General features: G+C 33.2%; 6 protein-coding genes across 7 annotated transcripts; 3 read left to right on the top strand and 3 right to left on the bottom strand.

Moving 5' to 3' along the window:
* Positions 1-518: 518 nt before the first annotated feature.
* LOC140048807 (uncharacterized) lies at positions 519-28,004 on the bottom strand. Of its 2 annotated transcripts, none has more exons than XM_072093598.1 (8): positions 27,942-28,004; positions 15,937-16,259; positions 13,469-14,124; positions 13,059-13,312; positions 11,226-11,497; positions 3,077-3,233; positions 2,726-2,868; positions 519-2,378 (listed from the first exon to the last, which is right to left on the bottom strand). In XM_072093598.1, exons 1-8 carry the CDS (start codon positions 27,985-27,987, stop codon positions 2,280-2,282), a joined length of 1,950 nt encoding a protein of 649 aa, XP_071949699.1. In that variant the 5' UTR covers positions 27,988-28,004; the 3' UTR covers positions 519-2,279. The 2 variants fall into 2 exon arrangements, with proteins under 2 accessions (XP_071949699.1, XP_071949700.1); XM_072093599.1 differs by having other exon boundaries at positions 11,226-11,494.
* Positions 28,005-68,171: 40,167 nt separating this feature from the next.
* On the top strand, positions 68,172-76,734 carry LOC140049156 (cholinesterase-like). Its single transcript, XM_072093975.1, has 4 exons — positions 68,172-68,687; positions 73,191-74,685; positions 75,312-75,499; positions 76,082-76,734. Exons 1-4 carry the CDS (start codon positions 68,654-68,656, stop codon positions 76,210-76,212), a joined length of 1,848 nt encoding a protein of 615 aa, XP_071950076.1. The 5' UTR covers positions 68,172-68,653; the 3' UTR covers positions 76,213-76,734.
* An 11,561-nt stretch (positions 76,735-88,295) lies between these two features.
* On the top strand, positions 88,296-90,877 carry LOC140048637 (bcl-2-related ovarian killer protein homolog B-like). Its single transcript, XM_072093398.1, has 2 exons — positions 88,296-89,086; positions 90,570-90,877. Exons 1-2 carry the CDS (start codon positions 88,451-88,453, stop codon positions 90,732-90,734), a joined length of 801 nt encoding a protein of 266 aa, XP_071949499.1. The 5' UTR covers positions 88,296-88,450; the 3' UTR covers positions 90,735-90,877.
* A 7,743-nt stretch (positions 90,878-98,620) lies between these two features.
* On the bottom strand, positions 98,621-133,718 carry LOC140048694 (aprataxin-like). The gene is made up of 7 exons (XM_072093463.1): positions 133,632-133,718; positions 130,901-131,067; positions 109,494-109,612; positions 104,137-104,190; positions 103,682-103,785; positions 100,988-101,069; positions 98,621-99,170 (listed from the first exon to the last, which is right to left on the bottom strand). Exons 2-7 carry the CDS (start codon positions 131,054-131,056, stop codon positions 99,092-99,094), a joined length of 594 nt encoding a protein of 197 aa, XP_071949564.1. The 5' UTR covers positions 131,057-131,067; positions 133,632-133,718; the 3' UTR covers positions 98,621-99,091.
* A 3,407-nt stretch (positions 133,719-137,125) lies between these two features.
* On the top strand, positions 137,126-213,103 carry LOC140049442 (histone demethylase UTY-like). Its single transcript, XM_072094324.1, has 26 exons — positions 137,126-137,350; positions 137,454-137,520; positions 140,195-140,306; positions 140,466-140,515; positions 147,238-147,296; positions 173,857-174,032; positions 174,731-174,765; positions 175,342-175,435; positions 175,685-175,910; positions 186,944-187,075; positions 188,794-188,922; positions 189,416-189,509; positions 192,021-192,215; positions 192,648-192,869; positions 193,717-194,712; positions 194,890-195,102; positions 195,414-195,725; positions 197,308-197,372; positions 197,976-198,047; positions 198,703-198,851; positions 199,479-199,593; positions 204,773-204,917; positions 205,227-205,411; positions 205,601-205,727; positions 208,554-208,721; positions 209,839-213,103. The coding sequence occupies exons 1-26, from the start codon at positions 137,274-137,276 to the stop codon at positions 209,860-209,862; spliced, it is 4,239 nt and encodes a 1,412-aa protein (XP_071950425.1). The 5' UTR covers positions 137,126-137,273; the 3' UTR covers positions 209,863-213,103.
* Positions 213,104-250,517: 37,414 nt separating this feature from the next.
* LOC140049733 (uncharacterized) lies at positions 250,518-260,153 on the bottom strand. Its single transcript, XM_072094681.1, has 3 exons — positions 259,790-260,153; positions 257,407-257,428; positions 250,518-251,637 (listed from the first exon to the last, which is right to left on the bottom strand). Exons 1-3 carry the CDS (start codon positions 260,151-260,153, stop codon positions 250,518-250,520), a joined length of 1,506 nt encoding a protein of 501 aa, XP_071950782.1.
* Between the last annotated feature and the right edge of the window lie 3,549 nt (positions 260,154-263,702).

Below are 263,702 nucleotides of genomic sequence, written 5' to 3'. Positions count from 1 at the left end.
GAGACTTTCTCTGATAATGATGAGAAAGCTGATGCATTCAACTCTTTTTTAATTAATATTGGAGAAAAACTAAATAATAAATTTAGGCATGAATCTCAAAATGAAGAAATCACCCACAGAACTTTCTTAAAGGGAAATTTTACCTCTTCAATGTTTTTTAAGCCTGTTACTGAACATGAACTTAACCACTATATTAAAAACACAAAGAATACTTCTCCTGGCCATGATGGTATAAGTGCCCAACTCATAAAATCTGCTTCCCCGTTTATTTTAAAACCTTTATTGCATATTATTAATACGTCATTATCATCGGGCTGTGTCCCGGCTGATATAAAAATTGCTAAAGTTATCCCGGTATTTAAGAATGGTGACATCTCCGATATAAATAATTATCGGCCTATTTCCATTTTACCCTTTTTTTCCAAAATATTTGAGAGGATTGTGTATGATCAAACGATTTGTTACCTCTCAAAATATAACGTACTGAGTAAAACACAGTATGGATTTAGACAACACCATTCAACTAGTCATGCTTTAATACAATCGATTGAAAAAATCACAAACGCTATTGAGAATAAAGAGTTCACACTAGGAGTTTTCCTTGATTTATCAAAAGCGTTTGATACAATCGATCATGATATATTATTAGATAAGTTAAGATTTTATGGTATAAGAGGAGTTCCGCTAAACTGGTTCTCAAACTATCTTAAAAAAAGACTACAATACACATTTATTGTTAATACTGCATCTAGTAAAATGACAGTAAACACTGGAGTTCCTCAGGGATCCATATTGGGTCCATTATTATTTCTTATATTCATTAATGATATTAGTCTAGCATGTAACCATGTAGACATGATTATGTATGCAGATGACACAAATGTGTTTTATAGTCACAATGATATTACTCAAGCTTTTGATACAATGAACCAGGAGTTATCTATACTTTCGGACTGGTTTATTGCTAACAAATTAACGCTAAATGTAAACAAATCAAAATATGTTATATTTAAGGCTAGAAATAAGTCAGCTGACACTACCTCACTAGAATTGAGGATGGGAAATGAATGTATAGTAAAAGCTACTGAAGTTAAATTTCTAGGCTTATTTCTGGATGAAACTTTATCGTTTAATTATCATGTAAATGAGGTAGCAAACAGTATTTCTAGAATAATTGGTGTCTTAAACAAAGTGAAGTCTATGTTATCAAGTAAAATCTTGTTAACGGTATACAATGCACTTATATTACCTAGAATAACGTATGCTATCACAGTATGGGCTGCTACTTCTGCTACAAACTTAAACCGTATACATATTCTCCAGAAAAAAGCACTTAGAAATATTTGTCATGTTCATTTTATGCATCCTTCTCATCCACTTTTTATTTCAACCCAAACATTAAATATTTTTGACCTTTATACGAAACACACTGCTATATTTATGTATCAATATAAACATAATCTATTACCTGAATCATTTAATAACTTATTTAGTACATCTGCCTCATTCCATAATTACTCAACTAGAAACAGGTCAAACTACTGTCCACAACTAAAACGCACCAAAGTCGGACAGCAATGTATTTCCTACCAAGGAACACATATTTGGAACAATTTAACAGACTATATAAAACAATCCCCCACTTTAAGTTTGTTTAAACAGAGATTAAAGCAATATTATAACAATAGAAATATTTAAGTTAAGTAAATCACATTATGTTATTTTGGTTTGTTCTTTTTGTTTGTACTAATTGTTTGATCTTTTTGTTAGGGTTACATGCTTAAAGCACTTGTGCTTATTTTGTATCCCATTCCATTATCTTATTATTTGTATTGTATTTGTATATGTTTTTATTTTGATTATGGAATAATCAATTGAATTGAATTGAATAATAAAGTCCGATACATTTAGAAGCATTCTTCCACCTGTTCGTGACATTAGCAGAACCCTGAGGTCTGCGAGTAAGCCTCTACTCAAAATCCCGTTTGGTCGTACAGAAAGATTTAGATCTTCACCAGTCCCTTTTTTAGTCCGACTCATTAATGATGAATATTGAATAGGCTGGCACTATTTTAACTTACAGGTGGACCAATTTTAATGTGGTAAATTATTATTATTTTTTTTTTTTTAAACTAGTTTTACCTTTTATACATAATGTATTTATATATTTTTATCAAATTTTGTAAAATACTACTTTTCAGCCTTTTGGCTGCCGTTGTATTTTGATGTCTTTTTATGAATAAATATACCTAAATGACCAAGCTTCAACAATTATTCATTCAACCAAATTTTGGCCATGATCCACAGGTTGGGAAATCCTTCGGCGGTTTTTGAATATCGTCTTCTTCCCCTACTTGCAATACCATCGCCATTCCATCCTATTGTGAAATTAATACAAATGAATGAAGATGAATAAATAAGATGCAGATCTTTATGCTCTATCACAAATTCAAGAAATAAATAACAATGTGATTTCCTTATTATAATAATAACAACGTATAATCAAATTATGCAAAAACCAGGTCAAATAAGAGCCAAATTGGTTGATACTCGGATATTTCAATATAACAATCAATGTATTTCTCATTGCTTGTAGGTTTATGTATACTATATGTGGTTAGACTCAAGTGCCATTTTTTAATAATCATAGATAAATAAGAAGGAACAAACAATCCTTTAAATAGACTAAATGTGGTAAAATTGTTGAATATAATACCGTGCTCACCTCCAAATGGGTTTCTATATGGCAATGAAAAAACCATATACCCGGGTTAGTAGTTTTCCACCTCATGATTGCATAACCATTGGTCGGTATTATCACGGTATCTTTTATAACAGCATCTTTAGCATGAATTCTTGTTAAATTTCCTATAAAGGTAAATATAACATTAGTATAATAAAAGAACATGTAGGCGCATAATGGAAATACAGTATATTGAAACTCGCGGTTTTTATAAGGGTAAAAATGAATTCCATATCTTGTCAAGTTTGGGGTATATTAACTTTTCAATATTATTTACTGAAACATGTCAGAAAATGCATTTTTCCTCTATGCCAGAAAGCATTGTATTGTTACCTTTTTTGTCAAGTTGCACAACCTCTTCTAAAGACTGTGGTGGTGTACCATTGAATACTCCAAGACCAACAATACGAGTGGATTGACCATGGATATGTGTTGGATGATCAACTGAAAGTCTTTCACTCTTGAAGTTAGCTATAACAAACTCTACAACCTATGCAGAATTATGAATAAGAATACAATAATACATTTATATATTTTATAGCCTGTCATTCTCATTTTAAATTGCTCATTTTTATTTTATTTATTTCATGAATTACTTTTATTTTATGTGAAGCGCATAGAGGATGTATGTATGCTATGCGGTTAATAGTCCACATTTATTGTTATTGTTATTATTTTATTGTTATTTGATATGCGGGGTCTGGAGGAAGTGGAGAGTATGATTTCCTTTCCATAAAATAAAACTACTGTGCAGTAGGCCTACACATTATTTTTTTTTTGTTAAATTGATTGGTAATGTAATGTCGAAAATATATACAATAGGTAGCTAAGGAAGGATATCGTATTATCAATCCGAATATTTTTTTTAAGCGTTTAAAGAAGATAATTTATATATTATAATGCTTTTCTTTTTAAGACTTAAATTTAATTATAATTATAATTTTCTTATGTTATTTTTCAAATAATTATCAACCTCCTTCATATAATTGAGATCGATTTAGTAGAGAAGTGTAACTTCAAGAAGATATTTCACAAGCCAAAAGAGTAAACAGGCGACAGAATTAAAATTGTTAGTTACGTGCAAACGCGACTCTACAGCTCGCTATGTCGGTCGGTTGGTCGGTCGGTAGACACTAACTCAAATTTGAGCACGCGACTGTATATTGCAACACCACCACGTAGATCGCCAGGTATACTGTTTGTTAGCAAATTATAGCCAGTAGTCAGGTTCCTCATGTATGAAAATAGGGGTTCCGTAGGATTTTAATGCCCAAAGTGAGATTTTACTTGATATTACTTTATTATGGTGCTAGGATACTAAAAATGCTAGGTAACAAATTTTCACGATCCCGTAACCATGGTAACAGCCCCAAATTCAAAATGGCGACAAAATGACCATATCTCCATAACCCTTTGGTCTATTGACAAGATATTGGTATCAAAATACTCGGAATATATATATTTATATTCGTTGTAATAGAATATTTTTACTAAATGCAACCGGAAATGCTTTTTTTCTGTACTATTGACCCTTGACCTTGACTCGTACTGTATCTATATATAAATTTACGTAAGGGCAAAAATCGGTAAATCGAGCGTTATTTCTAGAATGTTTACTCGATCGTATATAAAGTTGGTTAGAATCTCGGTACTGATTTTAACCACCTGATGTAACCCTGTTTACTAATTAAATTGAGTTAGATATTAGTTATTGATAATTAAAACGAATTTAGGTTCAACGATTTGCCCCAAATAGGGGTGTTTTTCGATCGTGGTATACACTGTCTAATGGATGTCAGTCTTGAAAAATACCCGAAGACAATAATACGAGGATGCTTCGCATTTTCCTATCTCCTCCTACGATAATTGTTTTTAATGGCTGAAAACCGGTTGAACAGCTCGAGTACATCATCATAATGTTGAAGACAGGCCGATTTTCTTTAAAAAATACTATTTTGATAGATTTAATATACGTTTATATAATTGTATTGATTTGCGATGAATGGAACATTCCAATCTCTGTTACACAAGTGTCTATTCCCTCAGGCGTCGTAAAGGCAAGTACTGTATACTCATAACAGAAATTCGATCCATTTTTTTTCCAATCTGTTCTAAAGAGGTTGGATATCATTTTTTTTAAACGGATAATGAGCTAGCGTTTTCAGTCGCCGTATATTATGTACAAATCTTTATTATACCCACATCACCCTTCCCTCACTGGCATGAGTAGCGTTGTAAAGCCAGTAGAGGATAAGCCTATACGGTGCATCACATGCCCTAAACGCAGAACAACTTTGGTGGGTAGGGTAGGAACCAACTTAATTATGAATTGGCTCTAAGAAACAATTGAAAACCATTAGGCCTACTAATTAAGTTGAGTTAGATAATTTAATACGATTAAATCGAATTTATGATTTTCCCCGAATAGAGGTGGTTTTCACAAATTGTTTAACATTATATATAAACATACGTCATAGTGTATCGTTACATGTACTGTACTATTTCAATCGACTACGACGGTGATAGTTTCAACAAAGTATTACATCGCAATGTTTTACTGTGTTTAGTGGTATATTATTTGTAAAACATGAAAACAATTAATATTTCGTTACAAAATAAAGAATATATTTAAAAATTGTTCCTCTTTGCACCCATCCTCTTCCCCATCCCTCAACCATAATGTTACATACAAAACACAAAATAAGTTTGCTTAAATCTGACTTTTAAAACAATTGGTCTCATTTTGTGACAAGTTTCTCTTTCGGAAGTAATTCCCAGGGTGCTAATTTTAGTTGAGTACATAAATCACAGTGTCTATTTATTCGTTCCTGTAAACGACATGTATTATTGTCCTGCATTATTGTACATTTGAAATCGCCAGTTTTTTAACGCTGAAATCATTATGTATTCGAGAACCATCTGTGGGCACGACCTAGATGGTACGCGAGCGAAGCGAGCGTACCATCTAGTCTTAAAAATGGCTGGTCATAGAAATTTTAAAATGGTCTCAAATTGCTCAGACCTTATATATTTATTTTTATTGTAATGCAATATTTTGTTAAAAAAGTCCGGAAGCAAATTTATTGACCTTTGACATAGAGAATAGCTTGCAAGGATTTTTATTCCGTAGTCTCTGGTCATATCTTCATAACCCTTTGGTCTATTGACAAGGTATTGGTATCAAAATACTCTGAATAAATATATTTATATTCGTTGTAATAGACCTTTTTTACTAAATGTAACCGGAAATGCCTTTTTTTTACTAGTGACCCTTGACCTTGACTTGCACTGTATCTAAAAAACGGCTGGTCATGGAAATTTAAAAATGGTATCAAATTGCTCAGACAATACATATTTATATTTATTGTAATACTTTTTGTAAGAAAATGACCGGAAGTAAAGTTATTCACCATTGACATAGAGAATATTAGCTATTTACATTACAAGAATAGATAAATATTGGTCAGATATTTTGGCCCTACTATGACGTAATTTTCACTTTTACTAAGAATACATCATTAATACTTAAGTAATGTGGGACAACAACCTCCAGATCACTAGCCTGGCGTTCACTAGGATAATTGTGTTATGCATTCAGTTCTTTTCTAAACTCACATTTTCAAATATTGTTTTCAATTGCCATTTTGAACCTCTATAAACTTATTAATTGAAGATTTCTGATTTAGCTAAAAGTAGTAAATGTCAGAGTGAGATTTGATGGTAATTATAACCTATAATATTAGAAAGGTATCTTGCAGATTTGTTTTGCCCATGACTGGTTTTTATTTATATGCTCGTCTGATACATTGCCATCTAACACACAAATGACCAGCTTGGCTTGATGTAGATGACCCAATAACAGTGAATAAAAGAATGTAATTAATTTGAATGTAAAGAAATAGTGCTCTTTACCCGGATCAGGCTCTAGAACAGAAGGAAAACCAGTTAAAATGGGTTGGTGATCTTGTTGGCATTACTTAGGAGGAGGAAATCGAACTAGATATCCCATCGAACTCACTTTTCAACACAAAACACACAAATACTTCAAGATTTCATCAAAATACATTCATAACAAAATCAACACTTTTTTTAAACTTTGTCTTAGTAATAATTTCAAACGAAGTAAAGAAATATATCTTAAACAGAGATAATAAAAAAAGGAGTTGAAGCTTTTTGAAGTTTGTGAGCAAAGTCTGGTTGTTGTGGACTACCTGAAATGAAAATGAAACTAAAAACATTTAGTAGCTTGAAGGAGATAAAATCATAAGATGCTGTATACATCAAAAACCTCTTGGTCACTTCTAACAATCTCACTCCTTAAATTGGTCCGTTGGCTTGGCGATATCACAAAATGGCAGTCAATGTTAGCATTGAAAAATTGCTTCTCATATCTCGAAACATCTAAGAAGAAAAATCAAGGAACGTCTAACCACGTAATAATGTATGGCCGGCAGCAGTTCAATGTATGAGAAACCTCCATTATATGAAAATGTTTCAAGCATTAAAGCTACAAAAGTTGAAGAATCAACCACTCTCACTCCTTGACTGTCTTAATGGCAACAAGGATGCTGACACAATAAATGCATAGTACTGATGTAATTAAAGATGTTTTAATCCAATTTTGGAGCTCCAGTTTCTTGGAGCTCCAAAATGTAAAAGGTATAGCAATTAACATTTTAGGAAAAGTGCAGGAAGAATCAATTTGGCTACGTCATTTTAGTGAAGTAGATGAATGAATGAATTTCTGCTGTAATTTTTACTATTGTCCAAAGTTGTTTACATAGATAAATGTGCTTACACTATAAAGTATATACTATTTATAAAATATATAAAAACTAAATATGTGATTAGAAATTAAATATTCAAATGATGGTAATATGTATAAACTCATTTTTTTAATCCCTACCACAAACAATTGACTATACATGCTCAAATAGATAAATGCTTGTGTACATAAAGTTCATGTTTATTAGGTCAAAGGTCAATAACTTTACTTCCGGTTATTTTCTAACAAAATGTTCCATTAAAATAAATATAAATATGTATGGTCTGAGCAATTTGAGACCATTTTAAATTTCTATAATCAGCCGTTTTTTAGATACAGTTCGAGTCAATGTCAAGGGTCAATAGAGCAGAAAAATGTTCTATTACAACGAATATAAATATATATATTCCGAGTATTTTGATGCCAATATCTTGTCAATAGACCAAAGGGTTATGGAGATATGGCCATTTGGTCGCCATTTTGAATTTGGAGCTGTTACCATGGTTACGGGATCGTGAAAATTTGTTACCTAACATTTTTGGTATCCTAGCACCATAATAAAGTGAAATCAAGTGAAATCTCACTTTGGGCATTAAATTCCTACGGAATTACATGAGGACACTGACTACAGGGAGTGAGTAAAGTTTATGTAAAGAATCAAATAGCCAAGTTTCGGTGAGACAAATAAGTGTAGGAATAGAATCAATATGTGATAATAAAAATAAAGAAGAAATAAAGAAATATTTCTTACAAAAAACGCTGCTCGCTTATTGAAAAATATTTTTTTATTTCAAATGTTTTTGAATGTGTCATTTTATTGTCACATAATAGTTATTTTACTTGAAAAAAATGTAATTCAAAGCAACAAATACTTAAATTGTTTGACAATGGTTTTTGGGTTTCTTTTCTCTTTTTATATGTGAATAAATATTATTTTTTTGTTTAAAGTGAATACTCAATTTCTGTCACTTTAGTTAATTTCATTGCTAAGGTCAAGTCTGGGGGTCACTTCATCACCCTAGATATTTCAAGTGTGAAGTATCCTATTACAAACACAAACTTTAATGGACTGTTTCGATAATAATTCAATGAATATCTGACAGTGAATTACAGTCAAAAGTCATAAATACCAGAAATCCTTTGGGATTTGTAATTTTAGCATGACATATCCTAATAGACTCTTTTCCCAGACGTTTCTTGGGTATACAGTAGCAGCTGGAAATCTATAAATTATAGTGGAGTTTCCATTTCCGCAAAACTGTCGTCCTTAGAACTATAACTGCTGCTTGCTTTAGCTTCTGATTGAGTAGTCCTAATGGGACGTAGCGGGCTAGAGCAGCAGCGTGAAAAAGAATTATAGATGTGGTCAACATTTTTGTTCATGCTACGGATATTGAAGTGTAGTATTTTTATTTCATTATGTACACTCATATGAGTCAATACTAAAAATGGATAACTTTTTATACCTAATATTTATTGCTTCCTTTACAATTTACAAATTACACTTTACCTAGTGTTTCAGTTTGTTTTTTGTAGGCCTACTGCCCATTATTTTTTTACGATATTTTTATATACATAGTTTGAATGTTTTGCTAACTTTTATTTTTAAAGTATATTTGTACTGTATATAGAGAAATCTGAAATAAATATTAAAAAATACAGTAATTGAGTTGAAAGAAAAAAGCATGCCATCTGCAATTTTTGCTCATTCGGCATGGGTTGGATAAATGACGGTTACACTACGAAAGAGGTAAAATTTCCCCAGGAAATTTTTCCCCAAAACCGCGAGAACTGTATTACCCTCAATTTACAAGCGGAAAGTATGCGGTATGGTGACTGTCGCGTTAGTACAACTTAACTTTTCCCAATGTTAGGGTCAGGTTTTATTGTTTAACAAGTGGTCGGTTACTGTTTGAACCCCATGACCTCCATTTTTCACAGTTACACATTTTGTAAGGGTAAAGGTGTTTCCAAACTTTCCCATAATTTCAGTTTAAACACTTCACACAACCAGCCAGGATTGACAGTTTTTGTGTGACATATTTTAGCATAGTGTACTATAATCTAAAAAAAAAACCAAATATAATAAATGTAATTCCTTACAATTAAAACACCTTTCCTAATAGTCTGATCCCTGAAGTTAACTCAAATGAGCTTTTCAAAATTGATATGATTTGTTCATAGGTACATCATCCAAATTTAAATGAATTCACTTCATAATTAGAGTATTTTATATTGTAAGATAATGACATTTTATCTTGACCCAATACAAATCAAATGCAAATCATAAGAACATATTACTGTATATTGCTATTAAATACATTCTTGTTCAAAATACCTGATGTTTTGAGAGATAATTAGCATATTTTATATGGCATAATTAGATGACATTTGACTTTGACCCCATACAACTTAATTGCATCATTCTGAATATTTAGGGTCATATTTATATTAAATACATTCTTGTTAAAAATACCTGATGTTTTGAGAGTTATTTTAAAATTGTATATAGTGTAATTAGATGACCTTTTGAACCTTGAACTAATACAACTCAGTTATCTTTATTTTTAAGCTACTGGTTAATTAATTTTCTCTCGACATTTGATTTGTTATTATCACTGCATTATTTCCATTGTTAGTATTTTTATCGTTACAATTAATATGGTACATTATACTGTTTTTATTTATTTATTTATTTAATTATTTATCTATTTCAATTTCAATTTTGTTTGTTTGTTTTTGTTTTTTTCTCGTTTTAAGGGGCTTTGCGTCTAAAGCATTAGCTTACAGCTTAACCCCGTTCACAACCTCAATTAATTTTGCATGTACTTTGTATTATCTGAGATTGTGAATAAAGTTATATATATATATACTGTACATTATTCTAAACCGTTAGGGTCATGTTTAGGCCTATATTTGTACTTATAGTTATACATTCTTATTCAAAATACCTAATGGATTAAGAGATAAAATAAAATAAAAGATAAATAAGATTATTAAAAATAATGCAAAATCTATTTAGGTGATCATTTTATTCTAAATGATCACCTATTGTTATTGTATGAAATCTTTATTTTTAGGTGATCATTTAGAATAAAATGATCATATTGCCAAATTCTCTTCCAATTCTTATATTTATTTGCTCAATTCATTATCTTTCAAAATTGTCATCTTCGAGTTTATTTTGATAATTCCATCATACCAAACAATTAGATCATGATGTGTGTCCCGTAATTTTACATATGCAACGGTACACTGTACATAATGTATATGGCATACAATAGGCACAACTCAGCAGTATAAGCATATAATAGGATGGCATACATCAACAATTTCCGATCGTATGTTAACGTACGTGCATGTTTAAAACAAATTAATTTCAGTAAAATGATAAAAATGATCACCTATAATTCGTCAAAGTGACGAATTAAATTATAGTTCTATTTGTTTCTGTTTTTTAAGAAAAACCAACTTGAATCCACATTTTGGTGTAACCAGATCACCCAAATAGTTGGTTGCTACTTTGCTGCCACCAAAAACTGGTGTAAAAAACATTTCACTAAATATTTAGGTAAATTTAGTTTTGCCTGGCCGAGGAAACATCCACTTTCGCAAAGGGGGAAATCAAAGTTTACTCCACTAATTAGTGGCAGCCACTTTATGGGGAAAACTACGCATATATTTTGCAGTGTATGAAGAAATCATGGTTGAACTTACCTCTCCTAGTTTTAATTTTACGATATTTGTGCAATAACAATTGCTAAATTCACATTCTTCCATCAGAGTAGTATTAAGGTGCGGCTCACATATTTTCTCTGGCATTTTTAATAATACTGGTGTTTCTGGAATTGAGTAGCCCACTCTGTTGATTTTCGGTATTGAAAATGTGAAATTGTTCCCATTGTTTGCATTTGTAACAGTGTTTGTAAAAAATGAAAACAGAAAGTAATGCCGTGAATCTACATAGTCCAAATCCGGATCCATTTCTTCTGTGGAAATAACAAAGTAGAGAGATAAATACACGATACCGCCGGTACAAGGAAATTATATATTAAAATCACATACGCATTTGAAAAAAGATCATGATTTCAATTGTAGTCCTTTTTGTATTAAAACTGTCATTTCAAAAAAAGTCATTATTTAATTAATTTTTTCGGGAGGGCCTTTTCAGTGTACAAGTTTGGAAAATGTTGATTTTGAAGTAGGCCTATTGAGATTTATTTTTCGTTTCGATAATTAGTACGAATTTGTAATTTTTTCGTTCAAAATTTCTAAAATAATATGCAGAATATTCCTGCGCTTTGATGGGGTTTTTCGCTTTATTTCTTAGCCTCGTATCAATGCTTCGGTTACGTCTTCCCAGCTGAAAAATGATCGCTGACCATTTTTATTTCAATGTAGACAATTTCTAATAAAGTTTAAAATTCAGGAAAACGCAATTTATTTATTTTCACTTATTTTTGTTTCAAAATAGAACTTGTCGTTTTCCGTTTTGAAAAGCTTCTTAAATAAAATGCAGACTAGTTGTTGTTGTAGTTGTTGTAGTAAGCTGTGATACTGTCTTATTATGATAAGTCCAAGTTGAGCATCATTGTAGTAAGCTGTGATACTGTCTTATTATGATAAGTCCAAGTTGAGCATCATTGTAGTAAGCTGTGATACTGTCTTATTATGATAAGTCCAAGTTGAGCATCATTGTAGTAAGCTGTGATACTGTCTTATTATGATAAGTCCAAGTTGAGCATCATTGTAGTAAGCTGTGATACTGTCTTATTATGATAAGTCCAAGTTGAGCATCATTGTAGTAAGATGTGATACTGTCTTATTATGATAAGTCCAAGTTGAGCATCATTGTAGTAAGCTGTGATACTGTCTTATTATGATAAGTCCAAGTTGAGCATCAAAGTTAAAGCAGTACTTACCTAACCTGTGATACTGTCTTATTATGATAAGTCCAAGTTGAGCATCATTGTAGTAAGCTGTGATACTGTCTTATTATGATAAGTCCAAGTTGAGCATCATTGTAGTAAGCTGTGATACTGTCTTATTATGATAAGTCCAAGTTGAGCATCATTGTAGTAAGCTGTGATACTGTCTTATTATGATAAGTCCAAGTTGAGCATCATTGTAGTAAGCTGTGATACTGTCTTATTATGATAAGTCCAAGTTGAGCATCATTGTAGTAAGATGTGATACTGTCTTATTATGATAAGTCCAAGTTGAGCATCATTGTAGTAAGCTGTGATACTGTCTTATTATGATAAGTCTAAGTTGAGCATCAAAGTTAAAGCAGTACTTACCTAACCTGTGATACTGTCTTATTATGATAAGTCCAAATTGAGCATCCGAGTTAAAGCAGTACTTACCTAAGCTGTGATACTGTCTTATTATGATAAGTCCAAGTTGAGCATCTAAGTTAAAGCAGTACTTACCTAAGCTGTGATACTGTCTTATTATGATAAGTCCAAGTTGAGCATCATTGTAGTAAGCTGTGATACTGTCTTATTATGATAAGTCCAAGTTGAGCATCAAAGTTAAAGCAGTACTTACCTAACGCATGAGTATCAAATAAATTCAAGACATCCGAAATTCCATTTCGATATTTAAACATATTGTGTTCAACAGGAAATGTGGAGAATACGCTTTTAGACTGCCATGAATGTGTTGGTGGTGTGGGATCGATACAAGGTGCATCGCGATAACATAACAGTGCCTCACTGGAAGTATTACATAAAACAGATAACCCCTCAACACGTATTAGATATGATCTAGGTATAGAAGATGCAGCTATCACAAAATCATACCTAGAAATAAAGGTAATGAAATAAATTTGAATGCATTGAAATCAATAAATCAATATAAAATCAAGTATTATTTTTTTCATTGTTATCGTTATTATTATTATTATTATTGCATATACATAATGTACATATTGTGTAAAAACAATTGCATGCATTTACCTTTCACCGGATCCAATGATAAACGAATCGACTTTTATCGGCTTAACGTCTGATCCATCCGTTGCTACAATCCATATAAAGTGGCCGTCTACAGATATTTGAATGTTACATGCTTCGATGGCGCTGCTGATGACACGAAACCGATACCGTAAACCTGGTTTTACGTGAAAAACAGAACGCGGCGTATAAACAACATTTCCGTCACTATCCAAAAACTTACGCCCTCTACTCTTTCCATTGACCAAAATCGTCTGGTCAAATTCACTTGGCAAACTTGAAGTCGTTTGTGCAAGGTATGATTCTAATCCTGTATTTAACTGCCACTCTGTGAGTAGAATTGTGTGCTCAGGTAAATCCAGATCGTAAAGATACCAATTGTTTTCTTTCTCTATGGGTTTTCTAATAATCAATGAGCCATATATGCCGTCAGCTCTGTATAATCCGGAGTGACCATGCCACCAATGCGTGCCAGCTGGGTCTGCGAGAAATTCATACACAAAAGATGTAGCATGCGGTATAGGACACTGCGTTACCATTGAAACACCATCCATCCAATTTGAACCAACTTGATGCAGTCCATGCCAATGTATTGTTAGTCCACCATGATCCTGGAGTTGGTTGTTAAGTTTCACCCGAATTGTATCACCCTCGCAAACCTACAAATAAAATAAGAAATACCTTTAAAGTTAGCCTATACTTGTAATGCCTTGTACAGATCGTATGTAAAATTACTTGGGCCGGTACGCATTATTTTTTTTCCTACGCAATTAAGGCAGAAATCATGAAAAATTGATCTCCTTTCATAGATTGTTAATCTTATTTGACGGTCTGGCTATGACTTGCAGCGCCCCTGCCTTGTAATTTCTCGAAAACTAGACTTTTTTATACGGTTATGTTCATCTAAAGCGTGTGCTTATGAATAAATCGATTTAATTGATCAATGAAATTATCTTTAAAAAATGCGATCATAAATGTTACGCGAGGAACGTGTATGCAAAGTATAATATTAGAGATATTGAAGATATGCCATTTATATACACCAATGGAAGAGATCGGTACCTTTCACACCATATCGCAATGTTCTACCTACTACTTAGATGGTCTTTGTAGGACGCTTCGCTCGCGTACCATCTAGGTCGTGCCCACAGATGGTTCTCGAATACGTAGTAATTTCAGCGTAACAAAACTGGCGATTTCAAATGTACGTACCGCAGGACTATAATACATTGTCGTTTACAGGAACGAATAAATAGACACGATGTTTTATGTAGTCAACTAAAATTAGCACCCTGGGAATTACTTCCGAAGGAGAAACTTATCACAAAATGAGTCCAGATTTTTTATTTGGACTCATTTAAAGAAACCCAATTTGTGTTTTGTATGTAACATTAGGGTTGAGGGATGGGAAAGCGGATAAGTACACAAAGGAACAATTTTTAAATATATTCTTTATCCACTCAGTAACGAAATATTTTTTTCATGTTTTATAGGCCTATAAATAATATACCTCTAAATACAGTAAAACATTTGCGATTTAATACTTTGTTAAAACTGTCACTGTCATAATCGATTGAAATATTAAAGTACATGTCACGATACACTACTACGACGTTTATATTTTTGGTAATTATTAATTAATATAAACGTTGAGAACGAACTTTCAGTATAAAGTTTATTTGTATATAATAATGTGTTTATATATCTAACAGTAGAGCCTATCCACAATCTCAGTAATAAAGTTTATTTGTATATATTTTTATAATTACATCTAACAGTATACGAACATTCACAGTAAGAAATGTTCGATTCAAATGAGGACCAAAAATAGTTAATAGGTATTTACAGTATCGTCAAAGTATTGCAAGTTTATTCTCAAAGGGCCCATATATTTACCTACCGTACCGTATGTGTTAAACCAAGGGCTCATAAATTTACCTACTTGTGTTAAACCAAACTCTGACAGACTGAGAGATTGGGATGTTCCATTCATCGCAAATCAATACATTTGTATAATCATATATTAAATCTATCAAAATAGTATTTTTTTAAGAAAATCGGCCTGTCTTCAACATTATGATGCTGTACTCTAACTGTTCAACCGGTTTTCAGCTATTAAAAACAATTATCGTAGGAGGAGATAGGAAAATGCGAAGCCTCCTCGCATTTTTGTGACAGTATTTTTCAAGATGGACATCCATTATACAGTGTATACCACGATCGGAAAACACCCCTATTTGGGGCAAATCGTTGAACCTAAATTCGTTACATCATGTGGTTAAAATCAGTACCGAAAGTACGAACCAACTTTATATACCATCGAGTAAATATTCTAGAAGTAAGGCGCGATTTACCGAATTTTGCCCTTACGTAAATTTATATATAGATACAATAATTATTGTTATACAATAATTGTTGAAATTAAAATAAATACACATTGTTTGTGCTAGACAATAGGTAAAAGTCAATACATGTATACTTGGCCCAGGAGTTGTTCCATTGGTGATCGCTACCACTCGGGATTTACCGTCCATTGTAAGACAATTTGTAAGTTTACAGTCGTCGGGGTTTAGAGGACAATCGAAACAGTATCCAGACATAGAAATCGTCCATTCTGCTGTAAATTCATAATCACATATTTTCGGTTTTGCTGGATTTTCACAAGTTCGATAACATGGATGATTGGTATAGTCGACGTTTTCAATTTCATCTCTATAATCATAACCGTGACTGTCCCTCTGTCCAATGTTGTCAGCCATTGCCTTATTTTCTTTACATTGTAAAGATAAACTTTCTACAAAATAAATAATGAAATAATTATTAACAATTATTATTTACCCTGAAGACGATGATACTTATCGACAGTAATCGATAAATAGTCCTAACTTGTTTATAGACTTTCTTGCCAAATGAACTGATTTGGATTGATATATGCGGTCATTAGCGAAACTGCCTATATCTTTTAACATAATTATAGAGATTATATTCATGACATTTTTAAAGTGTCGTGAAATAGCCCCTTTAAAACAATAATAATATGGATAAATTTATAGTTCCATGCCAATACTGTGCCTAATCGATTTGTCAAATCACTCGATTCAATTAAAATAGGATTTATTTTTCTTAAAATTGATAAATACGCATGTTCGAGTAATATACAAAATGCAGTTTTAGTTTTGTTTTCGACGCACATAAATACAGGAAGAGTATGTGCTGGGCAGAACACAGATATGTATGCTTATGCTTGCAGTAACCCGTGCTTACTAGCAGTAACCCGTGCTTACTAGCAGTAACTCTGCACGGTCTTTTTCCGCCTCAATATAACAAAAGCACACTTTGACAAAAGTACTTTTTTATTAAATAGGCCTAAATAAATAACAAATAAAAACAAATTGTATCAAGAATAAAATTCAGAACTATTTACGGTCAATGATATTGTTATACTTCTATAAAGTACACAGTTTTATAATAGGCTTTCGATTCCCAGTCTGTTGTTAATATGTCTTTTTTATGTTGTCCAGTCATCGTTTTGATTTTTGTCGGAAAAATAGGTCAAGTATTATATGTATGAAACGCCATATGTGCTAAAAGATTGCTCTTTTACTATAATATTATTAATATTACCTATAATAATGTAATAATATTTGAAAGTTCGTTTTTAGAAACCTTGGTATCGAGTCTTTGTTTTCAAAAACCCTAACTATTGGACTTAATCAAGGTTGGATGGAGTGGTAAATGGGTTCTCCTTCTTAAGGCCTTAGCATCTATGCTATCTTGGCTGACGGTAATAACAGATATGAAACTCCTTAAGTAATTAAGAGGTCCTTTATACACATGGATAAAGACGGTTTCAACGTTATTTACAAACATTACGTACTGTGTCCAGGTATGGAATCCATATCTCCAAAAAGACATAAGCGTGGCATAAATAAATCGGGTCGTTTGGAAGCCCCTAACCCAGTTGTCAGTTTGGAACTTGTTACATGTGTATGTAAACTAAAGAGCCAGATGAAGTTGTTACCGAAAGCATGCAATGTGAAAACAAAATTTTGAGAAAATAACACTTTTATATTTAATTTCCTATGTTTTTATGTGTAAAATAAAATGTTTATCTCATGATTACTATAAAATGAAACATCAGTTGATCTTCAGAATTATTTTTTTTGGATAGATCTGATGATGTAGATGATTTTCCGTGAATAAAATAAAAATCCTATATTTTGACCTTGTTTGACCTCTTGACCAACATTAACTTTTATTTCAATGTTTTTTTTTTCAATTTTTTTGTGTGTGAGGTTTGGTAGGTAACTTTTTTTGCTAGTTTTGTAGTTACATTGTTGTCTAGTTTTGATTTTTAGCTTTAAGCGGTGATACTTATTATTTACACTATCGTGGATTCGAACTCGAACGGACTAAGCATATATATTATAGCCACGGCGTTTTACTCAATTCGCCAAACCATGATTTACGAAAAATCATTCTGTCCAAAGAATATAGATTATTGTACAGTTTCCAGAAATTGCATGGATGAATGTATTTATAATAGCGCCCTAATTCATTTAGATTTAGCCTGTGTTGTAGTAATTATTTATGTCATTTACACAAAATCAGCTCATTTTTTTAAGCGGACACAATTGACAGACCTACTTTATTTCTTATACTGATGATGTGCTTGGTCAGCATAAAGGCCAGTTTACACAGACAGGCACTGCACAACAGGATCTTATTCTGTTTAACTACTGCGAAGTAGCTTAATTGCGTCAGGGAGGTATGTAATTGGTCAGATGTTTACCCTACTCTGACGTAATCTAACCCTAAGCCAGTAGTGTGTGATTCGATGAGATATTCAATGGGATGATATTGCCCAGTGCTAGTGTTAAAATTAGTTGTTTTTCATTAAATTATTTGAAATATGCAAATGACAAGATAATCGTAATTTTGAATAGATGTTATATTATGTATTTGCATTATAAATGCTAGCCAGGCCACAGTAAAATATGCCCTGGACTATCCTTCGTCTTGGACTAGTCCAGGACTAAAATCTCCTTCAAGAATACAGGCCAGATATCATTTTGTAAGAAAAAAAATACAGTTAAAAAAATTAAAGTCCTATCTATATTAATAGATTGTCCCCCATGGATGAGTGAGTAATTTCACTCTTCCCTGATTGTCCCGAAAATTCTAGGGTGTCTAGAAAACTCAGATCTAGAAAACTCAGATGTCAGATATATCTGAGTTTTATAGATCTATAAAACTCAGATATCTGACTTTTCTAGATCTATAAAACTCAGATATCTGACTTTCCTAGATCTAGAAAACTCAGATATCAATATCTGACTTTTCTAGTTCTAGAATGGATTCTAGAATGGAACTAGAAAACTCAGATCATCAAATGATTGGTTGGTCGGTCATTTGGATCATTCCATTATTAATCAGAAGGTAGGTCATTTGAAATACTAGAGTATTATTAAACTGATTACTGTTTTCTTACTAATATTGTAACATGTTGAAGCGGCTTAAATCATAAAGAAAATACAGTAGTCCAGTAAAATATCACATTTTACCATTGCATAACGTTAGTAGTCAACGAGATTCTTACCGTAGGTTCTATACATTATGTAAAGATTATTTATTGATGTTGCGTCTCGTAAAAGTCATTTTGATAAACAAATAAGTCAAATAAATATGAAAAAAAAATGGAAATAGTGATTTTTGCATGTCATCTGAAGTGACCTTCCATACAATGTGATAGCGCCCTCATTCTCACAAATAACTCTTCTGTTCTCTCTAATTTAGTGTGTGGAAGGAAGTACGATTACTATACTTTTATATGGCGGACAGAGTATACTCAGACTCGGTTTTAATTTATTATATGTCTACTGTCAACTGTATTTCAATTGATGTAAAATAAGATTTGTACATTTTTAGTTTATTTTAGTATAGAAAGGATCAGGTTTTATAAACCATTGAGGAGTAACGCATCATGTATATTATTATTATTGTTATTATTTATTGCCAAAAAACAGTTACAAACATACAAAAACACAGAAATGAAGGGAGTAGGCAGGAACCTAAAAGTGAACCTAATCACAATAATAACAAGAGTTCAGGTTCCATACTCCCAAAGTAACAACTATGATATATAATAAACTAAACTATATTATACAAATTAATTAAAAAAAATAAAGGATACAAGAAAAAATAAATACTTATAGTCGATTCAACAAAGTCAATATAATACATGTGATTTAAGTGAATTTAAAAATGTTGAAAAACTTTCTAAAATTAAAGAATTTTTAATCATTTCCGGTAACTCTTCCCATAACTTAGGGAATATGTTAATAGCGAAAAGATGAAGACAATTGGTTCGAGCATAGTGATGAATGAACTTGAGTGTATCAACACTACTACAATCAACCGTTCCAATAAGTGATTTACAAACAAAGGATAACAGAAGATAAATTCTTCGATTAGATAGTGTAGGCCAATTCAGCTTAAGTGAGAGGTTCCTCGTATTCCATTTCACCTCTTGTTTGTTTAAGGACAAGCCTAGTAGCCCTTCGCTGGACTGCCTCGATACGTTCCGTAAGTTTTTTGGTTCAAGGCAGCCACGCAGGGTCACCATATTCAAGGATGTGGACAATGAGAGCTTTAAAGAGCGAGAAAATTGCTGAAGGGGATGATCCTCCTGCAATACTAGTAATAAAACCCAACATTCGAATTGAACGGTAAATAATTAAGTTTCCCAAGTAAGATCATTATTAATCGTGACCCCCAGATGACAATGACTAGATGCGGATTTAATAGGCAAGCCATTTATACGATAAACAGGTCTATACTCTTTCCATGATCTTGTAATGTGGAGAACCTTGGTTTTATTTAAGTTAAGCTCCATTTCATTTAGATCACACCAAGAGGAAAGCCTGATCAGGTCGCATTAAAGAACAACTTCATCATCTACTGCAAATATATTTAAATAAATTATCGTGTCATCGGCAAACAATGCACATGGGTAGATAATAGATGAGGGAAGGTCATTTATAAACAAATTAAAAATAAGGGGTCTAAGTACGCTGCCCTGTGGTATGCCAGAGGTAACTGGGGATGATTGGCTAATGGATCCTTGATACAAGACTCTTTGGGAACGTCCCAATAGAAATGACTTGATCCATTTCCAGACATTGCCTCTGATATTGAAGTGACTAGCCAGCTTGTTTAAAATAATATGGTGAGGCAGTTTATCAAACGCTTCGGCGTAGTCGAGAAAGATAAAATCAATTCCGGGGGCTTTAGTTTTATCCAGCGATGATGCCCATGAATGGGTTAGGTTGGTAAGTTGAGTAACACAGGAACGGGAGGGAAAAAATCCGTGCTGGGCTTCTGTAATTGGACAATTATAAGAAACGTGCTCAAATATACTTGAAAACAGTATTTTTTCAAACAGTTTCCGGGTAAGAGATATTAAACAAATTAAATAATGGTGGATCAGTAAATTCGGAAGCAGATTTCAATATGTATGGATGCACGGAATCAGGACCTGGCGATTTATTAGACGAAAGTCCATTAATCACCCTCTCAACATTATAGACGTTAGTTAAGTTGAGAAAGTTCAGGGATTGGGACATTACAAACCGGAGGTTCACAGCTGGGTATTATGGGTGGGTTAAAAACAGAAACAAAAAAATCGTAAAATGAGCTAGCAATTACAGGGTGTGACGAAACATTCACACCGTTAATATTAAAAGATAACGGTGCTGGTGATCTTCTACGTTCTCTTACAAAACGCCAGAAAGCTTTACGAGTAGAATCACTTGTTGACATATGAATAATATGACTTATTGCATAGACGCTTAACCTTATTTCGAATAGACTTATAGTCATCCCCTGCAGATACAGAACCAATACGTTTGGCTTTTCTGAACAGTCTATGCTTTGTATTGATAATTTGCTTAATGTCATTGGTAACCCATGGGGAATGTTTCCGCTGCTTGCGGGATTTCAACGGAACTGAGTCACGGACAATAGCTGAAAAAATATCAAGAAATCCATCCCATGAGTTGTCAACTGAGTTTTCATCCATAAAGACATTCAATGGGGCAAGGTGGACAAGTTTTTTAGATGGTCAATATCAGTTTTGTGGTAGGCAAGAAAATTATGTACCAACAGTTTAGAATACGGTTTAGTAAGTAATACGTTAAAGGAAACTGCATGGTGATCACTGATCATTGGGTCATCCATGACATCAAGTGAAATTAAACGGTCTGGCCTGTTTGAAATAAAGCCTAGTGCATTCCTCAACAAGCTGAGTACAATTTAAAGCATTCATAGTGTAAACAAAAATGGTGGGTATAGTATAATTCCAATTTAAATTAAAATCCCCAACAATATAAATATCATCATACCTTGGTAAGTGAGGTAATAAAGGCAAAAGAAAATTGCCACTAAAGTCATTCCAGAAGGAGACTGGAGAATTCGGTGGGCAGTAACAAACAGCGAAAATCATCTTATAATTGTCAATCAAAATAGAACAAGGCCAACAGCCATTAAGTCGCGTGCTACAATGCATAGTGATACCGGACCCACAGATAGACCGATAGTGAACTATAGAGTGGCGTCCACGCGACTAAAAAGGCATAATTTTGACGAATTTTTGAACTTTTTCATCAAAAACGTGCGCAAATTATCCAATTCGACGTGCTCGTATGACGTAACTTTAAGTCGAAATTGTTTAAAAGTTGGTAAAATTATTAGAAAAGGCTGCAAAAACATAAATCACGCGAAAAAAAGTATGTATTTAAGGCTACGTGCGCACCGCGCGCGTAAAAATGTGCGCGCGTATGGGAATTTTGACATGCTCAAAATGACAAGAAACGCGTAGAAAGTTGATTAAAAATAAATTTTGCGCATTTTAAAATTTTAAATGCGCGCGCGCGCGTAACTTTGTGTAAAACACACATTTTTTCCAACAGAAAGTTAGCGCCTGATATAAATTAAACTTTTGCAAAGTTTCAATTTAAAATGTTATTTGGTTTTTGACCTATGTTAAATACGAGAAAATCGTTAAATCGCGCGTAAATCACGTTGCGCAACTCTAACGTCATTCACAATAGGATGTCCACAATTTCACGTAAATGCCCACATGTTGACAGTTCAAAAAGTACAGAAAAGCAATAAAACGCATAGTGATACCGGACCGACAGACAGACCGACAGACAGACCGACAGACCGACCGACCGACCGACATAGTGAACTATAGAGTCGCGTCCATGCGACCAAAAACATATAACTTCATGAGGAACAGAGTCCAGCAAATGACAATGAATTGGATTCAGTTCGTTCTTTATTGCCGCAAATACACCGCCTCCTTTCTTATTAAGTCTGTCCTTTCTGATCACCATATAATCTTGTGGAACGCCCAGTGAAGATGTCAAATCTTCTGATGTAAGCAAGGATTCAGTTATTGCTAAAATATCAATGTTTTGAACAGAGAGAAACGCTTGTAATTGAATGGTCTTGTTCCGAAGACTGCGGGCATTCATATTAAGACAATTCAAAGTCGACGCAGTACTGGTAGTAGATGAACTCGATGAACGCAGCTGCTGCTCCTGTGCTTGATGCTGATTTACAGGGCCTGGGTTAGGGTGTATGTCACCATCACATGATAAACTACAATAGTGTCGTGTTGCAGTTGAGTTAGAATAAAGGACCTGAGGAGGGCCTTGAAATTTGCGCTTGATAATAATCGGATTGTTTACAATAATTGTGCGATAAGTAGGCATGTTGCTCAACACTATGACTCCAAAAGAGCGATAAAAGGACATGAGAAATATAAATAATAGTATGTTCACCATCTTGAATGCAAACAAATCCAAGCGAAATAAAAATCCTATGTACAATGATGAATCCAAGCATTGACAGGCAAATGATCACAATCGACATATACAGGACATCACAGCACAGTTAAAATATTCAAAACAAGGCCAACAGCCATTAAGTCGCGTGCTACAATGCATAGTGATACCGGACCGACAGACAGACCGACAGACAGAGAGACCGACCGACCGACATAGTGAACTATACTGACCGAAATTACTGAACATGTTTAAAAATGTTGAAATGTTTAAAAACATTTATTTTTTTTTAATTTACACGTGCGTAGCCTGTCACTTTCGACGTGCTCGTATAACGTAATTTCGAGTTGAAAAGTAAGTCAAGAAAACAGAAATCGGGCAAAAAGAGTGCGCAATAACATTTAACGCGCAGTGCGCGCGCAAAAATATGCGCACTCATGGCAATTTTGTAAACGCTTTAAATTGCCTGAAATGTACTCTTATTTCATCGAAAATAAATTTTGAAAATGTTAAGCGCGCGTACGCATGCGTTACATGCGCTACGCACGTAATTGTATTGCCATATGATGATTTATGCCCTGAAATGTATGAGTACCAAATTTTATTTAATTGTGATTCATGGTTGTGAAGATATGATTACAAACGTGATTTCGTTAAATCGTGCGTAGACCGCGTAATTTTTTATTGCGCACCGTGAAAACATAACCACATTGATTCCTGGCCATAAGGAATATACTGTGAAAAATTGACCTAGCTAGATTAAACTGATATCAAGATAAGGTCAGAAAGCGATAAAACGCATAGTGATACCGGACCGACAGACAGACAGACAGACAGACCGACAGACAGACAGACAGACCGACCGACCGACATAGTGAACTATAGAGTCGCTTCCACGCGACTAAAAACAGTTATCATCATCAAAATCTTCAACAAACATCAAAAATCGGAAAATAACTGGTAAAATAATCTTGATACGGTAGAGATTTAAAACGGTCACCAACAGCAACAACGAACAAATATTTGAACACTGCGTAAAATTCAATCAGCGACTATAAAACTGTGGGTTGGTTCTTGTGTATGATTAAAAAGTGTGCTCCATATAGTATAAAAGATAAAATGGAAGTCAAATGCTTCATACAAGTTGAAAATATATTGCACTATGCCTAGGCTAGGGGTGTGCCCTGCCTTCACACTGTCATCGCCGGGAACGTTTAAAATTCCCGGGTAACAAGAATAGTCAATCAGGTGAAATTCGGGCCTAAGGAGCTCTTCGAGAACACAACCGCTCGCAGTGAATCGGAACTATCCAATCACAGGCTGACCACTATTAGAGTACAAACGTCCTACATGTAATTATAAAAATGTAATTTACATAGGCCTAATAGTATTTTGTTTTCATTGATTTATTAGTCGCGTGGAAGCGACTCTATAGTTCACTATGTCGGTCGGTCGGTCTGTCTGTCTGTCTGTCTGTCGGTCTGTCTGTCGGTCTGTCTGTCTGTCTGTCTGTCGGTCCGGTATCACTATGCGTTTTATCGCTTTCTGACCTTATCTTGATATCAGTTTAATCTAGCTAGGTCAATTTTTCACAGTATATTCCTTATGGCCAGGAATCAATGTGGTTATGTTTTCGAGGTGCGCAATAAAAAATTACGTGGTCTACGCACGATTTAACGAAATCACGTTTGTAATCATATCTTCACAACCATGAATCACAATTAAATAAAATTTGGTACTCATAAATTTCAGGGCATAAATCATCATATGGCAATACAATTACGTGCGTAGCGCATGTAACGCATGCGTACGCGAGCTTAACATTTTCAAAATTTATTTTCGATGAAATAAGAGTACATTTCAGGCAATTTTAAGCGTTTACAAAATTGCCATGAGTGCGCATATTTTTGCGCGCGCACTGCGCGTTAAATGTTATTGCGCACTCTTTTTGCCCGATTTCTGTTTTCTTGACTTACTTTTCAACTCGAAATTACGTTATACGAGCACGTCGAAAGTGACAGGCTACGCACGTGTAAATTTAAAAAAAATAAATGTTTTTAAACATTTCAACATTTTTAAACATATTCAGTAATTTCGGTCAGTATAGTTCACTATGTCGGTCGGTCGGTCTCTCTGTCTGTCTGTCGGTCTGTCTGTCGGTCTGTCGGTCTGTCTGTCGGTCCGGTATCACTATGCATTGTAGCACGCGACTTAATGGCTGTTGGCCTTGTTTATTTATAATTTATATTTAAGTGTACCTTAATTTAGCGATTTTTAATAGTGTATTGCTAGTGCTATTTATTTAAATCATAATTCGAACTATATTATTACTTTTAAATTCAATTTTAAATTATTTATTAATGTATTTTACTATCTATTTTAGCACCATGCCAAAGAGCAAAAAAAAGACCCTGTATAATACATTTCTTCAACAACGTGAAGGACCCTTTCACGTATCTTAACGAAGAAAGGTACAGAAAAGTATGCGATGTTCAGTTTCAGTTTCAGTTTCAGTTTTTATTTTCCAATATAAACAAGTGTAATGAATATATGCAAAAATGGAAGGATGACCAAAAAAGAGCAAAGCTCGTACAGTATTTGGCCACCTTAACAAAATAATTAATACATGATACAAACATAATTGAAGCACAGGACGAGACAATACTAGCTAAACATGTTGGCATATGAACTCAAAGATAGTGCGATAAAACCAAAAAAAAAAGCAATAGAACAATGTAAATGTAAACATATTTGTAACACTCATTGATAAGTTAAGAGCAAATTATTTTTATACAACTTTTTAAATACTTTGATAGATGATGAATTACGAATAGAAGCATCAATACTGTTCCATAAAATTGGACCATGTCCTCTGATAGTGTTTCTACCCATATCGGTAACAAAATTATAAGGACGAAAAGTATCAAAGGACCTGAAGCAATAAATATGGACTGAGTTTACTCTAACAAAATAATAATAATAATTAGAAAAGTTAGCTGGTAATAAATTATTCTTAAATTGTACATGAAAACACCTTTTGATAACTTATGAATATCATACACAGTTAAGTTGTTAAGACTAGCAAATAATGGTGGTGAATGCTCAAGGAATTGAGAATTTGTGCATAAACGCATTATGCGCTTTGTTTGCGATAAACAGTTTCAAGGCGACAGTTATTGTGGTCAGCCCAAATCAAGCTGCAGTATTGAATATGAGGAAGGACTAGAGTCTTGTATAAGGATGATAGAACATTGACATGTAAAATTGGTTTTAGCCTAAAAAGAATACCAGAATATTTTGAAACTAAGTTTGCAATATGGATTGTATGTTGATTCCAGGTTAAGCATTCGTCCATTATTACACCAAGAAATTTACAACTAGTTACACGAGAGATGTTATTATTATTATCAATGAAAATGTTAAGGTCATTGTAAACACGGTTACTATATCTTAAAAATCATATAATTAGTTTTATTAGCATTAAGCGATAACTTATTTGCTTTAAACCAACTCGAGATAGTCGAGAGATCGGAATTAACATCTATCAACTAGACTGTTTAAAACATTATCTGAAATTAAAAGGCTAGTGTCATCTGCATATAAAATAAGATTGGAGTGTTTACAGATGTTTGCTAAATCATTAATGTAAATAATAAAGAGTAGCGGGCCTAAAATTGCCTTTGAGCCTAGAAATGAGTTTGCTAGGCTAGGCCTAAATGCTAAGCCTACATTTTAAAAGGCGTGTACTGTATTTCTTTATGATTTAAGTCGTAGGCTGCTACTACAAGTTACAATAATTATTATTATTAGTAAGAAAACGTATAATACTGTGTAGTATTTCAAACAAGCTACCCTCTAATAATAATGGAACGATCCATTTGATGATCTGGTTTTTCTAGTTCCATTTTAGAACTAGAAAACTCATATCTTGATATCTGAGTTTTCTAAATCTAGACAAGTCAGATATCTGAGTTTTCTAGATCTAGGAAACTCAGATATCTGAGTTTTCTAGATCTAGAAAACTCAGATATAATATGAGATCTGAGTTTTCTAGATCTGAGTTTTATAGACACCCAAAAATCTAGTCCTAGACAACACACCTTTTCAAAAATTAAAAAATATGGTATAAACAAACAAAAATTTATTTTTTTAGTATACTAAGACGTAACGGGAATATAAATGATTGATTTTGTTATTGTCATTATCCGCTATAATATATAAAATATACTAGTATCGGTCCGTTAGATGTTTATAATAATTCCCGGGTTGTAAACTAAAACAATGAGTTGGCACCACATTTTCCGCATTTGTCGTCACGCCTGTATGTATGTATGTACAATCGCAAAGAAACTAGTATGAAATAAAATGTTACGAGAAATTGTGCTGCTCTAACGTAGCCAAATGGATAAAATGTGTTCCAGCTAGAGCATTAAAAACCAAATTAATGAAATGAACAAAATGGCCATTGAATTAATTGTCTTCTGCTTATGCATAGGCCCCTATTGTAGCTATAGAAATTGATAGAGATTTCAAATTAATAACAACTATACAGACAGTTTGGACTAGTGTTATTGTTTTGATCTGATATTCTAAATCTTAAACAAATGAATGAAAATTAAACTTACCATTACAATTCATTATAAGTATAGTAAACAACGTCCATAGACGCATCTTTGGGCTGTATTCATTCATGTTAGATACTAAATTACAGTGTGTGAGACGTATCTTACTTATATGCACGCTGCCATAATAATATTTTATTTGCAGTTTTTATGTGTTATCTCGAGGTTTGTTGTATGTTTTAAAGATGGTACTACAATTCTATTTATACGGGTAGAACCACGGTAGAACCACGGTGTTAATGTGTGATTAGGCTAAAAAAGTTATTATTGCAAAATCATGACATCCCATAAATCATCAGCAACCGTGATACTTCTAATTTGTAATATTATTATGTAGTTTCTTTCTTGTACTAATTGTAGATATTTATCTTTTATTTGATAATAGATCATAATATATTGTGTCAACTTGGTGATCTTTTTAAAGAGGCTTATTATTTTTTGGTGTTCCGATAACTACCCTATATGGTAATTGTGTGTATAGGCCTATATACCGTATAATATCTAGGCTTAAATAGTGTTTTTTTTTATTTGTGTATTTGGATCAAAACATAAATAAACTAATTTTTGTTTTATTGAACGCAATAGGCCTACACCAATTCTGATTAAACTCTTCAAATGCATTGCTATATTTACCACTCCACGTGATCTACGATATCATAATAAATAAGGGGTAAGTAGCAGCGTATGGAATACATAAAACCAACAGTACTAGCGGGCATTAGATAATGGACCTACTTAATTGTGTACCGTATGGTAAAATTGATTTTGCCATTTTTCGAAGAACGCTCGTTGAGTTTGTGCACTCTTTGTGTTCAAAATCAGTGTACCATGTCCCACATAACTGGCTCAGCCTATATATTGTGCCAGTTCGAAACCTGAGCTGCATTGACAAGATCTAATAAGATCGAAATAGTACTGTCTGCAGATTGGATATTACGCTCCTCTACTTTCTGCTATATACATATATATAGTATGCTAAGATGACTATATCGAGGCATTTAATAAAAAGGCAAACTGCCCTAAAAATGTAAATGTGACATATTTCGAGAGAAATTATTCTCATCATCAGAAAAGTGTGACGCCTAAGTTATAGATTTGTTTGTTCAACTAAGGTTTTTCTCCACGAGATGTGGAGGGCTTCCTTGACCTTAAGTTTGAAAGCGGAATCTGCAGAATCCAGAACGGTGAAGCATTCCGTCTTAGCGAGGACCTTACACGGTTCTGAATCCTGCAGATGTTGAAAAATGTGAGAAGCCTTGTCCTTGAAATGTTCACGCACCCGCATTGATAACCGTCTATTAGTTTCACCAATATACATGGAATTACATCCCATACATTTAAATGTATATACAACACGAGAGCGGAACACATCAGGGACAGGGTCCTTAATACTAAACAAGTTTGAAATTTTGAATGATTTGAACAGGGAGTTGTACAACTCCCTGGATTTGAAAGCTAATTTAACATGAATACCTTTGCAATATTTACGTGTAATTTTGTCGATTCTTTGTTGTGCGCATTTGGCAAACTGTAAGTAAGGTAATTTAAAATAAAGAACCTTGTTTTGTTCAATAATCGACTCAACTGACGCAACATTGCAAGGAGAAAATTTTTTATTAAGATATCGGTGAATATTGTCATTAATTATACTGAGTGGAAAACAGTTTTTACTTAAAATGGTTTTAAGAGTTGAAATGTCATTTTTAAAGCTAGACCAGGAATTATTCAATAAGTTTGGTGGTATTATTCATGATATAGTATGTTGTTTTGTAGAGCACTCTTCATTTCGAAAAAGGTGCATTTTTGTTGTGATTACTATTAGCATTTTGCAAAGCACGCTCGTTGAATTTGTGCACTCTTTGTGTTCATAATCCGTATACCATGTGCTGGCTCAGCCAATTATATTCATTTCATTTCATTTCTTTATTCGAATTCATAAAATAACACAACATAAAAAAAAAAAATACAAAGAATGAATTCAGGGTAACACAAAAAAGTAACCAAAGGTCAAACTTATTTCCATTGTGGCCCTTAAGGATAAAAACACCATAAGAATAAACATTTACAATAAACAATAACACATGTAGTAACAATATAAATATAAATTATAATCTTTCAAGCATAACCTCTTTGAGATGTTTCCTGATATTTCTTTTGAATTGATTGATGGTTTCTGAACACTGTATCAATTTTGGCAGGTGATTCCATGACGTTATTGCCGTGTTAACAAAGGTTGTTTGGGAGTGGTTACCTATATATGGTCTATAAATTGATTGAGTTGCAAATCTAGTATTGTACTGGTGAATTACATTTGCTCTACTAATACCATCATTCATAAACGTAGGGCTTAATCCATTAATAATACGATACATGTGACAAAGTTTTATCTGTTTAACTCTTAAGTCTACTGGGAGCCAATTCAGTTTGTTTAATTCATTAGCCCCAATGTGATCTCTTGGTTCAAGACCAAGAATAAATCTGACCGTCTTATTTTGTGCAGTTTGCAATTTAACTTTTAATGTTTTTTTAATCCAGAGTACCACACGCTACAAGCATAATCATAAAGGCATAACACCAAAATCATATTGGGCTAGTTCTGGGGTACATTTCATTTAGAAACCTGAGCTGCACTTACGAGATCTAATCGAAACCGTACTGTTTGCAGGTTGGAAATATATATTTAACATATTTTTCTTCTCAAGAACACCCAACAAAAATAAAAAGAAAAAAATGAAGACATATATAAACGTAACAGAACATGCATTTTAGGTTCCAATCCCTTTTTGTGATTAGCCTATCAACTTCCGGCAATGTTACTAACAGGGTATTGTGTTTCAATGATCGCTTTCTAAATCAGCCATTACAATAGTGATATTACAACAACGTAAACTTCAGATTTAAATAAGGACCTAATCATAATATTACATTTACAGCATTAACTTAAAGTTCCTACTTTTTATTGTCATCTCGAGGTACGTTTACACTATAGGCCTACGTGTCTATTTAAAAAAAAATTAAAATGTCTTTTATTACACACTGAACAGCAACACTCCAGAACAAAGCTCATCAGGGTAAATTGTCTACTACTGAACTATGCTCTTATAGATTAGATTATATTTCTACGGGTAGGACGCAGAACATGGTAAGTTCGTGACGTGTTATACAACAAGATTTAGTAACGGCGGCCGTAGGTCTAATGCGTATTTTTATAATTATTATTCTATAATCATTTCTTTAATTATGGTTTTATAATATATAGAGTGTCGCAACAACAAGATCAAGTGTAACGGCGGCTCATCAAGCAAGTGTGTGAAGGTGGTCTTAATATGATTAATGTTAAATCAATGGTAAAATCTTTAAAGTTAAGTTGGGTCAAAAGGCTTCTAAGTCCAGATCCCGGTAAATGGAAGTGCATACCACTCTATTATATGTATCCCATTGAATATACTGTAAATACAAGCCTACTCAATTTAGAAGAACACATAGTTTTAAGAGGTTTATCAGACTTGTATGTAGAAACGTTAAAAGATGTGGTAAACATCAACAATATTTTAGGTCGACATCCAATAAATGTAGCAGAAATTAAAACACAACAATTGTGGGAAAATAGGTATATTACAACTAATGGAAAATCACTATATTTTGAAACATGGTTACATTCTGGATATAAAGTAATTAATGATATTATAGTAAATAACAGAATAATAGCACCTGATGTACTAATACCCACTCTATCCAAAAGACAAAATGGTCTAATGGAATACATGTTGCTTATTAATGCTACCTATTGAATGGAAAGAATCTATAGCAAGAAACCAATATTATGACGAACAGGTGAACACAATTAAGAAATCCTTGTTCCGAAAAGAGAACAAAGGTCAATTTTATTATAGACATTTTGTTAATGAAATTGCTACCTATCCCATTGCAGAGGCAAAATGGGAAGTAGTGTTCAATAATGCTGAACTAGATTGGTATGAAGTATGGACAAATAAAATACACAACTTTAAGCACATAAATAAAATTGCACAATTTAATTTTAAATTACTACACAACATTTTACCTTGTAAAAAAAGGCTTAAAGATTGGAAAATAGTAGAAAACAATATATGTGACAGGTGTAAACAATAAATTGAATGTGAACTACATATGCTAGTTGAATGTACAGCAATTCAAAATGTATGGCTTAAATTTAAAGACCTCATAATTAAGTGTTTTCCAACAGAAGGTACTATCAATTGGTATAAAATAATAACAGGTACACGAAACATAATTGTAAATGAACTTATTTCATTATTCACATTTTGCATTTACAAATCATGCATTTAGGAAAAATTAGAAAAAACGAAAAAACATAAATTTGTTGCATTTGAATTGAAATCCTTAATTACAAATGAATACGGATGCAATTTATGAAAGGAGACAAAAAAATGGAAAAATGTAAAAACTAGCATTTTAGAGAACTTACCTTAATTTTACTTTATTCACTATTTTTATATATGCAATATTTTTATTTATCTGTACAGTACAATTTGAAATATGCAATATGTATAATGTATTTTTTTCTTTTATAGCTTCATCTGTATAGTCTATTTACCTTTATGCCAAATATGTATCTATATCGTTTTAAGAATTACATAATTATTTAAACTATTATACATTGGTTCGTAAATGAATACGTTTATAAATACCTGTTAAGTCATGTTAATGGAAATGAGAAGAAATTACAATAAAGGTGGGCGATTCCCACGAAAGATAAAAAAAAAAGTAACGGCGGCCGTAGGTCAAACGCGTCCTTTTATAATTAATATTCTATAATTATTTCTTTAATTTTGGTTTAAAAATATAATTTTATTTTAGTTCTAATTGTCATAAAGACTATTATGTTTTTATTTTATTTTGGCTAACGAATGTTATAGGGTTGTGTTTTTTTTATGTTTTCTGAGTACATTTACTGGGAGTCACGTAACCGGGATGTAATAATTGGAAAACCATGTGACTCGATTCTTTTATTTTTTGTTGGTTTTTTTATTAATATTCATAACATAATCGTATTTATAGCGTGAAATTATCACAAAAAAATGAAGTTATTCATAAACATAAACACATTTAAAACCTTTATAAGACCATCAATTACATTGTCGTTTCAATCAAAGGAACATGCCATAACAAAACATCTTGAATAAATCGTTATTCATCGTTATTATGCTCATAAAATAAATTTTAAAATAGTGTATGTTTCAACAACAAAGAGAAAATTAACAATATATATATTTATTTTTCTTGAATTCGTACAACACGAGGGAGCCTAATGATATTTTTATCTTGCTGCTAGCCTCTAATGTAAATAAAGTCTACGAAAAATTTAATCAGCTCAGGTTTCGTTTCAGACTGGGACCGGGATGAGCCATCAAACAACGAAAATGAGCACTTTGGTATGATGAATACTAACCTTAAAGTCTAGGTGGAATATTAAAATCAATTAGCATATTTATAAGAACATGGGGTAAAATGGTATTAAACGTACTAGAAAAGTGAAAAAAACATTGATCATACAAAATTGCGGTAGTGTCTACATGTTTACTAACTTTATGAATATGAATTTGAATTCGAAAATAAAAGAGCATCATCAACACCTCTGTTTTTCTTATACGAAAATTGTTATTTGTCATTATATTTCAATTTATCAAGAAAAACTTTTTCCAGGCACATAACAATATTTGAAGTGAAAGCAATTAAACGAAAGTGTTTTGGTTCACATCGCCAACTTGGTAATAATATAGACAATACTCACACATATAATACAACTGAATAACCGATACTTGAGGTATAACAATAATGTAACTTTATTAACAAAGCAAACAGTAACATTCGTATATGGAACAACAACAACGAGGGGGCTCATATGGAGCGCCGTACGTGACATAACAGCCATACTGGCGTGACTACCTTTTTATTCCTTTTCTCTAAAAAACAAAGTCAACAACAAAAACGGCAAATCGGCAAAACTGTGAATCATATATAATAAAGTGAAAAACGAGCTTTCATCGGGTAGACTGCCCTCCAGCTTGGGGATTATTCTGCCCCACAATACTAATCAGAAGTCACTTGTCAAGTACAAAATCGTTAAGATGAGTGGGTAAACGATGACAGCGAGTAGATCGTCTGGGTTCTATCACTGATGGTGTGGAATAACGACTTTATGAAGGTCGGTGAGAGGGCGGACATCATCAGGAGCAGCAGGAGTTAAGAACTCTGAGTCGGTACCGGTAGGCAATGGATCAACCTGGTAAGCGTGATCGGCTGGGGTTGACAGCTCAATAGGTATTTTTGTACGCGGTGGCTCAGGAATTTGATAATCATCATCGCTGTTCGAGTCCTCTTGGTAATAATGGTGCGATCGAGGAGATGGTAACGAGGGAACCTTGTAGCATTCAGTATGCTTGACTTTGTACGCCGTACTACGTAACTGAGAACCGATAAATTTGCGGATGTTGCACCAAGTGCTATCAACCGACGTTACGAGATAACGATGACGGGTCTTTGACTTGTTGTAGTCCATGGGCTGGAGGGGGTTTACCGTGCACCCTCCCCCCCCCCCCTCCCCCCACAGTTAAACTTCTTTGGTATCATTTTCTTCCCACGGACATATAGAGTGAAAAAATCGATGTTAACAAGAAAAATATAGGGATGCATTGTATGTACTTGCGTCATTTGTAATGATCATCAGTGTTTTATCTTCAAATATTTTTTGGGGTAGGGGGTAACATTTATCCTAATAACCTAAGAATCCAACATCTAATTAGTATTATCTTAGTAACATTGTGTAGCATACATCTTTTAAAATCTTTTAAAATTTTAATAAAATTAATCGGAAGATTATTAAGGTCAGTAGAGGTCAAAAGGTCATTGACCTTTTGCAAAATGCAAATTTTTCCCAAAATATAGATAAATTTCAATATCGTATCTACAATTTTCAATCTTTTTTATCTTAATTGTGTTTTACTTGTGCTTACTGACATATTGAATAAGAAAATATATGTTAACAAGATAAAAATTGCAGTTCATTATATACAAATTGTTATTTTTTATTGTTAAAAATTGCAATAAAAATACATTTTTTGGGGTAGGGGGTAACAATAATAGCAATAACCCAAGAATAAAACATCTAATTAGTATGATCTTGGTGTCGTTGTGTAGCATTCATGTTTTTTAATCATATAAAATTTGAATAAAATTATTCGAACCATTTTTAAGGTCAGTAGAGGTCAAAAGGTCACTAACCTTTTGCAAAATTGCAAATATTTGCCATAATGAGATACATTTCAATATCAAATCTCCAATTTTCAATATGTTTTATTTTAATTGTGTTTTACTTGTGTTTACTGACATATTGAATAACAAAATATGTGTTAACATGAAAAAAATTGCACTGCATTAATACCAATTGTCATGTAATTTTGTTATTCTTCAAAATTACAATAAAAAGACATTTTTGGGGTAGGGGATAACAATTATCCCAATAACCCAAGAATCCAACACCTAATTAGTATTATCTTGGTACCATTGTGTAGCATACATCTTTTAAAATCTTATAAAATTTAAATAAAATTAATCGGACTAATAGTAGGGTCAGTAGCAGTCAAAAGGTCATTGACCTTTTACAAAAATGCACATTTTTGCCAAAATATAGATAAATTTCAACATAGTATCTATAATTTTCAATATGTTTTATCTTAATTATGTTTTACTTGTGCTTACTGACATATTGAATAAGAAAATATATGTTAACAAGATTAAAATTGCAGTTCATTATACACAAATTATCATTTTTTATTCTTAAAAATTGTAATAAAAATACATTTTTTGGGGTAGGGTGTAACATTAATAGCAATAACCCAAGAATAAAACATCAAAGGTTTACAGATGACAATGAGAACATACCATGAGAACGACGACGCAATTCCATTATCAAGGGAGCCACCTCATTCGCCGCCATATGGCAGCTCATCAGGCAACACTATGGTTTCATGAATAGTGGAGCACACTTCTTATTTATTATTTTTTTTATTTATTCTGATATGTAAAAAACATTACAAAAAGCAGAACAAGTCTGAAATTATTGTAGTACATATAGAAAAAACTTAAACATTACAGAAAAAAAATACAGACAAATTTACAATATGCACAAAAAATTAAAATACTGTACATTAATCATTAAAATTTATCCAATAGAACAATATTGCAATATCATAAAAAATAGATAATTTCTTCATTTTATCAGTACAAAGTATCATTAATTAGGTTCATTAGTATTTTAAATATATTTATCAACAATATTGCAATGTCATAAACAAATAGATCATGTTTCATTTATTTTATCAGTACAAAGTATCGTTAATTAGGTTCACTAGTATTTTAAATATATTAATCATGGTTTTAATTTATTTTTAGCAATATATAGAATAGAATTAATATAGACTTAATTTAAATGTATTTATTTATTTACTTATAAGAATCCTATATAACATGCAGAATGTCCATCAAGAATCCTATATAACATGCAGAATGTCCATCAAGAATCCTATATAACATGCAGAATGTCCGTCAAGAAAAACAAATGAAAAAAGGGTCGCTCCATAAAAAAGAAAACAATTTAACCCGTAAACGTACATCAAAAAGTTATTTAAAACATTAAAAAAAACACCGCATTTTATTGAGAGATAAGCAGATCAACAATATAAGGTACAGCAGACCGTTTATATCTGTCAGTTTTACATTTAGGCACTTCAAGATTTCCACCATTGGATCTAAGGTTTAATTTTCGCTTGCGGCAAGGAGGGAGCATATTCTTGTGCAAAGCCGATTTTATGAGACCCTGACCAAAGGAAAGGACCAGGCCGCAAGCAAAAGGAGTTGCGTCTCCTCTAAAGCTAAATCGTATGATATATAATTTTTTCTCAAGATAGTTCTTAGAACTCTTTTTTGAACAGCTTTAATTTTATATGCTAATTTTTAAGTAATTGCGCCATGCCACACAGGGCATGCCTACTCAAGAATAGGCCTAATATAGCAACAGAAAACCTTGATCAGGTCATCCACAGACGCGCCAGATCTCCTCCTCATCACAAATAAAGCATCTTTAGAGATGCTTTAGAAACTATGTCTGTAACATGTATGTCCCATTTCATATTATCTTGAATAGTAACCCCTAACTATTTGAAGAATAGTATCGTTGAGGGCGAATGGCTGGAAATCACTAGCATTACGCAAAAAATTAATTGTCATAACATGGCATTTAGACGGTTTAGGCAACATATTATTAGCTTTTATGGTACCATAATTGATCATCTCACCCAGGTATTGCAGGTAGTGACAATGATGGTATATTTAATAATTTTAACTTTAATTTTCCAAATAATGCTCTTCCTGCTAATCATTTCATTAGTATTCTAATATAGATGTGGCAAATTTCATAAAAACGGAATTCAACTTGGAACCATGTTTCCTTTCTGATGATAAAAATTTAACCGGGGAGAAGTTTAAATGTGAGTTTCTCCAAACAATATATTCTCTTATTCCTAAGCGCAAAGCTAAGCGAAAGCCATGGACCATGGATTACTGAGGAAATAATCAAACTTTCTAGAAAGAAAACCGTCTGTATAAAAAAATCATCCTTTGAATTCCGATTTAGGCAGTCTCAGGAGTGCTCGCAGTGGAAGATTGCGATCCGCGGCTGCTGACGCAAACCGATATCTTTTCTCCTTTCTGCCCACAGGTATCAGGAGACATCAGCGGAATTCATCCAGATGAACACCATGAAATAATATGTAATAATATGTTCTTGTTGAGAGTTTTTTAAATAGGTATTGTTGTATTGTCGTGTTTTAAATATTGTAATTATGATGTATTTTAAGACGAGCAATGTAATTTTCTCCTTCTTGTGGGAACGAATAAATATTATACTTGATACTTGATACTTGAAGCAAATCTTTGCATGATCCACATAATTGGTCACTTTAAAAACGTTGTCGAAACAAGTTAAAGTCCTGTATAAATAAATCCTACCATCAGTATGTTAGAAACTTAGGTCTGAAATCTGATGATAGCGATAAGGGTTTATGGTCATTTGTACGCAAATCAAGAGCAAAACCAAGTGTTCAAAACTTTACAATAAATAATGTATTAGGTAAGAATCCTGTTTTAATCTCCATATCATTTAATGATTATTTTGAATCAAATTTTACCCAAGACTGTGTAACCTTATTTGATGTTAATATTAATGATTGCAGTAATCTCAATAGCCTATGTCCTCTTTCTAATATTAAAACGGCATCAGCTGAAATTCTTAACAAATTACAAAAAGGAAAATCACCTGGCCCAGATGGCATCTACAATGCTTAAATTAGCAGCTGCATACATTTGTGAGCCTCTGGCCAAAATATTTAATGTGTCACTCTCCTTGGAGTGGAAAATAGCAAATGTAATTCCTATACACAACCAATATCACCAATTATAGACCGGTTTCCGTATGTTCAACAGTTGGCAAGTTATTAGAAAGAGTGGTCAGTAGGCACTTGTTCGTTCATTTAGATTCTCACAAACTATTGTCAACCTATCATGGTTTTGTAGCTGGAAGGTCTAGTCAAACGATACACCACTTAATTTTATTGGGCTAAAGTTTTAGATGACAGAACCCCTCCTCTAATTGATTGATTTATTTTTTTTGGATTGGAACAAAGCTTTCGATAGCATAAGTTATGCTATTTTACTTTAAAAGCTACATGACTATGGATTACGAGGTTCAGTGTTACAATGGTTTAAAGAACAACAAGTATTATTTCGAGGAACTGCTTCTAATACCTGTAATGTCCAGTCTGGCATTCCTCATGGATCAGTTTTAGGACCCATCTTATTTAATATCTTTGTTTTTTACTTGCCAGCTGTTATCTCATCTCATATATTGCAATATGCAGATGATACAGTTATATATAGAGCTATTAGATCTCCTGAAGACCATCAGTCTCTTCAGAATGATTTAACCTGTATACTTCAATGGAGCATTACCAATAAAATGCTTCTGAATTCAACAAAATGCAAATGTATGCGCTTAACAAGGTCATCTAGGTTAAGTAAACTAGCTTGATAATAATGATAAAATAGGTGTTGACACCTTGAGCCAGGTTACCCCATACAAGTACATTGGGGTAACTTTTACCTCAAAATTAGATTGGGGATTACTTGAAAAATGTATCCAACTTTTATCCGTGTCATTTATTGTCAAATATCTTTATGGCATATATACTGTGGATATTTTAAACCATTATTTCAATCAACTCTCGTCACGGTGATCATCTCATATTCGTATACCCTTTTGCTCGGACAAATTCTTTAAAATACTCAATTTTCCACATAAATATTTTTCCGTGCATGGGACGAACTACCTGAAGAAATAAGAGATTAATTAATTTTACATACAGGTGTTAAAACTTTTATAAATAAGATTTTTCTATGCATTGACGATTTTTAATAATATTGCAATACATTTTAATTTATTTTGATATAGTATTTATATGCATTTTTAATACAAGATAGTGATTAAGTTCGCTTTTTAGGAATCCTGTGTCTGCCTGGTTTTGTATGATGTTTTCTTATTCTTTGTCCACGATTTTTTATATTGTATTTTAAACACATCCTCCAAACTTTTTATAGAGGACTTTTGTGTATTTGGCCTCTCTACTATATTATAAAGGAAAGTTATTTAGTATGGAACAAGTGATATGCTATGTTAATCTCAGTAGTTTCAGACCAAGCGGTAATTAAAAGTTCTTGACAAAAACAAGAAATAGTAAATTATGCTTAATTCTGACATAGGAGAGCACAATGGAAAAACTTCGGGACAAATCTCCGTCTTGGATACCTACCTCATCTATCTCAGATGTACCGCGAAACGCAGATTTGATAACATTATTACGATATTGTTTCATAGATTTATCTTAGGAAGATATTATAAAGGGTTTTAAAACAAAATTTCTGATTTCATCTGCAGATTTTCAACCATACGTGGTAAAATTAATTTCCAGGTTCACGAGTCATGAGTCATCATTTTGCAACTACTGTACCTGGTTTCAACAACTAAGTTGGCCGTTGGTGGCGGTAGCTATTTTAGTTATTTGTTTATTTTTAAACCGCGCGTGTAAACGTACTGTAGTTAGCAAAATGAAAATTATACTGCAAATTAATAAAGATCAAATTAAATATATTTATAAAACATCGTATATTGTGGGGAATAGTATATAAAATTACACCAGGAGAACTGATGATAAGACCTTTTGTTTAAAATCGATTGAAACACCGGGAGTCGAGTTGTTGAGTAAACTAGCAGGAATAACTGTGTCCCGTTATGACCCTGTGATACATCTGCCCATGTTGCAAGCCGTCTAAAACATCTTCCCTCTTAAGCCGAAAGGGCCAACTGTGTCGCGGAAGTTAGTTTCAAAAGATGTTTAAACTAAATAATGTATAAATGATACCAATTAGGATGGTATTTATTTGAATAAACGCCCAACACTTATAATAATACAGAATAATAATCGGCCCCACCATTTAATAAACGCCCGTCCACATTTATACACACGGTATTATAGGTCAAAAATCTGAGAGTCCAAGAATTCAAGGTTATTTAGTTATATATCCACCATCTTTTTTCACCTTCTGGGGAGTCACCAGGCATGTTATTACATTACATTAGGTTAAACTACCTAACTACTGAAAAAAACGTCAAATTTTGTATTTTAAGGGAAATTCATGTTTTTTGTCTATTTCTATTACAAATATTTGATTTATGTACAACCTTTATAGGTTGCAGCACGTCATTATTTGCTGGTTATGGGAAGAAGTCATACCGGAGTGAGTGGCTGGTCAAGTGGTTAAGACAGTGGAACCGTAATACCTTGCCATATTAACATCGGCAAGGGTTCGAGTCTCACTCACTCCATGATGAATGAGCCTTCTCGGATAAGAACTTTAAACCGTAGGTCCAGTGTACACATCTGCCGTACTTTAAAGAGGTTACCCCGGTGTACTAGTATACACACAGCAACTGTCACTCATCATTCCTCTATAAATAAGGAGTAAAAAATAAATTAAATGGAAAACGCACTGATTTCTCATAAATGGAAGCTTGAATAAGCTTGCGAATTTGCACTTACAATATATGGTACTCTTGAGCAGATAACTGTATAAACATAGTCTTTGGAGGGTCTTGAAATGGTACCTCTAAATAGACTCATCGATCACACTTAAGTGATATATTTCCCTTAAATATTAAGTATTTCACTTTGTATTCACTTAGGCTAAGGGAAACACTCAAAATGGGTCCATTACTCGGAAACACTTAAAATTGGTCCATTACTCACAACCCATCTGTGACGGTTTTTAAATGTAATTTTAAGACATTCCAATTCCGGTTATTTTGTTACTCTAGGACTTGTGTGGGTTCGTCCCACTTTTATTATCATACTCTGTTATAAATATTATATTCTTTAAGCATTATTTTTTCCTCTCGTTTATATGTTACAACGTTAAAAGTATTATTATAATAATAAAAATATTTGCTGTATAGGCCTATACATAAAATTATTGATTTTGATGTTTTTAAAACCATATTTTACATTCGTTATTTTCAATTTTAAAAAAAAAGTAATTTAAATATATAAAATAAGTAACAAAATTGCAATAAAAAGACGATAAAAATTGATTAAAAACATACTTTTGACAGTTGTCATTATTCCATAAAGCTCGTGTTCGTGTTTGGGTAGAGAGGCTATAAACTCAGGGGAGGAATATAAAATACCCTCCCTTTTCATCAAGACAAAAATGAATGAGAGGAGTAAAAAGAAGCAAAATTTAAAAAAATAAGATATTTAGAATGGAAAGCATGGAATGATCTATTTAATGAAAACCGTAAGGTTAGAGTCAATACACTGTGCAAGTCTAAAATAGTATTTTGGCTCTGTATGTATGTGAGACGCTTCATCCTGATATAAAACTTATTTTTAAAGTAAATATCTATACTAATAAAAAGACTTAAAATAACTCTATACATAAATATTAAAATATTTGTATATCTGTTCAATTCAATATACAGTATATGCATGCATGCGTGTTCATATTTTATTAAATTTGAAAGTTCCGATTTGTATACGCTCCATATTTTTTGTGAAACATTTTCTTCATTTAATTAATTATTATAGGTAAAACATTACTTATAAATACAAAAACTGAAAATAGAAATAAGTTCATTTATGAGTTTGCTGTTAGTATTCCCTGTAGCAATGTTTATCCAATTGAAAAATTGATGGCGTGTTTCGTTTGCAGGGAAACACGTTACAATCATTAAATCAAACTTTCTCAAGACTGGTTAGATTGTTTTACAAAGAAATATTATATGTTTTTCATTTTTTATTTCAATTTTAGATTTTTTGCATAGGTCAGTTTCCAATAACTTCCATTCTGTGAAACAGCTTGAAATTAAATTGGCAAACTTTAACTATATGTTTAGAGCTAACAACTTTATTAAACCATATTTTATGCAAATTTAACTCAACGCCGAATTCAAATTCCCACTTTGCTTGAGATATTGGATGGATGCTTTGTGTCTATAAACTATTGAAGATTTGTTTTTCTTATAAAATAAACTTATACCTATATATATATATCATTTACATTTCAACAATTGATGTGATGTTACTATTTTTTTCCATTGATTTGGTATCGCATTGATAATTAAGAAATACTCTATGAAACCATTTTCTTTATGACTCAACTTGAGAAGCAACTTTTGGTATATTATTAGTTCATTATTAATAATGATATCATATATTGTTCGGAATCCCGAATTTAACCAATTGCTAAGATACATTGAAATACTTTGCAAAGTTATTTTCCCATAGATGTTGAGATTTAATTTCATTTGCAGTTAGTGGTTCTGAATTTATAATATTGTTTAGAATCACAGCTGCATAATTTCAGATAAAATATTGGCATGTCTTTTAAAATTGTATGATTTTCTTTATTCATTTTAGTCATTGTCACTGTACATTCAAATGGATACATATAGTATTTCGGAATGAATTTCCATTTCCCAGGGTCAGGACGTAATAGCCTCTTGATCCAACTCAGTTTTAAAGACTTAACTAAAACATTACAATCTACCATGTTGAGACCACCGTCTTCAATTGTATTGATAAGTGTTGTTCTTTTAATTTTTTCCTTTTTTGCTCCCCATAAGAAATGAAAATTTCTTTTTCAACTAGAGGAATAATATGTGTAGGTACATCATTCTATAATACTATCGTTGTATATAAGTTTGGAAATAGCCAGTGTTTTAATAATTGTTATTTTCCCAAGAAAGGATAAATATCTTTTTTCCCATAATTTTAATTATTTTTTTAACAAGAATTGGTATTATAGCCAACATATATTCCAAGACATTGTATTGGTTCCTTCGTCCATGAAATATTGAACGGAGTGGAGTTACTAAATCTACTTACTAAATTCTAAACTGCGTCCTTCACTTGTGAAAATTACAGTATCGTCTGCCAATTGTGCAATTTTTACTATATTATTATTGTTTTCCGTGCTAATTAGTTTAATACCTTTGCAGTGTCGATTTTCTCGTATGTTAATTGCCATGATTTCGGCAACTAAAATAAATAACAATGCGGACAATGGACAACTCTGTCTTACTCCACAGTTCATTTTAAAACTTTTGGAGATCCAACCACTATTAGTTATTTTTAGTTAATTATATTATTCGTATCCATTTTATGAACGATTTACCAAATCTAAATTTTTCCAGAACTTTGAAAATTCAGGTTTCTGTCTATTGAGTCAAAGGCTTTGGCGAAGTCAAGGAATATCATCGCACCTGGTATATTTTTATCTATTGTATAAGTTCCACTGATCTTATATTTTCTCCTCCAAATCTTCCTTTTATATAACCTTTTTGATCGAAATTTATTATTGATCCAATAATTTCATGCATTCGGTTAGGGCATGTGCCATAATTTTATAGTCTACATTAAGTAGAGTAATTGGTCTCCGATTTTCTAAAATTTCTCGCTCGCCACATTTAAATACTAAATTAATTTCTAAACGTTGTTTGTTAGCGTCACATTGTGAACGCGTTTTCACATTTGTATTTTCTAAATATTCTTCTATTTTTTGTTTTTTTTTTATTAGTTTATCTGCATATAAATGTTCAAAGAAAAGTACTTGTTCCTTTAGAATCTCGTTTTTATCTGAAGTGTATTTACCCTTTTTCTTTTTTTAGCAACGTAATATGTTTTCTTTTTGCATAATTTTTTTCTAACCGTAAACAAAAATTTGTGTTTTTTCGCCGTTTTCGAACCATTCTATTCTAGATCAGATCTTGGCACCTTGTGCTTCAGCTTGATAAATATTGTCAAGATCTTTTTGTTTTTAATTCTTTATCTAGTTGTTTATTATAACTACTTTCTAATTTAACCGTTAACATTTGGATCTCTCTATTCAATGTGTCTATAAACTATTGAAGATTTGTTTTTCTTATAAAATAAACTTATATCTACATATTTATCATTTACATTTCAACAATTGATGTGATGTTACTATTGTCTTTCAGAGCATTGAATATTTGATAGAGAATTTTTTATTTTTAGATATTCCCATAACACTTCTGGGTTGAGATTATTTTTATTTTGTCTAACATTTTTCGATCTTATGGCAGTACTGTATTTTTCTTCATTTATGACACTCCCGATTATTGTCTTCATTTAACAGTTTAAGTGAAATGGCTTGGTGGTCAGAAAAATGGGAAGGTCTTATATCTTTGACTTTACAATTCCGTTCTTATACACGGCTTTTGAAATACACTAAAAGTCTAATCGTCTGTAGGTGTCTCTACGACGCCAAGTGAACTGAGATTTACTTTTATGAAATTGTCTCCATATATCTGACAATTTGTGTTTTTTCATACAGTTCTTCAGAACTAATGGTGAGTTATCGTAACTATTATAACTATTTTTATGATCTATCTTTCGATCTAGAATACGGTTCATACCACCACCTAAAATGATGTATTCGTCAGTAGAACCACAAAGAGTGTTTTTTAAAGAACAAGGCTCTTTTTTTGTAGTTATTCACAGAATACACATGTATTAAATTAATTATTGTTGTCTTATATATTATACTAAGAATAGTCATTCTGCCTTCACTATCAATGTTTTTCTGCCTTCTACTATTTGTTGTACCATAACTGTGATATGCTGTAATATCAGATTTTTGGTCTTCGAACCATTTAAAAACTTTTCTTTTCTTAGACTGATCTCTCAGACCTCTTACATTTAAAGATATTAAATCAAAGTATGGGAATTTTTTAAAGTAAAAATAAAAGAATATACTATCAAATATTCTGTTATAAAGAAAAAAGAAAGAAATAAAAAAAAGAGAAATTAATTCAAGAAATCCAAAAACTCACATTTAAATTAGACATTATACATATGACATAAGGATAGAAAACACATTAAAAAACAAATCAAACGACTTGGAAAATATATATCTAATAGAAGCGCAAGGCGCCAAAATTCGATCTAGGATTGAATGGTTTGAGAAAGGAGAAAAAAATAATAAATTTTTCCTAGGATTAGAAAAAAATAATTCAAAAAAAAAACATATTACACAACTATTAAAAAATAATGGAAAATACACATCCAATGAAGATGAAATATTAAAAGAACAAGTAAGCTTTTATGAAAAGTTGTATGCATGTAAAATAATTCCACAGGGTAGGATAAATAAGTATATAAGAAAAACTAAAATAAATACACTTTCTTATGACAACTCTGTGAAATGTGAAAGATTAATATTAGTAGAAGAACTTACAAATGCTATAGAAAAAATGAAACTCAACAGAAGTCCATTTTCGGATGGTTTGAGTGTTGAATTTTATAGACATGGGTTTTGATATTAAAGATATGTTATGTTAGCAAAAGATTAGGCCTATAACACTACTGAATGTAGATTATAACGTCATGGCTCATGTTCTCTCCAATAGAATGAATCGGATATGATCAGAAAGGTTATGTCAAAGGGAGATTTGGAGGAGAGAATATTAGGTTAGTAGAAGATGTATTGTCATTTACAGAAAATAACAATCAGCCAGGTGCAATAGTTTTTCTAGACTTTGCCAAGGCGTTCGATTCTATAGATAGAAATTTAATGTTTATATGTCTGAAAAAATATGGTTTTGGACAGTAATTTATTATCTGGATAAAAACTATATATATACAGATACGCAATGCCTTGTAACCCACAATGGTCGGATATCGGAAAAATTCAATATGAGATGTGGTGTAAAGCAGGGTTGTCCTTTGTCTGCTTTACTTTTTTTTATTGATCGCTGAAATAATGGCAACTAATATAAGAAAAAACCCACTATGTAAAATGAAGATAATATTGTTAAAATAGCTCAACTAGCTGACGATACTGTAATATTTACAAAGGATGAAATTAGTTTAAACCACTTTCTGTGTGAAATTTAAATGTTCTATTCAATATCAGGTTTAAGGTTAAATAAAAGTAAATCGAAAGGAATTTGGATTGGAGCAAATAAAAACAAACAAACATCGCCATTTAATATCAAATGGACCAAAGAACCAGTGAAATTCCTTGGAATCTACGTAGGGTATGATAAAAAATACTTGTGTTAAAAGAAATTGGGATGATACAGTTTTAAAATTAGAGAATACACTAAATCTATGGGAAAAACGAAACCTTACGTTTTTTGGCAAGGTAACAGTAATAAAATCTCTTGCCATTTCGAAATTAATATACAATGCTTGTATAATAGATGTACCATCTTATATCTTTCCAAAAGTTGATACATTGTTATATATATTTTTGTGGGGAGGAAAAAGGGAAAAAATTAAAGGAAAAACTCTTATAAACACAGTAGATAAAGGTGGTATAAATATTGTGAATTTTGATATCTTAGTGGACTCTCTGAAGTTGAGTTGGGTTAATAGACTGTAAATCCTAACCCAGGTATTTGGAAATGTATTTCAAAGTACTATATGCATCCAGTTGATTATACTGTGAATTGTAGTAAATTAAATACTGAAGCGCATACTAAATTAAAAAATATGCCAGTATTTTATATGAATATGTTGAAAGCAGCTTTAAAGTTAAACAATATTGTATATTATTTAGAGCCGCAAAATTTACAAGAAATTAAGTCACAACACTTATGGGAAAACACATTTATAATATCAATTGAGGGAAAATCTCTATATTTCAACACCTGGTTAAACTCTGGATACAAAACAGTAAATGATATAGCCGTTAATAACAGGTTATTGACGGCAGCAGAAATTATTCCAACTCTGTCGAATAAACAGAATGGATTAATTAAATACTTTGCAACAATAAATGCAATACCTGAGATATGGAAAGAAGAAATAAGGTTGGAAAATGCACACATATATATACAATTAAGAGAACATAATATATTTCATAATAGGATAAGATCGTCTTACTATTATAAGCAGTTTATAAATGATATATGTATTATTCCAAATCCTCAAATGAAATGGGAAGTAGAATTTAGAGATGAAATTATTGACTTGAGTATGTAGAATGAAACACATGGTAAAAGTAGCTCAATTTAATTTTAAGTTGTTACATCGAATCCTTATATGTAAAAAAAGACTAAAAAGATGGAAATTATCCACAACAGACAAATGTAATAAGTGTAAGAATCATATAGAAAATGAAAAACGCTTATTAATTGCATGCAAAACTATTCAACCGGTCTGGGGAAAGTTTAAAGATATGCTGGTTCAGTGTCTCCCAAATGAGGTTACAGTACAGCAAGACTGCCCAAAGTGGGTTAATGTAATTTTGGGAACAACAAATAAACTTGTAAACGAATTAATTTCAGTTTTTACTTTTTGTATATATAAATCCTCCATAATATATAGAGACCTAGAAACGACAGAAAAAAAAAGATTCTGTAAATATTTGGGGTCTATAAATCCTCCATAATATATAGAGACCTAGAAAAGACAGGAAAAAAAAGATTCTGTAAATATTTGGGGTCTATTTAAAAATGAAATTATAAACCTCATAAATAATGAGTATTCGTATAACTTTTATACTGCTGATCAGAAATGGAAAAATAGTCAAGATATTTGATCTATTGAATAATTAAAATTAATATATATGTGCTGGAGATCTCTCTCCCTACAATTTACAATTGTATTTTATATTGTTATTGTGTTTTAATATAAATGTGTAGCCCTTTTTTATTTCAAGTGATTTTCAATGTAACCATTGATTATGTTTTTAGACAATTTTAATAATATATGAAATCCGCAATATTCAGAATGTCTGTATTGTATGTAGGTCATAAGTAAATGTTTTTAATAATTGTAATTTTTTTTTGTATTCATTTTTAAATATACCATGTCATTAAAATAAACCACGTTTTAACAATAATCACAAATATGTACGCGTCACTTGCATGTGACAAGAAAAAAATGGAGAACATGACCTTTGTTTTTAATATTTTAATAATACAAGAGAATATACATATTATATGCCTTATTATAGTGAACTTGTATAGGCCTATATTTAAAGTTGTATTGTCCCCCAAAATATGAAAAATAAAGATGAAAAAAATCAAATTTTGAATAGACCACTTTGAAGTTATAATAAAGTTATTCACTTTCTCCGAAAAAAAATCCGAAAAAATTATTGATTTCGCTTATAAAAAATCAAAATAAGTTTACCATTTTTTCGAACTCAAAAGCTCAGAAATTCCAAAATAACGATGGTTAGCTAACAGCTCATAAATATGCATAATATGTTAATGAGCATCCAAACAGGAGAGATCCGATCTGTTCACCACACATAAACAAGCATGTGCGACGAACAGAAGAAAGTGCTGGGGTTTCCCTGATCGTCGTATGATGTAAAAAGCTCTGCCGTTAATTTGCTGGTAAGTAGAATTCTATTTTAGATGAATGACACATCCTCCTATATATATATATCGCAAACTAGACGTTTTTGGCGTATAGTTATAGGCTTAGCTATCTAGGAGGCTAGGGCTATTATAAGCCTACTATAGGGCCTAGCTAGGCCTAGTTAGTACTGTAGTTTACTACTGTGTAGTGTAGCAGCTGTAGGCAGGCAGATAATCGGGTCAGAAAAGTAGACGGGAACCCACTTTGAGGCCTAGCTAGGTCTATATATTGTACTCACCTAGCTAAGCCATCACTCCACAACTAGCTACAGGAAATAGGCCTACTATGTTGATGTACCATTGATATACATTTGGAGCTAGAATTAATTTTAAAGTCTAAAAAAAGACTAACTGATGACAAAAAACGAACATTTGGAAAATGATCAGCATAGGCCTACAGTACCAAAGAAGTTGACGGTAGAATAGATTGTTGTTGATAGCAACCAAAACGAAAACACTAGTAATTAGACTAGGCCTTTTTGAGGGAGGAGATGCACTTTTCAGGAATTCCTTACTGTACATTAGTACCCCAAATTGAAAACTTCAGATTCATGTACAAAAATAATAATTATATGTATGCAATAAATTGTGAAATATTTAACTTTTCTATTTGACTTTTGTATTTATACATCATTGTTTTTCAATTTATAGACTTAAGCTAATGAAGACTGGAACAGAGGTTACATCCATACTGCATAAAGGCAACTGGCAGTAGACTCGGTAGTGGAACAAAAGATAAATATCGGATGACTATCATAAAGCATTAGGCAAATGTGTTGGTTGTTTTCCAGCTTTTAAAATGTTGTATATTTTTCATAATTAGAGCAATAACATTTGTATAAATTATTTTGCAAACATAGCAACAGCATTTAATAAATAAAAAATACTACTACAGTACATAAGATAAAATCTCCATAATTTTAATGTGTGAAGATTTACAGTACAGTACAGTAAAAAATGAGTTAATTACTAGTATATTTCATTGAATTTCTGCATTATTGTTGACAATTTATTTCAACTATTAATTGATGTGTTGATTGTGGCATTACAGCAATAGCTTGTCTTCTGTGATTGTTCATCCATTTTAAGTGGCATAGTAAGAAACGTTCAAATAAAATTGTGAATGTTGCTACCACATTTTGTGTTGATTTCTTCACCATTTTCCACTAATTGCTCATATTGTTCATTCAAGTGTGTTAATACCTATTAAAAGAAAGACATTTTTTATTAAAATATGTACATAAAAAGTTTAATTGTGTGAATGTTGGTTTGAACGTTTTTGCTTTGGAAGAATTTTCAACATAACGGTACTAAGTACTGTAAAGTACACACCAAAAAATATTTAACTTAGATTATAATAATAATAATAATAAATAACATTTATAAAGCGCAAGAGACAAAGGTTTCAAAGCGCTGTGTTTTCCAAGATCAGTGCAAGTAGTAGCGTGCGATTATGCTTCTCTGAAGAGATGAGTTTTGAGTTTAGTTTTAAATGTGAAAACAGATTTTGATGAGCGTATTTCGAGTGGTAGAGTGTTCCAGAGTTTTGGGGCTGCGACAGCGAAAGCACGATCACCGTAAAACCGAGTTCTGGAACGGGGTCCAGGTTTTAGAAGAAGTCTGCTGGATGAACGAAGCGAAGAGTTGGTTGACGGAGTAATGATGTCACATATGTAGGCTGGAGCACATCCGTTGATGGCCTTATATGTCAGCAACAGGATTTTAAAACGAATGCGCTGATCAACAGGCAACCAGTGTAAGTCACGTAAAACGGGAGAAATATGTTCATGTCGTTTAGTGCCAGTGATAAGTCTTGCGGCGGAATTTTGGATTCGTTGAAGAGGAGACAGATAAGAAGTTGGTAGGCCGTACAGAAGCGAGTTATTACAGTCCAGACGAGATGAAACAAAAGCATGAACAAGACGTTCAGTTGATGTTTTGTCAAGGTACTTACGAATCTGGCCGATCTGGTAAATTCCAAAGGAAGCACCACGGCAAACATTACGAATGTGTTCTTTTAAACCGAGGCTGTTGTCTAGTTGGACGCCTAGATTTCTGGCTGAGCTGGAGGTAGAGACACTAGTATCTCCGATATGGACCAAAGGAAATGATGATGCCTCACGGAACTTTGAATGAAAATGGATCATTTGGTCATTTCTCAAAAATAATAATTACATTATTGGATGTACAGTATAGGCCTAGTTACAATTTTCACAAATTTATATTAGCATTAAAATCTAATTAATTGAGAAGGAAAAACCAAGACCATCCATAATCTCTCCTGGTGGTGACCTTATTTTTTATTTTTGGCAGCCATTCACAAGTTTTCGCTTTTTGAGTTTCGCTGCTCTTATGTAAAATTTTTTTTAATCACAAACTCTACATAGAAAAGAACATTAATTGTTTTCAAATGAATGAAAAGTGATATGAATAATGATAAAAGACTATTATTATAGTGTTATACTAAAAATAAGACGAGTTGGTTGGTGGTGTCAAAATTCACACTATTATTCTTTACTTATTCTTCACTCCATGCTCACAGATGAATGTTATAGGCCTAATCCTATTTAAAGCTAGGTTGGCAATAACTATTAATAAGGCTTACAAGTTGTATCTATTAGTATTTATCTAGGCCTACTACTCACTCAGGGTGAACCCTCACTCAGGCCTACAACTAGGCCTAGCCTAGTACTACTAGACTAGCTACTACTAGGCCTAGCCAATACTAGGGGATAGTACACTAGCCAGTACAGCTGTAACGGGCTAGCTAGGCTTCCTATACTAACTAACAAAGCTGCACCATAGAAACTACAGTTCTTACTTACCAATCTGCTAGGGCCTAGCCATAGTCTATTCTTCAAGATAGGAGTTGTTTTTTTGTTGTTAAACTACAGAAGTTTCCCACATCGTCGTCTCGCCATATCACGTCGTAATTTTTGTGTGATGACCTAGAGGTCACATACACGCACAAGAATCATACAAAATGCATAATTCATAAGCTAATTCAGGTCAAGGATTAAATTAAACCGGAAGCCAGCTGGCTGCCAGCCAACCGACTTCCGGTTGACTATTTTTTACTTTAAATTACGATTTTCTCAGGTAAATAAATTTTTTTTTCGATCAAATTTTATTTCAAAGTGAATAACTTTTATGTATCATTAAAATGGCCTATTCAACAAAAATATTTTTAAAAATTATTTGTTCAGGTGGACAATACATCTTTAAATAATTTGTACTGAAAACTGAAATAAAAGTGGGACAAGCCCATAAAAAACAAAAAAAAAATAAAGATATTAAATGTAGAGAATTATTTTTTGGATTTTCTATCTTTATATAATATGTATTTTTTTTTACATTTTTGATTTAAAAAAAAACAAAAACAAAAAAAAAACATTTACTTTTGACAATACTCTATTTAGTTTATCTAAGTGATATTGTCAGTGTTATTGTTTTCAGTGTCTTTTTTCTTTTCTCGTTGTTTCTGTTTCTTTTTCTCGGTTGTAGAGATCTTGAATTCTTTGGTTTCTTGTGTATTCTCTTGGCTGACACTTTCATCCTTTCAATTGCTTCTTCCATTATCATTTGAACTTTGTCGTTTAATTCCATAGAATCTACAGCATTTTTCGGATTAACTGGTTTACTAAGCAGATCTTAAAGAACATCGATGACGTTTTTCATATTGTGTGAATCAATAGATGCATGCAGCTCATTGACACTTTGACAAAATTTAAGTCATATCAGGGGCAAACTTTCTACGGATTAAAAATGGCATGTTTCACAAGAAGTTACGCGCGCACGCGCATTTAAAATTTCAAAATGCGCAAAATTAATTTCAACTTTTTATGCGTTTCTTGTCATTTTGAGCATGTCAAAAATTCCCACGGGCGCGCAATTTTTTACGCACGCGGTGCGCGTTAAAAACATATTTTTTTCTCTTGAATTATATTTTTCAAGCCTTTCCTAGTAATTTTGAAAACAATTTAGACCTTTTCCAATTTAAATAACGCCATACGAACACGTTGAATTAAACATTTCATGCGCGTTTTTTATGAAAAAGCTTAAAAAATCGTCAACATTTTGTCTTTTTTTAAACAGTCATAGTTTCTAAAGTAAACCGTGAACCGTTTATTTTTATTACAAAATCTAGAAGTTGATGAGTTGTAGATAACGGATCATGCATCGATAAGGCTAAAAAAAAACATTGTGACGTCATCGTATGGCCACACGAATGTAAAATATAGGATTTTTGTCTCTTTCGTTATTGCTCATCACATTCAATGGAGCGCATCACGCTTATCTGTATTTCTTTTTCTCCTACATTTATATATTGTGTAGTTCAATCAACTTTCTTTAGCATGAGATAAAAATATTTTAATTTTATGACGTCATCATGCCTAAAAATTTCAATTACGTGGGTCATTAATTTCATCTTTACAGTAAATTTTATTTTGTAATAGCTCGTAAGAATAAAATGTGATAATCACGATTAAAACGTTTTCTGGAAGCTATTTGGATTGTAGATACGAATTCATGTAAACATTTTGCCAATCGGATGTTGTAACGTCATCATATGGCCAGTTGAATAAAAAAAGTTGTATTTTCATATTTTGCGTAATAGTTCATCACATTTAAAAGGGTGCGCATCTATATTTTATGTTGTTGTTTATGTTGTTCCTAAGATAATTTCCTTTTGAAATTGCTATCTAAGTGTTTCATTTTGATACCGTCGCCATGTTAAAAATTGGAATAAATGTCGGGTCCCGTAATTTCACCTATTCTACACTGTATGTAATATGTATACAGATTATACTGTAGTGTTTGCATGTATATACTATATGACACAAAATTGACAGAATTCAGCACTAACAGCATATCATATTCTTCAGTTCTTGTCATAATGCCATAATCTTTAGCCGTGTGCAATATTCCAACGTATGACGTGCACGTGGCGTTTGTCGTGGTGCGGATAACTAACTCGTCAAAGTGACGAGTTTCATGTCTAGTTTGATCAAGATTTTTCTTTCAGATGTGGTAATATCACATCGCTCAGTTACTGACGGATTATCACTTGATTTGTGATCAAGCTTGTCACGGTTTTTGGCAATGTGGCCCATCTGTTTGCATAAGTAGTATTTTGTGTTACCTTGCTTTGTTGGGCATTCATTTATCTTATGCCCGGTTAGTCCACATTCAAAACATTTTATTTCTTGTTTCTGATCTTTGTGAAAGACTCTGGCGTTAAAGGTGTTTATTTTAATGTATCTTATAGGCAAAATTTCTTGAAGAGGCTCGACTAGAACAGCCCGGTCTCCATTCAAAAACCGTGATAGTTTCCCGTTTATTCTGAATTTGATTAACTGTATGTCTCCTAACATTTTGCAACCTAGTTTTTTAAAGATGCTGTTATTTCTTCATTTCTAACCGATAGAGGAATGTCTTTCACAGACTCAAGTTCCGGACTCGGTATTCAAACGGGTTCAGATCATGTTACTTGAACAAGTTTTCCTTTAATCTGTAAGCCTGTGGTTATAGCTTTCGCACGTTCATTGTGTTCATCGATGTAGATTCTCCATAGGTTTTTTACCTTTGCGCACCAATTAGATGGTCGCAGTTGATGACTTCATTAAGTGCAAAATAAATTACTTCTTCGTTTATAAATTCTTCTTTTCTTTTAATGATGTCATTATCTTGGATGAACACTGGTTTAACATACAGTTGTTGGTTTGCCTGTTCGGTTGTCGCCATAGAAACAAGGTTTCTGAATTGACTTTGTTGAATTGGGTCACTGAAGTGTAGAGGTGTGTAGTCTAGCCCCTTGAGTTGGTAACAAGGGTAAACAAAGCTGAATTTCTCCTATACACAGCTCGATGACCTATTAGCGATTAGGTTTTCTTCAGGCTAGCACAATTCAATCTTCAAAATCTAAAGTTATAAACTTTTACCGTAAATCCTTTGTTTGATGTTATGTAGTACTTACAGTAAATTATGACGTTTGATCTGTATTGATTTCTATCTCAAAATCGTCATTTAGATATATAAAATATATATAATATCATAAAATATATATAATATATATAATATAATAAAATAGATATAATAAAATGTTAAATTTAAGCGTTGATTTCATATGTACTCGAACGCCACCAACGCTTTTATAATAATAATTTATTGTATAATAACGAATTACCAAAACATCATTATAACGTTATTTTTAAAACACAAAATAACGAAAAGATTATGTGAATTAATAAGTGTCAAAATTAAAGACGTTTGAATTTGTTGTTATGGCAAAAAAATTAATTAAAATTTTAAAAAAAAACAAGAAAAGGAAATATTACACAAACAAATTAAACAATTAAAAGATGCAATATTCAGCAATGAAAGCATTGAGGCAGAAATTGTAGAAAAAAATTAGAAAACATTTATGACAATGAAACCAAATAAAAGGTGAATATATACGTTCAAAAGTAAATGGATCGAAGAGGTCGAACGTAGCACTACTAAATATTTTCTTAGTCTGGAATAGGGGCAAAACAAATCAAAGGAACACTCCCGAAGGCATTTTATAGATCGAGAAGATCCTTTGATTTATGTTTCTCAGTATCAGAATAGCGTTCATGCATAAATATTCCCATTAGACTTTGATAAGAAACCCTTCTGTAGTGTATCGTCGAAGATATGTTTCTAGTCTGACTGTCAAGATTTTGTGCAAAAGTTTGGCAATCATAGAGGTAAGAGTAATGGGTCTAACGTTTGACGGATCGTCCGTGTTCCTCTTCTTATAGATTGAACAAACTTCGGGAATAGACCAGACAGTCGGAAGTGCATGTCCATCCAAGATAACTTTATTATTCTTCTTCTTCTTCTTCTTCGTATTAGGAGCCAACTTCATATGTGAAGACTCTGCTCCTCCAACTCTGTTTTGCTAGCTCTACTGTATTTGGTTGTGTATTATTATTCTATTTAGTTATTCTTTTACAGAGAGAAACTGACTCCCTTATTTATTTATAATTATTATTATCAATTATCATTATTATTATTATTATTATTATTTATTTTTTTTTGTTATTTATTTTTTTTTTTTCCTTACTTCTTCTTTCACTTTTCTTTCTCTCTTTTCTTCTTCTTTTCTTCCCTTTCCCTTATTTCTTTTTTTAAGTTTTACTTATATAAATATATATACATATTAGTATGAATATATATAATTATTTGATCTATCCTATCTATTATATAATTGTATTGTATTCAGACACCTGAAAGAGTAAAATATAGTAAACTGTACCCAACATTAAACACTATGAAAGTCTACCGTCCGTGCCAACCGCTATCACTTTCCTGGGCCGCTACCTAAGAGGCAGAATAAAGTAGCTGGATACCCATTTACCCCGCCTCAGCCATCCAGTTGCCCAGCGAGCTGTCACCAAGACAGAGACCCCCAGAGAGTAAGTTGTGACAAGGGGTATCCTATTTAATTAAGTTTGGACAATATGGGTTTTGAATTCCAGAATAGAAGTACAATTTACAACCTTGTCTGGTAGATGATTCCAGTCGATGGCAGTGCGTGGAAAGAATGAATACCTAAAGTAATCAACTGTTGAGTGAGGAATATGGTATGATTGACTGTTCTCTCTCCGACTGGGTCTACAGGTGTTTTTCATGACCAGTTTCATATCGGCTGCTACATTGCAGTAGTGTATCTTCTGGAACATTAACAGTCGAGCTATCCTCCTCCTCTCTTCCAAGGTTTCCCAACCAAGGACCTTCATCATTTCGGTTACACTTGACGTGCGCTTATAGTTGTTGCAGGCAAATCTAGCCGCTCTTCTCTGTACCATTTCAAGTTTACCAATTAAATTGGAATTATATGGGTCCCAGACGGTGTTAGAATACTCTAATAGAGGGCGTACACAACATTTATATGCAAGGCCTTTTATCCGTTTGTTCCTGACACACAAGTTTCTTCGCAAAAAGTTGAGTGCATTATCTGCCTTGGAAGTTATGGCATCCACATGGGAGTTCCACTTCATATCTTGGGAGATGTTGACGCCAAGGTATTTAGCAACATCAACACTCTTTATTTCGCTTCCACATAGGGTGTATTTCTGCTTTACTTTCTTCTTCTTCTTTCTTGTTATTGTGAGAAGCTCACCCTTTTCTGGGTGGAACTGCATTTGCCATGTCCTACCCCATTCTTCAAGTTTGTGGAGATCAGACTGCAGGAGACCGCTATCAGTATTACTTGTAATGGTGGTATATATCATGGTGTCATCAGCAAATAACCGGATGGTAGAGTTGAGACCACAGCTTATGTCATTGATATAAAAAAGGAACAAGCAGGGACCAATAACTGACCCCTGGGGGACACCAGATAATACGGGCACACTGCTTGATATGATACCATTAATGACGACTTGTTGTTGCCGGTCATAGAGGAAACTCTTTATCCACTTATGCACTTTTCCCTTGATCCCATACCATTCCAATTTTGACAGCAGTCGCTGGTGTCCAACCTTGTCAAACGCTTTGGCAAAGTCAAGTATACAAACATCAGTTTGCAGACCGTTCATCATATTTGCTGTGATATCATGTACAAATTCTATCAACTGTGTCTCACAGCTCCGCCTTGCTCGAAATCCATGCTGCTTAGAATGTACAATAGTGTTTAATTCTGCATGGTTCATCAGACTACTAGTGATAATGTGCTCCATGACTTTAGATGCGATACTTGTCAGTCGGTAATTTCTTTTGTCACTAGGCTGGCCTTTCTTGAAGATGGGGACAATATTTGCATTCTTCCAGTCACTAGGCACAATCCCAGTATTTAGAGATTTCTTGAACAAGCCACAGAATATCGGGGATATATCTGTTGCAAGTTCTCGGAGCACTCTTGGGCTTATGTTGTCAGGTCCCGAGGCTTTTGCTGGATGCAGCTCTTTCAGCAATTTGCAGACTCCTTCTTCTGTGATGTTAACTTCTGGCATGAGCGTGTGTTATTAAACACGGTGGCGAGAAGATGGTGCGAACATGGTAGAAAAAAATCAAAGGAACTAGAATTCTTCGAAGAAGGGAGTATGACAGACAGAAACTCGAATACGCATGCGCATAGCATGACGCTTTCGATTCGCGCGAACAAATTCGCCTAGTTGAAAATCGGCTAAAAGTACGGTAGCATTTTATGACCTGTAGCCCTACATCTGAGGGTTGTCTCAGCCTACATGTAAAATTACAAAATATTATTATAACAATAATATAATAATAATAATAATAACAATATGATTGGCTGTGATATGGATGACATAACCACTAGCTAATCACCAGGCACTACAACATAAATATAATCACTTCGATAATTAAGGAGATTCATGAAGAAACCAATGCTTAGCCATAATTTAAAAACACGTTTGTTATACTGTAAACCACAGCAGACGGTAACAGCATAGGCCTACATGGTCAAAGGCAAAATTTAATATTCTATAGATTAACGCAATATTTAATTTCAGGAGGTTGCAGGACAATATGATACTGCATAGAAATTTCATAATTTATTAATATTATCAACTATTTAAAATTACGGTCGTAAGAAAGTGACCTTTTCGTAGTCTGATTGTAATAAAATTAATACAAATTTCTCAGCCATATCTTGTTGTTGTCAATTAATCATCGACGCAAACATGTCAATAGAAAAATCAGACTGATTCTACATGGCTACGTTTTGTTCTAAAAAATGTAACAGTTGATTCGGAGCATCCTATATAGTGCCGCGGTTAGAAACACGGAGTTCAAATAGCGTATTTGTTTGGGGTGTCACGAAACCTAAGACCACGAAAGCTAAGACCCCCTAAGACCTAAGATCACGAAAGCTAAGATCCAAGACCTAAGATTACAAATTCTAAGATATACTACAGCTTAAAAACAATACTTGTTTATCCATACATAATTTTAAACACAGTACGTTTCATTTATTACCATAAATATAATTAAATACTACCGCAAAACATAGATAAACTCACATTATTTTCGCCCGTTGAGTAAATGTATATTTTTTTCTTTACAACAAACAAACTTGACGGGTTGTTTGTTGGTATATATTTACTCCATTGTGTTGGTTCAGAGGATGTTTTTCTTACGCACCTGCCTTTCTTGTATTTTGACTCCAAATTTGTTGACTAACTTTATCCTGAATACCACACTTTAAAATTAGGATTTATAAGTACTTTCAGACGGAGAAACACATGAAAACAAATAAATAAATCCTTTAATTGATGATTTTACAGACATGTTTCTTTGTATACTGTAACTCCTCGAGCTCCCCCCATGCTCAATGTTTTTGTTTCTATGGAGCGCCAAAAGAGCAACAATAATAGTACAAGTATAAAAACAGAAAGAAAACGAAACAAATCATGATTTTTAAATTAAAATTTATTTGCCAGTATTTATTTCTTCGTACTTGCATGAGTATACTATTATCATTACAATTTTAATTTTACATGGTTCCATCCACACTGTAGATGGACTCCACAGAGTTTTCAGCCCTCTATATAATTTTTGCTCTTTTGACGTTCCATAGAAACAAAAACATTGAACATGGTAGGCCTACTGCTACTATACTGTAGGCTAGTCATGCGAAATTCGCAAACAGTTTGTGTGCGAGAAAAACGTCTGTAAAATCATCAATTTAAAAATGTATTTGTTACTTTTTATGTGATTCTTTTTCATAAAAGTGCCAATTCTAAGGTGTGGTATTCAGAATAAATGTTGGGAGTTAAAATACAAGGCAGGTGCGAAAGATAAATATTTGTAATCTTAGGTCTTCATGGGTCTTAGCTTTTGTGATCTTAGGTCTTATGGGGTCTTAGCTTTCGTGGTGGTCTTAAGTTTCGTGACACCCTATTTGTTTGATTGGCACCAGAGTATAGGCGAGCGCGTTGAAAAATCGTTTGATGTCACCCTCGATGTATATCCTTCTATTCCTTAATCCATGACTCTGATGAAGAAGTGTTTCTAAAGCTAGGGATATAATTTATCTATCTCTGTCCAATGATAAACAATTAAGTGTAAATAATTTTTAAAAAGTTCAGTTGATAGGTAAATAATATCACATCAACAAGATCTTGGATAAGGCCGGCCTTTTTTTCTCTCTCAGATCTCAGAATTTCCTTCATCGTTTTGAAACACACAATATAATATTAGTATACAGTACCGTAATTGCATATAACTCATAAAATGTGATTGTTTCATTAAATTGAACATTGCCTATCAATAAAAGATACATTTTCTTGTTTGCCATAATATAACAAGGCCATATACATGGCTGGCCCAGTCACTAATTTGAGTTAGTGTTTACCGACCGACCGACCAACCAAACGACCGACATATTGAGCTATGGAGTAAACGGAGTACTTACTCGAACGTTACGATCTCTGTCAGAGATCTTTATCACCTGACTGCTTATTGTTTTTATATATTTGATTGCTCAAATGGTGTAATTTTTAGTGTGAGATTGTCTGCATAAGCAATAACCAGATACAAGCATAAAACCGATACGAGAAAGGTATGCAGTAGTAATTAAAAAATAATGCACAAGTCTAAATTCGTACGTTAGGGTAGTGAAAATGCGGCGCACTGTCGGGTATTTACGAGACCAACATGCAGCAACATTGTAAATACCCTTGAATGCGCCGCATCTCCACTAACGGACTCTGACTTGTGCACTATTTGTATAACGTCGAATAAATCGAATGTATTAGAGAAAGGTATGCAGTAAGTAACATCGAAAGAATCGATAAAACAGCTGTTTTGGTAATTTCAGCTATTTTATATATGGGTTCAATTTTATTTTGAATATTTATCATGAATATATTTTTCCAATGGTTGTAATCGAATACACTATGCAATTGTGCAACATTGCATGTACTAACTACGCTTGCGGTTCTCATTTAATATGTGTCATTCCATGCTATCATTCTGAGTTTCTTATTTCAAATGTTGCATTTCTTTCTGTTCATCTCACATTTCCGTAAATCTTCTAGTTCAAAGAACACCTTTGTAATAGAGGGAAATTTCGAAAGGGATTTCAAATAAAAATGTGATTAAAATTAATTGGCCATCTGAGGGAAATGACTTTTTAGAAAAAAAAAAAGGAAGAGCGTAATGACCATTTGTTATCATAGTATTTTTTGAAGTTCTGTGGAGTTGTAGATTGATTCTCGATGGCTACTCGGTTCAAATTCCGTTTGTCAAGATTGTTAACTCCGTTATGTTTGCCACTTTTTAGTTATGACGTCATGTATTTATCAATACATATACAGATGGACAAATATAGTAATAAAAAACATTGAAAAGGATGTTAATAGAAAATTGAACATCTATAAATCTATATAGTACTTTTAAAAACGTGTGTTTTTCATAAAGATAAAGCCCTGCATGGCTGCTTGATGTTATAACTTCATTTCTAGATTTCAATTTTAGATTTCGGTGGGTCTATTTCGTGCATTTTAGCTTATAAACGCATTATAACGATATCCAAAGAGGAACTAAAACAGCAACAACAAAATGAGTATACTTACACATTCCGATAATGATGTGCAGTCGTGGAAAACTGACATATATTTATTTTAGCATAAACTACTTACTCCGAAGTTTAATGATTGCACAAAACAGAATACATGCATAAATCTCCACAATACTTACATAATGCTCCCCTAACGGTATGCAATATTTCTAATACTCAATTAGTTTTTTAACAGCGTTAACTCTGACATCTTAATAAGGTCTACATTGCGTTTGACTTAGATTCATTTAAATAATTTTACGTTATGCCTGGCATGACAGTAAGAGTAATAATAATAATAATGTTTGCTTTGGGACAAAACGTTTCATTTATACATTACTTATTCACTGTCTGAAGATTCTCCAAAGTGATTAAATGACTGTAAATAATATATAAATTTGATAAAAGATTAACCAGGCTTACAAAATCGCCATATTCATTTTTCTTAAAGACTAATGTCATTGAAGGTGAAGTCAATTGATTTATTTGTTGTTAGTAATTTAATTAGATTTAATTTACGACATTATTGACTGGAAGTAATTTCATTAGTAAATTGACTGATTTTGGATGTCAATCATTCATGTTCTAATGGAGGGAGTGGTGCACATATTTGGATAAAATTCATAAGTATTCCTCTGGTGAAAGTTAAGCCCTAATAAACTTACTAATAAGGTCTACGACTTTTTTTATACAGTGTTACAATTGCCAATAAATAAAAGTAGTTTGTCGTGTGACTTCTAAATGTTTAAAAAAATTCTGTACATGCCCATTTATTAAGCAATTGTTATTATGAACAATAACATCGTATCGTGCCTAATGATACGATGATGATAATGATGCTGTTGATGGAAAAAACAACAATTGTAAAAAAATATATTAGCACATTTAGGATAAATTTAAAGTATATTAATTTGGTTTGTTTTTAAATGACATGAAGTCTATGTTTCTCTTAATATTATTTATACATGTTACACTTTTTCATTATTAACATTGATCTTGTCTTTATCATTTCTATGCCATTTATGTTTTTAATCAATATTTTAATTCATCACTTTCCAATTTACTATTATTGAATTGTTGTATTTCTACTTCATTTGAACGAGTAGAGTTAGCATGGATATCTTTTAGACATTTTAAAGGAAGGCGTTATTGGAATCAAACAGACCACATTATTATTTATTTATTTATTTTATATTATTTTATTTATTATTATGTAAATAGGCCATATAATATTTACATGTTATAAAAGATTTTCCTTAAAAAAGATCTACCTGAAATATTTATTAAGCACAAAACGAGAGATAATGAGATTGTTCGAAAATAGAATAAATTTCAAATTCTATTGAGAAGTTGCATATTACCAAATAACACGACATATTGAATATCCAATGAACCATGAATAAAGATAAATGGTAAGTAAAGTACCGTAAGCAAATTTCCTACGACATCGTGTAGTTAAATATTGTACAGTCAAATTCTATATTGCATTCTATTGTATCGTGGTCGTAGTTTGACGAAAAACTCCTTTCTCTGGCTTTGCACTCATGAGCATCATAAAATAGAAATGTTGATATTTGCCAGTGTTAATTGCTGTGGTATCCTAAACTGTTCATTATCTAATGTAAAAAATTTACTTCGTATGTATTTCGTAGGCCTATAGCAATACATGGATAAGATTGAGAATGAGTCGAATTTGAATTAAATCAAGGACCATTGTTAATACGGTTGTAGATAATGAAGCTCGTCCAGGATTGGATTTGCGTTGCCTGAGGTGCGATCAATAAGAAAGTGGTAAAGTTTGGGTCACATAATATCGATAGCTCATGCACATTATTATCTGTGTGTAAAAATAATAGATGTGAAAAATGATTTATAAACCAGATAAAAAAAATAATTTAATGTTTGAGTTTGAAAAGGTTTATTAGTCCGTTAGATACATATACCGAGGAATTCGACCGACTAAAAACGTATTTATTTATCAACAAATCAACGATACAACGTTTGGTACCTTAATTAAAATAACTTTTTGTTTACATTTTTTAACTGTTACGAACATGGACTAAACTTGATGACAATTTAAAAAATGCTAAAGCCATAATATGTATTACTCGAGAAAATGTGTTTTTGTTAAAATTACTAATTCTGAAATGTTGTTTTGATGTTGTAGGTTCTTCTTGTAGGTTCAGATGTTTTGCCCTACTTTGACAAGTACCACCTGTAGAGTAATGTAGATATAAAGTTTGCGATACATTCTCTTATTTATGATACAGTTAAAAGTAGGTCCCATACATTAATATAGCTTATACTATATAAACATAAAATGATTGATTTTGATGTTACCAACCACATTTGCCTTCATTTACATTTTTGTATATACAATATTAATTAAAATATATAAATTGACAATAAAAAAACGGTAAAAATTGATTACAAACGTACTTATGAAATTGGTCATTATTCTATTCTGTTTAGAGAGGCTATAAACTCAGGGGAAGAATATAAAATACTCTTTCTTTTTACCAAGACTAAAATGGATAAAATGAATGAGAAGAATGCAAAAGTTTGAGAATAAGATATTTAGAATGGATAGCATGAAATGATGTATTTGATGACAACCGTAAGGTTAGAGTCCATACACAGTGCAAGTCCAAGATAGTAGAAAGATTTTCCTATATATCCGCCCCCCCCCCCCTCCCCCATTTATACTGAGCTTTAAAACAGTAACACTTATTTTGAATGTAATGCTTTACTTCAGTATTAAAACAATTCCAGATCTTTTGCTAGACCCATTGGCTGGCAGCCAATTTTTTTCAGGTAAATATAAATTGTTTTCATCCAATTTCTCTTTTTTGACCAACTATTATGTGACATTAAAATGGCATATTCAACAAAACATTGTAATAATAATTTTTCAGGTGGACAATACATCTTTAAAGGACCGCTTCTCATAATCGATCACCTCTCTTAAACGACAAACACCTCTCGTAAGGGACCGCGTCTTATAATTGACTACCATGCGTAGTGATCACTCACCTCCTCTCGTAAGGGACCGCGTCTTATAATCGACCACCTCTCGTAAAGTGACCACTCACCTTCTCTCGTAAGGGACCGCTTCAGATAATCGACAACCTCTATAAACGCCCACCTCTCATAAAGGACCGCTTTCCATAATCGACCACATCTCGTAAGCGACCACCTCTCTTTGTAACCACTACCTCCCGCCAACTGAGTTTAAATAATTTATAAAATCTTATTAACGACAAAAATATGATTATGCCTGTAATAAAAATAAGTTTGACCTCATTCTGTTTACTATTAGAATTGGGATGGATCATTTTATTTACTATTAACATTATTAATTTACTATAATATTAGTTCAGTAATTTGTGTTGATTTTGTTATGTTCACTTAATTTTTGTTCCATGACAAATATATTTTGTTGATGGTACAAACACTCGCCCATCTCGGCATCATCAAGAGATACAAGCTTAAGATCGCATCATTCCTGTACCAAGAAATTTGATATTAACGTATATCCAACCATCGTAAAGATTAGTGTCATAAATCCGTATCTTAAGTATGTACTCCGTTGATGAACTTGAAATATCAGATAGGTCAACGGGTCATTATCTGCGTGTCAAGTAGTTTATCAACGGAAATCGTAGATGTACATCTAATCGAATTAGATATTTCCTACAAAATACGCTAAAAGCCGACTAAGCATATATTAATGAAAATCTCTTTTTGGTCTCGTTACACAGATTTTATGAATGAGCAAAACCTTTTATTGGTTAACGCTTAGATTTTACGATCTGATATCTTTCTACGTTCTTAGCTTTACATTCAATACAAAGTCAGTATATAAAAAGCATGGCAAACCAAAGGGAGACATAAACAGTTATAGTGTCTTTAACACCAGTTATCGAGTCGAGAATCCTTTATGTAGGCCTACACGAATAAATAAACAATATTACTCGGGAATCCAAGAATTTATTATAATAAGCCGGGAAGAGTTAATTTCCCTCTTCCCTGATTATAAGATAATCGATTTGAATAGGGCACCGTACTGGATTGTTATTGACAAAAGCTTTTATTCCTGACTCAAAATGTAGAATTAGTGACTTAAGCAATAGTTGTTATTTTCTTATATTCTTCTTCTAACCTTTGAAAACATAGGCCTGCCACATAGCCCTGCCACATAGGCCTGCCACATAGCCCTGCCACATAGCCCTGCCACATAACATAGCCCTGCCACATAGGCCTGCCACATAAGCGTTTGCTTTATCATTTTGTTATAGAGGAGATGGAAGTTCGTAGCCCGTTTGCGGGTGAATTCAATTTGTCAATTTGCTGATTATAATAATTCTTATTTCAAGTCCTATTCCTGGTTTAGAAGATTGTTAAAAAATGATTTAAATAAGATTGTTGAATGGTCAGTTCCTACTAAACTGCCATTAAATTAAATGATTCAACATATTCAGCTGTGTGTAAAAACCCACTAACATGCCATTATTCCATAAATTCAGTATCAACAGAGAGATTTAATGATTTAAAATTACGTTCATGTCATTCTCATAATAAAAAGGCAATAAGGTTGTTGTTTTAAGGTGAAGCAAGGCAATGACTTGGTCAGCAATGCGAAATCTTATAAATTCCGGAAAATAATAAAAATTGCACTTGCACTGTTGCTAACTCAAACAACTTATAACCAGATTTTAACTTATTACTTAGGCCTAATTCATGCATTCTTTTGTATTACTCCAATTGTACTTAATAATTTGTATTATAGGCTAATCATCATTGTAATCATCGTCGTCGTCATCTCCATCATCATCGTCGTCATCATCATCATCATCCTCATAATCATCCTCATCCCCACTTATAATCATTTGAAATCTTTTGTAAGAGGACTATAGTGACTTGCAACTCTCGCCATAATGGACAGCAGAAGACTGCACATTTAAAACGCTCGTTTGGATGATATACACGTTAATGACATCATTTGATATTCGTAATAGTCCGCAGGTAGTAAGCGACTTACAGCTAAACGATACATTCACTTTCACATATTATTACAGTAGGCCTACGGTATAATACTATACAGTACGCTTCTAACGCAATCATACTTTCCCACAAAGTCAATTTGCGTTTAATAATCGGTGGCTGATGTGTCCCTCTCCAGTGCTTTAAAATATTCAACCTAGCAAACGTAGGCACTGCTTAATAATGCTTGATTTACATCATCATACACATCATTTAATTCACTAATAATGACATTATTAGTTAAGTGGAGTTGTTAAGATGCACGTCTACTAATATCAGGTTCCAGGGTTCAAATCCACTCAGAAAAAGCCGGGATTTTTTCCCTATGACAAAAATAGCTTTTACGCCTATCTGCATCTTGTATACCTTGTGTTTGTATAATTGTCACATTTGAGAAGGATAGTGAATGGAATCACTTAGGCCTACGTGGTTATTTTGGTAATATAGGCCTATGCTTAAATAAGAAGCGCTCTCATAATAGTGCTGGTATCAAAACTTTTCAAGGATACAACATAATATTATTTCGGTGAGTGATATTTAATATAACGGATACAGTTTCTTACTGTGGTTGAGGATTGACAACGGATAATAATATTAATTAAAACTGACTCGTCAATTGTGAGTTTTCTTTCGGTTTATTCTAAATGATATGTGTTGATCCACTACTGGGCGGACATTTGAAATCCAAATTATAGTAGGCCTACAAGTTACGTCTGCATTGGTGTGAAATTATAGCCTCACAGCAACCCGCTCTGTGATAGCCGGTGTTATTGATACTGCGGTAATAGAACTTGGTTTTGAATATATCACAATATAATGACAGATTTATACTTTCCGTTTCAATATTTCGTTGAGAGGATAATGTGGAGTTTCAGAATATAATTTGTGTTTATAGGATTACATTCGAGTATAGCCTACATTTTAGGCTCACCCATAATACAATGCTAAATGAGTTTTTTGCTTTTTGCACATAAAAGATAGGTGACCAGAGATACAATTTTGTTAGAGTAACTACATATAATCTCAACAGTGTTTTATTCCCAAATGTATAGTAGTTTATTTCTTATTGTACAGTTCATCGTTCTATGTGTTTTGTATTTTAGACTCTACAAATGTGGTTGAACGCGTTTATAGTATTACAGTCAATTTTTGATACTTTTTGAAAATAAGTGGGTTGCAAGAATAATAGGCTGTAATGGAAAGAGTGTCGGAAGTACACATTATCCGTTTAAGCCTAGTACTTTGATTTTCTAAACCGATTCGGATGATTTGATACATGGAATCGTGGGATAATAACGCACCTGTATTCAGTTACCTGTGCCTAATCCAGCATTAAAATTCAACCTTGAAACGTTACTTATGTAAAATAATATACTTTTTTAATAGAGCTAAAATTGATGTCAATTTTAGTCAGCTTTTGTCTGTTTGAAATTAATGATATTGAGTAGTACCATGACCCAATAATGCCGGTTTGCCCTTTAAATAAAAGAATGAAAACACTGCTGAAAATGTTTTATTAAATCTTGACACTCTAATTGTAGATAATTCAAAATAATCTCACATTGTCACCCCCAATTGTCAATACAACCATGACTTTCTGATTCAACCTTGTCTGAAAATTGCTTAGTATACCGCCCTCTTCGATTTCCAAATCCTGGCCCTCACAATATAATTATTATCTACATTGATAGATTTGCCCATTTTTTGGAACATATCATTCTGATCGCGTTTGTGATGCAAGTTATCACGGATTTGTTTATTAAACCTATAGGCTTAATACATTGTTGACTTTAGCAGAAACGATGAAGCAATGTATTTTCACCGAATGAATGTTCAGTGATAGTACCCTATGAATTGGCTATTATCGTCACACAATATAACAAACCGAACCTGTTTTTTTTAAGTCTGACTGCGCTGCCGCCGCCAAGTTGTGTTTAATTCTTTTAATGATCAACTCAACTGAAAGGTAAAAGAACATATCAATATAGTTGCTAAATCAGTTGTTTTCTCACTCAACATAAGCGTTGGACTAGACGCTCCAAACATACATCGGAATTAATGAACATTTGGATTCGGAAGATGTACTTTTTTGGTATGTATGCATTCCTTTCGACAATTCTTTTTTTTTATATGTATTAATATTTGTTATTACTATAACTTCCATTACTCCTTTTTTACACTATCCCTGTTATTATGGTCGCTATAAAACATTTGCTCCGATATACTTCACATGTACTGTATAATCTGATACGCTATATTGCCGTATTGTTTACAATAAATCAGTTCGAATTTCCGAAGAGTAAATTGAAATGTATGTATAGCAATCAGCTTTCCTGTAATTTATTTCTAATAATTCTTATTCTTAAATTAGCCTTGAATTAAAAACTCACCGAAATCACTACAATGGGTACCGATAATTCTATAACATAGACCTATTATTATGTAGTGTATCCAGTAGACATGTTATTTCTACCTACCATAGAATATTAAGTATATATATACGAATTATCAGTGTTCATTAAAGACGGTTTAGACTTATTGGAACATGCGGAGGATACAATTAGCCAATTAGAAATTTGCAGCGGAATGCAGCTGGATGATAGAGTGGCGTACGAACAGTTGGATCACTAATTGCAAAATGCCAAAGTTCTTTACGTTCGACGTCCTCATAGCTTATAAGACAAGAATTCGGTTCACATCAAAGCTTAGTCGGTATTCAAGCTGCGCCCGTTGTCACTACGACCCATTGGATCACTACTATAGCGTTAGTTGACACATATCTATTTTTACTTAGAGCTTCACACATGCACAGGCTGCTGAATTTGTTTGCGCAATCAATAAGCGACCGAATGTACTATATGCGACATTACTATCGTAATTAGTGTTATTAAATGCAGTCATCACGTTAAAACATTTCGATATTGTTGTACCAAAAATTATATTTACATTGTTCTTCTTTATTCAATACATCTATTAAATGACTGAAATGAAAGTTCATTATAGGAGGTGATTGATAAATGAACTAGGTTGACATACACTTTGTACAAGTGCTGTTCATTGATTAATTGCATCGCTCCAGGGAAGCCCCAACGTATTGTCATTATTTCTGTCAAAATTCTTTATAGTATCGGCTCTGAGATAGTATTTCTGAAACATGCAGATCAGTACAGTCTATTCGGATACAATAACCTCACTACCTTGCGCCGTTTAATTATACAACATAATGTTGTGGATGCTATAACGTAGGCCAATTTCAATATATGATAATACAAACCAGTATGTAGCTTTCGATACCGATTAATTAATTAATTAATCTGATCTAATCTAATTTTGCCAATCAATAATTTACAACATTTTCTCCATAGTTTTTTATGGAATGTTAGATTTGAAGCATCTTCAAGTAATATACTGTGTGCAGTATTATAGCGAACTAGGCCTACTACTAGTTATTATAGCTAACTAGGCCTACTACTAGTTATTATAGGGAACTAGGCCTACTACTAGTTATTATAGCTAACTAGGCCTACTACTAGTTATTTCGAACAAGAAAACATTAGTTAGGCCTAAACGCTTTGATGAAAAAAGTACTAATTAATGCTGCACTTGAAATTAACCGTTTTAACGTGTACCGCTAACCAAAAACATTTTTGGCCAAAAACGTCTACTGATAATCAAAGTGTGACTTTTGGTGTTTACATTACAAAATTATAAACATTTACACCGAATCTCGTATTTGGTTGAGTTACAGGAGGATTATTATCTTGAAACGTTCATTGTAGGAACATGGCATGTATTCTAGTCACATAACTATACCTGTACACACGTAAGTAGAGTACATTTGACGATAGGCTTACATGATTTGTACACATGGCTCAAATCATTCATCTATATCGCTCTTAATGGCAGTTGATTTATTACCACGTGACGCCTAATTAAATTGTCAATTGCAAATACTGTGTACCACTTTGTTTAGTCCTCCATTTCCTATTTCATTTCAATTTTTAAAATTATAGTAGTAGGCCTACTGTATACAGTGTATATAGTAATGTCGGAGATAAGCTCACCAACTTCAAAGTATAAAGTAATTTCAACGGTACGAGAAATTGTGTATCAGGTATTATGCGAATAGCCTATTGTCGGTAGCCTCTCAAATAAGTGTAGGTTTTTATTAGACTAGTCCAGATTTTCATATTTTGGCTCTTATAACTTGACTTTAAAAATTGTTTCATAAACTGGGGGTTCCAAATATATTGTTATTAAAGTTGCCGCCATGTTAAATTTCAATATGGCCGCCATTTTAAATATATTTTGGTTTATAACTTGACTTGACCAAGATAACTAAACATAAACTAAATACAGTGCGTGATTATAATGAATGAAAATCCGTTTGCGGTAGACATACCGAGTATAGGATGCATTATATAGCTACTTGAATAAAACGTATACAGTATTCACATTCCTTAGTTAAGCGTAATATCAAAGTAGTTTTATGTTTAAGGGCGTTGGGAAATAATTTATCATGTGTAGTTTGGTCTAATATTCAGTATAAAATCGAATGATTCGGATTTACAACAAAACTGCCCTTTCTTCAAATCAAATTAACTCTTCTTCAAATTGATATTGTTCAAGACTACCAAAATAATGATATGAACGAGCCTTCAGATAACATTATAAACAAAAATCAATAGCAAACCTCACTAATTGATTGCTGATTAAAACAATGTTTCCGAGTGACGTAGGCCTATACGTGTATAGTATTTTGGATACAGCGATAATAACATCAAACCATTTTCCATCTCTTTAATTAAATATAATACAGATGAAATAAGCTATACCTTCTATTTCTAATAAATAATTTCTATGAATGGCCGCTTTCCAACCCTTTTTTAAAAGACTTCACTATTTTATGAGATTCAGAGGTTTGTATACCTATGCCTACTAGCAATTTTGTAAGGTCACTATAATCTTATCATTCCTTATTATGGAAATAATAATAAGACACATAAGAAAAATTTAAATATGCATATACTAATAGTTCCTCAGAGAGGTCTTCAGTATCAAACGAGATACACTTTTCAAAGATCCGCCCATTTCTATAATGAATCCATATCAAATCCTTTTTTTATAAATTTCTAGTAAGTACAGTAAGTGAGTGAGTGAGTGGAGGCTATCGAAAATGTTAACAAAAACACGCCTGTTGACACCAATATTGAAACAACTGAGCGTTGCAATCTTTCGTCAAATTAAAAGAGACTTTCTTTCTATAGTGCAATTCACATTAAATATTAAAATATGAATAATGATCTTCTAATTTAATTTAAACTTAATGTCTATCTTTTTATCATACCGCATACAAAGCAAGAAATCTAAAAGACACAATATGCCAACATGTTGAGACTTTATTTAATTATATATTATTATTATTATTATACAACTCACATTTTCTGGGATGTCCCAACTATGCTAGCATTTACATTGCTTTAAACATACAGTATGTTTCGTATTCCTTAAAAAATTAGCAATACATAATTTTATTCAAAATTATTTTGGATTTGAACATTATGAAATCTATTCTGAATGTGCTGTGGGCTCAAATGATATTTCAACTTCATTCATCCATGATTTATGCGTTGTATCCGTAACGTAATCCGATTTTACCTTTTTAGACACTGAAAACAACACCGATTGATCTGTATAGTTAGTATTCATGGATTAGGCCTACTACTAAAGAAAATTATGGAAATAGTTTGTTCTGTATTGACATTTACAACGAATATGTACTGTAGTTAATAATACGCTACGAATCACCTTATCCATCAACCACTTTACATTTATTATTCTATGAGCTAGTGAGTACTAGTGTGTGAGGGCGTGTTAGTCCTATTTTACGTGAAGCGAAATTATTCATTTATACAGAGAACAACGTCCGGCGCGCCATACTGCCATTTATTCGGAAATACAGATATTGTATCTTTTTAATGTTAAAGCTCAGATGCAGGCATGAATTTTACATATAATATCTGGTTAATTGTACATAAATCAAATATGTTTAAGAGAAATCACGACGAAAAAACATAAATTTCCCTTTAAAATGGTAAAATACAGAATTTGACATACCCCTTTTTCGGTAGTTGTAATACTAATATCTGGTAACTCCATAGAAAGTTAAAAAAAAAGTTTGTGTGTATAATAATTGTGGATATTTGAAATATAAAGTTGAACACTAGCAGAAACGTAATATTTAAGTTATGTTGCGTATTTAGTCATCTGATCTGAATGTTTACCACACGTTTTATTTCCATATTTTGTTTTAATGCCTACCTCTCTATTTACAACATTTGTGTACAAAAAATAGGAATTTTACTGTTTTGAACTATCCCCACACAAAAACAAACCTGCGCTTATTTTCAAAGAAACTGTGTAACACAAATAAAATATGGTAATTTGTGAAGCATGAACAAATATAGTTGCAAAGGGTATAATGAAACAAAACAAAAGCGGCGGCGATGGTAAATTAGGGATGCAGAAAGAAATTATTCCACGCCTATAATCATTTTTTAATATCTCATATATATATATATTTTTTTTTTTACAGAAGCCAGCATGTTTGCTGTAAACGTGACAGTTTGCCTTTTGTTAATAAGTATTGTAGCAAGTGAAGATGTTTATCAAGAAACAAATGAAGGAAATATTCTGGGAAAGCGTATAAATGTTTTCGAACACTCAGTTGATGTATTTCTCGGGATACCTTACGCTGAAGCACCTGTTGGAAACAATCGTTTTAAAGAACCTGTGAAAAAACAAGCATGGTTAAAAACGTTTAATGCGACAGCATATGGCTTTGGTTGCATGCAGTTACCTGATATTTATTTTCCAGGATTTGAAGGAACCGAAATGTGGAATCCTAATGTGGAGCTCGATGAAGACTGTTTAAATTTAAATGTATGGGTACCGTATCCACGACCTATTGGCGCCGCAGTGATGGTATGGATATATGGTGGAAGTTATTTTGGTGGTGTTGCATCACTTGATGTATATGATGGCAAAACACTGGCTGCTGAACAAAATGTTATTGTTGTGTCAATGAATTATCGGTTAGGAGCAATAGGCTTTTTAGCGATGGGGGATGAAGCACCGGGAAATGCTGGCTTATTTGACCAAGCCCTTGCACTTCAGTGGGTCCAAGATAATATTGCTAGATTTGGTGGAGACCCAGGTGAAGTAACATTATTTTCAGAGAGTGCTGGTTCTGCTAGTGTGAATTTTCACCTCTTTTCTCCGATTAGTCAAGGTCTTTTTAATCGTGCTATAATGCAAAGCGCAACAGCCACGTCCCCATGGGCATATTATACTAAGGAAGAAGGTACCAGTAGAGGAATAAAGTTAGCTGATGCGTTAGATTGTACTGTAAGTAGCACTGGTCATCCTTTCAATGTAAATGAAATGGTAAATTGCTTGCGATCACGAAATGTACTGGATATATTAGCTAACATGTGGGTTACTACAGAATTTCTCAATTTTCCATTTGTGCCGGTAATTGACGGCAATCTTATTCCTGAAACTCCTCAGGAAACTATTAAAAAACAAACTTTTGTAGAGCATGATGTCATTTTTGGTAGCAACACGAACGAAGCAAATTTTTTTCTTATTTATGATACTCCGGGATTTAGTAAAGACACCGAAAGTTTACTGAATAAAGCTCAATTTCGAGAGGCCATTGAATTCAGCTGGCCAACTGCCAATGAATTTACTCATGACGCAATTCAATTCCAGTATACTGATTGGTTAGAACCTGACAATGAAGCAAAACTTCGTGATGGAATTGACCAATCAGCAGGAGACTATCAGTTTATTTGTCCCACATTTCAAGTAGCAAAAGCATACGCTGATAGGAGTTCAAGTGTTTATTATTATCGATTTACTCAACGGGCTTCGAATAGTCCATTCCCAGAATGGATGGGGGTGTTACATGGAGATGAAATTGCTTATTTTTTTGGGATACCACTTCATCAAGAAAATGGATTCAGTGACGAAGACAAGCAGTTAAGTCGGCAAATGATGGCTTACTACGCCAATTTTGCTAGGACAGGGTGAGTTTGATATCTAGACAATGATATATAACAGATTAGATAATCCGCCCAACATTCATGCTAAAATGTATGCCTCAAGAAACACAGTCACAGATCGTAAATATTCTACAAAACCACTCTTAACTAAAATATGCTTATTGTTTATAAACATCTTTCAATCAATCATATTTACTTAATCATAAATAATAATAAAACAAAGAATTACTGTTATGATTTATAGTATTGTGTAAAAGTAATTTTAAAAAATTTGCTGCTCAATTCAATGAATCTTGGTTAAAGGGTTCATTCAAAATGACTCACGTAAAAACTCGTTCAAAATATAATACAATGAGAGATTCCTATCACTTGTCAAAGTAAATGGAAATTGCATTTATCATGCTTGTCACAGTAAATAATCATTTATATTCTCTCATCCCAGCTAGACAGAACGAGTACTAACTGTCCGGCCGCCGTGTGTCCATTTACTGTCGTTGTTGGTAGAGCGGGTCCGAACAATACTATGAAATGAAAATATGTTCAAAGTGTAATTTCTCAACACACAATATGTATGTTTTAATGTTTGTAATTTAAAAGATAGAGAAAATTTTTTCTGCCTTTTGAACTGACATGTTTTTTGTTTGTTTCAGAAATCCAAATATGAAATCTGATTTCGAAATGGAAAACAATATATGGCCGGTTCATTCTTCTGAAAAACTAGAGTATCTAGTTTTGAATGGATCCCTAGTTGAAGGAAAGACAATTGTTGGCAGAGGTCCAAGAGCAAATAACTGCATGTTCTTTGATAATTATCTTCCTACATTAGAAGTCAAAACAGGTAAGAATATTAGGTAAAGTGTAAATCTATCGTCTTCTTTTATCAGATTTATTTTAGCTTTCAAAAATTCTAATTTATTTTAAAAAGTAGAATAATTTACTTCTTTCATGTCATTCTAAAATGTCATCTTACTGTAAAATTGATTTTGTCATAAATTATAAAAAAAAGTCAGTTGTGTTATTCCATGAGCACTAAACATTAGTATGTAGACCTATTATTTAAAAAACAACTGAAATAGGAACGTGAAACCTAATTATTTAAACCATGGAGGTATAAAATCAAAGCTCATGTTTAAACCTATTATTTCCTGGTTCAATTTAGAAAGTTGCACAACAAGACCATATTTTATATATGGGAAAAATGTATTACAGACACATTAAGTTAATATCAAAGTTAACTGCCATCTATACAGTTATATCCATGGATGATTATTTTGCTAATGTTTTGTATGTCAAAGATGGTTATTTGCTGTTCAATGTTTTTAAATTAAAAGTTATGGATGGTTATTTTTATATGACACCGTATCTTAAAATATCAGTATGAACGAAAAGTTAATGGCGTTTTTTTAATTTTTGTTTCAAGGTAATATCGATGAAGTTGAGATACAATGGAAATCAGAATTCAATGACTGGAGTACTAAGTTCATGGTAAATTGGAAAGCGGAGTTCGATCAATATGTTAATAATAAAAATAGGGCATGTGAAGATTCGTAAATTCTCTAAAGGATTGTTTCGTATTGTGCCATTAAAATAGTCTCCGGTCGAGTACAGTAATAACATGTGTTACATCAGACGCGGTGACGATGTAATACATTAAGTGGAGAGCTATTTTTATCTTTGACTCAAGGTACGTTACGATACTACAATACAGAAAAGAATAATACAATTGATAAGGGCGCATGTCTATTGTATATGTCCTCTACCATAATTGGTTTACCTCTACGTTAATGCAAATTGGCTACATCCAACCTGGGGTGTGAGACCAATTCCTAAAATTTAACTCATCTTTGCACATTTTAAAAAGGTTGAGATATAAATCAAATTGACAGGAATAATTATATTTATATTATAACATAATATTGTACGTTATTGTACGCTATTGAAAATAGACGTTATACTCACGTTTCACTTTCCACGCATATGCGAACGTCGCCTAAAGATCAATAGGCCCTACATACGGCAGGGCTAACTCTGGCAATTCGATGACTTAACGTCCAACGTAGTGGTCATCGAAGTGGTCATCGTAGTGGTCATCGTAGTGGTCATCGAATTAATATAACGTTCATTCCTGATTTAGTATCTATAATATTTATATATATGAGGCTCAATATTGGGTTTATAATTGTGCGTAAACATTTCTTTCAATTTTCAACATTTTCGCATATATCCCCCTCCACCCATATAAAAAAAAACACTAAAAATGTACATTGAATACTTGTAAATACATTTTCATAAAATGAATCGCAGTGCAAAACTGCTTATTATATGTGCATAATGATCATGTTCAGTGGCTTCTCATAAAAAGGTAAAAAAAGTTCATAAATCACTGTACTAGGGAGACGAATATACCGGCTGCTCGCAATGATCTCTGTCCACCTTTATTGTCAATGGAATTGCAACTGAAATAATACAATATTTGACAATGTCAATGAACGAATGTCCCACACAGTCTAAAGGTGCATATATCACACCTCACAGTTGCCTTTGAAGTACAAATAAATTGTTAATACGTGAAACACTGATATAGTTAAAGCTTGGTTCGCAACGACAATCACAAGCGACAATTCGCGAGCCCTTATAGTAGTAGCCTCGTAAAAAAAAGCGTAGTAGTAGTCACGCGCACTATCCAATGCTTACTACAAACGAGCTTACTACAATTCAGAAACGTACAGCGATCATTCGGTTGGCAATTTTTTTTTCTTTAAATTACAGTTTTTTCAGGTAAATACATTTTTTTCGATCCAATTTTTATTCAAAGTGGATAGCTATTATGTTACATTAAAATGGCATATTCAACAAAAATGTTGTTAAGAATTATTTTTTCAGGGGGAAAATACATCTTTAATGTGCTGGGGAAAATAGTAATGCTGGTCAACAGCCCGGCACTAAAGCGTGGTTCCCATTAGAGACGCATCGCAAGAACGTAGAGGAAATGCAAACGAATGACCAATGGATGACAAGCTATATATTTATGTTATTTTTAGTGGGAACCAAGCATAATGGAACTTATTCATGGCTAGCTCCGTCCGACTTAATAATATAATTTGTATCCATTGCAGTCATAGACAAAAAACAATGTGTACATTAAACAGAAAGTGAAGTTTAAAATATTTATGGGAAGGTCGATATAGGTCTACCACAATGTGGGTTAAACTTCGTAGCATGGCAGTAACGCTCGTCGTTTCTATTTTATATGTTTTAATGTTTAAGCAGTTTCGTTTAGAATCTTATGAATGTTAATAATATTTACCTGTATATAATTATAATAACATGCAGTAGACATATGTAAATGATTTGTATTATCATATATATAACAATAAATATAATTCTAAATATAAAAATTATATTCAATTTTGGAGATTCCGCCTTGTGAATTAATGATTGTTAATTGATTGTAACAAAATGAGGGCGTATCAATTTGATCTCTGTTGCGCGTGCGTACAATTTGATAGCTTCTCCACATAGCACATGCCGATGTTGAATTGCTATCCAATTGGAAATCACTAGTGGTCTATGTGGTGGATGATGCCTGCATATCAAGCAGAAGATTCCAGGTTCGAATCTACGTTGGGACTCTCGAAGATACCACATGTCGTTTATACATTAATTGGATAAATTAAATTAACTTCTAGTTTATCACTGGACGGTTTGGAGATTTTTGATACAGTACAAATTACTTTATTATTGAAATGCAAGGTAGATTAGGAAAATGGAAATTCAATGTAGCCTAATAATATATTTAAATACTATATATTGTAATGTAACAATTAAACGGCACAATTTTTGTAAAACGTTTTGTACAACTTTTACATTGTCATAGTTATATTGCCGTTTCAAGTATAATGGTTTGTGTTTGTTGTTGTTCTTACATTAAGTCTCAAATTGAACATTCAAACTTTTTATAATAAAATCTCTTACCAAACTTGTGATGCTGGTGATGTTATGAGTTATTTAGACTATAAATTGTAGGTCTATTGCTCAGATGAAATGTCATTTTTTAGTTTATTTTATGTCCAACTTGTAATCCGTAATACTTATCAATGATTTTAAGAGTGTTTTATTTGTATTTATGCAGTTTATTGACATTGCCATGAACAGATTTAGTAAACTAGGTAGTAGATATAGTTTATTCTGCATTTCTACGTTTTCATATGATTATAATAAACATTTATAACTTGTATTGTTGTCATTTGTTTTACCAACAAAAACACACTATTATTATCCTATCTATCTATCTATCTATCTATCTATCTTCTTAATAGGCCTATAATAGTTCTAATCCAAAGTGTGTTCCTCAACAACCGCAAGTCCGATACTAGACTTACTAAGTCTGTATTCATTGTCTTTTTTTTATTTATTTGTTTTTATTTCAATTTTTGTCTGAAAATAAACTCAAGTAGCTTACGTATGAAACGCCATTTGTGCCAAAATATTTATCTTTTTAGTAATTAAAACAAAACTCTGTCTGGAACTCAGACTAGTCCGATACTAGCACCGTTCGACTTAATTCCCCTTTATGTATTAGTCTATATTATTAGAGCGGCGAATTTGTACGAACAAATGTGTTTTTTAGACCAAGTAGGCCTACTTTGCAACTGCCAAACACTGCGTTCGGCAATGTTCGGCCGTTTCCCACTAGAAAAATCGATCGAGCATGCAGTATACAATAACAATTAAAGAGCGCCACGGGCAGCAGGTCATCGTCGATCTATCGAGCATCCATTTCATTTGGTCGCTTTGGCGACCATGTAGTACTGAATTATTTCGAAATAAATCCCGAACCAGAAGATGGAGGTATAGTAATCTCATGGGCCAATCAGTGGTGGGTCGAGAGGATGGGGGTTGCACCCTCCGCCTTCCCCCTATTAATCTCGAGAAAAAAAAATATCCTACCACAAGGGGAAAAAATTTGGGAAAAAAGCGTAAAAAAGAGTAAAGTACTTTCACTTTTAATTAAAACACATTGTTTCAGCGCCGTGCTAATTTACTTTTTATTAGAGGTCACCATTGCCGTTGCTGTCTCTAAATTTCTAAGAGTTGCGAAATTACGGTGGCTGATTTCCGCCAAAGAAAAAATTTATTTTATAATAATACGGCGTTATAACGCCGTAATTATGGCGTTATAACGCGGTATTAGAGCGTTATGACGCCCTAATTATACAATCCGTTCACACGTACATGCGCATGCGTAGTACATCAACAAACCCAGAGCCATAAAAGTTGCGACTTTGAATGGATTGAATCAATTTGTTTAAAGGGTTTTCTTAAAATAATATTATTTTTAAGATTTTAAACAAACAAAATAGCTTTAATCCATTAATTTAACGGCTCTGGCTGTGCGCTCCATGCACGCTCTACGCGTGCGCGTTTATTTTGTACAGCGATTCTCTAAAGTAATGCATTGTTTTTACATTTTGTTGTTTAAAATCATCTTCGCAGTAACTTTATGATTGCGTTATCTTAACAAAAACCTTTAAACAAATTGATTGTTTTGATATTAAATTAGATATTTAAAACCTTGTGAATATTATACATTTTTTAAGCATATGACTCGACTCCATACACTACATAGGCATAGTTGGACACAAAGATGGCCAGTAATGTAGCACGTGACTTTCTAAAATCTGTGAATGCGCCGAGAGGTTTGTTGATGTACTACGCATGCGCATGTACCTGTGAACAGATTGTATATTTAGGGCGTTATAACGCCGTAATTATGGCGTTATAACGTTAGTACGGGTACGGGTACCTGCTAGTTATCATTATTATTCGATTTCGTACAATTCCGCTGCACCACGAGAGTCACTATTATGCAATCGAATTTGAACAATAAATACCAGTAGTCTAATTAAATGGTTAAGACATCAACACGAGCAGACGTTTGTCTCCAAACCAAGTTAGACTCAAGAATAGTTGAAAAAGAACGCTAACCCGTGCAGCCAAGCTTGTGCCTGAACTAATGGATCTTCCCGCTGAAGAACTCCTATCAAAGCTATTACCAACACTTGAAGAAAGACGAGGAACTTATCGACATGTAACCATCAGGGGTACAGAAAACATTGAGGAAAATTCATTTTTCACTTAAAGAAAGTATATCATTATTAGGTAATCTTAAAAAATAACATAGTGTTATTGTACACAATCTTTCTTTCTTTATTTATTTCTCCACAGATTTTGTGTGCAAATTATCTCAAGTTCAATGTCAATGATTTTCGAATTTTCACAATATCTTTCCCACAACTCAATTCAACATGGGCGGTCATGACAAGATGTCTGTCTCTCACAAATCTGTCTTTGTATGTTATACTGCTGATTTATGTTATATAATTATTGTTCACGTGGATTTACGGATAATGATACTGCTGAACATTAATTAGTATCAAACTGTAAGTTATGTAATTCTCTGATGTTGAAAATTACATCTTTCCAGCTAGGCCTAGTCAACCCTTCAGATGGTATAATTGTATCGAGTTTGTACGTGCAGGCCACACTAAGTTGCTGAAAACTCCCACCTTCACTGGCTACTATGATGATGAGCCTATAGGTCTAGAGACAGTCTCACACAACACAAGGATCACTGTAAAGAAAGATACTATTTTTTGGGCAAACGGCAACCTACTACAGTAATTCACAAGCTACATTTCATGCCCAGGTGTTAGTGATTTCTGGAGATTTTGAACGTAACCCTGGACCCGAAGGTGTCAATTCACGGGAAATTCATATTTAATATTATGAACGTTCGTAGCCTTATGAACAAAATGGATACGTTACATATTTACTTGCCAGTTGCATAGATATAGTTGCCCTTAGTGAAACGTGGCTAAACGAATCTGTTGATGATCCTGAAGTGTTCTTGCGGGATTTTTCATTGTTTATGAAAGATAGGAGTGATGGTAGGAGGGGCGGAGGCTTGCTACTACTGGTCCAAAACAAATTCAAATCTATTATCATCAGCAACAATCAAAAATTCATGTGGGTGGAATCATTTGATCACGTGCAATAATAAAATATTAGATTTGGTAAATAAGTAATAGAATTTTGGACTCATCAAGTGTTTACTATTAAACGTTTTTAAATCTGATCATGAATCTATTTCGATTTTTTATGAATTTAAGTGCAATAGTAATTATAATTGTAATATAAATCGAAAAAAAATAGAAGTTTATGTAATCTTAAAAAACTCAATTATAATGATCTTGTAAATACTCTAAATTTTATTCCATGGAGCATACTTGACATGACTGATAATGTTAATGAAGCCACTACTTTATTTTATGATTTACTCCATGCAACAATGTTTAGACCAAAAAGTTAGCGTCCACCTTGGTTTGGCCATGAGCTATACAAAGCTTTAAAACTTTAAGAAAAATTATTTAGAATTAAGAAAAGAATAATACTAGGATTGCTATGGAGAATTTCAGGATGGCCAGAACAAGTTTAAAAAAACTTTGTAGCCAGAGACACAGACGGTATCAAATTAACATCAATCCTAAAATATTTTGGTCGTGATCAGAGCATATCTACAATCTGTGCTCCGGTATAACAACCATGTTTATACCACTCTTGATAAAGCTAATGCTTTTGCTACTTATTTTAATACATTTTATAAAGATTCTTCCCAGCAGTCTAACTTTGATGCTTTTGATCATCCGGAGTATCCTTTGGACAATCTCTCATCGGTAGCTGTCAGCACTGATGATGCAGTTGCAGGTCATCTTGGAAAATTATGTGAACATAAAGCTGTTGGCTGCGACGGGATTGGTAACCGTTTATTTAAAGCTGGTGCCATCCCATTTCTGTTCCTTTTAAAAAAGTAATTTGATTTATCTACTTATACCGGAAAATTTCCTGATGTATGGAAGCATGCCATTCTTTGTCCCATTTTTAAAGTGGGATCACCAATTACTGTCCGATTTCCTTGCTTCCATGATCTCCAACATTTTTGAACGCATTCTTTTTGACCAAATTTGTTCCCGTGTATCTCCTGTTTTGAGTTCTTTCCAACACCTTTTGTTCCTGGAAGATCAACCCAAACAAATCTTGCTACTTTCTTACCCACTGCACTTAATGCTATTATTTTAAAATTACAATGTGATATTATTTTTACTGACTATTCTAAAGTGTTTGACTGCCTTTCCCATAAGCAACTTATTAATACAATTAACACATTTGGTATTACTGGGCCCCTTCTCAATTTAGTTTCTAATTATCTCTTTAATTGCACCCAGTGTGTTGCCATTGATGGGGTTTCTTCTATCTCTAAATTTGTTCCCTCTAGTGTTCCCCAGGGGTCTATTTTTGGACCTTGTTTTTTAATTTATTCATTAATGATCTTCCTAATTTTGTCAATAACTCACAATGCCTTATGTATGTCGATAACCTGAAGCTGTATCGTTCCAATGATGATGATGTCAAGGGTCTTCAGCAGGATCTTAATAGTGTTGTTGCAAGTGTAAATCCATATCTGTTTCCCTTAAACTGAAACCCATGTGTTTTTCTTGTATAGTCAACAAAATCATTTTAGGCAAAGTTAAGTTTTGTAGGTTTTTTGTTAAAAGTTTTAATCGTGCCTGCCGTTTAGCTCCCCCTACGCATAGGTTGTTATTACATGATATGTTGCCGTTTAGCTCCCCCTACGCATAGGTTGTTATTACATGATATGTTGCCGTTTAGCTCCCTCTACGCATAGGTTGTTATTACATGATATGTTGCCGTTTAGCTCCCCCTACGCATAGGTTGTTATTACATGATATGTTGCCGTTTAGCTCCCCCTACGCATAGGTTGTTATTACATGATATGTTGCCGTTTAGCTCCCCCTACGCATAGGTTGTTATTACATGATATGTTGCCGTTTAGCTCCCCCTACGCATAGGTTGTTATTACATGATATGTTGTTTCTTTCCTTTTTAGTTGTTTGGTATTCAATTCTAGAAGTTTGCGTTCCTTTCCTATTTTTAATGTTGAGTTGATGTTTCTATACGTAGTTTTTTTTCAAGACTTTTTTTCACAATATAATTTCCTAAGTAATTGCACCAATATTATTATATAATTATTTACCTCCACCAAGGAGGTATATGTAATAGATCGCGTTTGTGTGTTTATTACTTGGCACAATAAAATTTTGTCAAGTAGGTATAGTATTTACTTTGTTTGTATGTTTGTTTGTTAGCACGATAGCGCCTACTGTTTTCAAGTTATCATTCTAAATTTTTCGGTGTAGATAGTTATATATTCAGACTATTGAAAATCAAGAAAATAGGTTTTATTAATAACTTCACAAATAACAAAAATGATAATATTTTCTGATCGGCTGTTAAAATATAGGAGACAATTTTCCACAGCCGGTGAGCAGTCTTAAAGTAAAGTGTACTGAAATTGCATTTTCTCGACTACTTGTCCAAAAAAACTCATTTTTGGACAAGAGGCAAGGGTTATAAATTGTGATTTGTAATTTTAAAACATAACTTGATTAAATGTACCGGCTTTTTAAAACGAGTACCAAACCTATTTCTTTTAAAATCCAACCGCTTGCTTTTCGCGTTGTTCCATTTTTAGTCAAATAACCTATTGTTAGTTGATAATTAGTTTTTTATTTCATTCTGTGCATAGGTATACTTTACTGTCAGAACATGCTTATTGATTTTCAGGAAAATTGATATATTGGTCATGTCACAAAAGCTTATCTTCCACCGATATATTAAGTTACACACTCTGTATTCTTTGAACATGGACATATTGTTTGACATGGACCAAAATATTAGTTGACTGGCCGAGCGGTTAAGCTTACTACAGGGGTTAAGGCAGGGACGCCGCAAATCGGCTAAGCTTCAAGACACTCCTCGACCATTATTCTGGTCAATCTTGAGTTTAGAAAGGTCATTGTTGTCGGGATTGTTATTAATTATTAACCCCAGCAGGATTCGAACCATGTAAAGCTAATACCTAAAGCAACAAAATGTATCATTTAACATGCTCCCATTCAGTGGATATATTTTGCCAATTACTTCACTCTGAGTGCTTTCATTTGTCTGTTTGTTTGTTAGCAGGATTACTCAAAAAGAATTACAAGATCTTTACCAACATGTACATATAGATATGTGGTTAAGGACCACTTCATTAAATTTTGGAGGCAATCCGGACCACGGTCCCAATTCTGGACCACTTTTTAGTATAATTTTCAGACCTGCTAATGATAAAAGATAGGACAGAATGTTTAAAAGCCGGCAAGCAGTCTTAAAGTAACAAGTAAATTAAAATTGCATTTTCTCGAGATCTAGTTGTCCAAAAAACTTCATTTTTGTACAAGAGGCAAGAGTTACAATTTGTGATATGTAATTTTAAAACATAATTTCGCTTCTTTCCGTTCTATTATTTTACATCACTTATACCCCATATACGATTTATTAGCCGGCACTTTTGTGTTTACACTTGCTCTCGCACACGAAAGTGCTCGGTACAATTTTGCTCTTTGAAGGTCACTCAATACGTCATAACACTACAGTGTGGTGTTTTTTCGACCAATTTCTAATATTTCATACATTTTACTTAACAGTATTTTTGTTTCATAATTTTTTTTAAATTAACATGGTGTCCCGAAATCCCCTGGGAAACGCTATGTTATTTTGTTTTTTTACGCTCGACTGTGAGAAGATGTCTTCCGTAGCGCAAAAATCGTCTATTGCCAGCAGGGCTAAGACATCTTCTTCCTCCCACGTTACTCCTCGTTTTCTGCCATTTCGTTATATTATACATACATGACTTCCTGTAAGTTTTGTAAACTTTAAACTATAAGTTGACCCAGGACGTTCATTTATGACCGCGAGCGTTTACACTATACGAAGTGCCGGCCTCGGGCTCACTAAACCTAAAGTATAAATGGGGTTTTAGTTATAACCTGTAATATCATTTTTCTATCTTCATTGTCATCTTGTTTTAATGAATTAAATTTTGTATCAAAATTAGTTTTTATTAAGATTTTAACCAGCCTGTGGCGATGATTCGCTACTGTTGTGGAATGAAGTACAAAAAAAAATTTAAATAACAAAAACTGGCCATCAGCGTAATCAAAAAATCGTGACGTCATCAAGGGGCCATTTTAAGAATTTTCCTTATCAAACATATTTTCATAAACATCAGATATCAATTACAATTACACATAAACTTCAGATCAACAAGCATGGAAAATGTACGTGTACACTGGATTTTTTGCGCGATATCGTACATTTAAATAAAGACGCTCAAAATCAATTTGTAATCAACTTAGAGCATGTTCGGGCCATTTTGAGCGTTTCAGAATTGTTAGATGTTTTCACTTATTATGAAAGCTGTTGAATTGTAGATATGAATTCATGTAAAAATTGTGAATATCGGATATTGTGACATTTATGGCCAAAAAAAATTTTAAAAGTATAGTTTTCATCTCTTTCGTCAAAGTAATACATTTAAAAGGGGTGCGCCCGACCGAGCTTCTGCGTCTGATTTGTTTCTAAATGCTATACTGTATATTTAGTATACCTGAAGGATATATCTACTTTATATTCTAGTCTATATGACGGAATTCAGCATTATTATAAACGTGCTTCAGGTCATAAGATGGCATGCATGACTTTGTGCTCACAAATGTACGTGCATGTTGCGTTTTAGTTATTAGATGTCGCACTGATCAACTTAATTCGTCAAAGTGACGAATTAAATTCTAGTTCATTTATATTAAATCGATGACTATAGAATCAGTAAATTATATAATATCATGTCTTCGTATGGCTCATGATTAGATACACGGATGTTATACGGTCATTATTACTATATTAGGCCTACACACAATTTAAGCTTACATGGGTTCAATAATTCATTTCAACCTTTATTCATTTTCTATCGATGGTAGGCCTACAAAATGCAATACAAACAAATTAAATACATGCCCGATTTTACGTTTTTTGTCGTAATTTGGTCATGGTGTGCGATTGAAATGGAATGAATAGGCCTAAACATATGGCTGTTCATTCATTCATATTTATTTGACCAAAAAGTCATAATGTAAAATATACAGAGATGAATTCGTCACGTATCGGAATGGTAAAGTAAGCCAGATAACTACAAGAGTCAGCAGTCCCATGATCTTAACTAAAGTAGATTTTTTTAAAAAATTTATATTTTGTTTCCTGGCCGCGTATCAGCGTTAGGGAGCTGTTACGCCGCGGCAGTGGCGTTAATAACACTAGCAGGATTGGCTTTTAACGTTATGGATTACCGTACGCCTTGCGTTAGATAACAAACCTAACGCCATGTGAGTCTGAACATTCCCTATGTTTCAGCGGTGAGCATGGAGAAGCAATCAGATTGTTTGTCCAGTGGTTTATACAGTAAATACATCTTTCTAGGATTAGCATTCTTTCAGCAGACGAAACCAACGTGAAAAGGAACCCACATCTGTTATAAATTTACCGTTTTAACTGATTTCCAAAACAGTTATGTTTCAGCGTTGATCCCAAGTAAGCATTTTAATACGGCTGGGGAATCAAGGTATTTGCTACTAATATCTGATATCAAAATTGATAGACATACAAGTCGCTAATAGAAGAAGGACAAGAAACAATAAATCAACAGGCTTCTCATTTAAAAAACGTTTGTCAGATTTAATAATAATTCACATCAAGCCAACAAGATAATTATTTAGATGTCAGGGCATCGATTTCTGTTCACGAATATTTACACTTTATCACTGATAACGAATTTGAATATAGGCCTAAGCTACACTTGACACTTGTTGCGCTTTTTGTATTTCACGTCTAGTCTGTTCCGCCGTGAAACGGAACTAATGTTTAATTTAAAATGAACATTGTTTAAAATGTTGCCTTAATGACCTCCGTGCTTCAAATGGTTATGATATTTTACCAGATCACGTAGCGGTAGTAATTCTTTTTTATAAATCAATTTTTCAAACAAACAAAATGTTCACAAGCAAATACCTTACTGTGGTGTCATAAGGAGTAGGCCTAAAATTAACAGACATAAAAATGGTATGATTGTTTTCAGTATCCGGAATAATGTTGACTATAAATAGTGTCCACCAACACAGCGAAGAGACAATAGGACTAGTGTCTACTTGAGCATAACATGCTATGAATGAACTCTCTTTAAATGTTAGTTGATATGAGATGAAAGGTTCTATTTTGTAGCCATATTTAATCTATTATTTCTAGATATTAGGCCCGTGTGTACAAAAATATCATGGGCTATTTTTTATCATTATGGCCATATGCAGTCAGAGACATAATATAATAAAGTCAAGAACTTGATGATCTAATAATATTGAAATAGGCCTAACTTGTAAAGAAGGTGCTAAAATAAATGTGTGCTCAAATTATGCATTTTTTTGCTTATAACCGATGTAATATGCGATCATGATGCTAAACAGGTCAAAATGAAAAACGCCAAAAAGCAAAAAACATGCCCAATTTGGTGTGTGTGTGTGTGTGGAGAGGCGAGGACTTATGACCTTTACTTCCGGGATCCTACTTCCGTATTTACACTTAGGTGCAATGAAGCGGGAAACTCGAGGAGAGGAACTATAGCCTCTAGTCTGCTGGGTGGGGAGAGAGAGGCCTGCGAAATTGTGGCGGCAGATACATTGCATAGTATCAAAATACTTTAGGCTTATTTTTAATTATTATACATTATTCAAAACAGGTTTGTTGTTAACTATTACTATAGACTTTTTCTGTTCTTTAAATGACTGATAAAAACGACACTTCAAGCCTAGGCCTAGGCCTAGGCCTAGGTCCAAATTCGACAACAGCCACGTCAGCAGCAGAAACAACAAGTTGGTCAGACATGACCCCTAATGTTGGGCGGACCGGACGAAAATTCAGTAAAGTATTTCTAGCTATACAAGCTAAGATATCACACCAATTTAACGACTTTCCATCTGTCTCAGAAGAACAGATTGTACTACAAACTAAATACATATGCAGAGACTATATATATTCAAAATTAAAATCGCTCAAACTTGTTCAGAAAGAGATTCACAAAGATGGAAAATACAGTGACATTTCACGTGAATTAATTAAAGTAGGACAAGAATATGAAACGATGTATCCAAACTTATTCGCCGACGTATGTGGCTATCTAAAGATGAACTTTGAACATGAAGAACATGTCCAAGGAGTCTTTAATGCTGTTGCTTCTGAGATTATCGGTAGAGGTATCAGCTGGGCTAGAATTGTATCACTATTTGCTTTCACTGCAACCTTGGCTGTGGATTGTGTGCAACAAGAAAACACAAGATTTGCAAATCTGGTTGTTGATAGTATGCAAAAATTTACCAGGAAAAGACTGGCGACTTGGATACTACAGCGAGGTGGATGGGTAGGTAGAGTACTCAATTCAATCTAACAAATACAAGAATTTGTCTGTAAATTCTTAATCTTTGTATTCTACAACAACCTGCCCAATATTCTTGTATGAGGCATTTGACTGGCATGGCCAATTTGTATTTGTAAGGTAATCCACAGATTAAAATTCTAAGATGGTCAGAAATAGAATAGAAATTTCTGCCCCAGAACAGAGCCGGTACCTTTCCGCCACTCCACTATTATTCGAATGAATACCTTCCTTAACACCCCCATAGAACATTATTTTGAATAAATATCTTCCTCGATTAAAACGACCCGGGGTCTTTATTTCCTCGAATGAACTCTCTTTGATCACTCTTACCACGGCCATCTATAAAATTTGAGAATTTTTACAGTATTTATTTTATGCCTTTAAGGATTACTAATTGTAAAATTAATCACTGATCTGATTAATCAGATAGGTGGTAATTCCCCTGATACTGCTTAAATACTTTAAATCAGGATCAACAAAATGTACCCATTTAGAAATCGTATGTTCAGTTTGATTGCTCTATTGACATGACTGCGTCTACGATTATATGACAATATTAAGATATTGCTCAACAAATAAAATTTTGTCAAAATGAGACTATTTTACGGAAAGTTTACTTTCTTACAACCATAGTTTTAAATAGCTGATAATAATAAGAAATGCAATTTTATATTTGATTGTTCTGAAAACCTCAGAGAATTAAAAATTACATTAATCTATATACTATTAAATAATGCATTTGACCATGTATGTCTTTGCCATTCAACCTAATTGGATAAAAACCCCAGTCCTGATCTGATTACTGTCGTACAACACTGGCCGAAAATATTTATTGATGAATAAATTGCGGCTTGATGACACCTGCACAGCAAATGCAACCTTGTGGCCGTAGGTCCTACTGTATTTATTATATTTTAATGTATCGATCAATTAAATGATGAATAGTACTGTATAGTATATGCTTGTTTCTATTAGGTTTCTACTATTATTATCGTAATAGAATTACTGCGAAGCACTAAAGGCCATATTAATTTGTTTTCACAATTGAATTACTTCATTGTACGTACATTAGGCACAGTTTTAATACCCTAAACAGTAGAATTTAACTGTTACAATGAAATAAACAGTGCTACATTTTCTAGATTAGCATTCTTATTTTCAGTAATAAGCACAGCAAAACATATCCTTTTATAACTTTAAAACCATGAGAAATCTCGGGAGAAAGCATATTTGCGTGCTATTTGATTACTGTGATTGGTCAGTTTAATACCAGGGTGCGCAGTAACATCTCAAAACAGGCCTCTTATTGGTGGATGTGTGTTTTTCTTTCAAAGAATTTCCAGAAACTATGCCAACCTGATTACAACTTTATACAAGTTGTTACTTTTTGCAGGTGTGAAAATGGTATTTAGCCTATTAAACTTTGTTGTTAATCAATTTGCAAACTTCTTTTCTTTTTTCCTAGCTTGGTATGGTGGAGTACTTACATAACAATCATCAAATTGAACCAAAGATGTGGCAAGTGCGTAACATAGCATCATCTGTTGTATTTGTGTCAGTGTCTGTGTTGACTATCCTGGAAAATGTAGCTTGTGCCATAATAGGAGGTGATGATGAGATAATGAACTGATAACAATTAACACCTTCCAACATATAGTGCACCCGTTTCTGGGTAGATTCATTTTTACTCTAGAAATTCCATACATACATAACAATAAATTCAATATTGTTATTATTCAGATGTATAGCTGTGCGTAATGATAATTGCTGTTGTACCAGTAATCACTACATTTACACTTTTGATTTATTATGTAAATTATAATGGAAAGGCTATACAATATATCTTGATTTACAATCACTCATTCATAACAATGTTTTCAGAGCAAACATTTTCCACACTATGCTTAATTCTAAATTTCCAGATCGTCTTGTTTCTGTCACTTTGCTTACTTTTTATTTTATTTATTTTACTCATTCAACAGCGGGAAACCCGCCCCTTACAGAATGGAATAAACTATACCATATAAAAATATATATAAATCTTAAAATCTAACAATACAAATTTATACAATTTTACTAATTTTATTACAAAAACAATTATAACGGTCAAAAAAGAGATCAATCGAATTATCTTTAACAACACAATTTTAAGTTCATTTTCCATGCTTTCTATAATGGCATTCCGCAGACTTTTTTTTTTACAGTCGTAGGGCGACTTGAGACATTTTTAACATCTTAGTGTCATAAGAGCTTTTACTATTATTATACATGTTCTAGTAATTGCAATGTAAAATGCTATGGTGGCATAATAATTAGTTTTTATATAGTGCCGGTAAACAAAGAGACAACAACCAATTTTTAAAAAATAAATTATTATTGATCTATAGTTTCCCCTTTGTTTCATATTTTTTTGGGATTTTATTTGTGTTACACGAGCTTATTGAAAATAAGCACTTTCTTATCAATGGGGGGGGGGGGGGGGAAGGTTGGAATATTTCAAATTACACAGTAAAATCTCTATTCTTTTGTACACAAATTTTGTAAATAGAGAGGCATTTTATAAAGCAATGAAAAATAAACGGTGTGGTAAAAAATGTTATCAGATGACTAAATATAGGTAATATAACTTGAATATTACATTTCTGACATTTTTATTTAACTACATTACATTACATTAGGTTACCGTATACTACCTAACTACTGAAAAAAGTCTTCCTGGTTTTTATGGCAGAATTTTGCCAAATTTTGTATTTGACCGTATTAAGGGAAATTCATGTTTTTTCGTCTTGATTTCTGTTACAAATATTTGATTTATGTACAATTAACCAGATATTATATTTAAAATTCATGCCTGTGCCTGAGCTTTAAAAAAATGAAAGTTAAAGCAAAAAATATTCAAATTGGCTGCTAGCCGATTGGTTTTTGGTTGAATTTAACTGTTTATTTGGCCTACCGGTATTCAAAGTATTTTTGTATTAATCTTCATTTTTCAATTTTTTTTGGGACAATACATTAAATAAATAGGTTTTTAGACATGATTTTAAAATGGCATCCATGATGAATCAGCACAATTTCTACCAGTGACCTAGAGGTTCATATATTCCCAATATTTTCTTATCTCAGCACCACCACCATGGAAGGACTCCAATGATTCATTATGTTGGTTACACAACTGAGTGGTGGCTGGGCTGCAGCTTGGTCCATAGGAAGCGCACCACTGTTCTAGGAGACATTGCTTCTTTAACAAACTTCCATCTATATATTCATTTTGATTAATACATTTTTTTATTTTATTATTTCTGCAAGCTAAAATATTGTCAAATTGCCTAAAGCTACAAATGTAAAACATGGTAGTTTGATTTTTTTTTTTTTTTTCTGTCAAAACTATACAATATTAAATTATCAAATATGTCATTTCAGAGTATAATCCCACCCCATAGTTAGGCTAAATTTCTAAAAAAAAAATTACTTTGATAAATTCATTGTTAATATAATGACAGTATCATTTTTGTCAAATTCCATAGCCAGGCCCTCCTGGGACTATACTCGGTCATATACAGTAATAATGACTGAATATAACATTTATATTGTAAAGAATTCCTACAAAATGTGACAAGAAACAACATGTAATCAGCATTATTAAAGAAATTGCTTTCATACATTTTAGTCACAAAGTTTCAAGGTCGCATAAACATAATCCGAGTATGTTCACAGATCTAGACGCATTAGTGCAATCCTGCCTGTGATTAGGTGGATTTCAAATTATGAATAGAGAGTAGTGATATGCAAGTCAGTCTTAATTCAAACCATGAGAACATTGTAGTCAGTCTTAATTCAAACCATGAGAACATTGTAGTCGCATTCCTATCAAGTGTCATTAACCTCATTACAAATTACTCCTTTTTTAATTTGTTAACTTTAATTATGTGTTTATTTTAATAGACATTATTCCCACCTCTGTGTGTAATATATATTTAAGAAAAACATATATTTTAATAAATTGCAAAAAAATACTAATTGAGATAATTGTGTAATTATTTTTGTGGTGTGTGATTGTCAAAGGGTTAGTCTACAGTTAGGTATAAAAAAAGAAGTAATTTGCGTATTGATGACGTCATGTGACGATTACAGGTATTTTGGATTTCGTGTTTTTTATCGAATCAATGATAAAAACTATATTTTCTATAAGAAATTCTTATGGAATACATTTTTCCAACTGGATATTGATGAAGATATGTATAACAAATAAAAATATTTTTTTTAATTATTAAAATTATTTTTATTGTTTTATAAAAATTATGCACAAATCAAAGTTTTGGGGCAAAATCGTGAAAATAATGACAGTTTCCAAAAATTCAATATAGCACAAAAACTAACTATTGTTTCCAAATTTTTTTTTTTGCATGTGGTGATAAACACCATGTTTAGTAGAGCAGTTAACGCCATAAAAATAGCCAAGTTGTGCATTTTATTACCAAAGCATGAAACTTTCCACAAAGTTTCTTTGATGTATATAAATTCAAAATATCGGGGGGTGCCAAGTGTCCAACGTCCGGTATGGCCACCATAAAAACAAAAAGTGTTCATATCTTGGCAACTATAAACATTAGAGACTTGATTCTGGTGTTAAATTGTTCACAAACCACATATTTCTATTTGCTCTAATGAAAAATTGTTCACAAACCACATATTTCTATTTGCTCTAATGAAAAGTTTCGTCCAAAAATGACCGGAAATGACGTTTCTTCCAGTTTGACCTTTGACCTCTTATCTGTATATCTCAGTAACTACTGATCATTTTCAATCGATTTTGGTTTCATTTTGTTCAGAATAGAGACATTTATATTTGTAGTAATGAAACATTTTCACATAAAATGACTGGAAATACAATTTATAACCTTTGACATATATAATTATGTGAACATACTGTATGTGGTTTACATTGGTATAAATGCACCTAATTTTTTTACCGAAATAAATGACACTTAACGCAAAAATGACCAGGAATTATTATTGTGAATTTTTGACTTTTGATGTGATAGGATAGGCATAAAGTATGACAGATCACTGAGCTCATCAATGCCGACTTGTTTGCTAAACTGTGATGTGTCAATCGTTAGATACAAGTTTTGGTCCTCTCTACTTTATCTTTTCTTTTTTTTTTGTAATGTATTATACCATATGTTGAATTGAATTGTTAGATGCCATTTGGAAAAATTTTTGATGTAAAGTAGCATTCTTTTGTTGGCCTCTTTGATGTTGCATATGAGACAAGTTCGAAAAGTTCTCATTTTCATGAGTTAAGAGAAGAGAACACCGTCTTTCAAAGTACTTACTACAAACTTATCCTGCATTTGTGCAGTAGACCTACTTTCATTAGTCAGAAACTCAGATAATTCTTGTTCATTTTTGTTGCATCTAAAAAAATGTACTCCATTTTTATGGTAATGGGCCTTTGCTGTAAACCTTTCATCTGAATTATTTTCCTCGATTTTCTCTAGTCATTTATTTTTTAGCAAAATCCGAACCAAATCAATTTGTAAAAGACATCTCAATATAATTATTCAAGTAATCCTCAAATTATTGACATGGACCTACAATATACTGTTCTGTACAAGACCTTTTTAGGCATCCACCTGTGGACTTTCACTTTGAAGGTCTTGGTCTCCTGATCATACAAGAAACAATGTCTGATTTAATCAATCAAAGTAGTGGGTCCAGACAAAGAAGGGGGTATAAGACCATCCACAGACAAAGAAGGGGGTGTAAGACCATCCACATACAAAGAAGGGGGTATAAGACCATCCAGATACAAAGAAGGGGTGTCGGACCATCTACAAACAAAGAAGGGGATGTAAGACCACCCACAGACAAAGAAGGGGTGCAAGACCAACCACACACAAAGAAGGGATTATAAGACCACCAACAGACAAAGAAGGGGGTGTAGGACCATCGACAGACAAAGAAGGGGGTGTAGGTCCATCCACAGACAAAGAAGGGGGTGTAGGTCCATCCACAGACAAAGAAGGGGGGTGTAGGACCATCGACAGACAAAGAAGGGGGTGTAGGTCCATCCACAGATAAAGAAGGGGGTGTAGGTCCATCCACAGACAAAGAAAGGGGTGTAAGACCATCTACAGACAAAGAAAGGGGTATAAGACCATCCACACACAAAGAAAGGGGTGTAAGACCACCAACAGACAAAGAAGGGGGTGTAAGACCATCCACAGACACAGAGTGGGTATAAGACCATCCACAAATAAAGAAAGGGGTGTAAGACCATCTACAGACAAAGAAGGAGGGTTAGGACCATATTAACCCAGGAAGCATACAAAAAGAAGATGCAATCAAAATAGGCCTACCACTTGGAAAACAATAAATTGTAGAATAACTGAGGCTTAATTGTTGAAATATAAAGGGTTCTTTGTAAGGTCATTAATAATATATACACGATCATCATACTAATTATTTGACATTCAAATACAGTCTATCTCGAAAAAAAGCTCATACTATCACCTTTTTGAGGTTTTACGATATTTCATAACATGTATGTTATTTCCTCTGTCAAACTATTAAAACTTTTAGCGAATCAGAAGGTGCCAACATCGTTGAACTAATGGTACCACCAAGCACAATGTTTACCAATTTTATGTACTATATACAATTTAAATCCATTAATCATTTAATATAATTACGCCTATCAGGTAAAAATTCAAAATTAGGTGCATTTAAGACCAACAAAAACCACATACAGTATATTCACACACTTAAAAATCAATAAATAAATGTCAAAGGTCATATATTGTATTTTCGGTCATTTTATGTGAAAATGTTCCATAATACTACAAATATAAATGTATTTATTCTGAACAAAATGACCAGTAGTTAGAGATATACAAATACGAGGTCAAACTGTAAGAAACGTCATTTCCGGTCATTTTTGGACGAAACTTTTCATTAGAGCAAATAGAAATACATAGTTAGTGAACAATTTGAGACCAGAATCAAGTCTCTAATGTGTATAGTTGCCAAGATATGAACATTTTTTGATTTTATGGTGGCCATTTTGAAATCAAGATGGCCGCCATACCGGACGTTGGACACTTGGCACCCCTCGATATTTTGAATCTATATACATCAAAGAAACTTTGTGCCAAGTTTCATGCTTTGGTAATAAAATGCACAGCTCATGTCATTAACTGCTCTACTAGTTGCCCTATTGGGGCTGGTAAATTTTTGTTAATTTAAAAATGGCCGCCATTACGCTACTCAAAACAACTTTCCAAGATAGAAATACTATTATATATACTATACTATATATAATATAACTATAGAGGGCGCATTATTTTCAAGACGATAATACAACTATAGAGGGCCGTTTTTTTTGCTGGAAATAACTTTTAATGACTTGCAAAAATATTCAAGTTCATCGAAAAAATATAGAAAGTGCTAAAATAATTATAGGCAAATACGATTAAATCATTGTTTTGCCCATACCCGGTATTACCGTGTATACGTATTTCAACGACGTCTGTTTATACCCGGTAGTAACGGGTATACGCAGTGCAAAAATATTCAAGTTCATCGAAAAAATATAGAAAGTGCTATAATAATTATAGGCAAATACGATTAAATCATTGTTTTGCCCATACCCGGTATTACCGTGTATATGCAGTGAAAGGGTTAATAGAATAAAACTTAAAACAGTATTAAACAATGTATGTTCTTTAATTTAATAATAATTCTTTGATGGTGATTAGTCATTTTATAAAGTATAAAGCCTTGTTTACATAGGATTTGAATAATGATAATTTATCCACAGTAATTTTACCCAAGGTTATTGTAAAATTTGTTCACATTTAATAATAACAATGGTAGTCTTATACAATGTTTCTAAGCACTTCACACAAAAAAATGATCAATAATATATCCTAAGATAACCAAAAAATGAAAAAAAGCAGAGGGACCATTTACACCACTCCGTTCTCCAGCACTTCTCGCCGGAACAGTATTCACAGGAGCTCAAGTGAAAAAGGCATGTTTATCCTATATCCTACTACAATAAGTAGGACTATAACTTGGATTTATATATATTTAAGATTGTCCCCCAAAAGCATGAAATTAATCAATTTGGCAGTTTCCGTAAAAAATAAACTGTTGAATTAACCAAAACCCATTGGCTGGCAAGCAGCCAATTTGAATATTTTTTGCTGTAAATTACAGTTTTTTTCAGTTAAATAAATTAAATTTTTAAATAAAATAAAAACTATATGCTACATAAAAATGTTTAAGGGGGGGGGGGAACCACAAGGTATATTCTACGTACAGTAGTATAAATACTATATGGTCCTATTTAGACAACTTTTCTCGTCTTAAAAATGTGAAAAATAAGTGGATTCAAATCATTTTAGCGGCCCACTATAAATCCCTACATGCATTGCACGCAGACTGATATTTTTGTTTTTCTTCTGTAATTCACCCACTTTTCGATCGATCGTGAATCCAAAATAAATGGAAAATACCGGGTTTCCCCCAATTTTTATCAACAGAGTCTGGCAAAACCAGAAACATAATATTAATGCAGCAACTACACACCATCAGAATAGGCCTATAGCTAGATGCAATGTTTGTATGTTACCGATGTTTACCAGACTAAGCCTAGCTAGACTAGGCCTAAAGACGCCCACAAGAGGACATTCACCGCGAGCTACTTAGGTAGTCCATTGTTTCTCTCTTTTTATCATAATTTACCATAAAGCAACCTGGTTTAATGTTTTTATATATATGCATTATTTCTACAAAACATCACAAATTGTAGGGAATAGGTCTTTAATGTAGGTTGAACACATTATAATTATTGGTACCTTAGGGCTGCCTGAATACATTCTCAAGATGTTTAGCAAGGTAAACCTGGCCTACAGGCATAGGTATTCAAAATCTTATAACTTATGACGTCATAATAAATTTCAATTGACTGTAATTCGCTATTGCTTTTCAATGCAAAATATTTTGTCCATACATGCTATAGATAATATATCATACATACATGTATGTATGGTTAGGAGAGTACATTGTCAGTGTTCTGTCAGAAGGGCTTAGGTCAACATCAGTTGAATTTAGTAATACATATTACTTTAAAAACATTAAACCAAGTCATTCCTTGTCTTAAATGAACGTTTTATGGTAAATTATGATTTAAAAAAAATTTATAGACACTTTTTTTTTCTAATTAAAGGTCAACTGCACTTTATGTATAAATACTATATGGGCTAGTAATTGCGATAATTTTTTTCCTCTTTTCCTGGTAAAAATGTGAAAAATAATATGATTCTGATAATTAGAATAAAATACAAGGGTGCATTGTGCGCAGATCAATATTTTCGTTTTGATGCTGTTGAAAATCTATGATGCAACCACTTTCCATCGATTGTGAAGGTAAAACAAATGGAAGAACCATAACTTTTCAGCGAAAATACAAGGTTCTGATAAAAGAAAAACGATATTAATGCAGCAACTAGACAACTCCAGGCTTCAGCTAGCTCACGATGTTCATATGTTACAGCTGTTTACCAGCTAGGCTTACTAAACTAAGCCTAGCAAGGCTAGGTCCAGAGTACATTTGATACGAGTTACTTTCTTTTTATTATAATTAACCATAAAACTTAAATAAGTAAGACAAGGAATGACCTGGTTTAATGTTTATTTTTACAAAATGTCAAAAATTGCAGGGAAAGTGTCTTTTATATGGTGCAATTGAAATCATCTTTTCAGGTACACTCAACTAAAATCACCAAGAGGCTTAGGTCTAAATCACATAAAATACCATTATGGTATGTCTGTGTACCTGCCAAACAACAAACTAGCACAGAATAATTTTAAATATATTATATACCACTAATTCATGCAAGTTGCTCTTAGTTCCACCAGACCACAATCCTGACTCCAAACATCCGATTCTCTGGTTACACTATTATTGAAGTCCTGCCATCATGCATCTTGAACATGCTGTTTTATATGAGCTTTTAACTTGGGCATGTTACCTTGTTTCATATCACACACATGGCACCTACGTTGATATAAAATAATACAGTATATAATATTCTATACATAAATTAACATAAGGGTAAATTCAGTATCGTATTTCTGGAACATATTGTTTTAAGGCAGAAGACTGTATGGAGCATGGGTAACTCTTAGTTTAGGTTAAATAAATTTGCCCCGATAGTGCCGTTTTCCTAACGTGGTTCACACTGTCTAGGCTGCCGTCTTTTAATGCGCACATTTCTGATATAAGCCCATCCTAAACACAAAATACAAATATTTAGAATTTATTTATTGCATTAATTATTAATTATACAAACTTGTAAAGGTGTAACGCCACATGCCATTGTAATATTTCAATGACATTCAACAAAGTATTTACTATTAGTATTATTATATTATTAGTATAAGGCGCAAATGTAATGTATTCAGGGTTTTTTTCAGGCCTACAGAAAAAAATTAACATAGCCTCAAGTAGAAACATTAACATTTTTAGGCACATATTCATGAAAGGGGTCTAACCTCCAGGACTATCTTAAAACAGTATTCATGAAAGGGGACAATCTTTAGTTCCGGACTAAACCTTTACTAAAAACATCATGAATAAGGGCCTTAGACACTAGTAGAATCAATGGAATCACATTATATCACCTATAGGCTGGTTAATATTCTATGAAAGTATAGAATGTGCCTGTTCAAAGGCTTTCTGTTCATGTTGATTGACATAGAGTAACAATTTGATCACAACGGAAATGATTGCAGATGATTTCAATTGAAAATATTGGCTAATTCATTTTCTTACGCTGAGGGAGATACACAGAAGGAGCATTTGTGTCACATTCATTGACTTGTCAATAAAAGAACAGAATGAGTAGCATATGCTGACGCACAAAAGAAGCATGTTGGCGTAACACATTTGGTTCTCAGATGGCATCAATAAACATGTTTAAACCTGATTGGATTTATTCTACTCAATTACAACTGTTGAGAACTGGGAAAACATGCTTGGCAAAGAGGAAATCCATGTTCACGTTTTTCTCCGAATTAAATAAGGCCAATAGCTGTCAGATTGTTTATTTACAGATTGGCCAGGAAGAGGAAACAGCACATGGTCGTGATCTTTTCCTGGGGGATTAAAGTATTGAAAGAACTCTATGTGTTCAGTATACCACATTATTATCGACCTTCTAGTTACAACTGTCACTTGTAATTAATTGAAAATATTCAGAAGAAAAATATATTGAAATCAGTCATCATTAACAACAGAGGATATATTATTGACAAGATTACAAAAAATAAAAAATTATAATATTATCTATAGTCTAACCCAATAATCCAGTAATTCTAATAAGGTTCTCACTAGTTAGTGGAATCAATCTTGAATAATTTTATGTGACAAATGATTAATTCAAATGCCAACACACTGGATTGAAGCTCCGACTCAACATCTGGGTAGCTACAGTAGCCTACCTGTACCTGAACTAGCAATGACTACATGCTGAGGACCGAGGCCACTAAACACTAATAATGTTTTACTTCTTCAAAAAAAAAAATCATCATGCATAATGATAATTTACTGCTAATACCTTGCCATCATTTGTAAAATCTCAAAAATATTACACGATGTGATTCTACCACAACAAAAGCTGATAATCGAGGTACCGTGTACTTAATTGATGTTCACATTGGCGCCTCAGCAACAAGTTTCAATTCCGTTGCATGTGACAGAATCAATCGGGTCTATATGTGAACCAAGTTTAACCAAATTATAACTCACACCCTAAATTTATTAATTTCTAATGTATATATTAGCTTTGCCAACATTTTGTTACAATCACTTACTTTAATTCAGCTTTCAGTAATTCTGATGGATTCAAATACGCTAGATCAACTTTTCCATTTTCCTCTAGCTGTTTAATGATTACTAAATAAAAATAAGAACAAAATAGAGTATCACTAATTTAGAAATTAAAACAAATAGAAAAATAAACAAAATGAAACAAGGAATTGTGTTGGGTGAAGGGGCTATGAAGGACTGATACAATGAATTGTGTTGGGTGAAGGGGGTATGAAGGACTGCTACAATGAATTGTGTTGGGTGAAGGGGGTATGAAGGACTGATACAATGAATTGTGTTGGGTGAAGGGGGTATGAAGGACTGCTACAATGAATTGTGTTGGGTGAAGGGGGTATGAAGGACTGATACAATGAATTGTGTTGGGTGAAGGGGGTATGAAGGACTGCTACAATGAATTGTGTTGGGTGAAGGGGGTATGAAGGACTGATACAATGAATTGTGTTGGGTGAAGGGGGTATGAAGGACTGATACAATGAATTGTGTTGGGTGAAGGGGGTATGAAGGACTGATACAATGAATTGTGTTGGGTGAAGGGGGTATGAAGGACTGATACAATGAATTGTGTTGGGTGAAGGGGGTATGAAGGACTGATACAATGAATTGTGTTGGGTGAAGGGGGTATGAAGGACTGATACAATGAATTGTGTTGGGTGAAGGGGGTATGAAGGACTGATACAATGAATTGTGTTGGGTGAAGGGGGTATGAAGGACTGCTACAATGAATTGTGTTGGGTGAAGGGGGTATGAAGGACTGCTACAATGAATTGTGTTGGGTGAAGGGGGTATGAAGGACTGCTACAATGAATTGTGTTGGGTGAAGGGGGTATGAAGGACTGATACAATGAATTGTGTTGGGTGAAGGGGGTATGAAGGACTGATGACAGTTGTTTCCTGTAGTGCTGAAAATAGAATGCTAAATTTGAACAGCTGCCATTAAAAAGAAATCCTTTCCCCCATTCCTCATGGGAGATGAAGCTAAGTATTTACTATTAATATCTTCAAAAGCTCATTTCAAAAGATTTTCTGAGCATTAACCAGCAGTTTAACAGTTAAAAGTTCAAAATCATATTACTATTGTCAGAATTTAGTTTTCAAAAATGAAGAAGAAATTGAAGAAGCATACAAAGAGTTTTATACATGTGTATTACTTATTTAAAACAATTATACATGTGTTGAGTGAATACCCTTCAATAAAAATTGCTGAAATTTAGGAGAGCCTGGCTGACCCTTGGTGAAAAGGCCAACTAAAATGATGTTATGGACATGTGTCTTTTTCTTGATGTTGACATTGTTGATGTAAATATATCACCTGGATTGCAGAACACTGAACTTTAAATTGATCACCTATTGGCGACGATTGATCTTATTAGATAATAGATCACATGCAGGTATATGTAGGGCGACTTTAATAGAACAGATCTGAGATCTTATATCTTGGAAATGATCTGAAACAAATTGTTTCCTCCCCAACCCGAGGGGATGTAATATTAGTTATAACTAATACAGTATAACAGCTATAATACCGTAATCGTAATCACATTCTACAATTAATGCTCTTCGTCCTACATCTCTCACCCCAACGTTGACCAAGGTAACGGAGCGTTTAATAGCTAATCGACTGTTACCATCTATCCACGCCAATATTGACAAAAGACTGTACAGTAATCAGAAAGGCAAGTCGACTACCACTGTCTCATTGACGTTTACCATCAAATTTTGTCGAATGTGTGCGATATTTATTAAGATGGACATCCATTAGACTGTGTATACCACGATCGGAAAACACCAAAACGTTTAACCTAAATTCGTTTTAATTGTCAATAACTAATTATCTAACTCAATTTAATTACCAAACGGGGGTTACATCAGGTGATTATAATCAGTACCGAAACTACGAACCAACTTTATATACCATCCAAGTAAACACATGATTTACCGAATTTTGCCCTTATGTAAATTTATAAATAGATGCCCTTTCCATACTCTAACTTCAATCGCTTGAAGATAGGAGAACTTTGTTATGTCGATCGTTTGCGTTAAAATGTACAAAAACATTTTTTCAAGCGGCCTCTAGCATCAGAGCATCTCTAAATCAGTCACTGTTTTTGTTTTTTAATGTTTTTTTCTAGTATTAATGAGTGCCATAATTGTATCGTTGTTGTTTATTTAACTAATTCAATTGTAATTGTAAAAGATACTTTAATAAAGATACCATGAATATAATAATAATATAATCAACAAAACAGGCTGTGAACTGCATTGATGATTTTTGTAGAAGCGTTGACCATTCATCCAATAAGCAAGCATTGACATAAGTTATGTTCATAGAGCCTATACGTCCAAGTTAAAAGTTATGTCAAACATAAAATTATATGCGCATGTTACTTCCGGTGAGCATCCACACGATGCTTTTTTTTAATTTATACACATCCATTCTGCTATTAATTACAGTATGGATAAACAATTTATCGTGCTTTAAAACTAGCTTTGAAATAATTGCATCTAAACAACGCTATTCCTGAGATTTTTAACTTGTCTGTAAAAAGGTTGAAGTAACTTTAATAAATGAATGTCTTCACAGGCACTCACCTACGGCTTACAACAAACTGTTTACTTCAGAGCTTTCTTTAGACTCATCTGTACGTTCCTTAACTACTGTATTTTAAAATAAAAGTTACCTTCGGAATCTACAAAGAACTTGGTTGTGAATGAGTTCCAATGTTTCTTAGTTTTTAAGCAACTTGAATCAAAGTCTTGTGTTATAGCATGCAAATGTAGGCGACTGAAAATCAAAATTTTCCATATTTTGTAATTAACTTCAATTGTAGGGTACATTTTGAATTTTGCTTGCATACAGTATTGTAACTTTGAATGCAAACTACAAGAAACTGAAAACTGTTTTAGGTCAAATTTGGGTGGTCCAGTTGGCCACCCTCCAGTGAAACAGAAAAAAATGTTTTATTTTGTTTCTTATTGAAAGATTATAATATGTTTAAACTTCATTCAGTTATAAATATTAAACAAATTATCCTAGTAGTTCTACTTTAAAGTTCATGTCATTTTGTGAAAAAATAAGATCAAGCTCTTAATGCAAAGAGATACATCTCCACTTTTAAACAAGGATTTACAGTACCTCATACTTGCAACAGCATGATATCCTAATCGAATTTTTCGGCCACCAGCAGCCCTGAAAAAAAATTAAATGGTAAGACCACATTACACATATTGATTATAGTAGTATAATAAATACTTGTGGCCTAACTTAACAAACATATATAGTTTTACCTTTAGAGAATGTATTTATTTACAGACAAATACAACTAAAAGTGCACTAGCTAAAAGCTAAAAAACAAGAAGTAAAATCTTGTACCAAGTAGATAAATTATCCCATAATCCATGATTACTCAAAGCCTGTCAATTTTACATGAACCCTTATATTTTTGTGCATTTGCAAATTTATCCAGACCGCAAACTCTACCTCACTCCTCCAACCATATACTACCGGTATTCACTCACTGTCACATGCCTCTATCATTTCCTGCACTTCTACTTCCAAAAACTGTAGTATTTATAAAACCACAACTGTACCACTGCAATTGTCTTCATGTCACACTGCCCAAGACCCTGCTTACAGATGGTACAAAATAGCACAGCTAGTATGTTTATGTAAACGTACAGATCACATCTTATGTGAACTACACTTGGCTCCCAGTGAAAGAGTGTGTCTCATTTAAGATATTGATGTTTGCATATAAATCCTGCCTCGGCCTGACACAGAGATACATTGATGATGGTCTCACTTTATCACACTCCCTTTCACCATTCTTTCTCTCATGCAGCTCCAACATCATTTTGGAATTCTCTTACAGACTAAAATGATGTACAGTCGATGTCACGTTTAAGAGCCTTCTTAAAATTCATAAATTTGCCCAGTGGAAAACCGGCTTTAGATATCAATTCCATTAGGTAGGGCTAATTCTAAATGACATGTGATGTGTAATTAACCAATCAAATTCCAGGAATACAATCAGGTGTTTTTTAATATATATTTATAAATTGTATTTCGCACTGCGGCATTAGCCAGCTATATTCCCAGAGGAATACTCATTCAGAAGCTATATCAAGTGGAAGCTATAGTTCTAGAGGCTGACAGTTTTGGAATTTTGTAAACTTGGAAGGGTCATGCTCAAATTACAAATTACATTACAAAGCATGTCTGGAGAAAAGAGTTTATGAAAACATTTGCTGATAATACAGTATTATTGAGATGCATGTAGACGGTAATCTGTAAAATCAACCTTGGTGGTATTATTTGCTTTGAGTGATTTGAATTAAATAAATTTAAAGTAGGATACTTTTTTCTATTTTTATGTGGTTAAGTGAACTACTATCTACTCACAGTACACTACATAGTCTAGTTTAAGATTATATTTTTGTTCTGTACAGTCAGACTATATATTTACGTTACACAAAATGTTTACTACTGATTTTTAAACAAAAATAATCATTTCTAAAGAACAATAATTTAAGATGTATTGTCCCCCAAAAAAATGAAAAATAAAGATTAATACAATCAGACTTTAAGTAGGTAATTTTGAAGTTTTAATAAAGAAAAGAAAATAATTATTTCAATTATAAAAAGAGAAGAGAAACCATACATTTTAACCAAAAACCATTGTCTGACAGACAATTTACGTATTTTTTGCTTTAAAATACATTTTTTTCAGGTAAATAATTCTTTTTTTTCGATCCAGTTTTTGGTTTAAAGTGAATATAGATAGATTAGATAGATATATTAAAAAACAAATTTGAAAAAAAAAAAATATTTGTTAGGGGGTCAATAAATCTTTAAAACTGTTATATCAAAGCGAGCGGCGTTTTTTGTTAGAAATATTTCTTTTTCAAATTTTCTTTTTAGACTATATATTGCTAGTATATTTGTAGAAATCCTTGTTTTGAAAAATCTAATTTTATGTATACCTTTAATTTTCACACTCGCACTATTTTTCTTTGTATTGAGTAGAGTTTTATTAGTAAGTTTTAATGTCTTTTTATGAATGTTTTTTAATCTATGGAACATAAGATAAACAGATGCAATTTCTATACCTGATATTTGTTTTTATCCTGTATAAAAATGTTTTAAAATAAATAAATATACGATCGATACGATATACAAACATGATCTTCTCACAAAACTATCTAAACCTGTTTCAAAGAATATCATTTTTTATTTATAGTTCTACATTAAGTCACCCAGTTTCTTCAAAGTTTATCAACATAGATCAGTTGGATGGTTTAAGTTTTATCTATCCATAATGAAAAGTGATTTGCAATAGATTATTATTTCTGTACTACAGTATTTTCAAGATCAACAGGTACTCATCTGCAAATAGTTCAAATATTATTTAATCTGTGTCAGAATTTAATAATGCACACACTTTACTGACATGTTGATTACATTATGATTATCTTTTCTACTATCTACTATAACTGTCAACCTTGAGAAATTTTCAAGCGCAAGATCTAATTTGAAGATATTGTTTTGGTGGTGGGGTGACAGATTTAACTATCATATCTGTCTATTGCTAAACAGAAATTATTTGTCTGAAAATTGTTTGTTGCATGCATCATCAAATGAATAGAACAAACTGTGTTGTTTTTAAAATAAGTAATATGCTTTTTATTTATATTAACTATAACTACTATTGTACAATTTTTTTGTAAACAAATGCCTGTTTTATTTACCTCCGCCAAGTAGGTATATGTAATCGATCACGTGTGTCTGTTTGTTTTATCGGTTTGTTTGCAGGATTATTCAAAAAGTTATCACAAGATCATTACCAAAATGAAAATACAGATAGATATGTGGTGAAGGACCACTCCATTCAATTTTGGAGGCAATCCGGACTACGGCCCCAATTCTGGACTACTTTTTAGTATTATTTTTTTTAGACCTCAGAAAGATAGGATAGAATTTTCAAAAGCCGGCGAGCAGTCTTAAAGTAACAAGTAAACTGAAATTGCATTTTTCCAAGAACTACTTGTCTAAAAAGGCAAGAGTTATAATGTGTGATTTGTAATTTTAAAACAGGTATTTTGATACAAGTAGTTTTAAAAAACCTATTTCTTTTTAAATTCACCCGTTTGTTGTTGGCGTTCCTGTTCTATTGTTGGTCAACTGAAACTATTGTTAGTTGAGAGGCTTTGTTACATAAACCTTTTTACACCAAACTCTCATACACATGCATGTAGTGAAATTAGCCTAAATCACACACAGCATTAAGATACACAAAATATATATATTGTATATACTGTATATTTCCAGAGAAATCCTATGTATGAGAATTTTACAGTAGGCGGATGTATGCACTCTCGGAGTGGCTTTCTAGTTTGGAAATTGATTTCAAATTTGTTATGACAATTAAAAGTGAAATCTTTTGTATATAAATTTTTAATTTATTTATGGCCCTGTACCCACATTACTAAATGTTGTTGGAATTATTTTCTTAAAATTTTCCATTTACAATTTAAATCAATATAGTTATAGTTATACATTAAAAATCATTGTAGTACAAAAACATTAGATGAAAGAAAAATCAATAATTGGCAGTACATAAAGAAGAAAGCAATTAACAATAAAATTGGAGCATTGCTTTCAATTTTACAATTAACGTGAAATCTATTGTGGTTACTGGATAATAAATTTTCATTTAAAGGAAAAAAAAAATGTATAGAAATAATGAAAAATATACAGTAGGAATAAGAAAGAATTCAAGAAAATCCAAGAATGTCTATCCAACATCTTTTCCAGTGTGTACAAGTGTGCTTTTCTAGAATTATATTATAATATAAAACACATGCAAATGAGCAACAAAACATATGAAGCCTAAAATAAATAGGCCTACAGCAATATTCCGATAGGAAAGGAGAAAGGTGGTGCGTATTAACAGAGCCTGCTAAGTCCAAGGCTTGGTAAAATGTAAATATTTTGGATGAAAAAATAGTATAGCCTAATAGGCGAAAATGTCTTCATTTGTAGGTGATGCATTTTCACATTTGTGGGTGATGCGTTTTCACATTTGTGGGTGATGCGTTTTCACATTTGTGGGTGATGCATTTTCACATTTGTGGGTGATGCGTTTTCACATTTGTGGGTGATGCCTTTTCACATTTGTGGGTGATGCGTTTTCACATTTGTGGGTGATGCGTTTTCACCGGGGTTTTCACATTTGTGGATGATGCGTTTTCACATTTGTGGGTGATGCGTTTTCACATTTGTGGGTGATGCGTTTTCACATTTGTGGGTGATGCGTTTTCACATTTGTGGGTGATGCGTTTTCACATTTGTGGGTGATGCGTTTTCACATTTGTGGTTGTTTTCACATTTGTGGGTGATGCATTTTTACATTTGTGGGTGATGCGTTTTCACATTTGTGGGTGATGCGTTTTTACATTTGTGGGTGATGCGTTTTCACATTTGTGGGTGATGCGTTTTCACATTTGTGGGTGATGCGTTTTCAAATTTGTGGGTGATGCGTTTTCACATTTGTGGTTGTTTTCACATTTGTGGGTGATGCGTTTTTACATTTGTGGGTGATGCGTTTTCACATTTGTGGGTGATGCGTTTTTACATTTGTGGGTGATGCGTTTTCACATTTGTGGGTGATGCGTTTTTACTTTTGTGGTTGTTTTTACATTTGTGGGTGATGCGTTTGTACATTTGTGGTTGTTTTCACATTTGTGGGTGATGCGTTTTCACATTTGTGGTTGTTTTCACATTTGTGGGTGATGCGTTTGTACATTTGTGGTTGTTTTCACATTTGTGGGTGATGCGTTTGTACATTTGTGGTTGTTTTCACATTTGTGGGTGATGCGTTTTCACATTTGTGGGTGATGCGTTTTCACATTTGTGGTTGTTTTCACATTTGTGGGTGATGCGTTTTTACATTTGTGGTTGTTTTCACATTTGTGGGTGCAACAGGCCTCCTTCCAATTCCTGAGAAGGCTGAACTATCCATTTACGTTTCTAATCTATTTTAATTTACAACAGTTTTAGAAAAATCTAATCATAAATCAAATCATAATTTTTTGTTGCCGAGACAATGGCCTATAATAAGAGTGGTCTAATATAGTAATAATAATTACATCTGAACAAATGATCAACAAGTTGTACTTGTTATGTCAACAACTGTACAGTATATGAACCAAAAACTGTCCCCATCTGAGTTGTAGCATCAATCTAGGTACGGTACTCTAGAGTTTGTTTAATAAAAAATTATAATAATGACACAGATAGATACAGATAATAACACACAGCATTAAAAGAAATAAAAAATAAATATTTTTGGAAGAAATTTTATGTAGGGAAATTTTAGGAAGAAGTACTGTAAGCACTCTTGGAGTGCACTCATTCATCGCAATATGATAGATCATTCTTGATTAAAATGCAGATTTAATAAAAGAGTTAGATAGAAGTGCAAAGTTGCTTACTTTTTTATGATTTTTTCTCCACATTTGTGAATGTGTTTCAGTAATTCAATGTTGCTTGTGTTTAGTCTCTTCAAATTGGTTATGTTTTCTTTAGGAAGCACAAGGTAATGAAACTTTGCCTTAAAAAATAAAATTAGATATTTTATAGCAATAAAAAAACAAAAACAGTGCATTAAGGTAAAATGACCAAGCAGTGTATGACCATGACCCAGTTATCCCTAAATTCTATTAAATATCAGTCAGTCAGTGTCAACAGCACAAACTTTGAAGAGGTAATTTTGATCATAGATAATAATTAAATCCTGTTCAAAAAATATTATTTACTATAAAAATATTAAACATAAATAAGAACATGTTAAAGCAGTAGTCTTCACACTGCTGCTCTAGCCCGCTACGTCACACGAGATGACTCATTTATTAGATGAAATCAAGCAGCAGTTATAGTACTACACTTTGACATTTTTGCTAAAATGGAAACTCGACTATAATTTATAGGTACCAGCTGCATTTCTGGTATTTATGAGTCCCATGACAATACTGTATTTCGCTGTCAGATAATCATTGAATTATTATCAAAACAGTCCATGAAAGTTTTTGTTTGTAATATGATACTTCACACTTGAAGTATCTAAGGGTATGTTCAGACCTACGGAGTTATGCTTTCGTATCACAGCCAAGGTCATATTTTAATGAGCGTCGTAAGAGCAAAGTGTTCAGATTCATTGCAACGAAGTTGCGTTACAAACGGATATGATGTCACTCGCTGGCGATTAACCAAACTCTAACGCACGTATAGACCTACCTTCGTTGTTATTAAAAGTAGTAGTGGTTGGGGTAGGAGTTACAGGCCTAGACCGAACACTTGGGCTCGGCATTATCGATGGGTTGTCAGGCATAGCAACCAGCCGATCGTTTTGGGGTTTGGGTTTATATTTGGTCTAGGCCTAAAATATCATTTATGGCAGAAAAATGTTCAAATCCTGTACTTGCACCGGCTCCAGACTTATTTACTCGGTCTTTCGCCGCTTTATACGACGACCCCTCCAATTTCGTTTGGATATAATTTAAATCCTTCTTTATTATGAGGATGGCCCATCTGCTAACGTGTCCGCCATCTCGTTGAACACAGACATCTTGTTGCCGGTGCTTTTACGCCAGTTTTTCACTTCCAACCGATCTCTAAACTCAGGGCTTCCCCACAATGAAATAAGGTATTTTACTTTGGTTTCTCGCCAATGCGCACGCTTCGATGACATTTTAAATTAATTAATATAATAATATTAATAATAATAATACTGTATACCTAGTGTAACAACCAACAAAAGGTATGATTTTTTTGCACGTTCACCGATCACAACAAATGGATCAGCTTGGCTATACGATGAGGAGCACATGTCACGATGTGATGTGGCGAATATTGTAATTTGATTGGCTAGATATCTAACCTAGGTCATATTCATCGATGCGTGACTTTCGTATTGTAAGCGACGTCCACTAAACTCATAACTTGAGCTTTCGTAGCGTACGAAATATCAGTGTCGTACGAGGTGGCTTCCACTAATCTTTTCTTGGTTCAGACCTATGGACTTGTATGCCGCGTACAATACGAAAGCATAACTCCGTAGGTCTGAACAGGCCCTTAGGCGTGATGAAGTGACCCCCAGACTTGACCTTAGCAATAAAATAAACTAAATTGAGTCTGTTTCATATCAAAGTTATTCACTTCTGTACCAAAATTCACATTATAAAAAGAGAAAAGAAACGTTTAATTATAACTCAAAAAACCAAAGTATTTTTTGCTTTTAATTACATTTTTTCAGGTAAAATAACTATTTTGTGACAATAAAATGACACATTCAAAAACAAATTTGAAATAAAAAATATTTTTCAGAGGGACAATATATCTTTTAAAACTGTTACGTCAATAAGCGAGCAGCGTTTTTTGTAAGAAATATTTCTTGTTATGATTATTAATAATTATGTGGCAAAGATATTTAATTTCCAGTTAAACATTTTACATTTTTTTATAAGAGGATTCTATAAGAATATATTCTCAGTTGATTCACTTAACACTCTGCAATGCAAGTGTAAAAAGAAATAATTAATAGTCTAAATAACCATAAATTACATATTTATTTAAATTCAATACAATAAGCGTTATTGACAAGGGCGTGTCGAGTTTAACATGGGCAAAGCAAAAAGTGTTATCACTAAACTCGGATTCAATACAAATACAATTAAATATAAACATAATAATAAAAACATAAACATTTAAAAAGAGATACACAAAATGCATTTATTAGATCATTCAACCAGTCATCAACAAAATGTTTATAAAGATATACATTTTTTTAAACATTCATAACTTTAACACATGTATTATTATTATTGATAAATAAAATTGAAAGTAGATTGGTTTATGAAGCCTAGCAGTACATAAAGCTCCTGCCTGGGAGTTGTACTACATTGAGCAGATGTATAAATGCCAGCCTGGCTTAAAAGCCTTTACATCTGGGGTTTGCAAAGTAGCCCAGCTGACTTTCTTATATTCAAGAAATTCTCTAGTGCATTTGACATCTGAAAAGTTATTATCTTGCCATTAGATGGACTATGTAATTGCAATATAACCTAAAGTGTATACAAAAGTTGATCAGCTGTATCATGGTACTTAGATCAAGGCATGAGTGTACTTGCACATAACCTTAAAGGTTGCATTCCAATAGTGTTAGCTACTGGTTAGTATAGTTGATTTGAAAATTCTGCAACTACAGTAGGTTTGTTACTTGCTTACAGAATAATATTCAATTTAGCAGTAGAGTAGTATGCACATCTTAATTATTTTTTATCAAAATATAGGCTTAAATTAATTTATGATATGTATAAAAAAAATTATTTTAATATAATAATTTTTAAATGACATTTAAATTCATTTAGTAAAAATAAAAGTAAAACATTACACAAGGTAATATAATAAATGAAATAATATTCTTTATTAAAAGTGTTCAAATAAAAAACAAGATGAAGAAATCATTTACAGGTATGCTTTAAAAACAGTATTACTACGTTATGCAATAAATGGACTGACTCATCTGTGTACAGATAGATAGGTAAGTTATTATTATTTAAACAACGTCTTTTATCAATACAAAGATCATATTCCTTTACTCTGCCCTTTGAACAGTTAGAACAGTATTCATGGTTTGATGCCTTACATTCATAATTTACCTCCGCCAAGGAGGTATATGTAATTTGAAGATGTCACCCTACCACCTTAGGCAATATAGTGACTATACTCTAAACCAAATGATGTTAAGCTTGATGTTATCCTGTACAATTTGTTATACAAGTGATACAGTTACACAGTCTTTGTAGCCTACATCAACATATTTTAATATAAAATAATATAAAATATTTTTATATTGAAATAAGCCTACAGGGCTGATGTAGGGCATAAAATGCTAAAACATCAAATAAAAGTTAGTTAGTGTTACTGTTAGTTTCATGATCTATTTTCTCCTATATTTAAGTAAATTTAATTAAATTATGTTGAGTTCTGAAAAGTACATTAGTGTTATGAAAATTATTTTGTATGCGATAGCCTTTTCTCAGAAATGTATATATTAATACATTTCCAGTGGTTTTCAAATAAAAACAGCTAATTTCATTGACTTGAAAGTTTTGATTTACTGTGAAAACACATCAATTACAAAAAGTTGGATCCATTTTAAAGATATTTCAACAAATTATTTTAGAACCATATCAATTTATTTGTTCATTATTTTCATTTTTTGAGTGACACGCCTAATCAGCGCAACCATGCTATTTATATTGTTGTCGGTTTATGTTTGTATTTGCCGAAATAAAAAAAAATAAAAAATTAGAAAATTCCAATAGAATATTTTAATGTTGATAGATAAAAACAATTTATATTTTGAACCTCATTTTTTAAGACTAAATGCTGTACACGTATGTATTGGTAGTCACATGATTAGTAATACAGATACATTAAATTGTATTGCCAAAGAGGGCAGCAAACATGAAAATAGGTTTATCAAACAAAATTAGATTTATCAAAAGCGTTCGATTCAATGGATCATCACATTTTATTACAGAAGATGAGACATTACGGTATTAGAGGTGTCGTTTTAGATTGGTTTAAGAGTTACTTATCAACTAGAAAACAGTTTGTGAACGTAGAAGGTAAAAAATCAGAAACCAAATACATTCTTGGACCCTTATCTTCCCGATTTTTATAAATGATATGCCATTTGCCTGTAGAAACACAAACGTTATTATGTATGCAGTTGACACTAATGTGTTCCTGCAACACAATGATATTACAAGAGCATTCAATATTTTAAACTATGAAACTGGTTTATTGCAAATACTGTAGATTAACGGTGAATACCAAAAAAAACGAATTATATTGTATTTACTAGTAGAAATGTAAAAATTGACACGTCAAATCTAACTTTGCTAATTAATACTGATATTATAGAACGAGTAAATCAAACAAAGTTTCTTGGTGTTCATCTAGATGAGAAATTATCATTTGCATATCATGTAAAGAAAGAAAGAAAGTTTCAACAGCTATAGGCACCATGAATAAAATAAAATACGAAATCCTATTTAAAATATACAACTCTCTCATATACCTAACCTAAGCCATAACACTATGGGGATCTACTATACTAATCAAACTATTTTAAATCGTCTTTATATTTTACAAAAGAAAGCACTAATAATTGTTTGCAACGTTCCTTTTCATCATCTTTCTCTACCACTCTTTGCCCGCACACAAACATTAAAATTATCTGAGCTGTACCAAAAAAGTGTTGCGATACTCATGTTTAAGTTTCATCATAAGAAGTTGCCTAATACTTTTGATTCTTTCTTTGCTACAAACAATTCCAAACATAATCATGAGACAAGTGCTAAAGACAATTTAAGCACTGCTTTCAAAAGGACCCTATTGGGCCAACAAAGTGTCACATACAGAGGCACTAATGTGTGGAACTCACTACCCAATGACATTAAAATGTCAACCAGTATTGGTATGTTCAAACATAAAATTCATGATTGTTTGTCACCAGTTATCATTAATTTTAAGCTACTGGTAAATTGATTTTCTCTTGACATTTGATTTGTTATTATCACTGCATTATTTCTATTGTTAGTATTTTTATCGTTACAATTAATATGGTACATTATACTGTTTTTATTTATTTATTTATTTAATTATTTATCTATTTCAAATTTTTTTTGTTTTAAGGGGCTTTGCGTCTAAAGCATTAGCTTACAACTTAACCCTGTTCACAACTTCAATTAATTTTGCATGTACTTTGTATTATCTGAGATTGTGAATAAAGTTATATATATATATAATATAAAAACAATTATCCTAGGTAAAAATGGCAGTGGTATTTTATATTAGAGAATAAAAGAACAGTATTTTTTTCCAAACCTACATGCATATTCCCCAACTAAAAATGCAAATAATAATAATAATAATAATAATATTTATTCGGTCATCAATGTAAAAATAACCAGGAATCAGAATAGGCTAAAGCCCAAACAGATTCTGCACTCACTCCATACAATACAAACAGTTAAGATAAAACCATATACAAGAAAAATACAAATAAACTATACATAACATGAAATATAGTGTTTTGTTAAAGCAGCCTTAAATATTGAAATTGTTTGTGAATCTTTTATGTCATTTGGTATTTGCTCCCATAGTCTAGGAAAGGAAACAAATACAGAATTATGAAAAGTATTGCCTTTCGAATTCCAACGTAAAAGCCTACCCGGACATCTTTCACTAGATTTAATATACTCATTGAAAGAATTGGGGCAGTAACCTTTCAACACCTTAAATCCCAATGAAAGTCTAACGCCCGTATTCTTAAACCGGACTTTAGTCGTAGTTCGAAGTTCGACTTGAAAAAGTCGTAGTTCGAGCTATTACTTCAAATTCGATTCAAAAACGAAGTAGTCGAAGTTTGCAGTTCGACTTAATGAAGTCGAGCTTTTAGTCGAGTTGCACACGTCTAGGTAACAAAGGCTATTCATTGGCCAATGACAAGAGAGTATTTGAGGAGCAGACGAAATTTTTCGCATTGATATCACTTTCCATTTTCTTACAACACTTTTTACGCATCAGGACTATATACATGAAAAGTAATTTTAATCATTAATTATTAGAACAAGATCAGTATCAATTTAACAGTGAAGTACTTTTGATTAACAACAAACAAAATATTCAAAATATCAGGAACCATGGCGGTACGGTAACTTTTATATTTTCTAGGCCACCAACAAAGTATGATCGCGACGAACCACGCACTTCATCGCGTGACAAGAAAGCGCTAGGCCCTAAACATTCCATCGCGTGGTGAATTTCCGCATCTGCCATTGTCGCTATGGCGTGACGTAGTTCAAGTCGGACTTGCGCAAAGAAAATAATGTAATTTGTATACGGTTGTAAATAAAGATTATTTTCATTATTATAACTTATACCAATGTATACTTAATTAAGCTAATATAAAAATAGATATTTCATTTTTCAATATCTGGCCAATATAACAACTCAATGACTGTTACGGTTTTCATAAACATCGTTTAAAAACTATTTAGTCGACCATTTAGCCTGCCCCCTCCAGGACTAAAAAAATCGATCAAAATTCGTCTCGATTTAGTCGAGGTTGGCGTGAACTAGTCGGCGATTTATGAATTAAAATGACGTCATTTTTAAAGTTTTAGCTCGAACTACGACTAAAGTCCGGTTTAAGAATACGGGCGTATGTAATTTAAGCAAGTCATGAATAGATAATAATTCAAGCACTTTCAACCTATGAAAATAAGATGTGTCCCAGGAACCTTCCTTTCTAAACATTATTATCCTTGTTGCTTTCCTTTGTATACTTTCTATTCTATTAATATGTGATTTCACAAATGGTGCCCACATTGAACAACAGTAGGTAACCACTGGAAGTAATAGAGCTTTGTATAAGTTCAACATAGCTAACCAAGACATATTTTTACTACATTTTGAAATGAAACCAAGCAATTTGCTTGCTTTACAACATATATAATTAACTTGTGTATGACACGACAACAAACTATTTACATATACACCTACAAATTTAAATTCTGTAACTTTAGGAATATTGTCTGATTCTATGGTATAATCCCAGTTAACGATCTCTTTACATCTTGTAACATGCATTACTGCGCATTTGACAGGATTTAAGGGAAGTTTATTTACATTTGCCCATTTAGCAATTAAATCTAAATCCTTTTGAAGCAATTTACAATCATTATTGTTATAAATAGGACGTGATAATGTGTGATCATCAGCAAATTGAAAAAGTGAAGAAGAAATATTATTTACAATATCACTTACGTAAATCAAAAATAAAAGAGGGCCCAAAACTGACTCTTGTGGTACCCCTGAAGTAACATTTACCCACTCTGACTTTTCTCCTCTGTAAATAACCCTTTTGCGTCTATTTGAAAGAAAATCTGTAATCCATGCATTAGTGTTTCCACCAATGCCACAGTTATTAAGTTTCTTAATTAATCTTTTATGAGACACCTTATCAAATGCAGACGAAAAATCAAGAAAAATAATATCAATATTTTTACAGCCTTTAAGTACTGTACAACTAATTGTAGGGGAGAGCGGGGTAAGTTAAAGACACCTTCCCTACAATTTGTGACGTTAAACCAGGTCATTCCTTAAATGTACGTTTTATGGTAAATTATGATAAAAAGTGAGAAACAATGCACTACCTAAGTAGCTCGCGGCGACTGACCTCTTGTGGACGGTATTTAGGCCTAGCCTAGCTAGGCTTAGTTTTGTAGGCCTAGCTGGTAAAAATTGGTAACGTACGAACATCGTACGCTAGCTATATACCTAGCCTGACGTTGTATAGTTGCTGCATTAATTGTCTTTCTATTTTTGCCAGACTCTGTTGATACAAATTGGGGAAAACCCGGTATTTTCGCTGAAAAGTTAGGAGGTTTCCATTTGTTTTGGCCTCACGATTGATCGAAAAGTGGGTGAATTACAGAAGAAAAACAGAAATATCAATCCGTGCGCAATGCATTTTGGGATTTATAGCGGGCCGCTATAATTATTAGAATCGACTTATTTTTCACATTTTTAACCATTTAAAGACGAAAAAAGTTATCGCAATAGGACCATATAGTAGAAATATAGTTTGTGATCTTAAAATAGATCTAAAAAACGTAGGGAAGGTGTCTTTAAGGTTGTGTTTATGAACATTTAAAGTATCTGGATATGCCAGAGGTCTCTCCTGACAAGGCTAAGGGCCTGTTCAGACCTACGGAGTTATGCTTTCGTATTGTACGCGGCGTACAAGTCCATAAGTCTGAACCAGGAAAAGATTAGTGGAAGCCACCTCGTACGACACTGATATTTCGTACGCTACGAAAGCTCAAGGTATGAGTTTAGTGGACGTCGCTTACAATACGAAAGTCACGCATCGATGAATATGACCTAGGTTAGATATCTAGCCAATCAAATTACAATATTCGCCACATCACATCGTGACATGTGCTCCTCATCGTATAGCCAAGCTGATCCATTTGTTGTGATGGGTGAACGTGCGAAAAAATCATACCTTTTGTTTGTTGTTACACTAGGTATACAGTATTATTATTATTAATATTATTATATTAATTAATTTAAAATGTCATCGAAGCGTGCGCATTGGCGAGAAACCGAAGTAAAATACCTTATTTCATTGTGGGGAAGCCCTGAGTTTAGAGATCGGTTGGAAGTGAAAAACTGGCGTAAAAGCACCGGCAACAAGATGTCTGTGTTCAACGAGATGGCAGACACGTTAGCAGATGGGCCATCCTCATAATATTAATAAAGAAGGATTTAAATTATATCCAAACGAAATTGAAGGGGTCGTCGTATAAAGCGGCGAAAGACCGAGTAAATAAGTCTGGAGCCGGTGCAAGTACGGGATTTGAACATTTTTCTGCCATAAATGATATTTTAGGCCTAGACCAAATATAAACCCAAACCCCAAAACGATCGGCTGGTTGGTATGCCTGACAACCCATCGATAATTCCGAGCCCAAGTGTTCGGTCTAGGCCTGTAACTCCTACCCCAACCACTACTACTTTTAATAACAACGAAGGTAGGTCTATACGTGCGTTAGAGTTTGGTTAATCGCCAGCGAGTGACATCATATCCGTTTGTAACGCAACTTCGTTGCAATGAATCTGAACACTTTGCTCTTACGACACTCATTAAAATATGACCTTGGCTGTGATACGAAAGCATAACTCCGTAGGTCTGAACATACCCTAAATCAAAATTCTCCCTACCGTTTACAGACTTCTAGTTATCCGGCTACTCATGGCCTTATTTTCAGCCTGATTTGCATGATTATCTCATAAAATACATTGTTTAATCCAGCAAGGTCGCCTTCAACTCCCCTGAGGACAAGCCAACCCTCCAAATTTGCTGGGCTGAGGTTGGTCTGGATAACCCAGGTGGTAGTACTAAAAGCCATTAAGGGTCGTTAAGGCATGATTAATGACCCCAAAAGATGACAAGTTATCCGGATACTTGCTGTTCATAAACAGGCCCTATGTGTTATCCAGTACTGTACTTAGGTTCATTAATAGATATAAAACATATAAATGGAAAATTATAAAAATTAAACAGATATTGGTAAAACTGTATTCAGAATAAAAAAACCTATCCAATGATACCAAACAGTACACTATTTTGTGAAATTACATGTTGATCTTTTGGTTTGAAATATTAGCCATTTTGAGTTCAAGATGGCGGCTGAAGGAGTGTTCGGAAAACAAATGGCACCTTAACTTTTTTAATCCAACAACTCAAGAAAAACAAAGTTAGTCCAAAAAATCTATTTTTAATTTTGGCACAAAAACAACTGCAAAAGAGAATAATCCTTACTAAATGTTATCGCAGTTCAAATATGTAGTGGGGACCACAGAAAATGGCTGCAGCAGTCAACTATGCCTCCATTACAGGGTGTAGAGCTTATCAATGCAGGAAAGTATTCTGTATGATCCTTGTATATGAAAGTGCTTGAAATTTACTAAGAAATTAATTTCATTGCAATTTATTATAAAAATCAGTGTATATGGTGTTCTGGCGGCAATTTATACAGTCTTATTGTTTTAAAGGATTATTTTTATACTTGAATAGATGTATCAGTAGTCATTTACCTAGTTCCCCTTCTATTTTAGAATTGATGATCTAGTAGTAAATCTATAAATAAAGTTAAGCTTTATTGCTAAAGAGGGCAGCATACATGCAAATAGATTTTTTTTAAGTGATGATAAAAAATCTACTGAAGTATGGCATACAAAAAGCAGGGCACCCATAAAATCTCCCAATCAATAATTAAGCACTCATTTGAACTCTCATTATATTAGTAGTAGACCTTTTTAACTACATTTACAGTTTCTGCCCAATCAGGAAAACTGATGAGCCTTTCTCACTTTTTGTTACTCCACGACCTTAGGCTGATTATATTCAAGATGACAAAAGTATTAGGAAACTGTATCAAGTGGAAGCTAAAACTTACTACGGCTGAAAAAATGGATATTTGGAAACTAGGACTCAATAGGCCTATAAAAACAAGTTACCATGACTACCTAAATATGTATCTATAAATCATAAATCTTACGTCAAAGCCGATACACAACGCGCCAAGCCATCGCTGCTGTGATGTTTTTTGTTCGGACCAACTACTGTATGTGGTGTTCTTCAACACCTCTTCCAGTCCTCGCTAAAGTTATGCATAATACCGAAACTAAGGAAAAAATCCACTATAATTCCAGTACCCAAAAACAGTAAGTAAAATAGATTATTTAGATCAGTGTAACATATGTATTAGCAAACACAATGGGCACTTTTTCGCACTGTAGTATTCTATTTTAAATGAACGTGCAACATTTTTTTAGGCTATTGTTATGTATTTTGTGTGTGTGTTGCAATTTGGGATCCTTTCTGGCCATGAATTCCAATGCCGTACACTACAAAACAGAAGCAGAATTTGAAACTGCAGTAATAGAAACGCTGGGAGAAAGACCTGCTGGCGGTTGTGTTTGTCTTAACCAACATTAAATGCTATAGCAGAAACAATTAACTAAATTATGGAATCTGAATAATTGAGTAATATTCGAAACAGATTTTTAATGTAAGTTCGAATACTATTTGAAATTGAATTTCTGTAGTATACATCTTAACAGTTTTTGTCTACAAACTCTCGTTTGTAGAAAAAATATTTCTTTTTTTCTTTTAATTTATGTTGAATTTAAATTAAGTTTTACATCTAACGAGTGACATTGCATCTTTTACCTTATTTATGAGAGAAGGTGTACAGGTTAATACAGGTTAAAGCTTTGTAAACTTTGTAATTATTCTCTCTTATTATGTTTACATGTCTATTCATATATTTTGACATGATAATTTTTACAACAAAAATGGAAAATAATGTGATTATTTTATTATTACACACGTATATTGATTTAATGAGAATTAAAAAGATAATATAACTGCTGCATGCGATGAATTCTCGTATTTTTTCTCTTGACTAGTTATCTCACTCACAGTATTCCAATTATTGAGATCCTGTGTAAAGATGTATTTCAATGTGTTTCTAGTCTGCTGTTTAATTTCATGTTTCTTTAAAGTCCATTCAGGTAAGTTAATTTGTTTTTCTATTTTAAGACAAATAATGCATAAATTATAACATTTGTGTCGTCTGTTGGTTTAAAAATGGTGTAAATTGTGATGATGTTCAAAACAATAGTTAATGAACGAATGTGAACAGTTTTTTTTTTGTACTTTGTAGTAGACAAGATAGTTTTTTTTTCAGTATTTTAAATATTGCATGATGTAGTTTCAGTATTTCAATATAATATAAAATAATTATTTTATGTTTTTCAAGTTTTTGTTTAAAAATCTTTTTATATAGGCTTAAAAAATTGGATATTTTTTAATAAACTTGTCTTCCCTTTTAATAAAGATTGTTTAATGCAATTGTTTTAATATTTGTTATTATTATAACCAATTTTAAAAGACAACATTTTTATCTGTTTTTTAGCAAATTTGTCATACAATAAGACTGTCACTGCGAGGTCATATCCTCTAGGTTTTGATCCTAACATACTTACAAACGGAGATGACAAGTCGGGAAAGTTTGCACAATGTTTTAAAACAGGTAAAAAAGAATTAACTACACTTGATGTGTTTAAATTTAGATTTATTATATGCCTATACGTAATATTATATTTTCTTGTTTTTTTTCTATGAATCTCAGAGAAATTAAAAAGTTAAATCACTTTAACAAAGAGAAAATTGTATTTATAATTGGCCCTAGTATAATAAATAAATTGTATTTGTTTGGTCATCTGGTATAAGATGTTTAAATGTTAGATATCCAAGTTTACACAGTTTCTTTTATCGTTAAAGGTTTATTAATAATTGTCACATCCGGGTAGTAATTATTTCTGAACGTAGAGAATGAGCTGTTAGGAGCTCATTTTATACTAAGTCTCGTCATTAAGTGGTAGGGTAGCCAGTCCCTTTCCATGCTGCCTTATCCTCCCTAGTATTTCAACCATTTTCAACCAGGTACTCATTTACAGCCGAGTAGACGATGAGTTGTCGGAATTAAACCCGGGTCTCTCTGTAGGCTACAGCAGTCAAGTGTCACTCGGCTACCCAACTTCAATTTAATTTAATAATATAACCTATAATTACCCCTTTATTGAAACAGAAACTTTTCATGGATAGGTCGTGATACGTTGCTGTTTCAATAAACAAGTAAATCAGTTAATGATATTATTATATACCGAATTATTATATCGAAAATATAATGATTATAGTACTGTAATCACTGCACTTTTGTTTACTTATCTTTTTGTCTTTTTGACTGCTAATAGTAATAATGAATAACAATAATTTTATCAATATTTTGATCATGGTTATGCATTTTATTCTGACGCATTTTACCGTTTTTGCAGAGCAGTAAAATAGTGGGTTTTTTTTCGATAAACTTGTATATTAAAAGTATAACTATAGTAACTTATACAATATTACTGGATTGATTCACTTATTTATGTTATGCCTTCTTCTTCTCCTTCTAGCTAATACAGACGACGAATGGATTCAAATAGATTTGGGCAAAGAATACATTGTAACGAAAGTGACTATCATAAATGGAGTAACTAACAGTATGTTTTAGCTTAACTTAAACCCCATTTACACTTCGACGATTTAGTAGCCGGCCTGACGCCGGCTTTCTTTTTAGCCCGCAATGTGTTTACACTTACCCAAAAAGCCGGCCTCGGGCCCCTACTATTGTTTTTGCACTTGCTCTCGCGGAAGAGTGCTTGATGATACGATTTCGCTACATTTACGTCATATCCGCTCATGTGCGCTACCAATCTTCTTAAAAAGTTAATCGAATCGAAGTTATCAAACTTTATAAAAAAAAGCATCAAATAACGGTATTTAATATGGATCAAAACAATTGCTGTACTACTAATGTTTGCGTTTCATTTTCTGAAGAATAGCAGTAGATCAATACATCTTCAACAATTTAATTTCAACGAAGAAATTAGGCCTCTATAGGCCTGGCCCTAGTCTAGTAGATGACTATATTTTACATACATGCATTTACGATTCAGCGATAATTTTCGTAAACTTTAAACTGAAGTTGACCCACAACGTTCATTTTTACACTATATGAAGTCCCGGCCCGAAGCCTACTCTAGACTAGGATCAAAATAGATCCATTAGTAATAATGAAACTAATCTAAGCATTTTGCTCTTAACAATATTTTTGACCAATTAAGTTAAATTAAATAAATACAAGTTAATCACACACATAGTTTATTATAGGCCTATGATATAAAAATGTGGCTAAGATTATGTACACTCTCAAGTTTACTTTCGAAATTAGACAATACTGTTTGTGTGAATAATCTATATACTGTATAAATATTAATAATTAAAGAAAACAATACAGAATTTTAATAGGCCTACTGTTCATTTACAATTACATTCTTCTTTTGGTAAATTATTTTTCAGCGTATGATGGAGGGGACTTGGAAGGTAGCAGAATTACAATCTCTACCAGTGATACTGAACAAGACTGTACAGAACACCCTGTTTCCAAGGCTCAAATTGAAAAGAGCATTGTTATTGATCTACCATGTAATAAGGATTTGGCAGGCCGATATGTTGTGTTAAGAAACAATAAAAGACTTCGAGTATGCCAAATTCGTGTTTATAGCGAGTATGAACTTGAGACAGACCAAGGTATCAATTTTTTTTAAATAGGGAGCTCCACCAACTTTGTAAACAAATCGATCTGAGCATGCTCAAGTACTATGAAAAACTTTATTTACTTGTGTCGAAACATGGAAGAATCATTAATTTTTGTAGAAAAATTGGTAAATTTAAAGTTCTGTTTTTAATTAAGCCAAACAATCAGATTTGTTCATTGCAATACGCTATTGTATCAACCAATGTGCAATTGAAAACAAAACTAGCTAGGCATCAAAAAGTATTCCATGATTTGTTAATGCGAAGGCCGTATGTTGCGTGCATGGAACATGCGTTGCTTTCTACACCGTTGAAGTGAAATCAAAATGAACAAATTATTATTACGTCAAAGCAACTTTTCCGTGAACATTGTTATTATGCAATGAGTATAATGCTGATGTCATCCGTTAAAGATAACATTTCTGCGAATAATCATTAATAATACAAATTTGTTATGCCTAAAATATGCACATTCAATACAGTAGGCCTATAATATGGAAAATGAGATGAACAAAATGATAGCACAACTATGTGATTAACAGTTTTATAATTATGATGATGAATGTAAATTGTATTGTATTTTCTTGCAGACCCAGCAACAATTAAACATTTAGATGCCATAAATAATTTCAAAATGGATTTGACCTGTTTGACCTCTTGGTTTGCCTATAAAACATCAGAAACGTACTTTTCTCCAACGATGAATCTGTCCTGTGACTTTCAATTTAAAAATCCGGAGCCTGTCAATTTTGATATCCCCGGGTTCAGTAACGAACTAACTGCGTTTACCTTAGCATTCTACATTTACCCACAACATTCGTCTCATTCGATATTCCTGAGCACAATCGGTAAAAATACTAAGCGTTTTAAACTTTCACAGATATATGAGAACCACCATCCCTTTCACTCAAGCGTCCACGTCTACTATGATGATGTACTTTTAACAAGAGCGCACATGCTTTTGCCTTTGGAATGGACGTTTCTTGCAGTTACATTTGATGGCAGTAAGAAGACAATTACGCTGTGGAGAGATGGAGAAATCACCAGTGTAGGATTTACAGATTTTGAAAACATAACATCACCTTTCAATGTATTGCGGATTGGAAATACAGGTGGAAAATTCATTGCGAAATTGGCCATGTTGCAGCTATTTGATCGTGCACTGAATGAAGCTGAAATGAAAGCAGCAAGAGACGTGCCGTTTCAATGTAAGGATTGTTGATTTGTCGATGAACTATTCAGAAATTATGACATCACTTATACCAATCCCTATTTAATCAGTACATTTTGTAGGCTGTATAAACGGACACCTCTTGTATAGACACCCGAATGTCTTTTTAACGACCTAATATTTACAAAATACTGAACATCATATTAGGCCCCACTGAATCAACGCAAATGCACTTTAAAGTTAGAATGTTTTTGGTCCACTCGGTCTATTTGTATTCTTTAAATAAGTGTGCATGCGCCTACTGTTTCTCATCCAATAGCCCAAAGTTCTCGCTTTAGTAGTGACCTCTTCTCGTATCTTGATTTTGCCATCAGCCTTCAATACGGAAGTCTGGTTTGCAATAGGAATTTGGACAAACCTTTTATTTTACCACCTTATTTAAAACCATGTGGATAAAGTAGCTTTTTTGCAGATTAATATAAGACTTTGACCATCAGGTAAGAAAATGGGGGTTTTCTTCAAATACATAGCTTACTATCGGATGTCTGAATTCGTGTGTACGAATATATTAGCTCAACTCTAGAAACAACAAAAATATTTCCAGGAGCGTAAACAAAATACTGCATTACATTGTGCCTGATCGATCACTCAATGATTGAATTTTTACCAATAAAATAACAGTAATGCTCATGCACACTCGTTCAAAGAACACACAATAGACTGAACCCATTCTGTAATTGGCGAGATACACGCTGTTGGATGCGTATGAAACAAAATAAAAAATTGTATATACTGAAACAGTACTTTGTATTTTTTAACCAACAGCTTGGAATTTTGATTCAAATGGAAAATTTGTGAAGTTGAAGCCACCAAGCAGTATTACAGGAACTAACATATTTAGCAGTATCAACTCGTCAAAGTTGGACTGTGTAAAGATGTGTTTGCAGCAAACATGTTGTAAGGGACTTCAAATTCATCGAGTGAATAAGTCGTGTATTCTGTTCTCAAAGTATAATTTGACCAATAAGAGTGAGCTGTATGATTCTGATATTGAGTATTATCAGAAGGAGTCACAGTCACACAACCTTGTTAAGCACTGTTAAATTCCGCATTTTTCACTGCCATTATTATTTAGCACTATTTAGGACAAATCATGGAATGTTTAAAAGTAATACTAATGTTCATTATTGTTATTCATTATCGTGGTGAACACTGCAAATCCAAAAACAATATTTATTGTTAAAGTATTATAATAAGTTTAGTATTAATTAGTAAGACTTTGTTTATTGCTGGTAGACATACAAAGAGTACGTAAATGTATACAAGACATCAATTTGTGCATGTATATAAATCATTGTACTGTACATTATCAGGTCCCTACCCCTTAAAATAGTACTATCCCTGAATAATGGATCATTGTGATCAAGTGAGATTATGATACATGTGGCATACTGTAGGCTGTTGATAGCCAAACTAAAAAATAAGCATACAGGAATAAAAACAACCTCTTGGCACAGGTAACACCTCGAGAATGTCTAGCCCTTTGTAATGTCTCACTTGAGTTACGATAGAAAAGACCTGGTCTTTCATTGGTTGAATGTTCTCTACTGTTACGCATTGATGCATTAACTGATTAAGTATACAAGTGTGTGTTTGCCTCATGATTGAAGAAATCTTCGCCGTATAAATGATGGCCATACTGTTGAATTTAATTGACCCACGACAGTCGTAATTGTTGGCTCGAAACGCAATTGAATGGTGATTGTTTGTAGCTACGTATTGACAAATTATATATTCTAGTAGGGTGTGCCTGCCTTCGAATCTGTAAATTCATGTGATGATGATGTGATGGAGCAGTTAATTGACAGCAGTATTATGATAAATAAGAGGTAACTATGACAGTTTTGGGTCCAGACTGAATTCAGATGAAAATGATGATCTTATTTATAAATGTACATAGATTTATATATAAGATCATTGTTATTATCTCAATGTCATGTGAATTGAGCAAGCATGACGAACAATATCTTATTTGGTATTCTACGCGTTAAGTGCACCCTCAATTTGTTACTGAACGTGGTAAGTGTGTTTTATAGCAATAATCTAACAGGTCTGGCTTAAGTAAGACCGTCTATCTGATAAAGCTGGCTTAACCGGGAGTTTAAACCATCAGTTATGTTTTATAGCAATCCGCTCCAGATTAAATGTCCTGTCTTGATCAGGGTGAGCATACTTTACCTTGATATGATAGTTTAGTTATTTTATTCAGTGAAGATGTGTTTATAAATTTTCAATTGTTTAAAACTTTTTAAATTTTAATTTTTTAATCAATATCTTTATTTAAGACCATAGAGACCATATATTCATGGTCCTGTTTTGGATCCTTTTAATAATTGTTGTGACTTTTTATGACTCGTATTAAAAACTGAATGTTTCTAAGACAAAGGAAATGATTTTTGACGTGAAAGACACAGCCCTAAGGTTACTACAGTATATTAAATAACAAACCAGTTGAGATTGTTATTTCTTATAAGTACCTTGGTACTATATTTGAAGACAATCTCAGCTGAGGATTAAATACTGATGTTAATAAAAAAAAAGGGAAAGCAGAGACTATACATACTAAAAAGAAGCTAAATGAATTTAAAGTAAATACAGTAAGTGTATTTTAAAAATGTTTTATGTGGAGAGTGTTTTAACCTTTTCCTTTATATGTTGGTTCTCCAATTTACCCTTAAAGATCGATCTGAGCATGGAGAAATAAGTTAACTTATTTCTCCATGATCTGGGCTAGTAAAAATTGTAAATGTATGTTCGAAAATTACCGGATGCTCATTTCGAAATATTTCATCTTTCTGTGACAAACAAATTTTAGCTAAATGTAAATATCAAAAACACCGGAACATGCCCTATTTCATAAGTTCGAACCTATGTGTACAGTAGAACAAAATAAAAACTAAATTCTTTTGTTGCAACCAGTATTACTATTAAGACTGTTAAATAAAGGTTTTAAATGTGATTTGTGTATTTTTTTTATTTTACTATGTATTTTTGAAAATGTATTTTTCAGTCCTTGATGAAATTACCCCACGCGGGATGAATAACAAATTTGAAATAGAGGGTGCTATTGACCTAAAAAACACCACCTCCCATTTTCTTAAGATGTTGCCATCATGTATACAGATTGACAGTTGAAGGGTAAACAAACAATGTATTAAAGCTCAGGTACATGCATGAATTTTAAACATAATATCTGGTTAATTGTACATAAATCAAATATTTGTAATAGAAATCATGACGAAAAAAAAAATTTATTTCCTTTAAAATGGTCAAATACAAAATTTGACAAAATTCTGCTATGAAAACCAGGAAGACTTTTTTTCAGTAGTTACAGTAGGTAGTTTAGCCTAATGTAATAACATTTCTGGTGACTCCCTAGAAGGTCAAAAAAAGATGGTGGATACACAGTGGATAACTTTTGCTATAGCATAAAAACAAAACTCTTAAGTTGAATAAAGTACCAGAAACGTAAAATTTAAGTTATATTACCTATATTTAGTCATCTGATAACATTTTTTACCATGCCGTTTATTTTTTATAGCTTTTTAAAAATGCCTCTCTATTTACAACATTTGTGTAGAAAAGAGTAGAGATTTTGCTGTGTAATTTGAACTGATAAGAAAGTGCTTATTTTCAACAAGCTCGTGCAACACAAATAAAATCTAAAAAATGATGAAACATACTGTAGGACAAACTATAGATCGATAATTATTGGAATGTATGATCAATAGAAATTTTTTGCCCGCACCTGGCCTTTAAATATAGGAAATGTTTTCAGGGAAGATTGACATTATACCATGTTCAATATAGAATACAAATTTGTGTTTCATATTTCATATCATAACATACGACTGATTTTGTTCTTGCAATTTGATTGGTTAATTATGCGGTATTAGTTATAGCCATAATGTAAAAGTGATGATGGTGTTAAGATTTGTAATAAACGTTTAGTTTCAGTTGTTGCCATGCGTTGTTGTTTACTGAGAGAGCGCAGTCAGGGGTTGCATTAAGGTTTTAAGTAGAAGAAGAAAAAAAAAAGTAACAGGAGAATTTTGAACTGATAAATAAATAACTTTGTGAGCGAATTGAACAACCATTGGCTGGGGGCCAGGGCCAAGGGCCCCCGGTCGGGGTCCAGGGGCCTTCGGCTCCTGTAAGCTCTGGCTTTCTAGAGCTATATAGGTCATTTAAACTAGTTTACAGACACATATATATATGCTTAATTTGAAATAAATATATTTATTTTTATTGCATTTTTTATATATATTAAATATTTGAGAAAAAAAACCCTGCATATTTGTGTTTTAAAAAAAATACTGGTAATTACAAAAAAATAGCATAACAATAACAACATATAAACGCACAAAACTTTTTTGGCCAGACGTATTTAGCAATTATTTTACTCCCATTTGTTACATGTACTTTATTAATTTAAAATGCGTGGTTCCTTATTTTATGACGTTAGGAAGTTCAATAATAATATTATATATTATTAATAATAATAATATAGGGCCTAGGCTAGGTCAATTATTAGGGAGTCCGAGAGGCACGCGTCCCAGAGCAGTATTTTGCTTTCCACGATTCAACTACGATACGTTACTATGCGCGCGATTTCTTTGACGTGCTATTTTTCTTCACTAGGCCTACAGTAGTAAACAATTTTTGATTATCAATTACTCTGAGAATAAATATATTATGAAAAAATGGCTTTGGTGTCTAATTATTAATCTAAAAGATCATATAAGTTTGATTTCCAATGCATCATATTAACTATATGATACAGTTAACGACACGAACCACACAAGCCCGTACGACAATTTTCAACGCAAAACGGCTACATGCGGTCCAGGAGGGGACTTTCCCCCCTATACCTTCAGCGAGGTTAAGCCTCTCACAAATTAAAATTTGTTTTCCTACGCCAAGATAATATAGTTCTACATGTTATGTTCATTTAAATCTATAAAAAAAAATTCTAAGTGCTAAAAATGTTTATTTTCTCAAAATATTAGGTAGTTTATAATTCAAGTTGTTTATAGATAAATAGTATAGCATAAAAAATATCGAATTTTCGTGAAATTCTGAGAGGCTCAACCACAGAAATATCAGTACATCATACAGTATGATGTCATTTTAAGCGAATCGCGTTGGTGTATTCGCCGTTGACGGGTAGGTCGTCACGGTTGAAGGATTCTAACAATGCCTCGGAAACGCATGCTACACACACACAGTGCGAAAAGTTTCAAAGGAAAATTCCATAGATAGGTCAGGGAGTTTTAGGTCCCTTTCGTGTACAGATTACATGGTAAAATAATTGATTAAATATTTAATTACAATCCTATTTTAATTCATCATCATAGTGTCGTCGCGAGAACGTAATAAATACAACACGTACGTATTGTTCTTGATTTATAAAAGTACTCGCGCCGGGAGCGTGTAGGCCTAGGTAGACAGAAAGTAGCCGGCGATAATGTCAAAGTAGACGGTCGAATGCGCCGGTTGCCGGCTACTAACGAAACCCCTGGCAGTGCCCCCATTTTAAACATGGAGCCTCCATATTTAAAATGGGGGCACTGCCTTCAAGGTCTAACATTTAAAAAGAAAAGAACATTCGACAATATTTCAAGAGGAGCAGCAGAATAATTGAATAAAAGTTTACCCCAGAATAGGAGGTGTGGATAAAACAAATGACACATGTTTTGTATGCATTGCATATTCAACCTAAAAACCCATACCATTCATTTTTCGCTGGACTTAATCAAAACCGATACCTTCACCACTACTGTAATTGCAACATATACTACAGTAACATACAGTACCTTTGGATATTTGTCTTTGATAACTGTCACCAAGTCATCTTCTTCAACTATCAGATCTGGGTCTGTCATTGAGTCAAGTAAACCAAGACTCCAATGTTTTTTTTTATATGGTTTTGATTGACCTTCATCCTCATGTTTCCTCTTAATCTTGGACATACTCTTCTATCCTAATGAAGAAAAGAAAGTTGAGATACCTAATGGTGGTCATAAGGGCGGCCATAACACATATTGTGTAACATCTAAATAAATAAACTACACCTTTACAACGGTGGCACCCGTTCATACACGGTGCGTTCTATATTCAACAGATACAAATTAATAAATACAAACAGATACAAAATAAAACTAGTCAACCGCCGACTCGATCGCTATCGTAGTCGTACGTCACTTATGAAATATACAATGAGTTAAAAAGAAAAGAAATACAAACAATTTTTAAGTAGTACAGTAACTGAAAAAAAAAAAATATTGTACCAAAATTTAAAAATAGTTATATTAAAAACTCAAAATAAAAAGATCTGATTTGATTGGATGAATGTGGGTCACATGGCGTGCAACAGTACGCACTATTAAACGATCGTTTAATAGTACTTTTATTTGTTTACGAAAAAAAATCTTTTCGTGTTTGGAAAATATTTTGTTTTATACTATTGCTTTAAAATACAACAGCGCCACCTATTTTCTACTTTCGGTGCGATTTTAATGTTATAATAACCGGTTTTTCAAGATGGAAGTACATTTCTGGAGAGATATATGTACTAATTTAATTTAAAAAGGCATTTAAATTAGCTTCAGATCGTGTGTAGGATTTTGTTTAATATATGGGAACATCTCTACAAGACGTGTAATCATTGGAAAAACCATAATTAGCCTATAAGTTGTCTGTTAAAGTTTTGCCTTTCAGACAAGCTAGTATTAGGCTAGGTCTAGCCTAAGCATTTTAGCCTTACTAACTGTAGGCCAAGAATTGTTTGGTCAATTGTTTAACACTAAAGTAGGTGTGTTTATAAAATCCATATAAATATAACAATTAACAATTAATTGGCTAGGGCTACCTTTCATTTCATTCCAATGACAGGAATCTATTTAGATACGGTATCTATTTATAAATTATGGTTAATTCTGACATACTGTAGGGTCGTGTTCGTACGGTGGTTAAAATAAGCGCTTAATTTCACCCATGCCTCGGGTTATAAATTGAGCGTTGTTCGTACGTGAAATATTTAACCGCTTAAATGCTTAATCGACGAATCACAAACCGGAAATTACGTTTTAAGGTCAGTTGTCTTTACAACCTACGACCCCATTTTCGCACGCTAGTTTCGTGTTGTATATTTTTTACTCGCGATCTTTCTTTACAATAACAATTATTTGCTACCTTTTACACTGCTTATCCTTGCGACAAACCTTATGCCTCTTAACGCCGATAATCCTGCCGAAATATGTCTTCTCCTGACGACCATTATTTTACTCATTGACGAAGAATTTGAGCCCAATGTTACACGACGGAAACACCACCGACCAGCGGCTCCCCGACCAGCTAGGCCTACTAAGCGGTCTACACCAACAAGGACAGCACCAGCTGACGATCGCTCTCGAAGTGTGTATGGAAGAGCTTCGTAGGAGAAATGACGGGCCTAGGCAGCGAACGTTTGTCAAAATTTGACACATTGCCTCTATCGGAAATTTATTATCCTCGAAGGCCGAGTATAATTGGATTATCGCTGAAATAACCTGCAAATTTGGTGAACATTTTACCTCGAATTTTTTGTAGCCTGAGGCAAAAGTTAATTGGATCACGCGAACGGAAATCGGGAATAAGCTGGTATTTTCAACCCCTACGAACAGGTATTAGGTGAGCACAATGGAAAAACTTTGGTACTAAAATCCGCGTTGGATACCTAGCTTATCTATCTCAGATGTACCGCAAAACATAGATTTGATAACACTAGTTTCCACTATTACGATATTGTTATTTCTATCTTAGGAGTTTTATAAGAAAATTTCTGATTTCAATCGGTAAATTTTAACTCTATGCGCAGTAGAAGTAATTTCCGGGTTTACGGTAAGTTTAGGCGATGATAGAATTGCGATTTTGTGTAAACGACGTTCCACACATAAATATAGGACTAGTAGTAAACTGTAAAATAAGTATAAATAAATTATTCATAATACTTTTAAATTTAATTAATTAATTAGAATAACCCTACCCAAAAACATGTGCCACTCTATTGCATCCACAACGTGGATCATCCGATTCCGCATCTCATCCACTATACTCACGCACTTGGTAATAATCCACGTACCATACACCACTACCACATGTGCGTTTGCGACGTATGTTTAATTTACCTATTGGCTCCCCAACAAAAAATGGAATGACCCATCACGCTCGGTTAGAGATGTCTAACTGAGCATGACGAATCCTATTTTAAACATTGCATTTAGACTGTACCAAGGCGAAAATCAGACACAGTACGTTTAAAGAAATCAGACATTATTATTTTAAAATGTTCATTTAAAATTTCCACTTGTATTTTTGCGTGACACTTTTGCTGCGTATGGCGCCTCATACACATCTGACACCTTATTAAATTACCATCGAGTATTAAAACATTCTAGAATATAAGTAAACGATTTACTGAATTTTGCCCTTACGCAAATGTATATAGCCTAGGATAGGCCTAGTATAGATAAACCAAACAAGGGCCACCGAAAACATAAAACTTACCAAGCTAGCCGCCTGAGTCAAAGTATCCCTAAATAATAAAAGTGAAATAAGACTATGATCAAGCACCTTAGCTTTGTGAGTTGTTGCGATTGAGAATAAATTGAAAGGGGGCGCCTCGCACGTCCAACATAGTTGTCAGCTTATCAGTGAGCTGTAAGCCGAAGGCTAGAGGGCGTATTCCAGACTGAAAAGTGATTCCAACACACAGGAGGGGAAACCAACAAGATCGTGGCCGTAAATGTGTTCAAAAACATTATTTAATATAAAGAATAAAAATCTAATATAATACATTAAGACCACATAAATTACAACACATATTCTTGCCAAAGCACAGTGAAGTTTTTATAAAATTAAATATATTGTTAATCGCAATGGAATGAATAATTTCTTGGTAATCTAGCATTTGTTGTATAACGAGGATAATATAGAATGCGTTAGCGTTTATACGCTTAACACGCTGCGTTGGGTATCGCACGCAGATAGGCTCAACACAGCCAGGCGTAGCAGTGCGTACAGCGTAGGACATATCTGATTGGTCGATTGCAGCCGCCATCTTGTTGGTTCCCTCTCTCCATGGAGAATCACTTTTGAACTGCGATAACATTAAAAGATAGCCATCTAGCCTTCGGCTATTACAGATCACTGCAGCATATGTAGAGGCAGCAGCCAGAGAGAGAGAGAGAGAGATGTTACAAGCCGAAGGCTAGAGACTGGAAAGTGATTCCAACAGAGGGGAACCAACAAGATGTAACGTAACGTAAATGTGTTCAAAAGCATTATTTATTAAAAAATAATAATAATATATACATTAAGACCACATAAATTATAACACATATTCTTGTCAAAGCAGTGAAGTTTCTATAAAATTAAATATAATTGTTAATCGCAATGGAATGAATAATTTCTAGCATTTTTGTATACGACGAGGATCATATAGAATACGTTCGCATTCATAAGATCAATAGAGGCTGCGTGAGTTGCGTATCGTACAACAGGGTATCGTACAACACAGCGTAGTACAGTAGTACGTACTAGGGCGTATCTGATTGGTCGATTGCAGCCGCCATCTTGTTGATTCCCACGCCATGATGAAGAATCACTTTTTGAATTACGCTAACAATGGAGTTTGCTCTCTAGCCTTCGGCTATAAAATCTTTGGCAGCAGCGCAATTAATGTTTTATTTGGCAGCAGAGGGGAGGAACAAAGTAGGCCTACTTTCCATCAGTCTCCGCGTAGCGTTTATAATTTGCATTTTTAAAACAGAGTACAACGGTAATTAAGATTATTTAAAACTATTGAAATATATTTATTTTCAAAAGTATTCCAGAAATTGTAGGCCATGGAAAAATAACTATTAAAAGGCCATTGTTTTATTATTTATTTTCCACACTTCAAGTATAAAAGATAACATAGGCCTAAGTGATTATTTATTTTAATTTAATGTTTATTAAATTGAACATTTATTAACATTTTTATTATTAATTATTGGATAGAGGATAATAGTATAGATATTGTTTTGTACCTGATATCTTCACGAATATTTTGTTCTCGAAATGTTAAGTCACCCTCACAATGCCGGCAACTTAAAAGCAGGATCGTAACATTTAAGATTCTGAATTTTAAGTAATATTTGGTGAAAATATTGGTTTGAGGGAAACATGGTTTGTGATTCACTAAGATCTGTTCATGTAATATTCGTAATATCATGTACATTCTCAATTTGATTTTGAAGTTGATTTGTTCTGTGGATCTTGTTTACATGCGCGCGTATGTGGAAATAAAAATTAACTAGGCCTATATCTACTGTTGTGTGTATATAGTTTAGCTAGCATTTTTCCTATGTTAATTATTGATTATTTATTATCCCCGACCCTCAGTGTATGTTAAGTTCACTGAATAATTATTCTCGAAATCACTATTTTAAAAAATAGTGTTCGAGATAAAAAGGCAAATTACTGAAAAAAATGACAATGCTGTAGGTATCAGTGGCTGGATCTCAATGGAGATACAAAAATATAAAGCGAAAAGCTAAATCAAAACGATAAAGTAAACAGCCAGAAAAGTTAGCAGAGCTTTCGGGCAACACTAGCCCTTCATCAGTGCAAGTGAAATGAATACAATAAATAAATAAATAATAAAACTATGTATTGAAAATACATAATGTATTTTATATATATATAAACAAATCAGGCACAGAACATTAATTCTAAACCGCCCGGTGATATACTGAAATTTAATTAATTAATTTGAAACGATAAAGATGAGGAAATCTGTGAGAATGAGAAAAAGTCGCCCCAACCGAGACTCGAACTCGGACAGATATATATATATATATATATATATATATATATATATATATATATATATATATATATATATATATATATATATATATATATATATATATATATAAATCAATGATGTTGCGTAGCACTGTGTAAATTATATATAAATCATACTGTAAATTATAGAAACAGTGCTCATATTCGGAACATGATCTCATAATCGCGTCGAGCATAGCTCATTGGCGAAAGTTCCGTATTTTTTAGTTGTATGAAAAAATGCCTCTGGCTGGATTCGAACCTGCAACCTCTCGCTTACAGGGCGAGTATCATACCACTAGACCACAGAGCCATGTATGGTATTATCACAGATTTTCACCCACCAGGGCGTTTGTTGTATGAGAGAATGTGTCTGGTAGAATTTTGTTGCGCAATTTGAAAATTTACAGTTCGTTTTCAAATTGCGCAAAGGTGTCATATTGCGCAAGAACTATCTTGCGCAATTTACAAATTGTGCAGCGCAATTTAAAATTGCGCAAAGATTTTCTTGCGCAATTTGAAATTGCGCAAGTTGATTGCGCAATTTGAAATTGCGCAAAAAAATCCTTGCGCAATTTTAAATTGCGCAAGAATTCTTTTTTTGCGCAATTTCAAATTGCGCAAATCGTTCAAATCGCGCATAACATCCTGTACTTCCTGAAAATTGTAGGCCTACTAAAGAAGGTGTGAAAAAAAATTATGTAAATGCATTAGGTTCATAAATTTCAGATACAGGGAATGATGGGGTAAAAAAGTGGGGGAGGGGGATGCATTTCTGCGCAACCCCAACCACGGTTCCTGTTTTTTCCGTGCAATGCAGAATAGTGGCCCTTCCGAGCTTCTAAAAGAACTTTTTTTTTAATGAAAAACAAGATTCTATGATTTTGAAGCGGCGTCTCCATAGGTTTTTGGAGATGGAAATTTGAATCATCGCTACTACAGGGATTGACTTAACTTTTCATAAAATACATGTTGTCGAGATATTCAGTACGACAAAACATTTATTTGATGGTTTATTATTATTATGTTTATTGATATAATACAAATAAACAAAAACAAAAAGGGAGTTGTAAGGTCGACGAACTTGACCTCTAAATATGGTCATATGACAGAATTGTGCATTTTGATTGGACCGCGCGCTAACCTCGCAGAGCAATACAGCGTGGAATGACTGTGTTGTAGCTATGTAGAGTGTACTGTGTTGTATTTTTGGGGCTCTTGTGACATTTATGGAATATACTTAATGTAACTATCAGCATGGTTTATATGTATGATAAATGGACTTCCTTGAATCTGCATATCCAAGAAAAAAATTAAGATATGGCTGCAGGACAAGCTTGTGAATCGTCCGCTACCCTGTCACCGGATGAAGTAAATTTTCTGTCCGAATACGATAGGTAAGCTGATAAATTTATCATTTTTATAATGGTTTCTGACTAAATGTTGGTATGTTTTGAAAAGTGCGTTTATTTTAATATATTTTATATATTTTTCTTCTAGTCAATTATTTGGATTCGTAGATTTTGAGTCGGAAAAAGGACTTCAAACTAAGGCTCTACTTATGAAGGTAATGTCACTTGTTTAATTTTGGGATGCTCCCAGGATGGGTCCACTTTAATGTAGGTGAAATTTAAGTTTTACAATGGAACTGAAAATTAAACATTTCCTTTAAACGTGCATTATTTATAAAATCGTTACTTTTTTAGATATCAGGGAATAAAAATTATAGTAAATACACTTGCAATGATCACTATTATGAAGTGAATTACAATATGTCAGGGTAAGCTAAAGAATGGAATATTCCAAGATGGCGGTTATGTTCCAAAAATACGTACTTTTCTAAAGTTCTTTGTTAGTTTGGAAGCCAATATTGTATAAAAAATATTTGGTTTTACCTGTTCATGATTCTTGGTATCCCTTTCTGTAAACATAGACTAAATTCAGATGTTTTGATTCATGATTAACTGTTATATTGAACTAAAAACTTAGGTAGGCCTAGTAGCTATCTAGCCTACCACCTAGGCCTATAGGCCTAGCCTATAATCTAATAATAGTAGGCCTAGCCTAGCTAGGCCTAGTAGGCTAGACTAGATGGAGCCTACTACTACTAGGCCTAGACGGCTAGCGTACTACTACTATGCAGGTACCAGGCCTAGGCTACTCTAGCTAGCCCACTTGTGGCTTGCCTAGCCTAGCTAGGTATTATTAGCCTATAATTGAGACATTCATTGATGTTCTAAATTCTTATTCTAAAAATGATTTGATAATTGTGACATGTTTATTAATTAAATGGTACTCTGGTCTAGCCTACTGCTATTCTAATCAGCAGCGTTTTTAGTTTATCAATATTAATATATTATTATTATGCAGCTGACACAAAAGTATGGAATATGTTTGAATTTTTTAAAGTTTCTATTTTGTGTGCATGCAGGACTGGGACTAATAATTTATACTAATATAATGTTCCACCCCCAAGTTAATGATGTTTTAATGGATTTGACGCATTTTAAACTCATCACTGTCACAATATATCCCACACAATCGGCATTTTTACCAGAGCATAGTTACTGTCTCGCATTGTGCGACACAGTCCCGCATTTTTAATGAAACACACATTTTGAACAAACACATGCATGACCACGTATTTGTCTCGCATTTAGCAGAAGTATATATATGTGTGATCATTTTTTATCACTATTTGAGAGGAAAATGCATTCAAATTAATTAAAATCTGTTATGCAAGTATTTATTTTTTAAGTTAATAAATATATCAACCAAAATATGTAATATCATTGAAAAATTACAATTAATTTATATGTGGTCACTCACCGTGATGAGGGATGAGCCGATACAATCACGTTACTAATGTAAAATTATAAGGTGGACAGACACAACACAGAGAAATGCAATGTTGTGACATGTGTGCGCGTTTTTACAGTAAAAAGGGAAACCCTGGGCTGTGCTGAATTGCTTGTCTTTAGTTGGTGGATCAGTGCTGAATTGCTTGTCTTTAGTTGGTGGATCAGTTCAATTTGACCCTTTAAAAAAAGAAATTTAAATACAATAGAACCTAATTTTACGTTCCCTTGATTTTGCGCACAGTACGCTTAAAATGACCGATGACGTCATCATGTTCTTACATTGAGGGTGCAATTTAACAACAACAAAGCACAAAGCCATGGCTGTATGAAGAACTTATGTGCATTCCCCCCACAGCAGCGACTGTTTTTATTGATAGAAAATACAAGAACACTAATATTTTATTTATTTTACTTTATTTAAACTTGCACAGCCTGTATACTGTACTTTACTAGTTAGGCCTGCTAGCCTGGCCTAGATTAGTCTAGGAAAGGCCTACTAAGCTAAGCTAGTGACCACCTGTATGCTGTACAAAGTAGGCAAACATGGCAGCCTTTTTAGCTACGACCTATGTATTTGGGGGTAAATTTAAGGTTAACTTGGATTTTACGAATCCTATGTTTTACGCACGCCTTTTGGCCCCGTACCGTACATAAAATGAAGGTTCTAGTTCTACTGTAAAATAAATTTAAGAATCGGCATGAAAATAACATTGAATCATATTAATAATGATAACAGATTAACAAACAAAAGATTAAGAATATAATTTGGTGTATAAAATGGTGTAGTCTGTCACGCATTTCAAATCTCTGAAGTTGGTAACTATGCCAGAGGTGCATTGTGCATTCTTGCAACTAATTGGATTTAATTGTGTGAATACAGATAACCTTCTAAAAAAACAGAATTCAGACAATAAAGATGGGTTTGAAAATTGTTTTTATCTAATTTGGAAGATTTTGTTAATATTCAAGGGATATTCCTTACAACTTGTGACGTTTTGTAAAAGTAATGCATACATTAAACCAGGTCATTGCTTGTCTTAAATATACGCTTTATGGTAGATTATGATAAAAAGAGAGAAAGAATGCACTACCAAAGTAGCTCGCATTGAATGTCCGCTTGTTGGCCGTCTTTAGGCCCAGTTTTATATAGGCCTAGCTGGTAAACATCGTACACTCTATAGGCCTAGCCTGACGTGTAGTTGCTGCATTTATTGTCTTTATGTTTTTGCCAGACTCCGTTGATACAAATTGTGGGAAACCCGCTAAAAAGTTAGGAGTCTCCATTTGTTTTGGCTTCACGATCGATCGAAAAGTGGGTGAAGAAGAAAGAAAAATCAAGGAGACAATACATCTTTAAATTTGTATTTTCTTTCTCTTTAGGCTGTTTTACATTATAAACAGATGATACAAAATTTGAATGCAGAAGGAGTAGATCCATCTATCTACTGTCGATTGGGCCATTTTCATTTGCTTCTGAATGATTTTAGTAAAGGTAAGTACTAAGATTCATTGAAAGTATTAGATTAGATTTAACCTATTATTTTCCGGAGCAGAATCTTAGCCTTTTTAGGGTTTGTAGGAATAATTATTATCTATTTTACAAGTTTTTTTTATTTAATTGATCTAAAATATTTTACATATTTTTCCATAGCATTGTCAGCTTATCAGAAGTTTTTCACCATACAGGAAGATTATTGGAAGGTATGGTTCATGTCTTTTTAAATGCCAAAAGAATGTCATCTGATAGATAAAATTAACAAGTTCATACCTAGCCGGTTCACAATAAACATGTAGTGTTGGATTACGGTTACAGTACAGTAAGAAATTACTGCTTCGTATCTACGAGTAACCTTTTGTAGCATAGGTAGATCATAGGTCATCGCACGGACAATGCATACAAACAGTGTATTGTTTGCTACTTATACAGTACAGATAAAAACTACTGCAAATTTTGCCACACGTAGGGAATGTAGTCTACGCGTGACGGTTGCATGGCGTAATTTACAAAATGCGTAGGCTACGCGCAGTATTCGCAGCCTACGCGTAGCATTCGTAGCCTACGTTGTGATCAACTGTGTGTGGGATATCTCCAAACTCAACTGTGTACACATACAGTACATCATCGACGGCTAAGCAGAGTACAAAAAGTTCGAATAAATAGAAATGATACTATTGTTTAGCTAATACAATAATATCATCATCATTAAACATACTTGAAATTGAAATTTTTCTAAAGAAAATATCAATTAAAAACTGCGAAAATTCTTTTTAACTACAGTATGCCTACTGCTGACTGTACATGATTCACTATCGTCGGCCAGTAGTGTACAAAATTCATTGATGACAGACCGTTCTGACTACCTTCCATTATTAGAAGGCCTAAAATTAAAAGTTAATTTATAATTAATTAATACAGTATGTTCCATATAGGGTCATTCCATGCCAAATCAACAAATCTGAACAAAATTTGGGCAGGTCACCTCTTAGATTTTACTGATTTTTTTTCCTAAGGTACCTCTATCTATATAATGAACATATGCAAAAAATTAGCCCTCAATTCCAAGTGGTTTCGGAAATATGGCCGTTTTAAATGTGGGCGTCTCGCCCCATTTTTCGTTCCAAAATTGCGGAGTTTAATATTTTGTGTTTTTGGAGGCTTATATTTCCGCAACGGACAAATATATTAAGCTGAAAATTTCTACCTATGGATAATTCCCACTCAATAAACAGAATCTGGTGTCAAAAAAAAGTTATCTCTACTACTTTGGAAGATACAGCAGTCCGAAAACCCATTTTCGTTAAGCAAAATTAGCTTTTTTCGATTTTCGGCAGCCCTGTATACCCACAATAGCATTCATAGTGTTTTCAAACTTTTTAATTCTGTTATTATATAAGTACATACATTTACTTTAAAACAATAATATAGTATTTTAAAGCTGAAATAACAAAATAACTAGTACCCAAAGTATGGTCCGGGGGAAAAAACCATGAAAATAGCCCATTTTCTCGTTGACCTTTGACCCCGTAGATGGATCTTAACAAACTTCAAAATTGCGTTAATTATTAAATACATACCAGATCTATATCTGATTCAAATTTGAAATTTGCAACTCCACTGCTTCATGGTTATCTAAATTTTATAAATAGTGCTACTTTTTCATTTTTATATACTTTTTTTATACTATAGCCATTTTTCGTACTTTTAGAGTTCTCTAAACTGATAATTAGAACTATTTACATTTTGAAATTAATCAGTCTTAGCTAACTTTTTGTGCTGATTCCAAAAATTTAAATAGATTTATCATTTCTTGTTTTATTCCTATTGATACTGGAGCCTAAAAATGATCGAAAATGAAATTTATAGGATTTCTTTGTTTATTGAAACCACTAACTACATGTCACTGGGTGGTATCCTTCAACCATGGACATACCCATGTCTGCCAAAAACATCAAAATGTGAAGCTTCTTATTGCAGCTCTTCCTAATAAACAAGAATACAAAGACCTGCTCGCAAGAATGGTATGCGACATAAGTAATCGGGACTGCATGTTGCGGTCTTGTACCAACTGTCCTGGTAAAGCAGCCCTCATGAGCTATTTGTCGATGTCGCAAGTGTGCTCAGACTACGAAGTTGACATGGAGGATTCTGTTAATTATAAGCAATGGATGCACACAGACAGAACACAACTTACAACTGTCAATTCAAGAACTATGCGATGCTTTAGATAAACTTTGTCAACACTATTTTGTAACAAAAGCCCAGGCTGCCTCCTACTTGCGAAACCTTAGAGCAGTTAGCAGCAGGAGATGAAGCCATCGTACTGTTACTGGTTAGACTTTGCAGAAAACTATTCTATTGGGACAATAGCCAGGCGACACTCCACCCATTTGCTATATACTATAAGGAGAATGAAGATCTCAAGTGCATTAGTGTCTGTGTTATTTCGGACTGCCTTAAACATGCAACATCAACAGTTCATGCATTTATTAAATGTGTTGGCATCTTATTTAAAAGAAATCTTACCACATACAACTAAATTAATTTACTATAGTGATGGTGCAGCAAGCCAGTATAAAAATTACAAAAACCTCACAAACCTATGTCATCACCAATCTGATCATGCATTAATGCCCAGTGGCATTTTTTTGCCACTAGTCATGGAAAAAGCCCATGTGATGGTATCTGCGGTACAGTGAAGAGGCTTGTTGCACGAGCAAGTTTACAGGCAACAGAAGGAAACCAAATCCTCACGGCTCTTTTGACTGGGTCTCTAAAAAATATTGCTGGCATCAAATTCTTCTTTGTAAGTGATAAGGATGTACAGAAAAATACAGAAGCTTACAAACTAGAGGAACGCTATTTATCATCAAAAACTATTATGGGTACTCGCTCTCCCATCATAGCTTTATTCCGGTATATCTGCAGGAAAGCTTGAAATGCGCAGATTGTCTGAAGATGACTTTTTTTTTACAGCACTGTGTGTTTAGTTAGGTAGTGAAGAAGAAAACATTTCAATTCCGAATGATGACTATCAACCTGGTAAATATATTGCTTGTATGTATGAAAGGAGTGGTACATTGGAACTATAGATGAACGTTCAGATGAAAACAGTGATGTACATGTTAAGTTCATGAAAAAATCAATACGCACAGGCAATCTTAACTGGCCACCAGATAATCCAGCTAACCAATGTTATGTGCCGTAGGGTAAGGAAATATGCCAGACTTTATTTAAAAGTTCAACTTCACTACAAAACATAAAAAAGTACAGTTCAGTGTGAGTATCCATCCGCGGATCATACACACGTGGATATAAACACACTAGGCGAATGAATTACGAATGGGGTGATTCGTTGAATTGAATTACCTTTCGTAAAAAATGATGCCACACAAGCTCGATGGGATTAAGGTCTGGTAACTCCGTAGGGGTTTTCCACCAATATATGTTTTCTCTTGAAATAATCGGCAGCATAACGCAAACATATCTGGGATCGTTGTCCTGCATGAAACGGAATTTGTTATCTGTGAAGCTGTTAGCTGAAACATATGGATGTAATAATCTAAAATCGTGTCCACGTAAAATTCTTTTCTCATTATCCCGTCTTATATGATGATTGTCGTCGCTCCCTCTGTAGAAATTCCTGCCCATACTGTACATGTACTTTTGTTGGATGTTTGGCCCTAGGTTTCAATTGCGGTTGTTCATGCAGCTTCCAAAATGTAATTCTAGCGTAATTATCAAGTTCAATTGTACATACATCTGTAAAGATAACGCGTTTGAACTGTTTGGCATTTTTTATACTATAATATCTTGCACCTTCGCAAACCCATCCCAGTCTCCTTCGTCGTCTTACTGATCTGTCGGAAAATGTACAGCCTGTTTTCTCTTCCAATATATCCCGCAGCTTATTTGAATTCAATTCTGAGTTGGCATCCATTTCGTTTAAAGTTGTTTATTGAGGTTACTAAGCCAAACAATGTAACCTACAGTACGACGCCATCTACGCAGCTACTTTGTAGATAAGGTTGCACTCTTTTCTTTCTAAGCTAAAAAATGAAAGCAATTACTGAAAATGGATCTTTAGATTATACTTTTTGACTGTTCAAACTTTTTTATGAAAATAAAAGATGCTAAAGAAAAATTGTGCTGTGTGAATTAGATGATGCACGCAAACACTAACGAAAGTATAAAAAAAATGCCAAACTATATTATTTTGGGTGTTTTTCGTGGTGTATTATTATAGATAACTTAAAAAAGTGAACATAAATCGAACGAAAAACGGAAAGTTGTTTTTATGTTCAACAATCAAACCATTTGGAATCGTTTTGTTTGTGTATGTTTATTCATTTACACTTTTTTATTTCAATGGTTTTGGTTTTTTTTTTATTCTTTGGCAATTGTAACCACAATAAACTTAATTGAGCTACGTTCGTACTTCGTAGGGAGTTCGTAACAATGTTCTTAGTGAACTAACAAGATGTGAAAATGAATGTGTTAATTTTGACTGGCGGAGGACCAAATTGTACAGTACAGATAAAACCTACTGTACACATGGCGGTTGCATGGTGTAATTTACAATATGCATGCGTAGTATTATGTGAGTAGATCAAGTGTCTGTGGGAATTCCCCCAAATGAATTGTGTACACACGTACACTTCAGGGCTGAAAATTAACGGTCGCCCGGTCGCCAATGGCGACCTTTATTTGGTAAGGGTGAGTATTAATTTTGTGATGGTCGCCCCGCAGGGCAACTTCCAACTTCCAAAAACTGCATCCACCTACCATTTATAACCAATCTAGGCCTAGGCTAATAATAATATATAAGCTACAGTAAGTTATAAAGCTACAAGCCTAATGGCAGTCCCTCGTTTTTCAGGAGCGCGATCGCGCTCCACAACTCAACAACCCTCAAGGAGAGCAATTAATCGCGCTCCATCTCGCAGTGCGAGGTACCAACAAAGGGAATTCCCTGCCTGCATTATTCAAAGGGCAAGTTTACTTCATCGCCTCATAGTGCATCCAGTACGGTGTCATAGAAACACCTCCTTTACAGAAAGCACATGTCCCAACCATTAATTGTTCCTTTTATGCTTACTACATGTTTTTATGGAACGAGTTTATAAAATATATTTTATTTTATTTTAAAAGGAAACATTAATATAGGAAGCCTAAATATAATGTTTATTATTTAAAAAGCTTAGTTGCTTTAATTATGTCATTTTGAAGATGGATTATTTCTTCGAAAGTTCTAACTAATTTGGTCACTCAAATCCTCCTCAAAACACGTGCTGATGTGTGTGACGTCAACATCTTCTAGAAGCTCTCTCAGTTCTCCCCCTATTGTACTTGCATGTGTGACACATGTAAACACAATCAAATATTTTAATGGATATTGCATGTTAGAATTGTATAATTTATGAATTTTCAGGTAAATACTTTGAAAGTTTTCTGCCTGATTTCTAGGCCAACAAGCTAGGCTAGAAAAGCTAGTCTAAAGAAGGCCTAGTTGGCCAGGATTCTCCAGGCTCCTAAAACGGTCCTGAAACCCAATCCACCCAGGCCATAAAAAAAAATTGGCTTGAATTTTTTCACTGTAGAATAATACGATCCCCACGGAAAATATTGGGTGTGAAGGTGGGTGTGGGGGATTTAGGGGAAGAGATACAGTATACATTTTTTGCCGAGTGGGAGAAGGGAAACCCCCCCCCCCCCTCCCACAGAATTCAACAAGCCACACAAGCTATAGGTTTATACTTAAACATCAAGAACACCCAATTCATACATTTCAACCCCTCATCACCTTCTATAATTCTCACACTGGATGGATCAGCAATAGAACAAGTAGAGGATTTCAAGTACCTCGGAAGCTACTGTTCTTCCACTAACCATGATGTCGAAGCATGACTTGGTCAAGCATGGGGTGCGCTGAACAGTCTTTCAAAAATATGGGCATCTCGTATCAACAAGTCCACAAAACTCCGCCTCTTTAAGTCAACAGTTGAAGCCATTCTTCTTTACGGCCAAGTGACACATGGAGTCTTACTTCATCGCTCTCAAAATCATTGGATGGAGCATACACCCGCATGCTGAGGAAAGTCCAAAACATCCCATGGTCCTCACACGCCACCAACAAGACACTATATGGCAACCTTCCCCGTCCTACGACCATCATTCAAAGACTTCGCATGGATATGGCCGGTCATGTATGAGAAGCTCTGAGCCAGCCTCAAGAGTTCTCCTTTGGGAACCAGAAGAGAAAAGGAAAGTGGGAAGACCTCAACTGACTTGGCTCGACGTTCTGTTGAAAGATACCAAACTAGACCTGAGTGAACTGAGGAAGAGCATGCTTGATAGAGATGTGTGGAGACAAATTATCATGGCACCCACTAAGAATTAAGTCGTCGTGGGATGACATTAATCTAAGCTAAGCTAAACTGGCACCATCCCTTTATAGTTATTGTAAGGGATTATTGATTAGTAAACAGGGTTACATCAGGTGGTTAAAATCTGTACCGAAAGTACCAACCAACTTTATGTACAATCGAGTAAATATTCTAGAAGTAACGCGATTTAACCAACTTTGCCCTTACGTAAATTTATATCAAGATAACTAGCTGCGATTAAAACAGTCCCCGATTGAAACATCACATCAGTATTTATATTGATTTATTTATTGAGCTTACAATGAGTAAAAACATACCATATGATTTCCAATAACAGAGCCTACTGTACATTTCATACGTAAATCATGTACAATTTTATATGTATTTTTAAATAGCAGATAAATTGTTGATTTATAGTTGTCTAATTAAGGCATCTAATTTGTTCATATTAATATTTGGGTGTGATGAGTGAGTATTCTTCTTTTCTGATTGAATATTATATTTCAAAGTTACAGACAATTATTTATGGGTTTTTTTAGGATGCTGCGTTTTTGTATGGACTTGGCATGGTGTATTTTCACTTCGCTGCATATCAGTGGTAAGTGTTTCTGTTTTATAATTTGTTGTTACTATTACATGCATGTCTTATGTTTATGACGATGGTGGATGATGCCTCTTTGTAGTGTAAGCAAAATTAAATGAAGATATCAACATGGTAAGTAAAAAAATGAAGGGTATAGAAAGAAATTACTGCTTCCTACTACGAGTAACCTAGCTTACGAATAGGTAGATTGTAGGTCATTTTTCTGAATGTAGCCTAGTAGGAAGTATTGATTGTAGCCCACAATGTATTAACTATGCGACGATCGTAAGAGAAGTGGTTGCTTACGAGGGTGGTCCTTTAAAAGAGGTGGTTGTTGAATAGGGGTGGTTACTTACAAGAGAATTTTGTTGCGGGGGTGTTCGATTATAAGAAGCAGTCCCTTAAGAGAGGTGGTCGCTAACGAGAGGTGGTCGATTATTTGAAGCGGTCCTTTAAGAGAGATGGTTGCTACTGTAATATGATATGTGGTCGTTTTACAAAGTTGGTCGTTTACCAGAGGTGGATAGACTGATAGCTAAGTCAAGAGATGCATTTGCATATGATTTAAACATAGGTTGGTAAAAAATATAATATTTTCTACATTAGCTGGCAATAGTAACTACATTAGCTGGGAGGCAATTTTCGTTTCTACACTACCTGTTGACCATTCTACATTAGCTGGAATTGGAAGCTAACCTTAGCGGTTGTTTCGCCATTAGCTGGCATTTTCTACATTAGCTGTTGTAAATGAATATTTAGAAAATTACAAAGTATCCTCCCAAATTGCAAAAAGCATTGATTTCAAGTAAATCGTGCACATAATTACATTTCATTTTATGTGACTCAAAGTCCAGCCCCCTCACACGCGCGCTGATACAGTGTATAGAATCAGGCGGTTGTACTGAGTTTAAAAAAACATCAGACATTGCAGTCGACAACATAGTATCGCATTTCATGCTACAGTATGTTACCAAAAAGCTAGGTCTTAATATTAATTACGGTTTTCTGTTGCAGTCCTTTTGACCATTCTTATACTATATTTTGAATGAAATTTAAGTTTTTACAATCTTTTTTGTCGGCATTTTTTTTGGATCGACTGGACATTTGCTATATTAGTTTTATAAGTTGGCCTACATTAGTTCGTTGAAGTCCATCGGTGGCTATGCTCACGCTAACCATTTGCGTTTAGTTTTGCAAATGGCGATTGGAGTAGTAAAAAAAAAATATATCGCCAGCCTATCCCTTATATTTCGGTGTATAATAAGTCGCACTTTTTACATTCAAATTTGACCTCTAAATTAAGGGGGCGTCTTCCGAACACAAATGCCTCACCGCACAATTGTACATCGACATTTCATAGCCTAAGGCTTTATGGTAAGGCCTAGTTAGATAGAGTCTACCTACTTACTTTAAACGACAACCAGCTTCTGTCTAGTTTTCAAGGCAGCATGATATTATACTAAATATGACGAGAAGTTTTGTTCTTTACGTTTTGTGCACCCTTAAAATCTGATAAACTGATTATTGACGTCACTGACTGATATTATTTCTTTGTAAACATTACGATTAGAATAGTATTATAGTTGTACGCCAGATAGCCGGCCATCGTGTGGTGGTGGGTACACCACAGCTAACGCGTGCCTGGCGACCATGTGATGTACAGTATTCGAGTAGTATATACTCCAGTTGATTATATAGTAACATTGACCTATACATGCTAATCGAATATGATTGTCTGTGAAGATGTGTGCCCTCTCAAAATAAAAATAAAACAACATTGTTTTGATGAAGTACAAAGTGCGTCTTATACATTGGCGATATAAAAAATACCGATATTTTACTCCCAGTTTGTGAAGCGTCTTATACACAAGTGAGATTTATACAGCGAAGTATAAGTAAGCGATAGCAATGTAGAGATATTGCGTTACTTGCCTATCGTTTTTTTCACGTCACATTTTGTGAATTAAAACAAGATTTCCATTCAGAGGCGTGATTGTGAGATTGTAAATACTGTATGTCTTACTTTACATGTGTATGTTGTCTTTGTGATTAAAATATAAAAACATGACTGTAAGAATTCCGGACGCTGTCACTAGTCACCATAATGTGAGACATGAGGAATACAACATGCACTCAGCATTTACAGTACAGCCTGGATAATTGATCGGAAATCAGAATTAATGTTTTAACCAATTTTGGACGTCTCTCATTTTCATTTTTCTTTCTGGAATCTGGTTCCTGCAAGAATCGTCTTAGTGTCTCTTTAAATACAAAGGCTGCCAACAGTCTGCTATTTGGCCAAGTAACATTTCCCCAAAAATGTACAGTATACCCTATTTTAATTAAGTTGTCAAAAATTGGACCAAATAGAATAATAACAAATTAACTTTTTGACAAACAATATTCAACTCTATCTCCAGCTATCCCATATTTTTTACCCACACAAACATCACGGAATAATGAACATCGATTAATTGGTACTGTAGTGTTGCAACTCCACAAAACCATAAGGTAAAAACAATGTACCAATGACCATTTAGAACCATTCCCAAAATAGAAGGTTTGTAAATGAGTAGGTTGGCTCTCTGTTGATTATTTCATTTCATTCAAATAAACTGTCAGGTAAATGGCGCCATCTGTTGACCACCTTTGTTTACCATTTACCAGAATAGTTTTCTTTAAAAAAATAATGAAATTCAGTTAATTTGGAATGTTTATTACTCGTATAAGCCTCCTAGCTATCTCTTAATTAATCACCCTTCTTGTTTGTGTATTTTTATGTTTGCTAATTTAATGCACTTTACAGTACTGTACATGTGACATAATAAAATGCAGCTAAATCAAACATGACTTAGCTGTGGCGACAGGTATCGCTTCAGGCCGGTGAGGCTGCAGTAGATAGGCCTTTTGCATGCGGTCATGTTTCATTTGTATTTTAATCACAAATTTTGAATGAATAAAAAATTTTAAAAACCTACACATTTTATTTGATGTATACTGAAATATTTAGCCATTTTCATGTTTTTTTAAATTTGCTTAATTATTTGCAATTTGGCAAAAACAAATATAAAATATTTTTTTGAAATTTTTAATCCTAACTTTAAGAATATAAAATAAGATCATTTTCAGACGTAGTAAAAAAAAGCGTAGGCTCAAATAACCTGTAAATTTGGTGAACATTTTTCCTCAATTCTTTTTAGCCTAGGGCAAAGGTTAAGTATTAGGCCGCAAAAATAAACGCTCAACTCAATCTTCATTTAATATTGATGACTCCGAGATGTATTCGATCTAAAGATAATTTTGGAATATTTGAACAAATTTCAATTTCATGTAACTTTATTTTGAACACGTTATCATTCAATATAAGTGGCAGGATAAATTTCTTCGGTACTTCCTAACTCCAATCGGTAAAATTGACATTTCAAAGCAAATATTTCATGAAAAGCGACATTTTTCGACATGCCTCGTGTGTGGAGAAGACTACAGTAGTTCCGAAAATGGAACATTGCCTGGGTGATTGTAATTTAGTAATAAGCGGAGAAGTGAATCCCCCTGTAAGGATAATGGTAAACACTGATATTTTCTGCAGGAGGGTTTTTTTTTTTGAGTGGTTGGTCTTGTTGGCCTCTTCGCACGAGGTCCACGCAAAGTCAAATAAAACAATGTGGTTTATCAAAGAGAAATATCAATTAGCATCAATTCAATATTAAATTAGCCAGATTTTGATAATGACACTAACAATTTGACATTTGAGGCGGATGTGCATAATTGATTTACCGATTTACATATCAAAATAAAGAGTATTTTAAAGCCTGATAACATGCAACAAAAATTACTCCACCACCTATTATGGACCTATAATGTGCGATTAGGATTTGAAAATGTGTAGGTATTTTCCCAAGTTATTTTTAGCCGGCTTTTGTGCCTTATTTTTAACTCGCGTTTTCTATTAAAATATTAATATTAATAATAAACATAAATTAAAAATATATATAAATAAACCCCTAAAGCCTGTTTTCCTGTCGACGTTGAAATACGTTGAGTTGCGTTGAGTTTAAAATCGTTAAAGTTGAAAATAAAATAGCGATGACGATGATCGAGTCGGACCGCTAATATTTACACATTTTTACGCGATCGGTCATAGGGTTGCTGGGACACGCGGACGTGAAGTGTTGCAAAACTAAGGCCGGCCACGCGCAGCCGGGACCGCGTGAAAATTGAAAAAGTTACGGGTTTTGATGCTTAAACCCAGCCTGGGACATGCTTTCGTTGATATCTTAATCTAGGCTTACACTAAAGACAAACATTAAATTTAATTGGTTTAATATTATAATTTAATTAACTTACACTTGTTTTTTTTAAATATCAGACCTTAAAAGTGTACAAAAAAGGTGAAAAACATCGTCGCGTTGTAAACATTCAAGAATTGTCAGCGCGTACCTATTTTTTCACAAACTGCAATGACGTAATTTGTGGACCATTTGATTGGTCAGTTTTAACGATCGTAATCGTTAAAGTTGAACTCGGTTCAACTTTAACGATTTAAGATTTTAACGATTTTCAACGTTAATTTTTACCCCCTTTTCCTGTTAAATCGTTGAATATGTCAACTCAACGCAACTCAACGTAACTTAACGTCGACAGGAAAACAGGCTTTAACAAGATCTTTCCAGACATAATTTTTATGGGTACACAAGAAAGAGTACGGTATATTTTTAACTTAAAGACACTTCATTGGGATACCTATTCGATAGAATTTTAAAAAAGGGTATATTTTTGCACAAACTTGCAGTAAATTACCTTTTTTTTTTAGCACACGATCATCATTAATAAAATATAATGTTTGTGTAAAATATGAAAGTAAATTAATATAGATTAATTGGAAATTGATTTCACAATCACTGTTTGCTCACAACATTTTCATCAGTTCGGGGTCGTGAGGTGTCGCCGACACAATAAAAAACAATTTGGGGCCTTTTCAGAAATGTTCTGTTCGGAACAAAACTTTATTTTTCAGAAACTTTAAACAGTACAACATTAATTCAATCTTCAACCTGATGGTTTCAACATGGATTTTGAATAGATTTTTAAATCTTTTTTATCTTACCTAAAGGCTAATGGGAAAGTAAAAACGACCTTCAACCTTGGTGTGAAATTTGTAAACATAAAGGTCAATAAAAGGACATGGTTTTATTGTTTCCAACTATTGCTATAATTAACACATACTAAATATTAATTCAATTTGCATTGTAAAAAAAAAATTATTTTAGTATAAGGTTCTCACTAGCATCTCTGTCATGGGTGGTGGTCGGATTTTCTTTTTGTGCGGTAACAAGGTGTGCAAAAATAATAATGAGTAAATTTTGACTGACGGAGGACCAATTTTAAATTACTAGGATTCAGGTAGCATTATTTATAAATATTACTACTATTTTAATCGTAATTGTTTTCTTTGCGCGTGTTTTTTATCTAGGCCTACTCGACGGCGAATATAAATTTACCCGGTAGAGGCGCGATGGGACATTACTCCATTCCATTGTGAACCTCAATTAACTAGTATGCTGGCTAAGCCAAGTTCTAAAAATAGCGAACGTCCAGTCGATCCAGAAACAATGCCGACAACAAAAGATCGTTAACATAACATAACTATCAGAATGTCGACCTAGACTTTTTTTGGTCATATGGCAGGCCGCGCCTGGAAAGGCGACGGAGATCGTGTAACTAACTAGATTTTGTGTCACATGACATGAAACGCGATACTCTCTCTCTCCAAATTTAACTGAGCGGTTCCAACCACCCACACATCGCACATGTTTTTTTCACTCAAAATGCTGGTCCTGCTTGTGAGGGCCGCCGCGTAACTACTGAATACTACAGTACCAGCGAGAATTACTGCCCCTTTTTGGACGCGACGGACGCGTCGAGTGTCCGTCCAATTTGCGTCCACGACGCGTCCATTCATAAACTAAACCAATGATTTGGACGCACTTTCGTCGGGCGGGCCGTGACCTCGCTACCTGAGTCTGTTTTTGTTATTGTTCGCGACCGTATTCATATTCAAATGACATCGGAAAACTAAGCCTGACTGTTGAGCAGGGTCGGCTGTATTGGTGTTTGTTTATAAAATACTTTCACATTCACAAACAATATGATTAAAAAATAAATAAAGTTAGCCTACGACTTGTGTGTGTTGTGTTTATTTTTATCTGCCGAATAATTCGTCCAAAAAGCCAGTTTCGTGCGAAACTGTGTCTATATCCATCGCTAGCCCGCCGTGGGATCTAGCCGGCCGGTTCACTGTCTAGCACGTACACCACCGCCTGAGATCGGCCTAGCGTACTCGATCAATAATCATCGTCATGATACAGTATATTTTGTTCATATGAATCATTTTATGGAAGAATATTTTTTTAATAACGAGGCCTCTATTTCATGTTGAATTATTGATATGATCATAGAGAAATAAGTTATATTTAAATGTCATATGATGAGTTAAAACTGTGGAAGAAGGCTCAACAAAATCATGTAGCCTACAGTATGTACTGTACACTGTCAATTTATATCTCCATGGTCGTCATAGCGCGCAACAAAGAGCACGTGATATTTTTCTACTCCATTGGATCCCAGCAATATTGCAACCATGTTCTACCGCTGCTGAAACAACACTAGGCATTCTGTGTACGCTTTGCTTATAAATATTAAGAAATATTTTTTTTACGCTATAATGATGTTCCTCTCTGATCATGTTAAGATTACAGTGTTTGTATAATTGTAATAATGACTGTAATAATATTTTTTTAGTTAATGTTATTTTGTACCAATTTTGGGGTCTAAGCATAGAGATATTATAGTGAAGTTCACTATAATATCTCTATGCTTAGACCCCAAAATTGTCACTATAATATCTCTATGCTTAGACCCCAAAATTGGTACAAAAAAACAAGGGCGGGTGTTAGAATTTGATACACTGAATAGAAAAAGACAATAGGACACGGAACAACACAAAGGCATTAAGGCTTGGTACAAAAGCGATTTAAAACAAAAAAGCCAAGGGCGGGTGCTAGAATTTAATATAATGAATAAAAATAGGTTGAGGATATTTATAGTGTTACAAAACTACATGTACTGCACCATTTTTGTCCATTACAATGTGTCGATTTTTTAATTAGTATATAAAATTCATTGCTTCGCTCGGACAGCGAAAGCAAACTATTTTTCACACACTCGGGTCGCCGAACGGTCGAGTTAGGTAAATATGCTATCACGTGGTTTTACTGCATGCATGGCAGGCACACGTGGTTTCAGCACTACATTTCCCGCAAGTCCCGTTCGGCAGTTTCTTTTTAGGCGGCGTGCCAAAGAAGTTTTTTGACATTCGATACTCACAATTCATTGCTTCGCTCGGACAGCGAAAGCAACATATTTTCACACACTCGGGTCTAGTCGCCGAACGTTCGAGTTTGGTAAATATGCTATCACGTGGTTTTACTGCATGGCAGGCACACGTGGTTTCAGCACTGCATTTCCTGCAAGTCTCGTTCAGCGGTTTCTTTTTAGGCGGCGTGCCAAAGAAGTTTTTTGACATCCGATAATAATTTTACTCACAAAAAATCAGTCTTTCTTGCCCATATAGTAAGCTGTAGTACTAATGAACTGGTATCTATACGCACTTATTCATTAATTCGTTTTTTAGAGGTTTTTTTTTGCATGTTATTAACTACTGTAGTATAAAATACATTTCGTTTAATACAGGTTTTCACGGGTTGAGAAAACATCGTACAGAATATAACTGTAGTACAGTAACAATGCGGAGCTTTTGTTTACGTTAACACCGGCGTGGTTAGCTCCCGGTTAGCTCAAACACAAAGGACGTTGGTCTAAGGTCAAATCACGTCAGACGCGTCGATATAATGGACGCGAAGTGGACGCGTCATGGACGTATTCATGCCGCGTCTGCCGCGTCCGAATTGGGCAGTAATTCTCGCTGGTACTGTACCTAGGCTAGGGCCATTTTCTTTACACGCAGTGACAATGTCGTAATAATTGAATAAGCCTAGGTCTATATTAAACATGGAATATATTGATTTTGCATGTATTTTTTTATGTTGACGTTGGTGTATTTATAATCCGCTAAGCCAAGGTAGGATTAAATTAATAGCATAAGCCTAAAGAGGCCGCTGAAACTTGACTCGACTCCGATGTCGATTCGGCCAAGGGTCATTCCATACCAAATCACCCAAAAAAAATGACATTTTAAACCCTACTTGATCTTCAAATTTGCTCAAATTTGGTTTTTGGGTTATTTTTAGCCAAAAAACCCGAAATTTTTAATTTGAGCACCATACAACTCAACGGTTCGCGCGCTACGCGCCATCGTTTCTTCGCGATTTTGCGGCAGGCTATATTTAAATGACTGTATCTCCGTAATGTGTGGACCGATTTTGTTGTGACAGGTATCTTTGGAAAGCTAATTGTTAAAGCTATCCAAATATTCCATTTACTTTTGAGATAGAACTATTTAAAAGATGTATAACTTATTATATTCCATTTGACCTAGGATTTGACCTTGTGGGACAAATTTTTTTTAGATGAAATTTTGTGAAAATTATCTCCTACATGATATTTACATAATATAAAAAAATTGGAGATATATTATTTTTTGTTTGCTTTCTAGCTCATTTCAAAGTTGGCTTACTTCAACAATTCTGGTATTTCTATACAGTGTATGAATATGAATATTGTCGGCATTACTACTAAATTTACCTCTTAATACTATGGGTGTCATATATTGTTTGAAGGTTTGCATGGCGAAATCAAATGTTGATATAAAGTTTGCGGTACACCACGTGTATTACAGTAGTTCTGAAAAGAACTGTTGAGTTTCTCGACGTTTCGATCAATATACTTTGATCGTCCTCAAGAGTGAGCGCTCACTCCTGAGGACGATCAAAGTATATTGATTGAAACGTCGAGAAACTCAACAGTTCTTTTCAAAACTAATACACATGGTGTACCGCAAACTTTATATCAACACTATGGGTGTCACTGTCAGATTATTTAAGACTATAACAATGCTTTAATTATATTTTCATGCTCCATACAAAATAATTATTACTTGGGTAAACATCTGTACACTATTAGATAGCCAAGGATGTACCATCAGTTTATGGCACTCTTTTCACACTTTCAAGCAAATTGAATAATTTTTTTTGTTTGATGATAACTTTGAAAACATTGATTGTTCTTTGCTGTTCATCATTATTTTACATTTTTGTTCATTTGTATTTTGTTCACTTATTTCTTCACTCATAATTTGGCTGCTATAATTACGTTATAAACGGCATGGACCAGGGTTACGATACGTGGGGTGTGGCAAGTAGGGTCCAGTCATTTCAGAAAAATACCACTTGCCCCGGTCCTTGCCGTATAGCTGCTATTTTATGCAATTTTAAAACATTACTACAATTTTAACGTTTTTATAAAAAATGCAATATAACCACATAAATTTATAGGGCTATAATTATGTTATAAACGGCATGGACCGGGGTGACGATACATTGGTTGGGGCAAGTAGAGTCCAGTCATTGCATAAAAATACCACTTGCCCCGGTCCATGCCGTCTAGCTGCCATTTTATGCAATTTTAAAACGTTACTACAATTTTACGTTTTTGTAAAAAATGCAATATAACCGGGTATTACTAAAAACCGCAAACCCCCGCAAACCTCTAAAAAAACATAGCAAACCCCATCGAACCAACATAAAAGTGATTGAATCATGTAGTGTACAACCCACTGGGTATATCCATGTAAAAAAAATATTACATTTTTACTGTTAACTACTTATTTTTGGGGTAAAACATCATTTTTTGGTCAAAAATGATTGCTAAACCCTGCAAACCTCCAAAAAAATATAGCAAACCCTACCGAACCAACATAAAAGTGATTGAATCATGTAGTGTACAACCCACTGGGTATATCCATGTAAAAAAAATATTAAATTTCTACTGTTAACTACTGGGGTAAAGCATCATTTTTTGGTCAAAAATGATTGCTAATTTTTAACCAAAAAATGATGTTTTATCCCCAAAAAAGTAGTTAACAGTAGAAATTTAATAATTTATATACCCAGTGGGTCGTACACTACATTATTCAATCACTTTTATGTTGGTTCGGTGGGGTTTGCTACGGTTTTTTGGAGGTTTACCGGGTTTTACCCCAAAAATAAGTTGTTAACACTTTAACAGTAGAAATTTAATTTTTTTTTTACATTGATATACCCAGTGGGTTGTACACTACATGATTCAATCACTTTTATGTTGGTTCGGTGGGGTTTGCTATGTTTTTTGTAGGTTTGCGGGGTTTCGCAATACCCATATAACCACATGATTTATAAGGCTATAATTATGTTATAAACGGCATGGACCGGGGTGAAGATACATTGGTTGGGGCAAGTAGTAGTAGTCATTGCATAAAAATACCACTTGCCCCGGCCCATGCCGTCTAGCTGCCATTTTATGCAATTTTAAAACGTTACTACAATTTAATTTTTTTTAAAATAAAAAATGCAGTATAAACGCATGATATATAGGGCTATAATTACATTATAAACGGCATGGACCGGGGTAATGATACATGGGTTGGGGCAAGTAGGGTCCACTCATTTCAGAAAAATACCACTTGCCCCGGTCCATGCCGTCTAGCTGCCATTTTATGCAATTTTAAAACGTTACTACAATTTTACGTTTTTATAAAAAATGCAATATACCGTATATTTCGGTGTATAAGTCGCACCTGTGTATAAGACACACCCCCTAACTGAGAGTAAAATATCGGTATTTTTTATATCGTCGATGTATAAGACGCACTTTATATTTCATCAAAACAATGTTTTTTTTAAATTGTAATCAATATTATTGTAATAATATATTGTTATATCTACAACAGAGTCCTTTATTTAGGGTTTTTCTTACCTAGGCTCGGCCGCGCCCAGCCTCAACAAGTTCTTTCTAACTTGTTATTCATGAGTTTCGCCGCAACATCGAGTGCATGACCGTGTGTGTAACACGTACGCGTGTGTGGGCTAGCCGCGCTCGATCATTTCAAGAGGGCGCACGTTTTCATGGACAATCGTATTCGATTAGTATCTATGTATCCGAGAAGTGTATACGCTACGCCATGCTATATTCAACTGGAGAATATACTAGTCGAATGCCGTACACCATGTGGCCGCCCAAGAAGGGCTTGCGCTGGGGGGTACGGCGGTCGGCAATCGTGCGTATAACTATAAATAAATACTAGGCCTAGGCCTATTCCAATCGTAAACGTTTACAAATGAAATTTTATCGGAGCGCCTAAAACATCTCCATAATGAACAAATCTTTTCATCATATTTAGTATAACATCACGCTAAAATGCCTTGAAAACTAGGCAGAAGCAGGTTGCCGTTACGTTAGTACACTGTAGCTAGCCTATAGGCTAGGCCTAGCCAACGAGGTGACGATATGTAGGCTACAATCTGTGTGGTGTGAGGCATAATGTTCGGTGTATAAAACGCACCCTTAATTTAGAGGTCAAATTTGCGTGTCAAAAGTGCGACTTATACACTGAAATATACGGTAACCTCATGATTTATAAGTCTATAATTACGTTATAAACGGCATGGACCGGGGTGGCGATACATTGGTTGGGGCAAGTAGTAGTACTCATTGAATAAAAATACCACTTGCCCCGGTCCATGCCGTCGAGCTGCCATTTTATGCAATTTTAAAACGTTACTAAAATTTTACGTAATTATAGCCCTATAAATCATGCGGTTATATTGAGTTAAATTGATTGTATGGAGCACGAAAATATATAATTAAAGCATTGTTATAGTCTTAAATAATCTGACAGTATTAAGAGGTAAATTTGGTAGTTATAAAATGTCGACAATACATCTACACTGTATAGAAATACCAGAATTGTTGAAGTAAGCCAACTTTGAAATGAGCTAGAAAGCAAACAAAAAATAATATATCTTCAATTTTTTTATATTATGTAAATATCATGTAGGAGATAATTTTCACAAAATTTCATCTAAAAAAAATTCGTCCCACAAGGTCAAATCCTAGGTCAAATGGAATAGAATAAGTTATACATCTTTTAAATAGTTCTATCTCAAAAGTAAATAGAAGATTTGGATAACTTTAACAATTAGCTTTCCAAAGATACCTGTCACAACAAAATCGTATGGTCGTATGGCGCTCAAATTAAAAATTTCAGGTTTTTTAGCTGCAAATAACCCAAAAACCAAATTTGAAGAAAGTAGGGTTTAACCCATTGGGTGATTTGACATGGAATGACCCCCAACGATGTCGTCTCGTCCGGCTAAATTAGGCTAACCAGTCAGTGCATAGGGTGGCTATAAAATGTGTCGTCTCCTAGCCTAGGTAGGATTTTAAGGCGTTGCCGATTTTAATACTGAACATTACATTGTTAATTTGCAATGTCTATGCTTTTTTTAAAGGCGATGACAATGGTGTTTATCAATCCTACGATCGACGAGTAGATAATTATAATAACAATAGGCTACATTATTCAGTGGTGATCGGCGCCATGAAAGTGGTGGTGGGAAATTCCGAGTGGTAGACGGGGCCGACCACCGTGGCGAGAACCCTGATTCATTAGAAAAGCTAAAGGCATAGCCTAGGCCTAGCTAGTTGGCCAGGATTCTCCAGGCTCCTAAAACGGTCCTGAAACCCAATCTACCCAGGCCATAAAAAAAAATTGGCTTGATATTTTCACTGTAGAATAATACGATCCCCATGGCCAGTATGGTTTAAAGGTTAATTTTCAGCCCTGGTTGATTGTGTAGACCTAGAATTTTTTAACTTGATGAAGATAGTGTACAGTACCTAGTGTCACATGATATGAAACGAGATACTCTATCAAAACTGTTCCCACATCGTGCAGCAAATATTTTTTTCACTCCAAATTCTGGTCGAGGGAGGCTGAATACTATGGCCATTTTCTTTACACATGTTGTAATATGCCTATATGTTCAATCTTAACACAACATTTTTATAACCAACAAAAAAGTAATAATATCAGTTTCTTAGTTATCCGCATGAGCGGATAACTCCTTGTAACTGTCCTGTTTCATCATCTTTTTTTTTTCTGTATTCTTCTTTCTGTCATTTTTGTGCAGAGCGTATCTCAAAAACGTGTAAAGTTAACATTTCATAACTTTGTCAACATCTGGGCATTCATGTGAAGTTGTGCTTTCCTGTTTTTGAATGACGTCAGAGTTGCGCAACATGACTTACGCGCGTTTTAACGAATTTCGCGTATTTAACATAAACCGAAAACCATATAACAATTTAAATTGAAACTTAGCAAAAGTTTAATTTATATCTTGCGGTGACTGTGGAAAAAAAATGGCATGTTTCACACGAAGTTACGCGCGTTTAAAGTTTCGAAATGCGAAAAATAAATTTCTAATCAACTTTCTATGCGTTTTAGGCATGTAAAAAATTCCCACGGGCTCACATATCTTTAGAACGTGCGCACGTACCATTGAAAGCAATTTTTTCCGCGTGATTTCTGTTTTTCCAGCCTTTTCTAGTAATTTTACCAAATTTTTAACAATTTTGACTTAAAATTACGTCATACGGGCACGTTGAATTGGATAATTTACGTGCGTTTTTTAAGTTAAAACATTTGTCAAAATTATACCTTTTTTTAAACAGTCGTAGTTTCTAAACGGTAACAATTATTTTTATTACATATTCTGGAAGTTGATGAGTTGTAGATATCGGATCATGCATTAATATGGCTAACCGGACATTGTGACATCATCGTATGGCCACGCGAATATAAAATATAGGATTTTTGTATCTTTCGTCATAGCGAATCACATTTAATTAAGCGCGTCTCCACTTATCTGTTTTCTATTTCCACCCCGATTTTGATATTTTCTAGGTCAATGAACTATCTTTCACATGAGTTAAAAATATTTTAATTTTTATGACGTCATCATGTCTAAAAATGTAAATAACGTGGGTCACTTATTTTCATCTTTACAGTAAATTTCAATCTGTTATAGCTCGTCAGAATAAAAAGTGATAATCATGTTTAAAACGTTTTCTGGAAGCTATTGGATTGTAGATACGAATTCATGTGAACATTTTGCCAATCAGATATTTTGACGTCATCTTATGGCCAGTTGAATATAAGAAGTCGTATTTTCATATTTTGCGTCATAGTTCATCACATTTAAAAGAGCGCGCATTACGTATTCAAATTTCTTCTACACGTTAATATGTTGTTGCTGAGATAATGTCCTTCGGAAATTGCTACCTTAGTGTTTCATTTTGATACCGTCGCCATGTTAAAAATTGGAATAAGTGGCGGGTCCCGTAATTTCACCTATTCTACACTGTATGTAATATGTATACAGATTATACTGTTTATACTGTATACTATATGACACAAAATAAATTGACAGAATTCAGCACTAACAACATATGATATTCTTCAGTTCAGGTCATAATGCCATAATCTTTTTCCGTGTGCAAAATTCCAACATATGACGTGCGCGTGGCGTTTGTTGTGCGGATAACTAACTCGTCAAAGTGACGAGTTCAAATTTAGTCTGTTGTTGGTATAGTAGTAACTAGTATATTGTAATCAAATTAACCCATGGTATTTTTAATGAGACATTTGCATGCAAACCTAGGTAAATTTAACTTTAAAATGTGCATTTTTGTGAACAATATTTAATTTATTTCTTTAACAATGGAATATTCAATTTAGATTAAGGAACTTTCGTTTATATTTTTTGAGACATGGTGTTAATTGAACATGAATAGTATACCTTCAGGGGGATTTGCATAGAATGAATTTACATCTACAAGATGCTCTCAGAAGGGCTCCTGCTGCTACAGTACTACATACCATTGCAAATCTGAGCTTGCCTAATAATATATCTTGGAGAAAATTATTTCTATACTCCATTATTTAAACCAGACACTTTTTAGCATGCATTTAACTACTGTATCACAAATTTTGCGAGTGACGTGAGTTATTGAAATTCATGAAAGTTTCATGTCACGAATAATTTTTAGAACGTACAGTAGGCTACTATTGTATACAATAGCTAATGTATTAGCGTCTTTACAACACAAAGGTTGTGCATACGCGATCTTGTTATTGTATTTACTTGTACTTTATTTTTCAAATTTGTCTTATGTCATGAAAATGGTCGATGTAACCGATTCATGTTGCGAAAGTTTCTGGTTTACAGTTTGGCGAAAATAACCCCATCTTTCACACTGGTTTAGTTGTAGTTACTATATTTTGTAATGTTGACAAATTTGGTTGGCGGTAAACATTCTTTTTCGATTATGGTGTTGACGTGATTAAAAGTTTTACTGATACGGTATTATGCACATCACAGATAAGATTTCATGCTAAAATTCTTTTTGTATTATAAATATAATGTAATAACAATATCAACTTACTTAAATCATAATCCTAGCAAATCATTTCCTTTTGTTCTTTGTATTCTTCACATGATGTTTAGTAGCACTAGTGTTTTATAATACTCTGTTCGGCCCTATAAAATCATCATTGCTCTGTCCTTGCTGTGACCATGACACTGCAACAGTGGCATTTTACAATAATGCTTTATTAAATTCACCTTTTTATTCAAAACATCACCCAATCCTAATCATAATTTATTTTATGGCCTTATTTTGTAATACTTTGAAATCATTAAATGTATTTTCACACTTTCTACCATTCATTCAGGAAAAAAGTAAGGAATGATTCTAATTGTTATTTACCATGAGGTTATAAAAATATATTTATTTATAAACTGTAAATAAAAATATTTCTTCACATTCAAATGTCTTAGGGCCAACTTGACCGGCACCCAGTAAATTGGTATGTTGTAAAAACATATTTTACAAACCATGAAAATGGCTAAATTTGTTGGTAGATACATCAAATAAATATATAGGTTGATGTCTTGTATTGATTTTATCTTTATTCATTCAAAATTTGTGATTAAAATACAAATAAAACATGGCCGTATTAAAATATGTCAGGCCTATCTATTGCAGCCTCACTGGCCCGACGCTATAACAGTCGCCACGGCCATAGCCTATGCCACAGCCGAGTTCTGTATGATCGACATCAGGCCACTATCAATTATCAGTATATGCAGCCTGACTGGATAGAGTTTTTTATCACAAACAATATAAAATAATAAATAGTTTTCGTTGTGTTTTATATGCTTCTTATTCACTCGCAAAAACTTCGTGTAACACACCACAAACGAACTACGACGTCGGAATGTCCATGCAGCATGTTTGTTATTGCGCAATATTTTCATCTATACACATGCGCAGTTTGTTTGTTCGTAATTACAATTACTGCGCATGTCTATTCATAAAATAAATTTTGCTTAGTCGGGCGCGTGTACATTTACAGATAACGCGAACAAAATTTTGTTGATGGCAAGTAACGCTACATCGCTGTCACTTATTATCGCCAACATCGTTTTGGTTTACATAAAACTTTAATATTTGAAGTCTAAGTGGACAAAATTTGAGTTTTTAAGGAAAAATTATTTTTGCAAGTTTGCGAATGATATAATTTTTTTTATTGCGATTGGAGTTGTCAGTTTGCGAAAACGCAAATGGTTAGCCTGAGCATAGTCGGTCCACATCATTATTTTGCTGATCTAAACAGCATGCTTTGTGAGTGAGTGTTGCCATACTCTAGTGGTCAAAGTGTGGTCAATAATTGCTATTTGTGTTGCAGCTCAAAACTGCTCCGCAATAATCGGTTAAAACAAGAAATAATCGGTTAAAACATGCAATGTATTGAGTTTTTTAACCGATTATTTTGTAATCGGTTATTTCATTTTGCGCCGTTTCTGCTGCCCAAAAATAATCGATTAAAAAAATAATCGGTTAAAAATCGATTACTTCTGCTCAGCAGAAACAGGCCCTTAGTAAACGCAACATCTGCAATTGCACAAGTATTGGTCAAATAAGGACTTTACTACCATTCTGAGCATAACTGACTGTGAGTCACAAGAGGCAAATTAGCCTATGTAATATATACCCACACACATTCCATAATTTTAGACAAAATCATTTCTGTATATATAGCTATTTCCGTAGTAGTTACCTTCATCTCCGTATGTCTGTAATTTGTCCAAATTTTTCTATGGTAGACATTGTACTTGAGAAATCTGCCTTCTAATAACACTTATTAGCATAATTAAGTTAATGCATTATCATGTCTGAATCTTTATTTTTTTACTTCTTTATTTATTCTTTCCTTAGCACTATTTTGTCCGTCAATTATCTTGATCAATTTAATCTACCTGCCGTCAATTTTTCAGAGTATATTCCTTATGGCCAGGAATCAATGTGGTTATCTTTTCATGGTGCGCAATCAAAAATTACTTGGTCTACGCGTGATTTAACAAAATCACATTCGTAATCATATCTTCACGACCATGTATTATAATTAAACCAAATTTGGTACATATACAGTACAGAAAGAAAATACTGCAACTTTATGTAGGCTACGTTGTTGGCTTCGTAGGTTCCATTGTTTGGCTTCGTAACCTCAATGAACAACTTTCAATGAGCTACGTTCTGAACTTCGTAGGGAGTTCGTAACCTAAATAAACAACCCTACGATGTTTTTTTAGTGAAGTAAGGTGTGAAATTAATATGTTAAATTTAACTGGCGGAGGACAAAGTTGTAAATTTATAAAAAATAAATAATATTTTTTAATCGTAATCTTTTCCTTCGTGCATGTTTACCTACTCAACGGTGAATAAAAATATAAATTTCCCACGATGTATAACGTAGAGAGAGACACGATCCAACACAGGTGAACCGCAACGAACGTCCAGTCCCAGAAACGATGCCGAGAAAAAAAGGTCGTAAACAATTCATTCTAAATATAGCATCAGGACGTTCAATCGGTCGCTCAAAAAGACTGCCGACAGAAGACCGTAATTAATACAGACCTAGTTTTTTTTTGGTCACATGGCATGAAACGCAATACTCTCTGCTTACCGCAATCTCTCACATGTTTTTTTTTACTCAGTACGAGCACACGAGAGGGTGGCTACCGTCTGACGACGATAAAACAGTAATTAATTAAGATCGTGTACCTGGATTTTGTGTCACATGACATGAAACATAATACTACTCTCTCTAAACTGCTCAGCTCACATGTTTTTTCCCCTCCAAATTCTGGTCGGGCCTTTTTCTTTATACATGTCGTAATCATTTTAAAAGGCCTATTATGTATGTTCATTGTTTAATCTTAATATGGAATATTTATTTTGCATATATTTTGTTGGGTGTCCTAGCCTAGGTGTCGTTGTTTTTATAATTCGCTAACCCAACAAGGTAGGAATAAATAATTTATAGTGTAGACCGCCGAAACAGGCTAGGCCTAGCCTCGACTCTCTCTACGTGAGCTGAGGTCCACCGGCCCGATGTCGTTTCGTCGGCGGATTTCCGTCCAAATTAGGATAACCGATGCGTAGGACGGCTACAAAAATTGACCTACTATCTTTAGGTAGGATTTTAATTAGGAAACAATACATTGTTTGTTTGCATTGTCCATGCTTCTACGAACCACCCTACGATCGAGGCGTAGCCTAGATTTCATAACAATACATCGTAGGCTACGAACAATACATCGTAGGCTAAGAACAATACATCGTAGGCTAAGAACAATACATCGTAGGAGAGAACAATACATCGTAGGAGAGAACAATACATCGTAGGCTACAAACAATACATCGTAGGAGAGAACAATGACCTACGTTCTACCTACGATCTACCTACGAAAGCCTACGCGTAGATACGAAGCAGTAATTTCTTACTGTACTGTACTGTACATTTCAGGTCATATTTTATCATATGACAATACAAATATGTGCGTAGCGCATATAATATAACGCATGCGCACGTGTGCTTTCAATTTTTTAAACGTCAATTTATTTTTTCGATGAAATTTGAGTATGTTTCAGACAATTTTAAGCATTTAAAAATTGCCATGAGTGTGCAGAATTTATGATAATTTATAAAAAAAAATTCAAAATGTCTTTATTATTATGTAACAAGGGTGGTTTATGACATTATACGCGGAGGGATCTTTGATTAGATTGTGATACCGGCTATTGTATTTCCGTTTATCTTTCATATATTATAAACTAGCAATTATACCCGCCCCCGGGTGGGTTTCAAAACTAGTTTTGAGAAGCATTCTCAGTACATAACACCTAACGCCAGTATATCTCTATACCAAAGAATATATCACAAGAATGAGTATTCCACGATTTTTGCAAAAGAAATTTGTAACAGAGAGTGATGCCGCCCTCATAAGGGCGGATGTATACAGACTAAATAAGACTTGATTTAATAGATATTATACATGTCACATTAAATAGAATTATGATAATAATATTTTGCAATTGTAAACCATTTTATAATATATTTATTAACATTCACTTAATACAGACAATTATTTAATAACAGGCTAAATTAGTTCAGAAAATATAGTTTCGAATTTGCCCGGTAAAAATGCAGTCATTTAGATGCCCAATATGTAAGGTTACGTGCAGTAACAAAGATTTGTATAGCGAACAAACAGACAGACAGACAAACGTACAAACTCTGTCACTTTTAAATAGATTTAAAGATTCTGACAAAATCAATTGAATATCTTTTAAAAATCGATTATCTTTATTTAAATCAATGCATAACCTATAATTCATCATAGTAACGAATTAAATCTAGTTAACATACTTATTTTGTTGCTTTTTTAGTTATCTTTTGAATGTATTTATAGGTTTTTCTAATCTATTGAGGGTTGTTGTGAGTGTGGTTCAAATGCAATATTTCACAGGTTTTGATTCACAGAGCAAGATGATGTCATAGGAAATTACTGTTCAATTAGTCTGCCTAGACTTTATCAAGCATGGCAGCTTCATTACTAATCAAATTGCTTATATAAATAATTATGAATGTTGTACACTGGTTATGTTCTAAAAATCTAAAAATAATTAGCATATTTTGATAATCACATCTCCTACTTTCTACTAAATTTCAGATATAATGCTTCATTTGTGAATAATGTATATTTTGACAATGCCATCCCCTAAGTATACTCCCATCCCCCACCCTTCTCTCCATCCTCTCCCAGTTTCTACTGAATTTTAGACATAATGCTTCATTTGTGAATGTTCACAGACATGGTCACTGGTTTTATTTACAAAAAATTAGCTAAGCGGCAATACTAAAGACCTTTACACACAAAAAACGAATGCAACAAATTAATATGTTGGACTCTCATCTAATCATGAAGATGGGGCATGCCATTATTTTAGACCAGATAATTATTGTACAGCCACATAATGTCAAAAAATAATTAAGCATACAGTACCATTTTATATTTTATAAAACTGGAGTGGAAGCTCCTTTAAATTGTTTTGACCTTACTACAATATTTGACAGTAATATTTATTACAAGTAATTAAATTTTAATCTTACAGTGTGCATAATTTTAACAATGAGCAATTAACTCCAAACGAATAGGATGCTTGTAAACAAGTTTAACTGCCATTTTAAAGATTATTTAATACATTTATTGTTGATTTTTTATTTGATTGAATAGAAAGTTTTAAGACTTAATTAACATTGTTTTACCTCCATTGTGTTGTAATGTTTACTACTGTATTATGATTAAATTGACCTTTAAGCACCCCTATTTATACAATGGACTGTTCTAAAGTAATCCTTGCTATATGATTAATTATGCATGCAGGCTAGCCTTGTTAGCAGCATGGGGCTTTAAGCTTTCCCTTTGCTTTTCTGTTGAGTGGATCGTTTTTGCTGTGACTAGTGAGGCAGGTCCAACTACCTGATCCTAGCAAGGGATATGCCACTCATTCAATTATTTTTATTTTCTTTTGGGAATACCTGGTTTTAGAAGTACATCTGGATTCTTCCATTGCTTTTCTATTGTTTTTTTTTGCCGGATATATTTTTCCTGCCTGTTTGTTTTCCTTGTTATTAGGATCAGGTCTTATCATACAGGTAATTGGATATTGTAATAATTATTAAAGCTTTTCATTGACTGACTGCTGGCTGGCAGACTTGGCAATAGGTTGTTGTATATAGAACAGGAATCTGCCTGTAGTAGTCGCTCAGCTGTCTTTAGTGGGCGTGAGTTTATATCTTGAATCAAAGCCAAAGCACAATGTAATAATGTGGTTTTGTGGCTTTTTTCGCATATTTTACATTCCCAGCAGAGTGTACACCAGTAGGTCTTGCAAATTGAGACAGTTGCGCATTTATTTCACACTAGAATGGCTACGTTTAGTCGGCCATTATTGCAATGCATAGGAAGTAACCACTGAACATTTTTCCCACCCAATAGTTACAGCCTAGCCACTGATCATATTTTTAAACCTTCTATTTATGGGATATGACCGGTTGGGCCGCCGACAAGTTGAGCCGCCGGTGATTTCTATGAAACGCCCAGTGCATGCGTCTTTTACGACATTTCGCGTAGTGATTAGGATGGTGTCCTAGTACATAAGTTCATTTGGTCTTGGTTTATTGTGTCATGAAAATAAATTATATATAATTACATAGGCCTATCACAATTAACACAGCAAAGGAAAGTAGTAATATTTAATAATTTAATTGTTTTTAATCTTTCGAGGAAAAAATTCAGTGCACTCATAATTTTTCTCGCGTGTAGGCCTACAACGTACTAATTAATAGAGTATTAACATTTTTCGAATGAGGTTAAATAAATATTATTTTTTATTTACTAATCTTTTAATATCATATTTTATTGAATTGAATCTTTAATTATAATATGGTTATCCCTAACATAAATTGAAAGAGCACCGGCGAAAGTTAGCATTTGGCGTTCCATAGAAAATAACGTTTTTCTGGCGGCGGCTCAACTTGTCGGCGGCTCAACTTGGCCTAATCCCTATTTATAGCATTTATAATACTAATAGTTAATAAGTTTTATGAGCATTTGTTTTTTTTTTTAAATAGAGGCACTTCATTTGAAATGAATGGGCATGATAATTATTTTATTAATAAATAATATAGTAATACTATTTAGTACAGATGATCAAATAGTTAAGTAATAACTGAAAACAGAGTGATGCTTAATGATTGATATGTGATAATGTACAGTATAGGCCTATTACAAATTATTTTATTTTACCTAAAGGCCCAACAAAAAAATGTACTTGTTATGCATCAACCTCTGAATATATTTCAGGGAAGGGAGGGCGTTTTCTTTTTTTCTTAATAATAATATATATTTAACAATAGGTCATTGACATTTATTCATGCTACCAACTCTTTAAAACATTAACAAAATCAACTACATAAATTCTCAACTTCAAGATGCAATCAAATTATTTCTGTACACTTGTTAATCTAATTTTTGGGTGTTTTTTTTTGTAACGTACTGTAGGCGGCTCGAAAATTGGTTTTATAATAATATATTTTTCCTTTTTTGCCCAATTAACATATTTTTTCACTTAATAAATTCAACACCACATTGGAAATGTTTAAATTAATTGTAGAATCTGCTTGTCAACATGATCACTGTCGGTTTGTAGACATATACTATTCAGTGTGACAACATTTTCACCATTACATTTGTAGAAATTTCAATAAAACTATTTTGATAATTTGTGATAGTTGTTTGTAAAACAAAATAATTGCTCATATTAAATAAAATATTTCTCAGGTGTTATCTTTTTTATGATTTGTCTATTTCATGGAATTTAAAATCTATTTTGAGCATAAACTATATTTTTATTTAGTGTGTTGATGGAATAAAACAAACAAGAACATGTAAACTGACTGATCTTTGTTCTCCTTGCTGGTGTATGTTCAGTTCACAGTCATGCACCATGGTAGCCATTTTTATTTGCTTTAGGTCATGTTATTGTAAAATGCTTTACAAAGTGAGTTTGTATGGTATTTCTTTGTTGTTAAAAATAGGTTTTTAATTTGTGCACTGGGCTAGAGCATATTAAATAGATTCACTGAATATAAATTAGTGTTCTTAGCCTTTAAAGTTCAATATAAAAAATCAGGATGAATACATTTTTTGTGTTGTGTTTTTTAATTTTATTTGTTCACATTTTAAATTGGTTGGTATCTGACCACTGCTGAATGGAATACTATCAGTATAACCAGTGATGTAGCTGCAGTGCTAATAATAGTGGCGTGTGTGGAATCTTTAAAGAGTTATTATATATATTATTATTATTAAGAATTCAGAAGATTCTTATTGGGTTACAGATGAAAATTAAGCTAGATGATTCTCCTAATACGCCTCTTCCTCTCACAACAACCTAGTATTATTAATATTTTAACCTAAATCTGTTTTGTTTTTTACCTTATTTTTTGTAGTTTTTACTTTCTAAAGATAAAATGCATTACTTTTAAATTAATGGAAAGTCTTTATATCACAATAGGATGATTTCTAGTATTATCTTTACTATTCAAATGTATTGATTGTAGAACAATGCATGTAAAAATTACCATTGTTATTTTTACATGTGTGACAAAAGGTTTTCATTTACTCTGTCCTTCATTTAAGGTCATCTTAATTATAATCGCCATAATAAAAACAATAGTGGTCTTAAGTAAGGCATGTTTTACCTTTATATAGCAGAATTATGGACAAATAATTTGACATTCTGTTCAATATAATAATCTTATATTACTATTAGTATTAGTATACCAGACAAACTGAAAGTGACATTTTCCAGTCTAAGGAGCTATTATATATAATGCATTAGCTTTTTAAAAGTTACTATTGATTCATTTTAGATAAAATATATATTTTTAATAGCCATTGAACTGAACACAGTTGCATACTAAACGCCACAATTAAGATGTGAAAATGGTAAAAATGCCGTAGTTCATTTGTAAGTCTACTAGTACTACTCACAGCAGTTAAACAAATAGGGAATGTTACTAATCAGCATTTTTTAGCTTTATAATTTGTAAATTAATAGACGCTAATACTATATAACTTTACAATAAAATTTAATGACAAAAAACAAGAAGATCGACGTTTCGGAACCATTATGGAACCATTTTCAAGATCAAGTGATTGAATTATACAAAAATAAAAAATAATAAATAATTTGTGACATAAAAATGTCCCAAAACCAATTGATGGCTTATTTACTAAGTAGTTTAAGTGTACTGCCAAATAATGATTTTTGCATCCTATAATATAATAATTGATTATTAAAAATAGCTAATAATTATTACTTGTACATTTTTACATTTTTATGCTGCAGTGAATAGTTATTCTTGATTTTTAGATTAATTTAGCTGCTAATTATAGGATGTTGTTGTGTAAAAGTGTGGAAGTAGTCAGATTTCTTATTTCCTCTGTTGCTATATTTACATTGCAATGCAGAGATACGTTGCATGTCTTCAAGGGATAGTACCAGCGTACCGTAGTCACCGTTTATCATCTGAAAAACAAATTCACATTATTGTTGTCTCAACATTTGTGTAATTATAAGTATCGGTTTTTGTGATATTAATATTTTTGTTTATGCTCTGCATGGAACTCCTGCAATTAAAACAGAAAAATAATAATATAATATCCTGGATTTATATAGCACCTAATGTAAAACCTTTAAATTAAGCACTGAACAATATTACCCCATTATTTTTTTGGATCAAACATATATGGAAACATACTGTACTCCCATAATGCAGCTAGTAATCGGCGCAAAGTTGTGTCTTGATCTAACTTGGTTCCCATTTATACACCTGGGTAAATAATAGACTTTCATTTAATTTCTTGAGCTGTACTCACTCAATCTCTACATCCATCCAGTAAACTAAAAATACAAACAAACAATTTGCACGGCGCAATGAAACCATGTCTCTAAAGCCTGGTTTCCATAAAATCGCTACACAACAGAGCATAGCGATACTATGGAAACGTTAGAATTTATCGGGGATCTAGTACGCGAGCGCTAAATATTCTTTGGTACGCGTATACGATTCATCGCCGACAAAATCGGCAAAGTTGAACATGGTTGAACTTTGCCGATTTGACTGCGATGAATCGGGGAGTCTTCCCGATCGCGTCGGGGACATCTACGTGTGTATCGATTTTAATGGAGACGCTGTAGCGACCGACGGTGTAGCGATTTTATGGAAACCAGGCTTAACGTTTACTAAGGCCTAATATACATAAATTGGCAATAACATGGTCCTGCAATCATGATATGATATGTAATAAATCACAACTAACCACAGTAACTAATAAATACAATTTATGTAACATAAATACCTGATATAAGGGCTCACTATACACTACAAACTACAAGATACTGTCAATGTATTGACTATAATAACAACTAAATGTATAGCCTAATTTACATATCAAGGTGTGACAGACTGTGATGTACATACATACTGTAACGGTTTATATTACACTTGTTAGTATTCTACTACTACTGTATAGTATTTTTTTAGTATGGCAAATTTCAAATGCTAGTGGTCATTAGAATGTAGGTCTGTATCAGCAATACATTATGTCTGGCAAACTGAACTACGGCATACTTTTTTAAAGTCATATAGAGGCCAATTGGAAACAGAAAAATATTTCATACATTAGGAAGTCTGCTTTTAAATACTAATCCTATTCTGTAATTTGTATTGCCATTGGACCATTAAAGTCTATATAATATACCACTGATTAAGATTGTAAATCATCCTTGATTTTATTTTATAGTTTTAACTTTGCTTACTTCTACGGATAAACATTTAAGAAGACCTGTATATAGTATAGTGTATTTTTTAACAATATAAACTGCCATAAGCTTAAAGCTACTAAATAAAACAGTTGTAAAGAATATACAGTAAAATAGGATTACATGTAGTTCACTAATAACATATTCCATTTTTAATAATTAAGAAAGTATGGAAAAATTGTATAAACATTTTAATACATTTTGACAAATTCAGTAACTTTATTATATTATACAGTATACAGTTATTATATTTGTCAATCATATTTAACATAAATGTTAAAAATTACCTTGATCTAAAATGGATGAGTCCATCCTCTGAACAATTTATGAGATTATTGGTTACGTGCATTGTAGCATAACAAATTATTTGAAGCTATGGATGGAAGTTGTAATTAAGGTCATAGTCTAGGCCTTATTACCAAAGGTCATAGTAAGCTAGAACATTGATGATTGATAGGGATTTTCCCATCAATGTTGTGGGCAGTGGAATTACATACATTTCATGAAATAAAAAAAAACAGCAAATTACTAGGAATTGTATAGTTTATTTACGTGCGTGGTATGTATTGTGTTCTTTTTAATATTTTGATGATTATACGTTTGTGCAGGATATGTTGCAGTGCTATCAATGATGATATTGCTTGTTAAATTTGCTTTCAAACCTTTTATTGGTTTGTTATTTTATGACCTATATTATTATATTTTTTTGTTGTGACAGGGCTGTGCGAGCTTTTCAACAGGTTCTGTACATTGACCGTGGGTTTAGCCGTGCTAATGAGGTACAGCTAAGACTTGGTCTCATCTTTAAAGTGAATTCAGATTATGAAGCCAGTTTAAAACACTTTCAACTCGCTCTTTTGGACTCTAGTCCTTGTACCCTTAAAAAAGCTGAAAGTAAGTGAAAATCGATTGACACTAACTTGTATATTAACAGCTTGACTAATGATATATAATTATATAATAATATTCTAGATTTATAAAGTACATAATGCTGTACATACTGTATTATTCCTTGGTCATTTTTGGATTGGCGCAAAGTTGTGTCTTGACCGTAACAGGTACCCATTTGTACACATGGGTTGAGAGAGACAAACGCAAGTGAAATGTCTTATTCAAGGATACAAGCAATGCGACGAGAATTTGATTCAAACTCACGATCAGTAGCCCAATGTCCAACACACTCAATTTCATTTTGATGTGATTTTGTATAAATTTTAATAAAAAATACATTTACTAATTAAAATAAGGTCATGATGAATTGATAAGTGATTTATCCTTGTTCACATCTGTTATAATGGTAGATTATTCCTATTTACTTAAACTGAATATGAACTATAAACACTTAAAATAATCCAATATTATGACCCAATGAACTTGGATCATTGTTTGTTAAATGATAAATTTCAACACATCCTCTAATAGTGTGCTAAAAAAGGACAAAGAAAGCAGTAATTTATTATACTTCAGCACTGAAGTACTTGTTAATTTTATCTAAAAGGATGTTTTTAATCAAACTTGCATTTCCATGTTTTTGTTATTGAATGTAATCTTCATCAATTGTTTAATATAACTTTATTTTGGTTTATTTTTAGTAAAATTTCATATTGCACATCTACATGAAATTCAGGTAAGATATATGTATTATCGTTTTTAAAAAGTAATAACTATAAATTTACAACAACAACAAAATGAAGGTACAAATATCGTTACCACTTTTCAACAGGTTGTGATAGACTTGTAGAATATGTTACAGTTTTTTTATATATAAGTTTATTTTGTCTGGTTTCCCTTAAAGTTCTGCTAATTCTATCAATACTGTATCAATAGAAATGGTAACCCAACAGTTATACTTTCAGGAATAGATGGACTTTCCTGTCTTGGTTTCTGTAAAATATATTTAGTCTTTAAAAGAGTTCTCTAATTAATACACAAACACATGTTTTCCTTGTAATTCAATGTGGATTGAATAGTTTTCACCTGATAAAGCAATGCAGGAAGCAAGTACAGGGTAAACATTAAGGCTTAATTTTGCTTACTTCACGTTTGTAGATTAAATCTAAGGAAAAGGCATTTCCTTTTTGAGTGGCCAAAGCATTGTCTTTGTGTACAAATGTGGTTTTTATAGCCTAGCCTTCCAAAACAAGAACACCAAAACTGAATTTCAATTGTAATTATTTATTGTGTTTTTATTTGTTCTAATCAGGGTAAATATAAGGCAGCAAAACAAGCCTATGAAGATATAAGCAAGAGTGATTCAGTTTCTGATATTGTTCGTGCTAATGCCCTACGACAATTAGGTAAGTTTTCATAATGACAAGCAGGGTGTTATTCAAAATACTGTGTTTCAAAGAACAGTCATTTTTTTAGCCATTTACCATAATGTTTCTAAACAATGCGATTATTTGTAATTATTATTTCTAAACAATGCGATTATTTGTAATTATTATTTAGTATAATCCTCACGATTGAATTCTTAATGTCATTACAACCGAACATTTAATTGAAAATAATAGATTAAATTTGTGTGTCTGTTAATCTCCAATTAGGATGGATGCACCACACATGTGAAGAACTTGGAGAGAAAGCTCTTAGAGAAAGCCAAGCCATCGAACTTCTGCAGAAGTCTCTTGAAGCTGATTCAAACAGTGGCCAATCCTGGTATCTTCTAGGACGTTGTTTCTCAAGTGTTGGTAAAGTCCATGATGCGTTTGTGTCTTATCGGCATTCTATCGACAAATCAGAAGCAAACGCAGATACCTGGTGCTCCATTGGGTAAGTTATTTTGTATTTTAAGATAAGCCCACAGTTATTAACACATTGACTGCCAAGGCATTTTCCGTAATTTCTGTCCCAGTGCCAAGTCCCGTTTACATATTAAATTACAGTTTGAAAGTGTAACATCTGGTCACAGACTATCATGATGTCATTCAAAATACGATGGCGGGAAAAACCGTTGAGACGTATAAATACGTCACTGGCAATGGTCCAACAATTTTATTGACTTTGCCAGGAACGTAAATATACGTCGAGGATTTTCCGCGCTAAAATCGGTCAAACCTATCATCGAGAGATAAAAACAGTAAACCACACTGAATCATTTCATCCTTTATTATTTTTATTTACTATTAGCGCAATTTATGACATGTTTGAGATGATTATATTGAGTGTGAGGGCGCCATCGTATCAACCATATTCAATGCATGAGGGAATAAACACAAACAAACATATGACATTTATTTTTAGATTATCGTTTACGTACATCATTCATAAACTGCCATGCGATAATTCCTGTTCCAATCACCACTGCCAGCGATTCTACATACAATACAAAAGTGCTACGATTTTGACGTAGTATTACGTCTTGGCAAGTAGCGACACGCAATTTTTGACGTATAAATACGCCGTGGCAGTGAACGTGTTAACCCATAACGGTGGTATAATCCTAGTTAAGTGTGCGCCCACTACACAAGTTACAAACGTGTGCAGATCAGATCTCTCGACATCAGAAAACGATGCATTCTAGTAATAGTAAACAATGCATTCTAGTAATAGTAAACAATGCATTCTAGTAATAGTAAACAATGCATTCTAGTAATAGTATGAGGGATTCATATTTTATTTACCTGTTTAAACACATACTCAATCACTGTGGAATCAAAACATGTATTTACTTTGATTCCCGGTGCGGGCCACTTTTAAATATTTTCATACAGGGAGGTGCCGCATTTTCGTGGGCATGGTTGCACAAGTTTGGAAAAATATGAGGAGCTGCAGCATTTATGGGATATATTTCCGAGGATTTGGTAGCACAGGCGTTGGAAATGAAGGGGTGAATTAGTAGTTTAAGTCCTTGGGCCGTCCGAGGTAAAACTGTCACAATTTTAGCAGGGATTTTAGCTATACTGGATGCTAAGCCCATCACTAAATGGTTCCTACCTTTGAACCAATGAAAACTAGCCGCCTATGTTATCGCAAACCCCATCACGAACATTTCCCTTTTTACCGGGAACTAGTACAAATATTGCGCCCTCTCTGGCGTGGCTTTTTTCCTGTCGTCTTGGTAGTGCCTAATGTCTCAAAGTGGTTGCTGCACCTCCCCGTTTGGTTTGTATACATGTGTTGTTTTCGACTTTGCAAATGTGGCCAGTGTTGTCTTTTTACCAGTAGTGATCTCAGCCTAACTAGGTGGAGTTTTGTTTTTTAATAATCATAACATGCCATTAATTATATAGTATGCTGCTCATGTTGAAGGGTTGTGTTGTGATCACCTGATTTACTAAAGCTAAATCATTCAGCTAGAAGGTTTAGTTTGTGAGAACATCGTATAACATCAGTTTTGGGAAATTCATTCACTGAATTACGAGTCTCCATGAGTCCTTGTTTTGATGCTTTATTGTAAACAAAAGGCAGTAAAAATAGGAAAACAAACAGGTTAAGTAAAAGAAAAATATAGCAATAACAAATAAATGCCCTCTACACACTAATCATTTTAATATTGGATTTGATGCCTGTGATATAGTAGATCACAAGGAAATGATTATATTTACACCAGACCGACAAGTTGAGTACAAACTGGGTTTAAGCCCATATACTTGGATATGTGCCAATATTACAGCTTTGCTGTCTTTTGGAATTCTGCTGAAGAACAAAAGCATTTACTGTGTGTGATATTTTAATATATAAGATACAGGAAAAATCTAACAATAGTATTACCTTACTAGTACTGTAGAAGGAAAATATATTACTGGTTAGGATTGTTATTATTACATTTCAAAAGAAAATGCTGAGCAATGATAAATATTAAACATAAGTAAGTAACATAAGAATGTACAAACTAACAAGAACAATGGAACCTCAATGTAGCAGATGCATTAAATGTAGAAGATGCATTAAATGTAGAAGATTGGACATGTGATGTTACTACAAGACAACACATCAATTGCAAAGGTTATAGAAAAATCAAAAAAGCTAAACAGCAATTGAAGGATAGAGATATCAAATAAGAAAGATCTACTGTACAAGAACAACCATACAAGCCTGCTTTAACACAAGAAAATGTGGTTGTGGGGTGGGAGAGGAGGGTGTATTGTGTTGCAAGACAGAACTTGTTAAGATAGAGATATGTCAGGTTCACTCTGCTGACTTACTGCACATCTTAAGTGAGCATGACGTAAAACACTTTTTACAATTTTTTTATTCTAGTCAAGTAAATTTCTTGTCATTTCTGAACATATAAAAAACATGTACATTAAAACATTTTCGGCTAACAAATAATAGAATATATATAATAAATAAATAGATAAATAAATAGATAGAACTTAAACTACAAAATGAAACTATCCCCTGCTGGACACTATCCCCTGCTGGACACCATCCCCTGCTGGACACCATCCCCTGCTGGACACCATCCCCTGCTGGACACTATCCCCTGCTGGACACTATCCCCTGCTGGACACTATCCCCTGCTGGACACTATCCCCTGCTGGACACTATCCCCTGCTGGACACTATCCCCTGCTGGACACCATCTCCTGCTGGACACCATCCCCTGCTGGACACCATCCCCTGCTGGACACCATCCCCTGCTGGACACCATCCCCTGCTGGACACTATCCCCTGCTGGACACTATCCCCTGCTGGACACTATCCCCTGCTGGACACCATCCCCTGCTGGACACCATCCCCTGCTGGACACCATCCCCTGCTGGACACCATCCCCTGCTGGACACTATCCCCTGCTGGACACTATCCCCTGCTGGACACTATCCCCTGCTGGACACTATCCTCTGCTGGACACCATCCCCTGCTGGACACCATCCCCTGCTGGACACTATCCCCTGCTGGACACTATCCCCTGCTGGACACTATCCCCTGCTGGACACCATCCCCTGCTGGACACCATCCCCTGCTGGACACCATCCCCTGCTGGACACTATCTCCTGCTGGACACCATCCCGGTAATAAAGTTCATGCTGCGACAGAGGTAAGACGTGTTCGTGTGGAGCTCCTGGATTACACTGCTGTTATGCTAATTTTCAGTGAATATGAGATGCCGAAACAAAAGATGGCAAAGGCTGTTAATCCTGTCGACCAAACCAGAAATGTGAACTCGGAAGATGAATACACTTTGACTTTGAAACGTATGTTCGTTCTAAATCGATGTTGGGTGAAAAAAGACAAATGAGACTTGATTTAAAAGATAGTATTGACTTAAACTCCCAGAAAATTTCAACAATTGAAGGTAAAAACAAACAAAAACAGAAGCCAGGTTGAAGATCTTCAAAGCGAGATCAGCAAACTAAAAGATGGGCTCAAGAAATCTGAGCGTTTTTCAAGAAGAAACAACGTTCGACTAGTCGGTTTTGAACAGGCTTCAAAGGAAAATTGTTTACTGTTGGCTTATGACCTGCTAGCTAAACACTTCACATTTGACTCTAAACCTAAACTCCAACGAGCACATTGCGATTGAAGATCTCAAAACGGTAAGCGACCTCACATTCTGATCAAGTTTTTATCTTACACGGACAAAATTACTGTTACTCGGCTGTACTAAAAAACGAGAATTCCAATATTATAGATGATTTAACCATCACCTACTTGGAAAACGAAAATGGAAAAATCAGGTGAAAGTGCTGTATGAAAAAGGCACTAAATTATACAACAATTCCACCGTATCATCGGAGTGAAATATCTAAATAACTCTTGAACTATGTTTTTTTTTTTGTTCACTCTCTGAACTCTCACGTCAATCTGTATTTGTATACTTTTTTCCTTGCGAGAATACCTAACATTGGGGAAGTACAAACTTAACGTAAACATGTGTCACTAATTGCACAGATTGCTGTAGTGTTAGGTAGAAAGAAGAAATTGACCTATTAGTTTTTGCAAATATCGATCTAAATTTGTGACTGTGAAACATAATTTGGAAATGATGGTTGCCAGGATGGTATGGATCATTTATGATCAATGTTGCCTTTTTAAGTAAACATTGAGGTATGCGTATGATTTTGTAGACAAGTTTAATGACCTTGTGTCTAAATATAACACCCTACATCTAATTGTATAACTCCTGTGTAAACGATGTCTCTATACAGTTCATTTCACAACAAATGCAAATCCTTCTTAAAATATATTGAATATGTTAGAAAGTATGATATTTTGGGGCTTTGTCGCTTATATTCCACACATCCTTCTCTCCTGAACCCCACCAGTGGACCTAGTATTATCAGATTTTAGCATTCTGCATAACTCATACAGTGTGTACACAATTTCTACTACTATACTGATTACACAGAACATGGTTTATTATATCCAGAACATTTTTGACAGGGTGACCACTTCATCTGCCTCATGCTAGCTAAGGCCCTGGCAGATTCCCACTCCCTACGTTTTTTAGATCTAATGTAAGGTCACAAACTACATTTAATGTAAAATGAATACTATGGTCTTATTGCGATAACTTATTTCCGTAGATTAAATGGTTTAAAAAGTGAAAAATAAGTATTGTAATAACCACTATAAATCCCAACAGGCATTTTAGTTTTTATTCTGAAATTCACCCACTTTTGATCGATTGTGAAGGCCAAAAACAAATTGAAGAATCATTTCGTTTCCCGCAATTTATCCCTCAAACATACTGTATACTGGCAAAAACAGAAGACAATTAATGCAGCAACTAGACAACGTTATGCTAGACCTATAGCTAGCGTACGATGTTTGTACGTAGCTGCTGTTTACCAGCTAGGCCTACAAAACCAAGCCTAGACCGTCCCCAAAAGGACTTTCACCGCGAATTACTTAGGTAGTTCATCTGCTCTTTTTATTTATCATAATTTACCATAAAACGTACATTTAAATTAAGACAAGGAATTACCTTGTTTAATGTTTTTAAAGTAATATATAAATATTTTTACAAAACGTCCAAAATTGTAGGGAATGGGTCTTTAAATTCTAAGCTTGTGATACTGAAAATTGTTTCTTGATGACATTACTGTATAACCATTAATACTAAAATAAACCAAGTACTACAGTACAGCACTCCCTTTAACACTTGATATATAAATTATTAAATGCAAAATAGCCCACCTCCTCAAAAAGTGTGTGTTGATAAAGTTGAGAGAGGGTTACATTTATTGAGTGGGTTTAGCATAATACTTCTATCAGTGACATTTGACAATGAGTTTTTGTACTGTATTATCAGAAATGAGTGGGTGCTGTTTGCATCTATAATCTTGTCAGCTAGACATGTCCTGTTGGTTCTATTTATAATGTTTTACCTCACTGCTTTGTGGGAGGATAGTGTGATTGAATGAGAAGTAGTTTGTGTAGGATATTAAAATGCGTATCATTGTTGTTGTTCATTGAATTGGCTAGTGTTCAACAGACATGTAACCAACTTCTTTGTTCACAGAAATTCATTTACCAAATACAGATCAAAATGTCTATGTAAGTACGTTGTATTGTATTAGGAAATACTACTAACGATGTTGGTATAGTGTATCTGGTTGTATTGACCAACCCACAAAATCTAATTAATAGCCTGTGGTGGTTTGAACCTGTATTGTGGTTCAACATATTAATACCCCTTAGATGTTTCTATCAGTAGCTTGCATAGGTACTGTTAGTATGTTGGTACAACTTTGTACATGTATTTTATATTACAAGTGATAATTTAATGTATGGACAGAGAATGTTTGCACTTGGTAGGTAGACAGAATTGATGGATTTACTCTCCATTTTATAAATTATCAAAGATTGTTAAACTTTATAACGGTGGTAAGTACTGCTGTTGCTAACTGCTTTCAACATTACATAGGTCTCCCACTGGAAGCAGACACTTTAATCAATTTCTAGGAAATTCAAACGTAAACCGAGCAAAACAAATACTATAAGTATTTATCCAATGAGACTAATCACTGTTTCAAATTGCTGTTTGAACTTTGTAGGCTAAATGAAAATTAAATCAAATTAGCAAAGTTTTTTCATCTGTACCAATTTGCTTTTGTTTTTGGTGAGATATAATCACAGACAGGACATAGACAATTGATTGGTTACAATGTGATAGTAGTTATTAAATTGTAGTAGTAGTTTAATTAAGATTAGATAATTATGTGTGTGTTATAGTAGATGATGAGATTGTGTAGGTATATGTAATTATACATTAAATTTATGATTAAATTAATGTGATAATGGTATTCCCTAACTACATATTTTCTCTCAATTTAATCTTAAATTCCACATAATGTGGTTTCGTCATATTCGGTCTAAATCGGGAATTATTTGTAGTAGGTAATGTTCCATGACTAATGCAGGTATTTCCCTGTCTTGGTTCTTTGTATGTGAATGTTTCTAGTCTTGGCAATGTTCCATCAATATGTCTACAGTATGTTTCATTTCACAAAGGAACAAAGACACACTTCTCTTGTGTTTAAACTTGTTATGCAAGAGTATCCTCATCACTTTGTCACACTTGTTGTATTGGCTAAGCTTAAAAAATTAATCATAGGTGAATCACATTCAGTAAATTTTAATGGAAATCTAAAAAAGTCACAATAGGTTATCAACCTAGTAGTGATTCAATTCAATTTCTTTATTGCTACAAATGCCATCCAGATTTTCATATTTCCACTTGAATAAGATGCTATTGTCATTTCATGTTAAATATAGTGCAAATACATCTTTAATATAATTTATGCTTATTAGTTATTGTATTTACTTATACCAATTTTTTTGTAAAATCTCATGCTTCAGAATCATAGACAATGCGGCTAAATAGTAAATATGAAAACAATAAACATAGAATCATAGACAATGCGCCTAAATAGTAAATATGAAAACAATAAACATAGAATCATAGACAATGCTGCTAAATAGTAATATGAAAACAATAAACATAGAATCATAGACAATGCTGCTAAATAGTAAATATGAAAACAATAAACATAGAATCATAGACAATGCTGCTAAATAGTAAATATGAAAACAATGAACATAGAATCATAGACAATGCTGCTAAATAGTAATATGAAAACAATGAACATAGAATCATAGACAATGCGGCTAAATAGTAAATATGAAAACAATAAACATAGAATCATAGACAATGCTGCTAAATAGTAAATATGAAAACAATGAACATAGAATCATAGACAATGCTGCTAAATAGTAAATATGAAAACAATGAACATAGAATCATAGACAATGCTGCTAAATAGTAAATATGAAAACAATGAACATAGAATCATAGACAATGCTGCTAAATAGTAAATATGAAAACAATGAACATAGAATCATAGACAATGCTGCTAAATAGTAAATATGAAAACAATGAACATAGAATCATAGACAATGCTGCTAAATAGTAAATATGAAAACAATGAACATAGAATCATAGACAATGCTGCTAAATAGTAAATATGAAAACAATGAACATAGAATCATAGACAATGCTGCTAAATAGTAAATATGAAAACAATGAACATAGAATCATAGACAATGCTGCTAAATAGTAAATATGAAAACAATGAACATAGAATCATAGACAATGCTGCTAAATAGTAAATATGAAAACAATGAACATAGAATCATAGACAATGCTGCTAAATAGTAAATATGAAAACAATGAACATAGAATCATAGACAATGCTGCTAAATAGTAAATATGAAAACAATGAACATAGAATCATAGACAATGCTGCTAAATAGTAAATATGAAAACAATGAACATAGAATCATAGACAATGCTGCTAAATAGTAAATATGAAAACAATGAACATAGAATCATAGACAATGCTGCTAAATAGTAAATATGAAAACAATGAACATAGAATCATAGACAATGCTGCTAAATAGTAAATATGAAAACAATGAACATAGAATCATAGACAATGCTGCTAAATAGTAAATATGAAAACAATGAACATAGAATCATAGACAATGCTGCTAAATAGTAAATATGAAAACAATGAACATAGAATCATAGACAATGCTGCTAAATAGTAAATATGAAAACAATGAACATAGAATCATAGACAATGCTGCTAAATAGTAAATATGAAAACAATGAACATAGAATCATAGACAATGCTGCTAAATAGTAAATATGAAAACAATGAACATAGAATCATAGACAATGCTGCTAAATAGTAAATATGAAAACAATGAACATAGAATCATAGACAATGCTGCTAAATAGTAAATATGAAAACAATGAACATAGAATCATAGACAATGCTGCTAAATAGTAAATATGAAAACAATGAACATAGAATCATAGACAATGCTGCTAAATAGTAAATATGAAAAAAACAATAAACATAGTACATATAGAATAGAAAGTATCCTATAAAATATAAAATACAGCAATATATAAACACTACTAAACTAAAGGATAGCAGAACAACAATAGCAGATGCAATGCAAATTGAAAATCCAATCTCAGATCACCTGTCTCAAACCTGCCACAAACCAAACTACATTCATGCAATCTCAGATCACCTGTCTCAAACCTGCCACAAACCAAACTACATTCATGCAATCTCAGATCACCTGTCTCAAACCTGCCACAAACCAAACTACATTCATGCAATCTCAGATCACCTGTCTCAAACCTGCCACAAACCAAACTACATTCATGCAATCTCAGATCACCTGTCTCAAACCTGCCACAAACCAAACTACATTCATGCAATCTCAGATCACCTGTCTCAAACCTGCCACAAACCAAACTACATTCATGCAATCTCAGATCACCTGTCTCAAACCTGCCACAAACCAAACTACATTCATGCAATCTCAGATCACCTGTCTCAAACCTGCCACAAACCAAACTACATTCATGCAATCTCAGATCACCTGTCTCAAACCTGCCACAAACCAAACTACATTCATGCAATCTCAGATCACCTGTCTCAAACCTGCCACAAACCAAACTACATTCATGCAATCTCAGATCACCTGTCTCAAACCTGCCACAAACCAAACAACATTCATGCAATCTCAGATCACCTGTCTCAAACCTGCCACAAACCAAACTACATTCATGCAATCTCAGATCACCTGTCTCAAACCTGCCACAAACCAAACTACATTCATGCAATCTCAGATCACCTGTCTCAAACCTCCCACAAACCAAACTACATTCATGCAATCTCAGATCACCTGTCTCAAACCTGCCACAAACCAAACTACATTCATGCAATCTCAGATCACCTGTCTCAAACCTGCCACAAACCAAACTACATTCATGCAATCTCAGATCACCTGTCTCAAACCTGCCACAAACCAAACTACATTCATGCAATCTCAGATCACCTGTCTCAAACCTGCCACAAACCAAACTACATTCATGCAATCTCAGATCACCTGTCTCAAACCTGCCACAAACCAAACTACATTCATGCAATCTCAGATCACCTGTCTCAAACCTCCCACAAACCAAACTACATTCATGCAATCTCAGATCACCTGTCTCAAACCTGCCACAAACCAAACTACATTCATGCAATCTCAGATCACCTGTCTCAAACCTGCCACAAACCAAACTACATTCATGCAATCTCAGATCACCTGTCTCAAACCTGCCACAAACCAAACTACATTCATGCAATCTCAGATCACCTGTCTCAAACCTCCCACAAACCAAACTACATTCATGCAATCTCAGATCACCTGTCTCAAACCTGCCACAAACCAAACTACATTCATGCAATCTCAGATCACCTGTCTCAAACCTGCCACAAACCAAACTACATTCATCCAATCTCAGATCACCTGTCTCAAACCTGCCACGAACCAAACTACATTCATTTTACAAAAACCAACTTTTTCTGGGATGTCTAATTTTTTTATAGAAAATGGTAATTTTCAAATCAAGTAAAGCCACATTCCCATTTTTTTCTATCTAACTTAAGTTTTCAAACTGCATTTTATGTAAATTTAACTACTATGGGCTTATTGCGATCATTTTTTTAATTTTTAAATGGTTGAAAATGTGAAATAAACGTTGATTTTAATAATTTAAGTGGTCCGCTATAAATACCAGCATGTATTGCGCGCGGATTGATATTTTTTTATCTCAAAGTCAAAACAAAGAACCTTAACTTTTCAGCGAAAACACCAGATCTTCTCCAATTTGTATTAATGTATTCTGTTAAAAAAAATGAAAGACAATAAATACAGCAACTAGACATTGTCAGGCTAGGCCTATAGCTAGCGTTGTTTGTATGTTACTGCTGTTTACCAGCTAGGCCTACAAAAAAGCCTAGCTAGAGAGGGATAGGTAGTGCATTGTTTTTCTCTTTTTAATTAACCATAAAACGACAAGGAATGACCTGGTGAAAGTAATATGCATTATATTTACAAAACGTCAACAATTGTAGGAAAAGTGTCTTTGAAAAATATCTAAAAACTACAACAAAAAATGGGGGGGGGGAATGTGTGGGTTTGAAAAATGGTTGGTCAACATGTTTTTTTGATAAAGATACATAAAATGAATAAAACTACTACTAAAATTTGAATTATTTTCATCATTATTTTTCAACTAAACGTTTAACAGTAAAAATAACACTATAGAGGGCAGAGTATAAAGTTCCGATTTTTATGTATTACATGCAGTTCAATGACATTTCGGCATAAGCAGTGAACGGGTTTTAAGCATACTACCATCTGTGTAGTACACCTAATGTAATAATTTGTACTTCATGAATACACAAATTATTAATTAAAATAAATAAAAATATTGTCTTCAAAGAGTTCAACAAATAAAGGTATATTGTAATTTCATTATTTAATTTATTACTTGTACAGGGTACTTTACCAGCAACAAAATCAGCCTATGGATGCTCTCCAAGCTTACATTTGTGCAGTGCAATTAGACAAATCCCATACGGCAGCCTGGACTGATCTTGGAATATTGTATGAAGCTTGCTCTCAACCAAGGTAAGTTAACTGAAACTTATATTTCACCTCTTACGGTAAGCCATGGAACACAGCTAATCTCAACTGAAACGAACTATTTGCGCAAGAGAATTTATGTCAAATTTTCAAGCAACAGAACTGAACAAAACCAGTTAGCAAGCGATTATGTCAACACTGCTTGTTACTAGTTGCCATAACGCGGGCACGTTGCGATTCATAGTTTTATAGGAAGCGGTATGCAAGAGCCCTTATATGGAAACATTAAACTGATCGCTACTGGTCACTGTTGCTTGCCCTTACTGCACACATGATGCAGTTTTCAGTTGCGCTCAGTATCTTTTCAGTTCCGAAAAAAGTAGATCGGCAACTGAAAGAAACTAGAAGCTTGTGTCGATATTTTTGTGCGCCTGTCAGTGGCGTTCAGTTGCTTGGAGCATTTATGTTAACACAGTTGAGTTGCTTCCGAGTCGGCATAAGCTTAGCTTTACAGACTCTTGAATGGCAAAACAATATGAACATTTTTTTAATTAAATGTATTGCGGAATCAAAGGTTGATATAAAGAACTGTTGAGTTTCTTGACGTTTTGATCAAAGTACTTTGATCGACTCCTGAGAACGATCAAAGTACATTGATTGAAACATCAAGAAACTCAACAGTTCTTTTCAGAACTAATATACGCGGTGTACCGCAAACTTGAATGGTTCTTCATATTTTGAGCAACGAAGCAAAACATGACAGAGAAAAAAATAATATTTGGATACAGTAGGTGCATAGTAAGATATTGAAATTACCAGGGTGAAAGTTAGCGGTTTAATTCTACTTATTTTTAAAATCAAAGGAAGACAAAAAAAGATTTTCTTTCTTGAAAAACCACAATGAACTTCCAATTTGGAATTTAACCAACCTTGATCCATACCCTATAATCTATGTTTTGTAATGCAAATTAACTTTATGGAATTCTTAATTGTGTTCATTTTATGATTGAAAAGAAACAAATTACTTTCATGCTTATGGATTACAGTAGATTGGAAAAGGATTGGATCCTTGCTAAGAAATAAATAGTAAACAAATTACTGAGTAGTTGGATCGATATCCTTGTACTATAATTCAGTAGGGATGTAGAATTTGGGATATTCCTCACTAGCAACATTGTACAGTAGGTTACATTTTATTTTGATTATTCTGGGATTCATCACTTGCTCTAAATCCAATTAATTATACATTTTGTATTTGCGTTATTAACTGCTATATGCACTATTTCAATAATTTAATTATTTACTGTACTGACTTTTATCTATTAGCCAACCAATAAGGCAATATGTATAAATGTAGTCAGAACATGCAGTGGTCAAAATCATGATCAATGTGAAAATGGTTAGTCCTTATGAAAGAAGACTTCTTATGAAAGAAGACTTGTTCTACCACCAGAGCTATGGACAAAATTAACAATGTTCACATTGATCATGATTTTGAAGATAGTGAAACTTGTTTTTATCTGCAAATATTTTCCCCAGTGTACTGCTAGTTTCTTTATTATATGAATTTGCACTGTTTTATCTACAATGAATATGACATTGAAGGGGCATGTTTTGTCCACATACTGTAGTTTGTTTGAGACTATATAAGTTAACCTTTCCATTATTTTTTAATTAAGTATATGATACTTCAATCAATGTATCATACTAAACTTATATACTGTAATGAAATGATTGTTTAGAAATTGTAAATTATTTTATAGGGACGCTTTAGTGTGTTATTCTAACGCCAGCAAAACAAATAAAACAGGAGTGGGATCTGCATTAACTGCAAGAGTTAAATTACTTCAAGCTCAAATGGCTACACTTCCACCTCAACACATGCAAGCTAAGTAAGTTATCCTAATTTGCAACTATTCAACATCATTGAAATCAATAATGTATCTCTTATTTAATTGGAGGTTTTATCTCTAGCAAACACCACAATAATGATTTTTCTTTATACAAACTTGTACAGGAACTTTTGACCAACCTGATTTTATTTTGGAATATTTTTTTGGGATCACTTTACATAATAATTGTCTAATTATACACTTATTAATGATTTAAATTTATTTTATTTTTGCCTGGCATCTTCAGGGTAAGGTGTGGTGGAAAATATTATAACCTAACTATATTATATAAAAGATTTGAAATGTAAATAGATTCAAACACCGAACCCACAACGTGAGTAGAAGAAATCCCTTGCAACAAATGATTCAATCTGTGATAGGGGTCTTTGATTTTAACAAACAAATCCATCCATCTACCAAGCTAAACTATTGCATAATTATTGGTCTTGTTGGTTGAATGTTTAATTTTAACTGATTCTATTTTTGTTTTCAGAAATAAAACTCTACCCACCATAGAAGAAGCGTGGAACCTGCCTATCCCTGCTGAACTCACCTCACGTCAAGGAGTTATGAATTCTATTCAACAGGTATGTTTAAATTAGTTATTTTCTTTTGTAAATTGCATTATACTAAGTAGGTACATGAAAATTATCAGTAAATGGCTTTAAAATAATGGTTTGCTCGAAAGTAACAGCATCTACATGTAGGTATCCCAATGAAGCGGATTTTCGTTACCGCGATTTTAACACGTTCGTGAAATTTCAAAAAGTGACGTGTCTTTGAAGTTAAAAATATACTATTTCTGATATACACATGTGAATAAAAATTATATGTCTGGAAAGATCTTGTTTAAGGGATTATTTTCATATACTTTTAATCTATGTTTATTAAATATTTTAATAGAAAACGCGAGTTAAAAATGAGGTACAAAAGCCGGCGAGCCGAAATCCGCGCGCTAAAAATAACTTTGGAAAACACCTACCCATTTTCAAAACACGATCGCACGAGGTCCATAATAGGTGGTGGAGTAATTTTTGTTGTATGTTATCAGGCTTTAAATACTCTTTATTTTGATATGTAAATCGGTTATTATTATTATGTACATCCGCCTCAAATGTCAATTTTAACGATAAAAATTGAATTTTTTAGTCTTTCTCATTATCAAAATCTGGCTAATTTAGTATTGAATTGAAGCTAATTTATATTTCTGTTTGATAAACCACATCGTTTTATTTGACTTTGCGTGGACCTCGTGCGAAGAGGCCAACAAGACCAACCACTGAAAAAAATAATCCCTACCATAAATATCAGTGTTTACCATTTTCCTTACGGGGGGGATTCAGTTCTCCGCTTATTACTAAATTATCGTCGCCCACACAATGTGCATGGTATGCATGTATTAGCGCGTTAATTAATGATTGGATAACCCCTGCAGTGGACTGTTCCATTTTCTGAACTAGTCTTCGCCGCACACGAGGCATGTCGAAAAATGTCGCCTCTCATGGAATATTTGCTTCGAAACGTCAATTTTACCGATTTATTAAATTATTTAATAAGTGGAATATTTATAAATCTACTATATAAAGCAAGTACGTTAGGAAGAAATGTACCGAAGAAATTTAAGAAGCTTTGATTTTGCTATGCAGCGGCCGTAAGCCATTGTATGTAGGCGGCCGAAACGCGCTTTGGCCTGTGTTGCCGTTGTATGTCTACGCTGTTTCTAGGCCTAAATTTTATTCCGTATATTTCAATTCAAAGTGCAACTTTCGGTTAGAATAATCGAAAGGGAAATAAAATTAAACATGCTACAATTATACCATTGAGGTAATTACTTTGTTAAATAAAAAATTTCTTCCCGATATTTCTTAGGCAGAATTTAGCGTCAGGCTTTTATTTAGACCTTGCTAGCTAGGGGCCTATCTTAACTTGTGTAGGCGCGGCCGAGTGTACGTTCGGCCCGGCGCTCCAAATGGAATCGAACACATAATAAGCACGGGCTTAATTCTTATTTTTGGCGGTTCGAAAATCAATTTAAATAATATATGATTATAAATATAACTTTAAATACTAGAATTATTAAAAAAATGTATACTTACGAAAAATAATATTTAATGAAAAGAAACAATACCCACACAGTTTTTTAACGCAATATTTTTTTTTTTCACATTTTAACATTTTTTAACAATATTTTATGTTGTATTTCAGAATTACCTACCTGTCAATATAAATAACCTTACTAAAATACATATTACATTTTATGCAATGCAAAAAAAAAGAAGTTAATTCACACATTGGTTCAAAAGTTATGAATCATTTAAAGACAGGAACTTTTTGGGCATTTTTGAGACATTGGGAAAATCACGCGTAAAAAGCCCTCGGACGAATTTTGTAGGGCGATATCTAAAAAAAAAAATGTGGAGGACACCCAAAAAAAATTTTTTCTTGTACAACTCTGTTGTATCTATGGGTTTGGAAAAAATAAGAACTTTAAAATTATTAGTATAAAAGTTATAACCCTTCAAAAATGGGTTCAAATATAATTAGAAAAAGTGCCATTTTTCAAGCAAAAATCACTGTTTTTTGGGCACTTTAACGGACCATAACTTTTGAATGGATAATCCGATTTCAATCATTTAAATTGCAAAAGTTTATGTTCAGTAAGTTCCTTCTGATTAACTGAAAGAAAAAGTACCATCATTAATTTGAATTTTTACATTGGGATACCTACTACATGGCATAATACCAGGAAATAACACCTTACTTATTGGCATTCTTTGGGGTAAATTATTCTTTTATTAAAATAGTTAAATTATTACAAAAAGCATCTTGACCGGCACTACCCAAAGTTTAAACCTTACTTCCATCTTATCTGAACAACGTTATTGATGATTGATGTAACCTTAAAGATATTTGATCATTTGTTGAAAAATGTTGTATAAATGTTGGATGTGCATTGATGAGAGAAAGAATACCTAATAATGTTTGAAAATTAGATTAGGACATTTTCAATAACCTAGTAATATTCATCTCTATTTTTATTGTTTATTTTTGGTATTATATTTAGAAAGTACTAGTATAAATATTTATTTCTGCTTCAGGCAAGGCTTCTACACCAGCAAATGGTTTCAAAATCAACTCCTCCTCCGCCATATCCAGGCGTCCTTGGTAACCAATTTCCCATGCCTAACAACCCTAGCTGCAATACTTCTAATGCTCAACCAACAAACAATGGCAAGAACCCAGCTCAGTCCCAACAAGGCAATCCTGCTAAACGTCAAAAAAAGAAAACCAAGGTATTTATATTCTAAAATGATATTTCTGTGAACATCTAACAGATAAAAAGCTTTTCCTGCGCAAAATGATGTGTTGTTTTACAAGGCTGTTGCAGCCCCATGTGCAAATCTCCTATTAAAAAATATCTGCCTAATGAAGAAACTTTTTTATCGTTCAATATTGGGTATTTGTTGGATGTGGAGGTTACATAAGGACCGCCCAATACAATTTCTATACTAAATATAGAAAAACTGAAATCTAATTTAAATTTAATGAATTTTATATAATAATTGGCAAGAAAGGTGAAAGGCCCTCTACAAAATGTTGAACCTTATCAGTCACACATGCCGTAAGCAGACAATGGGGTAAACAAATATTTGAATATAAATTAGTATTTATGCTATTTAATTGATATTAAATAAGTAACTTTATATTTTACTTATTTGCACTAGAACTCGACCTCTGTAGCGGAACTCTTGGAGCAGCAGCAGCAACAGCAGCAGCAGCAACAACAGCAACTCCAACAGAGGCCACCACCAACTTATCTTACACCCCATCAGATACAAGTGATGAATGCACTACAGCAGAATCAAGCCTCACTCTCTCCAGAGCAACAAGCCATATTAAATCAACTGCAACAGGCATTCTGGCTAATGCAGCAGCATCAACAACAGGTACCTTTTTTATTTTCAGTCTAAACCGTATGTGCATTTTTCAAATTATACTTTATAAGCTTTCAAAAGCAAAACTCCTGAGACACTCTGGAGTTGACGCCTCGGTGTTTTGGTGTCAAAGGTAAAATCAAACAACTCCGAGGTTCAAAACACCGGGGTTGAACAGCTGAACGTTCTCCTGAGGGCCGACTGATATCGCTTTGGCTGTGCTTGAAAGCATGCCTCACATGGTTGCTGGACCGATGGCCGGACAAAAGTACATTTTGTAGGGCACTATATTTCAACAGATATTTAATAAATTGGTATTAGTGTCAACGATTCGCGTGTGTTCCCTGGCCGTTCATTCATTGACATCTATCACGAGGCATCTGCTCGTGTATGTTGTGAATATAGATGCACCCGACGGCCCTTGAAATGGAATATTGTAATTGCGTGCATATTTTCGCTAATTTTTTTTCTCAAAATACTATACATTTTGTTTTTATTTGTATTATGGGCTTGTGTTAATTTGACACATTTAAATAACATTAACCAAAAATTCCACTACTAATGTCATTCTACTACTAAAGTTAATGTCTTGCTTTAGTTCAATGTTTTTCTGAAAAAAGTTTTAAATGTTGAAAAAGAAAGATTTCTTGTGTAAACTTGAATATGTTATGTAAGGAGTGAATACCTTGTTGTAGATGTGTCATATTGATGAATCATTTAGAAATTAACCTTGTTACACCAATTACACTATTAGATAACATGATTTAATTTGTTTAAAAAGTTGTTTTTCACATGAGAAACATTTAAGCTATTTATAACATTTTTTTCTTTCATTCTTTACAATTGTTGTCGTTTACAGATGCTAAAAATACAGCAATCTGATGGTATAGCAGGTGGATTGAATGTGCAACAACCAAATTCAGTTAATTTGAGCAATATTCAGCAAACGAATACAACCACCAACTTGCAGACAGGAAACCCTGCAATAATGACGACGTCATTGCCTAGTGGGAGAGTTGTGTCCAGTGAATCGATACAAAAAACAATGTTACCTAATGGGCATGGACTTGTGCCTTCATCAACTTCTGGTCCAGTGCTTGCCATTGGCATGCACAGTGATGCTCTGTCATTCCCAGATTCAAAAGTAGACCTACCTCAAAAAGTTGTGTTTTCACCAACATCTGTTGAACAGGGATCTGTGGTGTCACCAAAAGCAACAATGAACAGTCCGTCATCACATACTCAAAACCCGATGTCTTTAGCAGGAACAATGAGCCTTCAGAGCCCACATCAGCATCCTGCACCTAATGTAATAGCACCACCTAGTCCAGATATTTCTCAGAAACTAGCAGAATTCAAGTCCAAATCTGAAGGTGAAATTAGAACTAAGTTATCCCCACAGGAAATAGCAGATAGTATGCTTGCATCACTAACTCAAGGAGAGGAATTAAGCGGTGCAATGAGTCCTGTACAAACACATGCTGCATCATCCGTTGGCCAAAGTCCATCGGCACAAATTTTGTCAGACAACCCTTACAGTACTACAATTAGGGCAGAGAAACTTGCTTCTCAGGCTGGTCCAGATGCAAGACGGATAAGTGAGGATTCTATGTTACAGAATCAGACAAATGTGGAGAAAAGTTTATTGAACAGTACCCCGCAAGTTGGGACATCTCCTACACAGCACTCTCTGATTCACTCGCCTAGAACAATATCAAATCTTGTGTCGCCAACCCAGAGGGAACCAGTTGAAAATGTAAGCACGCCACGTAGTAATGAAGCCAAGTCTCCTCGTAGTGAGGCAGGAACAGCTCCAGTTGATGGTCACATTAATGGAAATATTGCTCATGATAAGGTAAAAAAAAACGTATGCCTAGGTTTCAATGTGTGTGTGGTTTTATTCAACATTTTTTAATTACTTCTTGAAGATTATGTCTCCATAAACACTAACTTATCACTTTAGTCTAATTTATTATTTTGTCTTGTATTCAAATATTAAACCAAGAAAGTAACCATGAGTGTTCTATATTAGGTCATCAAGACAAGTAATCCAAGTATTGACAACTCGCATTCATCAAATAAAGTCTACAGCTGTGCTGCAGCTATAATAGAATCTTGTCGCAATAAGAATGGCATTCGATGTTCCAATTATTATCTTGATAAGCTACCACCACCAACCCCACCACCAAATCCGTATCCTCCTTTACCCAAAGATCAACTTAATCCACCAACACCTAGTGTTTTTGTAAGTATATTTGGTTGTATTTTTTTTTCACTGTCTCATAATGTTTAATTTCCCCTCCCAAATGAGTCATCTCATTACTATAATTTAAAGTGTTGACAGAAGATCAATGACTTTGCTTCAAATTACCTAAAACAGTAAAAGAACCATTTGTGCATTTACATTGCATTCTGGCACTCATAAATTTTATTTAGGTAATTGTAGTACCGCTCAAGAAAAATGTCTTTTTTGTAGCCGAGCATACTGTCCTATTTACAGGAAAAGGAATTCGGTATATACGTACTTTGTCATTTGTATAATAATGCATATTTCAGATTGAATCAAAGCATGATGCATATTCAGAAGCACTGGCTCACCATTGCTTACAACCTAACCAGCCTATCACAGTAATCAGAGGTCTGGCTGCAGCCTTAAAGTTAGACCTCGGCCTGTTCTCTACCAAGACACTGGTTGAAGCTAACAGTGAGCATACCGTGGAAGTACGTACACAACGCCAGCAGCCACCAGATGAAAACTGGGATATGGCTGGACTGAAGAAGGTCTGGAAGTGTAATAGCAATCGATCGTTTACAACTATTGCAAAATATGCTCAATACCAGGCATCTTCATTCCAGGAGTCACTCAGGGTATGTCATAATGTACTGTTGATCAATACATATTTTCCCTCCTTAATTAGGTTAACCTAACCTTATTGATTCTGTCAGAATCTTTATTTATTTATTTATTCTTTCCTTAGCACTATTTTGTGCTTTTTTTTTTTAATTTCTAAAGATGTCATCATAAATTATTTATGATTCATAGCAGTATGTAATAATCTATCTGCACCAAAGTGCTTACTGCATAGTAAATACACAGAGGAATCTTTCTTCAACTTTTAGTCAATTGTATATGGCTCGGTGGTCTGTGCTCATGTCTATGGCATTCAAGGAACCGATATCGAGTCTCACCTTAGGAGACGAAATGAAAAAAAGATTTGTTTTTATGTCCATATTGTTTGTTCAATTTTATTTCTTATTGTATAGATTATACACATGATTTATAACGACAAATTTAAAAAGTAACTTATGTCTTTATTATTATGTAACAAGGGTGGTTTATCACATTATACGCGGAGGGATCTTTGATCAGATTGTGAAACCGGCTATTGTATATGCATTAGCAAGATCCTATCTTCATATACAGTATTATAAATAATTAAAGATTCTGACAAAATTGATCAAGCAATGTATTTTAAAAATAAATTGTCTTTATTTAAATCAATGCATATAACCTATAATTTCGTCATAGCGATGAATTAAATCTAGTTGCAGTTGGTTTTATACATATAGTAATAAACTCTCATTTATAGAATGTTATATAAGTTTCCTAATAATGTTAAAAATTATCTTTAGCCTTTCAAACACCATATAAAGAATTCTTATATAGATATGAACTAAAAATCTATGTTATAGATTTTAAATTGATTAATCTTCGAAAATGTTGTCTGGTTTTATATAATGTAAATGTATACATATTTAAAGATAAACCAGTAATTAGGTACGTGCAAAGTTTGGATCTATTCACATTAGATCCTCTTCTGGTAATGACTAGTTGTTATTGGTGGCTGGGAGTAGCATTGCTTGATGTTGTGCAGTGCCCTCTATTCACATTAGATCCTCTTCTGGTAATGACTAGTTGTTATTGGTGGCTGGGAGTAGCATTACTTGATGTTGTGCAGTGCCCTCTATTCACATTAGATCCTCTTCTGGTAATGACTAGTTGTTATTGGTGGCTGGGAGTAGCATTGCTTGATGTTGTGCAGTGCCCTCTATTCACATTAGATCCTCTTCTGGTAATGACTAGTTGTTATTGGTGGCTGGGAGTAGCATTGCTTGATGTTGTGCAGTGCCCTCTATTCACATTAGATCCTCTTCTGGTAATGACTAGTTGTTATTGGTGGCTGGGAGTAGCATTGCTTGATGTTGTGCAGTGCCCTCTATTGAAAAGACCACAATAGTTACTTTTGTATTCACATGGCATTATATCTTTCTAAAATTCAGAATGAATAAATAATTACTTTAAAATCTTTCTTATAGTAGTACAACTGATAGTAGTACAACTGATAGTAGTACAACTGTACTGTGTTAAATGTTTTTCTATATGTTACCCAAAATCTATAATAAGAATGTGTAAAATAATTTGAAGCCTGTATTTTTACCCTATTTATAGGAAGAAGCAGAGAGAAATTCGCAAGATTATCACAACCCAGATTTTGACCAAAGTTCAAATAAAAGGTACATACAACTTCTCATTTTGTATTCTATACTTCAGTGTAACAAATATTCATCAATCATATACAGAGCAAACAGGACCATGAAGAAATTCATCATACAGACTTCTTTATAATTGATAATTTCCCAACATTTTTGTTTTAACTTAAAATGAATATCTTCTCTGAGTAAAGTTTATGCATTTTTCTTTTAGGTGCTGCAAGTTTTTATAAAATGATTTATATATTTTTAATGTTTATTGAAATGTTATATCTTATCTTAATGTGCTACTCAGTAAGAGGGTAGCACTGACTCTTAGAGCCATAGAGATTTAATTCCTTTTGGTGTTTCCTGCCACTGTGGCTGCTTATTTTTTTGCATGGCAATAAAGAATAAGAATATTTCAAATGAATGCTTAATTAACATCACATTCATCATTCTTACATATTTCCTTTACTGTGAACTTGGTAGTTAAAATAATTGTCAACATGACTATTTTCAACTCCACCCAGTAAATATAATGTGCAGGCTTTGTATGCAAAAGATGGGCAATACAGTATGCACACTACTAAACAGAGATAGAATGTTGTCAGCATAACTTAATATTACTATCTTTTGTTTTCTTAGGAAAAGAACTACTGAGAGGGAATTCAAAATGCTCAAGTTTGGCACAAATGTAGATCTTTCAGATGAAAAGAAGTATGTATTCCTTTAAAATTTCAAACTGTATAAACAAATCAGACAAAAACGTGGGAACCACCCATAATGGACTGTTAGAGTGGTGGCTGAATCGGGAACCACCCATAATGGACTGTTAGAGTGGTGGCTGAATAGCAATGTTAGGTGTTGGCTTGTGTTTTTTTATGAATCCCTACAATATAAGGTAGATTACATAAAGTAAAATTCAAAGGTATATAATAGGAAGTAACCATGTAATTTTGGTCTCTTAGAGATTGATAAAAAGACAAGTGAACAACCCTCCTCTCTAAAAATGGTACAATCCATAATGGGTATTGTCCTACACTTTCTAATAAATATTAACTGCTTAATGATGTATAGTTTATGCTGTTGAATGCTTTTAATTTTTTTATTCATAAATTGAAGGATCAATCAAAATTTCAAAGAATTAGGCCATCATTATGAACTTTATATTTAATATTTAAAATATTTATTTGCATAATTATGACGTTTGTTTTGTGTTTGTACAATTTGAGTTTTATGTTAAGAATGTTATGCACATCAGAATGAATTCATAGTTGAGTCAATGAAACCAGTTGATGTACACGAATCATAAAGAACTTGGCAAGTGACTTGGTGTAACTATTTAATGCTTAATAAATTGTGTGTTGTACAGGTGGAAGAAGCAATTACATGAGTTGTCTAAACTACCCGTGTTCACCCGGATAGTGTCAGCTGCTAACATGTTATCTCATGTAGGCTACCAGATTCTAGGTATGAACACTGTCCAGCTGTACATGAAGGTTCCGGGAAGTAGAACACCAGGTTAGTCGATTGCATTTTTTTTTTTAATCCAACAAACAATTCTAATTTTAAAGAAAAACTCCGTAAAACATCCTAAATATAACATACAGTCGAAAAATTGCTAAAGTCGAAAAATAGTGAAATAGCATGAAATTGGAGGTTTTTGATCAAATTCAATCAATTTGCGAGGCCTAAACTTGTCCTAATGTAAAACACAGAATAACAAAGCATTCTCAGCTCAGAACCATCAGCTCTTTGTCTGTTTGAAACAATTAACATTCTTTGTTGGTCATGATGTTGTACCCTCATGTTTCTATTGTTTATCATGTGCTTTTATAGTGTAGAATTACAAATACATTGTTCCTATGTTTTATTGCATTGTTGACCATTTTTAAATACTTCCTTCTTAATAATAAAAAGGTTTAAAAACTATGTATTATTAAGTAGGAAGTAAATTTTTAATACTTCCATGGTATTATAGAAACCTTTTATTTCTATAATAATTTACATAAATAATTACAAATCCTTCACCTCCTCTTTCTAACATCAACATTATTTTTCTTTAAAGTTAATTTTATTGACATTGAATTTATTATAGACAAGGTTAGTGTATTATTACCTATTAATTGCTTTATTTATGTACTTTAGGTCATCAAGAAAATAACAACTTTTGTTCTGTAAATATTAATATTGGACCTGGCGACTGCGAATGGTTTGCCGTTCCTGAGCCTTACTGGGGAGTTATTCACAGCTTGTGTGAAAGGTAATTCATCAAGAATGATTTATAAATTATAATATTTAATATCATTATTATTAGAAAATAAATAAATTATAAAAGTAAACAAATAAATTGGCGTTTGTTTAAAATAGTAGGGCGGCCAATGTGAGCTTTTTCATCATGGGGGGCATTTTCTGTTAATAGCAGGCAACCATGTGGAATATATTCCTTATGGGATGACAAAAAAGATAGGGGTGGATGCCGCTCTCAAATTTCAGGTCAAAGGTCATTTTCAAGGTTATAAGGTCAAATATGGTAAAATAGAGGTTTAAGCTGTTTTCAACAACATATAAGCTAATTAAAAGAAATGTAACCATTATTGGATCATTATTAACATATTGCTGTAGATGGTAAAGTTCATCAATTTTTCAACTTACAAGTTTAAAGGTCATTTCAAGGTCATAAGGTCAAATAGAGCACAGACCTGTTAATTATCGGTATTAATAATTGAAATAAATATAATTTTCATGATAGCCTGGGGCTGATGGTTATAGTGTGGTGTCAAAAAGACCAGAATTGTACTGGGAAGATTTTAAACTTTTTGAGTCACTCCTGGAAGGTGTTCAAGGAATGGAGAGGATGAGTCCTAGAGTATCAAAATAACCGAAATTGGAGGCCTACTGGAATGTCTTAAATTTCATTTAAAAACGGAGAGGGTTTGTGGGTGGGGAGTAATGGGCGGCATGGGCACATGCCAAATATTCGAAAATTTTTCAGGGATGGAAGGAGGTAACGCTCTGAGGTGGGTATTTCTTCAAGCACTGATATATAATGCCTACTGGCCATCTGGGTAACGGCAAACGATTGAATCGCAACCACATATGCATGCTTTCTGTAACAACTTCATCTGGCTCTTTAGTTTACATACACATGTAACAAGTTCCAAACTGACAACTGGGTTAGGGGCTTCCAAACAACCCGATTCATTTAGGCCACATACTGATAGCTCTGCCTGATAGTTGGCTCGTATGTTTAGGTTCTATGATGTCTGTATTCACCATAGGCGAGTTTTTTTTATTTTAAGTGTTTCCCGAAGTAGAAATACAGGTACTTAAATATTTATTGAGTGAAGTGAAATACTTAATATTTAAGGGAAATATATATCACTAGTGTTAATGGTATATAGTCACTGAGTCTAGATGGAGGTAGCACCAAAGAGTAGTCGTTATTATACAGTTCTGCTCAAGAGTACCATATATTTGGCAATATTAAACTTTAGTGTACACTGTACGTGGAAAGTCTTAATCTTAATCAATTCCATTTACAAGGAGTGGATGCGTTACAAATGATTTCCAGTATGACCTCTTCCCATAACCAGCAAATAATGACGTGCTGCAACCTGTAATGGCATGGAAGCTGGTTAGATTATTCTTAATAGGTTTTCAACCACTTTATTGTTCACTATACCAGACATCGTCCATACTTTTGAAGGCTACTGTTACAAAGTGCATATCATTAATTAACATCAACTTTCATGTATAATTGCAAGCTCTTTGTTATTGACATAAAGAATGTCTAAAAACTTTGTGATATTTGTTCTCCTCCAAACCGATGAGTGTGGCCCAAAACACATACGAAAGTACAGATTAGTACATTGGGACTATCCTTTCAATCGTGTCACTGCTTTTATCCACCCCTTTCCAATGTAATGATCAAATACAACAAAATGACGAAATATCTAGGTAACTTGCATAAATACTTGCATAGTCACCAAATGTTTACAGCCATGTTTACTGCATCCTATAGTGCATGACCATCATGTTTTTACTGTAAGTTTTCTTCTGGAACATCTGTGGGTATTTCAACGCCATCCATCAAGATATGTGAAGTCATATTTGGTTAAAGATATTAAAATTGGGTTATGATCATACTCCAATGGTTGATCAGCAGATTTTCTTTCAGTTTTTATATACTTTATCGAAACAGTTGCCTTATAGAAATCCGCAAAGGTTTAGAGCGATGCTTTCTCAGTAGCTCATGAAGTTCTAAGTTCTACTGTTTTTTTTCTTTCAATAAGTTGTTATTTTAAATATAAGATCTTCCTTATCATCTGTCAGTTCGAAAGAATATTGTGTATTATGTGTGATTCGTGATCAGTCTGACAATGTCATGCAGAATCTATCAATCAATTACAGCGTTTCTTGTTATACCAATGATTCTATTTTGAATTGATCAATCATCCACTCAGTGTTTAGAATATTGGTTCTGATAGTTTAGATAGGTAAATTTGTTTACCCTTTTAACCTCATTTCTACAACGAATCCAATCGGTTTTTAAATGTGTTGGTGGTTTCAGAAATGACGATTTTGGTTGGCAAACTATTAAAATATATAATTACTAATTGTGAAAAAGTGGATCTCCTATCAGTCCTTTGTGAAATTTAGGTTTAAAAAGTCTAAGCTGATGTCCTCGTGTATTTCTGCTTAGATTGCATCTCATTTGAAGGAAGTCTTCCTTGGCTACACCCTCGAAATCTTTTGAAAATTGTCAATCAAGTCACCATGAAATCGTCTGTCATACAGGGTTGTTAGGCCAAGAAACTTTAAACGATCTTCATATGAATAAGAATTGATAGCTGCAATTTGATTTGTCGCATGACGTTGTCCTCTTCAAGTGCGTTTATGTCTTTTTGGAGAAATGGATTTCATACCTGGACACAGTACGTAACGTAATGAAAATAAAACCGTCTTTATCCATGTGTATAAAGGACTTCTTAATTACTTAAGGAGTTTTATATTTGTTATCATCGTCAGCCATGATAGCATAGATGCGAAGGCCTCAAGAAGAAGTCCCCAATTACCACTCCTTCCAACCTTGATAAAGTCCAATAGTTAGGGTTTTTGAAAACAAAGACTCGATACCCAGGTTTCTCTTTCGAGATTTCTTGAAACAACAAGCTTCAATAAAAACTTGTATCATTGAAATAATTAAAAAAATGTATAAATAATTACATTATAGGGGGTCTCTGACCCAAACAAAAACATCTCGACATTAGGTCATATAGGGGGTCTCTGTTTTCGAAATTTTTCTAAAAACAAATTTCTAAGTATTATTACATTATTATAGGTAATATTAATAATTTTTCTAAAAACAAATTTCTAAATATTACTGTATTACATTATTATAGGTAATATTAATATTATAGTAAAAGACCAATCTTTTGGCACATATGGCGTTTCATACATATAACACTTGACCTATTTTTTCCGACAAAAATCAAAACGATGACTGGTGGACAACATGAAAAAGACAAATTTACAACAGACTGGGAAAAGCCTATTAAAAAACTGTGTGTACTTTACAGAAATATGTGAAAACAACATTTTGAGAAAATGACACTTTTATATTTAATTTCCTATGTTTTTATGTGTAAAATTAAATGTTTATCTCATAATTACTATAATATGAAGCATCAGTTGATCTTCAGATATACCTTTGTGGATAGATCTGATGATGTAGATGATTTTCCGTGAATAAAAAAAAATCCTATATTTTGACCTTGTTTGACCTCTTGACCACATAAACTGACCTTAACACATTGACTGCCAAGGCATTTTCCGTAATTTCTGTCCCAGTGCCAAGTCCCGTTTGAGATGATTATATTGAGTGTGAGGGCGCCATATTCAATGCATGAGGGAATAAACACAAACATACATATGACATTTATTTTTAGATTATCGTTTACGTACATCATTCATAAACTGCCATGCGATAATTCCTGTTCCAATCACCACTGCCAGCGATTCTACATACAATACAAAAGTGCTACGATTTTGACGTAGTATTACGTCTTGGCAAGTAGCGACACGCAATTTTTGACGTATAAATACGCCGTGGCAGTGAACGTGTTAAAACCCAAAACTGAAGATGGCATCCACCCCTATCGTTTTTGTCACCCCACAAAGGATACATTCAACATGGTTGCCTGCTATTAACAAAAAATGCCCCCCAAACTTTTTATAGAGGACCTTTGTGTATTTGGCCTCTCTACTAAAAGATAAGAGGAATAGAACATATGCCTGACAGATCTAGCAGTTGGATCTGTGAGATTACCTAGATGATTTGTGTGTATATTAGAATTTATTTTTTGTATTCTAATTAGATATGATGGGCATTGTAAATAATAAAGTAAAAAATAAATTTTACTTTGTTTGTGAGCAATATTGATTATTATATAACACCTAAATAAATTCCAGTCATTTGATGGCGTGCAATAGTATGCACTATTGAACAGTCTTTCAATAGTACTTTCTGTCTTTATTTTTAGCATACGAAAAAAAAAATGTTTTCATGTATGAAAAACAAATTTACGACCATTACTGTGATTCTCTAAACGTAAAATCTAACAGCTCCGCCTATTTTGTTAACAATAACAAATATTGACACATTAAACTCTTGTTTTGTGATTTTTAAATTTAACTTAGCTTTAGATCATATGTATGATTTTGAATAATTTATTGGAACAATTGTACAATAGCCTAGATCAGTTTCAATGGCCTGGCAAAGTTTTGTAATGGTATCGCTGCTTTTTTCTAGCCTAGCTCTCTAGGGCTAGGCCCTTTATAGCCTAGCTAGGCCTTGGATTGTTTGGGAGTTTGTTGACATAATTAACTACTACAGTAGGATTATAAAATCAAAATAAATATAACATTTACTATAAAAACCAAATATATATTGTTTTGTTTTGCAATGTAAATATGTTTTCGAATTTCGAAAAAAAATTTCAATGTAAATCGAATGAAATGTAGGCCTACCTTTTATTCAATCTGATTCAAATGACAGGAATATATTTAGATGTTATATAAAACAAATAATGAATGTATTATATTCGTGTAATGGTACAAATAATGACATTATATTTCAACTCGGCTTCGTCTTGTTTAAATATAACCTTTCATCATTCACCTGATGCCATTATTTGTACCATTACACTCATAAACATTCATTATTTGTATACTGTTACTACTGATACTGTTTTGTCTATAATAAGTAAAATGAAAATACATTTGAAACTGACATGAAAAAATACAAAACTGATCAAAACATCAATCAAAAATTGTAATTACAAGCATATACTTGGGTATTATTAAAATGAGAAAAAGTAGTATAGTGCATTATACATTTATTTTATTGTAGACATTAAAGATATGTTGTTTTATTTTAGAAATGGCATTAACTTTTTAACTGGTTCATGGTGGCCAGTACTGGAAGATCTGTATGAGGAAAATGTACCTGTGTATAGGTTTGTGCAGCGGCCTGGTGACTTGGTCTGGGTGAATGCTGGAGCTGTTCACTGGGTTCAAGCTGTGGTAGGTTATAATGTCTTGTCTTTTTGACATTCAATCAATATAGCATCATGAATTGTATATGTATTAAACCATTGATATAGTTGGAGTAAAGTTTTTACATTTTGTGTCCTGTAGATTCTATGTTGTGTAGGTAGCAAGGTAGGTGTCTATTCTGTCCTAAAATCAATTCAAAATTACTTGAAATTAATATAACATTGGTAATGTAAAACTTAGCTTGATAGCTATTCAAGTTAAATAACTATAATATAAATTGCATTTGTTGTGTAATTTAGACTTCACATAATAAGAGTGATTTTTTTCTTCTTTCAGGGTTGGTGCAATAACATAGCATGGAATGTAGGCCCGTTGAAGGCCTATCAGTTTAAGCTTGCTATGGAACGCTACGAGTGGAATAAACTTCAAAACTACAAATCAATTGTACCACTCATGCACCTTTCCTGGAACATGGCAAGAAATGTAAAAGTGTCTGATCCTGAATATTTTGAGATGGTCAAGTAAGTATTACTTTCATGTTCCTAAACATTTAGATTCTTAATATCTGGAATGTGCCTTCACTGATTGACCCTGTGTTTGATTTGGCAAATACAAACATGAATAAAGCGTGTAAATAGAGAGGTTGTATTTGAGAAAATGAGAAAAATTTAAATTAGTTAATTTGAATGATTATTTGTGTTTATTTGCAGTGATGTTCTGATGAGATCTTTAAGAAAATGTCAGCTATTGCTTGACAACCTAAAAGATGAAGGTATCAAAGTACATTGGCATGGACGCTCAAAGAACGAAGCAGCACATTATTGTGTTAATTGCGAGGTAAACCTATTGTCAATTGTATTTAAATACAAGTTCATGCTCACATTATACAGTAAACGGGGATGTCACCACGCTGGTCGGCCCCGACCAGCACTCAACATTTCCGACCAGGATTTACAGGCTGCCGACCACCACTATTATTTATTAATCATTACGATATTTATATTAGGCCTAGGCCTAACTAAAATTCGTACTAAAACATTTTACCTAGCACATCGTTAATAACAGACAAGCTAGCCTCATATAGATAAGACAAAAGACTACAGCAAATGTTTCCGTGGTTACGTACGTTACTTTATTTGTAACACAATACCAGGCCTACCCTGCCCTGGTATTCATTGTTACAGCTTGTGAGTCATGGCGAACAACGTGCTACACAGCACAGTGTACAAGTTTAAAGTTCACATAGCGACCATTCAAGCGTTTTATTTTGCACAGATTAAAAATACAAACAAGTACGCAGTAATTAAAAATGTATAACTACATAGACCCAAACAAAATCATTTTTAATTGCTGAATGTTTTGTCACCCTGCTTTAATTATATTATGTTACTAGTTTTACATTTTTGTACTCTACGAACTGATCGCCGAGCATGGTACAATAATTACACGTCCCTGGGATAACTTCAGGTCGCTGAACTTCAGTTAACCCATAAACACGTGTCTCTGTTCTTGCCGGCCATGCACTACATGCTTGCCGCACAGTTGTGAAACAAAAAATCCGGAATTTGCGAATACGCTAAAAAACTCTCGCGCAAAAGAACACGAACATTATATCGAGCAACAAGTAGTAAGGTCTAGGCTAATAATTTATCTACATTATTTGATTAGGGATTAGGCCTAAATAAAGAAGCGCCCGTTTTTTTGGAATTCAGATTTTGGGTTTTGGGGCATCTATCTAAGCCTTGGCTAGGCCTAGTGGTCGTAGTGTCTACAACGCTAGGCCTAAGCCTGACGCGATCTATTGCTATTCATTTCGTGAGCGTTTTTTTGTTTTCGCGAATAATAATGGCGACTCCCCGGTGGTACAAGGTTAGGCCTAGACCTGAGGCAATTTGTTGTTATTTATTTTCATAATTCTTTATCTTTCGCTGAAATAACGACAAACCCTCGGGGTTACGCTGGTGGTAAGCTGGTGACATCCCTGGTAAATATATTTACTTGATGTGTAGCAAAAATACAATACAAGGATTCAGAATTCCGATAAGAAGAAAATGTGGTCCAAAACAAAAATAAGATATAAATATATTCATAACTAGATTTGAACTTGTCACTTGATCCGCACGACCAACCACGTGCACATAATACATTAGAATATTGCGCACAGAAAAAAGATATATATTATTTGTGACCTTATCTGGCAAAACCCTCTCTTTGTCGGGATTTCATGTAATCAGCCAAAATACATCCAAATCGACTACCCTGGCAGATTACATGTTTTTGCATTTTCAAAATATTTCAATATTTAAGATACGTCTAACTGATTTAAACTCCCAAAATTTAATTAAAAATATGAAAAAAGAGAGTTTTAAAAACATATACTTTCCTCAAGGCTAACAAATTAATTCCGCTAAAATTAAATTGCGTAAATTCTGTTGAAAGTGGTTGAGTTTTATGACATTTTGATCGCCAATTCGCTGCACAATATTGAAAGTTCACACATCAAAATAAAGCTCATCTATTTGAAATTCCAAATATGGAAGTTTAGGGCGGAGTTTAAAGAAGGAACCAATGAAAACTTTGATTTACTATGACATAATTTCAGAAAATTCTGAATTCTCTTTGAAGTTTCTTGAACAGCAAACTGTGTGTGTTGGTATGGCGCATCATTGCAATAACAAACATTATTGGTCAATGCGCTAGATGTTACATGCTCTACGCGCAGAAATAAACAAGTTGTTTTACATTTTTGTGAGGTTATTTTCATTTACACACAGCATTGTAATTGGAATAAAAAAAATGATTCTAATATTCAATAAAAGTAATGTGTTCTGGAATAGCTATAGTGTATTGCTTTATTCTGTAGTAAAATAGACATGTCAAAAACAATTCATGTCAGTATTGTATTGTATATTTTGGGCTGTTATTATCTATTTATATTATGAATGTAGGGCTAGCCTATTGTCAATAGTTTTGTTTATACATTTTATATATCCAATCGGCTCTTAATTATTTATTTCATTTATTGTCTGGTCCTTTCATATTACATTGGATACAAGCCCAAACATCACAGCGAGTCTTCCACGTTAGGCCGGCTTGGTTCTTCGCTGTTGATATTGTAAAAACTTCCAAAACCAGTTAAAATAAGCTTGACGTTATAATGCCGCTTTTCAATAGTGCAAAATAGTTATTTCAAGTGACTAAATAGCTTAAAACGGCATTTGAAATTAGTCAAACTGACCATCATGTTCACGCTGCTAAATATCGCACACACGTCATGGTGCCTTTTAGACCAAAATACCATGTTGCTATGGGGTTTCAAACGCGATTTTCTAGTAAACTAATTGAATAATTTGTAAGTTTATAACATTTAATAATTTTTAAAATATTTACTCAATTTTTACGAAATAAACAACATTGCAAAGCTTATGATTCAAATAATCCAAATATTAAAAAAAATACAAAATGAAAATTTGCCAGATCGGGTCACATTTAAAGGAAAAAAAAAACATGAAAAATGAAGATTAATCAAATCAGACTTTAAATACACCATTTTGCAGTACAGTATTAATAAAGTTGTTCACTTCACATAAGTTTTATTATACGAAAAATTAATGTTTATGAGTAAAATTTGTTTTTTTAACATATTTATTTTTATTGTTATAGGAGGAAGTATTCAACATTTTATTTACAACTGAAAGGGACAAGAAATATGAAGTAAACTGTGAGGATTGTGCAAGACGTGCACACCGTAATCTAGAGGGATTTGTTATCCTTAAGCAATACACCATGGAAGATCTCATGCTGGTCTATGATGGATTTACACTCCAACAGGTTCGTTTACATCTTCGATACTTATTTTATAGTTTAATTTAAACTGGTTTTTTGATGGAATTTAGCTGTTTATTTTGTCTTTTTATAAGTGAAAACATCATTTATGTATGTGAAATGGCCTATTGAAAACATCATTTATGTATGTGAAAGGGCCTATTGAAAACATCATTTATGTATGTGAAATGGCCTATTGAAAACATCATTTATGTATGGGAAATGGCCTATTGAAAACATCATTTATGTATGTGAAATGGCTTATTGAAAGTCTGATTTTATTCATCTTCATTTGTCAAATTGTATGTGACAATTATGTATTCTATTCCATTCATATCCCTTGCCACAATTCTACATTATGTCATTCATTCATTCATTCAATTATTTCGGAAACTCTGGTCCATATAAAGTAAATTACATATAAATGAAATAAATAAAATAAACAAAATTACTACTACTCATCTCAGGATGGGCATTCCATCTGGAGAGCATCTTCGACTTAACTAAGACATTGCTTATAATCGTTGAGATTAAAATATTTTTGCTTGCATTAAGTCTACACATCAGGCCATATATTGATATTCTTAACAATTCATAAAAAGAGGGAATTCTACATTCCGTAAACATGAGGCTGGCACTGCAATGTCGAGGCCTTTGCAACAACATTCTTAAACCATTATATTAGACATTTTTTATACAAGACAAAATCTTTTTACTCGGATCATTGATTTAAAGTATGTGTATGTATATAAGTATCAGTACAATAATAAGTGATAAAATACAGTAAGAATTGTATCAACATTCTTGATAAATTGTAGATAAAATAAATTCTACTACAAATAAAAGTGTGTTATGTGTTATGTAATACGATATTGTGTGTATATGTATGTGGGGGAGGAAAAAAATAAACGCCCTGGATATTTATTTGAGGGGGCGATGCTCCATGGAGGATGTGGTAACACATAATTGTTATGTCAAGAGAAGGCAAACAGATGATGAAGTGGGGGATTTTCACTAACTAAAGTTTATTTTATCAATTTCAAAGTGGTATTAAATGTATGTATTGATGCAATATAAACTGCCAAAATATGTGTTTAATGTTAGGTTCTGTTTTTGTTTGCAGCCCATGATTAAACACAAATCATGACCAACTGTAAGAGAAATGGAAGAATCTGTAAGCTAACCAGCTTGTATCATGTATAACATGTAAAACATTTACCTACCTGAAACCCTATCAAACCAATTACCTACAAGAAGACAAGCAAGAAGTATTGAGCTACTCAACCATGTGCCTTGAATTTTGCAAGACATAATAGATAATAGCCTGCATTGACTAGTGTTCCTACCTGGTAAGAGTTAACACACATCTTGCATATCTGCTAATGGTTAAATAAAAGACAATGTTGTTATTTATATTAATGGACAGTGATACTAAAACAGTCTCTGGCCAGGACTCAAGCTAAATTGTCTTAATATATTGGTATTAATAAATATATGCTAGACATAATCAAAAGAATACTTTCATATCAGAATGAAATGGCACAGATCTTGCATATCTGCTAATGGTTAAATACAAGACAATGTGGTTATTCATATTAATGGACAATGATTCTAAAAACAGTCTCTGGCCAGGACTCAAGCTAAATTGTCTTAATATATTGGTATTGATAAATATATTTTAGACATAACCAAAAGAATACTTCCATATCAATGAAATGGCACATAGGCCGATTCATCCAAGGGCCTGTTCAGACCTACCGAATAGTATAGTTTTGTATCATATGCAGTGTACAAATCCTTAAGTCTGAAATAGGAAAAGATTAGACATGACATGACTTTGACCTCCAAAAAATTAATTTGCAAACAGTGTGACCTTACTTTATGATATGAAAACATACCTCTATTGATCTGAACATGCCCAAAGACATTAGCAGCGTTTATTTACTAGGTACTGAATCAAATACATTGATGCATATATCCTACTAGCTTGTTAATGACCAAAAGTTCCAGATGATTGATCTAATTTGCAGGTTTTAGAGGAACATTTCTTTTGTGCTATTTGCTGAAACAGCAAAATGTCTAAATGCCAAATTATTAATGTCATTCACATACACCTGTAAATATATTAATCTAATGAATATTTTAGAAGGTTTATGTTAGTTTTGTTATTAAGATTGGAAGGTTGAATCAAAATTAAAATTTATCAAAATGTACAGATTTTTTTCCTCTAAATAATTGGATAGATTCAAGGGTTTTTTTATTCCTTTTCTTTAATTTAACAAATTTGACCTACGGGTCAATTTGACCTACGGGTCAATTTGACCTACGGGTTAGCAATGGTTTCTTTACGGGTGCATCGACAAAATGAATATGGAAATTAATGTTTATCAAATATAGTTAGTGGCTTAACTGTTCTTCTGATGTGAAAATTACATAGATTTTCACCGATCCTTGTTTGATTTTTTTTAACAGTAACCATTAAAAACTAAATTGTTTTTTTAACTTAATTTTTCTTGTGATTTCTCTACCATTAGCTAGAGGTCAGATTTTATCATTGTACATTTCTTATACATTTCAAATTTATATTTGATTTCTTGTTTATATTTGACGTAAATCTAAATAAGCTCTAATAAGGACATGGGTTGTGTGTCAATTGATTGATAGATGGTTTACAGTACACATCTCATGGTCTTACGTAAATATCGCATATATAATGATTATTTTATTTGAAAGAATGCAATTATACATTTACAATTGGTGAAGACTTATTTCGTATGTATGTGGTTACCATCTGGGTTAGCATAGTGTTCACATGAACGGAATGTGGATATTCAACCTGGTTGATTGCTGGAGTAGTAATGTGTGAATAATGTGGATATTCAACCTGGTTGATTGCTGGAGTAGTAATGTGTGAATAATGTTTATGTTCAACTATGCAAACCAGGTTCTTGTGTTTGTAATACATAATGCTGCAAGGTTTTCATCTATATAAATATGTAAAGGTTGTTGTTGCATATCATGTACATTGTTAGTAACAATGTGTGTTGTTGCATATCATGTACATTGTTAGTAACAATGTGACCTATTCTTCTTGTTTTCATTGTTTATTTTTAGAATTTATTATAGTAATAATGTAAGATAAATTTGTGGCTCAGTTGTGATTGATGCAGAAAAGTGCAAAAAATAAAACATTTCCTTTTACATTTGTCTCAGACAAACAAAGCAAATGAACCTAATTTACAGTTAGTCTATAAGACAGTGGATTATTAGATATAATGTATAATTGCTTAATAGGGATGTAAAACCTGATGTACAACCTAATTTTACCACCACGCTAGTTTATTTTTATGAAAGATTGTAAAGCATGTCAATGAAGGCTTGTGTGGCATGCTTTAAAAAGCGTTTTCATGATTATTCTTATTTACTTTGGACTAAGTGTTTTGGTTTTTTTTTCCTCATTATAATGCATTCAAGTACATTACATGTGTACAGTTGTAATTTTGCTCCTTAAGTCTTCAAAAATATCAGTCAAATGAGAGCATGTTTATTATATTAAAAATGTATTGGAAAAAAGATTGAAACCCATTATTCATTTTAGAATAATTTTTGGTTTTGCATTTATTGATTTGTTGTTGACAGAAGAATTGAAAGAGACGTCTTCTAGTCAATATTATTGAGGTGATATCTAAAAGTACTAATAAACACAGCGAATAGTTTCTATGCTAGCGTTTTTTGTATAGATAGGTAAACGCCATATACAGTAAGGTCCGTCATTAGTGTATGTACCATATCGTTAGTGACCAAGCATAGATCATTGTGTTTACCAGATAGTTGTCTGATTTCTTTATACATTTGTAAAAAAAAAGTACAAAATAAAAGAGAAATGTGTTGTGGTTTTTTTATATTCATGTGGAGTCTATAGGGGACTCACTTGTTTTACAGGCAATCACAAATATTTTAGTTTTAATGTTAAATGATGTAATTCAAAATTTACATATCTACTCAACATATTTCTTGTGTAAATGTTTTATTTTATTCTCAGTTGTGATGTGAAATCCATTCCATGTGAATTTTTCTTTCTTATAATATTTAAGTTTTTTTTCTGTAGTAAAAAAAGTTGTAATGATTTGTTTATATGAGATAGTGTTTATTGCTAAAATAGTGTATTTATTTTGTTCTGTTGATCTGTTTATATCTGCACTATGAACGATACTAGTAAATGATGACGACATAAAACAATGTTGTCAATTCAGTCAATGTTTAGTCTTAACACTTTATTTATAAATACATATTTATTACCGACTTCACATAGTGTCTCTTTTCCTTAATGATTTCTTGATGTTAATAATATTATCCTGACATATTTGTACTAAGCAACGATGGTTTGTAATAATTAAATAATGAATTTACATATTAGATTGAAGTTATTCGTTGATGATTATTATAATTAAAGATAAATTAAACATTGTGGAATACAGTAATAAATGAGTGAGATTTAACGCGGAATCACATTTTCCAGTTTGAAAATAACAGTACTGTAAAAGCAACATTTATTTTGTTACAAACATTCCTTATATAAATATACAAAATACTAAAAAAAAACATGATGTAACAAATTTAAATTAGATTAGGACAAACCATCAGAAAAAGTACATTTTTAACATGATGACATTTCATACAAAAGTTCCTAGACAACCTTCAAATATATTAAATTATGAACGAACGGTTTTACAAAAATCTTTTCCATCTTAAAACAACATACAATTTATTTACATACCGGTACTTTCACACTGCTTAAAACCAATTATATTTGTTTATTTTACTTTGGCATATTTTTTTTCTAACAATTAGTACAGGAAAACTATGAAATATGGTTGAAAAAATTGCAACAGAATTTATTTCACCACAATGCATTTCTATAAGGTCCCTATATGAACATACTAAAAGCTCCCATCGGACATCATTTTGAATTTATTTCCTCGAATGTACGCCCCGCCACATGCATATTATACACAATATTGTATTTTAACACATCTCTATTTGTAATAGAATTCACTGAATGGTGTTGTATTTGTTCATATCTAAAGGGTGTATTTATTTGATTATACACGTTTCCCACATTACACCCACAAAAATATACGCCTCTCCGAATAAACTCCTCACGACGATTACACGCCCCCACTACCCTCCTTAAAAATCAACCACCAAGGGCATTTATTCAAATAAATGCGGTAATTTCACTTTCATCTTGTCAGTATCTCATCCTCCATCTATTGGTGGGGAATTGAGCATGTGCTGATGCCGTGGCATTCTTAAAAAATAGTGGAGCAGCAGTCCAAACCATATTTTCTGCAACGGCAATTCATTTTACTACAACCTTATTTATAGGTACATCTAATCAACTTTAATAGTTTCTCTGATGCTGGTAGTCAATTTGTCATCAATACTTTCCATCCCTAGTCTGTGGGTTGAAGAGTATTTCCTATCCCCTGCTATACCTGGTAATAAAGACTCACGAAATGAAATTTTGCAGCAAGGGAATAGATTTGCTTTTTGCAACTCTCTCAAAGAAAAGAGGCTGTCTAAAGTCTCCATTGACTTCCCTCCATAATGTATAGGTACCAATGCCAAATTCCTGATGCAATGTTTTCTCTTTTTTTTTGGAAACTGTTTGGTTTACAGAATTTGACATACAACTCCTACTGTGATGTGATGATTTTTAAGACCAACACCTTTTCCTAAACCAAATTTACTTACGGCCCATAATTATAGCCATTAAACACAATAGTTTACTTTGCCTTCACATAACGTAACAAACATACATGGTACATAATAAGTGTCTTGAAATGTTGCTGTTTCGGGCCAAGAGGTTTGATGTAGCAAACAGTGGGCAGTGAGATGAAGGTTTCTGAGTAGTCTAGCAGTGTGTATGGAGTCAATGGAGTAAAAGAGGGCTGCAGGAAAAGTATAAGATTTTTTTTTTGACCAAATGATGCATTGTGTATGACTGTCTCACATAGATGATGAAATAGTATATGTGAGGGAATGTGCACTGCTTCTTTATTGATGAATATGGTTGGTTTGACCCATGTGTTCTTTCCTCTTAAATTTATATTCTGTCACGGTTGCTTCATTCATTGATTTAATACTGTATGTTCTCGATGGGGGAGCACTGTGAATGCATGTAAAGTCTGTCCTTGGTGTGAAGCTCTGTAAAAATTAGTTTGCTTTTTATACATGGAATCCAGGGATATGATACTACATCCCATCTATTTGGTATAGGAAAAGGTCTTAAAAAGTCTTAACACCTGGGCAGTAGTATGCTTACAAACTCTGTAAAACCAAACGTCTCCGAAAAAAAAGAAACCATCGCATCAGAGGAATTGGCATTGGTAGCTATACTGTATGGAGGAGGAATACGTTTTGGGAGAAAGTAGCAAAAAGCAAAACAGCACTTGAAATAAAGTCTATTCCCCCTACAACAAATGCTGCAAAATGTCATTCCCTGTGTGTATATTACCATGGTACAGCAGTGGATAGAAAGTACTCTTCAACCCACAGACTGGGGGATGGAAAGTTACAAATGGCGTGATGTGTCCATTGATGACAAATTTACCACCAGTACCACTGTTTGTGACGAATACCACATGCTTAATTCCTACCTATAGACAGAGGATGATAACTGGACAATGAAAATGAATGGATTAATAGATTCTAAGATTGTATAATTATATTGTTGTGACAGTACAAATGTAAATGAACTGTTTTATTAGACACCGTAGTCCTGCATTATAATGCATAGGACTACGTTGTCTATTATTATAACCGTGGTGATATCTTGATACTTAAATGTGTGTTTTTGTTGCTAAATAGCATTTAAATTAATATGTATATTGCAGTTTAAATGTTTGACACTAAAGAAATATAAAAAGCATTATAAAAACTGCTATCAAGTGGTAATTAGATATAAAATATATGTTTTTTGTTCATTTTTAGACATTTTTTGCCATTGGCGGCCATTTTGTTTAAAAAAACCTATTTCCCCTACCTGGATTTTTCTAGACTTTTAGTATGTTCATATAGGGACCTTATAGAAATGCATTGTGGTGAAAAAAATTCTGTTGCAATTTTTTCAACCTTTTACTGATTCTGAGCATATCTTTCCTGTACTAAATGAGCTATTTCTGTACAATAATTACTTTAACATGTTTTCTTAACTGGTACTAAAGTAATCATGTTGTACATGTAATTTATTATTTATTTTATTTAACGAGGTTGGTCCATCCAGCCGAAGCTACTCAATCATATAGGTACCCTCACCAGGGAGTTGTTCCCTGCCCTCACAATAATACAAATTGACGAGACAATAACATTATTATCACAATAGGATCCCTGGGCGTGGATCAACATCATTTTCCGGTCATTTATCCTTTGAATGTGCACACGCCTCGATATAAACAAAAACTATGTTTTTTAATTAAAAACAAAGGACGGTGTTTATGTCAAGCCGGAAATCATATATCAGTTGCAAAAATGACTACACATTAATACCTGCGTACTTCCTAGAATTTACAAAAAGTGAATTCAACTATCGGTGTATTGCTCAAAAGAAAATGATGGTTATTGCTGCTGATTGTTAAAAGCGCTATATACATTCATTAACATTCGCCAGTGAAATAAAAAAAAAAGGTTTTGTTTTAAAAGAGCCTTATTATTTATTAACTGTCCTATTTTGACTGTTGTAATCTATATATAAATTTACGTAAGGGCAAAATTCGGTAAATCGCGCGTTACTTTTAGAATTTTTACTCGATGGTATTACAATGAGTTAGCTAATTAGTTGACAATTAAAACGAATTTAGGTTCAACGATTTGCCCCAAGTAAGTGTGGTCACACTGTCTAATGGAGTGTCCATCTTGAAAAATACTCGCATTTACCTATCTTCTTCTACGATAATTGTCTTAACTGAAAACAGCTCGAGTACAGCATCATAATGTTGAAGACAGACCAAATTTCTTTTAAAATACTATTTAATAGATTTAATATACGTTTTTTCAAACGTATTGATTGGTGATGAATGAAGGTCTGTCAGGGACGGTTTCAAAATTAGTTTAAAGCCGCCTCAGTACATAATACCCGACCAACTCCCACACCCTATCTCCCAAACCGCCTTTCCCACCAAATCCCCATCATATTTTTGAAATGTAGTTTAAATTGCGATTATTTTGATACCCCATATGTATGGTTACATGCAGAAACAGACATTGTATAACGAACAAACATTGAAATTCGGGGAAAGTGGGTCATTTTTACCACATTTTGGCCCCCTAACTTGGATCCTAGATCATATGGCGGATGATGTTCAAATATAGTTTAGAACTTTCCCGGTACAATTGCGGTCATTTTGATATCCCATTATTATTTAAGGTTACGTGCAGTAACAAAAATGTTTATAACGAACAAACATACAAACGTACAAACCCTCTCATATAATAATAATATATATATATATAAATATAATATAGATTAACAAATAAACTTTATTACTGACATTTGCTTCTTAACGTTTGTATTAATTAATAAATATAAACGTCGTAGTGGTCGGTGTATCGTTACTATTATTTACTATTTCAATCGATGACAGTGACAGTTTCAACAAAGTATTAAACCGCAAATATTTGACTGTGTTTAGTGGTATGATTATTTATAAAACATGAACACAGATGTTCGTTACTGAATGGATAAAGAATAATGTACATATTTAAACATTCTTCCTCTTTGCACCCATATCCTCTTCCCCATCTCTCTAAAAAATTTCAAATCATTTTGTGACAAGTTTCTCTTTCGGAATTAATTCTCAGGGTTCTAATTTTAGTTGACTACATAAATCACCGTGTCTATTTAAAATGTAGTTCTGTAGTTTGTTTACGCTGAAATTACCGTGTATTCGAGAACCATCTAGTAATTGTAAATTTTGAACAATTCCTCTGTTTTAACATATTTTTGGATCAGCAGAAGTACACAATCAAAATATAGTTTGCCAACACTACGAATTTAATTTAAAATAAGTTTCAATAACTTTGTTTTGTGTACATAGTAATTGTATATTGATCATTATATTATTACTTATTACCACTCCACTAAATATTGAAAGGTTTATCTGGATCACTATATTGTATTTGTTAAAGTTTACCCATGGACCTATAAAAAAAATTAATTATAGGTCCATGGTTTACCGTATTATTCCAAAAAACATGAAAATTAATCAAATCAGTCTTATATCGCATTTCGATATTGTTTATCTTTATTGTAAATTGGATTTTAGTCTTTACCTTTCATTGATGTTATCTTTATACAATAAAATGTTTACAATCAATAAATCCTGTTTAACATATCCGACCATGGAAGAGATATTGGTTATGTTTAATTTTTGTTCAGTTCATCATTTAATTGAATAAAACAGCATTAATTGGGTTATTTTATTAGATGACTTTTACTTGTTATTCTCATGTTATGAGTTTGTATACATTTAAAGGCCATATTTATTATTTTTATATTTCATTTTTATTACAGTTCAGTACATGAATTTAACAATTTAACCACAAATTTGAAAAGTTTTATAATGTTCATTGATTATTGTTGAATATTGTATTGATTTAACTATAGACGCAAGCGCATGTGGAATTTTAGGTGTGGTTCTCGAACAGTTTTTATAAAGAAACCGACAAAATACATTGGACGGACGGCAATTGTCTCAGACTGTACCAGCAGAAGCGCAGTAAACAGCTGCGAATTCATGTAGTCCTGTCACAGAACAATAGGCTGGGTGGGTTTCACTGCCCATTTCTTCTAACGGAATACACTGTGTAGTACAAAATAGAAAACATGGGCTGGGTTGAAGTACAATGTAAATTGACTTTAACAGGATAATATACAATTTTGTTAATTCTGAAAATGAGAACAAGAATTTTTATTAATATAATATAAGGCCCTTAAATACTCTATTCCAAAAATTGAAATAAAATTGAAAATACACATAGAATTGAACATTGAATAATACACATTATACACGTTTCATCAAAATTAAATTTGTTCTACAGTAAAAATACTTTTGATAGCATGGTTTATGGTTATCTTATAATTAGAGAATGATAAAACAGTTACTCATTTTCGGAAGCAATTCAAACATGTTACTGTCGTCATCTGATTTATTTTCTCCATGGTACAATAGAATAATATATATAAATAATATAAATAAATAAAATAAAATCGTCCAATTTTATATTTTAAAATGTCGGGAGGGGGTTAAGGTGTTTGTATAAGGCCTAAAAGGCTACTACCTAACTAGGCTACTTAATAATATTAACATTATTCTTCATATAGTTAGCAGTATTGGCACTATGTTTTATGACGAATATTCGCCTTCTTTATGACAGGCATGCCAGTGGTCATATACAAAATAAATCGAAAGTAGGCCTACTGTATTAAGAGGTATATATAATTTATTTAATGTTTATTCCAAGGCTTAAACAAAATAATACAGTACAAAACATGGAATGGGATACAAAATAAGCATGAATGCTTTAAACATACTGTCAGTACATTTTATACAGTAAACACAAACAAATCAAGTTAAATTTAATGATTTCGGAATTTATATTCTTAATTTAGAAAAATGTATATTTTAGTTTATGTAAACATAATCTATATATAAATTTACGTAAGGGCAAAATTCGGTAAATCGCGTCTTACTTCTAGAATTTTCACTCGATGGTATGTAAAGTTGGTTCGTACTTTCGGTACTGATTTTAACCGCCTGATGTAACCCTGTTTACTAATTAAATTGAGTTAAATAATTAGTTATTGACGATTAAAACGAATTTAGGTTAAACGATTTGCCCCAAATAGGGGTGTTTTCCGATCGTGGTATACACTGTTTAATGGATGTCCATCTTGAAAAATACCCGCCAAAAAAATGCGAGGAGGCTTCGCATTTTTCTATCTCCTCCTACGATAATTGTTTTTAATAGCTGAAAACCGATTGAACAGCTAGAGTACACCATCATAATGTTGAAGACAGGCCGATTTTCTTTAAAAAATACTATTTTGATAGATTTAATATACGATTATACAAATGTATTGATTTGCGATGAATGGAACATCCCAATCTCTCAGTCTGCCAGAGTTTGGTTTAACACAAGTACTGTAGGTAAATTCATGAGCCCTTGAACACATACGGTAGGTAAATATATGGGCCCTTTGAGAATAAACTTGCAATACTTTGACAATACTGTAAATACCTATTAACTATTTTTCATTTGAATCGAACATTTCTTACTGTGAATGTTCGTACTGTTAGATGTAATATAAAAATATATACAAATAAACTTTATTACTGAGACTGTGGATAGGCTCTACTGTTAGATATACAAATAAACTTTATACTGACAGTTCCTTCTCAACGTTTGTATTAATTAATAATTACCAAAAATATAAACGTCGTAGTGGTGTATCGTGACATGTACTTTAATATTTCAATCGATTATGACAGTGACAGTTTTAACAAAGTATTAAATCGCAAATGTTTTAGGCCTACTGTATTTAGAGGTATATTATTTATAGGCCTATAAAACATGAACAAAATATTTCGTTACTCAGTGGATAAAGAATATATTTAAAAATTGTTCCTCTTTGTACCTATCCGCTTTCCCATCCCTCAACCCTAATGTTACATAGCGAGGAGGTTTTTGCATTTTCCTATCTCCTCCTACGATAATTGTTTTTGATAGCTGAAAACCGGTTGAACAGCTAGAGTACACCATCATAATGTTGAAGACAGGCCGATTTTCTTTAAAAAATACTATTTTGATAGATTGCTAGAGTACACCATCATAATGTTGAAGACAGGCCGATTTTCTTTAAAAAATACTATTTTGATAGATTTATTATACGATTATACAAATGTATTGATTTGCGATGAATGGAACATCCCAATCTCTCAGTCTGCCAGAGTTTGGTTTAACACAAGTACTGTAGGTAAATTTATGAGCCCTTGGTTTAACACATACGGTAGGTAAATATATGGGCCCTTTGAGAATAAACTTGCAATAGGTTCGGAAAATGTTAAAAACCAATTTCTATTATTTGAATCGGTAAACAGTTTCCATTTATTATACATTGATAATGAAACATGAAATATTCCTATTTATGTCCCTCGAGGTTCATTACAATTTATATTTAGTAGTCCCACGGACTTCATCTTAGCCACTCCCCCGAGTGCTAAGGCCAAATTTATGATACCCTACTTTCTATGTAAGTTTAGTTACAGTTAGTTCTTGACGATAATACAACGAATTTAGGTTACACCCTTCGGCCGCGAAAACGTTTCTGTACAAATATGATACCGATTGGCTTTATTTCATTCAACAGCGACCATAATCTCGCCAATTACAGGATAGATAAACTATTTTATTATTGATGTGCTTATAAATTAAGACTCATGTAAACAGCTTGATTACATCATTTTACAGACAAACGAAACTTTTTTAAACCTACTGTTTCAATAACTGAGTATAATACTGTATACGTTTTCATAAGTAAGTGCATATACATTTTCGTGTTTTCATTGACGAGATTGTAATAGTAACTTCAGTAACTATTACAGTACTTATTTATTATACGACACAAGACAATTGTATCTGACAGGTACGTACATTATTCTAAAAAATAAGTCTAGATAGATCCCTTAAGCGTCATAAATCACAGGCCAACAAATCAGTACTCATGACAGAAATTCGACCCAGTTTGGTTCACACAAATGTTTACAGGAATTTCAACACCACAACCGATGATTTGCCCTAAATATTTAGGTAGACTACAGTTTAATTTTTCACTAAATAGGAGCTTGCATTTCCGATTTTCATTTCGCAGAATGTCTAGGTCTATTTATTTAGTTTGGTTCTTATAATATATAAATACAATCAACTTTATTACTGCGGTTCCATCACCACCACCACGTGTCGCCCAATTCCCGTACATACATTTCCATTTCTCCCTAATTTCTTTAATCCACATAAATTAATTGTCCATTATGAAATCCAGTATTGGTTTTGTTGTCTCTATTTCTGAATACCCCAATTAGGGAGACACTTCCGTTTTTGTTTAGTGTCCCAAAAAAGTCCCCGTCCGTGGATTCTACTGTATTCGAGAACCATCTGTGAGCACCCCTAGATGGTACGCGAGCGAAGCGAGCGTGCCATCTAGTGTTGAAAATTGACCTATCAAAAATTATTCCACGCGTGTCTTTTCCCTAATAAAGGATTGTTGATGCTTTAATTCGTTTGTAAACTTACGTGTAACATCCAATGAACATTTTTTTTAGTATTAATATTGAGCCTAACTGTAATATATTACAATCACATTTATTTCATAATTGCTAATTCTAGAAAAAGTGCTATAGTAGTTCTATTTCTATATAATTGTTTAATTCTAGTTAATTAATTTAGGCTTATTAAACGTTGCTTAGGCATAAAGTTTTTTAGGCTTAAAAAAAGAACTTTTTTTCTCGCATGTGCTATCAATTAATTGTCCATCATTTTACCCAATAATGGAACAGGGCAATAATGATTGTCCAATCAAAAATAAATTAGTACCCGCATTATCCAACCAATTACTCAATCGCAATAAAAGTGACGATTGGGATAAAGAAAACAATAGGTAATGGAATAGTCCAATAAATTATCATTGCATAATAAATAGACGTCTGTGATTGCATTTGCTTCATTCAACGTGTGTGAATCACATGAACATGAACATGGAGTCGTCACAATTTGTACTTATGCTGTTATTCAACTTGTCTTTAATTATCATAGCGAATGCAGTTAGTTATTCCAGTTTTAATGAGGTAAGCAATTTTGTCTGTACATTAGGCCTTAGGTACGGACAAGATCTACTACTTGAAGTACTATTAATATAATTATTGCTATTCCTCCTAAATATCAATTATAATCAAGCCTCACCAGTGTAGGCCTAAGTATAACAATTATACAAAATACGATCTATTGCGGCTCCTTAATTGCATTTAAACAAAAATTTTAGACAGATTTTGATGTAAAAAAATGGTTTAAAAAATGTTTTAATCATCGCGTTAACATTGCATTACTTCCCTACATTATATATTTTCCAAAATCAGATAATATAATGTTTTCATAAATAGTACACAGAAACACATTCTATTCCAAATATATATTATATTTGGTGATGTTTTAATTAATTTGATGACTCCTTATAAAACCAATATTTTAAACTAAAAGATATTAACATGAATATATTTGAACCCATGAGCCTTGTGAAACAATTTTTTATTTTGTCCGTGACTAGTCTACTGTATCTGTAAATAATAAAGAAATTTAAAGACATATTGTCCCTTGAAATCTGTTATGAATGTGTTGCATTCCGTGTTGCATATATCCTAATAGTTATTCAATTTGACCATTTAGATCGAAAACCAAATTATTTACATGAAAAACTGTAATTTAATGCAAGCAATAAGTCTACTTGTCTGTCAGAAAAATGGGGTTGGTTAAAATGTATTTATTTTTATATTTATTTATTATTGTTTATGTTGTGAGGGAAATTCATTTTTAAATCATAAATGAACAAATAAAATATTTAAATTATGCGAGTTATTTTTATATCGGGACCACGATCACGGACCGTTAATATATCTGCTGAATTGCTACTTTGAACATGGAGTTATAACATTATAACCCCATGCTTTGAAATACTAAATTTAGTAAATAGAGTGTTAATATTTTTCTTCTTCACTTCTCTAAGCCGGCTGCCTTAGCTCTCTCCCAGGCTCTCTCTCAGTTTTAACGCCCTCTATAGTTTAGGTGAATTAATGTATGTTATGGTTGAGTAAGCGCCTTTAAAAATAATAATAATAATATAGCATGCTTTTTTTGTGATTCGTCTCTGATCTTTTGTTTACATTAAATACCCTTAAAATACAGTGTCTTCACTCCATTCAGCAGAGGTTTAGCTCAGTAATAGGCATAAGCTCTACAAATACAAGTAGTACTAGGTAGGCTTAGTAGGCCTACTTTTGTTAGACCTTTTGTATTTCGTTACTTGTATTGAACCGTCAACAATGCCCAGCAGAGAGGCAGTAAACTAATGTAGTGTTAGTGAACCCATTCTCTCTTTTTAATATCTATTTTAATTAATGTAGTAATTTGTTTGCATGTAAAATGTGTTATTATTATTATTATAATGTTTTGTCAATTATTATATCTTCTTTATTTTAGGAGCTAATAATAGCTGGTCGTAAACAAACAAGATCTAAACGTGAAGGTAAGTTACATAAGAAAATGTCATACTGTTTGTGTTGCTTCATTTATAATCAAAGCAATTTTTTTCCTGTATTCCTTAAAATAATTAAGAATTGCGTTAGAAATAAGAAATAATTTTATTTGGATCATAGCCACTCAAGAGGTATCAGATTGCCCCTGCAAGAATTCTGGTGATTGTCTTGGAGATGATTCATCTTTTTTATGTGTATGCAAGTTTGGTTACCATGGCAAACTATGCGAGTTTTACATTGGTGAGTTGTTTTTTTTGTTGTCATATTTTTTATTTCGTAGGTTATATCCATATATGATTTTATGATGAAAGGAAATAAATTGATTCTGTCCAACTCTCCATCTCATGATGGCATAGACATGTTCACAGTCAGTAATGATAATTGCAACCATTGTAATTAAACATAATTATAATTACAAAAAAACTAACTATTGTATTTATATATAATATATGATATTAGTACTATAATATAGTATATAAATACTTTTCACTGTACAATACAAACCAGATTTTAGGTATCAAGACTGAGAGATTTTGTTGACAAACTTTGATCTTGATTTTCAGGGGAGTCAGGAGATTGGCCTACAGCTAACTGTGGATATTACCAATATGGAGAAACGAGGGGCGAAATAACATCACCATTCTACCCCAACAATTACACCAATAATCATCGATGTTATTATATCATTGCCACCGATGATGCACAGGCAACAAAGCTATTTTTCAACCATCTGGGCATTGAAGATGATTTTGATTATCTTGTCATTGGGGAAGGGTTGACATTTGACTGGAACTCCAAGTTGTATGAATTTTCAGGAGAGCAACTACCAGCACCAATAGAAATTGATAGTGGATACGTTTGGGTTTACTTTTATTCTGACTTTGTCAATGTTAACACAGGATTCAATTTAACATTTGTATTAGGTATGTATGCATTTATTTAATTTTGTTACATTCAATTATTCTTACTCTTAGTATTGATAATAATTGTTTTTAATGAACTACATTACTATTTCATTGATTTGACAGACTGTAGTGTTTTTAAACTTTATCCCATTCAATTCTGGGTATTGTTTGTTTTACGTAAATGAATTATTCAATATTATTGTTAAAACTCAAATGTTAATTGCAAAAATATTAAAAGAATAATAAAATTATATTGTTTTGTTCTTAACTCAATTTAACTCGTTTTATGAATATCTTATTGATTGTTTAGCGTACGGCCATAGTTATTTATTAGTTTATTTTAACCAGATAGTTATAACAGTAAATTCTCTCTTACATTAATCTATTTATTTTTTCTTTTACAGATGTCAATGACTGTATAAGCAATCCATGTTCTTCAAACTCTAAGTGTGTTGACCTTAACTATACTTACCAGTGCATAGGTATGTATAGGCCGATACATCAACACCCTACCCTGTTATAATGATACACTGTATAGGCCGATACATCAACACCCTACCCTGTTATAATGATACACTGTATAGGCCGATACATCAACACCCTACCCTGTTATAATGATACACTGTATAGGCCGATACATCAACACCCTACCCTGTTATAATGATACACTGTATAGGCCGATACATCAACACCCTACCCTGTTATAATGATACACTGTATAGGCCGATACATCAACACCCTACCCTGTTATAATGATACACTACAAAAACAAAGTATTTATACTTGAAAGCTTTTAATTATTGACTGTTACAATTGTTTATTGTATTAATGTCTACTGTTTTACAATTGCTTTTATGTTGTGGAGACAGGTGTTTTCCCAAATGATCATACCCAGTGTACGGTTTTGATTTTACGATCAATCTGGAAAATACCTCACAACATTGTTTAAGGATAGTTAATTAATTTCTTTTCTTTATTTTTACAATTGCCTTTTCAATATTTTCTTTGCTAAAACCAGAATAAATGTTCATTTTGTAGTACTTTGATTTTTAGTCAGTCTTTTATTTTTTATATCAAATTTACACATGTTTTTGAGTATTTTAATTTATTATTTTATTTCTTTCATTCAAGTATTTTTGTGATATTTCTATAAATGCATAGAGTGCCATATTACAAATCATAATTAATTATAAATTTGATAGTAGTTTGTTACCAATAAGGTTTTAAACAATGTGGTAATGCCAGGTTTATTTTTTTTTTGCAGACAAATCCGGCGAGTTCAAATCTACCATATCAACTACAGTTGTAGGCAAACCATTTATACCAACAACTACACCAATCTTTTTTGTTCCTACACGTAAGTAAATAATCAGATATATTTCTATAAATATTATATAGTTCTCAATGAGTCAACTTAGTTGATTGATTGCTTACCTAGAAACCTAGTTTAGTTGACTAATATTAATTCTTTCAATGTTTACCATTACATTTTGTATACAATTCTTGTTTTAATTTAGTACACATCATCAGTATTAAATAAACTTTTGTGCCACTCTGTATAAATAACAAATCTGATTTCTATCAAAATTTATAAATCCTCTTCTTCTCAACCAGTTAACCTTGATTGACTGCTTACCTAGAAACAAATAGTTCAATTGACTCTTCTTCTCAACCAGTTAACCTTGATTGACTGCTTACCTAGAAACAAATAGTTCAATTGACTACTATTCCGTTTTTACATTCTTATCTTATCTTATCTTAACATCATCAACATTAAATTATTTGCCACTCAAATTTCTATCCACAGCAAAAGTTGGTCACTGTACTATTTGGTCTCAGAAGTATTACAGGACATTTGATGGTAAACAGTTTATATTTGACAGTACTTGCAAACTTGTACTTGTAAAAGACTGCGAGGAATTCAGTGCATTTACCATCTACTTGACAACCGAGCGATGTGGCCAAGAAAACTGCAATCAGCGATTAATCATCGAAATCGAAACAGAAAATGGTTTGATGAATCTTCAATTACGTAAAGAAGGAGAGCAAGCTGTTGTTGTTGTAGATGAAAATGTTGACGACTTCCTTACTCAATCAAGCTCTGTGAATGGATTGGAAATACAATTTGTTTCTGGATGGGTTGTTGTTTCAAGTAACATAGGCTTCAATGTTATCTGGGATGGCATGTCTCATTACAGTGTAGATATGACATCTCAAGATTTTTCTGACAGTCTTTGTGGTCTCTGTGGCAATTTCAATGAAGATCAAGAAGATGAGTTCTTAACTCCTGAAGGAACAATTGTAAACTTTGTAGAGGTGTTTGGAAAGAGCTGGAAATCAGATGACCAGGAAGGTGAGTGTTTACAAAAATATATGTTTATAATGCATCAACATTCTCATCCACTGTATTAATATAAAAAAATTAAGTTTGATTTTGTTTTAAAGTGTACATTTTGTCTTAATAGGAGTTTGTTTTGATGAAAGTAAATTATGCACTGATGGTTTGAACGGAAATTTAATGATGGACTATGAATCCGCTTGTAATTACTTACGAGGAGGTGTGTTCGAAGGCTGCAATAAGGTATTGAATATTTTTTATGGTTATTATTCAAATTGGTGTCTGTTTCAACTTTAAACCAGGAACTCTCCAAAATCCTTATTTTTTGTAAAATGTTATCCAATTCTTTCATACTTTGGAAACTAATGTCTTACAAAATTTCAGATTTAGTACTTTTAAATTGTTTAACCATTTATTGAAATTGTTTTGCAGAAAGTAGATGTAACACCATATATCAATTCATGCGTAGAGTACTTGTGTGATTGTGTTCAGCGTTCAGCTAAAGATGCTGATACTTCTGATGTTCTGTCACAGTGTACTTGTGATGCCTTCTCAGCCTATGCAAGTGCCTGTGCATGGCAGCAGCAAGTAGTTGACTGGAGAACTCCTGAATTGTGTGGTAAGTCTTTTTAAATACATTCTGTTGAAAGACTCTTTGAAATTTATAAACCCGAAAGCTTCGCTACCAAAGTGTACATACCCTACCAACAATGAATTGATAACTTTAATTTTATTTAGGTACAAGTAGGTCTTTATAGATAGAATGTCTTGTTTGTAATTTTAGTTTATTGTACATCCCCGCTTACTGATGACTTATTCTTAAATAAACAATTTTATTTCTGTTTAAACAGCATTTGAATGTCCTAAAGGGATGGAGTATCAAGTGTGTGGAAGCACTTGCTCTGAGACGTGTGGAAATCAAGTTATAGATTGTGATAATGATTACTGCATTGAAGGATGTCATTGTCCAGCTGGTCACATGTTAGTGGACAATAAGTGTATTACTGCAAGCGAATGCCAATGTGAATATGATGGTCAACAAATGCAAGCAGGCAGTGTCATGTGGGATGGTAATACACAATGGTATGTAACCTTTCTTATTTTAAATTAATTATCTTAATTTAGAACTTTACATATCAGAATGGAAAACAAAGGATAACAGCAATTCAGGCTATGCTCTGCCAACGTCCAAACATTTAATAGTTAACATATTTTTATCACATCAAAAACAGTAATGTGTCCACTTTTTACATTCTGATGGGTAAAGTCCCCCTTAATTTTTGATATTTATTGTTATGGTAATGTCAATTATTATGTAAAATATTGCTCATGTTTTAGTGAAAGCTTTGAACTATTCCAGAAATTGTATTAGTCCACTTAAAATAGACAATTTGCATTCTATGTTGAGATGTCAAGGTAGTGTGCTGTGTGGCTGATTGGATTCTATTTGTTGTTTGTGTTTCTTGTAAAGAAGCTTCTCCTGATATCATATCATCTCTTTTTTTCTATTGGGAAATTAAATGTTCAGAATAATATTTAATTAATTGACTCATTTTTATTAATTTATGTTTACTATTGTTTCTTAGTTATTAACAGAATTTTTTTCTTTTAAACAGTGTTTGCACAGATGGAAAATGGAATTGTTCTGACTTTGACTCTACAGGTAAGATTTTCACTACCCTTCACTTTATTTTAGTAAATGTTTAGAATCAATTTCATTTAATCATTTTCCTGCCTATTTCCTCAAGGTAGGATGTACAGAACTGGTTGATTTTTATTATTTCCTGGTTATATGTAGCACTTGTATTCGTTATAACATACCTGAGTGTATTTTTGCCATTTGTTAATTATGTGTCATGTGCCGAAACAATCTCCCTATTCAATTAAAAAACATTCGATCTTTGTATAGAAATATTGCAATGTAACTTTGTCAATTCTGGTTGAATGATACACGAGTGATATATTTGGAATGGTAAAAGTCTCTACAACTCATTTCTATTTTTAGCTCGTTGTTGGTTGGCTGGTGATGATCATTTCAAATCCTTTGATGATAAATATTTTGATGTTTCTGGTAACTGTGAGTACGTCCTTACCACTTACTGCCAAAATCAAGATGCAGAATTTTCTGTAAATGTAAACAATTATGGTTGTAGCAAGACCGGATCTAAGTGTACTCGTGCTGTCCTCATAACCGTTGCTACCACACGTATAAGAGTACGCAGCTCCGAGGTTTTAGTCAATGACGAGAGTGTCACTAAACTACCAGCAGATTTTAATGGTATTTTAATAGAAGCACCAACAACTACTGTGACAAAGGTTAGTTATGAACATTTATTGTAATATACTTCTATATTATATATTCAATTTAAATTTTATTATTTGCTCAAACAATGAAATACGAAAATTGTGTATACAGTATTTCTAAATCATTAATATGATAAAAACTCCTTACAATCAGTACTATTCAATTTTTCTCATGAAAGAAACTGTTATTATCAATTTTAATTAATTCATAGGGGTTAGAAATACGTAAAACAGAAATATTATATACAACATTTATTGATATTTGCATGATCATAAATTTGTTCGTCACTATTACAAATCTTGTGTTTTGTAGGTTACATTATCAAATGGTCTTCAAGTAGAAATTAGTAAGAACTACCGTGTCACAGTACTTGCTCCCCCAACATTACAAGATAAACTATGCGGTCTATGTGGTACATTCAACAAGAACCAAGAAGATGATTTTTATACAAGATCAGGTAAATTGATTTGTGTTATAACTAATTATGTTAATGATGTATTCTCCTCAAATACATGAAACATGAAAATCAGATATAATAGGCCAATTTGCAATTGTAATGAAGTTATTTTTCCATAGAAAGTTTTCACTTATAAAAAGTGGTTAATTAATGAATGGTTAAATTTAACCAAAAAGTATTGTCTGTTTACTATTTTTGCTTAAAATTTTCAAGTAAATAATTGGGGGTTTTTTTTGCTCCAATTTTTGTTTAGAGTAAATAACTATTATTAAAATGGCATGTTTAACAAAATAATTCTAAAATAATTGTTTTTTTAGAGAGACAATATATCTTTAAATAATTTTTTTTAAACAGTGAAACGAACTGCCACATTACATGTTTTTGGTTGATATTGAATGGAATTTTAATATATATACTGTAATTGTGTATATATTAAAATTCCATTCAATATCAACCGAAAACATGTAATGTGGCAGTTCGTTTCACTGTTTTAAAAAAAGTTATTTAAAGATAACTTTTCTGGCTGTTTACTTTATTGTTTTGATTTAGCTTTTTGCTTTTTTTTGTATCTCCATTGAGATCCAGCCACTGATACCCACAGCATTGTCATTTTGTATCTCCATTGAGATCCAGCCACTGATACCCACAGCATTGTCATTTTGTATCTCCATTGAGATCCAGCCACTGATACCCACAGCATTGTCATTTTGTATCTCCATTGAGATCCATCCACTGATACCCACAGCATTGTCATTTTGTATCTCCATTGAGATCCAGCCACTGATACCCACAGCATTGTCATTTTGTATCTCCATTGAGATCCATCCACTGATACCCACAGCATTGTCATTTTGTATCTCCATTGAGATCCAGCCACTGATACCCACAGCATTGTCATTTTGTATCTCCATTGAGATCCAGCCACTGATACCCACAGCATTGTCATTTTGTATCTCCATTGAGATCCAGCCACTGATACCCACAGCATTGTCATTTTGTATCTCCATTGAGATCCATCCACTGATACCCACAGCATTGTCATTTTGTATCTCCATTGAGATCCAGCCACTGATACCCACAGCATTGTCATTTTGTATCTCCATTTGAGATCCATCCACTGATACCCACAGCATTGTCATTTTGTATCTCCATTGAGATCCAGCCACTGATACCCACAGCATTGTCATTTTGTATCTCCATTGAGATCCATCCACTGATACCCACAGCATTGTCATTTTGTATCTCCATTGAGATCCAGCCACTGATACCCACAGCATTGTCATTTTGTATCTCCATTGAGATCCAGCCACTGATACCCACAGCATTGTCATTTTGTATCTCCATTGAGGTCCAGCCACTGATACCCACAGCATTGTCATTTTGTATCTCCATTGAGATCCATCCACTGATACCCACAGCATTGTCATTTTGTATCTCCATTGAGATCCAGCCACTGATACCCACAGCATTGTCATTTTGTATCTCCATTTGAGATCCATCCACTGATACCCACAGCATTGTCATTTTGTATCTCCATTGAGATCCAGCCACTGATACCCACAGCATTGTCATTTTGTATCTCCATTGAGATCCAGCCACTGATACCCACAGCATTGACATTTTTTTCAGTAATTTGCCTTGGATTTATACTGTAATTGTAGATATGTTGTATTCATTGTCAATGTTGCTCTGTTTTAAATGTGTTCAACTTATGCTCTCTTTTTTGTACAATTTTACAGTAAAATGATTTTTGTATTCTTACTATGATTTTATTGTACATTTTGAGCTGTAATAATAAATGAATACTGTTTTTTAATTTAAAATTCATAATCCGGTTGGATTTTTATTACAGGGGATATTGAGACAACTGCTCAGTCTTTTGCAAGTAAATGGCAGACGTCAGCATTTTGTGAAACTCCAAAATCACACATCAATTTCTGCATGTTACATCAGCAAAAAATTCCACTAGCTCAAGAGAAGTGTGCTGTTTTAATTGATGAAGACAGTCCATTTTTAGGTTAGTTTATTAATTTTTAATTTCATTTTTTAATTTATTTTAAGTATTATATTTATATGGATTTTGTATTTGACATTTGATAAACTACCAAATTGACATACAATGTAAATTATAAAATAAGTGGAGTTCATTACAAGCAAAAGGAAATATGAATGAATTCTGCCTGAAATACAATCCTTGTAAAGATTAGCATTTGTTTCAGTAAAACATAAAATGTTTTGTTTGTGTCTTTTGATCAGGATGTTTTGGAGTACTGAACTCCAAGTCGTACTATGATGATTGTGTTGCACAGGTATGTGGCTGTAAGACAGAAGAATGTAGATGCAGTATTCTTGAGCAATATGCTGCTGATTGTAGTGCAAAAGGTGTCATCCTTGAATGGAGAGAAGACGTTTCATCATGCGGTAAGCTTACAATGTTTGACTTATGTTGCCATTTATGTTCTTTTTGGATTAAATTTATACATGCAAAACTAAATCTTTCAAATATCAAAGTAAGTATACGAAGGATTCAGGAATCAATTTCTAATACTTACAGTCACAAAATGTCTGCATTATTATACTGTACATTAAATCTCTCTCATTATTTCAGTTCAAATTTGATTTGAAATTATTTACATTATTGATTTGCAAATTGTTTTGTGTGTCTAAAGGCCCATTTACACTAAGACGATAACTATCGACGATAAATAAATAAGCATGCATTTATCTTACATAAAACAAAGGAAATTAGAAATGTTTTTGTTTTGTAACTATATGGTAATCATTTATGCTGTCTTTGATAAAAATATTTTAAAACTTAATCAAATGACGTCATCATTAATAAAAACAATAAAATTGTTGTATTGTCACGATGTTAATAATAATAATAATAATAATAATATTTATTCGGTCATCAATGTAAAAATAACCAGGAATGAGAATAGGCTAAAGCCCAAACAAATTCTGCACTCACTCCATACAATACAATCAGTTAAAGATAAAACCATATACAAGAAAAATACAAATAAATTATACATAACATGAAATATAGTGTTTTGTTAGAGCAGCCTTAAATATTGAAATTGTTTGTGAATCTTTTATGTCATTTGGTATTTGCTCCCATAGTCTAGGAAAGGAAACAAATACAGAATTATGAAAAGTATTGCCTTTCGAATTCCAACGTAAAAGCCTACCCGGACATCTTTCACTAGTTTTAATATACTCATTGAAAGAATGGGGACAGTAACCTTTCAACACCTTAAATCCTAATGAAAGTCTATGTAATTTAAACAAGTCATCAATAGATAATAATTCAATTAATTGTTATTGCTCTTATCAATCATGATGTCATTTGATTGGACGTGTGAAAATATAATTTTCATCAAAGGAAGCATAGATGGTTATCCTATAGTTATAGGATGAAAACATGTTAGATTTCTTTTGTTTCATACAAGAAAAATACATACGTATCTATTATCGTGGATCGTTATCGTCCTAGTGTAAATGGGTCTTAATATTGTACATTGTTTTTATGGAAAGTCATATATCCTAATACGCAACATTATTTTCTTTTTCAGCTGTTTCTTGTGATGGTGATCTTGTCTATAGGGAATGTGCATCAACCTGTTCAACATCATGTGCTTCCTTGTCTAGTGGATTTCCATGTCAGTCTGGCTGTGTTTCTGGTTGTACATGTCCAGAGGGTTTTGTACTAGCAAAAGATGGCTCTAATTGTGTTCCTCTATCAGAATGTCCCTGTCAATCAGACAATGGTCTCAAGTCACCAGGTTTTGTGTTGCAGAGTGCATGTGGACCATGGTAAGAACAATATTTTGTATAACCATTTTTAAATGATGCATTAGTTTAGTAGCAAAGTTTATTGTGCTGACTTTCTTCCAAACCCTGCCCTAATGCCAGGAAACTCACTCACAGGTTTGCATATTTACAAGTTGGAAAAATGTATGCAGTTGTGAAAGGGATATTACTTTATAAACATATTATTTATCCATCCTGTAATTGACAAGCTTCTTGATGTGAGGATGTGGATTAAAAATGTATCTATAATTTGTTTGAATTATTAAAATAATTAATTAGACCGCTCTTAATTACTCTTGAATGTGCTTCTTTAATTTCAGTACATGTACAAATGGCCGATTTATATGTGAGAAAGAGAAGTGTTCTGAAGAGTGTGGTAAGAACATGGAATTTTCAACCTGTGCACCTAACCAGGTTAAGACCTGTGCCAATATGGGCAGTTACCAGGATCAGAGGCAAGCTCAATGTATTCCAGACTGTGTCTGCAAAGATGGATTTGTTTTTGATGAAAATTCAAATGAGTGTGTAGCACCTATGGAGTGCCCATGTCCACATGGTGGCAATCTCTACAGGAAGGGCGAAGATATCATGATTGGATGTAATAAATGGTAAGAACATATGAGATCATTCTTTTAAAAAGTTATTAATATCAGGATATTCATTTATTTCTCTTGTGTTTGTGTGTGAATAGTACTAGACATGGTAACATGGTCAATTCAAGTATTAACGTTTATAACCAAGGCCAGAGCCTTGAACAAATCCCACTTTTGCCTGAAGTGACCTTTCAACCAGCAGTGAAAGTAAAGATACTTGGGCCTAGCTTGTGTCAATAGGTGAAAAAAAAACACAATTGTCTAAATGTTGTTTATTTTTTTTTCAGCACCTGTATTGGTAATTCTTGGGAATGTGAGCAGAAAGAATGTCCAGGTATGCTTTCTATATTAACAATGGAGAATACATACTATTTATGAACATATAGACAATGTACTGTATAAATCAAATTATAGTCAATGGAACTAGGACTAGAATTACTGACAACATTCTATACATAGAATTCATAATACAGAAAAACTGAAGTCATACAACATAACATTAAATGTGTGTCCTGCCTTTGTTTTAATTATTGATTTTAATATTAATTTTAATTATTTTCAATTTATACACTTATTTTACAGGAATCTGTACAGCCTGGGGTGACCCTCATTTTACATCGTTTGATGGTAAAAAGTTTGACTTCCATGGTGACTGTGATTATGAGCTTGCAACAAATTTATACAATAAACAAGAAGATGGATTTGAACCATTTAGAGTTGTGATTAAGAATGTTCCTTGTGGTGTGGCTGGTGTTACATGCACTAAATCTATCAAGTTGACTATTGGTATGTTCATTTCCTTTGTCTTTTAATAATGCAGAATTGTATTATTTTATGTGAAATCCTATCATAATTTTTCATGCCCACCGAAAAACATAAATAATATTAATATGTCGATCTTATATGACACTTATTATTACCCATTCATATTTTGGGATCAAACACAAAGCCTCTAAGCGCTTATTATTACCTTGTCATACTTTGGGATCAAACACAAATCTTCTAAGCGCTTATTATTACTCAGTAATATTTTGGGATTAAACACGCCTAGAAACATACTCCCATAATGTTGCAGCCAGTAATCAGTGCAGTTGTGTTTTGACCGATACCAGGTAACCATTTGTACACCTGGGTGGAGAGAGGCAAACGTAAGTAAAGTATCTTGCCTAAGGATACAAGCAATGCGACAGGCTTTCAATTCAAACTCACGATCTCACAGTCAATATAGTCCAATGTCCAACACACTGCGCCCAAATGAACCCAACCATTTATAATAAATGTTTCTTTGTAGGTTCAGGAAAAAACAAGAACAAAGTACACCTCATTCGTGGGAAGCCCATACATTTAACTTCTAAAAATCCTGATCGTATTCGTGTCAGCGAAGTTGGCTTGTATGTATTTGTCCATACAAACATTGGTGTTACACTTATTTGGAACAAAGGCACTTGGATCCAAGTTAAACTTGACCCGTATTACAAAGGACAGGTAAAGATACAATCATTGCATACAAAATAATGCTGTTTAAATTAAGAGAAAAAAAATTAATTTCTGCTTACTTTTAATCCACTAAAGATATAGAAGATTTTTGAAAGTCTGATATTTTTTTTAGATTTACAAATTAAATTGAAAGAAAAAATACTAAAATAGAACATTACACTACTTTGTGACATTGTTTGAACAAATGCTCAACAAGTTTATCATTTTACTCTTTTGTTGTTTGTTTTGTATTTCCAGTTTGATTGTGCTATTTCTTAATTAGGTTTTGGTAGATAATATATTTCATTATTCTATTAATAGGTGTCAGGTCTCTGCGGTAACTTTAATGGAAATCAAAATGATGACTTTACTAAGAGGTCTGGTGGAATACCAGCAACTTCAGCTGTAGAGTTTGGCCAAAGTTGGAAGGTATTTATTTCATTTTATTAATAGCTGCATAAATTTTATATTTCTAATACAGTTTTCATAACCAGGATTTTTATATTTATATTTAGGTACCACTACATAGATGCTTGTGTTGATATATCTTGTATGTAAACTTAATTATTTTCTTTATCCCTCAGCAATTTGGTTATTGTGCAGATGTTGAAGAAGTTCCAAGTGTCTGCAGCCTCTATCCACTTCGTGAATTGTGGGCCCAAAGAAAATGTTCAGTGTTGAAGTCTGATATTTTTAGGCCATGTCATAGTGTTGTATCACCAGATCTATACATGGAACAGTGTGTTAACGATGCTTGTAATTGTAATGATGGTGCTGAATGTGAAAATCTTTGCACTTCTATTTCTGCCTATGCCCATCAATGTAGTTCCATGAATGTATCCATTAGTTGGAGAAATCAATATCTTTGTCGTAAGTTTGAAAAATAGTTTTTTAGAATTACTTTATACTATACATTCACAAGACTTAATTCTAATACAATATCCTTTAAAAACTGAACACAGTGTGTTACAGCTTTGTTTGTAAACTTAATGCACATGAATTTGGTTAATGCAATCTCCACTCCCACTTCTAATTTTGTACTCAGACCTCTCTGGGAATGTGCTTGGTCATATGAGGTATCATTATTATGATATATTTTTTTAATTGACAAGAATCACTGTTTTTAGTCGCGGGCAACGGGACTTTACAGCTCACTATGTCGGTCGGTCGGTTGGTCGGTAAACACTAACTTGAGCATGCGACTGCAGTCATGTATATGGCCTTGTTCTATTTACTTGTCCGAGCTATAAATTGATCAAAATGATAGAATATAGTTTCATCAATAAATTATTTAAGGGTTTTTGTTTTGTTATAACACTATTATCATTATTTATTAATTTTGTTTTTTAGCTGTTCAATGCCAAGGTTGTCAAGAGTACAAACCATGTATTGGTGTTTGTAATGCATGTGAGAATAAATTCCGACTACTAGAGAAAAGTGACAACACAAAGGAATGCCCAGACACTTGTGTTGAAGGATGTGCATGTCCTGAAGGTCAAGTTATGCAAGGGGGTGAATGTGCTGAAATGTGTGATGTTGGACCAACACAATCACCATTTATACCAGTGACTGATAAACAAGGTAACTTGTGTAAAACTTTTTCATATTACCCAAATATATACAATATACATATAATATGCAATTATATGTGTGTGATTAACCTTCATTTTCACAAGTACACGTGATCAGTTTGATGATACTTTGTGCAGGCGAACATGTTATAAAACCAAGCTGTACTGGTCTAGGTCTGTTACTGCTACTACATGAAGAAAAAAAATAAACATCTTAGTGGTGTATTGTACTTTAGTCTTTCAATCAATGACAGTAGCAGTTTTAAAAAAGTATTAAATCGCAAATGTTTCACTGTATTTAGTGGTATATTATTTTTAGGCCTATGAAACATAACAAAATATTGGATAAAGTGGATAAAGAATATATTTAAAAATTGTTCCTCTTTGTACCCATCCTCTTTCCCATCAAACCCTAATTTTACATACAAAACACAAATTAGGTTTGTTTAAATGAGTCCAAATCAAAAAAAATTGTCTCATTTTATGACAAGTTTCTCTTTGGGAAGTAATTTTCAGAGTGCTAATTTTAGTTGACTACATAAATCATCGTGTCTATTTATTCGTTTCTGTAAACGATAATGTATTACAGTCCTGTGGTACATACATTAAAAAAAACAGTCTTCTAAAATCGTTTTTGTAAGGATATCATAGTAAATTTTAACATTAATTTTCATTCCAGTTGAAACAACATCACTTACTACTCCAGAAAGTACAACTCTGAAAATACATACTACACGAGGGCATATAGATCTCACTCAGACAACAACTCAATCTCCATCTGGAGCTACTGGCATTGCAGATAGTACAACTCAATCACCATCTGGAGCTACTGACATTGCAGATAGTACAACACAATCACCATCTGGAGCTACTGGCATGGCAGATAGTACAACACAATCACCATCTGGAGATACTCGCATGGTAGATAGTAAAACTCAATCACCATCTGGAGCTACTGGCATTGCAGATAGTACAACTCAATCACCATCTGGAGCTACTAGCATGGCAGATAGTGCAACACAATCAACATCTGGAGCTACTGGCATTGCAGATAGTACAACTCAATCACCATCTGGAGCTACTGGTATTGCCGATATTAAAACTCAATCACCATCTGGAGCTACTGGCATGGCAGATAGTACAACTCGAGCACAATCTGTATCTTCTGAATTTGCAGATCGTACAACTCAATCACCATCTGGAGCTACTGACATTGCAGATAGTACAACTCAATCACCATCTGGAGATACTCGCATTGCAGATAGTACAACACAATTATCATCTGGAGCTACTGACATTGCAGATAGTTCAGCACAATCAACATCTGGAGCTACTGACATTGCAGAGAGTACAACTCAATCACCATCTGAAGCTACTAGCATGGCAGATAGTACAACTCAATCACCATCTGGAGCTACTGACATTCCAGAGAGTACAACTCAATTACCATCTGGAGCTACTCGCATGGCAGAGAGTACAACTCAATTACCATCTGGAGCTACTCGCATGGCAGATAGTACAACACAATTACCATCTGGAGTCACTCGCATGGCAGATAATACAACACAATCACCATCTGGAGCTACTGGCATTGCAGATAGTACCACTCAATTAGCATCTGGAGGTACTCGCATTGCAAATAGTACAACACAATTATCATCTGGAGCTACTGACATTGCAGATAGTACAACTCAATCAGCATCTGGAGATACTCGCATTGCAGATAGTACAACACTATCACCATCTGGAGCTACTCATATTGCAGATAGTACAACTCAATCACCATCTGGAGATACTCGCATTGCAGATAGTACAACACAATTATCATCTGGAGCTACTCGCTTGGCAGATAGAACAACACAATTACCATCTGGAGCTACTGACATATCAGATAGTACAACTCAATTACCATCTGGAGATACTCGCATGGCAGATAGTACAACTCAGTCACCATCTGGAGCTAATGACATATCAGATAGTACAACACAATTATCATCTGGAGCTACTCGCATGGCAGACAGTACAACACAATCACCATCTGGAGCTACTGACATTGCAGATAGTACAACTCAATCACCATCTGGAGATACTCGCATTGCAGATAGTACAACACAATTATCATCTGGAGCTACTGACATTGCAGATAGTACAACTCAATCAGCATCTGGAGCTACTGGCATTGTAGAGAGTACCACTCAATTACCATCTGGAGCTACTCGCATGGAAGAGAGTGCAACACAATCTTCATCTGGAGCTACAGACCTTGCAGAAAGTAAAACTCAAGCACAATCTGAAGCTACTAAAATGGCATATAGTACAACACAATCTCCATCTGGAGATACTGGCATGACCGATCGTACAACTCAATTACCATCTGGAGCTACTGGCATTGCAGATAGTACAACACAATCACCATCTGGAGCTACTCGAATGGCAGATAGTACAACTCAATCACCATCTGGAGCTACTCGCATGGCAGATAGTACAACACAATCACCATCTGGAGATACTCGAATGGCAGATAGTACAACACAATCACCATCTGGAGCTACTGGCATTGCAGATAGTACAACACAATCACCATCTGGAGCTACTGGCATTGCAGATAGTACAACACAATCACCATCTGGAGCTACTGGCATTGCAGATAGTACAACACAATCACCATCTGGAGCTACTGGCATTGCAGATAGTACAACACAATCACCATCTGGAGCTACTGGCATTGCAGATAGTACAACACAATCACCATCTGGAGCTACTCGCATGGCAGATAGTACAACACAATCACTATCTGGAGCTACTCGAATGGCAGATAGTACAACACAATCACCATCTGGAGCTACTCGAATGGCAGATAGTACAACTCAATCACCATCTGGAGCTACTCGCATGGCAGATAGTACAACACAATCACCATCTGGAGATACTCGAATGGCAGATAGTACAACACAATCACCATCTGGAGCTACTGGCATTGCAGATAGTACAACACAATCACCATCTGGAGCTACTGGCATTGCAGATAGTACAACACAATCACCATCTGGAGCTACTCGCATGGCAGATAGTACAACACAATCACTATCTGGAGCTACTCGAATGGCAGATAGTACAACACAATCACCATCTGGAGCTACTCGAATGGCAGATAGTACAACTCAATCACCATCTGGAGATACTCAAATGGCAGATAGTACAACACAATCACCATTTGGAGCTACTGGCATTGAAGATAGTACAACACAATCACCATCTGGAGCTACTGGCATTGCAGATAGTACAACACAATCACCATCTGGAGCTACTCGCATGGCAGATAGTACAACACAATCACCATCTGGAGCTACTGGCATGGCAGGTAGTACAACTCAATCACCATCTGGAGCTACTCGCATTGCAGATAGTACAACTCAATCACCATCTGGAGGTACTCGCATGGTACATAGTACAACTCAATCACCATCTGGAGCTACTCGCATGGCAGATAGTACAACTCGAGCGAACTCTGGACCTTCTGACTTTGCAGAACATACAAATAAATCATCATCTGCCATGGCAGAAAGTACAACTCAAGGACAATCTGGAGCTACTGACAGAGCTACAACCCAATCATCATATAAAACAACATCTGTACCAATCACTAGCATTCCACAAGGGTCTACAACCCATTGCTCTAACTATTGTTCTGATGTCTTCAGTGCTGCTTTTGAACAATGTCATTTCTTTGTAAACCCAGAACTTTATTACCTCATGTGTGAAGCTGAACATTCTCTTTGCTCTGACTGTATAATTATTGAAACCTATGCTACTCGATGCTCTCATTATGGGCTTAATATTGAATGGACAAATGATGAATGTGGTAAGTCTTTTTCAACATTAACCTATTTTGTTGGGACTTTAAATTATCAACATCCTAATTAAATTGAGAAAATATTTAGATAAGTGTAATATACAATTATAATAATAAATTATTAATTTCAATTGAAACAATTCAATTAAATATATGTTCAACGATGCCACACTATTTATCAAGATTACAATTAACTTAATTAAAACTATTTGACAATTTAGAGCGTTTTCTATTGAAATAATGAAATTAATTCAACATGTTTGTTCTATATTAGGAATTATGTTATTGTAAGTAATTAAATCTTTATCATATTATAATATACAATACTGTATACTACAAATTGTTATCTTTTAGCATTGGCTATTCCACCAACTACTCTGCCAACAAAAGCTGTTCCTGAGACAACAGTAACTGATTGTCAAAACTTGTGTAGTGCTTTATATTCAGATCGCTTTAAGCCATGTCACGGTATCATGAATCCGGACTTGTTCTATGCTAGCTGCCAAGCTGCACACATGTCTTGCAACGAGTGTAGTGTTCTTGAAACATATGCTCAAATATGTCAAAACATTGGTATATGTATGGATTGGAGGTCTAATGGGCTATGTCGTAAGTATTGAAATTTGAAAAACAATAATTCTAAAAATGAAAAAAGTTTTAAATTACCCATTGATATCCAAAACTGAAACTAAAACTGACAACTGTGATAAGCTACATATGTTATTATAGACTAATAATTGATTTCACTTTCTTTTTGATATTTTAGCTGTTGATTGTCCCTCTGATCAAGAATTCAGATCATGTATCTGTCGTAATGAAGAGCATTGTGGGATTGATGACTCATGTTCTCCTGCATTGATGGTGTCTGAATGTACTTGTCCGCCAGGATCTGAATTAATCTCGGGCCGCTGCCAACCATGTCGTACGTGTACAGTACCTTTATTTTATACTATCACTATAATTTCGTCCAAATAAGTTCTTAGTTTTACTAAAAAATATTATTGACCTGATTTCCGACCTATAATATACTGTATTTGAAACCATACAAGTACAAATTCAGTTTTGATAAATATTTTCTATAAATTCTTATTAACTTAAATTTTCATCTTTCACTAGCAACAACACCAGTTCCACCTACGACAACAGAAGAAGTCACCACTGAGTTTGTATGCCCAACAAGTATAACATCACAGTGTGAACTACTGGTTTCTGATGTATTCAAGCCATGCCATAACTTCATTAATCCTGACGATTATATAGATGACTGCAAAGAAACATGCAATTCTGATACATGTGCATATCTAGAGAGCTATGCCAATAAATGCCAGAGTTTACATGGAATCTGTCTGGAATGGAGAAGTGATAATCTATGTCGTAAGTATTTTTATGTATATTTGATGGCATTTATTGTTCACGAAACCAATATTGTATTTAATACTGTGTATTTTTTTTCTTTATGGTTATTTTTTTCGCTATTTTTGCTAAATAGTGTATTGTTTTCCATTTTCCACTTTAATGTTTGATGTTTGACCTGCGATTCCACAATTAAAATTTCTCCATAATTATTAGTTTGGATTATTCTGAACAAGAGCAGGCAAATTCAATCTATTATTTACAAAAGAACCCAGACAATTAAGATAAAGCTACTTGTTAAAGTATTTCAATTAATATTATGTGCTAACATGTTATTTGTAATGTTTTATTTTTAGCCATTTCTTGTGGATCAGTATTCTCATATGGGGGTACAGTTGATCTTGTTTATAAGCAGTGTGTTTGTCCAACGCAGTCTTGCAGCGAAGAATCTTGTTTAAATAGTCAACAGGTGTCTCAGTGCATGTGTCCTACTGGAATGCAAGCTGAAGGCTCCATTCCTGGTGATGGTAGTTGTGTTTCATGCTGTAAGTTCTTTCTTGTTATTCTATTTATTCTATGTCTTTCAGCATATGTGGCCAAAGATTACTAATAGTAAATTATCCACTGTCCTATATTAAATAGGTGAAATAAATGTCAGTTTTAGTTCTAGTACATGGACAAATTATATTTAATGGTACTATTACATATAAAAATGTTTAGTATTTTTTGCAAAACAAGGCAGTGACTGATCCAACCTACCTACAGTGTGTGCCGTCAATAACTGTTTATTATTTGTATAATGTCGTATACATTTCACACTTGTTTTTTTTTTTATTATTAATAATCAACAATATTAACATGGCCTAAAATAAATTTATCCACAGCTAAATCAGGAACATGCAGTGCTATTACTAAAACTACTGAAGTTGAGTTTGATCTGGATGGCTTAGCTTGCGTAACTGAAGTAGTTTCTACACAATGCAGAGGAAGATGTACATCCGGTACAAAAGCCTTTGGAAAGGTTCTTGAGAATGTTATGCAGATAAAGTTAGTTGGAGATACTTGTAATGCATCTCAACTTACAGAAGTTGAACAGACTTTAATTTGCTTAGATGGAAGACAAACTACTATGATGGTTGAGCATGCTGTTCTGTGTGATTGTGGAAATCCATATCACAAGATGCCCTATAATCCAAAAGGTTAAATCAGTGATGTCATGCAAATATAAATTAGATACAGTAACCATGCTCATGGCTATAATTTGAAATTGATTTTACAGCATACATTTCTTGTGAATGCAATAAAAGGTAGAACATTGGCAGAAATGAATGTGATTTGGATAGCAACTTCTTTGTACTATATTCAATTGCTTTAGTTTTGTACTTAAATTATTTTCATACATAAAAAATAGGTAAACATGAGTGTCATCTAATTAACAAGCATGTTTTCCAGTGCAACTCAATTTTAAACATTTTGCAGTATACTTAAATTATATATTTTTGTTGTTCTCTAAAATTGATTTTTTTTTATATTTTCTAACTTTCCTTGGCTATTTGTTTTTAAAGTGTTAGGTATGTATTGGTATGGTTTGTGATAATGTTTATTTTCTTAGATTGTGTATACTGTTGTTGATGCATTATTAAAACTACTGTATCTTTAAAAAGTACAGTATTATAATACATATCTTAATGTTTTGTTATAGTTGTAAAATGTCTGTTCTAGATTTGCATTTAGTATTGTTGTAAACTCAGAAGACAATTCGTCCTTTAGTCTGTAATTTGTAGTTAAGTGCATTTTATATGTTTTGATACTATTTTGTATAAATTAATATTGTCTTGATAAATAGTCTAGTAATTTAATGTTTAATACAACGTAGTAGATATTGGTTATTTTTTATTAAATTTTTTAAATTTAGTACTGTTTAGTACTGTAAATTATAAACTTGGTTTATAATTTGTAGATGTTAAATATATTTTATATATATTAATTATAGTTTAATAATAGTTTAAATTAGTATTGTCTTAATAAATAGTATAGTAATTTAATGTTTAATACAATGTAGTAGATATTGGTTATTTTTTATCAAATGGTTTAAATTCAGTAGTTTTGTAAATTATAAAACTTGGTCTATAATTTGTAGATGTTAAATATATTTTATATGTATTAATTATAGTTTAATAATAGTTTAAATTAGTATTGTCTTCATAAATAGTCTAGTAATGTAATGTAGGAAAAAAGTGTATTAGTGTTTTGACATTAGAAGTTTTGTAAACTCAGAAGACAATGATCTTTTTCACTTTTATTTTTTTATATGTAATAATATTTTTGTATAAAGTATAGTCTATTAATGTATGTTTAAATGTAATGTAGTAGATATTGGTTATTTTGTATTAAATATTTTGCAAGAAAATTGTTTTGCTATTGTAGAATGTTTATAATGTAACTGTAATTATCACACACAACATGAAAAACACAAATGACTCAACACACATGTACAAAATATAGAAGAAAGAGTTACTATATGTTGTTCACTTAAAGATGTATTGTCCTAAAAAAATCATTTGTTTTAATGTTTTTGTTGAATATTTAACATAATAGTTATTCACTTTCAAAATTGGATAAAAAATACATATAAAACTGTAATTAAAAGCAAAAAATAGTCAAATTTACTAGATGTCAGTGGGGTTTTGGTTGAATTTAACCCATTTATTCTGTCTTTTACCTCCGCCAAGGAGGTATATGTAATCTGCCGCGTGTGTTTGTCTGTTTGTTTGTTAGCAGGATTACTCAAAAAGTAATTATGAGATCTTTACCAAAATGAATATACAGATAGATATGTGGTCAAGGACCATTCCATTAAATGTTGGGACCATGGTCCCAATTCTGGACCACTTTTTAGTATACTTTTCAGACCTGCTAGTGTTAAAAGATAGGAAGGATATCAGTAAAAGTGGCTTCATTAAAACCATACGGGCAAAATATGATAAATCGCGCGTTGCTTCTATAGAATTTACTCGATGGTATAAAAAGTTGGTCCATAATTCGTTACTTACCTACTGATTTTAACCACCTAAAAATGTAACCTTGTTTTAATTAGTTATTGTATTAGTTAAATTTACATTTATTTAGCTAAATATTTTTAGTTAAATATTTCCTTTTATTCTTTTACAACTATCGGCCATTAATCCGCGAAAATTGAAACTTCATTTGATATCTGTGATAATTATATCCAGTAATAATAATAATAATAATAATAACACTAATAATAATAATAATAATAATGTCTTGGGTTATACTTTTGTATAGATATTTTGTACTTTTTTAATCTTCACGTTGTTTTTAATGTTGTAATTTTATATTTTATTGTTGATTGATTTTGTTTTGCTGGAGACCCACTCGATAGTTTGATTTAGTTCGCTTTTGGGAATCCTGTCTCTCTGTATTGTTTGTTTTTTTTTTGTTATAATTATGTGAGACGAAATAAATGAAATGAAAAAAAAAATAAAAAAATTGACAAATCGAATTTAGATTCAACGATTTGTCCCAAATAGGCGTGTTTTCCGATCATGGTATACACTGATGCTAAACAAGGCCATATACATGGCTGCAGTCGCGTGCGCAAATTTAAGATAGTGTTTACCGACCGACCAACCGACTGACATAGTGAGCCGTAGAATCGCGTTTGCACGCGATTATAAATACCCGCACACAATATTACGAGAAATAGTTGCAAAATAGTAATAGCTGAATGGGTTAAACATCTTGAGTACAGAATTGTCATAATGGTGAAGACAACAAACTTTATTTAACAAAAATACTATTTTAATAGGTTTTATATATACGTTCATACAAACGAATTGCTTTCAATTTATTTTCCAAGTGGCAATTCTCAGGCGTAATTAATCAGTGTCTAATAAAAACCAGTACACTCATAACAGAAATCATTTTTTAAAAATGTGCGACTGCAGAGGTGGGATATGTTTTTCTTTTAATCATAATGAGCCAACGTTTTCGGTCGCCTTCTAATACATACATTCATTCATCAGTGGAAAATTACTTCCATTTCCATTGTTTCCTATATTTTTGATTTGATAATCTTTATTTCAAAATGATGGAAGAATTTAAAGATGATGAAGTAAAGAAAGTGTAAAATAAAAAGAAAGACTTACAGAAGGAGTTTAAAGCAGTAAATGCCAAGTACGTATTGAAAAGTTCATCTTTGTTTGAATACTGTAGTATTGGAGCTATATTTTTAATTTTAAAATTAATAATTTTTCAACACTTAAAACATTTTTATTTTGTTTAGAATGACGGGCGAGTTTAAAAACAAAGATGAGAAAATAACGTTTTTAATGAAAGAACTACATAAATGCCAAGTAGGTATTTACAAAGTTTCTGTGGCTAAAAACTTCTACAATTATTTATTAAGCTACGGAAAGAGTTAAAAGCTATAATGCCAAGTAAGTATTAAATAGTCTATTTTTGTAACTAGCTATGTTTAATAGTAATGGAGCTACAGTGCTAACCCTGTATTTTTTATTTGTTAATTGCAAAAAATCCAATTGAAAAAAAGAAGTACAGAAATAGTTTAAACGAGAATCGAAGAGAAAAAAAAGTTTTAAAGAAGTGTACAAAAAAAACCCCAAGTAGGGGCCTAAGTATAATAAAATAAAATAAATAAAGCTAACCCCATTTTCAATGTTGTGATAGTTCACCACCTCCAGCATGACGGATTAAAGTTAGCTAAATCAATGGATACTCTAGAACAAAAATCTAACAAGTAGGCCTATTACAGATCATATTATAACTTTTTAGTGATTAATTTTAAAATGTCGAGCGGCGTTTTTGTAAGAAATATTTCTTGTTATTATATTTATAATATACATGGAGGTATAAAATACCTTCATAATAATTATATCCCTCTTAATAGGGATACCGAGAGCTGACTCCATTTTCATTACCACGATTAAACAGCGCGCACGTTACTATGCGCGCAATGTCATTGACGCGGTATTTTTTTACTTTGGTAAACACTTTTTATTAGGTAATTATTCTGAAAATAAATTAATTATGAAAATATCCTTTTGAGTAAATATTCATTTACCTATTATTCTATAAGATCAAGTATTTTTTATTTCCATTTCATTCAACCAAAAATGTTAATATAGTGGTTAAAAGATCGTTATCGCCTAGCGCGTATAGCTTTTGTTTACTACGAAACCCTCGGAAGGCTCAATGACCTACCATTTTCAACCTTATTTTTGTAGTTGAGCCTCTTATGACCTCAAAATATATTTTATTCCTACACCAAGATAATATAGTTCCACATACCATGTGCTTGTTACTAAGAAAAATATTAATTTTAAGTGCTAAAAAAACAGTTTTATCCCGATATGAGGTCTATATAATTCGAATATTTCATAGTAACAGCCCATATACCATGAAAAATAGCTGTTTTGTCCATTTTAAAAATAATTTTTGGAAAATTCCGAGAGGCTCAACTACAAAAACGCCATTTTATGGTATGATGTCATCGCAAGCCAATCAAACCTTCGCATTCGACCGCTCCGCATGTCTCACGGTTGAACGATTTTGGATTCTCGCCCTTTGATTGGTTGACGCGAATCAACACACAGCGGAATAATTTTCTCGCAAGTGCCGTGAAGTCACATGGTGTCAGGCCTGTCCAATTACACGGGAAAATAATGCATTGAAATTCTTCGAATGAGGTTAAATAAACACTCTTTTTTATATAATAAATAAGTACTATCATATTTGATTGAATTTTACAATGTTGATATACAAAATATATTACTTAAAACCGTGATTTTATATAATTATTTTTACGAAAAATGACTAGTTCATACAATTGTCGACTGGGGGCGCAATTTGTTTACATCGTTCGTGGCTAAAAACGATCATTTTCGGCGATGTTTTAAACCCTATATTTCGAAAACTACAAGTCATATTTTCATAATTCTTTCTTTATTATAATATTGATACAAAATACTAACAGGCAATGTATAATTTGTTTGCAAAATATTAACTTTTAATTTTACATCGTTATCCCTACTCTTAATACAATTTATATTTTTCAATTTAGATGTAGGCCTAAATAAACAAAAAAATCAAATGATTGCTAAAAACTTTGCAATTAGGCCTATTAGTATTAATGGGTCCCATTATTTGTTACGTACGTGGGCCCATTATAGATTGAACTGGATAACAATAATTTTAATAGGCTGATTTGCAGCTAATACTCAAAAACATAGTCGGCACAATGATCATCCGCCCCCAATGTGTAGAGAGCTTCTATGAATATTCATTAATGTAACCCTAGATTAGTAACTCTTCAAAGAAGTTATAAGTTCTTTGACACGACGAAGACGAGAAGGGAGCTGAGGAGATACGGCGCACGTTGTTTTTATCTTAATGTTGGGCGAGCTGCTGACATGCTCTTTTAATTTTCAAGTTAGTGGCATTTAGCTAGCATCAAGGAAACAGTATTAACTTATTATGGCCTCATAATTATCAAAACATTGAAAAGTTGGAAAATTTTCTCGGAAATTGTGTTGCTTGATTTGGCCCTACCAAAAAAGTATCTTGCCATGCACGACGCCTGCATGGTGCGGACTCTCAAATTCATTCAACAACACGCAAGGAGGTGGTGGTGGTACACAACTGAAATTATCCTGATTTGCTGCTGCTGCTGGCTTCTTGATCTTCTCTACACGCGACTATTCTACGGGCTCATTATGGCAAGTTACATTAGTTAGTTTAGGATCCGGTATTTGAATTGAAGACGTCCAGAGGTATGAAGATTCTTTTTTATTGTATTTAATTAATTACTACTACATACTAAAAATATGCAAATTAGGATAATTCTTCGTAAACATGTTTTAATTGGCCTAGGCCTACTAGGCCTAAGGGCCCTAGTCTAGTAGGCCCTAGCTAGGCCTATTTATTATTTTAAAGGTTGTTTTGTTGGCGCGCTACTGATATAACATATGATATATCGTTGATACTAATGTTATGTTCCGGACTCCGACAATGAATATAAACACTTCAAATATAGTGGTTTTGGATGGATTTATTCTGACTGAACATTTATGACTAGGCCTAGGCCTACATGTGCTCCATCTTATAATTATTTCTTTCTCAATCTCTATCTGCTGCCCTCTATCGGACGTTATGTCTTGTGTATGGGAGGGTTACATTATTTAATTCCCCCTCTCACTGAGAAGTGTCCCATTTCTTCAAATTATAGAATAATTATTCTTTGTAACATTAAATTAGTATTTAGAAATCGTTTTATATGATTATTGTAGCAATTATATAAATAACATCAAGTGGACATCTGTAATTCTCGACAATTGGTAATTGGTAAACTTGTTTGGTAGGTGTGGTGATTGATAACTTGATTGGTAGGTTACTTGGTAACATCTGATTGGTCTCAATTTAAAATAAAATTCTCTCCACCAAATCCACATTCTCCAAAAAAAAAAAATATTACTCTCTGGGCAATTCATAATGTCGGACGTACATTTCAGACACTTTAATGATATTTCCATCATCAATATGTGTGTATATAGTTTTGCTTTGATGTCCCAAGTATATGTACTAGATAGTACATTTATTTCCCAAAAACATATTTTTAATGTTGCTATGGTAACGAAGAATGACAGCAAAATGGCTCCGTGTCGGACGTACTCAGACAAAATTAATTTTAAAACATTAGTTAACATTATTCAGAATCTCTCTGATTTGTGGAGATTAAAAACAATATAATTTTCTTATCACACCTTTGACGGTACCACCATGTCCATCTACTACGCCCTTCCCATGGGAAGTGGCAAAAAAATTCCACTTTAAATTAATATTAAACAATTTTTCCCAATTAAATAGATTAGAAAAAAGAAATCGTTGTTTGAAGTGGGCTCCAGCTCCATCAGAAAAAACATTCATGTTTTCAATTGTTGGGTATTTTTCCTTGATCTTGGTGAGGATCAGTGACATGACAGCATGTACACTAATCTTTGTGTGGTCTAGGTCATCCGAGATGATTACAATGCTTTCACTTGTGTTAGAGTTGATCCATGCATGAGCTGTGAACAGTGTTGCTTGACCATGATTCCAATGTGCAGATTGGATTTCATTTTGGTTGATCAGACTGGCATTTTCTGAGAAGTCAACTTGGAGAAGAACATTCTTACCATCAACATTTGTTTTTAGACGTTCCATACAAGCAGCCTGGGATTGCTTAATGTAGGAATGGATAAGAAACGGGTTGAGCTGCCTCTTCAATTCTGCAAAGATATCCCCAATACTTGCCATTATCTCAACTTTATCAACACCTTCACCACTAAGATTTTGCCACTGATGATATTTCACCAACAAATCCAATGCTTCTTCTGAGGGTGCAAAAAGCTCAATTTTGTTGACACAATCTTGGCATTTCTGTATCATGCAAGCCTTTGATTCCATGCTACATACAATCATGTCTGTGAACAATGATGTGCTGTCTGGTAGGTTTGTTACTGGTTTCAAGGTAAGTAAAATTAGGCGCACATTCTCATGGTAGCTGCACACGCACACATTATGCGGTATGCTGTCAAATAGCTTTACATACCTGGGCCTCAGATCACAGAATTTAGTTATGCCTATTACCTTTCCATTACCTATACAAAATAGGTCATGTGCCTCTCTTAAAGACATTAGCATGTATCGAGCTTGGTAAATGGTTTTAAGTTTTTTTCCACTTTTATCTTTTGTTCTGATTATTACTCTATCCTTTCTTCCAGGAGCCTGCCAAGATATGTCATCCTTCAGGTAGAATTCAATCACTTTCTCCCTTATAGTGGTATCTAAAACAGGTCTTCCTTGTTTAGATGGCCTTGGCTCAATTATACTAGTTAAACTAGGTATCCCAATGAAAAAATTAAAACCTATATGTCATCACATTTTTAAAACTATATCATAAGAACTTTTTTCACTGTAAATTATGCAGTTTAAATGAATGAAATCCGACGTTCCGTTAAAAAGTTATAGTCTTTTAAAGTCTGAAAAAAAAGGTCAATTTTAGGTCAAAAAATACGTTTTTCGTTTGTCGCAGTCTGGGCCATTTTTGGAGGGCTGTAACTTTTTAAATAATGACAAACAATAACTTATTTTTACTAGTCCCATAGATACCATGGAGTTGTACATGCCTATTTTTTTTTGAACATTTCTATGGCCCAGTTTTTAAAATAATGGGTCTAAAAGGTGGTATTTTAGCAGTTTTCATCAATTTTCCGAAAAATCCGAAAAAACGCCAAAAGTAGTAGGTACTCAAAAGGTCATAATTAACCAAACCCCTTATCCAATTTAAATAAATTTTGCTTTACTGAAATGTTAAAGGTATGTACAAGATCTAGGACTAACTTTAATGATGGTTTTAACTCCATATTTTTTGCAAGGGTCTTCTAAAATTTAGTAAAACTTGAAAAACTGGGAAATTACATAATATTCAAACTTATACAAAACCGTGTCAAACTTGAATTTTACAATGTTTGGTCACTTAATTGTATTTTCTAGTAGTCCACTATTGCCAGTTAAAATGAGATCAATGAATGAAAACACATTGTATTCAGTAGCTTATGAATAATCATTTAATTTTCTCAACAGTGTTTTTTTCCTCCAGCAGAAATCATCACTGGAAGATTAGAAGAATCATGAACAATAATAATAAAAATAATAATATACCAAGTGTATTCAATGCATTTATATTTTTTGTCTGATAATAATGATTATTTCAAATTATATATCTTCATCAATTACTTCATTAGAACTAAAATAAATATAATGATAATCTTTATAAGCTGTCTTTAATGATTCATCATTTACAAAATATGTTCTACCATTTTTTGTTAGTACCTCCAGATTTGATTTAAAAACAAAACGTGAATTAATGTTGTCTATATCATCAGAAAGAGGCCATTTCAAAATCCCTCCCTTTCCCCTAGTCATAAATTGTATTGTTGCCTCCTCTGAAGAAATTATTTCAATTACTGAGCCTATGAACCAGTCCTGTTCATATGCCACAGCAACCGTGCGTACTACAGTACAGGACAGAATTATTGCAAAAATCCCAACGCATTCAACACGTTGTCGTTGCGTTGTGTTTGCGTTGCGTTGAACGGCTTTCAATGTTTAGTTGTTTATTCAACGAAAGTCATTATCAGCATGTCAAGTAAACAATTAGTTATTTCAACGCTAGCTGCTGCAGCACTAGACTGGCCGATTGCACGCCTGAACGATCAGTAACAACAACAGGCAAAATACCTATCGGCAGTCACTACCAGATATTTTAATATAAATAAAATATATATGAAGCTTAGATATATTTTTAAGTATTGAACGGACAGTTACCAAATAAAACACACAGTGATATTTCCCAGTGTTTAGTGAAGGAAAACATCGAATAATAAGGTCGATGCCAAGTCTAACAGTTAACACTGTACTGTAGGCCTTCCGGGGGAAAACACGATCTCACGTCGTAAAATCAAACAACGTGGAAATTACTGACATCGACACACGAGGCCGCCACCCTGGTTTCCTCAAGAAAAACACCACGTGTGTTATGACGTATTTAACGATCGTTAATGACGACGAAGTAATTAATTTTATTTAGGCCTACATTTTTTAGCTGTTCGAGATTCAAGAGATAAAGTTAAAATATTGTTTCTCTATTTTGGTTTTTATTTTATAATTGTGCCATTGTTTGTTGTAATGTAATTTGAAAGAACTAAAAAATGTGACGTGTCCGACACCCATGAACCAATTTAAATCTGTATAAATCGAACAACATTACATTTTTAAGTACAAAAAGCGTTTTGAATACGTTAACAATAGAGCGTGTTGAATGTGTTGAACCCGTTGACCGTTCATTGACGACGTTAAACAATTGAATCCCATAGCGTTGAACGCGTTGAAAACGTTGCGCGTTTTGAAAAGCATCACGCTGTAAACTGATTAAAATCTTGGCTGTTCGCTCGCATATTCTCGCAACTCCCATCTCATTCATACAGTTTCAGGAGGAGGCCAATATAATTATTTTAAGAAACAAAACAATAGTATGTTAAAGAGAAAACGCCTAAACCTCGCCTGTAATAATATATTGTCTTGCATCAGAATAAAGTGGTTCTTTATTCTGAATTGTTTGGTTATTCAAATATTTGTGGGTTACACCTTGGCGTGAATAATATGGTATGGCACAGGTTTTGATTTTAAAGAAAACGCCTAACATTGCCTATTGTCATCAAATTGGTCATTCCTATTTCTTGGTTATTATATTTAACGCTTTTCTCTGCATGGGTTACGTTAGGCATTACAATAATTAATTTATAATATAATACATGATAATGATATATTTATGGATAATAATAAAACTAAACGATTTTTCCCTTTTAATTACGCGTTATTTCATAATGAATGAACTCTTCACCTTTCGATCAGTTCGTCCCTCACGTCACGAAAAGCATGCGTGAAAAAGACGACGACCATGCTGGATCGTTATGTTGGTGGTGTATTGTTGCCTTCCATGGCGGCGGGTGTAGGCTACGTTGTTTTTATAAATAATCGAGAAAAATGTAGTACAGTACTGCGAAGTTTTTAGTTTGGAAATAATTAATTACGATGTGACCTAGCCTCCAAGATTCACCGCCGCCTTAACTTTGGTATTTAATACTCCAGTTAATATAGGCACACAGTAATTGAGGACATGACCACTACTTTTAACTGCGATGGCAGACGCGGCTCATATACACACGGGGCCTACTCGTTAGTAGTAGGCCTAGCCTAGTGTAATATATTAAGCTAGGTTTCCGCGGAAAAATACACATTATGTTTGTTTTCTTAAATATTTGTAATACTGTATTTTATACTATTACTACTACTACTAATACACACTGGCAATCTGTAAATACCATACGAATCCGATTGTTCGTTATTTCAACGCAAACTCAACGCAACACATTGTGTTGGTTGAATAAACAGTTCAACGAACTCAACACTTTCAACGCCAACGGACAACGCAGTTTCAACGCGTTGTCAACACTTTAACAATGCGTTGAATGCGTTCAAAATCTGCAATAATTCTGTCCGGTACTGTAAATGAAAATTCCAACTTTGGCTTTTTTGCTGGAATCTCTGTTTCAATTTCGTTTTCAATTTCATTTAGTCTTTTTAGCCCCACACAACTCTCCAAAATAACTCATTATAAGATTTTCCCACAAATTTCATTTCTACATGTTTCACCCCTAGCATTTTCAAATACCTAATTTCATCTTTAATTATATTTAGCTGTTCCGTTTTCCCCTTTCCTGTAAGAATACGTTCTACATCATCAGACGTAGAGCATGGCATGTTCTATTACTTTCTTTTTAAGGACTTCATCTGCTTCATGTTTTTTTTTATCTTTTTCTTTTTTTGTCCTATTCACCAATTCTAACTTTTCTTTAACCCTTTTCATTACTTCATTTTCTCTTAATTTTTGTCTACTTTTTGTTATTTCAACATTCTTTCTACAAAGATCTAAATATTTTGCCTGTTCATTCGGTGACTTGGATTTCAGCCATTTGGAGATGGTTTTGTTTTTTTTCAACATTTGTATACTGGTATGAAAAAATAGAGATGCATTTCTGCGTTTGAATAGGCTGAAATCCAAGTCACCAAACTCAAATTCACTAACCAAGTTTGTCAATTTACAGCTTTTCATTTTTGCTCTTAATTCTTGACTCGGCTCAATACTAAAACTTCCGCCTTCCAAGAAATCGTTCAACTGCCTCTCTGTCACATCAACAAACCCTTTCATCAACTCTCTTAAAACTTCCTCTGTCATTTCATCACTGTCATTTCTTTCTCTCAGTTTTGCCCAAACTTCATTCTTTTCATCCATTCTAAAATCATTGAAAATTGATAAACTATCATTTAATAAAGGGCTGCTGTCAATTGACCATTCCTTGAATTTGAGTAACATTGGTTGTATATATTTAAACAAATCAACATATTCAATTGTGCTATGCAATAATAACCAAAATGGGCCGGTAACTGAAAAGTAAATTAAACCTAATGCTCTAATTAACGAAATAATTTCAGAACTTAAACAATCATTCAACACACTCTCAACTTTTAAATTCAACTTATCCTTATAATTTGTAATAAAATCAACTATGTCATTCCGATGGAAGTAGATTGTACCAGCACCCTCAAAATAATTGTTGAACCTATTCATCCTGAACGAAGTAATTAAAGATTTAATCCCCTTTTGAAAACAGTACCCCTCCCATTCTTGTCTTATTCCATTCTTGTCATCTCCTCGTGGTCCCAATATGTCACACCCAGTTCGTAATAGTCTCGACGTAGCAGATTCCCCACCTGATTTAAATCTGGCAAACTTCCCTAATGAATCCCTCCCCAATCCAACTTTCTCGACCAACTGTTTTTCATATATTTTTAAAATAGCATCAGCTTTGTTTGATAACCCTAACAAAAAATGTGCATTACAAAATAAATATTTTAATGCATCAACACTTTCACCACAGATCTCATTCCTATATTCACTCAGTATTGTATTAAATTTTTTATTCACACTTGCTCGATCATTCATCGTTGCTCTCAACTTACTTAACATTTCTTTTTTCAAACTCTCTCTGTCTTCCTCATTCTCCAAATATGTTAAATCATCTAAAAACTCCATCACACATTCCAATAATGTATTTGAATCATCAGTAGCTATTGCTGAAAATCCTCCCGATAATATCTGTTGATTGTCTAAATTGATTTGCTTACCCCAAAATTTTTTCCCCCCTCTTGATGTTCCGTCCCCATGCAAATCCCAATTAACACATTCCTTAATACTTTCTTTCAATTGATAATTAGACAAAACAAAAGCTCTATCAATAACATTATTTGCAGTAGATGCACAGGGTACAGAACTTAATTTAACATTAAACAAATCTTCTGCTACTCCAGCCATCACATTACCAGCTACCTGAGTACCTATACCTTGTTCTCCACATAACCTCATTATGTTAACATCTACACAATCTTTATACCTTTTACCAACTTTCATTTCTTTGATACTGTTAACATTTATTTGGTCATGTAAAACAGTTATTTCATTAACTAATTTGTCATTCTCACTTTTAATCTTTGTAACCTGATCATTAGAATTTTTTTTTGATTTTTTTAATTTATAAGTTTTAATTTTGAGCTTTCTAATCAACCTCTTATAACCATTTATCTTCTTTCGGTTTTTAATCATCCGTTTTTCTTTCTTAATATTCTCCATTTTAAGCTTTTCAATTCTTTTTTCTTTTGATCCCAATTCTTTGCTATGATCTTTGTTTTTTATATTACTTAACTCATAATTTTTCTCTTCTACTATTTTATGTAAGTTACTCAAATCATTTTTGTCATGTATTCTTTCCTCTTCCAATTCTTCCTTTTTACTAATTAAATCCTCAACTCTTCCCTGGATTTTTTCACATTTTATTTCCTTTTCTCTACATAACTGTGTTACTGTTTCTAGTTTACTAATCATTTCTTCCTTTTCTTGAGTCATTTTATAAATTTTTGCTTTCAGAACATCCACCCTTTCTTTTTTCCCCATTGGATTACTAACTGTAGTAGTACTACTACTACCACTATCATCAACCACCTTCTCATCAACCCCGATTTCTTCTTCAAGATACTCCCGTCCTGCCACACTCCACCTTCTGTTTTTATTAAATCGGCTGTATGTCTTTCTTGTTTCGGCCACTTTCTTTTTAACAACTGCCTGGGAAAATTGGCCAGGCCAAAGCATATCGATTCTACTGTATAGTTCATTTCCTCCGTATACCAGGGAAAGTTCGTAAAGAATTCCCCTGGTAAGAGGAGGAAATGTCATCTCTGGTAGACTTTGAAAGGTTTTCCGGTTGATGCCAATGGCACTACATCTATCACCTTTTACAAACAGATAAGAAACTTTTAAGCTATGAACACAGTTTTTGCTTTCAATTGCAATATTGTATTTGTTTCATATAACAATTATTTGATTATAGTCCAATATATAGTTTTTAAAAATTGAATTAAAAAGCATATTGAAACAACTCTGTGCATAGCTTAAATGTTCTTGTTAAAGTGCTGTTTGCGAAAACGGCAACATTTTTTATGCAAGATTAAAAAAAAAACAGAAACAATAAACCAACAAAACACGTTCAAATTATTATTATCTTTATTTCAAAATGATATTACCACTTAGTCTGAGGTTGTTATGTGAAAACAAGTTGAATAGGTTTAATAATATTTAAAATAACAAAATACTTACTGTGTGACAAAAAATACTTACCGTGTCAGAAAAAAATTAGTAGAACTAAAACAATTTAACATCTATAATAATCTAAGCCTAACCTAAACATACCCAAATAAAGAAGATCAACCTCTTTTAAATAAAACGTTTTTCTATTAACAGCATCCTCTGGAACGGATACCATTGTACTTTGTACCAATTGTCTCCATTTTTCCGCAGGAAAAATTGGAACTAATTTCATGAGTATTTTTGAAATAGCGGTCCACGAAAATCTCAAATCCTCCTTAAGAAAGTAAACTTGTACCAAAAATTCATTGGTCACATTTTCACTTTTTACAAGAGGTCTTCCTCTTCCTTTCATCATTTCGTTCTTCAGGCTCTTGAAAGCACTGTTATCTGTAAGAAATTAATAATAATAATAAAAATTACTATAGAGAGGATAGACATACTGCTTACTTATAATTGAATGTATATGCCTAAGTAAGATATTAATTAATTAGTAGTACTACTATCTAGTTAGGCCTAAATACAGTAGCAATACAATATTGAAAATACATATGCCTAGCTATGCTTTTAGTAAAGGGGTAGGGCCTAGATAAGCCAGCATATAATGTATAGTTCTAGGCCATGCTGCTAGCCTAAAATTAAATTGTAACTTAATTATCTACACAACGTAACCTAGGCCCAAAACCATCAAAGCGACGGCGTCCATGTACATCATCCAAGCGATTAACAAAGGCGACAGTGGCACAATGCAACTGGGCGAATTCAATGTCTAGAGGCCTTGGATTATAATTGTTATTTTTATACTATCGTTTCGTTGATCTATAATAAAACACAATCCGTAACTAATAATTGTATTATTTTAAGTAATTATATACATATTTACCAATCTCGTTTCGAATCTTCGCAAATTCAGCCATTTTACTTGTCTCTACTAAACTTTCGATCAACACGACAGAAATTTTTTTGAACGGCACAAATTCGGAATATACCATTCACGGACAGGGGTGATATGTTTATCGTCGCGAAAAACACGTGCCTTTGTTATATCATGGATTATTATTGGTTATTCTTTCCCCCGGACTACAATGGTTGAATCTTTCAATTTCCAACGGAATTCTCACTTCATACGCCGTTTTAAAAATATAGATCGCTTAATTACCATACAAAATACATTTTAAAACCATGTTTTATTAAATTGAACATAGGTTTAGCTCTAATTTAATACCAAAATCCACAAGATTTTTATACAAATAGTGATTGAAAACACACGTTTCGTCACAAAAATCAACATTTCATGATGATAAACCTGTCCATACAAGCCGATTTACCCATCAAATTGAAGCCCATTCAAAGCTTGATAAAATACAACAAAAATTAATCCGCTAGCTTTGATGGTAATCGTGCGATCCTGTTTTGAAAACTGATGGGGATTTTCCGATGAGGTTTTCGACGCGCGAAAATCCGCTCGACGGGATTTTAGAACCGTTTTAAAATCGCATTTTCTCGGCAACTACTTCATTAATTTTAATTGTAAACACACTTATACATAGATTAAAACAAGTACTTTTAAACAATGTAAATTTTTTAAGTATTAATTAAGAGTGAATACGATTTATTTACCATCAAAGTCATACTACTTTTTCGAATTTTGTTAATATTTCAAAAGTGATACCCCTCTGTGCGCTTTCATTGGGATACCTAGTTAAACCAACCTCTGTAGCAACCACTGCAGCAACCGCCCTTTTCTTGTTAGGTGAGAAAGGTAACGAGGTACGAACTTTTTGCACAGCTCGTCCCATTGATTGAGCAGACTTGTATGGTTTTATATTATTTTCTCCCTCTGGTTGAGCAGGCCCTCCTTGCTCCTTCTTTCCTTTCCTGTAAGCAGATATGCGTGCATTCTCTGCAGCTCGATAAGCTTTCCAATTGTGTTGACTCATTCTTGCCTTTGCAGCAGCTCTGCTCTTAGCTTTTCGCACTCTGTCCTTTTCAAGGATCTGTCTATATTTATCTGGGTCTTGTTTTTGCCGAGCATGCTTCCGTGCTTGCCTTTCTTTATTGGTAAGCACCATGATGCTTGTGTCCTATAAATAAAAATTAAATACTGGTTTAAATTAAATGAAATTCAATTAATTTTAAAAAGTAAATTAACTATTTCATATAAGCCTTTAAATAAATAATCTAATTCATGACCATTTTATCCTGATTTCGTATGAATGTTTATAAACTTATTGATATTATTTTGTTTTATTTAATGTTATAATCTCCTAAAATACTAAATAAATATTTAGGTTATTTTATTGTTTTTAATATAATAAAGTCTATCATAGAAATCTTACCTGAATTAGGCTACAGTAATATTATCTGCTTCAATTAATTTCTGTACTTCTGTACTGAATATTTTAACAAATGTGTCTACTAGTCAACTTCAGTGGGAAAAACTTGTTTTTCTCACAGTGATTGGTCAAAATGTGATCAGCAATATTTACTTGCATTTGATTGGTCAAAAGTTTTTAACATGCACATATCATGTGCTTTTGGGGCTATATTATACAGATATTGACTGCTTAGAGGTTAAATATAAGATTTGACATCCCCGAGGGAATGATATTAAGTTCGAGGGAATATATATTTCCCGAAGCGCCAGCTGAGGGAAATATATATTCCCCGAGAACTTAATATCATTCCCGAGGGGATGTCAAATCTTATATTTAACCGATATAAAAGGCAATATCTGTTATATTATATAGCCAAGAACAAGTCTGCTGGGTTGGGTGAAGCTAGGCTAGGCCTCCTATAGTAGTTGTATTGTATTTAAAACAAGCCTGCCTAGACACCTTACCTTGCGAAGAATAATATACAGATAATTACTAATTAATGATTCCTTGGCAATAAAATATTCACTTAGGCCTAGGTCGTTTAAATTAACAGAAGAATTTCCATCAATAAGCCTATTAATAATAATATTATAATCAGGTAGGCCGAATAAACAATTCGTCTTCTCTCGATCTTCGAGGAGCCGAATCACCGGATGTTCAGCGCGTACTAGTTACTAGGTTACTACCGTGAGTATTGACCAATCACAAACGGTGTTTCATCACATTTAGGGTGGACTTATAACAAATGAGGGCGCTATGTATGCATAGCTTAAATAGTTTAGAAGATTAATATTTCTTCAAGCAAATTCCGTGGCCAAGCGGATGAGACGTTGTCTTGCGATGGAGTGACAATTCCACCCGAGTTCAAGATCGAGTAGATGACTTTTGTTTATTTATCGGCAAACTCGAGTGTTGCACACGAAAATTACACAGTCAATATCATCGTACTCGAGAATCTATATGTTTAATGACAGGGGACACGATAATTACGCGAAAATTACACAGTCAATATCATCGTTCTCGAGGATATATACGATTTACGATCCTCGCAGCGGTAGTCATGTGATGCAGTTTCAACCAATCACGTTCGCGTATTTACATAGGCTATGTAATATCATGCATTGTTAAATGAACAAATAGTGTGTAGTGTGCAGTAGTGTGTACTGTTGTGTCGGACGTACAGTGTCGGACGTACATCTAAAATGTACGTCTGACACAAGTTTTCTTAAATAGTGTAATTAGAAAACACAAACTAGTATAAATGTACTCAATATACTTATTTACCTTTAAAACATAACTTTGGCAAAACCTTTGTATTTGGTTAAAAGTAGACGGGAAAAAATGTAATATTTTTGTGTCGGACGTACAAGATATATTACCCCAAACAAAATTTAATTATAAAATATATATGATCAATAAAAAAAATTTTTTTTTTATCAATAGCAATATTTATCCTTTGTTATTATATATTGTAAAAAGAAATTGAATGATGTTATTTTAAAGTAAAAAAAATATAGTTCCTAATCCTTAAATCGATATTTATTGTCAAATATTCAATAATTTATACTCGTTTTTAAACAAAATTATATGAGAAATCACAAGTATTTCATAAAAATAATATTTTTTTTATAATACTACATTATATAACCTATGAAATTATATCAATAATAAACATATTTGACGTGTTTTTAATTTTGACAAAATTGTTATTATATTATGGAATTGCCCCTCTGCAACAATAAAAATAAAACTCCAACCACTCCGTGACATCAGCACTTCTATCTGCAACATGATCTGCATACGAAACAAAACATTAATTCAAACTTATTCTCTGCAACAATAAAAATAAGACTCCAACCATATAATTATAATATACGAAAAGCGTACATTAGCACTTCTATCTGCAACATATGAACTACATACGAAACAAAACATTCATTCAAACTCATTCTCTGTCTAAATAACATACGAACAGCGTACCTTATAAACTGACAATCAATAAAACATACACATACATACTGTATGAACAGCATACACGCCATCTTCAAACATAATCAATAAAAACACAATAAACACTTCAAATTCAATGATACTCCAGTGTTTTTGTAAGACTTACTATATACTTCAATACATATTAATATTAATATTATAGTACAATCGAACAAACAAGTAATATGATACGAAATGTGCCGATATTTCATTAATTTTAATTTTATTGCCATAAAAACAAATAATGGCAAACTTCAGTATAATATCAATTTATAAAATAATGTTAAAAAACGATTTTCAATAACCCGTCATATATTAAGTGTACAAATTGCTACAATAGACGCGTGAATTAATGTTGAAAAATAAAACCAAATACCATATATATCATTAAATTGATAATCAAAACACTTTTTAAATTGTCATAAATTACTAAATAAAATCAATCAATCAACACATAATTTTTCAGTAAACATTCCCAAACGTTTACATGGCAGTGATTTAGAATAAGCTAATGGGCAACAAAATACAAAAGCTATCAGTATCATACACTACAGTGTAATTATTAAAATTATATGTTATAATTGTTAAGAAACAATGCATATAAAGTAGATTCGTACCATGCTTTAACAATAAATACAGTGAGGCTCACTTTCTATCTTACAATGGATACAGTTCAGTAGCAATTTGAGTCCACAAATGAAAGTCACCGAATCATTGTAGCCACATGAATTCACTGAGATACACAACTATTTCTCTATTTGTTGGTCCATGCAAGGCTTTCATTTTGCTTTTCGCACGTTGCCACATCGCTTCAACATGGTTAGTTGTGGGTCCACAAAGTTCAACGTGTGGTTCACCGTACCGTGGCCGAAGCCTTGGTTTTATATCTGGTAATATACGCTGCCCACATATCTGACCATAAGTGATCCTGGTCTAATCCAGTCGTGAATGATTGCCATCAACGTCGCGGCGTCTCGTCGCTTAACTGGTATCAGTAACCTCTGCTTAATATCAGGTTGGTAGGCACCAAAAATCCATTGTTGTGGAATGACACGCCCTGCATGACGCCCTGCATGTTTTTTTCGTTTAGCGAAAAGCGGTTTATCAATCTCAACGATAACTCCTGGACCACCTAGCTGCTGTGGATTGTTGATGTCAAAATATGTCACAGCGACATCTCTGCAGAATTGGTTCCAGTCAACCACTGTCTTCTTTAAGTTCTCTACGCACCATTTCGTACGACAGTCCTCTGCT

This window comes from Antedon mediterranea, chromosome 5 (genome assembly GCF_964355755.1).
Source record: "Antedon mediterranea chromosome 5, ecAntMedi1.1, whole genome shotgun sequence".
NCBI classification, from domain to species: Eukaryota; Metazoa; Echinodermata; class Crinoidea; order Comatulida; family Antedonidae; genus Antedon; species Antedon mediterranea.
This window is presented reverse-complemented; position numbering and strand designations above follow the sequence as displayed.

Coding starts and splice junctions, on each gene's coding strand:
- LOC140048637 (XM_072093398.1), top strand. CDS start 88,451: ATGACTGATAAAAACGACACTTCAAGCCTAGGCCTAGGCCTAGGCCTA. Junction 89,087..90,569: donor TACTACAGCGAGGTGGATGG/GTAGGTAGAGTA, acceptor CTTTTTTCCTAG/CTTGGTATGGTGGAGTACTT.
- LOC140049156 (XM_072093975.1), top strand. CDS start 68,654: ATGAACATTTGGATTCGGAAGATGTACTTTTTTG. Junction 68,688..73,190: donor TCGGAAGATGTACTTTTTTG/GTATGTATGCAT, acceptor TTTTTTTTACAG/AAGCCAGCATGTTTGCTGTA. Junction 74,686..75,311: donor GCCAATTTTGCTAGGACAGG/GTGAGTTTGATA, acceptor TGTTTGTTTCAG/AAATCCAAATATGAAATCTG.
- LOC140049442 (XM_072094324.1), top strand. CDS start 137,274: ATGGCTGCAGGACAAGCTTGTGAATCGTCCGCTACCCTGTCACCGGAT. Junction 140,516..147,237: donor TACAGGAAGATTATTGGAAG/GTATGGTTCATG, acceptor GGGTTTTTTTAG/GATGCTGCGTTTTTGTATGG. Junction 195,103..195,413: donor CACCAACACCTAGTGTTTTT/GTAAGTATATTT, acceptor TGCATATTTCAG/ATTGAATCAAAGCATGATGC.
- LOC140048694 (XM_072093463.1), bottom strand. CDS start 131,056: ATGTCCAAGATTAAGAGGAAACATGAGGATGAAGGTCAATCAAAACCA. Junction 109,613..130,900: donor TCAAAGACAAATATCCAAAG/GTACTGTATGTT, acceptor TTATTTTTTAAG/GCAAAGTTTCATTACCTTGT. Junction 101,070..103,681: donor GTTCTTTGTAGATTCCGAAG/GTAACTTTTATT, acceptor ATTTTTATTTAG/TAATCATTAAACAGCTAGAG.
- LOC140048807 (XM_072093598.1), bottom strand. CDS start 27,987: ATGCGTCTATGGACGTTGTTTACTATACTTATAATGAATTGTAATG. Junction 3,234..11,225: donor TAAAATTAAAACTAGGAGAG/GTAAGTTCAACC, acceptor AATTCTGCATAG/GTTGTAGAGTTTGTTATAGC. Junction 2,869..3,076: donor TGTGCAACTTGACAAAAAAG/GTAACAATACAA, acceptor TTACCTTTATAG/GAAATTTAACAAGAATTCAT.
- LOC140049733 (XM_072094681.1), bottom strand. CDS start 260,153: ATGGTGCTTACCAATAAAGAAAGGCAAGCACGGAAGCATGCTCGGCAA. Junction 257,429..259,789: donor AGTGGTTGCTACAGAGGTTG/GTTTAACTAGGT, acceptor GGTTGATGATAG/TGGTAGTAGTAGTACTACTA. Junction 251,638..257,406: donor GTAGTAGTAGTACTACTACA/GTTAGTAATCCA, acceptor AATTGAGCCAAG/GCCATCTAAACAAGGAAGAC.